The sequence below is a fragment of the Typopeltis vanoorti genome, chromosome 5 (genome assembly GCF_054136105.1).
Source record: "Typopeltis vanoorti isolate ZY-2024b chromosome 5, IOZ_Tvanoo_1.0, whole genome shotgun sequence".
Lineage (NCBI taxonomy): Eukaryota > Metazoa > Arthropoda > Arachnida > Uropygi > Thelyphonidae > Typopeltis > Typopeltis vanoorti.
In genome coordinates, this window is record NC_143553.1 from 111,077,477 (window position 1) to 111,365,834 (window position 288,358).

Genomic DNA, 288,358 nt, shown 5'->3' on the forward strand with positions numbered 1-288,358 from the left:
GGGTTGCAGAAATTGGTTGATAGGCGGAAAGGGGGTGATATCATTGAGACATTCAAATTACTGAAGAGTTTCTATAAGATTAATTCAGAGGATATGTTTCAGAACAGGACTGGTGGTGGGAGGACTAGGGGCCATCCATGAAAACTGGGCAAGAGTGTGGTTAGCAAGGGTGTTAGAACTAGGTTTTTTACTTGGAGAGTGGTGAATGAGTGGAATAAGCTGCCTGAGTCTGTTGTGGGTGCCATGACTGGGAATGAGTTCAAGGCAAAGTATGATAGATACTGTGTGGATGTTGAATAGTTGTTCTTCTTGACATGATGTTTAGGGCCCTCCCTCGATGAGTCTAAGGAGGCATGTTCCATGTACTTCGAACTATGAGAACATTTTCTTTTGGCCTTCCACAAGAAGATATTATCCAGCTAGGAAGGAAACGGCATGAAAACCAAGAATTAATGAAATGAGTTTTTTTAATGATGGATCAAATTCTTCCCAATAAAAGTGAATTCTGGATATTTATAATTTAATCAAGATGTCTTGCTTGCTTTTTAATTAAGTGTTTTAATATACTTGTAAATATTCAAAATAGCAAAGTATAGATGTAAATATCAGATATAAAACAAAAGTCAGTCACTATTCAAAGAAGCGTACTTCTACGTATATGGCAAATGTCTTTGCGAAAGTACGTATTTTCCTAATATAATAATATCGAATTTCTTCCTTGAAATTTCGACGGTGTCATTTTTGGATATGAAAAAAAAATGCAAAGCTTTTAACATTCTTTTTGATATCAATAAATGTGTATGAATGAAAATTAATGATCTCTCTCTCTCTCTATCTCAAAGAAATATATGTCCGTTTACTTGCGTACTTTTAAAGTTCTATTGTAGTCTTTGAATACTATTGCTTCAATCCTGGACTTACAGAGACTGTAATACTGAACAATATCTCCGATACTTTGACTATTCACTGTTAGTTTCAGGAGACTTATAAAATATTTACACATACTTTTATATTCTCAGGCATGACTATAAAGTTCGCATCGCTCGAAGCTTGCGCATAAAATATTTGTTTTGCTCTTAAATTTCAAACTAGAAAAAAGATAGCTGTCAAACAGACCTGCTATATATTTAAAGTTATCGCACTGGGCCAAGAGTAGTTTCTATGATGAGGAAAATATATGTTTCTTGTGATGAATGGCTTAGCTGAACTCTCGTTCTTTTTTTGTTCATTCATGTCTTTTGAAATGTTTCTACCTTTCTAATTCCGACTCTCGTTTACTCTGGGACGAACTTTAGCTCGGTTTCCTTATCATGACTGATTACGTAAGGGGTAAGTATTTTACTTTATCTCATCAAGTTCTGAGTATATAAATCTGTAAAATATACAGATTTTCGGACATAATAAATCGTGGCTCTTAGAAGACCTGATATGAAAAAAAAAACGAAAGTGAGGTTTTCTGATATCATAAATATGATAAGTACGCTCTGATTTCTTCAATGTTATAAGAAGAAGAACGACTGTATGTCAATCAATATTACACTTTTATTTTTACTGTCAGTAGGGAGGACACTGTCATTGACAAATTGTTCTTATGGGCATCTTGACACTTAATATATTACACTTTTTATCTAGAAACAGAAATAATTAGAAATAAAAAAAAGAATGGCAAATTATACGTCAAGGAATCTTATCAGAGAAAAACATGTCTTTCATTCTAAATGATTTCACTTTTCCTTTATTCAATTTTTTTATAATTAAGTAAAGTGCATTTTATTTGTATTCAGAAACAAACGAAATTATTTCAAGTAAGCTAACGATTATTATTGCTTTTTAATTTCGTATATTATTTAAATAAAGTCTGTTAATATTTCCTCTCTTAATTTTCTTCTCTTTGCATAGAATGCTTGTACGACTTTGATGCTTCATATAATTTTTACTATAAATTCGTGTCGCAAAAAAAAATATGCTTCCTTAGTGAGAATTTCTAAGCGAGATGCATGCGTATCCTAGAATTTTTCCAAGATATAAAAAACCACTGTGGAATTGAAACCATGTCTGCCAAGAATGGAATACAATACAAGCCAATTTATTTTTAAAAAATTCTTTATTTGTATTTCTTTTTCTCTTGCGATTTACCACTGAGTTTCTGAATCCGTTTCTGCATCAACGAAAGTTAAATATTCCTCCATAGTTCATATTTCTTCTAATATCTGAATTAACTTCATGATAATCTTTTTCCCATTTTAAATACATACTATTTCATATATTCTTGTTTTATCAAAAAACAGAACAAGGTGATTTACATTACAAATGATAGATATATTCGAGTTTTCATAATAGATCAAAGCTGAAGTTATTGATCTCATATACACACATCGATTTTGCTTCCGATTTCCTCTTTCTTATATGCAGTGCGAATGGTTTTCAAGGAGACAGGCCAAACACTATAGCCACGCAGAGGCTTCCTATTCGAGGGTTAGAATTTTACAGTAACAAAACAGTGGGATTCACGCTTCAGCTCGCGAATAATTCTAATAATTCTGCTGCCACTCATTCTGCCGGATCTGGCTTGGAGAGACTATTGGGACGACGGCGTGCACGACACTGTCAACAATATGCATGGAGGTGGCTGTATTATTCAGTATTTTGTGTGTGTGTGTGAGAGAGAGAGAGAGAGAGAGAGAGGATATATCTCCAACAAAGCATTCAAAATATGTACTGTTTCTAATCCCTGGCTCAAAGAAAAATTGCCAATGAGTGTAGTTTTTTAGGGGGTACTGTTAACGAAACTTTAAAGAGGACAGGGGTACCTTTTCTCCTGACAGAAAAGGAAAATCTGAAAAAAAAGGGAAAACTACACTTACTCAAGATCGTTTACCAGTTAGGAAAAGCAAAATGAATCCAAGATTGTTTGCTGTAGACTTGAGAATTGCCAGATAGTGGGATTAATGTTTCTAACAAGACAGTCCATCGAAGATTGTTATTGTTGGAAGCAGGGTGGACTGATCACAGACCAGTTGCTACGAGAGGAAGGGGGGCTGAAAAGTTCTGATAAACACCTAGAACAAAAATGATATTAAAGCAACTCTTCTTTTATGTCCTATAAAACGAACAAATTATACAATTTGAGAAACAGGGGGGTTAAAAGGTTTTAAGATATGCTCTTTCTTGTAGTTGTATCAATTGCTTTAATATCATTTTTGTTCTAGGTGTTTATCAGAACTCCCCCCCCCCCCCACGAGTAGCACACGTGCCTCCTGTGATGATAGTTTCTTCTCTGTACACACGCACTTCTATTTAAGATGGTCGACTCTTTAATCTTTCACATTCCAGGAATACCCGACAGTTCGTGTTGTTTCGAGTTAGCATTCTCTTCTGTAGATTTGTGATTTTAACCCTTCCGGATAAATCTTAACTACAGTCTCTTCCATTTCTCTTTATCGTTCGACAAGTTTTTCATGCATATGCAATCACTGGTTCAAGAACTTTTACCACAAGCAGCTTAAATGCTAATCTTCATACGGTTCAATGAAACTGATTTGTAGCCATCATATTCTTTCCGTATTTTCATATTTACTCAGATCTTCAGACATGAAATGACATGTCTCTTAGATATGCATCATCCTTTAGCGTTTCGTATGATAATCACAGCCACATAAAGTTGTAAACGTATAGATAATTAGTATCACAGCTCGATTAAGGATTATATAATCTATAAAACCTGATTTTGAGGTTAAACGATCTACTTTTTTCTAGTGACTTTTGGACTTTACTCAAGATGGTTTGCTATGAACTATGAACGCGGTTCTACACACAATTGTTGTGTAAGAAGTCTTGGAATTGTTAAGAGCTAAGAAGTTCTAAGCGTTGTTCATTTCAAATATGGTTGATATGAATTTTTCAGAGTATAACCATATTAGAAACGAATAAAGCGAAATGTAAGTAAATCGGAGTCACCTGTCATGTAAAATCCAGCGACAAACTCGCCGAAGTAAATCGAAAGATCACTTTACTTTGCTTACTTTACTTTGCTATATACGGATAATGACTGCTTTAGTTACAAAGTAAATAAAATAGTCTCTGATTTACTTATAAACTAAAGCAGAGAATGCTTACCAGTTGAACAAACCTTTATTCCACTGGATTTCATTTTCTCCAATTTGAAGATGAATTAACTGGTTTGGTGGACAGTAAGGGATAGCGTCTCCGCTCTACAACCAGTCTGTCGTAGGTTTAAATCTCACTGCGGATAGAAAGAGATTTCCGTCATAAATGTCCTCAGGTGATAGATGAAGTCGGAGTACAACTACTATCCTGCTTATCGGAGATCGGAAGCATCTTGGAAAGTCTTCATGTTTGGTCAGTAGAGAGTTTTCGGGTTTAATTACCCGTAATCGACTTACGGTACTAAACTTTTCGTGAGTGGAACATAAAAAAAAATACGGATCGATCAAGGCTTTCTTTATAAAAATGTATTTTTATATAGCAAACTAGAAAAACGACAAACCACCCACAGAATCCACGTGGTTAACGAACATCTCAACCTAATGGCTTTAATTGTTTCTTTTCTAATTCCAACCAAACGAACCCGTCGTTTGCCATTTAAACAGTTTTTAATCATAAAATTAATCATTAAATATATTTTATATCATTTCTACAAATTTATTCTTTAAAGGAATGTCATGTGAAGACTTAGTTCTCAATAATATGATTGGGAGTGCTCCTCCTTAATCTGCAGTTCCTCCCTTCCTGTTTCGGAAACGTAAATGTCGCAACGAAGCACAAGCAGGTTTATAAAAGACAGTTAACGAAATGCATGTAGCAGAGAGAAATATCCACTCGTAGAATAATTCATTAAAACTTGAACAGTTGTGCTAACTTTGAAAGCAGAATTCGTGCTAATGAATAAAAGGAAGATGCCATAGTCCAATAACCAATTCCTATGTTAATTAGAAGATTTCAGAGGACACTACAGTTTCTTAAGAGAACACACTGCTCTGTGATGAGCATAAATATTATTGAATGCGATTCATGAAATAGCATCGCTTTTACTAAATGCAGTGACTTATAGTTTGGAACTTTCTCATTTACCGCAATGTCACGTAGTGCTTTCACTGTACTCATATATGAAGTAACTGATTTAAGATTAAATTTCTAATAAAATTAAATTAAATTTTAAATTTAGTTTGGAACTTTAATATTTCTTAATATTTCATTTTTATAAGAGTCATTATTAGGAATTTCTTTATTTTATTTATATAATTTTAGGACACCTTTTAATATTTAATTTCAAAATAATACTTAAATAATGCAATTTAGTTAGTGATGCAAATCTTGTATGAAAATGCTTGGTTTTTTTTGTTTTCAATCTGCAATATTTTACAAAATTGGGTAATTTTCTGAAAACAGAGATGGTTTCACTACTGCATTTCCCGTTCTCTTAATTATATTTCCCATTAATAATTCTCTAAATTGTTTCAAGTTCATAAGGTTGAAAGTTCTGTCATCTGTCATACATATATACCTTATCATATCAGATAGTGCTAAACCTTGGAATCTCTCAGATCATAGTGTCAAGGCAATTGTGACACATACATTACCTTGATAGATTTTGTTTTACTCATTTGTTGTCATTCTCACTCTTCTTTGGAAACTTCAATTCCAGGAACTCACACTGTCTGTTTTCTGTTTTAAATCATGCTGATCAAGATTGAAGAAATGACCAAATATTTGTAGTTAGTAATGACCTACCATAAGTTAAAGAACATGTCCCTCTACTCACCAGAATATTGGATAACCTTTACCATCTTCCGAATACCCTTCTTCGTTTCTCACAAATAACCTCTGTGATTTCTTTTCCTTTCCACGGTTTGATTATCTTGTGTGCTTTTCCGATACAAACACCTGTTCATTCACATAACTGAAATAATCTTTGTTGAAATGAAGGCCGTCTTCCCGATGCCCACCTGAAGCCACTGTCAGTTGCCTTCAAATTGTTTCATTTCAAAACAACTAATAGTTGTTTTCCAATAACACAATTTTTCCACAAATGGTTCGAGCTGCTTTGCAATAAACACCGTTAACTTTTCAAATCTGAGTATATGTAATACGTAATCTGAGTATATGTAATATACTCAGATTATGCAAATGTATGATTTATTTTTACTGTAAATTTCTACAGATGTTTACAGCTTAAGCATAAATAACCCTTATTTAATTTAAGAATGATTTTTACTTTAATTTTAGGGCTTATCTTCTATACTCATTGTAGTGAAGTAGATTTTTCATCTGTAATAGAATTGGATCTAGGTTGAACATATAGTTTCGTACATCTTCAACAATGATACTCATCCATATGTTTTCTTTGGTTTCTTCACTACGGGCTCTACTGTGGTTTATCAGTGCTATTGATCGTATTCTATACACATCTGATGTAATCATATCTCAGAAAGCTCCTACTTTCCGTCTTGTGTATCTGCCTTCTGTCTCTCGGTCGTTCTATTCAGATTAATAATAAAGGAGTATCCGTGAGTGAAAGCATGGAAACATTGTAAAGCAATGATAATAAATAATCTAAAGGTTACAATCGATGGATATTAATTTTGAAAAATGGTTGTAAGCTGCGCCATTTAGTAAGATAAATAAGAGAGAGAGATCAATTAGGATCAAATATCTCTAGTCATATAACCTGAAGTGGTGTCGTTGTGTTCTTAATTAAAACTGAATTTAAAAAGACAAGGGCATTAGTGGGATGCTATTACGTTAAAAGTAGCCTCATCTCTATATATAACATCGAACTGTCAAACATTGAAACCGACAACCAAAACTTTTTTGGTTTTACAAGGAACACTTCAACTTTAATGTAAAACTTACAACTCCGTTTCGGTGGTTAATTGGAACTTGTCTACTCCACCCGCTCGAGAGATTAATGTGCAACAAAGCGTTAAACATGACATCTAACAACGTCATTAGATTAGTTTTATTATCGCCAGTAAAATTTTCAAAAACACTGATACGGTTCAGTGACTTTAATTTAGACCAATCTGATTGTTGTAAGTGAAAGTAAATAAACTATCGGGGCTTACTGGAACAAGTCTAATAACATACTCTTGTGTAAACAAGTTGAATTACACACATTTCCTAAAATTTCAGATATTCAAGACTTAGTACGTGAATTTCAGAGGGTAATTAAATGGAATTAATTTATTGAATAATATTGAATTAAAATCAACTAGACATTCTCTATATTTAATTTCCACTTATATCTAGTAGTAAAAAATAAAAGGAAGACTAGGATGTAACCCGAGGAATGCGTTATTTATTAAGTATCGATCGCAAGTCTTTGCTTATTATTTATCGTTTAATATTAAGGAAAAGCTTGCGATAGATGAGCAGTTCAAAACTAAGGGTTGCTTGTTTCTGAAAGAGATCTGAATTTAAACCCGCCTCTTATACAGGGAAAAGTTTTAGGCATTTTTTAAAATTATCCTATCTTAGACCAAGAGTGAAAGGAGTTTCTCCGGAAACTGAAGTATAATTTCCTGCAAAACAGACAGATCGATCCGTGAACTGCATTTTTGCAGACATAAAGCTAAACCTCAATTTGTCAGGTTCAGTTTGGAGGTCGATTATTTGAACCTAATAGGAAACGTAATTAGATTGCTGTATCTTATAAGAGAAAAAGGAAGCCATGAAAGTAATATTTTAAAAAGATAATATAATTGGACATGAGAGCTGCGTGTGTAGTCTCGTTTAACCTCCTTGATACGAGATCGGCGAAAGTTAGACCGTTATAGTTCAGTAATAGGGTGCTGAAAGCATTTTGTCATCATAATAACGCATTCTACAGTATTGCCTTGCATTACGAAAGTTAAGGACAAAGTCGCATCGTTGCTTCGTAATTACAACGTTAAAGTGGCTTCCTTACCAATGTATAAGATTTGTAGGTTCTTAAATCCACCAAAACGGATTTCATAAAGAAAGCGGCAGTATACAAAATTCATTGCTCTTGTGGTATTTGCGACGTAAAGCAGACGAAACGTCGGAAGAGATCCCTATATTATATCTGAACAAGTAAAGAACGTTGAGAAAAAAAGAAAGCACAGGTTGGGATCAGCCTTCCATACAACAAATGCAGCCCACAAAGTAGTTTGACAAAAATAGAAATATCATATTAATTAAACGGTTAGGCAACAAGGAAATTAATTACAATAACACATGCAGATTTCTTTTTAAATAACGTTCGTGAGCATGAGTGATTATATTATTTAACGTAATCGCTTCTAGCCATCCTAATGCAATCGCTAAGGATGGCGCTGTGATTTCTAAAAGGAAAAAAGGAGTCAAAATCTCGAAGATGTTCTGTCATATTCCTTCCAAAAATGAAAATAATCCAAAAATGGTTGACAACTAAGATATCAAAGATATTGCATCAATCAACGAATAAAAGTTGCTGTTTCATAGCTAAAAAAGATATCAAATCCTCTTTGACCTCCAAACCCCCCAAGTTCACAATTCAATAAACCGTCAGTATACAAGATCGCTTGGTCAACTGGAATTTCCTATATGGGACAAACAGGTTGGTAGGGAGAAATACGCACCGCACCTCAGAACACATCAACGACGTGTAGAAAATAAAGGAAAACATAAATCAGGACCTGTGGCACATACAACAAAAACAAATCATGAAATACTATTTTTGTAACGTACAAAAATAATCTACATTGTCATTAGAAATGTTCAAAAAAAACCTAAATTATTATAATAAGGAACAAGGTTGGTCATTTTTTAAGAAAAACCTGCTCACGCAGATCTCAGACACTCTTCTGTTACGTCACTAGCCATTATAATGTTACGAGAATAACGCTCGTGGGCCATTGTTCGTTGTTTTCGAATATTCTGATACTTTTGCCTATGGTAAAGATCTTTTTAACGCCTGTCGCGACATAAAAATCAATATCGAAAACTTCAAGGAATGCGGCAGGACACAATATGTACCCAAGTACAGAATTTTTATTTTATTTTATTTTATTTTATTTTTTTAATTTCACTCTGCTGATCAAACGCGCTTTAATGTTCACGAAACTAGTAGAGGTTTAAACTTATAAAAGAATTCGTTAATATTCTCGCTGTGAAACATACAACCGATTTAAACGTTCAACATGCCCCCCTCCCCCCACCCTCTACAAAAGTTTCATAACCGTAATTCTTAAGCACCCTATCTGTATGCACATATAATCACACGTCTGTTCACTTGACTGCGTTTAATGAAATTTGGTATTGTGAATATATACCGGTGGCGGCTCGTACATAAGCACTGCGACACCGCAGTACCCCCAAGGAAAAAATGAAAAATTTAAATCTTGTTCGTGTTTATAAATAATAACAATGCTTACAACATTATATAAATGCAATAGAACATGTTAAAGGTTACGGCTTATGTTTTGACATTGATTGAGTAGTTAATAATTGGAATTGTTCGATTAACGCTTTAGATTACGAAACAAATGCACTGCGATCTAACACAGTGTCGGAATTGTCACATTCGACCAATTGCAGCTAGACTCGACGATATTCGTTTTCGCTTCTCATTGCACGTTACAAGTGATTCCGACACTGCTCGTTTGGGCAGTGCATCCTATGCTTGCGCGCGTTATTTCTGTGAGATACGAAACTTTTATTATTGGTGTTTGCTTGTGGTGAAGGTGAAATATTTTTAACAAAGAAATTTTTTAATATGTAAATTTATTTATTAACAAATTGCTTACTGATTAGGAAACAAACAATTATTTTATTTTTTTATTTTGTATATGCAGCACCCCCACTTAAAATTTTCACCAGCCGCCACTGATCTATACTGAAATGTATTGAAAGTCATCAAACCATCTCAGGTTCGGTTGAAATGTAATCGTGTTGATGACAAAGTCAATCGAAACGAAGCAAAATAACTTTATTCTGGCTGGATGGAATTTCATGAAATTTGATACTGGGCCTGGTCATGATTTTTTTTATTAGTTCAGAATATGTTTTTATTAACAGAAAGTAACCATCATGAATATTATTTATGCCACTTACGTCGAACTTGGAATTAAATAATATAATAAAGCTTATAGTTAAGTAAACCTGAAATGTAATAATTGAGTTTGAAAACGCTGTGTATTTCATATATGGAGTATACTTTACCTTCTTGATTTTACTACAGTGCTCGACTTCATCTAATGCTTTAAATTAAGCGGGTGTTAGAATGTACACGCACACATAAGAATTCAAAACATAGATGTGATTTTGAATTAAAGCAATATGAAATTTATGAACCAGGATATAAAGTGTTCTTTGGAGTCAACATGCAAGCGAAGTTCACTTATTTACATTAAACAAACCAGGAATGAATGTTATCATGCGAAAATAAAAATAGTTTCCTATTCAAAAGCCCTGTAGTGCTGAAATGAAAAGGTGTCGCCACTAGGTCTAGACAAAATGGCAACGCAAATGCTACTTCAAGCTATCGGTCGCATGAATTAGTCGAATCTAATCTTGGCTATGAAAGTATTTGTTTGCTTTGTTAAGAGAAAACACGTACATCGGTATTTGGAGAAAGAACAAACAGCAAAATTGTTATTAACAGCATGGCCATTAGCAATAAAATAACGATAGTTTGCTAGCACGGAAATATATTAAAGCTAAGGGACAAACGGTTATCGCCTTAGGAAGGAAAGGAGACTTTTTAGACTTCTTTTGCAATTTACATTCAGAAAAGAGAATAGTTCACGCGCCATTTAGTAACATTCCGATAACTATCTCTGTAATTGTCATGCGCATGGTCAGTAGATTGTGCATTGCTTAGTGCAATACCATAAATCAAAAAAAATTAATTTTAATATATATATTATAAATGCATTTAAATTATATTTTATAAATTCATAGTTATTTTAATGTTATCTACAATATTTAAAAGTTTAATTACATTTTAAACATTCTTCCATTCAAAGTTAATTATAAATTTTCCTTATATTCGTAAACAGATAACTTCGTTCATTTTTGGGATTTTGGGTGAAGTTTCAATCGACCGTCAGATTCGGTGATTGATTCATTCAATCCAATACCCTTGGAGGGTAATGGATGGCAATGCTGTAGCCAATGAAGTTCTAACTGAGGCTCGGCTATTACCGTTACCCTCCTGTCATGATCAGAGCTTTAATTGCTCAATAACACCTCATCCGTACACTGTCTTCTACAGATAACGGGGAAGAAGAAAAGCATTCTTGCTTCGCCCTTTAAGCCAGTCCTTATAAGGACTATAAGGACTGGCTTAACTATTCATTTTTGGTGTGAGAATGGATTCACGATTAAATCGACCGTGATATGCGGTGATTAATACCCTTGTAGGGTAATGGATGGCAGTGCTGTAGCCAATGAAGTTCTAACTGAGGCTCGGTTATTGCTGTTACCCTCCTGCCATGATTAGAGCTTTAATAGCTCAATAACACCTTATCCCTATACTGTCCCTACAGATAACGGGGAAGATGAAAAGCATTCTTGCTTCGCCCCTTTATGCTAGTCCTAATATAAGGACTGTTCATTTTTGAGCTGGGTTAGACCCAGGGAGGATAATGGATGGCAATGCTGTAGCCAATGAAGTTCTAACTGAGGCTCGGCTATTACTGTTACCCTCTTGCCATGATCAGAGCTTTATAGTTCAATAACACCTTATCCTTACACTGTCCTCTACAGACAAAGGGGAATATGAACAGCGTTCTTGCTTCGCCCTTTAAAGCCAGTTCTTATAAGGACTGTTCATTTTTGATCTTTAAATAGATCACTTGTCTCTTGTGCGGAAAAAAATAACGTCGACATGGCAGGAGAATGGAGGATGAAATGATTAATTGGGAATGCTTGTATGTTATATAGTCTTTTGCTGAGATATAGTAAAATGTGATTTAAGAAGTTTTTGGTTAGTTAATTTACGTGTACTAGTAGTTAATTGTTTTGCTATCATAAACAGACGGATTATTTTTCAAAGAGGTTTACCCAGATAAGGCAACTGAATTTACAACAAGGGCGATATGCTAGGCCTACTGCCGCTAGTATCGCCATTATTTTTTCATATACTGTACTTGATAAGCAACTGTCTATCTATTATTGTGAAAAGAGCAAGGCAAGAGTAACTCTGCAACAACAGTCTACCGGGAACAGCCAACACCACACACAAATCTGACAGCTATCATTATCTCTTCTCTCGCAAATATGCTGTTGGATTTTAGCAGATTCAACCCTTCACGAAGTTCTACAAATAGATTTCTAAAGGATACACAAGCCATTATCTCAGCACTCACCAATGAATAGAAATAAATTAAAACCAGATTCTTTGCAGATCATAGCATGGAATGCTAACGGCCTAAGGCGTAAGGTCTTGGAGCTCCAAGAGTTTGCCCAAAGACATCAACCAGATCTACTCTTGCTGAGTGAAACCCATCTGCGACCATCAGATAATCCCAAAATTAGTGGATACCAGCTGTACAGAACAGACAAATTATTCTCAGAGGCGGTGGCACTGCTATTTACGTAAAGAACTACATTAATCATCACTCTGTAAATATTCTATCCACCACTAATTTCGAGATTACAGGCATTGAAATTCCAACGTGTTTGGCGGGTAATCTAAAAATCTTCGCAGTTTACAATCCTCCCCAAAACACATTACTCTTCTCAGATCTGAACGCTGTACTCGACAACAGGGAGCTTGTCATCATGGCCGGCCGGCGACTTTAACTCTAAGCATCCTGACTGGAACAGCCGTTCTGTCAATACAAATGGACAGACACTAGCCAACTACTCAGAGTCCAAGAATGTGGTTGTGGCAGGCCCCACCGAGCCTACCCATCATAACACATACGGCCGGGCTGATGTTTTGGACATAGCTATCCTACAAAATGTAAGACAACAGTACAGTATAATGACACTCAATGATTTATCTTCCGATCACAATCCCATTCTATTAAAGCTGGGAAACCAAGACAATTTGTTCCCCCCCCCCCACACACACACACATTCTTTCATACCCTGGGACAAACTACCCAAGGTACTTCCAAAATATTTTGGTCCCGTGCCCATAATAAAATCAACAGATGAAATTGAAATAGCTGTAAAGGATCTAACTAAACAAATTAACACAGCCGTTGCAGCAGTTACTACTTCCACAACTATCCGCAGACCAAATCACTTGCCAGAAGACATCATGAACTTGATCCGAGAGAAAAACAGGGCAAGAAAGAGATATCATAACACCCGAGCACCTCAGGATAAACCAATCTTGAATAGATTTAACTCCGCAGTAAGAGATGCCCTCACAGTGCATAGAAGTCAACTTTGGGAAGAAAAATTAAACTTCTATCTCTCCTGATAACCACTCCATATGGAATCTAATCAGAAAGATTAAGAACAAAAACAAACCTCTTCCGCCTGTCCAAACAGATGCTGGCCATATCGAAGCAGATAAAGCCGAGGCAATAGCAAGAAATCTAGAGAGTCAATGTAAATCCTCTCATGACTACCTCGACTTCAATCACATATATAAAATCCACCGACATGTGAGATATACGCTCAAATCTACTATCATATACTCCAGTCAAATTGCACCCACATCACCTGCAGAAATATACGACATAATCAAGAAGTTAAAGAACAAAAAGGCTCCTGAACCTGATGGAATCACCAAGAAGGTGATAAAACTACTACCCTGCACAGCTATTGTGCATCTGACTAACATAATAAACTCCATCTTACGCTACAAATATTTCCCTTCCCACTGGACGTTAGCAGGTATAATCCCAATACATAAACCTGGAAAAGACCAGCATTTACCTCAAAGTTATAGACCAATTAGTCTCATCTCAAACCTGGGAAAAATTGCCGCGAAAGTTATTCTCACTAGACTCCAAGAATTACTGCACAGGCTAAACATTATTCCTGAGGAGTGGTTTGGGTTCCGCCAATCTCACAGTACCACACAACAGATATATAGATTGGTGGAATATGTTACCACAGGATTTAATTGGCGTCAATGCACTGGGGCTGTTTTCCTGGACATAGCCAGTGCATTTGACCAGGTTTGGCATTATGGCTTATTACACAAAATTATATCTTTTGGTACACCATTGGGAATGGTTCAACTGATCAGGTCATACCTCTACAATAGGTGCATGCGAGTCAAGTTGAATGGCGCACTCTCAATACAAAAGTACATCCTGGCTGGAGTCCCACAAGGATCTCTACTGGAACCAACTCTTTTTTCCATATATATGTGTGATATCCGTACAACCCACTGTCATCTATCAAGGCCTTATATGCAGATTCTTATACTGCGATACTGGCCAGTTCTCTAAAACCACATCTAGATCAAGAAATTGCAGGAAAATCTACTGCTAATCGAACAATATTTCACCACATGGCGACTCCAAGTAAATCCTCAAAAGAGCGTAGCAGTGCTATTCACCAAAAAACCAATGCTTCTTACTGGAGACATCCTCCTATTTAACACAAAAATCCCATGGTTTACTGAGATCAAATATCTTTGCCCAGTTCTATCCTTTAATTAATAGAAACAGTAAATTGAGCACCAGAATCAAGTTACTTATATATAAAATGATGATTCGTCCTATACTCACCTATGCTTCTCCAGCCTGGAGCCATACTGCCAATACCAATATACCAATACCAATACCAATATACCAATACCGATACCAATACCAATACCAATACCAAGCGTGTGCAAAATAAATGTCTCAGAATGATCTGCAACGCATCATGGTTCGTACGTACTGTGCAACTTCACCGGGACACAAATGTCCCCTATATCAATACCTCCATGCAGATTTCAGCAACTACGTTCTTCTCAAAAGCATCTGTGTACCCTAATAAACTAATTTAACTAGCGTCACTAGCGTCAAATTACGACGCAACAGATTACTTTAAGCCTAAAAGACCAAAATCTATCTTAAACTGCAACCCCAATGATTATTCCTCAATCCTGATTAAGCCCACTTAGGAGCCATACTCAACAGGCTCATAAATCTTTTCCCACTCCCAGTTTTCCTCATCAGATAGCGGGGAATATGAAAAGCATCTGCTTCACCCTTTAGGTCAGTAAAGTTAAAAGTTAAAAACTGTTCATTTTTTACAATTTTCCTTTTTTATTAGTGTCTTTTGAGTGAAAATGACCAAGAAGTGGAAAGAATATTACTGTCTTCTCCTTTATGTGTGCTATATCCATTTTGATTATACCACTGCTGCATAAGACGACAATTTTCTTGTCATTAGCAACACCGTTATTCTAAGGCTCGTTAAATTGTTGACCGTTTCACTTTAGTTCTACAATTTCAACTGCTATTAGAAGCAAACTCTATATGATAGTTGTGTCTTTAAAATGCATTTGATAGTTTTACGGATATTATGTTTATAATTTAAATTAATGATTCTGAAATAGTTTTCGATGGAACTGAAGTATGCACACTCTTCAACTGAGTAATTAACCACCTTTTAATGAATTATAAACGATAATTACTGTAAGGATTATTTTTAAGGAGGCTTATATCATTCATACGATTCTGTAAGTTTGTATCGAAAAACATTAATGAAATTCGAGTTAGAAACCGGCTTCTTACTGTTGTAGAAAATAAGTGAAAAATTTCTACCAATAATTAGAATACATCGAATTCCTATATGGGAATCCAGCTGTGAAGTATAAGTGTGCTATTAGCTGAAAACTGTGTTTAAGTTGAATGGATTTTCTTCTTTGCAAAGTATTTTGAAGATTTTCATTGTTAAATCCTGTTTCATGCAGTGGAAGCATTTAAACCATCCATTGTTTTGTTCCTGTAGTCTATTTGGTTCATTATGACAATATCATCTTTATCTGTTTAGCTTATTCATAATGTGCTTTTTCCTTTATTTGAGGTGAAATATCTGATTACTGGATACATTACAGGATATGACCGATTTCATATGTTAAGATGACATTTATGTTTTATAACACGTACATATTCTCGACTAGATCTTGGTCTGACCTGCTTAAATTTCTAAAGTGCATTCCTTCTGCAGAATGTGACAGAAGGAAAATCCAAACTTTAGAAGACTGAAATTAATTCATGATTTTATTTCGCTTATCACATTTTGTCTTAATTTGATTTATATCCATTCTGCTTCTCTTATTCTCCATTGAATTAATGTATTCGCTATTGCACACCATTCTAAGAGTGCCCTGTGTTTTGAATCTTCTCTTCCGGCTCCTATATTTGTGCAAATGATTATAACTCAAGTGAATTCTCTATTATTATACTACTTGAACTTAATTTAATCGTGCATCTATAATGAGTGTTTTGGCAACTTATTCGTTTAAATTCTTTGCAATGTTGTACTCATTATATCGTACAAAATTGCGAGAATAATGAACGACTGTTTGATGATTTTATAATGCATCTATTTTAGTTATGCGCTGTGCATAATTCCTAGCGGAAGTAAGAAGCTAATCTTTTAACTCAAAAGCACAGGTGAACATGAAAAAATAAGAGATTTATTCAAACTTATCGCTACATTTGATATTTAATTTAAACTTTAATTTACACTGTATAAATTACAAGACAACATTAAACTAAAAGATAACACTCTTGAAGAAATAGATTTTCATTATATCATATATGAATACTCACTCTACCTGACCTGACATACACACAGCGGCCCATGAATTAGAAACCTTTAAACATCACTTACGCAGCGTATATGCAAAATATTTGGTCACTTGTGTCACCACGTGTTCTAGGCAACTATTTACGAATGCTGCTGGCCACTAATCGTCAACAGTGTTGATCACAAGGGAAAAATGAAAGATCTTTCGGAGTTCGATACAGGGCTTATTGTGCGTGCCCATCTTGCTGGGGACGCAATTTTGAGAACATCAGAAACGAATGGTTTCTCCAAAGGGGAGATATCCCAGGTGTTTAATCGGTGGAAAAATAACCAACATCGCTCGGCTAAGAGACGTAACTCTAAGACAGTCTGTCAGGAATGAGATCACCTTCGTATGAGAATGTTTGTACAGATAAACAGCGATTGACCTAAGCATTTATTGAGAACTGTTCCTGATCCATATATCACCGAACTATGACCAGAGAATTGAAGAGAATCAGTATTGAAAATCGCATGCCTATACGGAAACCGCTTATTAAATAAAAGTTTCTAATTCAGTGGTCAGTATAAGATATCACAAAACACTTTTGTTTCACAAAAGACTACCTAATATCTGAAAATTCCAAGTAATCACTATATACACGAAAATTGGTTTTTAAAACCCACCAGTCAATCTATATTTAGATATGGTTCTCTGATAGGGGACTATTCCTCATAAGCTGACTATTTCCCACACTATGGTGTGAGGAATGCCCACCTTAATAAGATGTAAGACCTTTCGCTGCGTAGACTGCGGCTATCTTATGAGGTATACTTCCCACAAGCGTAAAATAGCGATCAATAGGAATTTTGGACTATTCTTTCTGTACACATCTAATGAGGTACTGGACTGTTGTGGGGCGAACATCCCTTGACCTCAACTGAAGCCTAGTTCATCCCACGAATGTTCAATACGGTTGAGATCGGTTCTGTGGAGCCTATGTGTCGGCAAATTGTTGACAAATTGGACAATCCCAGATTTGCAGTTGTCTTCCTGCGCTTCCCTCTCAGTATGATAGCACTGATTGTTGATCTGGGATGGTCCAATTTGTCAACAATTTGCCGATACATAGGCCTGTAAGATTGTCATCCTATCACAAAGCCTCTTTCGAACTCCATCAGTTCCATGCTCGCAGCCATTTCACCAAGCCAGTTGCACTGACTTAATAGCAGTTTATTCCTGTAATATATACTGGCTACAGACAAGTGACTCGTAACATGGTAGGGTGCCCCACCTTGCCCATGGGGTACCATTGACTTCTTTCTAATTAGTATACATAGCAAGATCATTTCAAAGATATTGTTATTCTTGGAGAAAGTCAGTAAAGAGTAAATAGAAACCATCGAAAAATTCAATTGAGGTGAGTGGTACACCAATTTATGGATCTACCGTCACATATATTCCGTATTCTTATTCTATTTCTCTCTCTATATATATCTTTCCATATTTTTTATACGGACTAGCGAGTAGAAATATTGAAAGAGGAAGACTAAGAACTAAGAAAGTAGAGTTGAAAATACATAAGAAAAATTCGTTTGGATGATGAGACTCTTGCAACAACAACAGATAAACGTATGTTTTCAAGATGAATTTACATTAGAACAAAATTGCTGTAGCACATTTTAAGTATTTATGAACTGTATTAAGAAAGAGGTTATAAAAGGATACGTGGATGAAGTTGCATTCATTTATTTCTTTTCAGTAAAAGTGTGTGTGTGTGTGTGTGTGTGTGGTTCTACAAATCCTGATCCTAAACTTTTAGTTGTTCCATCACCTCTGTTCAAATTTCCAATCGTGTTGTTATTTTCATTGCTTTCTTCAAATGACTATCCAAATTCGGAGGATGAAAAGAACGAACGATACAATATTGCTATGCTAGCTTATTTCGTTTTTTTTTTTTTTTGCTGTAGTAACATGTTCTGCTGATTCTAGCCTACCTTTTGTATATTTTTTTCCCTGCATGTAAGGAGATATAATACATTTTCTACGCTATGATTGCCATCAAGAACATTAAAACTATGGAAATTTTTCCTTTACTTTCTTTTCAGTAAATTTATTTATCATATAATGATAAACAAAATATACACTATTTTCAATTATTTTGGAGATATAAAATGACTTATTAATAGACAGTAAATATTAATCAATACATTAATCATCCTTTTGATTATGTTGCTATCGTTCTAATAAAATCGAGTAGCGCCAAAAGGTTTGTGACTGAACTGTACATGGATTAAAAAGTTATTAAATTAAATAAACGGTGTGCGAAAAACAAAAAGAAGTTATTTAAATTTAATAATAAAACTTAGATAAATCGTTTAGGATTAAATGGGCAAAAAAAAAATTAAAAATTAAATTGAACTTAGTTTTATTTTGTAAAAGCAAATTATATTAAGAAAAATTAGAAATTAATGGATGGAGAGGAAATGGGGTGGAAAATAAAATTATTAAATTAAATTATATTATAAACGGTGCAAAATTCAAATTACAGGAGAGGGATCAAAAAAGAGCAACTCAAAAAACAAATGAAATATGATCAGAGTTGTGGGAATGTAAAGTGAATTCTACATCATCGACGGGTGGAATGAAGCCCTTGAAACAAATGACAGACCGAACATTCTTTAACGCAACCTGACATTTGATGACATGTAAAACTCTATATTAGCATGAAGAAGGATATGTGGTAGGATGAATTGTGATTCTTTTACATGTTTGCCGTTGAACAGCGGAAATTGGCTGCAGCGATAATGACTGTTGATGGTCGTAATAATAATATATAAAAAAAAAAAAACCGGATGTCTGTTATAATTTTTCTTCCACGGAAGGCATGAAAAACTGCGTCAATGAATTAAAGCAAGCGAACGCTTTCGAGTTTTACTAGGTCATCAGCTCACGAGTACTTGACAGTACATAAAAGTATGACGAGTAACTATTTTAAAGCTTTGAAACACGAATTAATGATTTTTTTAACAAGGATAAAAAAAACTTTGTATATGAGATAGTTATTTGGAAAGTTTAGAGAGTTGAATTTAATGACTAATATCCGTATATTAGTCATTAAATGTTACGTTAAAGGTACCAAACTTAATACTTTATGAGGTCACAAACATCATAATTTCATCATAACTGCATTGATTCCCTAGAAAAAAATTTAAATTTACATTCTGCACCGTGCGAATACATATAGGAACTGTTGACGATACTACTTTTTTTTCTCCAATAAATGTACAGAGACGTTAATTTGTTACCACACATTTAGATCGGAGATGAATTTTGCTGCATAGTGTAATACTACTACTCCAATTATTAGAGGCCTGAAGCAATATGGAGAAACGTGCATATTCTTTCTCTACAGAAGAATTTCTATATTATACAAAAATAAATAAAAATACAAAAAATTCAATCCTTAACCCTCCCACAGTAGAAATGTATTGCAGATAAAATCACAGTCAGATAAAAAATAAATAAAAAACGTTTATGGCAAAATGAATATTTAATTTTTTTTTTTTTTTTTAATTGTTCAAAAGCAAACTGACCAATTATATTTCCCCAAGTACCATAACAGAAGAATAAAATATTTTCGTGCCTGGAAAAGCTGTAGTGGCCAGAAAGCACTTTATTATCATGATGAACATACTGTATATTATAGCACATCAATCGTCCTCTATTCAGTGTTCTACTTTTCGTTTAATTTTTTTTATAACAAAGCATGAAATTCTTCTACAAAACATATACACATATAAATAATTTCATAATCTCACATTTTTGAGATTAAAAATTGAGATTTAATTATTTTTTTTTATAAAAAAATTCCCACACCTTTTATAAGCTGCATTTACTATTAATAATAAACAATAACTTACTGTTCTGCTTGATTCAAAAGAATATTTTTAGAATTATTTTCACCTCATAATTGGCGTGTTTGATGAAATACTAAGATGTTCCCAGAGAATATATAGTGAAGACGTGACTTAAAGGAGTTGAGGGAGGATGAGATGTGGGAGCATCAAAATATGTGAAATCACAATTTTAGAATGATGTTGTTAGAAATAAGCATCAGGTATACATCGAAAAGACATGAGTTCAATTCTTGTCGAGATGAGAGGAATCTTTATATGATCAAGGTGAGTTAGCCGATCTTATACGGATGTTGTAGTTTTCTTTTTCACAGAAAGACGGTGGTTGTTTAGAATGGAGTGGCATCCCACACTGAGTCCTTGGAGGTGTCACGTAATAATAACATATAACGTGAGGTTTAAAAGTACTTTACAAGAGACGAAGATAAATCTCCCAAACAATTATTTTTATTTCACATATTTTCATGGATAAGAATGAAAACTCTATTAGTCATCACTATGACTATTATTATTGATCATTATGAGTAATAATCAACAATTACATATATATTTTATAAATACAAAATAATATATATACATATATGTACACACCATCTGTTTCGATTTATATTCTATTTTTTTATAAGTTTAATTGCTTATTTTATTTCTTGAAATATAATTAGGCCTATATCAGTATTGATTTTTCATTATGACTTTCTGTTAATAAATTTGGATCGTGCCATAAATTCGTATAATGTTTAACCCATTGTTTCTCTTAAATTATGTTGATTTGTCCTGCATTTCTTTCTCCCAAATTACAGTACATAATTGTTTAATTTCTTTAATATTTTATGGCATTATGTTTCGCCTACCATTTACTTTTATTAATAAATCTATTTCACTAATCTAGGTGAGCTTTCCTTCCTAGGTTTTTAACTATATTTCTTTTGTTTTCGTATATTTCTTATGTTTATTTTATATTTATAGGAATGATCTGTGTTCTACTTGTTTTTCTTTTATTGCATTTTCTATATCTTCGTTTCAAAATTTTAATATTTATTTTTCTTTCTAAATACTTCAGAAGCCGCCAAATTAATTATCTTTATTAAAGTTTTCCATTCTTTTTTGGAATCTTCATTAATTTTGGTTACTTTTCGTAAACTACTAATCGTGATTGATAGAATATTCTATGAATACTTTTTTCTTGGTTTGTAAATGAATTGTTAGCCATCAAGCATCTCCCACTGATATTTTTCTTTCTTCTACTGACATTCGTCATGACCTACTGGTTGTGGAGCTGAAGCAGTCATCACTCAACTCAGTAACGATGATGCTCTTAAAACGGAAACGCCTAGGTTCGAATCCCATGTAGGAAACGAAGAACTTGTTTAAGGTATTTTCAGTTGCATGAATTCACAAATCAAATACGGAGGTGAAGAATGTTTCTTCCCGGAAATTAAATTCGCGTTTTAGTTCCACACAAACGAGCCAGAGAAACATCCACAATTAATACACACAATTCATTGACTCAGATTCTTAGTTCTTTCAGACCTAATTACAAACAACCCCACAGAGGTCTGTAATCGGTTATATAGGCCGGCTGCATATGCTTTATATGCTCTTAAACATATAAAGAACTCCAGAAAATTTCATATTTCTAAAGGACACAAATGTTGTTGTTGTTCATGTACAGATACCGGCCACCGAATTAAAAACTTTTATTTAATACTGGATTCGAACCTCCTTTAGCCCATATTATAGAACATATTCAGTTTGACATAAATTCCACAAGATGTTGGATTGCATCTAGGTCTACAAGATACAGACGTTAACCAGAAAGTCAACACTGCAGGATGAACTTGATCGGCAACAATGTTCAGATATTCTTTGGACGACACCCGACCTTCCAGCAATATCATGGTACCCGTTTCGTACCAACAGAACGTGCTCCACACTATGACACCGCCTCCAGAACCTTGACTAGTGTTACAAGGCAAGCTGGATAATATTGTTTCATGGGGCTTCCCCCCCCCCCTCCCTTCAAACTCTCTGCCTACCGTCGGTACAGAACAAGGTATACCGTGACTCATCGGACCGCATGACTTTTTTCCCGTCTTCCAGTGTTCATTTATTTTATTCCTGATACATTGTAGACGTGGAAATTAGTGGTTTCTATATAAGCATGCGACTGCCAATACTGATTCTGTTCAATTCCCTGAGCATAGTTCACTAAGATTACGAGATATGGGTCGAGACAACCTTCATTAAATGCTTCGGTCAATTGCTGCAAACATCAAGTTCTGTTTGTCAGTGACAAGCCTTCCCAGATACTACGATCGCGTACCTGACAGAGTGGAACGAGACCACAGTTTCGCCTCGTAGACAAGCAATGTGGGTTATTTTTCCGCTGATTAAACACCTGGGATATTCCACCTTTTGAGAAAACAGTCAGCTCTGCGGTTTTCGAAATCGTGACTCTAGTCAGACGGGCATCCACAATAAGCCCTTTATCGAACTCCGAAAGATCCTTTGGTTTTCCATTATGATCAACACTGTTGACGATTACTTATCAGCAGAATTCTTAAATAGATGCATAGGACACGTGGAGACGCACATGACTAAGTATATACGCTGCGAAGTGACGTTTACCTGTATCTGCATTTTCTAATTCAGTGACTGGTATGTGTATAAAGCAATTCTTCAATAACGACTGCGCGTATATCTGCTGTCATACAGAAAAGGTTAAGATTTCAATGTATGCGGCAAGACATTTAATAGACAAAAAATTTAATGTATTATTTATTGTTTAATTTTATCTGCATATAAGAGAGAGAGAGAGAGAGAGAGAGAGAGAGAGAGAGAGAGAGAGAGAGAGAGAGAGAGAGAGAGGGAGAGAAAGAGAGAGAGAGAGAAGAGAAGGGATGTCGTCATTTCCAATAGTCAACAGTTAAAAGTGTTTAGCTCATTTTCTTTGTAGACTAAAAGTCGGTGGATTATTTCATTTTTTTTTAATTTACAGCAGTGATTCCATTTGTCCTTCGTTAATCAACAAAAAAAAAGCCACTTCAAATTCAGTCCATCTAACATCCCATAAATTCCTGTTTGACTCGAGACTAAGAATAAGGATTACGATGAAAACTTCATAAGTTTCACGTGCAAACAGCGTTTCATATTCATAAGGTGAAAATTAATTTCTCCAACAGTTTGAAGAAGTGTTGCGTTTCAGTGTAATAATTAATGCTCTTTTGCAACTATATCTCTTCTTCCATGCAATTTAAGAGATTTATTTTTAACCAGAAACCATTCTTCTCTCTTTGTCAGTATGCTAGAAAGGCTCCGGTTCGTTCCATACCTATTTGCATGCAAATATCCAACCTTAAGGCAATTCATTTGACGCTGTAAAGAAGAAGAAGAAGAATTAAGTGTTCTTAATTAAATGGTTATACTTGTGAGACTTTTCTTCTTGACTTATAAGAATTCTTATACGAGGAACTATTGAAATATTCATGACATTACACCTCGTAGCGGCACTGGCCCGACAATTCATAATCAGGCTTAGTAGCGTCAAATATCTGTGACTTAGTGGGCGCATTTGATTCTGTTCCGCGAAAATTGGATGCAGGAATTGATTGAGGCATTATAAATGGACTCTGTGTGGATAATTAATTAGTTTACCAAAGTCAACTGGCAGATTCGAATGAAATATGAATGATTTCTTTGTCTTATGGTTCGATATATCAAATTTAATATGTACTCGTATCTAAACTTTTAGTCAGTAATTCGAATTTTATACAGAGGAATAAAATCTGAAAACAATACATAAACCTTACCTTATTTCAGGGTACACTTTATTGCGTTATTCTTGTCTACATTCTCTTCAGCTGAGTACGGTTTAGGAGATATTCATCAGATTGTTTTATATGGCGCGTTACAAACAAAATAAGGAACTGACAGTGATGATATCGCGCTGACGATAGCACTGTGTTATTCATATAAACATAAAGGGAACAAACATACACTGATTACTTTGCTGCTTGTTGGTAGCAATGGAAACACATGGTAGCATACCTGTTCCCTCACACTCTTCTTAAACAAAATTGTTTATTTTAATAAAACAAGTATATATATATATATATATATATACAGTAGCGAACAAATTAATCCGAACAAGCCGAATTTTTGTCAATGATGTTTCTGTCTCTACGATGTTTATTAATGGTGTTGTGCGTTTCTAGTAGTTAACAATTTGACCTTCATTAGTGATTTATTCATTTTGTGTAGCTATAAAATGGATATATCTACAAATTAGCATTCCCAAATATGTACGCTTTCTCAGCACACATCCATCACTGAAAGACAAATTGGAAATCGGTGTGGTGTTGGTTTGGATACGGTTAATGCGATTTTAAAGAGCTTTAGGGAGCAGGTTTATTTTCTCCAGACAGAAAAGGAAAATTACACTTATTCAAGATCGTTTACTAGTCAGGAAAAGTTAAATGAATCCAAGATTGTTTGCTGTAGACTTGAGACTTGCCAGATAGTGGGATTAATGTTTCTAACAAGACAGTCCATCGAAGATTGTTGGAAGCAGGGTGGACTGCTCACAGACCAGTTGGATGAAAACAACTGTTGACGAAGGCTGTGCAGAAAAAGAGGCTCCAGTGGGCAAAATGTACAAATATTACACTTTTGAGGAGTGGAAGATGATCGTATTCTCAGATGAGATCCATTTCTTTGTACAAGGAGGAGGGCGAGTACCCAATGTTTCCAAATCAGCGGACAAATTAATCTGAACACATACATTTTACTGCCTTCAAAAAGCTCCTAAACACTCAGCTATAAAGATCTTCTGAGGTTGTTTTTCACATGACGGTCCAGGGTCACTTGTGCCTGTTTGACTGTATGATGAAAAGTGACCAATACATAAAAACATTGGAGAAAAGAGTGGTCCCACAGATCCAGAAAGACAGAGAATTCATCTTCGAAAGGAATCTCGCTCCATGCCATACTTCAAGAAAAGTGATCGCTCCTCAAAAATCACAACATCCAATTGCTTCAATAGCCAGATTGTGTGGACCATAGTGAAAAAATGACTTGGAAAATTAAATTATGATAGAAAGGATAACCCATTACAATTCATTATATTGTTTCGAGATGCAGAAATAAGAAAAATGTTTTCTGCGTTGGTAGAACCCATGCCTAAGTGAATTGATGAACTTATTAGGAACAGAAGAGCGCATATAAATTATTAGGAAGAGTTGGCGTTTATTTTGTACTTAATTTCTTGCGAAATTAAAATGTTTCTTTAAAATGTACGTGTTCAGATTAATTTGTTCGCTACTGTGTATAAAAGGCGAATGTGACTCCATCTGCTGTTGCACTCGCTTAGCCTAACGACACCTTGATTGACGTATTTCAATCAGCGTTAACTTTATTTCATCCATACAATATTTTGTGTTGCTTCATCGTACACCGAATTCATTGCCATATTACTTTCTTCGCCCACTATATTCTCAATATCCTGAATCATATTTTTCAGCTGTCGTCTTGTCAATTGATTATCTATTTATAAGTCATATTTTCATTCGCTTAAGTGTTATAAATTTTTCATAAAACTGGTTTTAACACTTTTATATATATATATATATAAAATTGATAAAAATGAAAAAAAAAAATCCTTAACCCACCCATGGAAAAAATGTACTATAGGTTTAGTAATAACCTTTCGTGGGTGATAACCACATAAAAATGCATAATTTCTTTACCGTCAAGCTTTAACCACGATTTAAATGAAACGTTTGTCGGTGTTGTGTAGGGAGATATGTAGTGGAGTAATTGATAAACCACTAAATTAATATTGTGTGGATTAATCACAAGATGGCGCCAGGTGAATCTTTCACTTTATATTTGCTTCCATGTGATTTTGTAACGGTATTTTTATATTTATGTATTGTATTAGAGATGGCTAAGTAAGTATTCTGCTTTCAATAATTGTCAAAGACAATACTAAAATGTACGCAAGTTTGTATTTGTGTTTTCCGGCGTTTCTGTTATTAACCTACATATTGAATTATTCGACACTACCAAAATATTTTGTAATATATACACCTAGATTTGAGGGAAAATTTTAAATTTTTTGAGGTTTGAAGATGCAAGGTACATTTTACAAAACCTTATATATTATTAACTACACTGCTTGGAAAGAAGTAAACGGACACCGCAGTGTGAGGAACGACAGCCATGTCACTCACCTTAATAAGATGTAGAAACTCCTTTCGCTGCGATGACTGCAGCAATCCTATAAAGCATGCTTTCCACAAGCGTATCATAGCGATCAATGGGAATTTTGGACCATTCTTCCTGTAGGCAGGTAATGAAGTCCTGGGCTGTTGTGGGGGGAAGGGGGGGGAAGGACGTCGCTTGACCTCACGCGACGTTCCAGTTCATCCCGCAAACGTTCAGTAGGATTGAGATCAGGGCTCTGTGGAGACCAGTCAAGTGTGGTGACATTCATGTCCACAAACCACTCAGTTACAACAGCAGCAGTCTTATTACACGTCGTATCGTGTTGCTGAAGAAGGCAATGATCAATTCCGTAGAAAGGCCAGAAAGTGGAAAGTATCGCATTGCCCCGGATATTCATATCCCTCTCGAAGTTTAATGTACGTGGGACCCCACCCACCCACAAGCAGAGAGAGAGAGAGAGAGAGAGAGAGAGAGATCCGAGGCCAAAACAGGACAATACCATCACACCGCAACCTCCGAATTTCATAGTTGGGGTTACGCACTCTGGAAAGAGACGTTCACCGGACATCCCACCATATTTATACCCGTCCATCTGCTCTGTAGAGGGTGCAGCGTGATTCGTCGCTTCATAACACAGAATTCCAAGCTTCCGTGTTCCACGGTACGCTCTTTGAAGCACTGAAGACGACGCTGCATGTTGGTTCGGGTAACGTGCGACTTGATATTGTGGTCCTACCATGGAAACCCATATTGTGAGAGCCCCGGTTCTGAATGTTTTCGTGCACATTCAGTCGATGCTTAGAACTCCGCATTCAACGTATCTACAGAAGAATTGTGGTTTTTGCATATTATCCTTCGTAGCATCCTACGGTCACGTTCGGTGAGTATGGTGAATCGTCCACTGTGGGTAGCAGGTGACTCCCTGCGCTTCCGTCTCAGTTGACAAAAATGGAAAAACTGATTGTTGACTTGCGATGGCCCAATTTGTAAAGAATTTGCCACCGAATAGAGAGGCCCGCAACATGACATCCTATCACAGAGATTCTTTCAAACTCGTCAGTTCTCTTCTCGCAGTCATTTCAGCAGGACACAGTTGCACCGACTCGGGAGCATCATATTTATGATGGTTACGTGTTTGTACCGGTTATAAACACGTGACTCATTACGTGGCATGAAGCACCTTGTCCTGGGTGTGTCCGGCGACTTGTTTCGAAGCAGTATATATGTTTAATGAAATTTTACTGGAGAATTGAATGTGATTTTTCTTCTCCGGTATCCTACACAACTTGATGGTATCGTTTACAACATGCTAAATGGCTTTAGAAAGAAAAACGAAAAATAAACAGTTCAGAAACTTTACGAGAAAGAGAAAGTATTAACTCGAAGTCATTGTAATGGTAAATGACTTGAAATAAATACTAATAGCCAATGGCTTTGCAAGTAATGTTAGGCATCTGATGTACCACCTAACTTTGGACAATCAGAAATAAAACAAAGCTGTCTTCAAACCATCAACATCTCATTTCGTCTTTAATTATGTCTTCGGTTTCTTCTTCTTCTTCTTCTTCTCATGTCATGTTCTAGAATTCTAACAAGGTATACTAAGACATCTTATCTAGTGTCCGTATTTTCTTCTTCTCTGGTCTTAATCAGTTTTAGTAAATGTTACTAAGAATGTTCATATTTCTGTCTTCTTGAGGTTGTATTGTATTTCTTATAAGCAGGATGAGGTATGGATTAGAAAACTGCATTACGAAGAAGCGGAAAATTTTGTTTAACCTCCTAATTAAATTTTCATCGAATAAAGTAAGGGCAAATTATAAAAATGGGACAAGAAAAAGATTTGGATGTTGCCTAGAGGTGCATTTATGCATGCATGAATGCTTAATATTACGGGAAGGACATGTAAACGAACGATAAGGGATTCTTTGCTGTATAGCGTGTAACCTCGAAAGAGAATAGTCATGAAGAAACTAATAAACGGATCACTCAGTGTATATTATTTCGTTCCCCGAAATAATATACATTTTGAAGCATTTGACTTTTTTCTAATTTTAAATTAGAAGAAAGTCAAATCAAAGATGATCTTAATTTTCTTATTCTTCGGTTTTTAGTGGAAAACATTTTTCCCATCCGTTTTTTTTTTGTTATTTTTCAAATACTTTATTACTCTCCTAATGCTTTCATTAATACTTGCAAACGGGAGAAGGGAGCAGATTTGATTCGTCTTCATTCAAACTATGATTATCACTTGGTTGTCATACCATAGTTATGAGCACTTAACCCTTGAAAATGATACATTAAACCACTTGTAGGTTACAATGTTTAATAGTATGCATTACATTATTATACCCTCTCAATAAGTGCATTATTTGAGATCAATTTTCTCATTCTCTCACTTATTCCTTCACTATTCATTCGACACTTATTCATCAACTGTTAATTAAAACAACTTTACGCATGCAATGCAAAGGAAAACAAATTGGAATGCGCATACACAATGACTTCCGTTCAGAGCATCAGACTCGAAACTGTGGCAGATTGGCACGTGCGTCGTCCTACCTCTAATCACAGTTCCAAATTTAGTTTCTGGTTTTAACGCTAATGAAGACCAAAGTTTCACTTATCGAATTGTCCATCGAGCAGAACATCTTCCGCTTTCCAAATTACGCACTAAGTGTCTGAATCTCCTCCCGGATATGAGTCTTGACGTTGATTGGGCATTTCACGCTTGCAACTTCTACGTTGTGAGAACTGCTGCCCACCAGCACAGCTTGTTGATATTCAGATAAGTGCTGTCCAATATATCAGTGAAGCATCTCAGTCCTTATGACTGCTGACACATTCGTGATTTCAGGAGAAATGGAAAATTTATTTCAGTCCATGACCTCGGTACAGAATTAACAATAACCTCGTATATAGGCCCAAATCTCAAGTTTTATTCATTGCTTGTTGATAATTCTTATTCACCAGCTTTGGTTTTTCGCTCTGGCCTCGATGACGCTTTCTTCTCTTCAGCAATTGTCAATGTTCACGAGATTGTTACTTAATCAAATCAAATATATGTTTTTCTTCATTCGTTTATCATATACTTTGAAACAATGTAAACTTAATACGGATCGCTTCGTCTGCTAGTCCGTCTCACGGTCGATTAGGCCACTCATGAACCAAAACATCAAGAGCACACAGCAGGATTTTGGTCCACGTGACCGCACAGTTGACCTGAAAAACAGGCAATATCCGGTATGCCAATTGTTCACATGGGTAACGCTGGGTCTTCTCTCATCCACGTTGAACATGCTTTGATCAATAATTCTTACCATTGTTTCTGACCTGTTAATACCACACAAGATCACAATGCTGTCCGATGAATCTGGACTGTTCCAGCAAGAGTACATATCGTGTCACAAGGCTCGCGTTGTGCAAACATACTTCGCAGAGCATATCCAAGAATTCCATGCACTCTGTTGGCAAACTGGTGTTTCTAATTTGAATCCCATCGAACATTTGTAGGATCATGTGGAACATAGCATCCACCGATCTACGCCAGTGCTTGTCTAGTTGGTCCAGATTTCCTCAGAACATCTTCTGTAGCCTAGTGGAATCAATACCAACATGGGAGATAGCGATCATCTCGACCAACACTCTACTAGAGGTGGTCATAATGCTTTGGGCCATGAGTGTACAATTAATCCAGCCTAGATGACCCATTTTAGTGAAAATTGATATTTAGGAACGATATTAGAATACATTTGGCGATTTCAGTTTTGATTTAAATCGGACGGCTTTTATTATCTCATTTTACATAATATTCTATTATGTAAAACAATAACATTATATTACGCTTTTAGCCTGAATGCATCTATGTGCAGTAATAATGATATAAGTGTCCAAGATTATATTTTTTTTTCTATTTAGGATCAAATTTAATAAATAAACATAGATTATTCATTGCTCTGTCTTGATTTATTTTTCTATATTTCTATATTTGCTTGTTCTTCACAACAATGGATAAATAAATTTTAGCGGATTTTGTAATATATTATTGTAATGAAGTATATTTTGGCAAGTTTGTTCAGCATTTAGTTAACAATAGATCTAATGGTTACTATCCACTATTAATTTGTCGAACGGATAGGAATCCAAATGACACATAACAAATCGAAATGCATTATACACGGAACTAATCCATTTGAGAAAATGAACTAATTTTTCATAAACTTAAATATTAGGGGATAAACATACTAGGCGCACTTATTCTCAGAAAAGAATGCATGTCCCAACAATTCATTAACATGTGACTCGCGCGTGCAGAACAGATGCATTTTATGTCGAAGAATAGAACAATCAATAGGCGCATTTAAATCCCCAGTGTTGTAGAATTTGGACAGTAAGTTCATTTAAACGGTGTTGTTCTTTATAAATTGTATTTAGTGATTAAAAGCAAACCAAGTTAAGTATGTGAGTCTAACTTTAGTACTAAAATTTCTTGTGATTTATTTGATCAGCTGGTTGGTGGCTATGCCAGTGATTCCCACACAACGCTTCTATGATCTCAGTAACAAACTGTAACCGCCCTGAAATAACTTTTCGCTGACCTCCAGCTTTCATTACAACGAGTAAAGGCCATAAATGGGATGTGCATCAGACGGTAACTGATCCCTTACGTTACGGTCAACGCTTCGTAATACGTTTAAAGTTCTGGGTGATGAAAAGAGATATTTTTTCCCCAAATTTACCGATTTTATTCTTCATACAGAAGAACAACTGCATATATAGTTATATTTAGCGTAACAGACTGAGTATAACTTTCATGAATTACAAAATATCGTAGTATTTTATATAATTACTTGAATTTAATTATTAGGTTTAATTAAATGATTAAAATTATAAAAATGAAAACAGAAAAATGATATATACTATTCAGAAACTTAGAAAGATTTCGCTGTTGTCAGCTGATATTATTTGTTACGATCCTAAAGTAGATTTGAAACTAAAAGAATTAAGAACTAAACAGTTTTTTTTTTAAAGATTATACAAATGCATTCCATTTTTGGCAAATCTTAAATAAAAGTAAATGTTCTTCCATCGCTTGTTTAAAAAGCGACTTCGCAACATGAATTCTCACATAATCTCTGGAACAAATAGAGAAATCATCAGAGATAATCTTATAAGCAGATATTATTCAAAAGGATTGGTGTACCGTGAAGTCATTTATTACTACGGTAATTGAATTATGGGTCTGATGGTATCCCTCAGGGTGTACTAAATGCTTTTGCTCCAGAATTTACTTCCATCTTATATCATTTCTTCAAGCTGTCGTACTCATCTAGCGTCTGTCCAACCAGCTTGTTCCCAAAAAGGAATTTAAAAGTCAACCATCATAATATTGTCCTATTGCTCTGACCTCAATATCATAATGGGAAAGGTTATCAACAATCAACTAATTCACTACTTGGAGACTCACCAATTACTTAGTAATTACCGATATCGATTCAGCCAATCTCGTTCCACGCAGATCTTGCCAACCTCACCTTTGGACGAAGGCCATGGAAAAGTAAAGAGAAACTCAAGCAGTCTGGCATTCTTATGAAACTACTATCTCATGATATTTTCCTATCTCTTTGGGAATGAATTAATTTTCATTGAATTGAATTAATTTTCATTAATTTTCAATTAATCGTTCATTGCGTGACAACAGTTTCCTTTTATCATTTTTTTTCAATCATTTTTGGTATATTCCAGGGTTCTGTGCTTTCATGTACACTTTTCTCCTAGATAGACATCCGATCCTATTCAGAGCTTTATTGATTACTGTGCCCTTAGTTCCTCCTATTATTATTATTATTATTATTATTATTATTTCTGGAAACCGTGTAATGCTCACCTGATTTACTCTTCAATATTTTCTTTATACAATGGCTTAAATACTATCTCCTTGCCATTCTCAAGTGGAATGAGAACAACCTGGTGAATTTTGTTGCTTCAAAAACACAATCCTGGTTCATTTCCTGGACGTATAATCATGCGATACTCTCGTTCTCACTTTGGCAATGTTCTATTCTCCAAACAGCACTAGTTTTCTCTTATTAGGTTAACTCTTACATCTAATCTGTCCTGGAACAAATTCGTAGCTTCTTCATCCTTCAAAAACCCTCGTATTATTTTTCGTTCCAAACATTACTTCTCTCATCTACTTCATATACTACTCCAGATACTTCATAAAGCTCAAATCTGCCCTCTACCGTAGAATACTGTTCCCATATTTAGGCGATGGTGAACCTAAGACCTTCCTCAGAATGCTTCATTGTTTTCAGAGGTCGCTTTCCCCATAGTTTCTCTGTTGTTGCATTGTGATTTCTATAGATACTTTCATGAGCACTCTACTGAACCCCCCTCAATTATTATTCTGCTTTCCTTTGATTATGTATGAACACGATCAGCTAGTCAACACCCACATAAAATTCAAACCAACTTCTCATCCCCAGCGTTTATCCTCTACGCCCTTTGGAACAGTGTTTCCCACGCTACTGTTCCAATGATTACATCATTCAGGTCTTCAAGAGACAAATTACTTTCTTCTTTCTAAGCACTTGCTGTTGGTCTTGGGAACTTTCGTATATACAAAATGAATCCGAAGCCAATCTTAATAGTATTTATATTAGAAAGATAATTTTCTATTGTTCTTACGATTCTACATAAATGTGCTACTAACGGTCCAATTTACACCAAAACCGAGATGACCCCCCCCACAGTGCCATATTTAACTAAAGTCTGTCCAGCCAAAGCAGGCAATTACCATATGTGAACAAAATGAAAAAATTACTTTGTTTAAATTAAATACTAATATCTATGAATAGTGAAAAATAATATTTAACTACTGCTTCGATGCTTTTAATAAGCAACAAAGTCCCATTTCTAAATTTCAGCTTACTTGAAAATTTTATATTATATTTTATATTGCAAAATAATTAAATTGGAAATTCTTTTATCGGTTTTTTTTTTTTTTTCCATTTTCACTCATTAACTAACAGCCAACTTCTTGATGATATAGTTTTGCTACAAATTGAATTAGTAACATATTCAAAATTATCAGCATTACCAACACTGCCAATCCTTTCTTGTAAGAACTTGCTACTTAAACATGGCTTTGTTTAAGTAGAAAGCTTAACTTGTTTTCAACTTAAACCAAGAAGAGAAATTCTTTTGTATTTATGTCTGTTAACGCATACAGAACAGAAAATTCTGTATCACACCATGGGATGCAAAGCTGTCTGGTTATGCGAGTTGATAGCGTATCGGCATTTTAAGAACAGCTAATGGATTCGAATTCTACCTTCTCCAGGCACGTCTTTAGGGGATGGATGGATTTCCTCGTCAGATGTGAAACCACCTTTCTGATCACTCGAGACCTGAAGTGCTTTGTAAAGATCCATGTAAAGATCCAAGTGAACGGTTTCTGGATTATCTAAACTGTCAGTACACCCACAGTACTGTGTTCTCGACTTTTCCTGGTTGGAATTTACATAAAAGAGCGTGGCAGTTGCACTAAATGCATAATTTACATCATAATATCAAGGCATTCTCTGCGAATTAAATTCTTTGAAATTGCTAGTTCCCCTGTTTTACCCAACCTTTAATTCCTGTTGCTCAAAATCGGTTTCCATTTACATATTAAATCTAACCCTTATTAATTTCCACCTCTACTTATTTCCTTTATTACTACAGAAACGTAATTGGTTCTTTTATCACGACCAGGAGTGTCGTACATTGTTATTCAAATCCCCGACTTTCTTTATCCGACATCTTTGTTCGTTGTAGCAGTTGCTAAGAGCACTCTAGTCGCTGTGGTTTCCTTTTTACCCCCCCCCTTTTTAATCTTGCCACGCGTATCTCTAGCCTTCTTTTATCACCAGCTTCTGTGATTGCAAATGTGGAGCCTATCGGAGCCCCTTTTCTCACTCCCTCCCTCCCTTCCCATCCACACACTCGGAGTTCTCGTCCCTTCACCTCACTTCATAATAAACCACAGTATCGTCTGCATCTTTGAAAGTTTTACCGACTTAAGAGGGTTATTTCCTCGAGATCAATACTCCAACCGACGTAGATGCTTTTAGAAAGCTAAGATTATCTCAGTAGGAATTTTAATTTTGGAGAATTGCCAGAATTTGATCCAAAGTTGGCATATATTTTCCAAAAGCACTTTAAGGCTATTGTTTTTTGTTACTTTTTTTTCGGTCTCTTAAAGAAAATCAATAACAGTTTCTCACGTTTAGCTGCTGATACTCTGCGCCCAAAGCCAGTGAAAAATGATCCCAAAACACCTCGTTGAGCAAAAGCAGCTGACAAATTTATATTCTCAGAGGAATAAGAAAGGTTTCATCAGAACATAAATAAGCGATGTAATGAAGGATAGAAGCAGTAAAAATGTAGGATAATAACTCGAAACGCAATGCATTTCACGCATTTCGTTTTTATGTACTCGATGCCTAATCAGAGTAGGAGGGAAAGAAAAATTATTAGGTTTTTTTATGGTTGTTATTCGTTTATTAAAGCATGTAGCAAGTCGGTGCTATCGATTCTCTAATAGATCTCGTGAGTAAGGAATTATTTATCTTTTGTGCTCTTACTTGAATGTTGATTTGTAGGCTGCACTGCACAACACGGATAAATGATAGAATCCCACTACGATCAATCCTTAACAATTGATGAAATATCGACTAGTCCTTTCAGGTTTGATGTATTCTTTCACGACGAAATTGTTGAAATTTTGTTTTGTAGTCATGATGTAATCCATCCGGGTATTACTAACTGCGTACTTATAATTATTAGCATTTTTTGTTTCAGTTATAATGGAATTAATTAATAGTGATTATGACATTTTATTGAAATAATAATTAATTATAATCAATATTAGTAATTAGAATAATTAATTAACATAATGATGATATTAACAATAATTAGTGATCACAATTACAAATAATTAAACAACAAAACGGATAGTAATTATTATGAATTATAAGAATCGTCGAAAATTATGATTAATTAAATAATAAATGCTGATAATAAATAATTAACGTATGAGTGATAAATAGAGTTAATTAAATAATGAATGAAAAATACGATTAATTAAGATTAATTGGATTGAATTTCGTAGCCTTATGGTAACTTCTGTGAATGTTTCGGGACGAGTAGGGATTTTTTTAGGCTTCACTTTATTCTTTCTTTCTTTTTTTTTCAAGAGTTACATAGTTATTCAATAATTATCGCAGACGATGCAATTCACCTGCCACCCGAAGACACTTAAAAATTTTATACCACAATGAGACATACATTCTGGGAGCCAGGCTGGCATGTGATTCAATAAGCAGTGAAATTAGAGTTGATATGAAATGCTAACCAAGTAAACTCTATTGGTATTAGTTTTAATATATGAATTAATTGTCCAAATCTCTATCTTTTTGATTCTCATTGTACCTAGGCAACAGTCGAGAAAGCTTAGGGATTATATTCCGATTGTTTTCGAAAAATATATGTCAAAATACTTATTTTTGTTTGAAAACAGAAAATATTTCAAAATTCTTTCCTCTTAAATTTCATATCAAGGATTCTTATCTTCGAGTCGTCACTCTTTCTTTCTGGAATCAATGAAATATTTTTCATATATACGTGTCATTTTTTTGTTTCGTATTGTATACCTGAAAATCTTCAGCTAATATTTCGCCGTCCTTCTCAGATGTCTTTAAAAGGAATTTCATGTCAGAAACAGAAGCTTACGACGAAGATCAAAATGCATTGAAACTTTGCAAAATGTACATCGGTGCTCATCGTAGAGGATTTTTTTCCTATTTTGCCAGCACAAAAAACTGTCATGTGCGATTGGTTGCAGGGTGAAATGACCGTCTCTGAGAGATATAAATGAAACACCCAAGACGGAAAACGGATCAATAATAGCGAGAAGCACCTTAGAGATTAGAAATGGTGCAAGACTGATAACTGCATTAGTTATCGGCAAATACTTTAAGCTGCAGGTGAAAAAGCTGCGTTGGCGTGGATGTGAGGGATGTGAAATACAGCACAGTAATATCATAAAAGGAACTATTCCGTTTGATAGATAAACGCCAGATGGCGGTGACGGTGGCTTCTTACAAAGCTACTGATTAGGAGAGTGGGCACTTTTAATTTTGACCTGTGCCAGAAGAGGATTTTCCGATAGAAAACTGACTTCGAAATGGTTCGCCTCAGGAGAAATACATAGAAGTCAGTTTTCCACCAATTTTTTTTTTAAATTTTCTTTTTTAGTTCGCCTCAAAATGGCATTGCTTCTTTTAGTCCTTCCGCATATATCTTTTCTTGTAAGTCTTTTCCAAGATTTTATAGTTTATTTTTTTAGATATTTTTACCAATTATTCTCTTTTTATTTCTCCTTTCTTTTTGTGCCTTTTTTTCTTAACTTGTTTCTCCGGCTCGATGGAGTCACTATTTCTCAGTTTCTCCCTGTTTGTATACACATTGAAAATAAAAAGGAAGCATATCTGTTTATATTTCTCTCTATCTTTGTTTCCTTCATATTTTCTAGTTCAACGTTTTCCTTTCATCCCACTTTCTATATATCTCCCTCTCTATCTCCAAACTTTATTCCCTTTAGTCTCTCTCTCTCTCTCATTGATTTAAGTCATTTGTCATTTCTTTCGTCTCTCATTCTCTCTCTCTCTCTCATTTCAACAGTTTTTCATTCATTCCATTTCTTTTTTCTGTCTCTGCATTTTTTCTGTATCACTTTCTTCCTCTACGTTCATTTCTTCCTAACATTCTTTACACCGTTAGCTTTAACATTCTTTCTGCCTGCCTTCGTATTGCTTTTTATATTTATTTCAGTCTATCTTTTATTCCTCTTTTCTTTATGTATTTATTTACTTTTACTTAATCCTCCTCTTTTACCTTTACGGTGTCGAGGTTTTTATTCTTGCAATCGCAACCGTAACTCGATGATAAGGTGCTTAGCCCTATGCCTCCCGGTGTGTGTGTGTGTCCTATGTCTGTAGATGCATGTTTTCAAGGGGGTCGATTTGTCTGTTCTGGGGAACGAAAAACCCAAGTTTCTGGGTGAAAAAAAAAACCCTACCTCCGTATGAGACTGGCTAACTCACCTTACGTCCAAAGAGACCAGATAAAGGTTCCTCACGTCACTGACGGGAATTGAACCCAAGTCTTTCCGACCTTCGTCTATAACGACTGAGCTACGGAAGCTATGCATTTATTTCATTTCCCGATTTATCTGTTTTACCTCTCTCTGTGTATAAATTTTTAAAATTTTTCACTTCTATCTGGCTTTTGTAAATGCTTTTTCTCATTTATTTCTGCTGTGCTTTTTTTCTATATACATATATGTCTCTCACAATTTTTCTGATTATTCGATTACATTGCTCTCTCTCTCCCTCTCTTTTCGATCTTCCCTTATTTGTGAGTACAAGTAGTTGCTGAAGTTGAGAGTCAACGCACTAGGACATATTAGCGATAGCAGCCACTAATCAATTTAACAAGGCAATATAATCACACACTGGAAGGTCTACAGCAAAGAACAGGACACTAAATTCCCCAACACACACACACACACACACACACACACACACACACGGAAACTGCCACGCTCAATTCCTGACATCTAATAGGATTTCTCGGGAATGCTTTAATTAATCGACAAAGTCCACCATGCAGCTGAAAGCTGCCGAATTACGTGTGCATGAATGCCAGAGAATCTTTGACACCATTAATTGCCAAACCTCGATCTTTCAGCAGCAAATCTCGTTGTTCTTGACGAATTGCGCGAACTGATATTATGCTAATGAACGCACAAAGCTGTAAGATCAATGGATAAGGAAATTAAAAGGGATTTATTCAGTTGGAAAAAAAAGTTTGCTTCCATATTGAGGAAAGTCTTTGCGTTTCAAATAAGAGACGGTATGTGTAGTCACGAAAAAAAATGAAAAATAAAAAAACAATAAATAAATAAAATAAACTTGAATAAAAAAAATCGGGACTCGTTATTTTAAACGTTTTAAAATTACTGGGGAAGTGTGCTGTTTTTAAATTGTATGATTACAATTTTTATGATTTGTTTCTAACTTTTTTGAGTTTTTCTAAAATTTCTAAGTTTTCTATTTTTATTAATTTTTTTTTCTAAAGTTTCTAATTTTTTTATGAAGTTTCTAATTTCTTTCTAAAATTCCTAAAATATTTTTTTTTTAGAAAAATGCATTTCATCTGCCAGTGTTAACATGAAGATTTAAATATCCTACTTTATTGCTTTTGAACTGTTAGAACTTCATTTTACAGTTTTAATTTACTAAAAAATATTTTTGTGACGCAAACAAATAAATACGAGTTTCCACATGAACAGTTGAAAGAAAAAGAACACAACTTTCTATTTTTTTTTTTCTTTACCTTTGCCGTTATTCGAAGCTTAATGCAGTTCGTTAGAGCCGATGTCTGGCCTAATCAGTGCTCTGCTCGCTACCAATCAAATTGATGATGAGCAGCTTTGAGAGCAGTGGACGAGAAAACAACGTTTGATCAAAGAAAGAGGAGGATTGCAGTTTGGTAAAGAAAGAAAAAGCCACATTTCCCACGCATATTGATATTGAAGGTGGAAGAAACGTACATGAAAGAAATTTCTTCTTTCTCAGTGTTCAAGTAATGCCTTCGGAAGGCACTGACTTATCTCACGGCTATTATTTTGTCTAGAGGTAGCTCATAAAATTCGATTTCCTTAAGACAAAGCAAAGTTTCCAAGGTAAGGATTAAAAGAAGAGTTTTTTCTGAAAGATAAAATCAATAGAAATCAATATAAAAGAGATTGACTAATTTCAGTGACGTTTTTTAATTTTTTTTATAAAAGATTATAAAGTATCAACTTCTGATCTACGATTAGTGCTCCAACTACAAATATGTATTAATTAAAACATCTTCTAAAAATAGAAAACAGAAAAATATTTATTTATTTATTTTTCATAAACATTTTAAATATTTTCTATAAAATCAATCTGAAATAATTATAATTATTAAAATTTTAGACGACATTTTATTAATTTTCATATTTTAATTATTATTTATAGAAAATATTCATACACCTTTTAGAAATTAATAAGTTTATCTTTGAAATTAAAGGGTGAAAATTGAATTATAAGAATGGATTATTATTCGGTGACGGTGATGTGAGGGGAATCAATCGACCGTGAGATGCGGTGATTGACTCATTCAATCCAATACCCTTGGAGGGTAATGGATGGCAATGCTGTAGCCAATGAAGTTCTAACTGGGGCTCGGCTATTGCTGTTACCCTCCTGCCCGGATCAGAGCTTTAATTTAATTGCTCAATAACACCTTATCCTACACTGTCCTCTACAGATAACGGGGAAGATGAAAAGCATTCTTGCTTCGCACCTTTAAGCCAGTCCTTATAAGGAATTATAAGAATTGTAATATTCACAATGATTAATTAAAGCAAAATCTCGTCTTTAATTAAATGGTAAAGTTGATCAAATTATGCATGTCTTTCGGCTTTGAAAAGGAATGGTTCAAACGACAAAATGTTGCATGCATATGCGCATAATCCATTAGGTTAATTTAAGTATGCAGTAGGAGAGAGATTTTCGAAAAATAGATCAAACAATTTGTTTTATAACACCTCCTTCAATTTAAAATAAATGCACAAGGCAGTGCGTTTTTAATATTTTAGGGGAAACAGAACATCATATGCAAATTCTACATTTTCTGATGGTCATATGTCCAAAGATATTCAAGATATACGATAGAAAATTGGAAATTATTCTTTATTATAGAACTGTTATCAACTTTCCTTTCAAAATATTCAACACAAGTTTGGTACCAAAGTTAGAACATACGTTGGGGCATTTTTGTTACTGAATTTTTGTTTCACTTCAAGAGATCTTCCCCTAAGAGCCTTCCACAAAGAAAGCCTTGAAACTTACTTAGCTACCCCATTGCTGTTCATACACGTTTTGAAGATTTTTTTGAAATATTGTAGCTAAGGTCACTTTTGTGTTTTTAGAGAATGAACACTCAAGGGAATTGCGTATGAGTCGGAAATATTTCCAATGCACGTTTTTTTTTTGTGTCTTTTTATATATTTTTAAATATTTAGGCGGATAAGAAGCTACAGATATTTCCTCTTCTTACAAGTCAACGCTCTATTCTTTACATCTTTTGAATGGAAGCATCAAGCCGAAAAGCGGGTATTTCTTTCGAAAAAACTCCATGTACATTTGGGAGACTTAAGTTTACGATATGTTTTAAAGCAAATCATTCCAAAACGTATACACGAAAGAACTGACTGGAATATATACTACGGAACTTTGGAATTAGGAAAATTTCATTGATGTCCGCAGATTTATTTGACTTGAATGTATGAATTTTCTTTCTATCGAAAGTCCCTTAGTTTAGTCATTTACAGCTTCTTGTCCAGTGATACAAATGAAAAATTACATACTTGTGAAATTTTTGAACCCTTTTTGAACTAGTATTAATACAATTTAGGTGGTTTTAATTCGTTATTCGTTTTATATTTGACAGGAGAGAGACAAAGGTAGTGATATCAATCAGTTTATATTTTATTGCAGTATTATCTTTTTAATTGCCTTTTAGAGAATAGATTTAACTACTTTGTGTGTGGATATCAAATGGTTGTTTACTTGTCTTTCACCGAAATAAAATTGGATACTTCATTGTTTCTATACGTACATGCATATACCAATAGATGATTTATTATCGATATGATGCAAAAAATTTATATTTTCTTCTTAATTTAGATTTAACTGTTCATTTAAGCAAACTTTGCAGTGGATAACAATTAAAAAGGGAAAAAATGTAAGGAGAAGTGTTGTTTCACCAGTCATTTCAGTTTTTAGAATAATAATAATAAAAAAAAAAAACTCATTATAATTTCACTAGTTTTAGACACTTAAGGCACGCAGATGTGTTTGAATAAAAATTCTGCTTAAAGTGGGAAAGAGAAACAGATAATGAGGTGTCGAAATATCAAAAGGTCACAGTTGCATGGAGACGTTATTATAGCTTTGTGTCGGTCGTGAATGTGGGCTATTGATCGCTGTCGTTATGGTGTGAAAGGATTCATTACTCTGTCTCCTTTAGCATCAACGCGACAGAAGGGTAATAATGGTTCTCTTTCCCCCTACCCCTTTTAGAGGGAAAATATTAGAATAGAAAAATTTTCTCTAATCCTTAACCGCTAGTCACTGGCATCCAATTCAAGGCATTAATAAAACACATAACCACATCGCAAGTGCGGCACAATCTAGAGATATTTAAAGCCTCATTCTGCTGAAGCTGATCAAGTTTGGATAAATCGGAGCATTCAAGATAAAACCATTGTGAATAATTCACTTTTCGAGTTCTCCAAATTCGAAATTATTGCTTTTTTTTAACTACACAAAAAAGTAATTTTATAACAGATACGCAATTTTTTTAAGACTTTTCAATTAGTATTTTTTTTTTAATTTCTTTGCTATTATAAATTTCTCTTATGCCATATAGCCGGAGACATAATACAAACAGCATACTAGATTGATGGTTTATTATACTTTTCACTGGAAATCTATTAATGTTAGCGTTTTATACTCAGACAGGTCACTGACTCCTGAGTCGCAACCTCCATGCGAACCCTGAGTCATACTTTACCAAAATCTTTAGATATTAGTATACATTTGGTTGGTCTAGATTAGGGCTTCCCTAAGTGGGCGGTACCTCCCCCTGGTGGGCGGTGGGATTACCTAGGGAGGCGCTAAGAGGCAAGGGGAAGAAGGGGGGGGCGCTGAAGGTGTGCTGCAAAATGCAGAAATGTGCAATAATTAATTGCTGCTGTTTGATTATTATTATTATTATTATTATTATTATTATTATTATTATTATTATTATTATTATTGTTGTTGTTGTTGTTGTTGTTGTTGTTTCCAAGACAATTTTCATTGTTTTCCATGTTGTTTTCATATTTTCATTGTTTTCCATGTTTCCAAGACATTTTTCATTGTTTTTCCAAGACATATACTATTGTTTCCAAGATATTCTTCGAGTTTTTTGTTTTTCAAGTTTAATTTCTGAAGTGGTTCTTTTTTACATTAATAGTATTGAGTGCGTTATAATGTATTTTCCCATATTCTTGTTTACTGAACAAAATTGTGAAGCTTTTAGCTTTGTAAGTGTCGTGTCACAGCTTGGCAAATTATAGGCTATGTTATATTGTGAGGATATAAAGATAAAGATTATTATTTACAAAAATTGCTTTCAATTTATTTATTCATTTCAAAATATTATGTAAGCTTATTTCAGCATGTTCCCGAATAGAAATAGCAGATACGTCAAAGAAGAAATGTAGGCAGTATAGCATTGAATACCTAAAATATTGATGCATACCAGCACCAACAAACCAAAAGCTGCCAATCTGCCTAGTATGTGAAAGGGTCTTCTATAATGAGGCCATGAAGCCTTTCAGAATAACTGAACATTTGAAGAAGGTACATCCTGACAAGGTAAATAAGAATTTAACTTTCTTTCAATCTCTCCGAGACAAATTTCAAAAGCGATGATCTTTTTGATATCGTTTTAGAGTTTTTTGAAGACAAAACGGATTTGCTCAGTGATGAACTCAAAGCTATCAGGCATGAAGTTGCTCATTTATCAGATATATTTGCAAAATTTAATGAAATTAATTTGCAGCCATGTATCAATCTAATCAAGGCCAAATCTTCTATCTCAACATTTATTTCAAAGTTAAATCTGTTGAAGCGAAACCTAGGCCGTCATGAGCACTACCAATTTCTTAACCTGTCTGAGTTAGATGGAAAGCGTAGGGTGCAAACTGATGATCTGCAAGTGCTGTGACTATTTGAATATGCTGCATGAAGATATGACTGAGCGATTTGAGGATCTACTTTCGTTGGAAGTTCCAGATTGGGTAATAAATCCATTTTACGATACTGAGGTAGTGAGAGTCATGGAGGAAGGACTAATTGAGCTACAAAATGACTTTGAGCTGAAGCCAAAATTTAAGAAATCTTATCAAGAGTTTTGGTTGCAGAAAGAGATCTCTGCTCGCTATCCTTCACTGTGGGGAGTGGTTAAGAAGCTCGTAGTTGCATTTCCAACATCATACTTGGTGGAACGTGATTTAAATGTGGTCATGCAACTTCTTTCGAAACAGAGAAATATACTCCAGATTACTCACCGTGGAGATGTAAAACTCTTCCTGCTAAGTGATATTAAAGGAGACATAGGAAAACTGGTATCACTCCATGAAGCCCATCCATCATATTAAGGATTTTCTGAACATTCAAGTCAATAGCTGATATTAAATAGCATCATAATACAATGTTTTACTAGATTTTAATGTAAAGTTGCTATTAAAGTTAAATGTTTATTTTTGGATTTAAAATAAATCTAAATTGCAAATTAATAATTTGTTTTAAAAATGTTATTACCGTTCCTTGTGGATTGTGTGAATCGCTTTTCTGAATATAGGGTGGGGGTCAGGTAAGGAAGGGGCACTGACGATGAGTTTATGGAGTCGAGGGGGTGGTGGCCCGAAAACGTTTGGGAATATACGTTCACATATCTAGACTCTAGATAGCACAAATCTGTGACTAATGCCATTTCAAAGGCATCTGTGACTACATGCATTGAAAAGTTGTACTTCCAAGCTTCCTAAGTTGAATACTTACATAATAAAACAAAAACAAACAAAAAACACGAAAGCATGAGAGTGGGACTCATTTGTATCGATTTTTGAAAATCCCTTTATTGCTTATTTTCTATAGGTGAAATCTAAACTCAGTAATAGTAAATATTAACGAATCTGAAATCTTCTTTTTTTTTATTACTTTATGGGGAGAAGAGCCAGATTCATTACAAGATATATGGGAAACTGTTGTATGTTAAATGAGAAAAATATAGCTCTATTGTATACTTTCACATAACTTACTTGAATAGCAGTCATGGAAGTGATGATAAATTGTTTATACACGTACTGCAGATATAATCTCAATCACGTCTTTTCCTATATCACAACGCATGCAGTCATGACGAAATTTAAACTTAATATTTGATTGAAAAAAAAAATACTGTGTTGAACAACTATTAAAAGCACACCTAGTATGTGAAACCAGGCTAAGAGTACTACAATCCCTCCAAAAGATAATTTATTAAAGAATTAATTAGAATAAAAAAGGTGAATTAACTAAACTTACTCTATTACTAAAATTATAAAATAATAATAAAAAAAATTAAATATCTATATTTAATATTTAATTACATTTATTTAGTATAGAAAAATATAATATATCTAATTTAGCAAATTTTATTACAGAATTTCTGCTCTTATGATAAGGGAATAGAGATCTATCATTCAATAAAGAGTGAACATATCACTCTAAAAGTGAAATATACTTCTATAATTAGATAATATGAATAAATTGTAATCGGGCTAATTTAATATTTCATATAAATCCTAATGAGTTTGTAACGTTTGTAATATAGAGGTTATGATAGTTTCAGACTCTATGAATAAGCAACTTTACTTAGTTTTAAAAATTGCAATCTGTTGATTGATGTTTGTGTAAGGCATGACTACCTTCAACAAAATGATCCAGTTCATAGTCGCTATTCACATTTCATATTTTAACTAAGAAATTTCGCATAGTTTGGTGTGCACGACAAATGAGACCCTTATGGTTAACGCTACCCATCGAGATCCACAAGTGATGTAGTCGACACAAATGTCATGCATTCCCAGCTAGTAGTGTTCATCTTGTAACGCTTGCATTGGTAATTACTTGTTATCTACTATAGCCTTCGCATCTAACTTTCATCATGAGTGGGTTGGGTACCGACCACCGCTTTCTCAATTAGTTTCCGATTCGTAACTTGCAACGCGCACAGCCAACAGCATTCTGCCTTGTACGAGTGTGCGTTAATGAGGGGAACACACACACACACACACACACACACACACACACACACACACACACACACACACACACACACACACACACACACACACACACACACACACACACACGCACGCACGCACGCAAAATTTGAATGCGTCTTCATTGCTGTCTGTTAGCTCTTACAGAACAAACCGCTACTCCGCTGGAAGCGCATCCTGTTTTGAAACTTCGTCAATGGAATGTACGATGGCACTGTGCCATTGTATTAAAGGCGTTAATCTTCGTATGCGGCTATTTCCATGTAAAGGCAGGATCTGTTTTCAATAACGTAGCAGTATTTTATATTGACTGAAACGTACGTCGATTAACTTCCTTCAGTTGAATAAACTCATCAATACAATGTGGAATTAATACACTTTTTTTTTAGCAATTGGAAAATTCGAATTGGATAATAAAATAAATTATAGATTACTCTTTCACAGACGCTTGCATCACACAAGATTGACTACTTTTATCTTTCTTACGTTCTATAATATACACGAACACCTTTTTATTGTTTACATTCACAGACAACGGACATGATCATAACCATAGCTCGTTGAAACGAACTAAAATATCAATAAATGTAGAAAGGTTGCCGAAAACGAGACCTTTTGTTGGTAGAGAATAATTATTCAAAGAGTTTTGTACGCATGCGCACCAATTTTATTGTAATCAGGAGGTGTGAAGATAGCGATAGTTCAAATCAGTGTTTGCAAAAGTACACAAAAGTTTAGCTGGTGATTTCGTGTGCAACGAGAATTTAGGCGATGGTAAATATATTAATCAAACGTTAGTATAATTAGTTTGAATTTTGGAAAAGGTCTGAACTATAATGAGCCATTTTAGGAAGATCAAAGTTATTTATTGTGAAAGTGTCTTAGTAGGTAAAACAAAACCCATTGCAAGCACTGTAAGTTGTTTATCATTTAGAAAGGTGGCCAACAGCAGGTTAGCGGGCCGCATGCGGTCCGTAACGTGATTTTGTGCGGCCCATGGCAGGATAAAAACTATATTAAATTATATGTGTAATTAATTTAGCTATTAGTTTCGACTACAGATTTTCTGATTGATATACTACTTATATTCATTATTTCTGATGACGAAAACAATTTCTATTCTCAACAAGGAATCAACTTTCGAAAATTTTGAAAATCGATGAACTTTGATGAACTTGTTGCCGCACATGAACTCCCACAGTGTTCTCATTAAGTTGTGTTACATGTAAAAAAAACAGAAATATGTAATTAAATTTAATTTAAAAACTTATATTTAAATCAATGAAGGATTTTATATTGTTTTCCCAGTAGTAAAATGATTTAACAAATATAGTAATTCAATACATATAACTATTGCCTGCCTTGAAAAAATGCAGAGTTTATTTTTATTTAAGTTCTGTCTAAAAGTGTGCGGCCCGTGACGGTACCACTCATCATATATTGGCCCTCGTATAGAATGAAAGTTGGCCACGCCTGATTTAGAACAACTGAAACGGATAGGAAAGTTTGTTACGAATTCGTTACGATGAAGAAAGAGCAGAATTGCCCACTTGAGTTTTGTTTTCAGACGAAGTACCTTTATACATATCAGGGAATATAAAAATCAGAATATGTGAGATTCTTTATTTTTTTTTTTTAATACAAATTTATAAGTTGGTACTCAGACTAAGTGGCATGATGGAGGTTGCCTGGGTTTGGATGGATTCGCTTCGCATTAATTCACATTAATAAATGCCATGCTTCTTCCGAATCAATGCCGTGATTGGGAAGAAATATCTTCCGAATTCGGAAGAAATATTCTTCCAAAACAATAACTTGCTTGTGAAATCGAATTCACAAGCAAGTTATTGTTTTCTGTCAGTATAAATGTTATTTTTCTTCTTCTTCTTTTTCCTCTTAGGGACGTATTAGGTCTAGTGCTCTGTTACGATCCGAAACCGGATATCCCACGGAATGGGTCTGTGAATCCTCATTCTCGGAGTGGCTTATGCCTGTAGATTGTGTGTGTGTGTGTGTGTGTGTGTGTTCGAGGGGGCCGGTTTGCCTGTTCTGGGGGACGAAAAACCCGACTTTCCGGGTGAGAGCCACCCCGTACCTCCGTGTGAGACCGACTAACTCTCCTTTCATCTAAAGAGAGCAGATAAAGTTCCTCACGGCAAGGACGGGAATCGAACCCGACTTAGCTAAGAAGGCTCTGGTTATTTTTATACTCGCTAATAATTATTGGTACTTATCACCATCATAGTTTTTGGATCAAATAAGTGAGTATCACTTATGAAATAAGTTAATTTCATAAGTGATTATAAAAAAAAATTAAAAAGAAACCAAAGATAAAATTTTTAGACTGCACAGCATAATTATTTTAAAAACCATTAAAATCTTGTAAAAAAAAACTAAATTTAAACTCATGTACGCTCATTGATTTCCAATAATAAGAGACTGAGAAGGATAATTATAAGAGAGATACCATAGAAACAGAGCAAAAGCTACAACTGCACTTCTCAGTTATTTATGAAAACGTAGGTAATATTTTTAAAGAGAGATAAAAGAAAGTAAACATTTCATTTTAAGAGATTGCTGTTATATCAAAAGTATTCATATTTAGAAATTCGAAATATAGTTTAGAATTTCTTGAAATAAACCAGATACTCATAAGTATATTTTTCCCTTATGTTTAATGTTTGTGATTGTAATTTAACTAAAATGCATTCACGAAAGATTTGTGAAATCGGTTTACTTAATAGTATCGTTTCTGTTTATGCTTGTTTTATGATTTGCTGATAAACGAAGCGTAGTATTTTGATGCTAGTGGTTTGTGAAAATCAATACTATAAAGGTTTCTTAAACTGCTTGCCGAAAGAAGAACCGAAGGAGCGCACATGAGCTGAGTGGTGGCATCCTCTTGCAACGTAAACAGCTTCCATTGTATACACAAGATGCTTTGAGGGATGTGGAATTCATGGAGTTACATTTCGGTTTAACGGACATGTTGACTTTTAGAAAGCCTAAGCTGAGTGTTCTTAAATAGCATCCTTTATTAGATCTTAAATATTGATTGATAATGGAATGATCTCAGAATCAGATCTCTCGGGAATCTTCTGTCAGATGGATGCATTCACATCCGGAAATATTCACCGATTGTTGCGGTCGTAGAAAACAAGCAATTGTGCGGTACCAATCGACTTATGTCTACAATGAAATTAGCTTCTTTTATCCGATTATAGATTGAAATTATTATTATTATTATTTTGATAAACTTTATGCAATATCATGAAGGATTCATTTCTTTTTTTAAAAAAATAACCTTTCCTTAAAAATCGTATTTTGGTGAATATACAGAAATACTAAGAAAGAGCTCCGTTACTTATGTTTTAACTTTAAATTTTTAATTTTTCACGTTGTTGACCTATTTATTTTAAAAACATAAACACACTGTTCACCAACTATTGTTGATCAACCAACATTAGTTGGTCAACAGTGTTAGTAATAACATTTTGCGCATGACCGTATTTTCGCATTGGATGACCGAACATGGAGGACATTCAATGCTAAACGCCCGGATGTTTAGTGAACATGAATGTTTCGACCTTGTTTTTTATGCGTAGAGATAGTGATAATCAAAATTATTTAATTATGATTATCTCTAGAAAGCCTAAGCTGAGTGTTCTTAAATACATCTTTTATTAGATGTTAAATTTGGCTGGGTAATGGATGATCTCAGAATCAGATCTCTCAGGAAAATTCTGTCACATGGATGCATTCGCATCCAAATGAATGAATTCCATCATTACCATCCATCTTGAAACTCAGTGAGTTTCACGATGGACTGTAAAAGGGTGTTGGTCAGCAATGGCTCTTGTTTTAATGATTTTGGAGGAGAGTAGAGGAGTAATGGTAGTGAATTTAGCAGAGCACTGTCCATAAGAAATGAAAGCCTTCATTCCTATTTGGATGATTTTTGTTATTCGGTGTGAGAAGGTGTTTGGATCAGAAGAACTGAAGCAGTAGTCTGACCATCAGAAGGAGGAGTAAAAGTCACGGAGGTCTTCCCAGTTGGAACCTTTGTAGTGTCAAAGAACAAGAGACTGTGAACTGGTGGGTAAAGGTTGTTCTGCGGCAAAAGAGACTTATATGAGGTTGTGGAGGGGGGTTGTCTGCTATTCTGGTAGGAAGATTAATGATCTGAGATAAATCATTGCTGATGCTAACACCTCAGAATCTTTGCCATCCCCACTATACCCTCTAATCGCATGTTATTAAATTGTTGTGCTAAAGGAGACTACAGTATAGACGAATTTCATTGAACATTATCTTTTGACTTCCTTTCAGCATCAGCATTTGCTTCACAATTGTACATTTTTGTGATTTAATTATCTACTAATTCTGTTAAGGCAGGTAAGGGAAGGAGCCAGCAGTCCGCTTCCACTTTAACTGCGAAACATTTCTTTATCATTCACTATTTTACCATTCTTTGTGATACTCACTCTTCGCATATGTTTCGGTTTTCTTAAAAGTACAACCAATGAGTATCCAGATCAATGTTAATTAAGTCTTTTTTTTTTGTTATTGTCATCCCATACTGTCAAATTCCAGCAACATTCGTGGGTTGATAAAAGTTAATCTTACTGATGGTTAACTTTTATCAACCCACAAATATAATGTTGCTGAAATTTGACAGAATGGGATGATGGGATGAATAAGTTCACGGTGAATGTAAACTACTACGTTGCTATTCAGAAGTCTCAAAGTGGCCGATTTTGATTGCACCGTTGCAAATAATCATTTTAATCAAAGTGAATAAAGCACTATTCAACCATAATGTTTTCAAAATGATGGTTCTCATAAGGTATTTAGCCTATCTTAAAACTTGCCAGATCCAAAAAAAAAATCCGAATCTGACTGCGAAAGGCCGAATAAAAGTTAATCTTAAATCCACAACTCCCTAGATCTTTACTGCTTGAATGCTTAGTAGAAAATTAATCGCAATTAAATCCATAGAAACACAAATGTAAATATTCGTGAATGAAATATTGAAAGCCATTTTGAAGTGTACGACTGCAGGATAGTTCACAGCGAAATAATGACAAATGTAATTCCTTGAAAAAAGTTATATTAAAGTTTTCAGAAAAAATTGGAACTTTGTCTATCTCTTTCAACACTAGCATTCAAAATATTCAAAAAACGTTCGCTCTAAAATATTTTATCAGTATAAATTTTTAGAGACTAGACTTTAGGGACTCTTGTGGTTCTAATTAAAGCATTGGGAAAAAAAGTAAGCACCTTAGAAGTCACCGATAACTGAGCTCAATATCCATGAGTTAATATGCTACATGTGTTATTCCTGCTTTCTTGTTTTTAATTCAAATTTCGACATATTAATCTTTTTTTTTTTTTACAATATTTAATTAAACATAGTATTATTATAAAATAAAAATATTCTGTCTTTCCATTTCCTAACGGAAATATGATATATTCGTTCTTTTCTTCCAAATATCTTGGAAATTAGTAGACTGTGCATTGAGATGGACGTGTCATCCAAGGAGCTTTATGTTCCTTAATTTACGTGATAAAATCCATGAATTCGTTACTGAAAACCTTACTTATTATATGAAGTTTTATTTAAAATAAAATGTATTGATTTTTAAACTATGTAAAAGTAGCATAAATGACATCACTCCAGCACAAAATATCAAAACCAAACTTTGTTTATAAATATGAAGTAATTCTTTTCTTGAATAAAAAAATCATTTTTTTTAGAATTATGAACTAAGCAAATGTTTAGAATGTCTTTACTGTCTTCATATCCAGTAGCATTTTTAACACGCTTAAGTTTCCATTTGAAGCATGTCCATTTTTTGGCTGTTTTAGCATACTTCATCTCCGAATGCTGCAAAAATCTTGGATAAACACATTACATATTACACGTGTATTACATTGTTTATGAATGATAAACATTATATTGAGACTACGTTTTACAATTGCAATTGGTTTGGATAAGCTAATGCAAGTATACGTCAATTGATAATGTGGTTTACACAAGACAGCGAGTCTCAATATTTTTAGATCAGAAGTGATTTGCAGTCATCAAAAGCGGAAAGTGCGCCACCTATCGGGAAAATCGAAAATTGTCCGCAAACACCGAAAATCAATAATAAAGTGGTCAAACGTGGAAAGTGCACCCTGAACATTGAAAATTGAAATGTAAGACGACTTGTAGGAGAACCACGATTGAAAACTTTGAGAAACGCAGTAGCATCTGAAAGAAAATAGGGTGTAATAGTACCGAACAAAGACTAATTCATCACAAGAGTCATTTGAACAAGTCCCAAATTCGTGGGATAATAGTCTTTTCTAGCAATAAACCCTAAAGAAGTATCTTTCAGGGATGTAAGGCAATCACTTCACTACCAAACTCATTAGATGTGACACTGTTTGCCCTGCGATTGTAATTCGGTGCGTTGAAGACTTCGCTATCATAAAATGTAGTAGTTGCAGCTGTCGGTGGCCAAAGAACGAAATTAATCAACGCAACATTAGCGATTCCAGTCTTCTCCCCCATTTCTCTGCCCATGTGGTACTGCTACTAATTACAGGGAGATCGAGCACTTTATCTTCCCTTCTGTGTTGGAGTCAGCTGGTAGGAAGTGGACGATAAATCACGGTCCCGACTAACAAATCATAATGTGTTTGCATAGAAATGTATACACGGAACAACGATTTAAATGAAGCTACACGAATAACGACTCCTTTGTTTGATCTATTTCTCCGCGGGTCTATTGTGACAGATCTTTTAAATGTAGAAGGTGACACATTGCAAGAAATTTATCATTTTCTAGTTTACTATCAGGATAAACGTACTCTCGCTATTTTTATTAATTCATCTTCTTTCAACGCGAATATAGAAGGCCAGTTTTAAGTTATTATGATATAAAGCTATTTCGTTAACACACATTCTCTTGGTAAAATTCCCCTTTTGAAAACGGAAATAGCATAGCCATCATGGCCAGAAAGAATACGCAATGGCGACTAATTTTTTTTTTTTTTTTTAAAGGAACCTCCAGGCAGTAGATGCCATAGTCTTTAAAGGTGACACAATCACTTGGCAAGAAGCCAAAATAATTTTTCACTTTTAGAATGTATTTTATTTTGTTCGCTACGTGTTAACTGAACGAAGAATAAAATTCTCAATAGCGAAACACAGATAGGAGTTGAGTTCGAAATTTTCTTTCCACTGATAAAATTGGATTCTCTTCGTCGCTTTGTGTCAAAGCGAGTGTAAATTATTCATGATAGGAAGCTATGGTTCAGTTGAGACTGTGCTCATCTTATTAATACTGATAGGTAGTTACGAAATACACGAACTTATAAATTACTAGTTTTATCTCACAAATATTGTGCGGTTAAAATATAATAATTTTAATAACCACGTGTTTAGGTACTGTTAAATTTACCCTTATAACAATTGCATTCATTTGCTGTAGCGGAAGCAAAAACTCTAATCGGTGCTATTACTTATCAGTATTCTAAGAGATATTTTGGAGCAGTATTCGATTTCTGTTATAGTTCCGTTCTATAATATTTATCAATTGTTACTTTTCTGATGGCTTTCGGTAGGCTTAACGGTGAGACTATTGCGCATGTTTATTTCTTATTGTCGTCCAAAAATAGCTGGCTAAAATTATAATTGAAAATCAACAACAGACAAATTACACTTCAATAATTGATACAACAATATCCGCAGATTTGTATGATTGGATATTAAGTATTTCACACACACACACACACACACACACACACACACACACACACACACACACACACACACACACACACACACACACACACACACACACACACACACACACACACACACACACACGTACTTGTTCCAAGTAAGCAAATCATATCAATAACAATAATACTACCGTATGTTATTATTGAACAATAAAATAATATAGGGTTAAAATACAAATTTTATTGCAAAACTTCTAAATTTCAGGTACTGTTACGTGCGTGGTCTGAAAAGTTCTCGGCCTCAACCATAAATGAACACTATCGGGGTAAGATTTTTTTTTTCTAAGTTGGTACATCTGTCATAAGCATCCATGTGAAATTGCAAGTCATTCTATTCAAGTAGTTTCTTTTTATACAGCTGTCGGAAGCCAAAGTGTTGTCTGTATCCCTTGAAATTGATAAAATTGAGTATCGCGTAGTTATAAAATTCTCTGTAAAAGAAGATTGAACGCCAAAAGAAATTCATTCGAAGTTCATAAAAGTTTATGGTCACTCTTCTCCTTCGTTTTCGACGATAGGCTGCCGAGTTTAAACGCGGCCGTACCAGCCTTGAAGGTGATCCACGTGAAGGACGTCCAAAAAGTGTAACAACACCAGAAATCATTGATCAGTGTACGACAGGGTATTGGATGACCGACAAGTTAAAGTGCATGAAACGTCTGAGACTATAGGCATTTCAAAAGAAGATCTTGTCGGATATATTTTGCATGAAGAATTGCAAATAAAAAAGCTTTGCAAAAGATGGGTGTCTCGCTTGCTCATAGCAGATCAAAACCGCACTCGCATGAAAATCTCTGAACAGTGCTTGGAGCGTTTTAACAAGAATAAAACTGATTTTGTGCGTCGATTTATTACTATGGATGAGACTTGGATTCACCATTACATACGAGAATCCAAACAGCAGTCAAAACAGTGGACGAAGCCAGTTGTTCAGCGCCAAAGAAGACAAGGTCATGGCATCGGTGTTTTGGGATGCATTTTGTTTATTAATTATCTTGAAAAGGGTAAAACAATATTTTTCCGATCTTTTAAGCAGACTAGACGAAAATATTCGTGAGAAAAGACCCAGTTTATAGAAGAAAAAATCATTCAAAAAAATCTGGACAACGCACCTGCCCACAAAGGGAACATTAAGGGATCTGCAGTATGAATTGTTGGAACATCTACCCTATTCCCCAGATTTGGCTCCCTCTGTCTTCTATCTCTTCCCAAAACTAAAACTCTTCCTCGCTGGTCAGCGCTTTTCTTCGAAGCAAGAGGTGATTGCAGCTGTAGAAGGATATTTTGCAGATCTTACTGAGAACCACTACAGGGACGAGATAATGGCGGTGGAGCATGGCTGGAATAAATGTATTAGTCTTACGGGAGAGTATGTTGAAAAATAAAAATAATTTTGAAATTATAAATTCGTTTTTTCATTGTTAGGCCGAGAACTTCTCAGACCATTCACGTATATTTATCTATGTAAAGTATACAGTAAGTCCTTTACTTTTAAGGAAGGTAATATTACAGTTGGTTATTTGTTTGAGGGCATTCACGTCGTTGTCAAACTCTTTCAACAAATATCTTAGGACAACGGATAATTGCTATATAGGCCTGGTTTCTTGTTATTTTATAAATTCTACATTATTTATCTATTGTTGAATTTAGGTGACGTTTAGTAAGCTTCGATCCATGTCGTATACAATGTTGAAATTTATCTATTGTTGTGGTCCAACAATGAATGATATGAACGAAAATTTAAAACTAACAACAGGTAACTGAATTAAAATTATGGATACAACAACAGAAAAATATCAGACTAAAGCCAAAAACGGTTCTGTTTCAGATCATATGGATACACTTACGAAATAAATTATACAGATCTAAATTCTCCCCGAGCTTGTAAGGGCACACTTACATCATGTGTTTATTGCAGTTACGTATTTTTATATGACCATACCTAATATTTTCAAAATTAATATTGAATAATAATCTATTTCCAGCGCAGAATCAATACTGCAATTCGTATTTCTCCTTTTGTACATCAGAAATCAATAGCTATTATTATAAGAAAGATTTATATATCATTGCTTTAATATAACTCTTATAATAACAGATTACTGATATGACCTGATTACAGTAACGTAACGAAAGACAAAATATACGGTCCGGTATTTACTGTGTGATCAGAATAAATGATTTTTCAGAATTAAAGGCAATACCAAAAAAAAAAGTTTTTTCAAAATTTGTCAAGTCCCCCAACACATTTTTCTAATTTTTGCCAATAAGGAGACAAAAACGTGACATGTAACTATATCTAAATATAATAACAAACTCATCAAATTAAGTGATTTTATAAATATTTGGTAGTTTAATCATAATATGCTTTGAATTTTCAAGATAAAGCGTTCAAATTCCACTTCTAGATGAATACATTTTGCATGACTGGCGTGCATTTGTAATTCTGGGAACACATTAGTAGGCAGGCACTCAAAAGGAGTGACCTTTTGCAGCTAATTGCATTCCGAATCTGCTATTATCTAAACCACAAATAGATTGCGAAGCGGAATAACTATATTTCATTGGAACCTCGTCAGAAGCCTCAATTAGACAGATTCATAATTAATGGGATAAGATAATGAATCGTTTTTAAGTAGTCTTCATTAAATAATTAATTACAGTTTTCATTTCACATCATTTTCTATTTCTAAGATTTGCGAGAATGACACAAAAGCATTGCGGTTTGGGAGAAAAGCAAGTTTTAATTAAAATCATTGATTTGTTGGCAGATTAATAATTCTTGCCGAGAAAGAGGTTTAATATGCCAATGATAAGAAATAATGTGCCGTTAAAATGGTATCTTAAACCTGTCCATAAAGATAAACATTCGATGCTTTTCCATTGAAAAAGATCTAAATTTAGCATATTTTATATTATTCCAATTAAGGTTTGTAAGAGAAGTATCAACAATCGAAATATTATTAGTGTTGCTCTTGTTAGGTGATAACAAAGGCCAGAGCATGTTGCTATTGTTAGATGATAATGATTACTCCATCAAAGGTTAGCGTTTTGTAAAGAACATTACTGCCTTTTATTTGGAATAAGTCAATAAGCTAGAAAATATTTATAAATTATTCCAAAATAGCAATCAGTTACTGCATTTCAAGGCTGATTTCACTATTTGAACTCAATTCGGATTTCACATTATTTCGTTAAGCATCAGTAAATGTTGATGTAACGAAACAAATACTTGTATTATTATCGAAATGAAAATTAATGTGAAATATTTCTTTACAAGACAGCATTAATTACATAAAAACTGTAATGTTAAGAAAGTATATATTTCACTAAAATGTTTATTGCATTTTTCCTCTTACACTGATTTATTCATCTTCTAATATGAAGGTTTAGTCACTGTAAACAGATGTGTATTGGCTAGAGGGAAAGAATTGCAAATTTGATAAGTGAGACTGCTAAAGTAGTCTTACACCATTAAAATGGAGAATTCGAAGTTGTTTTCGGAAAGATAAATAGCACTTTTCCTCACTTGAATTCTAACTGCGAAATTACCATGCAGAATGAGAGAGTTAATACGAGAGGGTGACCATTAACTTGGATAATTAAATCGCACGGAGATTGCTGATAAGACAAAATGAATTTAAATGAGTGCTTAGATAAGTAAACTCCAATCTAAATTTTTAAAAGAGAACACCTCGTTGAAACTTAACAAAATTAATTTTAAAAGAATAATATGCATGTAATTAAAACGAATAGAAATATAACAATAAATAAAAAATATGCTGAATTGTATTTTGTTATCTAATTTCTTTTCGAATGGGGTGTTTTATAGTAAAGGTCGTGTGGGGATTGTCTGAAAATAAAAGTATATAATAATGGGGAAATGGTCCTCGGGAATTTAAAAAAAAAAGGTTAAACCAACTAATAAACTTTGATTTAATGTCTTGGTTACGGTAGTGTCGTATACACGGGGGTGAAATGAAATTTCTACAGCTTTATTAACTATCTTTCTCCATCAATACCAGCTGTCTAAGAGGAGAAAGTACAATAGATCTTCCTCGTCTTAGGATGCCCGCTTTCTACAGAGTGATTTCCATGCAGATTTTTTGTTATTTCCAAGAAAAAATGCAACTCGCCTAAGGGTGATCATAATCTGCAACCAAGAAGCCACTATTAAGATCATGCATCGCATGGCAGGATAGAAAATAAAAATCTCTACGATGCACAAAAGAAACGGAGGTTGCCTCTGGGTGGTGTCAAAAACTTGAATAATACAATGATGTTGGGGAAATGACAAGTCTCTGAAACTAGTCTTGTAAAAGGATGGTTGTCAGCACCACTAACTTTAATAACTAAACCAGGAAGGGTACTATGATATGAAATTGATGTGTCCTCTAGTGTCCTTGAAAACGATGTACAATGGGAGGGATAATATATCAAAAGCGTATTATTATCCATTACATTCATAAAAGTAATGTTTACGGTGTAATGGTAAAATAATGAATTTCCATTTGCATTTGAGGTAGCTCATGAGGAATAAATCTTTAAAATGAGTAAGCAAGCTAATATTAAGGAAGATATTTGGAAGGTACGTGGAACGGAAATCATCCTGTTTAGATATTAACACTAAATAAATTAAAGACCCTGCTATGGTTGCTTCTCTGCATGACTAATCTGCTATGCGGGGAAGTGTAACATGAAATAGGCAAATCTAACAGTCAAATAGCACATACATAATGAAATATCGGGATAAAAAATAAACTGTTTATATACTTTAGAGATTAATTAAATATAATTGACTTCTTTAACACGGTATTAACTTAATAAGTTCCTTATACAATTCCATACTGTTAGAAGTTTGAAAATTTAATGGTTAAAGGTATCATTAATATTAAAAAAAAAAAAAAAAAAATCCTAAACTAAGTTGTGCCAGCAAGAAAAAATAAAAACATAGAGACACAGGCATCAAACTATATAGCCATAAAGTTTTATTTTCCTTGAGATTCCAGGAAGACTAATGGTATATTTTCTGAATTAGTTATGAACAATCTGTCTAAATGAAATATGTATTATCACAAAAGTTTCTGGCAAAGGTAGGTATGGAGAGAATTAGCTGTTTTTTTTCTGACGGATATTAATATATATATATATATATGTATATATGTATATGTATATATATATATTTATATATACGTATACAGCATAATATATACATATACATAAATATGCAAATAGATATACGTATGTACATATCGATATATATTGCACATATGTGTATATATACACACATACATATTTCCTTATTTATTTATATAGCAAAATTCTATAAGACTGGATGGGATGGTTTCAACAACAATAAGTCATCACTTATCAATCGATTTAATCTCAAGATTTATGGATTCAGGCATCATAAATATTGACAACATATGCTGTTAGGTTTTCCCAAATGTCCATTTTGGTCTTTTAATAATGCACCATTTATGATTCATTGTTGGTCTTGCGTGCGGTTTACAGCTATGATCCATTATTGGTCACGGGCACAATTACCTTCATGATCCATTGTTTAGTTGCGAAGTTCTTAATAAGGATCAGTTGTCGCAGATGTTTTTTTTTTTTTTCATTCTCTTTTTTATCACTTGTATCATTGTTATACAATTGGTCTCCGAACATGCATTTCATTTGTACCATTATATACTCATCTCAAACAGCAATAATGGATTTCTGACTAGGCTAAATTGTATCTATCTAAACAGTGCGAGGGTTGGAGCTTAACTTGTTGGAAATCTATAGGTTTACTTTTCATAGTACAGGCATTGTTTAGATGTGACCATCTATCTGAAGATGGTAAAGAAAAATATTAAAAATATAAGAAATTCTTGTACCGCCTCCTTTTTTGTGATCTTGGTGGGAAAGTGAGACGGATCTACATTTTCTTGTGCACATTTCTATATACATATAGTTGGATCCAGTATACATACATCTTACGGATAGGCTCATTACAATGACGAAAATGTTTTTGTTCGAAATTTGTTCACATTTGGAATTTGTCAGTTCTAGTAGACACTCTTAAGGAAGAGTGTAAAGAGATTAAAAATGTGCTTTGAAGTGTGGAGTTGATCATCTTATCAATACATCTTTTGCGGTAGTACTAGGTTACTAACATTGATCCAAGGAGATAAAAGGTGAACTTGGAAAATTAACAAATCCAGTATATTTTACATACATATTTCACAAAGACATAAATATATATTATATATTGTATATACAGTGTTTTTTCAGTTTAGGAAACAGTTTTTTTTTCTATCTCAGTGTCGAAAATAACTTATCGCGTTTGAACAAATGCACACATCCATACAGGAAACCGCACATAATAGAAATATTTCTTTTTACATCAAATTTCTTTCTTTTTTTTACGTGTTCCAAACATACACAAATACATTTGGCTGGAACTGAAATTATGCAAACCTTGAAGACACCAAAGTACAGTCACAATGTTTTGTATCAGAATTAGTCTCACTATTATTCGTTCGTTTGCACGCGCACACGCACACACATATACACGTACATACGTACATACACATACACTCACTCAGGCAAACACACACACATTCCCGGGTGCGCAATAACATACATGGCTGGTATTTATTCATAACAATACATCTCAATTACAAATAACCATCTTGTTGCTCTTAACGCATGTTTTGGGCCAGCAGATAGTTTTTGGTTGAAAGTATGCAAACGTCAGTAATAACCTCTCAAACGCGAATATTAGAACAGCAAGGATCCTCACTGAGAGGCGAATACGATAAACTTGCAGACAACAATGGTTGTGAATCCTGCCTTCTTCTATCTTCGTGAAGAGAAATCAAAGAACGGTCACGAACTGGGAATGAGCAACTCTTCTTCAGTTTCATTGCAGAAAGTCTTTGTTTTCTGGAATGTTTCGTGAATTTGCTCCGAACAGCATGTCGTATCTGGAATGAAAGATTTAGAAAATTATTTGCCTTGAAGAATATAACAGCGACACTGTGAATGCAACCATTTTAAATAACTAAAGAAAAGCACACGTGTATTCGATGATTCTTATGCATGAATTACTGGATACGAATAAAAGTAAAGAGAAAATAATAGACATAGAAAGAACACTAGAAAATGATACATAAGAATGTTAATATATTTAAAAATCATATACGAATGTATACTTACATCCACGTCCATAGCACAGTAGAATACAAATACCAATAAACCCTGTAAGAAAATTCATCAGTCAGCGACACGACGTGATTCTGTTTAATATCGTTGTATACACTTTTGAAATTATATAAACATCTATGCTATTTTTATGAATAAATATATTCTCACGAATTATTATTATTGTTGTTGATAACAAATATATAACCATCCAACATCCACTTTCCAACATAAAAAAACACACATAATAGCAAAACCACCACAATCACTCAGGTTGAAACAATACGATACCTTGGAATTTGCTTCGATGCAGATATGAACTGGAATAGCCACATAAACCATCTACACAACAAACTCCGAACAATAAGTGGCAAACTTTACAGGTTAAAAGACATAATTCCCACACGTCTAAAAACACTAATATACAAAACACTATGCCAAAATATACTAAGATTCGCTATATCAACGTATGCTTTCTGTACATCCTACAAATTAAATAGATTAATGTCGTTACAGTACAAAATGATAAAGCTGATCTTTTGGGAACAAAGAGAAAATCAAGCCCTTATATACATTGCAATGTCAGAACACAAAATACTGACAGCAAAACTTTTATGTCACTATGCAGCTTTGTTAAAACATTATTTCAATGCCAACTACAGGACAGTCAGAAATACATACCGTATAACAAGACCTCACACATCTAATTATATCACACATAAATACAATAATCACTACAGAAAAGCCACGCGAAACTTCTACATCCCAGACATGATAAACAAATTACCTTTCGAATACAGAAACCTTATAAACTACAATAGCCTGAAAAGAGCTCTAAGGACATACTATGAACAAGAAACAAGCACCCAAAATATCACACAAACTCAATGAAACACAATATATTCGTTCAGGCTTCCAGTTCAATCACGCATCAAGACATTCCAAGTTGTCGTGTGTGTGTGTGTGTGTGTTTGTTTGTGTGTGTGTGTGTGTGTGTGTGTGTGTGTGTGTGTGTGTGTGTGTGTGTGTGTGTGTGTGTGTGTGTGTGTGTGCGTGCGTGTGGGTGCGTGCCTGCGCTTGCGAATTTCTCAATCAAGCCAATTAAACATAGACTTGATTTCATAGCTTTCTAACACAGCAAATAAACCAATAAATAATAACTGGTATCATCCTCAGATAAGCTCACAAATAAACTTTGAGGATGAAAGCTGAGAAAATATACATATCTCATCTAATCCAAGATCAAAAAAAAATCTGAGTCCTCCAGGGAGTCAAGAACTCATCGAGGGAGGCTGTAAATTACCCAATCCAGCTATCATACCTTCCTTTAAATTCATTTATACTAGATGCACTCACTACCCCTAAGGGAAAATTATTTCACTCACTCACTTCTCTCTGAAAAAAAACGTAGCTCTTACCTCTTTCTTGGCTGAGAACAACCTTAACTTTCATGGATGCCTCCGTGGTCTCTCCCCGCTTTCCATATAACGAACATTTTCATAATTTGAAATGCTATAACACCCATTCAAAAGTTTATAAGCCTCTATCATATCACCCCCCTCTTTCTCCTGTTAACCAGAGTCTGTAATCCACATACTTGCAATCTGTCCTCATAATCTAAATCTCATAATCCGGATATAATCTTTGTAACTTCTTTGCACCATTTCCACAGCTTCTTTATCCCCTTGAAACTCGGAAGACCAAATCTGCGCACAGTAATCTAAGTGTGGTCTTATCAAAGCCTTATAAAGAAGCAAACTTACTTCCTTATCCTTACATGTCAAGATTCGCTTCAGCATAGAAATTATCCTCTGAGTTGTATTTGCAACTTTTGCTATGTGACCTTTGAAATTTAAATTCTTATCCACCTCTTCAGTTTATTGTAGTATAACCCCGCCAATATAATATGTCTCTGGATCTCTAATCAGGCCAAAGTGCATAACTTTCCACTTACTAACATTAAACTGAGAGCCATTTTCGTTTGTCCAGATTTCCAGTTTATTCAAATCATTTTGTAATTGCTGAATATGAGTAGCATCCCAGATTGCCCAGTCTATCTTCGCATAATCAGCAAAAAATTGCAGATCTGATGATAGACTCTGCTTGAAGTCATTAATGTATAGAATGAACAATAATGGCCCAAGGACTGAACCCTGAGGTACACAGCTGGTTACCTTAAATCTGGTAGACTCACACCCACTGTATACCACTTTTTGATATCTGTCTGTTAACCATCCCCTGATCCAAGTCAATAGATTATGTTCCAATCCCATATTCTCCAGTTTACGCAACAGCCTATCGTGTGGTATCCTATCAAATGCCTTAGAAAAATTTAACATTATCATAGTGTATCCATTTCCTTTATCCAACTCAGCCGTAACATTGTTAATAAATATGAGCAAATTGCTAAAACATGACCTTCCTTTAGTAAACCCATGCTGTTCCCTGCAGAGTATAGAATGATTGTCTACCCACTTCTGTATGCGAGTTCTTACTAACTTCTCTAAAATCTTCACTACCACACCAGAAATACTAATAGGTCGGTAGTTAGACACGTCAGGTTTTGCACCACACTTGTGCAATGGAACTATATTACATTCCTTCCATTCCTGTGGTATCATTCCTGAGCTGAGACTCAAGTTATACAAATGTATGAAAGGCCTAGCCAATTGAGATGAACATTCCTTTAACAAACGGGCAGATATTTCATCTGTCCCTATTGACAAATTCTTATCCAGGTTATGCAAGAGCTCTTCAACCTCATTTTCATGAATGTAGCAGTAGCTCCATGCACCATACTACATACACCTGGTTGATATATCTTAGCAAAGTGAGCACTAATTAACTGAACAATCTCCTTAGCTTCCAACACTTGTGTACCATCTGCATTCAATAAAGTTATTCTTCCACATTCATTCTTTCTTTTGCTTGCGGCATAACGATAAAATTCTTTTGGATTGCCTTTAGCTTGCATGGCCAAAACGGAGTATTTCATACTCCGTTTTAGCTTTCCTCACAATACTCGTTACTTTTCTGGCCTGAGCTTTATATATTTCATAACTCCTCTCACTCTTATTTTCACGATATTCTTTCCACATCATCTTCTTCTTGTGGATCTCTAGATTAATAAGGCTGCACATCCATTTCACTTCCAACCTATTTATTCTTTAAACACTAGGGATACATTCAGATACTGCCTCATTCAAGCATTTTTTCAAAGATTGCCATGCATTGCTGACATTTTTTCCATTCAGTAACTGATACCATGGAACCAAAGAGAGAATTCTTCTAAGTTGATCATAATTTCCAGCTTTGTAATTCAGCATGTAGCCTTATTATTATTATTATTATTATTAGTAGTAGTAGTAGTAGTAGTAGTAGTAGTATCAGCAGCAGCAGAGCAGCTAGCAGTGATCAAATATCTGAAGCTACGAGATTATATACGATAAGTACTCTAAACACTAATCTTCACACCATCCTGCAATGGTGTAACAACAACAACAACAACAAAACAACTTCACCTTCAACGTTTACAAAACATAAATTTTCCCTGTTTTTTCGCAAAAAAGAATTTAGTTAATCTCCCCTTACTTTTGATAATGAGAAATCTAACAGTTAAAGCCAAATCGCTCCTCTTGGACTGACTCTTACTCCTAATCTTGCCTGGCAGAATCCCCATCGCTTCTACCGCATCAACTTCCAGAAATCTTTGCATACTTTTTCGCTCAAGACATTAAATCTATTAGGTCCAGTGACTTACTATTTACAAATTTCAAATGGCACAACCTGGAATACTAACCTAACCTCGCTTATAATTCTTGATGCAGTCCAGAAGAGATGGTTGTTTATTGATGACCCTTCTTTTATAGACTCCCTTCAGCCACCTGCGTTTCATAGATGATGATCACTCTCTCTCTCTCTCTCTCTCTCTCTCTCTCTCCTACAACAGATATTTTAATGTCACTGATTAGCAGAACGGGCATTAACTATGCCATCTTCCCATTTCAGCTAAACCTACAGGAACATGACCAGCATCCTTTTACAGTTGAACTGCAGCCTCACCGAATATATTACTGCCACTCATCTTTTATACCATCTACTTCAGTTTTATGGAACGTCCTTCCCCATGAAGTATTTCCCAAAGACTTCAACTTCCACGTCTTCAAGGGAATTTCAGCAGATTAGTTTACTCTTGACCTCAGCATGCACACGACATTTATTTGCTATCTTGCTGCTTATCATGTGTGGGTCTAATATAGAACATTATCATTGTCTAATATTAACGTCTAAGAAAACGTTATAATTAAATATACAAAGAAAATAACAAAATCAGATAACTATTCCTCCAATGTGCACGGAGATGATCTATCATCCATCAAATCCATATCAGATGAGAGAATAAAAATCAAATATAAAAGTAACATTATATCTAGTAGAACAGCAGATATACAGAGAACCTCACGTCGGTTTCAGAGAAATTATTAGTAATTATTCTTAAATTATTATTATTATTACGTGTCATTCAGGATAATGCTCAGGAAGTTAGTATGAGGAAGTTCTCTAATTAAACTTGGTATAACTAGAACACTTCCTGCGTTCTGTTTTTAAAAACTGGATTTTTGTTTTAAAGAGAAGTCTATCAGAAATGTAATGTTAGACTTCTCTAATAGAAGTCTCTTTAAAACAAATAGAAGTATCAGAATTATAATGTTAGAACTTCTAAAGAGTTCAACTGTTCCAAATCATTTAGATTATAATTAATAATTAAATATTTTAAGAACTTAGTCAACGCTTTTCTGTTGTTAATTAAAACCAAACCGCAACGATTTATAACAATATTAGGCTACGCTTAATTATTCAGATAAATTTCAGAAAATAGTACGTCTTATTTTTAATCATTTTAGTGTGTTTACTGCTTTCTCATATTCAAAACATATCAGTATTCTTTCTATCATCCTGATTTTGAAAAAAAAAAAAAAACACGTGAATTCTGAATTGAAATTGAATTTTTGATCTATTAGAAACAAATTATGCTAGAGAATTAATGATGAGTTTAACTATTAATAAATATTTGCTGCGTAAATGAAACAAAAAGCTTACCTGAACAGTATTTGTGAAAGCAAATGCGTATTGGAAGGCTATAGTAGAGGCATCTTCAACAGCTAAGACACCGAAAAACCAATTAACGGCAAAGAAAGGCAACAGAGTAACTCCAGCCCGCATGGAAGTTCTAAAAATAATGAAGTTTGCAGTTCACATGAAAATAAATATGACAATAATGCTACACATTATTGCAAATTTTAAACTAATTGCAGTGATTCCTATTATGTGAAGTATAATTTGATTATTTGGATGAAAATTTAATTACAATATAATGTAAAAATATTTCTTATAAAATATTTAAAAAAAGAAATACATTTTCCCTAAAATCATATTAGATAATATTTATTTACATAGTGATTATAATATATTAACTGGAATATGCCTAATTTATGACATCTTCTGTAGAATTATCTATTATTGCAAATAGATGAAGCTGTTTGAAGTATCAGTTAAAATTAACATTAGATAACATTTACTATAATTTAGTTAGAAACCGGGAGTAATACTCAGACATGTTTCAAATCTTATTTATTTTCCTCACATATATTATAAAAGGATATAAATAAATATTCGCTTTTAAAAAATTATTAAAATATATTAATAATTCTGAAATTAAATTTAAAGTTTAAACAAAATACAACGATATACCATTTTATGTTTTACATAAAAAACTTATATAGGAAACATATGAGGAAAATTCGTATATATCAGATTGAAAACAGTCCTTTTTAGGACTTCCAGGGTAACGAATGGCAATGCTGTAGCCAAGGAAGTTTTAACTGAGGCTCGGATATTGCCGTTACCCAGCCATGACTAGAGCTTTTTAGCTCAATAACACTCCATCCACACAGATTTACTTCATTCACATGACGGGATAAAGAGTCAAGGACTCAGTCCATTTCCCAGTTCTTTTAAGAACTTTAAGATTCGTATATACATACACTTCAAGATCAAACATTTTGAAATTGCAGGGAATCCAAAACAAATGCCTTAAGATGATTCTGGATGCACCGTGGTTCATCAGAAATTCACAAATTCACCGAGAAACTGGCATTCCATGTATCTCATCCTTTCTTCGTAATCTTGCAGAAAAATTCTTCGTGAAGTCAAGTTCACATTCAAACCTATTAATCGTACAAGCTGCCAATTACAATGAGACCGATTACTACAAACACAAAAGACCGAAGGCTATTCTTCTCTCAACTGATCATAGCTAACACAACTGCCCCCAGAGGGCGAGCTTAATTGCTCACAAATCTCCCATTCCCAAACAACTCTCATTACAGATAAAGGGGAATATGAAAAGCACTAGTGCTTCACCCATCCTGTCAGTAATGTTAATGGTAATGGTAGTTGGTATATACAACTCATTCGTATGAATGATAAATGCACGTAAACACAAGAAAGATATTTAATTAAGCAAATATTTCGGTCTGGAAATAGCAGACCATCTTCAGTGGCACTACAAGAACAGTTTTAAAAAACACAAGCTAGAATATTAACAATAGATCGTTAAAAATAGAACACGCCGCGTGATGTTAAATCACTAAGTATTAAAGGGAATACTTTTAAGCAGAGAGATGATTGAAAAAAAAAATTAATGAGTAATCTTGATTAGACTTTCCCAGATTTTTGATATAGATATACAGTCATTACGATTCAGGTTGGGACGATGGAGCAAGGCCTCCACGCTTTCCTTGAACAAACGTTAGAACCTATAACGGGATCTATGTAAGAGGCGAGTCTTGGACCAAAAAGATGCTGTGGTCAGTTTCAATCGCGTGTTGAGCCGATCCAGACTTTTCAGGTTTGTTGTGAAGAATGGAGGATTGATGTTCTTGGATTCTTTTTTCAAGAGAACGTCCGGTTTGGCCAAAATAAGAGAGACCACAGTTGCACGGAATTTGATAAACTCCAGGAAGAGATAAAGTTGAGTATTTTGGACAGACTGGATGTTCTCTTGAAAAAGGAATCCAAGAACATCAATCCTCCATTCTTCACAACAAACCTGAAAAGAGTCTGGATTGGCTCAACACGCGATTGAAACTGACCACAGCATCTTTTGGTCCAGAACTCGCCTCTTACATAGATCCCGTTATAGGTTCGAACGTTTGTTCAAGGAAAGCGTGGAGGCCTTGCTCCATCGTCCCAACCTGAATCGTAATGACTGTATATCTATATCAAAAATCTGGGAAAGTCTAATCAAGATTACTCATTAACTTTTTTTTTTTCAATCATGTCTCTGCTTAAAAATATTCCCTTTAATACTTAGTGATATAACATCACGCGGCGTGTTCTATTTTTAACGATCTATTGTTAGTATTCTAACTTGTATTTTTTAAAACTGTTCTTGTAATACCACTGAAAATGGTCTGCTATTTCCAGACAGAAATATTTGGTTAATTAAATATCTTTCTTGCGTTTACGTGCATTTATCATCAGTCTTAAAACAGCAAACTCATTCGTATATATATAAGCTGTAACTAGCACTGTAGAAGATATACCATTTTACTTTTTACATGAAATTTATAGAGGAAACATATGAGTTGAATTCGTATATATGTGCAGAAGGAATGCGGAGTTATCCAGAGTAACTGATGGCAATGCTATAGTCCAGGGGTCGGCAACCTTTTCAGACTCGCGGGCCACATTCAACTTTTATTTTTAATAATCGGGCCGCAAGCGTTTAATTAAGAGAAAATAGTGAGTGAAACAAATACGTCAGTTAGCAATTTTTATAATATCAATCTTAAAAAGCACAGAAATATTTAAATTTCGAGATTACACGATAAAGTACAACATTATAGTAATGACGTCTAATATTATATTCTTTCATAACAGCAACACTTTTATGCAAATAAGACAAAGTGATTTATCCCCATTTTCAATAAAGAAGTCCTTGTTCGATTCATCATTAAACCTTCCTTCATCTGCAATTTTACGTTTTATTGAACCCATTTTTGAAATAATTTTTAACAAATATATATCCTCTGAAAATAATAGTTAATGTTATTGAATTATATTAAAATATGGACCAGGGAACGCGACTGCAAAAGTGCGCCAAAATCTCGGTTGTCGTCGGATAAAGTCGCCTTTTTTTTTTTTTTTTATCCCTACTCGTGATGACTCACACGGTTGACTCGCGCCAAGTTGCAAGGCGATATCACGAAGTATAAGCATAAAATTATTTTTAATTTATTCACATTATAAAATGTATTATTTAAATAATTCAACATACGGGCCACGTGGAATATAAGTATGGTCAACTTTTTATGGGCCGCCAAAAATGCACGTTTGGGTCGCATGCGGCCCGCGGGCCGCCGGTTGCCTACCCCTGCTATAGTCAATGAAGTTTTAACTGAGGCTTGGCCGTTACCCAGCTCAATAACACCCCATTCACATTTTTCTTCAATCTAAAGAGTCAAGGACTCAGTCCGTCTCCAAAAAAAAAAAAAAGTGTATGTGCATATCCGTGCATACTAAGAAAATAACTAATATTTACTTACCTTGTTTTATGAATTTCCGTCTTGCGAGTCACTGCTATTTGTTCGTTAAATGTTTTTAGTACTAAAACCATAACAACCGTGTTTATCTGTAAAAAGAAAATAAACAAGGATAATATTTGACTTTCAGCTGTAGCAAGTATGGATAGTATGAATTAACAATAGTAGAAACAGGATGTCTGATGACAAGCATCAATGAAATATAAAATGGAAAACAGCTACCGAAACAAGGCTTACAATTTCTTGATTAAAGAGATGAACCATCTCATAGAATGCACAAAATTGAAGAGCGAGATACGTGTGACTGTTTGTTTATATATATATATATATATATATATATTAGGTGCCGCTATTCAATGAAGAATTAATTTGTACGGTGAATTGGTCCGAGAGATGTAAAATGTTTTTCTTTTTTTCAGACCCTGCTTACTTAAAAATGTGAAAAAAAAACAGCTGAAGTAAAAGAAAAGTAAGTATTCACTTACCAGTATCAAAGCTGTAACTGGCACTATAAAAGAAAGCAACATTCCTCTTTGGATGGAAAGCCAGCAACTGCAGTAAATCCAGAAATATCAATTAGTAGACATGTCATTGTGCAATATGTTAGATTAAAAAATTCAATTAATTAGAAGAAAAACGTTTTATGATATTTAAATAAACAATATTTTGATAGTAAATCGATCTGTGCTTTGAGATTCGCTCGCCATTGAAACAAACATAATGCTTGGGTGAAAAATAAAAATTGAAATTGAATTCTATTGAAAATTGACGCTCAGTTTAAGTAAAGATAACTGCAGTCTAAATAAATGTTTTTATGCTTTGATTATTCATCTCTGTATTTCAATTTTACACTTAATATAAGAAATATATACTAAATATACATTTAAACCTTGTTTTTCAGAATTATGTTTATTCATATTCATTTTAAGATATTACAATTTAACTAAAATATGTTCTATGCATTGTGCATTATATATTTGAAATATATGAATTTACTTCTGGTTCAAACTCGAGATTTAACACACGGAATACACATAAAATATCTTGGTATACGATCAAATAAGAAATAAAAGTTATAATCCTTTAAATACTAATTAGGACTCGAACATTCTCTCTGGCGGATATGATGAAGTAATAATCCGGAAGTGCTTCTTTTTTCTTCTTTTCTTTTTGCACTTTTTCCTGTTCCAATGTACTCATGAAAGATTTAAACTTATAAAATATTACGAGTTTCCAGGATTATATAACTTACCGAAATTTAGAAAAAGAACAAACAGAAGAAGAGCATAGAAGATTACAAGGTTCCAGAATTATACATCCTGTGAGCTGGTTGCATAATCCTGGATTATTCTTGAAACCAGACTTATTTTTTCTCTTTCATACTACATCAAGCCTTCAATCAATATCCTACATCACAAGAAAGAAAACGATTTCTTTATTAGATTTTAACACAGTCTAAAATAATGATAAAAACGATGCGTCACATGATAAATTAAGATTTTGTAAGCCAAGTATTCTTGACCGGTTGTGTGCTTAAAAAGAGTGCAAATAACAATAAATAACAGACAAATACGCTAAATACTAAATTTCATCGAAATCTGTTAGGTCGGAGTAGGTCCGTTGCAAATGAATACAAAACGACTCAATTTTCCCATTTAGGAAGCGTTGTAGCGCGACATGTGAAGAAGAAATAAATGTTTTCATTTAAGGCAAACTTTAAGTAGGTTGATCACCGAATAAAGATCGAAATGATAAACTTCACTAGTTAGTTGCATTGCTAAATTATCCACATGAGCATGGTCATTACACTGAACAAATATATTGCGTAAAGAAAAATCGGGTCTTCGTGATCAGGTTTATAAACTTACCGCACATTAATACGGTGGGTAGGCTAAGAATGTTTTCTAATTGTGTTAATTTTCATAAGTTGATGTTTTAAACAATCCGATAATCTCGTTCTGGAGAGTAAACAGAACTTTTAAAGCTATTTTAGATCCAGGTGGCGTCACATCTGGCGATGACGTTCGTCCCCCATCGAAAGGCAATCACAAACATCCATGCCCACAGCGGACTTCGAATCCTCCACCTGTTGGTTGGAGAGCGATTACTCTAAAAACTGGGTCATTCACAGCGACCAGGCCAACCATGTCCGAGCTTTTATGCTATTATCTAATTCAACGTGGAACTCTTCTGTTTATATTTGAAAATTACTAGTACATTATACTTTTAAGTACCCTTCCACATTACGAACAAATAATACTCGTTATATACTATAATTGCTCCCAAATAATTTATGCTTGATTTTTTGTAACGAGAAAAAAAATCTAAACTAATCTTATTTTAAAATGGGTTCGTGTACAGCGATAGTCACTGTCTTCGATTAGTTTTAGAGATTAAAAATATTAAAATATGCTAAAAAAAGAGCGAAACCTAACGGCACGTAACTTCTTTTTAATGAAGAGTGTCCATGAAAGTTCCATGCATTTCTTGCTATTCCCCTATACGAACCGCAAAGCTAGAGTTCTTGTTTTTTCCGTCAAGTAGGAAGGTTTAAAACATTAATTAAAAGAAACAGATTTAAATTACTAATATATCTGTTCAGTCCTTTTTTTATGAGATCTTCGGCAAATGTTGTTAACCCCCCTCGCATGTCTTTCGATGATGCGATGCATTGTCTGCATTGAGTGCCCCTTCGTTAGGCTATTTTCTCTAAATTGATCTGATGGACAATTGTGCGTGTAATACATTGTGACCATTTAGCAGTACTGATCGTTACACCTTCCAACACAATAATGTTCCTTGTCCAGAGCAATGAATGCAAACACATGGTTTGGAACTGAATAATATGAGAATATGCAGTGGCTCGCAGACGCACACGAGCGGAACCAGTAGATGCGTACAATGAACCGGAGCGTAGAATTAGGACAAGGACAAGGCGGTCCCTTTATTAATGAAACTTACATGGAGGAGGGAGGGGGTTTAAAATTATGCTTGCACGTTTGTATTGTTTCTATGTGAACGTGCAAGCATAATTTTAAAACTAATTGCAGATATTCCTTGATTTCTTCCCTTGTATTTATTTATTGTATTATTCTTGCTCTCAGATAATGATAGGAATTTGTGTATTATCGATTTCTCTCTCTCTCTCTCTCTCTCTTTCTATATATGGAACCATCCTGTATATATATATATATATATATATATATATATACAGGATGGTTCCAAAATCCACTTACAAACTTTGAGAGGGAAGAGAGAGAGAGAGAGAGAGAGAGTATCAAAAGCAATCATATTCACATAGGAAAGCATGACCGGAAATGCCACCCGAAAGTGATAGGTGGAGCTCCAGGTGAGCAATTGGGGCTTCCTCATTCAAGCTTTCGACATCGTACGAAGAACATGGGTCGTTTTACGAACGCTGAGATGGAAGACATGCACATCGTTTACCATATTATGTATCCAACTGCTATTGAACTGTTCAGTTACGCCTAATAAAGTTTTTTTACACTACTTACTGCTTTGTGTTATTTCTGTATCTTTGTGTCCCTGTTAGTACCTTCCGTTGGCGTTTCCAGTCATGCTTTCCTATGTGAATATAGTTGATTTTGATGTTCTCTTCTACCTTTCCTCAAAGTTTGTACGTGAAATTTTGAACCATCCTGTATATAAAATCGAAATCCTACTGAGTAATCCAAACATAGAACTTTTTCAGGCGACTTTATCCCTCCAATAAGCAGGATGTTATCTCTCACCTGACGATGGCATTCACGCCCATGGTGAAATTCAACTGACAGCCTGTGAACTGCAGGGCTGTATACTCTTCACTCGATAGGCTATCCACTTTACAGAGCTGCAAAATGTCGGTCGGATAGGTGAGTCCTAATAATATCCTTTTGTTTGAAAGATCTTGGTTCGAATTCCGTCTTGGATGCAAAAGAACCTCTTCTGGCAAACAGGGCCAAAAGAATGAACGTATTAATAAACAAATACCCATAATTCATATGTTTAGTTGCTTCGGTCGTAATTCAGAATAACAGCAGTACTTTTCTAAGTTAACACAAAACTGTTATTCGGAAATTTCACTAAACCTTGAGCTGAGACTTTTGTCTGCTGCTATTGTACCATTTCAGTTGAAACAAAAGCCAATTAAAAATTAAATTTCTTTTAATTACATTAAAGAAAATCTTTCGGATTATTCACTAAGTGTATTTAAACGTGTTTTTAGTTCAGTTTGAAGTTTTAAGTTGCATCCTATCTTTAAAACAGCTAGATGGGGTTGGTTGTAATAACGACTGAGGTAACCAAGAGATCAAAGACAGTAGTCTTTGATCTCTTGTGTGCGGTGTGTGTGTGGGCGCGCTATTATCTAATTTAGGCCTCACTAGTTGTAATTAATAAAAAGTTAGTTTTTCCGCCTTGAGTTTTTTTGCTTTCATTTGGCACTCTATACATTTATCTTGGGATTATTTTTTCAATTATAAAGCTTTTTATAGCGAATTCTGTTATCTGGATTTTATCCCATTCCTAAGAGGGGGACTAGGGAGGTAGATGAAAGCGAATGTCAAAGTTTGGTTTGATTCGTGAAATTAAAATTAAATCTTTATTTTGATTCCGTCTAATTACAGCTACATCATGAAACAATTGTTTATGTTACCCGAATTACCTCACTAAAGGAAATCTATGCACTCCCATACTAATTATTATGCTACCTCTGTGATTTCATCACGCAGTTCCTTACAAAGAACTGTAGAGAAATTTCTTTACCGTTCAAAATCTATCAAATTCGAATTCAAAACAAAAATAGAGCGAAATTTGTTCTTTTTTGAATGGACGTTTGATTTTCTCGAAGGAATATTACAGAAACGTATAAAAGCGAGAATGTCCCTGTGCAAATAAAGATAAAGATTCTTTAGAAGTGCAATTTTCGTAATATCATTCTTAATGTTTTCATTGGAGCAACAATCCGATAAAATAAAAAGGGATTTGATTCATAACATTGGGATTGGAACCAAAGAAAACATAATTGCAAAGATATCTCGTTTCTCCACCCATGTTTTTGCCTACTGAAGGAATCGATGGCTGGGCTGCCTTCCAGAGAAAATTTGTTATTTTAGTGGTAACCTATAGAAGCTATTACCGGTGTCTGTCTTATCGCGCAAGAAGAAAGAAAGAGAAAGAGAGAGAGAGAGAGAGAGAGAGAGAGAGAGACCGTATAGTAAAGGAAATGATGGCTCTGTGTGTATCGCATTGATATATTTTTATTATGTTGTTAAAGAAATAACATGAAATTTCTGTTAGATCAGTTTTCTTTGATTATTATTGCTGGTAAAACGATTAAGCATTCATAATAAATTGTTTAATTATTACAACATATGATAAACACAGGTGAATCTGCGAAATGACTGTTCAAAATTCGTAATATGAAATCGTTCAACTGCTATGCATAATATGCGCAATAATTTGATTGCACAGTATATTACATTTTTCGCTTGCCTGCTGAGCATCTTATTTGCAGTCATGCTCAGCATAACTGCAAATTACACACAGCAGTGTCTAATAATTTATAATTATTAACCTGTGATAGTCAAAAGTTTTTATTAAAGATGAATTTCTTTCCTAAACTTATCTAAATTAAAATACGATTTAATATTTAAAATATAATTTTGTATAAACCATAATATCTTATTCAATTAATAAAACTTTTTTTTTAATAAATTTAGAGTTTGCTTAAAATTATTTAAAACACCATATATAATTTTGAAACCAGGGATGAAATTTCGGATAACGGAGAAAGGATAACGGCTAGGGCGTCCCCCGTAAGCGATGCGCAGTTCCGTCGCCCGAGGACTGCGAGAAGTGGGCTTGGGCTACCGAACCAAGGACGGTTTCGGCTAAAGAAGCGAGTCCAACAGAAAGAGAGAGTGTGTAAAGTAAGAATTGGGTCGCCGAATGTGGGTACGATGAATGAGACGAGTAGGGAGATAGCAGACATGATGAGAAGAAGGAAGCTGAAGATCTTGTGCGTGCAGGAGACAAGGTGGAAGGGCAATAAAGCAATGGAGCTGGCGGAAGGATATAAACTGTTTTACAGCGGGGCGAATGAGAATGGAAGAAACGGAGTTGGAATCATCATCGACAAGGAGCTGAAGGGTGGAGTCTGCGAGGTGTGCCGGAAGAACGATCGGATTATGAGTGTTAAGATTGAGATTGGAGGAAGTGTGGCTGTGATAGTGTGTGGATACGCTCCACAAGTAGGTTGTGGTGAGGAGGAGAACGAGGCATTCTGGAGAGAACTAGACCAGGTAGTAATGGGAATCCCTGATGGTGAGAGAGTGATCGTCGGAGTAGACCTAAATGGGCATGTAGGAAGGCGACGAAGTGGTGAAGAAAGGGTGCACGGGGGTTGGAGTAGTGGTGAAAGAAATGAAGAAGGTAAAAGAATCGTAGAGCATGCTGTGGCCTTCGACCTGACTATAGCTAACACGTGGTTTAAGAAGAGAGTTGGACACCCGATAACCTATAAGAGCGGAGATAGAATGAGTCAAAGTGACTATATTATGTGCCTTAGGAAACATCTGAAGGAGGAAAAACTGTAAAGTGATTAACGGAGAAAGTGTAGCGGCACAGCACAGGTTGGTTGTGGTAGACTGTGATATAAAAGGGGAAAAGATGAATAGACGGAAGTGGCGGAAAGATAGGAAAATAAAGTGGCGAAAATTGGAAGAGGAAGGTCCAAGGAATAAGTTCAAAGAAAAGGTATTGGAAGGAATGAAGTTAGCAGAGAATGTGGAAGAATAGCGGGACGTAAATAGTCGGATTATTAGAAAAATTGGAGAAGAGGTGCTCGGTATAAGATCAGGAAAGGGGCAGCCAGAGGATAAGGAGGTATGGTGGTGGAATGAGGAGGTGGAGTTGGAGATCAAGGAAAAGAAAGAGGCAAAGAAAAAATGGGACATTACTGGAACTAGAGCTGACAAGGAGGCGTATAGATTAGCGAAGAAAAATGAAAAGAGAGCTGTGGCAAGAGCGAAAGTGAGGGAAGTTGACGAGGTTTATGAAGTACTGGAGAGAAACGGTGGTGAAGCTCGGTGGTTGAGAATAGCGAAAGCCAGAGATAAGGCCTCGAAAGACATAACAACATCAGTAAAGCAGATAAAGGACCCCTCAGGAGTAGTATTACAAGAGGAGGACAAAATCAGAGGAAGATGGAAAGAATATTTCCGTAATCTGCTAAATGAGGAGAATCCAAGAGAGAGGTGTGAGGATGGAGAGGCAAACGAAAGATCGGTGCAGGACATCAGCAGAGAGGAAGTGCTTTGGGTACAAAGAAAAATTAAGAATTTAAAGTCTGTGGGGGGCGGACTAGATACCTGGGGAAGTGTGCGGAAGTCTGGGCAGCGAGGGCGTAGACATGTTATGGGATTTGACGAGGAAAATAGCCCGACAGGAAAAGATATCAGAGGAATGTAGGTAAAGCATTCTCGTCCCAATCTACAAAGGAAAAGAAGATGTTCAGAATTGTGGCAACTATAGAGGGATCAAGCTGATGTCACACACGTCGTTGAAGATATGGGAAAGAGTAATTGAAGGAAGGATACGGCGGGAAACAAAAATTGGCGAGGAGAAGTTCGTATTCATGCCAGGAAGAGGGACAACGGATGCGATATTTGAGCTAAGGCGATTGATGGAGAAATATAGGGAGATGCAGGTGGAGCTGCATATGATGTTTATAGACTTTGAAGAGGCGTACGACAGAGTGGCCAGGAAGGAGGTATGGAGGTATATGAGGAAGAAGGGGGGGGTGTGTGGGAGAAGTACTTGAGGTTGGTGAAGGAGATGTATGACGGAGCGAAAACTCAGGTCAGGTCTAGTGTTGGCATGACAGAGGGGGTTCCCCATTGTCGTCGGGCTCCATCAGGGATCAGCTCTGAGCCCCTATCTCTTTGACCTGGTCATCGATATACTAATGGAGGACGTCAAGAGAGAAGCGCCATGGAGCATGATGTTTGCCGACGACACTGTTCTTTGCGAATCGTCCCGAGAGAAGCTTGAAAAGACCCTGGAAGAATGGAGAAAGGTATTGGAGGAGAGAGGCATGAGAATTAACCCGGTGAATACCGAATATATGTCAACGGGGAGTGCCGAGGATGTGCTCATACGACTCTATGGTGAAAGGTTATCTTCAGGGAAAAATTCAAGTACCTCGCGTCGGTCGTCGAGAGGAATGGTGACCTGGATGAAGAAATACAGCACCGAATAACATGCGGCTGGATGAACTGTAGGAAGATGAGCGGGGTCCTGTGTGACAAGAGAGTGAGTTATAAGATGAAAGGAAAGCTGTATAAGATGGTGGTGAGGCTGGCGATGCGGATGTTGAGATGGATGAGTGGTGTGACAAAGAAGGATAGGATAAGGAATGACTACATCAGAGGGACGGTCAAGGTGGGACCGATCGGTAAGAAGGTGCAAGAAAGCAGGATGAGGTGGTTCGGTCATGTAGAGAGGGGGAGTTAGGAGTGGAGTGGAGTGTATGGAGGTAAAGGGAAGGAGGAAAAGAGGCAGGCCCAAGCTCAGATGGAGGAATAAAGTGGCAGAGGATCTTAGGGAGAAAGGATGGAGTCGGGAAGACGCCCTGGACTGGAGAACCTGGAGGAAGAAGATTAAAGATGGGAACTCCGACCCTGTTTAACACGGGATAAAGGCATAGCGAAAGAAGAAGATATAATTTTGAAAGATAAAATTTAAATTTTAACATTTCAGGATGGTTTCATTTGACAAATTGTGCCGAATAAAACGTTTTAATTACAATGATAAAATTTGTTTCTGTCAGTTTTGCTATGGTTAATTTTGATTTCATTTAATACTATTTATTTTCTTATTGCACTATGATATTAATCAGTACAATATTACGTGCATTGAATTACGATTTATTTCAAGCATTTCAATTTAGTTCAATATAATAAATTTATAATTTATTTCATACATTTGATTGTTGCTTATTTTTAACACTTAATTATGATATGATCATAATTAAAACATTTTGTATGATGCGATAGGATAAGATATGATAAAATAAATAAATAAAGAGCTAAAATTTAAAATTTATATTCCACAAGAGGGGGTACGCAGAACTCTTTTAATGCTTAATTTTGAAAATTTCTGAGCAGCCGGTCTGTCTACACCCCTAGCCGTCACCCGATGTCAGAGTTACAAACATCTAACTACGATATTTTTCAAACATTTATGATTACATTATCATTATATTATGTTAAATTATATTTAACAGATTTAACTTAAAATTATGCAATATTTTATGATACGACGATAAGATGTGATGAGTAATACAATATCGTATATAATTCTATGTAATATTTTAACTGTTGCGAAGCTTGAACCATTAATAAACGAATATATATCAGTAAAAATATGTCATCTGCGGAGAATATCTATACTACTATACTATTGATATCTGTTAATTTTATTTTAGCTTTTTTATTTGAAACATTATGATAAAAATTAAACTTAAATGTGATGAAATAAATTCCAAACGAAAGAAATATTTCAACTTACTATCTCGTAGTTTCGTATCCTTTAGGGTTGACTGTGAAGGAAATTATGACTAATGCGACGGGCACAATCCAAGAAAGAATACAATAGTCACGAACTCTGCCTGCAGGACGAGATTCGTATCGAAGGCGACGATAAAGGTGAATGCTAAAGGACACCAGCCAGAAGCAACTGACTAGAAATAAGTAGTGAAGTGTGAGTGCAACGCTGTAACAGAATTCCTGAAAAAAGACAGAAATTCGTTTTTAAAATTTTAGGTATGAAATATGATAATTAGAATCAATTATGGAAGTAAAAATATTCATTTTCAAATCCTTTCTCGCGGTAAGATAATCTTATCCCACCAGGATACGATTAGCTTACAGCAATAGCATTTTTTTGTTAACAGGAAGACTCCTCGATATACATGAACAGTAATCAATGCAATTTAATATTGCCAGACACATTACAATTAACTGTTTATACTTTAATTAATCGTATAATAATTAAACTATCATTCGAAGTTAATGCAGTTATAGATAAGATTATAAAGTACGTAGGTATGATGTATGAAAAAATTAAAAACGTGTTTCCATGGCAACAAATCCCTTCATCACGATTTTTATTTTTAGTGCAAGTTTAAGGCAATGCATATGAATCTTTCAACAGATTGATGCAGATCGCTTAAAAGTGTTAGACCAAACTTAAAGGTTGGCACCATATTTTTCATAGCGGTTTTAATTAATATCATTTTTGAAGGAAGTATAAGAGTGTGATTTATCGATGTTTTTTTTTTCTTAAAGATTCAACGAGCGATGAAATATATTTCGCATTCATTAAACACATGTAGAAGACTTTTAAATTGTGTTAGCAACAAAGTAATTAGATTTTTAACATTTGAACACTAACTACAAAGACATTCGATCACTTAAAGATCGTAGCGGTAATTTCCAATATGAATCACAATTCCAATTATCTGCAAACCTCTCTGCATTAAATCGATCCATAAATTTATCTTCCAATACTCTTTTGAAGGAAGCGCCAGTTAATGTTCGATGTTGAATATTACAAAAGTTATACTTTGGATCCGCTATTTAGTCACGCAACCATTGACTTAAAACAAAGTCTCTCAGAACATTCCTTGACAAATCTTCTCTAAAAGGGCGTTGGTAATGAAATGTGACAGGGCTTAATATGTTGAATAAAGTAGTGTCGCTTATAATGCAATGGCGGCCTGATGGGTGCCAGGGAACATCTGCCTCCTAACCACCTATAATGGAAGACCTAATTAAAGAATCTTCCCATTATCTCGGCACTGTGAAAGGAAGAAATGATAGTAACGAAGGAGCGAAGAGCTATATTAGGGGTATGTGCATGAAAATTGGACACTAGCACACCAAAACCTGCTGGTTATTAATAATCCCAAGGAAACAAACCAAAATCAATGAGAACTTAATGAATTCATCACAGTCTATTGCTTGCTAGTGTGATTAAGGTGCGCCGAACAAAAAGATAGAAAGGTAATTTTCAAGGTATTTGCAATGACTTGGAATTTTCGTCACAGAATTTAAACTTCAGTGAATTAAAACCTTTTAGCTACTAAAGCAAATTTCTGTTTCGGTGTAGGCTAATGGATTTTCATCTAATACCGCTGATTTACATTGAGATAAGTTATATTAATCTCAAAATATGCTAATTAATCTGAAGTTACGTATGAAAGTGAGACGCATGTATGTAATTAATTATCTCGATGACGCTAGACGGCGCACCAATCGTTCTCTAGTAAGTAAAGAAACTATGCTTCTTTATTCTAATTTTTTTAACAGTATATTTGCAATTAAAATGTAATCAATAGTATTTTAATTGCTTTTAATTTATTAAAAGTATAATAAATTCTTCATCTGAGCAGAATAGCAAAGAAGACATTGTACTTCTAAAATATATTCAAACATCGATTTTCCTTCCACTACCTTTACCCCAAACTTGAATATTTTATTACGTAAATGCCTCTAAACACTTACCTGACGTGATGTTGCGTTTATGCCTGCCATGAATACGATCTGTGTGGTTGCCATGGATACGAGGAGATTCAGGAGAATAAGTGAGGAATCCGGAGCATCTCTCCTGAAACAGCAAAGTGATTTTAACTATAAATATGGCGACTCTCTCTCTCTCTCTCTCTCTCTCTCTCTGTTGAAGACGATAAACTTAAAGTTAAATACGATTACACTTCAAAGACTCTCCTTACCGAAATCCCAATGTATTTAACTTTACTATTGAAATACTTTACTATTGAAAATTCGATTAGAATTTTTGATGGAGTGTGGAAGAGGAAATACATTTACTTTTAAAATGTTTAAAAAACGGTAATCGTTATTTATAAAAAGAAAAAAAGAACATAGACTTATCACTTTCTTTCTCTTATATGAGAACTAATCTTCTCCAGAAGAATGAGAGAAGAGAAACACTCGTGATTTAAGAATGTAGAATCGAATTCTGAAATGTAAGATAATCATTTGTACTTTAGACGAATTTGCACAGTTAATTCATAAATTATAAGATTCAAATAGATAGAAAAACTACTTTACATAACTTGATTTTTCTGGACGTTTAAATGCCTTTGAAAAGAAGGGTAAGAGGAGAAAATCCATTTAATAATTCATCCACCTCTTAGGAAACATATCTTCCCATTAAACTGAACTTCTTTTAGCATTGTGTGGCTGACTTCAACTTTTTGCCCATTACACGTTTTCTCCATCTGTTCCATTTTTAAGGCTTCGGAACGTATTTCGAAGAGAATTGCAAAAGTTCCTTTTATTATAAATGAGATGATTACACTAAAAGGATCAAGAAAATATTCTCCAACTGTGTCTTTGATGAATTTATGATAAATAAGACATTAAAAAATATATGCTAAGGAGATAAATTTCGCCACGTGATGTACCTTCTACTGATAAAACATAAAAGACATTTTGTTCACACTACTCATAATTTAGACATACTTCAGGTGTCTCTTTCTTCATTGCTGCCCCCTGAAACCAATGGTTGATGGGGCAGCAATGTGATATTAATAGGGAATTATTATAGTGCTGGGTGAGTTCCCGTTGTTTTCCTTCATCTTCGGATGAGACCAGCTAACTCACCTTTATTGAAAAGGTCAAAGTTCATCGGGTCATAGATGACATTCGAACCCAGATCTTTCCAATCAAAGGACTCATCTGTACAAGCTGAGCTACTCAGGCTAACACTCCAGATAGAAGAACGATAATTAAAACTATGCTGACCCAACAAAATAAATGTAATAATTTAGTTTGTTTGGTCAGTTATTAGCCGCATTTTCTGCTGAAAAAAAATTCCTTCTTTAATTTCAACTCGGCTTAGAATTTAAATTTCATGTTTACCTTCGCCATTTTCCTCAATATTCGTCAACAGTACGCAAACTTAGTAGTATTAACTGCTTAATGAGATAATTTATGAGTAATTTAATAAACTCTGTGAAGTTAAAATAGTGAACGGAAAGGTGTCCATGATACCCTTTGGATGAAAAGCCTCTGATTGGCTACCCATCTACCACGACAAGGAGCCACTAAAGAAATAACGGTGAAACGAAAATGAAGTTAAAAGAAAAACATTTTTACTTTATTTTACTGCATTTGTTATCTTCCAAGTACTCGCTTTAACATTGTTAAAGCGAGTACTTGGTCATAATTTATCAATAAAGTATCACTTCCAAAAAGATTGAATCAGACATTGAAGAAAGGTCTTTAATTGGAGTATTCTTACCTGTAATGATAGAGGTAGATAATGAAGGTCAGAAGAACTGTAACCAAGGCTACCACACAACTGCCAAGCATAGCTTTACCCACATGTATCGTTGTTGACACCTTTTCCTACAAGAAAGCAAATAAACAGTAACTTTACAAATGAATACGAAAAAGAAGACTTGAACACACATACCCACGCACACACATATACACACACATTTAGCGAAAAAATAGCAACGTGTTTCTGGTAAAACGAATCTTTCGGAGTTTTCAGGTAAATGTTGAAAATTAAGAATTTAAAAGCAGTTCCGCTAACAGACATTGAGAGATGTGGTGGAACATTTGATTCAAACAAATCAAATGTGCTCCATTTGAGGTGTGCCCATAATATCAATACAAATTCTTGATGATGTATATCGTAGAAGGCGATCCTTCTCTCACAGACTTAATTCAGTCACTTTCCCATCAGTGTTCTGTTTCTGTACTGTGCTTTTTCTACAGACACTTTCATGAGTATTGCTGCTTTTAATTAGCCACCACCATTCATTCACTTTCTTCTAGCCATTTAAGAACTAGAACAGCCATACATTGCCCAACTTCCCATCCTCCTCCTTCATTCTATCTACCTCTAATCTTTGGAACAATCTTACCATACTCTTTTCCACACCGAATGCAATCTCCAACTCTTTAAGAAACATATCGATAGATTATTTCTTTATCCCTAACCACTTATCCAGACATGGCATTATGCTATTGGTCCTTTCGCTTTTCAGGTGTAGAGTCATCATAGAAAATGTTCAGAATTATACTGAGTTATCGTTTCGTTTTCTGACTGGTGTGCGGAGGTAGCGTAACTGATGCCAGTGAGATGCAACAACAATGCGTTGCATCACTCTGGTACTGTATATCGTGAGCTCAGGTTATATTTACAAAAAGAGTACAATATCTTATTAGCTATTGAGTTCATCCTCTCTGTGACATTATATGAACAATAGTTCAACTTTCCTTCCCATCCCACTATACATCTTTTTGGTAATTGGGGAGGGGAAATAATGTTTGACATTATCACTTCTCTAGAAAGTCGTGTGATCCACTTCATCTCCTTTTCTTCTGTGCACATTGTTGTTCGGTGAATTTTTCTCTTTGGTGGAGATGGAGTATTGCTATTTAAATTACGACGGATGGGGCTGAAAAGTTCTAATAAATCCCCACGAAGGAATACCTCAGTTCTTTCATGGTGATTATCACAACTTTTCAACACACCCTCGTATATGATATATTTCTGTAATAAGTCTATCTTGGAAGCAGTTTATTTCAGCTCACACGCGTAAGTGTAGTTTTGCAGAAAATTTCGTTAACTGCTGCCATCAGCAAAACACACATGGAAAGTAAGTTTACACTGAGTTATGGATCACAAAAAACAATTCAGATGTTTGATGTTTTGAATTTATTATTGAAATCTTTACTGATTCTAGAAACAATGCACCTAGAAAATGAATTATTTCAGGATCATTCGATATCTGATAATTCAGACGACAACAATGTATCCAATCACAATTGTTATGGGATATTTAATATTTAAATAATTTTTGATAATTTTAATAAAAGGAAATTAGATTATCAGATGAGTAAGATCTGAAATTCCTAATAATAAACTGAAAAATGTATAGAGAAAATTAGAAACTGGAACAAACAGAAAAAAGAAAAAACGTAAGAAAAAATGCGAGAAACATGAGAATAGTAACCAGATACAAAAAAGAACAAAGAAATATGAGAAGAGAAAAGAAGAGAAGAGAAGAGAAGAGAAGAGAGAGAGAGAGAGAGAGAGAGAGAGAGAGAGAGAGAGAGGGATAAAAAAAGGAAGCGCAAGAGAAAGAAAATCACGGAGAGTAAGAAAAGAAGGAAAGAGTTAAACAGAAAGAGATAATACGAGAGAGAAAGAGAGAGAGAGAGAGAGAGAGAGAGAGGTTAAAAAAAGGTAGCTAATTAGTTTTCTTTTCAGCGTAGTAATGTTACAAAAACCTCGGGGGAGTTTTGTAAGTTTTCTTAAACACGTCATTACAAGATCTTAGTCCAGTCCATTATTTTTGTCTTCCAAGATGTGAAGCGAATTAATGCGAAAGAAAATATCTTTTAATAAGAAAAGGAACGTATGCTAGCTGTAGTAATACGATCAAAAGAAGCATTTATCCTGAGGGAAGAGCTAAGGTTTGCAATTACCTTCATTTCGCTTCAGATACGAAGGAAGAAAGAAAAAAAAGTAAGAGAAACTCCTTTTGGTCTCAGGCACTGTTCTTAATGGTGAGAGTAATTTTACGAAAGCATAGGTAATTGGATTAGTCTTACTTCTCTTGTGAAACAGCTTATTTTTAAATATCGGAAGAGGGGGAAGGAACTGTAGCCCTCTTGCTTCAATTTTAAGTGAATTTCCGTTTTTTAATTTCCTGCTTTTTTATTAATTAGTAAGCGTATCAGTTAAAGATTTGGTAGCAACCGTTAGTACAAAGAAAGGAAGAAAGTGTGAGAAAAAAATTTAATTTCTTCGGTTACACTTCCATATCATGACAGATATGTACTTTGCAAACTGTGATCGGATCCAACATATAAAGTGCTATTGTTTGGTCCATTCTCGAATTAAACTCTTTCACTACTGTAACCAGGTGCGTGTCCTTCCCCTCCTCTACTCAAACATTTCATTAATTTTAAGAATTAACTTATTGAAAATCAATTTTACTCTTATATTATTCAAAAAGCTAATCCTAATTTCAATCCTACATATATACACAGAAATAAAATATGTATAACTAGATAATATATCACAATATATCTATTGTCACAATATATCATAATATAATATATTATAACATTGTATTCTTAATAACTTCAGTATCAATTGTAATTTGAGAAATTAAGAAAATAAAAAAAAATTGCATCTTTCAAAATTATTTAGTAGATTAAAGCAGAAATGATTATTATTGGCCAAAAACTGATATTTTAAACAATAAGCATTTTATAAAGGTTTAAAAAACAATTAATACGATAACAACTGGTGAAACAGCAAATGTTAATAAACACAATGAATACGATAAAAAATAGACAAATAGTAAAATATTAATGAAACCCAATGAATACTCGACAACAATTTGAAAAACAACAATAAATACACAATAATTTGAAAAACAACAATGATGAATACGATAACCGTTTGCAAACAATGAATACTATAACAACGGATCACTTTCAGTAATGCAATAGACAGCTAGATTTATTGATATTAAAGTAATCCTTTAAGTATCATAAAAGGTATTTTACTCTTTACTTACAGGATCGGTTGACTTTCTCAGAAGAAGCGCAATACTGCCGAGGTGAGGACATCTACAGCGAACCATGTTTCTGTTTCTGGACACAATCAGGCAATCATCTGTTTTCCATAATCTACAAAATAAATAAATAAGTAAAAATAAATGAAATAAACATTTCTTTTCAAAAACACTATACATTTGTTCATTCCTGCAATGCATATATCATTGCAGGACGTGAAACGATTCTAATCATCGCATGAAATTCAATGTGATCAGTATTTTATTCAGTAGTAATGTTCATCTTCATATATTACTGGGCTATATGAAGACGTACAACAATAGCGCATTCTACTGTTGACGAAGGTAAACTCTTCATTGCTAATTTATCTGCTTGCGCTTTGTTCAAATCATTCGACAGATTAAAACAAGACATTCAACAAGTGTGTAGAGTAATAGATAAATCACTATTCGATAAATACTGTACAATAACCAGCCTTTGCCCAAGCAAACAAACAATGCCGGCATAAATTCTCAGTAAAAATCAATATCCCTTTGCCGTTAAAGCAAGAGGATTATATCAGGATTTAATAATAATATAATATATTATGGATAATTAAATATACTAAGAGAATAGTTTTTTTTTTTTTCAAATGATGTAAATTTTAAGAATACAGTAGAAGCACATTATTCAATATACATTAGCATGTTTCTGATGAAATGATGTATTCAGCGGGGGATTTGGGTGAAGACGACGTGATAAATTCTAATCTAATATACACTGCTTGGAAAGAATTCAACGGACACCATAGTGTGAGGAACAAACAGCCGTGAGTGATGTAGGGCCTCCTTTCGCTGCGATGACTGCAGAAGTCCTATGAGGCATGCTTTCCACAAGCCCACTATAGCAATCAATGGAAATTTGGACCATTCTTATTGAAGACATATAATGAGGTCCTGGAGTGTTGTAGGGCAGACGTCACATTTAACTTCACATCATTCTGTAGATGAGATTATCATACACACACACACACACACACACACACACACACACACACACACACACACACACACACACACACACACACACACACACACACACACACACACACACACACACACACACACACACACACACACACACACACACACACACACAATCAAAACTAATTACAAGAAGGATACCATGACGATATTGTAATTACTTAAGTTTGTAATGTTATATATATGGATAAAAACGGAAATTAATAAAGAATGATATAAACGACTCTCTCTCTCTCTCTCTCTCTCTCTCTTTCTTCAATGAATATAAGTGGTGGCTAAAATCAGCATTTCCTACGTTTAAAACACGAGACGAGACAAACATACAGAAGAATTCGTAGCGAGCGAGCGAGGATGTTTGTTCTCCTTGAGCACGCCTGAGTGTCTATCATAGGGGAGGATGTTTTGCACGAGACAGCGTGATAGGCTTCACGCACGCAACTCCAAGTTATCATCGTTTGTCATGGGAAAGAAGTGTGAATGTCAGATGGAAAAAAGAAGAAAACTGTGATTCCCATCTCTCATCTCAGTGGCACCGATGCATTCTCGCGCGGAGATAATTTAGACAAATCACGTGACCTGGGTGACCAGGCTTCATAGTGGCTGACAGGCAGGGAAATTTGGAGACAGCAACTGGAACGTGATGCTCACGGACAAACTTTCTCTCCAAGGCGTCTACGTTGACGACCGTATCACACTTTTCCGATTTCAACTCAGCAGACGAAGGACGTTAAATGACAGCACAAAAGGAAGCCTATCATCCGAGAAGAGCTGATTCCGTGTACAAACTAAATATAGAAGTGTGGGGAAATCGAGTCTCCTTTGTTTGGATTTCTGATAACGCCTGTACTTGACTGCAGTAGAAGCCAACTTCCACGCAAGTCTGTTTGTTAAATCACAGCTGATGATTTTCTACCATGCACACTTTTAATTGGACTCTTATTTGACAAAGTCTTGTTAAAGTGTTCCTAATTCAATTATTGAAAGAAAGAGAAATAAAAAAAAAAACGAAGTCAGCAGAGTAGATTGTAACGTCATTGCTAATGTGCGTCAGCGAAAGCTACAAAATGACTTGGAATGATACGTATTTGAAATATTATATGGAGCATTGTCTTACAATAAATACAGATTTTTGTAAAGAATATTAGTTATTCTTATGAAAAATTGATAATGACAAATAAATAATTAAAAAAAAATTGTTTGGCAAATAAAAGAAAAGTAGAAATTTGAATGCTACAGTTTCTGTGAGAATAATTTTCGACTGGGTTCGAAACCCTTTAGGGAATCAGGCGTTTTAAGATTAAGACTGATAAATGGGTATTTTGATATACCATAGTCTCTTAAAAATAATAAACAACAATGAACATTTATTTATTTTAATGTTATTATCAAATAGCTAAAATAATTGTCCTCTAAAATATACGATGATAATATTTTACGCACACATTACTTACTTAGTGACATTCCAGAGAGATCCACATTTTAGAACATACACATTCTCATCACTCTCCTGAAAATAAACAAAAAAGGTGATATTCAAAACTCACTTATTAAACTAATTGCAAAAAATCGTTTTCTTCAATATTAATCATTGTATAGAAATAATGGTGCATTTAAAACTCTTTTTCGTTTCTCTATCATTAAGAAATAAAACATTTAAAAAGCGTTTTGCAGTTTTTTTAAAAGACAGAAAAACTGTATTTGTAAACATACGTTGATGTTTACAATGATCAGTGTATAAATTCACACATAGCTTCTACTAATGAAAGCTCTACCAATTTTACCTTGCAACCAAGCCCACTCTACACACCACATATACATTCCCACCCACTCACTCATACCAAGAAACATCCATCATCACAGATTCAAAGGAAGCTTGGTAAGTACGGTCGAACATCAATAGCACCGTTCAAGTGTTGTGCATTAGGAGTTACTTTTGGCTAAAATGTCAAACAATATTATTAATCAGACAGCCTTAGGCATTTAATGGAAGGTGTTCGACAAAATTATTAGGAAAGTGATATATGCAGGCAGGGGTTTTTCCTCCCGTCACAACTCTGATCCAGTGCACACTACGTTACTTGTGCAACAGTTTTTGTTCAAGACCAACATAAATGTTGGTTTCTTAATTTTAAGGGATTCTCTTTAAGGTAGGAAGGGTAGAGTCCCCTGATTAGAGGGATTCAAGACGAATTAATACAGCCAGAAAGACACTAATCTGCTGCATCTCTAAGGGTAATTTTCATGCCTATAGTCCTGTGTGTTCAAGAGAAAATTTACAGTTTTGCGCAACGAAAAACTGAAATTTCCTGGAGAGAAACCTTCCCTATGAGACCGGATAACTTACCTTGATTGTATAGACCTGATAAACGTTCCTCACATCATAGATGAAGTTCGAACCCAGGTCTTTCCAACCAAAGGTTTCGATTTGCCACCCTATATATCCCAACCGCTCTATGCACACTCTATTACACTAGATACTAAGATGAAATTATATATATATATATATATATATACAGGGTGTTCGGGATAAATTTGACATATTTATAATTAATTATATTTTTCCGTAAGTTACATGTATTAACACACACTTCTCTTCATTTAAAAGTTTGGACCCTTCTTCATTCATATACAAGATGTCAGAAAGGATGGATAGCTGGAACCCACCTGAATCATGGAAGAGAATAACTTGTATCATGATGATTCGTGCCCGCCATCAAAATAAGGATATTACGACTGCTGCCCAATGCTCCCTGAATACAGTAAAAACAATCAGGCATGAACTAGAGACTTGCAATGGTGACTACGAGGATGTAGCAAGAAGAAAGATCCCTAGCAGACGATCTGATTGCGTTCGTACAGCAGAATTCCTCGCAAATCTGCAGGAACAGGTGTTGAAGAACCCTGGCATTGGAATTCGGGCTTTGTTCGTGGAGTTGCTAACTGTAGTCAAGCCCTGGATAACAAGGGTAGCCAATGGTAGGCCGTATGTATGGCAGCAGAATTCGGCCCCTTGCCACACCTCTGGGAAAAGTCAAAAATGGTTGTCTGAAAATTTCTACGACTTCACCAGTCCAAATGTTTGGCCTCCAAACTCCCCAGACCTTAACCCCATGGATTATTTTGTATGGGGCGCAGTTGAAAAAGACACCAATCGCACTTCCAGTAATACAAAAGCCCAGTTAATGGATAAAATTAAAACAGTTTTTGCGGCCCTTCCCAGGGAGACTGTAGCATCAGCTTGTTCGAGGTTCCGAAGCAGAATTGAAGCTGTGATCGATGCTAATGGTGGTTATTTTGAGTAAATCTTGTTGATAGTATTGTAATTAACTCTGCCTGTAATGTTTTTTTGTCAATTCATTAAATTTAATAGATACAAAGAAGATTTTCTTTTTCCTTACGAAACTGTCAAATTTATCCCGAACACCCTGTATATGCGTTAAAAATACCAAGCAATTTTAAACCTGGTTTTTACTCCATTTCCCAAGTAAGCAAACAGACAAACAAGTCAAGTTTGCACCTGCAAGTGTTGCAAGTCTAGCTGATCCTACAGGTAGTGCAAGACCAAGGAAGCTCGTGGCAAAGGTGGCATAAGATCTGATCACTAATCTTAATATTTACCCTTAATGCCAAAACCCATCTCCTCTCGGAGATGGGTTTTGTATTATATGTTTTGTATTAAAGGCAAGGGGGCCACTACCCAGACCGGTTTCGACTTTTATTGAGGTGTATTTAAGTAAAGACCTCTCTAAAAATTAGGACGATCCCTAGACCACTCAATAGTGGCCGAAAGACCGTCCAACTCGGCGTTGTTCCACTCAGTGACAGACTCCCGTCATCGAGAAGAACTTCTCTGCGTTGGCTCTACCCAGTGGCAGGCTCACCCCACCACCAGCCAGGTGGTGGGGTGAGCAATTTTAAATACCAAGCAATTTTAAACCTGGTTTGTTTGTCTGTTTGCTTACTTGGGAAATGGAGTAAAATCAGGTTTAAAATTGCTTGGTATTTTTAACATTTATTATACCCAAGGTAAAAATACTTTCTACATTTATATATCCTCCTGAGATTTTTATTTAATAAGGTTAAAACACCTTATGGTAACTTGTTCTGGTAAAATACTTATAAGCTCTGTATTACTAAAATCTTGGTATTTCTGGCCTGGCTCCCACTGATGAGACCTCAATAAAGGTCGAAACCGGTCTGGATGGTGGCCCCCTTGCCTTTAATACAAAACATCATACATCTCCTCTCGGAGATGGGTTTTGGCATTAAGGGTAAATATTAAGATTAGTGATCAGAGCTTATGCCACCTTTGGTCTTGCACTACCTGTAGGATCAACTAGACTTGCAACACTTGCAGGTGCAAACTTGACTTGTTTGTCTGTTTGCTTACTTGGGAAATGGAGTAAAACCAGGTTTAAAATTGCTTGGTATTTTTAACATTTATTATACCCAAGGTAAAATACTTTCTATATATATATATATGTTAAAGATACCAAGCTATGTTACATATAAACCTGGTTTTAATCCATTTCCCAAGTAAGCAAACAGACAAACAGGTCAAGTTTGCGTCTGCAAGTAGTGCAAGTCTGAGACAACTCGTGGTAAAGGTGGAATAAGCTCTGATCACTGTTCTTGGTATTTACCCTTAATGCAAGGCACATCTCCTTGAGGGGATGTATGATGCTATGAATTAAAGGCAAGGGGCCACTACCCAGACCGGTTTCTACCTTTATTGAGGTCTCATCAGTGGGAGCCAGGCTTAGAAATGCTAAATACTAAAATAGGAAAGTGATATATGCAGAAATACTAAAATAGCTTGGTACCTTTAACGTATATTATAGCCAAGGTAAAAAACTTTCTACATCTATCTCTCATCCTGAGCTTTTTATATTTAATAAGGTCAAAGCACCTTATGGTAACTTGTTTTGGTAAAATATTTATAAGCTCTGTGTTACTTTTTACCAGGTTTATATTTAAAATTGCTTGGTATCTTTAACGTATGTTATACCCAAGGTAAAAAACTTTCTACATATTTTATATGTAGAAAGTTTATATATATATATATATATATATATATATATATATATATATATATATATATATATATATATATATATATATATATATATATATATATATATATATATATATATATATGGCCCAAACGTGAGGGGATGGTAGTACTCACCGAAACCAGCAATATTCGTCATAGAATATGCGGCCGCAAAAGCAGTGAGGAGTCGGAAATGAAGGACAAACAACACGGGTTTCCAGAGTCACATTTATTGGAGATAATTGCAACAAATGCTCAAAGTCCGTCCAACAACGTTGATACATGAGGCACAACTACGGAGTAGTGATTGGCGTACCTGCTCGTAATCACCGGGCTTGTCGCGCAGATCGCCGGCTGCGACGGACAGGCGGGCGTCTGCGCCCCCTACCGGCACCGGGCTGCGTTTGCCGCCGCATATTCTATGATGATTATTGGTGGTTTCGGTGTGTACTACCATCCCCTCACGTTTGGGCCATGAATATATATATATATATATATATATATACAGGGTGTTCGGGATAAATTTGACATATTTATAATTAATTATATTTTTCCGTAAGTTACATGTATTAACACACACTTCTCTTCATTTAAAAGTTTGGACCCTTCTTCATTCATATACAAGATGTCAGAAAGGATGGATAGCTGGAACCCACCTGAATCATGGAAGAGAATAACTTGTATCATGATGATTCGTGCCCGCCATCAAAATAAGGATATTACGACTGCTGCCCAATGCTCCCTGAATACAGTAAAAACAATCAGGCATGAACTAGAGACTTGCAATGGTGACTACGAGGATGTAGCAAGAAGAAAGATCCCTAGCAGACGATCTGATTGCGTTCGTACAGCAGAATTCCTCGCAAATCTGCAGGAACAGGTGTTGAAGAACCCTGGCATTGGAATTCGGGCTTTGTTCGTGGAGTTGCTAACTGTAGTCAAGCCCTGGATAATAAGGGTAGCCAATGGTAGGCCGTATGTATGGCAGCAGGATTGGGCCCCTTGCCACACCTCTGGGAAAAGTCAAAAATGGTTGTCTGAAAATTTCTACGACTTCACCAGTCCAAATGTTTGGCCTCCAAACTCCCCAGACCTTAACCCCATGGATTATTTTGTATGGGGCGCAGTTGAAAAAGACACCAATCGCACTTCCAGTAATACAAAAGCCCAGTTAATGGATAAAATTAAAACAGTTTTTGCGGCCCTTCCCAGGGAGACTGTAGCATCAGCTTGTTCGAGGTTCCGAAGCAGAATTGAAGCTGTGATCGATGCTAATGGTGGTTATTTTGAGTAAATCTTGTTGATAGTATTGTAATTAACTCTGCCTGTAATGTTTTTTTGTCAATTCATTAAATTTAATAGATACAAAGAAGATTTTCTTTTTCCTTACGAAACTGTCAAATTTATCCCGTACACCCTGTATATATATATATATATATAATTTCTGTGAATAATATCATGAATTTACTCCAAACGATAGTATCTTACTCTTAGTGGAAGAATAAAACAGTCCATTGTACATTTTTACATTGGACAAATGTATTCATTGTACATTTGTTACTCCAATTTTTGATGTAACAAAAGTTGATTATATCTCTTAGATACCTCTTGAAATGGTTACGTCTAGAAGCAGAGTTAGTGGTACTGAAAAAATTGCAAGAGAAGTTGTAGACATTATATGATATACAATCGCACGCTTTAGTGTTTCAAAACCAGTTCATTTTGCTCATTTCACCGCTTCTCGTCTTCGGTCATGCTTACATTACAGTTTCCATTCTTATGGGTATACCGTCAACTAAATTTTGATAAACAACAACAACAGTTGATTATAACAGCTGCTATAACTAAACAACCTGCTGATTAGAATAATGTATTTTGATTCGTCATTTGCATAACACAGGTCAATGTTTTCTTTCTATTTATGGCGAGCCTTGCATCACAACCTTGTGATATTTGATTGTAAGCAACATGATTTTTGATTGATTTCATCGTTGTTTCTGTACATTTGTAAGGAATGTGACTTCGCAACGCAGTGTATATATACGCAGGCCAGAAATAGTATCAGAAAACATTACTTGACCTCTGAAGAATGAAATTCTTCAGAGGGAGAGTCTTAGAATGAAATATTATTATACATATTTTTTTCTAAACTTGTAGACTCGTATTGTATCCATAGGATATAGAGAGGAAATTCAGAAGGACGTTAAACTTTTATAGGTTTCAGTTGCTGCTGCATTCATTCATGATGAAGGTACTGTAAAATTATCATATGTAACAATTCTTCCAGAAACAAATAATGTATTAACTAAATTAAAGACTTACATATCGACGCTTCGCTCTCTCAAACTAGCATCATCTTGGCCAGTGATGGCGAACCTATGACACGTGTGTCAGCACTGACACACTTGAGGGTTTCAGGTGACACACCTTGGATGTTGAAAAATATTGGTATTCTGATGAAAAAACTGCGATAAATCGTGTAAGATCGCACTCAGTTAAGGCGAAGGTAGGTTTCGGTTCATTGAACGAATTATATTTTATAGCTAGCCTATTTCTATTTTATTTTGTAGTTAGAGCTAAAGCTCTTCTAATAATTTTCTCTTCTACATACTCTTGTGAAACTCTATTTTCTGCCTTAAATAATATCAAATCTAAAGGGAAAAATAGATTGAGCAATGCTGCAAGCGCTGCCTGTCTATATATCCCTTCTATAAAGCAACTTTCTACCAGTACTCAGCAACAGAAAAGACATTAAATGTAATGTAAGTTTGTAATTTCAGTTTATTAAATTAATTGTATAATACGAATTCATAGATTTTATATCAATGTCCTATTAAATAAATAGCCTAATATGATATGTATAAATCACCATCTACGATTATGTAGTTAAATTTATAATGCATGTATGCAAGTGGCACATCAACAACGTCAGTATTTAAAAAAAAAGATGTTTGACACACCTGGGTAAAAAGGTTCGCCATCACTGATCTAGGCGTTAGAATGAAGCACTTTTAATAAAGATTTGCAGAGTCACGTGCAAGGAAGCCGGAGGCAAGAGTTTAGATCTGTGCAGTGATCCTCACTAATTAAGGTTGAGACAGTACGCAATAGCGGTTATTAAAGCATGCAATATCAGTAGCTTATCCATTTTGAAAGTTCTCATTAAAAGGTCACCCTATTGAAGGACTATATTATCCAGAATCAACTGCATAAGTAACAAAATGCCTATTAAAACCCAGAAAGGTAACACTTAGAGGCAAACGATTGACAAATACGAAAATAGCGGTATAAAGACTGATAGAAACCATCAACTGGATAATAATTGAAAACCTTTGCAAGAGCTATACAAAGTCTTCACTCAAGGCTGCCTGCACATAAACCAAATATGAGCACCTGGTACCAAAATTGGTACCAGGTGCTCATATTTGGCTAAAACTTGTGTGTGTGTGTGTGTGTGTGTGTGTGTGTGTGTGTGTGTGTGTGTGTGTGTGTGTGTGTGTGTGTGTGTGTGTGTGTGTGTGTGTGAACCATACAACACAAGTCAGTAACATGCAATGAGCGATTATTTTCTGATAAGATGAAGAAATGTGGGTGTAGAGGAGGTCTAAGGAATTTCTTTGTTTACTTGTTTTTTGTTTTTGTCCTGATTTCCTTTTATTTATTGACTTCCTTATTCCCTCGTTTATTTTAGATTTTTTCGTATAGGATAAGTTTCTCTGCTTTAACAATGCCTACATAGGCTTCTTTTCATCTAGAACCAATTCATTTCTAAGTCTGAAGCTATAAGGATATTTGTAGATTAGTTGGAGAGCGAAGTACTCGTTTATTAGTGGTGAATTAGCGGGTCCCAAATGTAGACAAGCCCATCCGAGGATGCAATTAACATTAAGAGACTTAACCACGTCTCCATAGCCTTAGTTGCTTTGACCGCTTTTGCAACCAACCGAAGTTAGCATAACTTAAATTTCAAACTATGTACCTACTTTGCAACTCTCAGAGGCACGAGTGGAGATTCTCTTCCTTTTGCTGTAGTGGGATAACGCAAACTGGTTACTTCTTGAGTAAACCGCTCCTTAAACGATATACACCTAAATTAGTAAACAAAAATTTCGCTCTCCAACTAATGGTACAGAAGTAAATATATTTCTCAACTGTTTACCTTCGTGGTCTGAACTTCCTCTATAAGTAATACATCTAGACCAACTTGATTTGTGTTGGCGTATGCCACCTTAAATATATTAATCCTTATGAATGTATTAATTCCCTAAGTTTTCCTGTTTCCTGAAATTGAACTTGAAGGTTTGTTGATAACAGCGATAAAATTGATTGCATGCATAATGATACATCACTCCACTATAAACATATTTGACATTAGTTAAATAATTAAAAATACATTCAATTCAGATGAATCACCTTGTGGCAATTTGTGCACCTCAGAATCAAAAAATTACAATAACCAAAGAAAATGGGTTGAATGATTTGCAATTCTAACATAGAAAATAATTATTAGAAAATATGAATTAGCATCATCTAAATCTACGTACTTTGTAGATTATATAACCATGCAAACACATAAAATGTAATATAAATTACACGAAAACTGTTATTTGAAAACGTTCACAAAATTAAAATAATTTTAACGTGGTTCAAAATATTAGAATGTTTTAAAATTTTCCGATTGGTTTTGCTGATAGTATAGAAATAGCATATATTTCAGTAGCTGCGGGACAGATTGCTGTGTGAGGAATAGTTTGCACGTGGATTTCAGTTAATCATTTACTAAACATGGGTCGAACGAATGACATATCGAAGCTAAGAGGTTTCGTATGGTATGTCTACACAAAGAAGGCCAAACTTAACAGTTTAATTGCTAAGGAATCGGAAATGTTCTCAAGCAAGCATGAGTAGAGTGTTGAGACAGTATTCTAATAACCGGAGTGTTATTAATAATCGTTACAATAGCGGTCGAAAGGTAATAACTACATCAAGAGATGAGAGAAGGTTCAACTAAGAATATCGTGAAGAAAAACTGCTTCTGAAGTGTAAGGTATTTTCACAGGAGATGGAAGGAATTAGGTATGAATGTGTCTAAATCTACGACTTCACAAATTGGGTTTTAAATCATCTGTGCCTAATACGAAGCCACTTATGACTTCCAATCAAAAGGCAGCTAAAGTGCGATGTTGTAAGCAAAGACTGTGGTCAAGAGAACTGTAAAAAGCTACTCTTTAGCGATGAATTAATTTTTGTGTGTCCCATGGTCTTCAAGGATAAGTGTTTGGTGTTTTAAGCAAGAAGCATTTGATGAAAAATTTGTTCGGTGATATTTGCAACCTCTGTCATGGTATGAGCTTGTATGACCGCAGAGAGTACAGGTAGGCTTTATTGTGTACGAAAGAGTCAATTCCAAAGTATACCAAGAAATTCTCGAGCACTTTATATTACCAGAAGATTTATGTGATGGCGATTTTCTTTTACAGCAATATTCAGCTTCTTGTTCCACTTCCAAGAACACTACTAGATGGTCAAAGAAAGGCAGGGAAATCAATGTGATTCCTTGGCCGGCAAACTCACCAAATTTAAACCTCGTTGAGAATTTGTGGAGAATTATGAAGAAACGTCTTCAAGAAGTTGTCCCCAAGAGACAAAAAATGAAGTTGCTTCTAGTCTGCGGACCATATGGGCATGTTTTGATTAAAAAACGACTGTGAACCGCTAGTAAATAATATGCACAACCGTTTATGAACGGTCATAAAAGCTAAGAGGGATGCAACAAAGTACTAATTATCGTAGTTTCCCTTTGACTAATTTTTGTGCATTGATTTTCGCATTATTCTAATATTTTGAACCACGTTAAAATTATTCTAATTCTGTGATGTTCTCAAACGATAGTTTTCTTATAATTTATATTACATTTTATGTGTTTACATGGTTATATAATCTACAAAGTGCCTAGATTTAGATGATGATGGTGATTCATATTTGCTAATAATTATTTTCTATACAATAAATTAAAATTGCAAATCATTCAACACATTTTCTTTGATTATTCTAATTTTTGACTCGGAGGTGTATAACTGAAGATTTCGAGTTGGAAACGGGTACACATTTAAATTTTCGAATCGCGTGCAGAGGGGGGGGGTTACGTGGTAGCATATAACGGGATAAAAGGCAAAAGGCTGCGCTAAGCGAACTGTGTTTGAAGAAAGAACTTTTTGTAAAGGAATAAAGTTGCAATTTGGATGGCTTGTAATGTCTGAATTACATCATCTAGATGATTTCACCCGTGAAAAATTATTGGAAAATTTGAAGAGACCGCAGAAGTATTGATATTGACAGAGAATTTAGAATCTTACAAAGCGTTGTATCCAGGCTCTAGGCAGTGATTCAGACCAATGGAATATGTTCCAGACGTGAAGAAAGATTTTTGGTTATAACACCAAAACGTAATCGATGCACCACGGCAGATCAGCTTGCAAGTCGGCTCCATTAAAGCACAGGTACGTCTCTTGACAAACTGTGGCAAGACGTCTGAGATAAGTACGCCTGTACGTCCGAAGGCCTGTAGTCTGCGTCTCTTTACCACAGCTCATAGTAAAACAAGTTTTCAGTGGTGGCGTTGTATCCTTAAAATTTGGACAAGACACCAATGGGCTAATCTACTCTTTACAGATGAGAGTCGTTTTAGTTTTTCCTCCGATTCTAGACGACACTTGATCTGACGTGAACGTGGTACTGCTTACCATCGCGAGAATGCTCTTGAAAAGGATAGGTACCGCGGTGCTGGCTGTTATGGTGTGGGGAGGCATTATGCTTAATGGACCCACCGAGCTGCAAGTGCGTAAAAAGTGACTGTGACTGGTAAACGATATTGTAATGAAGTTCTTCGACGTCATGTTCGATTGTTCTGTGATGCTGTAGGCGAAGAATTCCTTTTTATAGATGACAATGACATACCACATCGTACACGAGCAGTGAAAATACTAGATACTTGTGGAGACCGAAGATATTAATCGAATCGTATGGCCGCACGCTCCCCAGATTTCTACCCCATAGAACACGTTTGGGACACAATAGGGAGATGCATTGCTACTCGAAATTCCCGTCCAGAAAACAAACAAGCTTTATCCTTCCTCTGAAGGAGTAGTTGGCCAGTTTGCCTCAAGAACTCCTGAATCACTTGGTGCTAAGCTTGGAACGACGTTGTGAGAAATACATCGAGAAGTTCGTGGTGGACATATTCCATGTTGAAATATTTCTTCGCATAATTTTTTGTAAGGACTGTACATTAATTCTTTAACTACGTCCTTAGGAAATTTCTAACGTTTCTCAAAAACGTACTGGAATTTAATTTGTACGAAACTTTTAACATATTTTTGTGTAATATCATTTATTAGTAGGCTAGCAATAAATTTATGTCCATATTTGGCTGTACTACTCATGAAAAATATTTCATATACAGTTAAAAATTTAATATCGTCCTTAGCTTTTGAACACCATTGTACGTATTACATACCATTACCTCTATAAAAACTATAAATGCCGATCAACAATGGGGCTTTCTTTGATAGCATTAAAGCAATTTGCATAAACCTCGTTATGCGAATTCGAATCTCTTTTTTTAAAGAGTAAATAAAGTAATTAATGGTAATCTGTTCCAGTGAATTATGCATTTAATTTCTGTTTCAATCCCTTAAAAATTCAATAAAAGAATTTTTGAAGTTATTAATAACAGTAAATTTTTACTCAACTGAAAATAATTATTAAATTATTTCTCTAATTGTTAACTGAATTGCCAGTAAAGCATTCATTGTCTGTCTTCAGATAACAATGGACTCTCTGACGTCAGCCTTTTGCTACCAACACAGCAGGAAATATTCAAGGCCACCGATATTATTGCCAACATTGAACGTCCTATGTTGCAAGTTTGTTTGTTGAAGCTTATCCTCTGGGTCATACTTTCGCAAGTACCTTAGTATCGTAAAAGAGTGTGGTGCCCAAAGGTTAGATAACCTCACTCTCTCATGGAGAAAAGAGTTTTACTGCTCTAATAATCATAGCCATTGCATCATCGCAACTCGGAAAAGCACGCGCGCACACACACACACAAAAAAAGAATAAATCTTGATATGATTTATCGCTGTTATTTATCGATTTTGTCAAAGCACTCTTAAACTGTTCGCTTCATCTGTTTACAAACCTTACATTGTCATATCAAAACTCTGTTTTTTCTTCCCTTTCACTGTGACGTAAGCAATGACGTAAATCGCTCACAGCTATGCAGCTTTACGTAAATCGGTATACTGGAATTACACACACTTTTAAGAGCGTTGTCACTTCTTTATTTATAGCCAACGTCACAAAGTTCCAACTTAACTGACGTGTGAATTGTGTCTGCACCGCTCGACGCCAGGTATCAATTATGAACAAATGGATCACTAGTGACGTAGTCTTCACGGCAGTTAATAATACCCGTCGAAAAGGTCAGAGAAATCAGTTCTGTGTTTGCTTTTAGCAAGTCTGGAAGCTACGACAAAAATAAAAATCCATACTTTTTTTTTTTTTTTCAGCAAAACTCTATTGTTACCGGTTTTGTGGTCTGTTGTCGAGCTATATGCGCTGATAGCAGATGTATGTGACAATACTCTATGATAGACTGTTTCTTTTACAGTGGAGTTTTACGCATCCGCCACCTGCTGGAGATAAGCAATAAACCATGAGTAACTACATTAATGTATTCTTAAAGCGATGAAGTTTTTACTGACCCACAATCGACTACCGCCTTAGTTAAAGATAATTAAAGGCTTTTTTTTTGTTGTAATTTTGAATTTTTGTAATATTTTATGCTACAGACGTGAACATTCATCACTGTAGATGACAAAAAAGAAATCGGGTTTGACGACTGCATATTAATTGTTCTTTAATTATTTATGAAAAATAAAGTGCTCAGTTAACGCTAGCGAATATTATTTTAGGTTATTTCACATTTAATACAAAAAAAAAAAGAAAAAAAAGTCAAAGTGAGGACTTCAATTTTTATACAAACACACTGACCTTTTTCATACGTAGATTGACTTCAAAGGCGGCTGGAGATTGGTCCAGAAACAGGTCAAAGGGCGGTATACTTGTTGCAACTGCAATGTCACTGTTCATTATGATATTTGGCGCATTTAGCAGTCCATCCACACCCCGAATCCACAGTAAAGCGTAGGCTGCTGTCTCCAAACTATAATCTGAAATAAACGACACAATAATATGTGCATATAAATGGATGTAGTTCGTACTTATAAGATCTCTCTAAAGAAATTATTTTCAAGCCCAACCAATTTCTTAGTCACTTTTAACATATTCATATATCGCCATGCTTATCACAACACCTCATACCGAGATAAATATTAAAATTTGGTAAACTAAATAATTGAAGTATGCATAACAACCTGTTTCTTCCATATTAGTAGGATATAATCAACATATCCTAGAGAACTAGCAACTAGTTATAGTAACAAGGTATTAGCATAGAAATTGCTTCTATGGTTATCAACTGTGAACACCCGCACACATCGTATGTCACTTCTCATAATTACATGCATTTAATAAGTAGTCCTCGATTATACACAACATACAGCAATCTTGCACTATGAATAATGTATAGCCCGTGCACTGATCATTTATGTGCACACACTTACTGCCCTTGGGCTGGATTTAGGCACACATCTGCTTTTATTTGACCCAAGAATAATATGACCTAACCTATTTCTGTGATGCACAGATATATGTGATCCAAACGACTTCGGAGGGATTAATTTCTCTCTCTCTCTCTCTCTCTCTCTCTATCTATCTATCTATCTATCCATCTAAGTAAAATCCAAGTAAGATCCAAGTAAAGATCCAAGTAAAATCACCTCTGAAATCCTACAATACTACAAGCATGCATACAGCACTGCAGGAACATCCCATCATGCCATTCACGAAATGCTGAAAGAAACAAAAAAAAAAAAAATCTCTGCAACAGATCGGAACCACTTAGAAAACAAAATCACGCTAGATGAACTGAAAACCGCATGAATATCGTTGCCAAATAACAAATCTCCTGGCCTTGATGGTCTCACGTCAGAGTTTTTCTGAGTCTTCTGGGATCAACTCGGACCACTTCTCCTCAAAACACTGCAAGAAGCCTACATCAATGGCCTCCTACAATCCGTCACGACCTCAGTAGCGCGATTGATACCAAAGAAGGAAGACCACACGGATATCCGAAACTGGCGTCCAATCTACCTAATTAATTCCGATTGCAAAATCATTTCCAAAGTTATAGCAAACCGAATAAAGCCAACACTGGCTGAAGTTATTGGCCAACATCAAACATACTCAGTCTCAGGAAGATCAATACATGATAACCTCCATTTAATAAGAGATCTCATCCACATCGCAAACAGCCAACACGAAAACCTAGCACTCTTCAGTCTTGATCAGAAGGCTTTTGACAGGGTAGAGCACGAGTACCTTTATGAAGGCTATGGTCCTCTCATCATTGAAACAGTGCAATTGCTTTACAGAGATGCACACTTCTGTTTAAAAATCAACAACAGGCTCACTCGCACTTTGTCATACTCTCGAGGGATCAAGCAAGGATGTCCCCTCTCCGGTCAGTTATACACACTGGTCATAGAACTCTTCTCAAAAAGAGTACACGACACCATCATCTCCAATCGAACCAGAATAATAGAGCCACATCAAAAAATTACCCTATCAGCATATGCTGATGACGTCACTGTAATAGTCCGAAATGAAGAAGAAATGACAGTAACCGAGGAAGCACACAGACTATATGCACAAGCCTCCGGGGCCAAATTAAATTCTGCTAAAACCACGGGCTTGTGGTCAGGCAGATGGAAGTCTAGAAATGATTCTCCGATCGAATGTACCTGGTCAAGCGAAGGACAAAGATATTTATGTGTACACCTTGGCAACACCAAAATATATAACACACTGAACTGGACACAGCTGCACAATCGTTTTAAACAGGTGCTAGGTAAATGGAACAGCGTTCGTTCCATGTCTTCACTTAGAGGAAGAGTACTAATAGTTAACCAGATGGCTGCGAGTGTCTTATGGCATACCCTCAAAGTACTCACACCTCCTGAAGAATTTCTCTACCACATTCAAAAGGAAATCAAACGTTTCCTCTGGAACAAAACTCACTGGACAACATATCCTCAACTCTGCAAGCCACTCAGCAAGGGAGATCAAGGCCTGATTTCCCTTGAAAACAAGATTAGATCCTTCAGGGTAATCCTCCTCCTAAAGACACTTCAATGCAATCACACTTATGTAACCACCTTCGATTGCATCACGAAATCATCCACTAGAGGACTTGCACTTTTCACAATTCTCCGAATGGCCAGTCCTGCACCATCTCCTCCTAAACTACCTCATTTTTACAAATATGCTCTACAGCGATGGAAAAACACAGGACTTCATCACACACTTACAGGATCAATATTAAAGATTATCTAAAAAATTAAATGAATTTGTTTTTATAAATAAAGACACGTGAAAATAATTTACAAAATGTAATTAAACTTCTAAATAAATATCAATAATTAAAATAATTTAAATATTTAAACTATAAATAAATAATTAATAACAATGCGTTATCGAATACAATTTTAAAAACTTTTGAAGCTTATGCTGCTCCCAAAGAAATATTTTCTTATAGCTTCAAGCAAAATTCTCACAGTGACAGTGATTTTCTTGCCGGTTTGGCTGTGTGAGTCTAACTTCAAGTTACCACAGTGCCACGATCAATCATGCCTTCCAACCAATAAAGTGTTCAGTGACGGCATCTTTCGAAATCTTTAGAATAAATTTGCTTTCTTGAGAATCTTGACACACCAGTGGAGAAGGAGGCCAAGTGATGTGACACCGCAGACAGGTCTACCTACTACTTTCCATAGCTTTGATATGGGAAAAGAGCCAAACCTCCTTTGGACTTTGCTTTTTGTCGATATGAATAAATAGCGTTCTTTGTTGTTTCTAAGAAAAGACTTAAATTCATAAAAAGAAATGAACTTTTCTCAATACTCGTAGGAATAGTTGCGTTCTACTAAAAAAGCATTGTGTAGAATAGAATCTCGAGAATTCTGAAAAATAACAGCTTCGTGAAGCAAATACTTAAAAGCTTGTGTGTATTTTTAAGAGGCTTGAAGATCTGCAAAGAATATTAAAAAATTAAAATGATCTCGAACCTTTAATTAAGCGCTTAAACAACTGTAAATCATGTCAAAGTTTTAGAAATGGAAAATCGCAGTTTGATAGAAGCATACAAAAACTACCGAATTGACAATGGTGATACTTGCATAGTTCGAAATCTCATCGGATTTTATTATCTCACGAAACACTTTTTAAAAGTATTTTCTGGTTAATTTCGTTAAATAAAATACAGAAAACAACGAATACAATTTCAGTTAATGAGGGAAATGAATCAATGGTATCTGTCAATTACAACCATTATGTAGAATATGTATATATATACTTGAAACTTTCTAATTTTTCTACCTCTAAACTACTTCGCCATTAAATCAACGTGTTAATATTCCTCAAAATGAACTCCTAATTTCGAGAGGATCAAGTGTTTCCATACTCCAAAGCATTATATTTTATTATACTTTATTAATAATTTCTTGGATAAGAGTAGCAGACAGTTACAACTTACCCATATGAAATATATCCGATGCATCTTCATATCTGGCAGTATGGACAGAAGACGAATTTAATTTGTGACTTAAAGCACTTCGGTTTTCTTTCCCTCGATATAAATGCATCACTGTAAACAAAATAGAAATCGGTTTGCAATAAATCTTTCAGCTGACAGCAATTTTTAATAACATAAGCTAATTGTAATTGTACTATTAATATGACAGAGGGAGATAAATATTAGTTATTGTTTTTAGGCTTAGTTTCCCACTTTCAGTATGTAGTGAGAGTAAGTGAAAATGCTTTGCAAATAGAAACGATAACACTTACATGCATGCAGGAGGAGTCTATTTTTAGAGGAATTCATTCCAAATTCTCTTAGTAAATAATATTTTTGATTTCGTAGTTTTTATCGATACTTTATTGATGCCTCATTCGATGAAAAGATGCCAATATTCCTTTTATGTAAGGTAAAGCAAGGAATTTCAGGCAAAAACAAACCACTGGGAATTAATTTATCTGTTTATCATCGTTAAAATGTATGACTTTCACCCACTACGTGTTCTTTATATAAATCAGTATTGAATAGCGAAATAGACATAAAATTACTCTTTGATTCTAATTTTTTTAATGTTAGAGAAGGATTGGCGTAAACTGATAACCATTCCTTACCAGCTTCCCTAAATAATGTAAACATAACAACATGTTTAACACCACCTTGAAGTTAGTAAGGTCTTTCGTTCTTACTATTGACAGTGTTTCGTTAAAAAAAAAGAGATCTCCCAGTACTTCTTTCAACGCAGTGTATGAAATGTTACACGAAAGAAAATCACTGTTTACGGCAAAGGGATCCGTCGAATTTTCTATTCAACAGTGCTGTTTAATTTAATTATATTTGACTATTAAGAAGCCTATAATTTGAAATAAAAAATCTAGTAATACTTTTATCTCTTAAGATGAGAATTATTCCAAATCATGATTCTAATATTACACGGAAATAAAGAACCCGATCTGGAACGTTCATAATTACATCAGCATTGTGGATAATCCTTGCGAAGTATTAAATTAGACGGCATCTCGGCCTGCGCCGAGATATACAGAGTGGCCCATAAGTCACGAAGAGGTTTAAAATGTGAATAACTTTTTCGATTTTATTTTTCATATATTCTAAGGAACATTTGAGTTAATAATGGAAAAGTTCACAACAACAACGAACCAAAATCGTGCGATTGTATTTTTGAAATCAGCATTCGATTATGTAATTTCGCTATCTGCAATTAATTGGCCCTCACGTTCTCCAGAGCTGACGACTCCCTACTTCTTCCTATGGAGAGTACTTGAAAGAAAAGGTGTATGAGTACAAGTCCCAGACGAACAACTGAAGGAGAAGATTCGAGCATGAATTAGGGCTCTGCAGCCAGAAACATTAACAGCCGTCATGGAACATACCGTAGAACGAACCCGTCTTCGTGAAGCCGAAAATGGAAAGCATTTACGTGATGTGAGTTTTCATAACTAATAAAAAATCTTCAGGTTCTGTGTTTCATTATAATAAAAAAAGAATAAAATTAATTAAAAAATAAAAAAAAATTATCAAATGGTTAAACCCCTTCGTGACTTATGGCACACCCTGTATTTTCGCGTGCCTAAATATCAAACCATGGCTTTTGAGATATCAAATTAAAAACTTGTGACACAATTGATGAAACTGATCCCAAATATTATACTTTGGATCAGTGAATTAGAATGAATTTAGCAGCCTTTCCATTTTTACCAAAAGTGGAAAATTATATCCATAGAAGATTATTGCGATTGTTCCAATGATTTTTTAATGTGAATGCGGATCAGCATCTATTTAGTTATACCTTCCCAGACCTATAGTGTACCGTTTCTTTCTGTCCCTTAGGTTTTCGTTACTTAAAACTTTCTGTAGAAAATAGTGTCAATAATAAGGTGTAGTTTTACTGCATTTATAAAACACCTTAACTGGAAAAGAACACAACAAAACAAATCCATAAAACAACAATAGCCAAATAGATACTTCTCGTGATACTCGCACTGGCAAAAACAACAGTTTAAACATCAAATACAAGTGGATTATAGCAAGAGACCAAATTATAGAACTATATTTAGGCCTTCACCAACGAAGAATAAGCCGAAAAAGAAAGTTTAAGAAGGCTAAAGTGCAAAGTTCTAAATGTTTTAAACTTATTCGAGCAGTGAATGTAATATTCTCTCTCTCTCTCTCTCTCTCTCTCTCTCTCTCTCTCTCTCCCTCTTAGAAGTAGAGTTGAAGAGAAATAAACTTTCCTTTGTACTTAATTCTTACTCAAGATTTTATCATGTAGGTCCATCGGATAAATGGATCACTCATAAAAGTGAGATCCGCTGTAGTAGAAGCACTTGCAAGCATTTTTAGTGCACTGCGATATTTTCCTGATAAACTTGGGTAAATTATCGGTCTCCTAGTGGGATTAGCTACCAAGAGAATGTTAGCCACCATAGCAACGAATAGTTGTTTGAAGTAATAAACACAGTCGGGTCTGAAAACGACTTCCAACGGATACAACTCTCTTATTAGGCAGAAATAAATAAAAACATCTTCGGTAATTGGAATTTTAATTAGAAGCGATCGAATATAATCCCCAGTTGAAGGACGTACAATTCTCTAGGGAGAAAGCAAAGCGGAGATTTTGTGTACGTGAACAGTGTTAAAGGAAGTTCAATAAACCGAGTCTGCAGGGTGTTAATAGGTTTCATAATAAGTATTCATGAATAAATCTCATGGGGATAACCTCATAAAATGAATGAGCATGTTTCACGCCCCTTGAGATAATATTTAACAAACATTTTATATCTGTAGTACTCAAATTAGAAAATATAGATAGCTAGAAACCAGTAATAAGGATTCTGTCTTATCTGGCACGTGTTGTCATTGTTAAAGGTGAATAGCTGATGAGCTATTTTGAGATATCAAACTAAAAAGTTGTGGCTCAGTTGATGAAACTGATCCCAAGCATTGTGTGGAATCAGTGGATTTAGACTCTTCAAGTCCTAAGTGAAGACATTTTGCTCTGTCAATGATCTCAATTGTAATTATACTGGCAGATAATTCACTTAACTTTCCTTTAACTAATCACTTGCTTACATGCTCCTTATACATCCTTATACATAGCCCATATTAGCCTATCATCATCATCATCTGTTCACTGGACATCCACAGATGCCGTATGGTCACTCCGATGCTCGGTGATGTGCCACACCAGGTCTCGCCATGTAGTCCTGTTGTATACTTTTCTGAAGTCTTCAAATCTCTGAAGATCAGTCACTACACACACGCACACATACACTATTCATTAATATCATTGATGCTCTATCCCTTCCTTTTTTTCCAGGAACTTTACCTTATATTACTGTTCCTAGAAGCCCCCCCCGCAACATTTATCCTTCCAATGTGTCCAAATTATTTTAACTTTCTTCTGTCAATATCCTTAAGGAGCTTTAAAGTTCTACTGATCTTTCTAACAGCCATTCATTTGTACGCCTTTCAGTATATGATAGACTATACATCCAATATATACAGCTTATATTAACCCATGAATTTAATATAGCCTAAATTAACATACGCATCCAATATAGCCTATAAAATATAGTTTACATCACTGTATGCTTCCAATATAACCTATTTCAGCCTACACGTTTACAAAGCCTATTTTTATGTACATATTTTCAAAGCCTATATTAGCCTACACACATCTACAAAGCCTACACGTGTAGGATAACCATTTTAAGAGGAGGAGGAGAGAGAGAAAACGAGAGCTTATTCAATTTAAAAGCCAATTTTCAGAAGCTTATCGAACTATTGCTAACTTTGACTGCATATTTCTTTGATGCGAGATAATCGAATCCCTACAAACAGGCATTAATACCTTGACCCATTTCTGTCCAGAACACATTTTCTATTTCGAAGATGAAATTTTTGCTTTGGCTTGTTTGGTTATAAATTAAAAGCAAGAGATCCCTTGCCCACCCATCACAGAAATATGAAATATTGCTTGCGTCACACAGTCGAACATCACCTCCTTATCTACTGCGAAGGAGTAATGGATCCTTTATGTCATATTTGCCGGAATTGCTTGCGAACGGCTGGTATTCTTTCAAACGCGTAATTAATATCCTAAGGCTGACACCTACTCCCATATTTGTACTCTAGCGTTAGATGACGGACAACGAATAGAAAATAATTCGCAACACACACACACACACACACACACACACACACACACACACACACACATACACCCGGCGTCGCCTTTAAATTGTACTTACCAATGTTCCTGGCAGCCCGGAAGGTGATCTGTTTCTTTTTACTTTGTAGAAGTCCTTTCAAAGATTTCTCGGCGAAGGCTGTAAGATCGAATACAACCTCGGCTGCCTTTTGAGTTATGAGTTGCTGTAAGAAAAATTATGTTTCCGTAAAACGTGTGTGTAACTAGTAAGAAAACTGACAAGAAATAACGTTTCTTTTTTGTGCAAATGTAAAAGCATGTTAAAGATTGAAAAGCATTCCAAAACTGGAAGCATTATCATTTGGAGCAAGCTTGTAAGGCGCAAATATTTTATTACTGAAAAGTTGGCAAAATACGCCTCAGTATAAGTAACAAGTAACGGCATGTACAGATTGATATAATTTTTACTCACATTTCTTTCTGTCTCAAAAGAGAAAAATACGTTATGTCTTGTGAGGAGCTCGTCAGTGCACTGCAGTAGAGCCTAAGGATAAAAGAGAATCTTATAATAATAATAATAATAATAATAATAATAATAATAATAATAATAATAATAATAAGTAAAAAAAAAGGAAACAGTTAATACTTTAACAATTAAAGATAACAATAAAATGTCAATTTTCTTTAGGCCTAGGCCAAAGGATTAAAAATAGGCAGGTGAACAATTTCAATTGTTACGATCATATTTTGGAAGCAAAAATGTCTAGTTTACATCGACAAGGAACTAGAACTTACCTGCACATAACTGACATCCTGCTGTTTGTCCATGCGCAAATCCATGTCAGCTCTCAACATCATAATTAATGTATCAAACGCTTCTATCCTGTCCAGCGGACTTCGAAGCTCAACATCGGTCAGAAAGTGTACAAACTCTTCAGCAATATGATGAAGGCCATCTAGTAGTCGCTTGCTGACATGAAAGCTTACCTAATAACATAAAGCGAACATAGTTAATTGCATGTTAAGAGAAATACTAGCCTTTAAATTAGAGCACTCGTCAAGAGTAATGATAATTATATATTTATGCCTTTATATAGGAAATATGAGATATTTCACCAACTAAACAGAAATCATATATCTTCAGAGTTGACGAGGTAAATATGGAGAACGTACATGATGCAAATGAAACTAATTATCAAAAATTCGTTAATATTGCCATCTGCATAATGTTAGAACACAGAATATAAATATAAATTAAATTAAAGAATTGTTTAAAGAGGACTTTCCGATAGCTATTTCTATCTAATTTAATATAGTTTTTATATACGTACATGAATTGATTCCAGTAGGTCATCTTTGTTGCCTTTGATCGATAAAGTAACGTTTAAAACAGTTCAAAAAATCTGTTGTTAGATCCGTAAATGTAATGACAAAAAAGGCCTCGCCGGGATATAATTAATTACGCTACTTCTGTTTTTATTTTGTTTTTAGGCAGTGTAATCTTTTTCTTTCAACAGCAAACGTTGACGGGAAAAAAAGCTATCCAGATCTAGCCTTTTATCTTACCATTTAACCAGCATGATCAGCAACATGCATCGGATAATGTGTATACAGAAATGAAGTTTAAAAACCTGAAAGATGTGTATTTAAAAAAAAAGAGAGTTTAATCACTTAAGTGGTTTAGGAAAAAAAATTAAAAGCATTCGAAGCAGTTAAAAATAAGGTAGACGAATTTTGAAATGTGAGCTTGAAGACGAATCGCTAAAGAAATTCTATGGCTTCGTTTAGACCCGATGTGAACACAAAAGTAAACCATTGTTTTTCTTCTTATTATTATTATATGAGCTGGTTCATTTCGTCCTTAAACAAGAACTAAATACATAATGTTGAACGGATAAGTAGATTTGTGTTTGTCGACTTAAGAGATCCTTTAAAGATAGAAGAAAAAATTTGAAGAATGCTGAGATGGTGCTTTTAACTTGTTTTATTAGTCATGCTGGGTGATGTTTAGTATTTTTCTCCTGCTCAAAATAAATTTCATACAAAGCTATCTATGTATGTATGTGCAAAAATAATAGGTATACAAGTATTTTCTCTCAAAATATTACTGAGGATGGCAATGACTTAAATATTTTGTTTGCTTTTCCTGAACAGGAGTAACAGTCATAAATGCAAATAAATGTATTGAAAAAAAGTTTTTTTAAATTTTACAAAGAGAGTACAAAGCATTCTTTTATCCCAGGCTTTGTAAACCGTCTTCAATAAGTCATAGTCACCGAATGTGTTCATAGGTGGCCTGCAAAGATAAAAGTTAGACACTGAGTAGCCGCTATTATTGTCTTCCTAATCATAACTAGTAGTAATCTTTCTTCTTTCGTTCTAATGTCATGTAACGTATTTCACAACTAGTTAAGCAGGCTAACAGGAAATAAATGTCATGTGTTATTCAATATGTATAATCACATTCCTTTCGAATTAATCTATTCCGTGTAATAGCTGCATGAAAACAAAATAGTTCATTTGACTGTTAGTTGGCCAAATACTTAAGATGTTCGGTTAGTTTAAGAGCTTCTTCCCTACAGTAAGAGCCAGAGATACCTAATTTAATAAACTGCTGCTCTTATCATAATTGATATACGGACATTTTTAAGAATTCTGTTGATTTTTGTACTTTTATGTCTCAAATATTGATTAGATAAGCAGAAAACAGTTTAATAGTATAGAGAGATAAGAATTCTCCGGAAAGAAAAAAAAAAGTGGGATTATTTTATTAATGTATTAGACCCTTTCTGTGTAATAAAAACAGGAAATTTCTGCAGACAAATATCAAAACGTTAACGATATCTATGATCAGGTAACGAACTATCATATATTTTCTTAGATAAACAAAATTTGTATTTAATCTATTGTGGTTTTTGCAATGTCACGAGGAAAGAATATTAGGAATATCAGCTTCGTTCGGGTAGTCTGTTTTACATTTAAAAAAATCCAATTTCAGGAAGGAAAAACTCCGCAACCTCCATATGAGACTGGCGTAACGAATGTTTTCCTATTAGCTCTCAACTCTTAAATATCATAAGAGATTTTTAAAAGACCAGTAATAATTGTCAAATACTTTGGGATTGGTGAAATAATTTATTTAGAACAGAACTAACGCAGTTAATATTTGAATCTGTTCCATTGTTCCTAATCTTCAGTGAATTAAAAACTTTTTTAAATTAAACTCAGATATTTATTTGTTTTCGTTGATGTTGGAAAGAAAGATGATACTTATATTCCCTTTTATAGTGTCAAGGAAGATTATTTTAGACGTTAAGGATATCAAGGATATACAGCATTTACATTGAAATTGGATCTGAAAGATTAGACTTGAACTTTATATAAGAAATTAAATTCTAGTGAAGATTAAGACAATAAAAACAGTTTTCTCAAGCAATTTTTTCGCTAACTTATTTATCAGTTAAAAACAAAAAAACATAAATTCAACCAGTACACCATTGATATTCACTGAAATGTACTTATATAAACAAATATGCGAATAATTTTTATTTAGAAAATAAAAAGGAAAGTATTTCTATTATCTTTTTCTATTGTCATAAGTTTCCTCTATCACTTCATCCACATGATCTATGGACATATCTACATGCAAGTGAACGTTTAAACCACCCTAATTATGCCTAATTCTAACTTTATCTTGTTCTACTTAACAACCATGTTTTGAAGATATGATAATGAACTTTTGTATATTTTAGTACTGATTACAAAATGTATTACCCTACGAAGTTATACTATTGTCAATCTTTTGGGAGAAAAAGGGGGTATGTTATCAGCAGTATTACATTTCAATTCCGCTTATTACATGTTGAAACAAAGGTGACAACATCCAGTGGAAAATATATTTTATATGATGCTGGATGATCTAATACCTACTAGAAACATACTCAAACCTGGTAGTAACATGGCGTTTGCAATAATATTTGTCACTGAGTTCTTGCTTATCTCACCTCATTCTGTACGCAATCCTCCGTTTTTGCTTCAATCCCGGATCGTTTTTTTGCTATCTCATTGGATACTTTTTCTCCACAGTTGTTAGATTTTCACCCACAGAGAGTAATATGGAAGATTCCGCAGCTCAGTCACTATAGACGAAGCCCTTTGGTTAGAAAGACCTGGGTTCAATTCCTATGAGGAATCGAACTATCGTATATTTTTTCGACAAAAGGTGAGGTAGCCGGTCTCATATACGGAGGTGGGGATTTTTTTCCACCCGGAAACTCGGGTTTTTCTTATGTCTTCCGTTCTCTTCTTCTGTTTCTCATTTTCTATATTGGTACTTAATTTCCATTAGTATATAAGTTACTTTTTTGTATGCTTATTGTAAAAGATATTTCCTTTAATTTCATCGTTTGTTCTTTTTTCTGTGTTTATCATAATAATACTTTTATGCAAGAAAAATGTATTTATGATTCTAGGAGGTCAAATATATCCCAAATTTTTAATTTGGGACTTAATATCTTTGTAGAGTTTACGTCACTGCATAAGCAATTACATTTACCAAAGAGACTATAACCTTACTTATAAATATGATTTTCCTTTGAAAAACAAAGGAATATAAAAAATCCGAGCTTCCTATATCGAGAGTGATAAAAAGGAAAAAAAAAACACTTTCTGATGACGATGATGATTGATAGCCGCAAGAGATGAACAAATATTATGGTAGTGAAACAAAATTAATATTTCACGCGTGGTTTCCTGTCAACAACTCTCTTCTATTATTTGTCGAGTCTTTGATTTCATTAGCACTAACATTTTAATCTCCTAAAGCACCCTTAACTGTACCAACTTCAACATCTCTTGGTCTTTATTTCCTTCAATTTTTTTTTCCTATACTTACTTTAGTTAATCCTTCGTGTCCTGTTCTGTTCAAGTGGCCAACCACTTCAGATGAGCTCTGCTTATGCAATGAATATCAGTCTTGTCAATTGTTTCATCTATCTTCACTTTTTAATAAGATCCAGCCATTGATACTATTCGAAGGTACATTCCTTCCAAGCCTTCTGGACTACACGTGTAGCTAATGTGAAACTTTTACACTATCGTATTCCAGCATTTCGTGTCGAATTGTATTTATTCCAGCTACTTTTTCACGTTTCAGGTTTACGTGTTTTCAGGAAAAACCTTAATTTTTTTCTCTCTTAAGTATTTATATGTACTCTTGATCGCAACTATCCTAAATATTTCTAACAATGTTCGTGGTTTCTTTTACTATTTTTTTTTATTTTATTAACTTTTCAAAATAATTACTTACTCCAGACATTAAAAATATCACTTGTCTACCCACTCTACTATAATTATTTTGTTATACTCCTTCCTCCATTTCTAAACTTTCTTGGTAGACTGCAAATATTTTGCTACCTTATTACATTTATTTTCTGCATCCCAGATACTTCTTATTTCGAATCTCCTTACACTTTTGACATAGCTATTAACAGTAATATAATACACGAGTTTTCATGATTTACAAATTGAATTAGTGAATTTTTTCTTTTGCGTTTATTGCTCAGATTCTATGTTCTCGAAACCGTTTTTTTTTTTTTTTTTTTTTGCCAAAGTGTGTATTTCATTTTACAGTTCATATTTAGTGCTTGATACACTTTTCTTCTTGTTGAATCAGCAGATATTCCTGTTTATTTTAAGACACCCAATGCAGTTGGAATGAACTTATTAGTTTAATTCAGAATTAGAGCATTTCATATAAATATGTTTATTTTGAGATATTCAAAACCGTTCTATGCCTTTATTGGAATTACAGCATCCAATTCTATCTCAAAATATATTGTATTCAGCCTGCCAGGTTTGCCGAGTGGCTAGTATCCCCCCCCCTCTCTAACCAACAGACTACCGGGTTCGAATCACGCAGTAGGCAAGGGTGTTTGTGAATGTCGTTAGGTAGGAGATGGATTTCATCGCCCGGTGTGAGACCACCGCCCCAGACACTACTGGGGACCTGAAGTGGCTTTAAAACGTTCCTTCTCCCATAGGGCAGGGTTTCCGGAGAATATAAAAAATCAGAAAAATACAAAATTTAAAATGAAACATAGAAAAATCTTTAGCCCACACATGCTACTAATGTAGTATATTATTGAATACAAAGCCATCTTCATGTCAACGATAAGATACTCGTCTTATACAACAGATGAAGAAGAACTATTGCGATATTCGATTCTTCGTTTTCAGATTGTATTTTATTACCTTATTTCGATGGGGGTTGTTTTTACTGGATGTTGGAAATGAAAAGTTTTTATTTGTTGCTAACAATTACTGTCTTTGTTAAGTTTTTCGCATGAAAAAAGAAGTGAGTGTAACGTGTAATGGATATTCGTTATAAAAGCCATTCGCAAATTATCTTCAGCATTTTGAAACGTTAATGAAACCGGATGCAGCTCATAGAAATTTCCTTCTAGATGTGATTAGCATCCGCATGTGATTGAAATGAGTATTTGCAGAATAGTAGTTCAGCTTTGGAAGATGCTGATTAGCATTCAGTAAAGCCAACTGCACGCATTTTAAATTATTTTACATTTTACAACTTATATTACCAAAGTTTTGATGAAATGAAATATGAATTGTCGAATTTGATTATATTTGCGAATTATGCAGCGTGCAACTATCAGTGTTCAGAAAGAGAGAGAGAGAGAGAGAGAGAGAGAGAGAATCAGTTACGAACTCATAATTACATCCAAAAATATCACATAAATTTGCATTATATTTATAGCTCAACTATATTACGCCAGATGGCAGCACTATAAGCTGCATATAAGTGTAGAAGCGATCTGAGAGGAAGTCTTGTGTAAATAATTCTGGTTAATTTTGCCCAATTTAAACAAAAATTGAAAGATAGCAATATAATTCAACAACAACCAAACTTTATCAAAATATGATTAGCCAGAAAATGTCTGTTTTATGCATACGAAATAACAATGACACCTTATATGCACAGGCTAATATTAAATTATCCGGTTTATATAAACTCCCCTTAACAATTTCGATAAAGTTTATTCACGATGTTAGTTCCTAAGTATATTTGATCTTCGATAAACATAAAGCAGATCTTAAATAAAAATAAAGCAGCCATTTTATATGAATAGCTGCTTTGCCTAATCATAGCTGCTCTGATTAGGCAGCATTTTATTTTTCTTTGGAATCTTATAAAACTATGGGCAGACAGTCATATTTTAGAACTATGTTTTTATTACATTCATAGCTACGGAGCGGGCGTCTGTTAGATACGTTGACTTAAGTAAAAACCTGAGAATTCACCAAGTAAAAGGACTGCCACCTCCGTTGAAATTAAATAACTCACGGTTGCTAGAAGAGAAAAGCAATCATCATATCCTTGATTAAGATCCATTTCCTATCTATTAGTCATACAATGTCTTAAAATATTTAGTAAATTTAGTTTAATCCTTTATCGAAGTGTGGGCAAACAAAGTTTGCGCCTGAAAGTATCTTCAGGACTGGGGTAAGGTGGTACAACACCAGGCAACTCGTTGCAAAGGTGGAGCAAGAAACATCACTCCTATCTCAGTATCTCCCATAATGCAAAACACATCTCCTTGCAGATATTTATCTAATGTTATGCATTAAGGGAAGGGCCACTACCCAGACTAGTTTCGACATTTATTGAGGTCTCTTCAGTGGGAGCCAGGCCCAGAGGTGGAGATACCAGGCAGAAGCAATGGCGAGGTCATCTTTACCTATAGGAGTTGCTAAATGGTGTGCCACCTTTTTATTTAATTACTCTGCATTTAGAGAAAGATGTTGAAAGTTTATTTTTAACTTGGTTAGACTATAATAAATTTAGTTTAATCCTTTATCCAAGTGTGAGCAAACAAAGTTTGCGCCTGAAAATATCTTCAGGACTGGGGTAAGGTAGTACAACACCGTTTTCTCACACTTGGATAAAAAAATTAAACTAAATTTATTATAGTCTAACCAAGTGAAAAATAAACTTTCAATAAAATATTTACTATTAACGAATTATTTCAAGTGCAGATTCAGTTCAGCGTCATCCAATTATCTTTCCATAATAAAATCATATTTTCTGTTTAGCAAGAATGAATTTGTGCAACAATGATCAATTTTGCACAGCACGGCAACAATGCCCAGAATAATAGTAATAAATCACTAATTTAATAAGCCGAAAGGCTATTTTACCGGCGAATATGTTAATAGAAAGGGGGATGGTAAATCCCTTTATGTTTTTATAGCCGGGTACGAAACTCGGATCAAAATCCATCGAAATCCACAGAGTTTCGTGCCGAAAAAACTATCGACGAGCCCAAATGTAAGTGATCACTTGGGTAGTACAACACCAGGGCAACTCCATGCAAAGGTGGAGCAAGCTCCGTCACTAACTTTAATATTCTCTCATAATGTAAAACCCAGCTCTTAAGATATATATATATATATATATATATATATATATATATATATATATATATATATATATATATATATATATATATATATATATATATATATATATATATATTGTTTTACATTATGAGAAGAGGTCACTACCCAGACCGGTTTCAACCTTTTTTGATGTCTCATCTCATCATCTGAAACCGGTCTGGGTAGTGACCTCTTCTCATAATGTAAAACAATATATATACATCTCTTAGGAGCTGGGTTTTACATTATGAGAGAATATTAAAGTTAGTGACGGATCTTGCTCCACCTTTGCATGGAGTTGCCCTGGTGTTGTACTACCCAAGTGATCATTTACATTTGGGCTCGCCGATAGTTTTTTCGGCACGAAACCCTATGGATTTCGATGGATTTCGATCCGAGTTTCGTACCCGGCTATAAAAACATAAAGGGATTTACCATCCCCCTTTATAGTAATAAATCACATTCAAGTGAAATTAATGAACTTATTATGCATTTCACATAGTAATAATGATTTGAATAATTTTTCTCGGATAAATATATTGTCCTTTGCAGTGTAAGTGAAGATTTCAATCGGAAATAGCAAAACTAGTAATACGAAACAAATATATTTGATAAATATTTGAAATATTTTTGCTATTTATTTTCATTGAAGTAAAAAAAAAGTCTTTCTCCTTCTCTCTCTCATCGTCTGTCTATCTTTCATTGGCTTTTCCCTTCGGATTTGATCTCTGGATGTGTTTCCTTTTTCCTTCGGCACCGAGAAGTCAAGTTGAAAGGAAAAGCGGATTTATGGCTCCAGGGTTTTTCACAGCAAAAAAGCACTTATGCCCTTTGGCTTTTCAGGCTGCTAACGGAGGAATGGTGTTGGGTTGTTTATGGCAAGAATACAGACCAAATAGGGCATAAGAGCAATCGTAAAGTGGCCAGAAATAGAGTACTCAGACATTGGAATAACAAGTAGAGAAGACGTTCATAATGCAAGAATCGAGTCACCCCCGGGCTATAGAGTAGAGGTGACAGTTGCGTCTTTCCACTTGCTGACACATGTACCTTCGCTGCCGTAGGATTTGCAAAGGGTGAGACGTTGAACATTAGTGTCTCGGAACGCACATAGTTTTACTAAAGTAAGGCTCTAGTCCCTTATTTTACTTTCTTTATCATGTTATAGTATGACAAAATCTTCAATAAAATGAAAACAGTTACAAATCTCTGTTCTGCTATTTATGTAAACCAGAGCGGAAAAGGAAATGGAAACGAAAGTTTTGGATGCAGTGTTATCTTTTTCTCAAATCCTATTCCATTAGGATAGTAGTTATGATTTATGTAATATCCCAGTTCTCGAAACCCCAACGTATCTCACACGGTGCAACTTCAACAATACGGATACAAGACAATGTAACTTGCAAACGTTTTTGAAACAATAAAGAATGAATAACACATTTTGTCTCCAAGTAGCGAAGACAGAAGCGCCACAAAGTTAATGTGGTCATACTGAGAAGTAATACTATATATATGGAGTAGTGTATGTCAATTATGTTGCTTTTCAGAGTAGCGGGTTTTGCAGAATCAATTTTCGGTAGTCTGTTTTATTCAATTTAAGCTCAGAAGTCAGTTATATTCAATCGCATGAGATTTTTACTTAAAATTAGAAGTGAAATTTTTAACAGTGATTAAAATAAGATGATGGTGTTATTGCTAATAGGTTCTTTGCTATAGTTTAGAATTTGTTTTAATAAAAATGTAATTAACGTAGAATATTTTGTGTGCTTGACATCATTCATTAGGTTAAAAATATTTTTAGAAAGAAATATATGCTTAAAATATTATTTCTGAATCAAATGTCCGGTTTAAAAAATTGCGAACTTCGTAACAAAATTGTTTCACTGCACTCCCGGACAGCTGTTCATTTAAAGAAAGTCATATATACGAGGGTAGTCTGAAACGTTCTCGGCCTCGACCATAGATGGCAACACTGTCGGCAAGATTTTTTTTTCTAAGTTGGTACATCTGTCATAAGCATCCGTGTGAAATTGCAAGTCATTCTATCGAGTGGTTTGTTTTATACAGCTGTCTGACGCAAAAGTGTTGTCTGTATCTCATGAAATGGATAAACTTGAGTATCATGCGGTTATAAAATTCTTTGTGAAAGAAGGCTTAAAGCCAAACGAATTCATTCCAAGTTCATAAACGTTTATGGGCATTCTTCTCTTTCGTTTACGACAATTAAGAATTGGTTGTCGAGTTTAAACGTGGCCACACCAGCCTTGAAGATGATCCACCTGACAAACGTAAAAGTGTAACAACACCAGAAATCATTGATCAAGTGCACGATATGGTATGAGATGACCGGCGAGTCCACTTGCATGAAACTGCTGAGACTATAGGTATTCTAAAAGAACCTGTAGGATATATTTTGCATGAAGAATTGCAAATGAAAAAAGCTTTGCGCAAGATCGGTGCCGCACTTGCACACAGCAGATCAAAAACGCACTTGCAAGAAAAATCTCTGAACTGTGCTTGGAACGTTTTTACAAGAATAAAACACCGATTTTGTGCGTCAATTTATTACCTAGATGATACTTGGGTTCATTATTACACATCAGAATTCAAACAGCAGTCAAAACAGTGGACAGAAGCGGGTTGTTCAGCGCCAAAGAAGACAAGGCCATGGCATCGGTGTTTTGGGATGCTAAAGGCACGTTGTTTATTAATTATCTTGAAAAGGGTAAAACAATAACCGGGGAATGTTATGCCGATCTTTTAACTAAACTAGACGAAAAAATTCATTCGTCAGAAAAGACCCGGTTTGCAGAAGAAAAAAATCATCTTTCATTAAGACAATGCACCTGCCCACAAATGTGTTTTGGAAATGGGAAAATTAAGGGACCTGCACTATGAATTGTTGGAACATCCACCCTATTCTCCAGATTTGGCTCCCTCTGACTTCTATCTCTTTCCCAAACTAAAAATCTTCCTCGTTGGTCAACGTTTTTCTTCGAATCAAGAGGTGATTGCAGATTTAACTGAGAACCACTACATGAACGGGATAATGGGGCTGAAGCATCGCTGGAATAAATGTATTAGCCTTAAGGGAGATTATGTTGAAAAATAAAAATAATTTTGAAATTATAAATTCGTTTTTTCATTCTTAGGCCGAGAACTTTTCAGACCACCCTCGTAATGCGATTATATGGTTCTTAGGTTTTAAACACAAGAGGGTTAAATATAAGGATATAAGGAATAACACTGTCATAAACATTGGTGGCAGGATTTTCTTTTCGATTTTTGAAATTCTAATGCCTCATTTGTGTTAATCATCTTATTTCATTTAACTGTCATTTTGATTTTCTCTCTTAATTTTGTTCTCGCTTTATATTGTAAAATTCCAATGTCTTGACGATACTTGCCTAAGACATTCATCTGCGTAGCTTAGACTTGATTAATGCTCAAGTGTGGCGGAGATTAGTCAGCCGAATTAGAGTAGGTATTAAGTTCTCTAAAACAAGTTTCAAGAACAAAGAAAAAAACACGTTTTCAGGATAAACATTTTTTGTTTAATGAAGGTCTTTGAAAAATAATTTCTAAACGAAATTCCGAGTAACAGGAGTGAGAAATAAAACGTAACTGAGTATAATATTCATAGTATAATATTTACATGTTTACAATAAGTCATCCTGCTAACAAATTTCACTCAACTACATTGAAAATATGGACGAATTCTTTCATTCTTTAATATGCTAACTTTCGTTTCATTTTGTTTCAGTGATTGCTGCAAGAGAAAATAATGACGGAAGTAAATGTAAGACTTCAGGAAGCAAGGGGTGTTGTGGAAGAGCAGGAGAGTACGGTAGGCAAGTTTGCGAATAGAAGTGAGTGGCGCGAGTAAACAGAACGAGAGAGAAGGAAAACAAAATGTGCAGGGAAATGGGGGAGGTCAGCGTAGACAGGGAGACATTGTGTAAGTGTAAAGGATGGTGTCAGGAGCAGATATGGGAGTGCGCAAAACAAGATTAAGAGAGTCAACGTGTGTGGGGTGACGTTTAGGTCTGGAAAGAGGTGTAATGTTAGTGATAATAGACAGGTATGGGCAGGGGGAGTGTGGAAGAGTTATAACCCAGAAAACAGGTCAGTGAGACTTGTTACAGAAACAGGCCCGACTTCTCAGATGAGATAGTGTGTATGTTTACAAATGCTAGAAGTATTCGAAACTGTGACTCACTTAAGAAGGGTAGCAAAAGTGCGGTATGAACAGCAATTAGCAAATAAGGCTAAAAGAAATCTTAGGGAGTTTTTTTTTTCAATCTGTGGCCAGTAGAAGGAAGAATGATTATGGGAGGATGATGTTGATCAGTGATAATGGGAGAATGATAAACACTGAGGAGGATACAGTAGAGGTGTTAATTGAGCAATTAATTAAAGTATTTGATCCTTGTGATGATTGTAACATAATGCAGAACTTGAGAACAGTGGGAATGGGGAAGAAACCACTGATGGTAAGTGAACAGGAGCCATATGAGGAATTGAGTAAACTTGATGTCAGCAAGTCGATGGGATTTATGTCACCATGTGTCTTGAGGGAATGTCCCAGAGTTAACAACAGCTTTGAATTACATTTTTAACATGGGTCTTAGATTAACCCTGGTTCCAGTGGAATGGAAAGATGGCAAAATTGTTTCGATTCATAAAGGAGGGTGATAAGACTAAGATTTCGAATTATAGGCCAATATACTTGGCTGAAATTGTGGTCAAGATGTTGCAGAAGCTAGTGAGGACAAGGATTCAGAACTGGGTTGATAGCAGCAGAATTCTCCTTAATGGACAACATAGATTTTCTAAGAATGTGTTTTAGCAATCTGCTTACTTGCTATAACAAGCTGACGAATACATTAGACAAGAGGAAACATATGCAGAAGTATATTTAGATTTTGTAAAGGCTTTCGATAAATTGTCACATGATAAGCTAGTAGTTAAATTAGAACAGTTGGGGTTGGACAGTAGATTAGTGCGTTGGTTTGGAGACTGGCTGTCTGATAGGTATCAGTAGATTGTGCATGGGAGAGTGATGGCTCAGAAGAAGAAAGTCACCAGTGATGTGTACCAGGGGGGGATATGTTTTAGGGTCATTATTGTTTGCTTTATGTGTAATTGAAATTGGAAGGGGCTTAAATGGTGATATACAGTTGTATTCAGATGATGCAAAATTGGGGAGAGCTATGAAAAGTAGAGCAGATGTTATAGCTTTACAAGAGGACCTAAATAGACTATCTGAATGGGCAAGCGTGTGGAGAATCTCAGTTTAATGTATTTGGGAAGCAAAGATGGGATGCATATTATAGGACTGGTAGGTACATCTTAGAGGAGGTGGAGGAGATAAAAGATCTGAGGGTGATGGTGGATAGGGACTAATTTTTCCTGGACAGTTTTCTAAAATTGTGAAGATAACACAGCGGATGAAGGAAATGTTGCTGAGCACACTGAGATGTAGAATTAAGGGTGTTATGATTTCATTGTAAAAGGCTTTAATCGGACAGCATATGGATTACTTCACAGATTTGGTCGCCTGGTTTTCCAAAGGATGATGAGTTGGAGAGGGTCAGAGATGATGCACTAAGTCGGTTCTGGTTTCTGGAGTAGGTGGAAAGATTGGGAGAAAGCAAATAGAAAGGCCTAGAGGATAGAAGGAAGAGGGGAAAGCATGATCGAGACATAAGTTGGCAAGGGGTAAATACCCGATTAACGTGGATGAGATTTTTCATACAATATCTAGAAAGGGGGGAAACGAGAGGCTAGCATGGAAGCTGTATACGGTGGGTGTGAGCAGGCAGGAAGAGCGAGTAGTAGATTTTTTTGCATGGAGAGTGGTTGATGATTGTGACATAATGGTCAGTGCAGAGAAAGTGAATACATTTGAGTCAAGGTATGATGAGCTGCGTGTGTGTGTGTGAGAGTGGGGCCTCTCGCGATGAGTCTCTTGACTCCGCGGAGGTCCGATGATAATAATTACTATTATTATTATTATCATGAAATCCAATGTAAAATATTTCAGTAAATGTAGGGTTTAGACTTCAGTAATAAAAGGTATTTTCAGTGAAAGTCAAAGTTAGGACATTCTGTGAGCTTGACATTCGCATAACACGTCTCAGGAACAAATATTTGAACTCTGATTATCGCGAGAACCAGAAATGGTTCTCGCGATAATCAGAGTTGTTTGTTTAATGTCAGTTATAAGTAGCTTCATAACGATATTGCTACATGAGAAGAATAAAGATTTGGATTAAATTTCTGGTTTTAACTCTATTAAGAAGAATAACGGTTTTCAAAACATTGCATTAACCAAAGTATTGCACTAACTGCTTTATCACGTAGTTCAATTCACTTATGCAATGTACAGCAATTGGAGAAGGATGGTCGCTGGTATTGTTCGAGGTTAACAAGATTTAGAAAGAAGACAACAGAGCCTTTCCTCTGATTATATTTATAAAAAATAGAAATGAAAGATTTTCTTTTCTAATATTCTGTCTAAATCGATTTATCCTCACTCCTAAGTATGTGAAGGTGATAATACTTTACTGTTACTATTATAATGGGTCATCCAATTCCATCACCACCATCACCATATACTGTATATAAATTTATAGTTACAATTAAAGGATAGTCAATCGAAAATATCAAGAGAAAATAAAACATCATAATTTCAGTTGGACTTGTATCGTCGTATTCCCAAATAAAAGTACTGTGAAGAGAAGTCCAAATTCTCTTTGAAAAATGTATTCATGCTCTGACGGGCATCCTCATAACAACCCACGTATGACATTGTATATTGCATACAGTATCGTTGGGATCACGTTTAATCGGGAACTACCAAATATTCTCCAAACTGCTCACACTTATTCTCTCTATTATAATATCTTACGAGACGATTACTGCCATATTCTGGCACTAAATGATGCTTTTCTACACACCCGATGTTCATACCGTTCATCAAAGAGTATAAGAAGCACCTTAAAAAGCTTGAAGAAGAGCAACGTGAATGTGAAACAACACGCAGAGAACCCAAACTTATTTTACACAAACGATTTGGTGAAAATGTGATTGGGAAAACAATGGGAACGTCCAACATGTTCACAGTAAGATACTTGCAACATACGATAATCAGAGTTGAAGAATTGGTAATGTTCAGTCTATTGCTGTTTGTAGAAAAGGTTTGGAGTTGAAGAGCAGACTGTGAAATGAAAGATGAATTAATGAAGTCAGCAGGTGTTACTTTTCACAATCATTTCTAAATAATAATCTCAATGAAAGTGAAATCTTACTGATTCAGTTAAACGATGGTTTTTCCTTAAATGTGATAAGAGTTGAAATAGCCTTTAAATATTATAATTAAGATACGCAGTATTTAATTTAATAATTCCATTTACTGATTACAATAAAAGAGCAGAAAAGTATTATAAAAATAGTATTCTACACTACTTAAATGCATTAAGGAATGTTCTTATTTTGTATTTTGAAAGAACTAATGTTTCATGACTGTGGTATGTGTGTGTGTGGGGGGGGGGGGGGAGGTATGGGCGCGCGTGCGTGTATTGCAAACATTTCAACTCTGGTAACGCCATTTAGATTTGTTATTAGGCAGTTTATTCTCATTTATGATCACCAGTTTGGTGAGGCTCACCGTGAAGAACAGAAATAATAAAAATGGTTCGGTGTCTGACCAATGAATCGGTATTGGCTTTTCGCGATGACTCACAATCACGTCAACAACGTTGCGCAACCAAACTCATATTCGTTTTTCCAACTGCGTTACCGAACGTTGGCACGAGCCTTTCTCTCGTAAACTGGTCAACGTAACTAAGACTGTAAAAATGGCGTCTGTCTCTCAATGATTGCATTGCACTGTAATATACTTAATTTTTACCGAATTTGCATGATGAAAATCCTCAGGAAATTCTTCATACTTCCGTAATGGATTGGCTGACTCATTGGAAAGGAATTTTAAAACTTTCAATTTCGTTTTGGATAGCATTCGAACCCAGCTTTAGAAAAAATATCGCAATTGTCTCACCACTAAGCTACAGGACAGTATAAACAGCGTTAAGTAGAACGAACGGAACTTTTTTTCCTTGTAATTACGATAGTATGCAGCGACCGGACTAATTACTATAACATCACCATTGTGATAGCCACATTAAGGTCTGCGATGATACTCGACTCCATAGACATCTTCGGCCAATATATCGATATAAGTGCGTAACAGGCTTGGAGAACATAAAGGAAAAGTGTAAATCATGTACAGAAATAATGTAGTTGCACCTTTGAAATCACAGATTTCTTTATATCTCAAGAATAGTTTTAGAAATTGCCATTATATCCATTGATTAAGGTAAAGAAATCAAAACGAATGATGAATATCCTATGTTTAGCAGAACGAAGACATCGAAATAGTAGGATGTTGAAAAACACGTTCTAGGACTATTTTGTTTTGTTACATAAGTTTCAAAGAAGTAGTTTTAAAGTCATTCCAAGAGAGTTGTTGGATTATTCCCAAATTCGATATCACAATGAATCCCGCAGAAATGAAGAAAAAATAAATAAAAGAGCAAAGAACAAACACGTAGCATTTTTGATATAACCAGCTGTTATTTCCTTTTTCTTGTTGAATCATCATCGAACACATCTCGAGCTAGGAAGGTGATTGGTTAATAGAATTAGATCATTGTTAATCATACATCGGCCAATAAGCATCATAATAACAAGCATTGTTTCGTGATCAATTCATTAGACTGCCTCGAGGACTGAATGGATGTGCATTGCACCATCGAGAGAAAACTCAATTCTCTTTCTAGCAGGAAGAGCAGAAATGCTTAAGTTTTAAGCCGAAAAACAGAGATTTTCTCCTGCAAAAGCAGTATTTTCTCCAAAACAAATCACTCGCATTTACAGATAAAATGCTTAAAAGTATTCTGTTGACTTCTCATCCATCTACTTCCGATGAGGAAAGGAATATCCTCCATTAGTTAAGCTGGATTTCCGCGATATCTGGTGAATTACATGTAGTCGTACCCGGCTACATGGAGTTCATCAGATATCGCTGAAATCTCTATAATCGGAACAGTCCAAAAAAGTACACTACTGGACTTTTGATGAACAAGCTAAAGCTTTTCTCTCGTAAAATGATCATTCTAATCTTCGTCGTATACGGATCATGTATCAGATAAAATGCTTAAGATACATAATCTCATTCTTATCTTTCACAAACGAAAGCATAAAAGAAAATGCAATCTCCTTTTATCGAGTAGAGAAACAAAGTTAATAGAAAAAGCAAAAAAATGTTTAGCTCTTTCAAAGAGGTTCATTTGATTATGTGAAGAAAACATGTAGATAGAAAAATAATAGATCTTCGCATAAAAAAACTAAGTGACAGCTTTATAGATGAATAGGAGGGAGAGAGAGAGAGAGAGAGAGAGAGAGAGAGAGAGAGAGAGAGAGAGAGAGAGAGGACATTGCCAACACTTGAAACGAGTACGACGAAATGAAAGTTAAACAGATGTTACCTGTCCAGAAGATAAGTGACATTTTTTTCTAAAGACTACGAAAAAAAGTGGACTCTTTCATGTCATTGTGAGATAAATTAACTGTCCTGAATTACAACATAGCATTCACCACATTTTCCTACTGTTGCAACGCGTAAATCTCGATTTTTGTGAACATCCCTTCAGAATGAGCATCGAATTCTATGGCGAATGAGAGGGGATAAATCGAGTGGGGGTTAAATCATTACGTTTACAACCGATACGCGTCATATACACCGCTACAAAGCTATGCTATCAGAATGATTCTGTGTGAAAGACCTTATCGGAATGTTCTGATTTCATAACAGTTATAGTGAGAGTCATCATAGAGATTTGGATGGACATGTAATTTTAATATTTCACATGTTAAGGAAATCTAGCACTTGAATAAAACTCAAGCCATTTCGTTCTCACTAACCAGACGCGAGGAAAGTGGTATAAAAAGAAATGCTACATAATGACCATTATTGAAGGGTATTGGGAATTATTATCTAATAATAAACAGAGTTAAAATCACTCTCATTGTTAAAAACTCATTGTTTGGATTTTAACAATACATCACTGTGAGAACGAAGTAATTATTAATCAATTTCTATTATATTTTACATATGAATCATAGCTGAAACCCTGTACTACTAAGAATATCGTGCATCTTACTCAAAATGCCTGTGACAGTAGTCTTGTGAAGCAAGTAGTGCTGAGAATGGTCATGTACAGATATTCAATGCGCTTTGGTATTATCCAAATAGCACTGATTATTTAATGGATTCAGTAAATCGATTATTTCTCAGCATCATTTGCTATCTTCAAGGTTCTTGACTGAAGGAAGAGCAACCCCTTATTAATATGACTTCCGGCAATGCATTCGAACAGTTCATATCAGTGACTAATTAGGCAACTTTCGATATCTCGGACTCATTTGTGACTGTATAATTAACCATTTCCTTCGTCTTTATTCATCATGCATTAATTGCTCACATTATACATTCTACATAATGAATTTTCATTAGCATCAGTCAGTACGTTAAACGACAGTCTCCAATATTATTGCTCCCATGAAGATTTGGGACAGAGAATGATATAGACACACGCACTCCGGATGTAGAATGAGTTTTCTACAAATAGGGCACAACTGAATGTTTATTACAGCTACGAAGGTACTTTTTTTTTGAGATTTATTAGTTGCGATTGTAAGGAAGTCCTTAGACTGCCTAAATGGTGAGTGATTTATGTTAAAGACAGTCACAAGCAAAATTAACCATTTATGGCCGATATATTCACAATATATCTGGAACAGCAAGCAATGCATCCAAAATAATACAATCTAAAAGTTAATATTAATATTAAGAATGGAATTTTAAAAAAATATTCTACTCTAGACAACAACAACAACAATAAAAAATTTCAAGGGGAGGGCATTTGTCCTTCGCAGTACACAAAAATGATCATTAATAACAAATAACAATGAAAAAAGACTTTCCCCTATAGGTCACAGTGGTGGCGAACCTTTTTATGTGCGCGTGCCAAAAATTTATAAATCGAGTTGCTGAAGTTGCCGGGCAGTTTTTAATTGGGGGAAAAGGAATAGAACATTAATCTAATTTAATTAATTTATTTATTCATTTATAAATTTATAATATATATATATATATTATAAATAATATTTTATTCATAATATTTATTTATATATAAATTTATAATATTATTCAGTGTAAAATTTATTATTGTATTATTAAATTGATTATAACTCACACCCCCTGATTTACTTTTACCAAAGAAGACATTAAAAAGTTTTGCATATATCTCGCACACGAAAAATATTTAAACACGTTCACGTCGAGGCCATAGTAACTCGCCCCCCTCAGTAAACAACCTGCCCAACAGCCATTATACTGCATATGGAAGAAAAGCAAGTAATTTTATTGTATACCTGAATAAGGTACAGAGGCTTTTGCAGTCTGTGTAATATATTTCTCAACAAATAGTGCAATTACAGACGTCTAGAATAAAAGTGTGCTAACTAATGAATTACATGTCCTCTCTCACAAAAACTATGCTGTATAGACTCAAGCAAAACGACAGTATCTAACTAAAAACTATTGTTCAATTTTCAGTTACATGAAATAAGTGTTTATTTTATTGCATTTGAAATTCTCGATGTCATTATGACAGATCACAAAGGCTAACTTCAAATAAACTTCGACCATGAATTGAAACATGCCATATAAAATACATATGTGAGTTCGCCTGCCAGCTCAAACGCAAAGAATTCAGCAATAAAATTCAATTCAACCAAGGGTTGAAACTTTGTGTGAGTTCCGTCAAAACGATAAATGACATCCCGTCGTGAATGTTTTAAAAGTAAGAAATATTTTATGCTAAGAAATATGTAATGAATGTTGTTATGACAGTTTCAGATGTTATGGAATTCGGTTAAAGAGAATTAGCATTTCAATTCAACAATTGTCGGTTGCCTTTGTCTCTGGGTCGCGCGAACTTTTGTTAATCCCGCACCAATCATATGCACGTCTTCATAGCTGCTTTCTCGTGTAAAACAAAATTTAACTCGTATGTATTGTAACAATTAAAAAAAAAACGTTGAATAATTTATAAGCGTATAAAAGGATATCACCTGTAAATCGTCGATGTGCCAGCAAAATTCTCGGACGTGCCACCTCTGACACGCGTGACATAGGTTTGTTATCTAGGGACTTAGGACTTAAGGGGAGAGGTCACGAGAATATGACGCAGCTTGCTTCTTTAAGAATACGGGGTGGAAATTATTGTACAATGAATTTACATATTATCCTAGTGGAAGGTCTGTGCTGCTGGACAGGTAGCAGAGAGCTCATGTAGATGGTTTCGACCGGTTTTCTTCACTACGGAATAAACAGTTTACCATAAAAATCAACTGGCTTTTTGAATGAAGATCATTGAATGAAACGTCATCCCATTACATTTTTCTCTCGTATTACGTTTCTTTCTCTGTTATGGGGAAGTAACTTGATTTATAAAATAAAAAGCCAACTTGGTTAGGCGAGTGGATAGCATCTCAGCTTTCCAGCCAACAGGCTGTGCGAATAAATGCTTTTTAATGCCTTCAGGTAGTGGAGGAATTAATTTTATTCCCTGTGTGAGTCCCTCACCATGCTCAGTTGAAGCATAGCACGGCATGAAACGTTCCATGTTTGCTCTCGAGAACAAAATTTCCGGTTTAGTTAACGCGCCTACGTACAGTTCGAATGAACTATATATGGGATTTTCAATCTTTGATGGCAAAGGTGAACATAAAAATGCAGTGATAGAGCACTTAGACCCATCACAGTAATCGACTGTCTGTCAATGCAAGTGTTTTCTGAATCGGTTGTCTATTTTAAGGGAAGAAAACTCTTTCTCCTCGATATGAAATGGGCTAACTCATCTTCCGTCGAAAATTTCTTAAATGGATTCATTGAAGTCTACACATGACATTCAGACCCGGATATTTTTAACCAATACGCTTTATTGCTACTGACCGGAGGTATTTAGGTGCATGGAAAAGATAAACACATAGGTATGACTTTGTATGAATTTATAAAACTAATTTGAACGTATTTCATATTAGAGTTTTGGCGAGCACATAAAAAATTCGAAATTTTATCAATTTCCTTTATGTAAACCACGGTCTGCAGATTTGTGACGTAAGCTAAGACTTGCGCACAGACACTGTTCAGAAATAGCAACAAGTACCTTAATTACTGAGTTAATGATGGTTTCGCCTTTTTCTTCTTGGCAACGTAAACTGTTGTGCACCTGAGAGATGTAAGCAAAAACCACAGTTACCATGGAAACGAGGAAACACAATTTCATCTACATCCTGGTGAAGAACCAAAAAAAAAAAAATTGTTTTATTATATAAAAAAGATGTCAAAATTTAGAGATCCAACGCAGGTATTTCTTTTCTGATAGGATGGGCACAACTATTTGATCAGAAGAAGCAGCTCATCTCGTAAATCAAAGAATTATTTTTATATAATGATTTACGACGGTTCGTATATTTTTTTTATTATTTATCCTTTAGTATCTCTTAACCTTATTGATCTATTCTTCCGAAATGTCACGAGAGAGGGAGAGAGAGAGAGAGAGATTCCAACGTAAGGATAAATTCTACGCGGCTTATGACATTTCAAATAAAATCTATTTTTTAACGACCCACCAGCTAGAGAGCAGATTTGTTTTACGGTACTTTGAATCGCATTGTTAACAGTAAAATAAGAGGTGGGGACCGGGTTCGTTAGTGATGAAATTTGCTATAATGTGAGCAGTTGATTTCTGATATTAACACCAGAAAGAAATGTTCAATAGAAATTGATAAAATAAATTATGTTTTTTTGAATTATAATAAATAATATTAATCTTTTCACTTCGAGGGTTAGTTGCGGGTCCGTTGTTGCTTTGCAAGTCTATGGGACATGAGCGGAACTTAAAGTAAATATTCTTTCGTCTAGCGGATGTGGGTCAAATGAATACAAACCATAGATCTCTCTCTGTGTGCATATGACAACAGCTTTTCACGTACTTTTGAGCAGAATAGTCACAAACGACTGCGTTTTGATTCTGAAGTTCAGTTTTATTTTGATCTGTCTGGTAAAGGCGATATGAAAACGTCTGTGTTCGAGCGTTTTTAACATAACAATAATCGTTAAAAATGGAGAAAATCAAATATCAGCTAATATTTTGAGCTGTTTTGTATCAAAACATGTATTTAGGAGATCTGATAAGAGCTCGTCTAGCCACAGGAATGTTAAGGTATTACTTATCCGAGCGTAAATAAATTTAAGAAGAAAAATATTCAACCTGTTTAAAAGTGGAGAGCGTTTTAGTAGATCGATATGAATTTCCATCAAAAAAAAACTTGAGTTCTCAATTATTGAAAAGCTTATATAGAAAGCGTCTTTATGTTTGTGAAATACTCAAGTGGCCAATTAGTATTAAAAACGTGAAGCACTTCACTTTTGGAAATTCCAGTTACCCACTGGAAACATTATTTATTTTAAGTGTGTAGGAATGCTTGAACCGTCTATTTTAAGGTCCCATGTTTAACGGAGTTAAGACTTGCCTCTTTTTTTTTGGCATATTTTACATGTAAGTACCTGATTAGATAATGATAAAGACAAATAATGGAATTAATTTCACGGTACTATCGCTCTTAGAATATCTGAAATACTTTGGAAGCCGATTAATAATAAGTTACGTGAATGGAGAAAAAGGCGATGTACCAGCAATATCCAATATTTTTAAAATCCATTAATTTTAAAAACATTGATTATCATTTTTTAAACTATGTCAATGATTTTTTTAAATTTTTGTTGAGTTTCCTTATTTAGGGAGTCCCATTCTACCACCCATATTTGTCCTTATCCTTATAAGGATAAGGACTGGCTTAAAGGGCGAAGCAAGAATGCTTTTCATCTTCCCCGTTATCTGTAGAGGACAGTGTAGGGATAAGGTGTTATTGAGCAATTAAAGCTCTGATCATGACAGAAGGGTAACAGCAATAGCCGAGCGTCAATTAGAACTTCATTGGCTACAGTATTGCCATCCATTACCCTCCAAGGGTATTGGATTGAATGAATCAATCACCGCATCTCACGGTCGATTGATTCTATCGATACACCACCTACCACCCATTTGACAATTGACATTTATGTGTTTAGGGGTGAAGCAAGATGTTTTTCATATTCCCCCTATCTATTGTAGTTACACTGAGGGTAAAATTTATGAGCAGTTTGCTCGCCCTGAATGGGCATGGAGATTATGCATCGCTATAGGAGGCTAATATAGCTTTTGGTCTTCTATAATTGAATATGTCCGTTGGATCGTATGCTGCAGCTTGCTGAACCAAATCGTTGGGATGTGTGGACGTCTTTAGGAAAAACTTGGTTGCTAAGGATTGTAGAAAAGAGAAAATATATATATAGGGAATATTTGTGTCTCTGTGGAGTTCCCATTTGTCTTAAGTTCTTAAAAGAACTGGGCGATGGACTGAGTCCTTGATTCTTTATCCCGTCATCTGAATGAAGTAAATCTCTGTGGATGGGGGTTATTGAGCTAAAAAGCTCTAGTCATGGCTGGGTAACGGCAATAGCCGAGCCTCAGTTAAAACTTCATTGGCTACAGCATTGCCATTTGTTACCCTGGAAGTCCTAAAAAGGACTTTTTCACATTTGTCCTTATCCTTATAATAAGGACTGGCTTAAAGGGGCGAAGCAAGAATGCTTTTCATATTCCCCGTTATTTGTAGAGGACAGTATAGGGATAAGGTGTTAATGAGCTATTAAAGCTCTGATCATGGCAGGAGGGTAACAGCAACAGCCGAACCTCAGTTAAAACTTCATTGGCACAGCATTGCCATATTTAAAGGTAAAGCCGTCTCTAAAAATTCGGATTCGGACGATCCCTAGGCCACTCATTCGTGGGCGAAGGACCGTCCATCTCAGCGTTGGCTCCACTCAGTGATGGCCTTCCACCCACACCCCACCACCGAGCCGAACCGCTCAAATTCCGAGGAAAATATATAATTTAATTCACCGACAAAGCCCCTCAGCGGGCCGTGCCGGAGAACACTCTCCCCGGAGACTCAAATTGCTCCCTTAAGGCGAAAACCTTAAGAGAGCGAACTCAAAAACTCTCGAATCTCATCACCCAAGGGGGTAACAGCAACAGCCGAACCTCAGTTAAACTTCATTGGTACAGCATTGCCATCCATTACCCACCAAGGGTATTGGATTGTCTTCCAACACCTTCATATTTGTTTCTCATATAAAGTTTATTATATTTTATCTATGTAGAGTTTATACAGGTGTATTATGATAACAAGCATTAACACTTTAACTATGAGTAATAAGATAATATTTATCTTTCTTATAGATACTCAAATAAATGTTTTTTTTTTTTTTAAAACACTTTATTAAATATGCTTATCTTATGTTTAGTTCGCCAAGCGTGAGACACATTAAATGTATAAGCATTTATTATCTCACTGCTCTTTGACTTCTAATACTGCAAACGTATCTTTGGCTGAGAGATATTTATAGCATCATCTACAGTTGTTAATAGATCATCGATGAAGTGTAAATGAACTTAGAAACGGTCATCCAAATGTATACAATGCTTTATTCATTGTCATGCTAGTCCGCACTTATCACTGGAGTACGAAAAGTGGGATGCTTCACATCTATTTTTATAACTGATTGCTGAAGGCATAATAGCCTTGTTTTGGAGTAATCCAAGTCTCGAACCGTGAGATACAGAAGTAAATAATGATTAACATCAAATCAGAATGATAATCAAAGCAAAACTCACTTCAATATTAAAAACAGAGAAATACTTTTATAAGCATCCTAGCGTCAGTTTCCTCCTTCTCCACGCATATACAGATCCATAATACATACATGAAATGAATATAATTAAATTATTAAAATTGATTTATAAATCATCTATCATATAGCTGAATAGGAATGCGATCAAATTCTCACTTATTACTACAGCAATGGCATTTTCTCACCTCTGAAGAGCTTCATATACGGGGGGGGGGTCTGAACATTTCTGATAAACACCTACAACAAAAATGATATGAAAGCAACTGATATAACCACAAGAAAGAACATTCCAAGATATAAGAACATAAGTTGCCTTCGTATCTCTGCTACTTTTCTTGCAGTTATATCAGTTGTTTTGATATGCATAATTTCCGTAAAAATCTGCCGATTTAAGAATAAACGAATTACCCAGAAGATTTACATGTTTATCGGCATTCAACATTCTTCCATCTACTGTAAAGTGGAAGTTTATAAATCAGTCAGGAAGTATTTTTGACGTCTTACCTACCATTTATATACGCGTAAAAATAAACAGTTTCTTTCGACGAGTTGGAGTTTAAAATATATATGATTATTTACGAGAAAGTTTACTATTGGTAATTTAGAAGAAAGTTATAAAACGCAATAATAAAGATTTTCAAACAATGCTATAGCCAAATACATGCTCACATATTCATTAAAATAAATGTAGATGACGTAAGCATAATAGCTAGTTCACTTTTACGAAAACTTACTGAATGCCTTTCATTCTGCCTTATAATCAAAACAGCAAACACAGACGTTTTGAAATTTGTAACTGTTGAGTTGAAATTAATTCGTTTCTGATTTTGACAAATGAAAATTTCAGGGAAAAATAATCGATCTGTAATTCTCAGCAACGAAAATCATTGCGAATTAAAAAAGCGCATTTAATATGTGCCAATTAGTAGCGTATGAAGTCCACTAAAACTAAATCGGTCTCAATTTCAAGAACATCTTCATACAATTAGGAAAGGCTTTTGTAATATTTTTTCTTTACATATATTTCTTAAGAAATTTAAAAATATACATTTTAATTAGTTTGTTGACTTGAATTTTCGAACTTAAAATTATCTTGTTAGAACAACTGGATGACCACGCCTACCTCACGTCATCGATTTGGCCTGACATTCATGGCTTACATCCACTGGCGCGATGATGGATAGCGCACATTCAATGCAGTATCCAATACAAACATATGTCGCCCAAATCAAAAGTCATTAAAATGCACTTGATGTTTTAAAAGCAATGCTCGTCATACTCTCGTTACTGACCTTGGTAGCAATTCATCAAAAACATTTCTCGACAACACAAACTTGTGTTGTCGAGAAATTGTACTTGTATTGTACGGTACTGAATACAGGCGATAGACTTTAAACCTTTTGCGGTGGGATTTAAATTAAAAATCGAAATAATAATAATAATAATAAAACATGAAAAACCTTAACAAGTAAAATTGATTTTCTTGATCACAACCTGCTATACGCATGCACAGATACAAGACAATACCGGATAAAAAGTTGGATGATTTCTTTGTCTTTGGCGCAATATAAAAATGATTTGGCATAGTTGGTAATCGTTTGGCTTTGATAAATGTCTGGATTGTAAGGTAGACGAGGATAATTTTCCAATTTAAATTCTTGTATTGTTTTAATAGTGATTAGGGCGAATGAAGTAAAGCATTAGCATGATGCAAACATCTATCTTTTCATCGGAATTTCTTCCATTTACTTCGAACAATTTTTATTTTGCTTCAATTAAAGAAAACACACACACACACACACACAGCTTTCTTTAATGTAGACTTTTCATCAACACTGTACTATTTTTTTTTCAGAATCATGGATTTACAGTCTATGTCTTATCACCTATATAGGTACATGAATATCGGAGAGATGTTAGTGTTGCCATACTCGGAACAGCCATGAGTATGCTATTTGGAGTATCGCACAAGTTCCTAATTGTAATGCTGCTCCCCCATCTGGTCGGACGATAGAAGAAGAAATACATACAGCATATACAGGACACAGAGACTGACAATCGGAACCCTTTGTAAAAACCCTTTGAAAAACGGTTATTTTTGATAGACATACAGAAATGTAACTAGGAAATTCACATTCTAGTAGAAACCCTCTCCAGTCTTCCTTACCGTTATGTGAAACGATCAAGTAATTTGACTTATATAAATCGAATTATCGTAATGACAGAGCACTTAATCCAAAGCCTGCTGATTTAATAATTTGTTTCGAATTTTAATACAAAGCTTTTAACAGTTTATTATCTTTCAATAAATTACATGCATATATTGTAAAATTTAGGCAGCATTTTCACATTTTACTTCCAAGCCACATTCGATTTAATATTACACCATTCGTACTAAATCTTCCTAACTGTTGAAATACTTAATTTATAATTACATATTACATGATAAAAGAGGCTAGGAATTTCTGGAATGGATGAAACCCTGGGAGGGTAATTGATAGTAATGTTGTAGCCAATGAAGTTCTAACTGAGGCTCGGCTATTGCCGTTACCCTCTTGCCATGATCAGAGCTTTATATATATATAGCTCAATAACACCCTATCCTTACTCTGCCCTCTACAGACAACGGGGAATATGAAAAGCATTCTTGCTTCGCCCTTTTAAGCCAGTCCTTTTAAAGACTTTAAGGACATATTACATGCATTGAATAGTTCATTTACGTCAAATCATCGGTAGAATTGGTAAATTAATCTCGTTTTTTAATGAAAGATTGATGATTAGGTGAATTTTTTAGCAATAGACTTCCTTTGTTATAGGTTTCCTATAACAAAGTAGGGTGGGATAATATTACGATTATTTCTTTTGTACATTTATAATTTGTACTATTTGTTACAATTTGAGAATAAATTGATTAGTAAACGTATACAAGAATGATACCATACAGTTAAATAAAAATTCTAGAAACTCTCCCTATTCGGCTTAGATTAAAAAAAAAGGATCTTCTTCTGATACTAATAACACGAACCACTGCAAAGAATAGTTATGTTATAACCCTCCCCCCACCTCTCTGCGAAAGCGTAGCAGCCGTTCCTATACCTATAATTCAGCGCGATCAATTCTTCTCGCTAACCTAAGAGCTTAGAAAATTGTTAATAGCGGCCGTATTAAAATCTTCAAGAATTCTGAAAGAAACACTTAACGGATTTGATCTCGAAAGAATACAGTGCTATCTTTTTTATTTTCGAACCCGGCAGACGTCATTTTTTCGCTTTTGGAAAGCTTCATCAAGACAAAAACCTACTGATTTAACAAACACATCCCTGTTGTCCATCATTACCGTGGTCTTGTAGAGCCCAAGAAAACATTTTCAATTAATTTGCAATTAAATCCAAATTAAGACTCTCGCAAACTGTAATTAAAAGTGCACAGATTTATTAATTTTCCGTCACTAATAAAGTACCCAAGTGTGCCAGTAATGAGTGTATTTGATACCAATGAACCGAATATACGTCAAATGTGGTGAGTTAGATTCATCCGTGAAATTCATTAAGCAAGTTGCTTATTACATGAAATGACATAATTAATGAAAACTAGAGTAGTGAATGGCAATAGTGATATCTATACCTCATGTATTCTGGGTAGCTCGTAAAGTTATTACAGAATGCAGTATATTCAAACTCCGAGCGAACGTCATACTTATGTTGATATGTGTAACTCATTCAAGTTCAGAGACAAGCTTGTTCACACTAAAATCAGATTGCATATATTCAGTCAGTTTTAGTTATATTGGATTTTTTCTTGTCCACTTTGATAACACGATATGAAAGGAATGATTTGCATAATGTTTTTTTTTATAAAAGTCTGAGTAAGTATTTAATTTTTCCTATAAATAATATTAAAATGTAAGTTTTATTTCAAAAGTAATGAATAATATCGATATTTCTGAAATATTTTTTTGAAATTCTAAGAATAGAATATACACCTTTACTTATTTTATATCATAATACTACAAGAATATTAGGAATTATACCCTTTCATAACTATCCCCGTGTGGTTGCCGGGATAAGAATAGCACCAATGTAGCTAACGCATGTCGTACGAGGCGACTAAAATTAGTACCCTTGGAGGGTAATGGATGACAATGACGTTCTAACTGAGGCTCTGCTACTGCTGTTACCCTCTTGCCATGATCAGAGCTTTATTCATAGCTCAATAACACCTTCTCCTTACACTGTCCTCTACAGACAACGGGGAATATGAAAAGCAATATTGCTTCGCCCCTTTAAGCCAGTCCTTATAAGGACTATAAGGACCTTTCATAACTGGTATGTACTGGCTTTTGGAAGTTGAGAAGCCAAAAGTCCTTTTTAGGACTTCCAGGGTAACAAATGGCAATGCTGTAGCCAATGAAGTTTTAACTGAGGCTCGGCTATTGCCGTTACCCAGCCATGACTAGAGCTTTTTAGCTTAATAACACTCCATCCACACAGATTTTCTTCATTCAGATGACGGGATAAAGAGTCAAGGACTCAGTCCATCGCCCAGTTCTTTTAAGAACCTTTCATAACTTCATTAGCTTCAACAAAGATGATCTTGGACTACGTCCAATTATGATATTGTTCCTAAAAACATTTGTGAAAAGAATTTATAAAAGGAACGAGAACGTACGTTATAATATAATATAAAAGGAACGAACACGCACGTTATAATATAATATAATATGGTGTAAACTGTTAACATTGTAATATTAATTTTTTGTATCAACTACAAACATTCTTTTTGTATAAAAGTAACAGTACAGAATCCATAGTACTATAGTATTAGTACTGGTACCAATACTTCTAGTTGAAAAAAAAATTGAAGATTACACATGTTTACATTACATTATATTATAGTATTTATTATCTTGTGGAACCCCTGTCGTTCATTGTGGAACCCCTGTCGTTCAGTCATATTCGACAATGCTAAGGAGCAATTAAGATAAAAAACCATTAAGCCTAACACTCGGTGGAAAATAGGAATTATATTATTTTGAAACTATTTGATATTATTTATATCCGTTTGGATACAAACCATCTCAAATATTTATCTTTAAGATCAAGAAAGTTATTTTTCTCAAAGTTCTGACAGTAATTCTGTGGTTAGATTGAAACTTTCCTATAAATGTTATCCCGTGTGATTAAAACTCTGATTATAAATTGGCGAACCATTAAATGAGAGAAATTCCTTTTACTCTTAATTGCTCATTAAAAGTTCCGGTTTCAAGTTACCTCATTAACCAAGTAGTTGAACTGTGCAAATAATGAGTATCACAACATCTTCAAACTAACATATTGCCTTGGCAAAATATTCGGTAGAAAATCCTTGGAAGCATATTAATGCTTGGAAATTAATATTTAATTCCAGAATTTTAAATGACGTATTATATACAAAGATCTTGTATAAAATTATATAAATGAGCTTATTTCATTTCATATATTTTTAATTTACAAAGTTTCTATTTCAATTATTATGCATAATTTACATAACCAATACCTTTATTAATAATTTCGTGATTCATCTGATGGATAATGAAGAAAATTGTCATTCGCTACAGCAAATAATTTGACTTATTTTTGGCAGAAATATATATCTAAATGCATTTTTTTTACTTACCAAATGTTTAATTTTTCCTAAACGTTCAACGCGACACTCAGAATAATCGACTCCACCCCATTTGCCACTAGTATAACACGGACGATAGGCGTTGCCTTGGTAACCTGATGGACACGACTTCACTGCTAGCATCCCGCCATCTGTTTCATTCCACCAGACGTTATCTTGAAGGTCTGTGGAACACCTACGTCCAATTATGATGTCCAAATATTCATTGACGTGTTTCGATGGCGTTGCTTGCAAAGAAGTCCCTTGGGGTGTTACGGGCGAGCTATTCTCCGACCCGTTGTACTGTAGCATCTCTGGGATGACTTCTGTTGGTTGTTGTTGTTGGTCATCGTTTAGGTATAGGAAGACGGTTTGGCTGGATGAAATTGAGAACTGCCAGGAGGGTTTAGATAAGCTGTGGATGGATGGTACAACAGCTGGAAGGGGTATTAAAGTAGATTCGGCACCAGACACGGTTGCTAATATCAAGCTATTGTCTAGATATGAAGTGTTGATGATGTTACTATTGTCTTTATCTCGCAATGGTTGCTGGGATGGGTAATTTGTACTAACAAGGCTTGTGCTGCTGGGATCTACTGTTGAAGGGGAGATGACTAAAGACGTAGTTAAACTGCTGCTTGTCTCTACTACTGTTTTATCATTAACGGGGTGAAGTGAACCTGATGAAAGGGGATTTCTCGAAGAGTATGACTGTGAGCGTGATGAAGGTTCTAATAATGTCGCTGCTGCTTCCAGCATAAATGGACCGTTTTCAACCTGCATGCTTTGTGAGTCTTCGTGGCGTCTGTTGGCAGCGTTGTTCGATCTATGTGGGAGGCTGAACTTTATGTGGCTCGCTTCTGCTTCACCCGTAGTGTTATGGATTAGCGGAAGTGACGTCATCCACAGCACAACCGCCGCAACTGGAAAAAAAAAAGGAGAAAAACGATAAACGACTATAATTATTCAACGAACTAAAGCAAAAATTGCTTATAATGACAGCAAATTTATACTCTGGATGCAAGGCAGTGTCATGTTGCTGTACGTTGTATTTTAAATACAATGGGATTAAGGGAAAATAGTCTAAAGCAGGAAAATAAATAGAATTAAGCTGTAGTGAGAAGTATGTAAACGTTATTAGGATTAATTTTGCAATTTTATTTATTCACCAATGTTTGGAATGTTTTCAGTCTGTGACATTTCTTCTACTGATAATGTTCAGATTTCAACCCTACATTTCTAGTAGACAATATTAAAAGTCCAATAATTTCCTATTTTAAATGGCGAAAATTTTTTTTAAGCAAGAATGTGCCAAATTTGTTGTTTATCTAAATTAAATTCCTTCGGAGGCAGCGGAGACCTATTATAACTGTGATTTCTTATTGTCCTAAATGCCTGATTGGGCAATTGCTTTGTGTGCGTTCTTGATTGCAATCAGCATCCAGTCCACATCAGCAAAAAAAAAAAAAAAAAAGCTGCAGCCATCTATTTGGTTGGAGGATAAACGAGCATCAATCAATAGTCCAGTGTTACTCATTCCCTTCCTTGTCATCGTGGTAACATCACTTCTTTTATTGTAATCGTCTGCGGTATTCGTTAGCCCGTCTAGTGTACATGGCATTACATCAACCCACTTTTTTTTTCTCTTTGGAACTAATGCTCATCGATCCGTGACATCCAAAGAACCTTCAATATTTCTTTGCAAATCTTAGTCGTATGCCGTACCATGTAAAAAGATAAGGCGCCATTTCCGGTTGCTTACATTCAAAGCGCAATAATTTCCATAAAATGCCAATTTGTAGCACGAATGTGACAAATTTGTCGTTCAGCAGAAGTTTTTGTAGCGAAGGGAACAGGACCCGCAGTTTGCCGTCATCAATGGGTTGCTAATCTGAAAGTAAATCGACTTTCAAATCAACGCAACTCCGCTAAAATGTGTGCTCTAAATGTGGTCTAAATCCTTGTTCTTCAACCTGTGGTCCACGGAAAGTTTCTGGCGGTCCGCCAAAAATTTCTTCGTCTCTCAGAAACAACGCTCCAGCCAAGTATATGAAAATTTCTAACCTCTAAGCAGAAGCAGATGTCGCATTAGTTAAAAATCGTAATTTTATAACATTGGATTTAATAAATAAAATACTATCTACATCGGTTTATGTTTTTATCTTAGCCGATCCGCGAAATATTTCTCCTATTTTCCTAGGTACGCAGGTCGAAGACGCTGGTCTAAATTACGTAGTGGGAATATTATTTCTAAATATAGTAATTCTATTATCGTTAAATTATCGATTTTACGTTGGTAATGGAAGATTGTGTATCGTGAGGGATTCCGGTTTCAAATATTGGTGGCCTCACTTTTTTATTTTATTTGAAGGTTTGATTCGATATTTCATATATATCTTTGAAATTTAAAGTAATGGATGCACTTTTCCTTAAAGTTAAGTGTGATCTGTGACAAAACTGTAGGTGAGTTTCGTAATTCTAAACTGATATCTCCAATTTTTATGCAAATTTCCCATATGAAATCATGTACCCTGTCCTACATTTATTGGGTTAGGTGAACGTTAGATACTCCAGAAAGCGTATTCTAGAGAAGAAATATGTTACTCTTTTTCCTATTGCTTCAGGTCTTAATTACACAGAATGGCGAACTCACATCAGACGATGAAAATCATTTATCTCGCCAAGACTCTCGCAAACATCCACACCATGTGGGATGCAAATTCCAAATGTGTTGTGAGTGGATTTTCTATCCACTCGGATATCCGAATGGTACTCCTAATGTGACACAAACATGCTATTTTATTAAGTATTCTGACCTATGAAAACGTAGTGTGATTACCTATGCTATCTTCTTAGGTATTATGAGTAGTCTGCGCCTAAGTAACTTGGTTTCTTATAAGTCTACTTTTAGAAGATAAGGCAGCGAATTGTTTCCGAATCTATAGCCTGTAGGAGGAAACATCATGCCACCCCCGCATAAATGAATTAACTTAGTTCGTTCAAAAAAAAAAAAAAAATCCTTACGTCATAGAAGACATTTGAACCAAAGTCTTTTCACACAGGAGTTGTTGCTGAGACAATCAGCATGAATGTTGTGTTTATTATTATCATTATTATTATGTTTTTGATTGTCTCATATATAAAGATCTAGTCATACCCAGCTTACGATGCTTCGCTTTACGACGCTTTACAGATCACTGTTCATTTATATGACGATTCGTTCATACGACAGTTTTTTAGTGACATGGCGTTGCAGTGAATCAATTGACGCGCACTATTCTTTAACGCTATTTACTTACGACGTCGTTGCTCACTACATCTCTCATGACTGTTATTTTATTTGCGTTCGTGACCTAAATAAATGCTTTATTTACGTCATTTAGGACACATATATGACTACTTATAAACGTTATTAAACCATTACATGCATAAACAAGTAAAAAAAACATGGACTCGGTCGCCATGGGAGAAATCGACCTAACCCTTTCGCATCTGATGAGGCTTTCATTCGGTGGGGGATGGATTTATAGCCTGAATGTCATCATCGTTCTGTAAAGCAAGCACGTAGTTATTTCATTTAAATCCTAATGAAACTATTTTTATGTGTTCCCCCCCTCCAACGAATGTTTTTTTTTTCAATCTTACTCTGGGTATACACTAATGATTTTAGCGTTGTCTCAATGCTATTTATAGAACTGTCGATTATTTTAAACATTCGTTTGATAAAACAGAATCAAGAATAAAATATTCCTATCATAATTATATTTTAAGTTCAGACTGTATCGCTTTGTCTAATAAATCAAAAGATCTTTTATTTGAAGAAGAAAAAAATAGAAGAAAAAAAACAAACAAAGAATTCAACCTCCCATTGTTACCAAACAATTCATGCCTGCTCTAATTCTAATTCTAGTTCTTCTGCACAGATTTTTTTTCCTTGAAAGAATACAAATGCATTATCTATTGTTAATTAGGTAAAAATGAAAGAAAAGAATGCTGGTGCCATTTTAATTAACATTCTTTAATGGGATAGCCTATCTGTAGAATATAATATTCTTAAAGCACATCAATAAAATGGATATCTTGTTAGAAACGTACAACTCGTGGATTGTCAGTGAGTTCATTGGGTCGTAAATACATCATTCTGTTTTTAACGGTACATCAAAGGAAAAAAAAAACACAATAATCTCATTCACTTTAAAAATACGTCGTGTTTTTTTTTCTTTAAGTAAACAGCCAAGAGCTTTGTTAATGCAATCTAACAAAGGCTACACAAGTAGCTCATTTCTGTACCTACCTTTAAGGAGATTACTTGCACACAAGACAGCCATTGCTCATCTATCTCAGATCGCTGGCACTCAGTCTAGTTAAGTAAAAAAAAAAAATAAATAAATAAAAGGGTAAAAAAATGAGAAGTTCTAATTAGATTCACAATATAGCCAGCATTGATTATGTACTAGAAATAGTTAATAGCAATGCGTGGAATGTAAATGTCTTTTAATAAAATCGTTATTATTTCCGGAGTAAACAAAGGATTATGATGTATCATGTTTCTTATCCACGAGAGAAAAACTGTCAAAAGCAGGTGCAGAGTAATAATAGTTCCCACGTTATTTTCTTTTGTAGTATCGTAGATCTGAAATGTAATCTCTATGATAGAAAAATAGAGGGAGGAAAGTTAGTTTTATTATGTTTCGTTTGGGTTAATGTGCGTTTGCAGGTGTAATTTTAGAGAGTTGCTTATTCTAGAAATCACAGAAATGGTTTAATAATGCACACGAAAAAAAAAAAAATCAGAAAGAATAAAATTGTTTCTGAGGAATGCCGCATGGAGTCAGCACGATCGTTTCAATTGTAATTGTTAATTACTTTTCTAACAAAAAAAAACAGTATTTAAAAAATATGCATACATTTTAAAGATAAAATCTCTCTCTCTCTCTCTCTCTCTCTCTCTCTCTCTCTCTCTCTCTCTATATATATATATATATATATATATATATAATCTTATTTATATAATCTAAACAATAATATATCAAAATTCTCAAGATTAAAAGATACATTTTGAGTAATGAATAACTTGGTTTTGCATCATATTTCATTTAATTTCTGTCATATTCCAAATACGAAATATCTTAATTTCTTTTTAATAATAAAACGGTTCGTCCTCTGATGCTTTATGTCCTTCCGATATCTTCCTTTCTAATCTTTGTAACCACGCTTCAGAGATTTTATTATTGATCTAAGAGTCAGTGTCAGCGCACGACCTTAGCTATATTCGAAGGTCGTTTCAAGCATTTCTTAAGGATAATCATGATAAATGACGTTTATATTCAGAGCGTTAAGAATACAGATTTTTTTTAAAAGAAAGCGATTTATTAAAAGATGTACCATATACCAAAAAGCCCTAAAGATATTTACAAAGTATGTGGTGAGTCATTTCTTTAAAACATTATATTGTAAATGTGTCATTCCTTTTATTTCTTTTTCTGTTTATCTAACTGTTCATTAACTGTGGTGTCTCTGTTTCTATCTACATACCCCCCCCCTCCACACACACACATACACACACGATGGGATGAATACGACAGAAACTTTCAGGTTGACCTTTTTAATCCAAATTAATATCCATGGCCATTCCGAGAACCCCTTAAGAAGCGAATTCCTTCATATTACATAAAAGAATTCAATATTTTGAGTAATAATAAATGAATGCATCCAGTAACGTAATTTCACGTCTATCGAATTCTATGGTGCGAACAATGCCATCTACTGGCGAACGTTGTCTACGTATTTCCATGAACTGAAAAATACTAATTAAAATGCATAATTCCAATCGCTTTATTTTAAGATGAACTCGTCGTCGATTCTGAATGAGTTATTCTTTTTTTTTTTGTTTAATTATACTTGAAAAAAGAAGTACTTAAGTTATAAGATGTGCTTTTGAAAAAAAAAAAAAGTACCTTTCTCAGTTCTTTAAGCCACCGTTCATTGAGTGCCGAATCACTTTTTCTTTTGGTCAATATGATGATGTTGTAACTGCTACAAATCTCCACCCTTTTTCTGTAATCTTTCTTGATAATGGAAAAAAAATAAACATTTTTATCATCTTATTTTTTATCAGTAGATTCTCAACTTGCACGTAATTTTCTTCACCGCACGAAAATCTTATCTTGTTTTATAAGAAAGAAGCTTTTTGGGTGCTATTAATCAATTTTCTTTCTTTCTTCTAGTGATATTTAATTCAACTTGACGTAACACATAACTGGAACTACTTTGAATCATACTGCAGACTACATTGTAAGCATTCTTGTAGACATTCTGATTGAAGATATCGCAGTACAGTGGACACAGTGGTGTGTGTGTGTGTGTGTGTGTGTGTGTGTGTGTGTGTGTGTGTGTGTGTGTGTGTGTGTGTGTGTGTGTGTGTGTGTGTGTGTGTGAGGGGGGGTCCCTAGTAAAGAATCAGGAACACAGGCCTATCATCCTAACGGAATGACCGGAATTCTTCTTTACGTGGAGTGATGTCAAATAAAGTACTCTTCGTGAAGAGCTTTCCTACTACCTGACTGGCATCCACACTACGAAGGTAAAAATAAGAATTCTTTTGTCCTTTAAGCTGTATATTTCAACTTTACCTATACACAGATCAATTTTTGTTGACAATGAAGTCAACACGCTATTTTTTTAACCTACAAAAGCGCTTTCGCTTTGTGTCGAACGAAGTTCAATAGGTTTAATGTTGTCTCTCGAAGTTGATATGCAGTCAATTGGTAAAATGTTTCTTTCCGAAAACTTTGGATTTTATTTAAGAAACATCAGCCACACACACACACACACACACACACACATCATGAAAAAATCACAATAATCATCCGGATAAAGGACCTATGCAAATATCAAAACTAACTGAATCAGAGCCTATTTAGTTAAACCAAACATGGCCGCTCTTGTCGCAATATACTACATTTTTTGATGAATTCTGAACTCCCTGATGGACTTTTATTGATTGTCGTTTAGATATTAGAAGAAATATGACCGTTTTATATTTATTTCTTTAAATAAACAAATTCAGAAGATAACAAGAAACAAAGTTTGGCTCTAGGATATTCCCAAGTACACAGCAGATGGATTTCAACGATTAAATGGATCTTACGACGCGATATTTTTGAGAAAACACTATTTACTAAATCTGAAAGGTGAACATATAAAGATTAATAATTGTAAATACTCGTTCTTTAGCAATCCACTGATAGGAATGAATGAGTGGGAGAATTAGAGACTGAATATACAGAACCTTATGAGTTGTTGGTTCTTTGAATACAAGTTCTTGAGAGTCAAGTGCTGCAAGTTGAGGATTGGTGATTAAGTTAACAGATGTATAGAAGGGGAGGGGCAGTTTGAATTTTTGAAGTACTTCGGTATTACTAAATACTTCTGAAGATAAAAAGTCATCTGCTTTCAGATATAGATTAAGGCAGACAGACCATAAAACAAGTGTCTGAGAGTTTATGTGGCAGCTTACGAAATATCTCAGAGATACGAGCAAGAAATATTCCTTTTAATTCGATATTTTTATTTACTTGTTTAATCTTATTATTTCGTTTCTTTTTTATTCTTTTTTATTTTTACTCTTTTAGTACGTTTTTGAATAATTCCTGACCACTTGTCGGGTATCGGTCAAGGGTTGTAAATTTATACGGGCGTCATTTCAGCAGTTACGGCAATTTAGAATTATGGTTAATGCAACTAGGTCAATGACGCTAGTGAATTATACGGTATTTATTAAATGATTGAGTTCTTTTAGCTGGTTTTCCTGTTTCATAGGATAAAAACCAGGGTTTCCTGGGGAGGAAATTTCTGTGATGTCCATATGAGACTGTATAAATCACCTTTTGGATCAAGAAGGTAAAAAAAGTAAAATATATCTCGTGAAAGTTTTCCGCCTTCAAGATAGGATTGGTACCTATGTCATGGCATGCCATCCAGAGAGCAAGGTCAAAATCGACTGGGCTACGAGCGATTCGTCATTTGAGTAGTTTAGAAAATTGAATATACCGTGGCCCCACCTTTGGGAGGGCTTATAGTCGCTGATCTCTTCGATACACTTTCCATTGAATGTTAATAAGTGGACAATAACATTTAACAGATTTCTCCATCAGAATCGCAATCGTTTCCTATAACGAATCTCTACATGGTTCATACTGGTGCTTTGGGCTGACCAATCTAACACTTGCATTCCTATTTCCTGAAACCACATCACTACAACCCTCACTGTATGACATCTTACATCGTCATATTGATAATCAAAGAACTACCATAGCGAAATAACCACAACAAAATTTATATCAAATGGCAACAAAAATTCTGATATTCATTTTAGATATGACAGCACGTGCTCCTTGTTGAAAGCAGGAGAATATGTCCCATATTATTATACAATCGCCATCATTCTAAAAGACGGAGCGACAATATAGTAAATAACATTTTTCTACCACAACCATACTCAAATATGAGAAGAGTCGGTATCATCATTTGCCGCTGTATTTGTCGTAGTTGTTCTGTATTATTGTTAAGTGAATGTTGCATCATGACAAAGTTCTCTAAGAATATTTTCGGATTCGTTCGTTTGATGTTTACATGTAACCGAATTTTTTTTTTTTTAAGAAAACACCATCGGATGACAGTAAAATCGTTCCAAAAGTACTAAATTATAAAGCACAAAAAGAGCAGAAAATGTATGTTAATAAATATTGTTTAGTTTTGTTTCTGTTCTATCTCTCTTTCTATAGTATTGCATATCAAAATAACCCATCTACCTTTCATTAGATTTAACAATAGAAATAATCATACAAGCAATGTAACTAATACGAGATTTTAGTATTATCGAATCAAACACTGAGATTTGAATTCCAATAACAATTTCATTGCAAATGTAACAATGGCAACGACGCAACAATTACACCATGAGTTCAATAATTAGAATGACACAACAGTTGCATTAGGACTTCAATAATTAGAATTCACTAACGAACACACCAGAAACTAGTCACTAGATTAGCTGCTCTGTCTCATTTAGCTGTTGTCACCATTATTTAGTTTAGAAATAAGATAGAAATCAGTTTTCGTATTCCAAGCTCATAATTCTAAACGTATAGAGAAAATTTTATATTTTATATAAATAACTCTACTTTTCCTATATTATTATGAGCTTGAATATTGCTGGTAAGTTTCATATCTTGTCTTACTGCAAGTGCAATAGAAATGTCTGATGCAGATGATTTAGTTTAATAGCAGGAATTCTTAATAATCTCGCCATGTTATTATTTCAGATCTTTATTATCAAGCATAATAAACGGATACGTATTAAATATATGTTTAGATATCTTTTAATCAATTCGAAAGGTGAAACGATTTCTCATACTCCTTACCTAGTACTTCCTTACTAACATTATGATTCTTTGCAACGCATTTAAATCTTAAGATTTCATTTCTGTACAGTGATGACGCTGAGTTTGGTTTTAATTCTTAGCTTAATAATAAGCAAAGTCGAAAACTTGCAATGTTTTGAAGAATAAATTAAACTTGTGATAAATGCACGAACTTAACGCGTTACGTAAAACTAAACAAACATTTTCTAACCAACTGATCTAATAAAAGTCGTCCAGGAGCAGGAATTTTCACTGTTTTAAGAACTAATAAAAGTCAGACTCTAAGAAATAAAAAGGAACTATAAAACAGCAAGGATGAAACTAAAGGGATATTACAGATTTCAGAATGTTTGCTATAAAAATAAGATTTTTTTTTTCAAGGATACATTTCAATCATCTTTATGGATAGTTGCTTTGGGCAATCTGTAATCATTACGAAGAATTGTAGTGCAGTTCTATGCCATCGAATTTTCCCATAAAATTTTTAGAAATGAATATCAAACCTTCAAAAAGATTTCATCTCACAACGCTGTAGATATAAGAGCCTGAAATCATCGATGGAGTTCTTAGAAAAATACATTCTTTTGGAGAGAAGAAAATCAATGTCAATTGTTTTTGATGTTTGCGACTGATAGAGCTGTTTCGTGCTGGGTGCTCGAATACAGAAAACAGTTCAGCATTTTGTCGCAGAGCGTGTTGGACGAAAGCCAAATGCCAAGGAAAACTGGACAGCAAATGAAAATAACACATTGATTAGCTATAAGTGAAATTCCTTTTCAATTAAAACGAAAATACTGCAGAGATTTGTTTTACACACACACACACACGTGTGTGCGTCATAACTGTTCACTTCAATATTACAGGTAGATTATAAAGTCATATATATATATATAACTTGTGAATTTAAGGTGAGTTAGCCAGTCTGAAAAATCCAATCGCCTGTTTTGGGCTTGAAAAACCAGATATTCTGGAAGACAATCAGTTTTCATGTCGTAAAACAGGCAATTTAGCCAGAAGAACACACGTAATATACAGACATAGAAAACTACTTGAATAAGGATTAACCATCTTCTTCCGTCGAATCTAGTTTTGAAAGCCTACATGGTCTACGCATAGGCATAAAACAGGAAGGAAAGATGGCTTAATTTTTTCTTAAATATTCTGGGCATCTTCACCGTTTTTTTTAACACAAAACGATGAATAACAGTGTACCATTTTCTCTGATCCTCATGCAGTTTCTATTTTTTTTATGATTTATGTATAAGACTTTGAATATTCCTGATCGTGCTTCACTCCTTTTCTAATGTAATTTTCGAGCCAGATTTTTCCAACAATATCAGCAATGTTCTCGTTGAAAAAATCTGGTTTTGAATCCCGATGATTCTGTTAAATATTGCGTAGATATCTGACATGAGGCGGATAAAAATCGACTACTCAAAATTTGAATTCCGTCTCCGATATACAGCTGTAAAAGAGAGTAAGCATTTATCACACATGTAACTGGTCCACAGCCTTTGTAATCCATCACCGCCATCACACACCATTATTTATGATAATATCACGTATTTCACGTATTCAATGACGTCACAAGTACTTCAGCACTATCATGGATCAAAAACAAATCAACAAATTGACAATTGACAATTGACATTTATGTCTTTAAGGGTGAAGCAAGATGCTTTTCATATTCCCCGCTATCTGTCGTGGTTACAGTGAGGGTAAAATTTACGAGCAGTTTGCTCGCCCTGAATGGGCATGGAGATTATGCATCGTTATAGGAGGCTAATATAGTTTTTGGTCTTCTATATTTGAATATGTCCGTTGGCTCATATGCTGCAGCTTGTTGAATCAAATCATTGGGGTGTGTGGACGTCTTTAGAAAAAACTTGGAAGCTAAGGATTGTAGATAAGAGAGAATATATGGAATATTTGTGTCTCTATGGAGCTGGCTGTTTCTAACATACCACGGGGCGTTCAGAATCATTCTCAAGCACTTGTTCTGCACACGCTGAATCTTGATAATGTTAGCGTTAGAGGTGTGGCTCCAGGCTGGAGAGGCATAGGTGATTATGGGACGAATCGTCATCTGGTAAAGTTGCAATTTGATTCTGTTGCTGAGCTTGCTATTTCTATTAATTAGCGGGTAAATCTGAGCTATGGCTTTAGATGCTTTTGCACATGCAGACTTGATATGTTGGTTGAAAGATAGCTTTTTGTCGAGAATTACACCCAGGTAATTTGTTTCTGTCTGCCAGGGAATTTTAGTATTGAATAGTAACACATCTCCTGCAGGAGACATTGGCCTTTTTGAGAAAAGAACCGCTGAGCTTTTCAGGGGGTTGACTTCCAATCTCCACCTAGAGAACCAACCCTCCAGCTTTAGAATGTTTTCTTGAAGCTTTCTAGTAACGAAGTGGGGTCTGAGGGATCTGGTTAGTATTGCCGTATCGTCCGCATACAGCGCTAAAATGGAAGTCATCGGATTGTGAGGGATGTCTGACATGTATACAGAAAACAGCAATGGAGCCAGTAGAGATCCCTGTGGCACTCCAGCAAAGATATGGCGCTGGGACGATATAGAACCGTTAATTTTAACTTGCATTGATCTATTCTGAAGATATGAACGGATTAGATGAACCATTTTTAGTGAGATGCCGGCTGAGATAAGTTTGTGCAGGAGTCCAAAATGCCAGATTTTATCAAATGCTTTAGATAGGTCTAGGAAAACAGCTCCTGTGTACTGGCGCCAGTTGTAGCTGGTGATGATATATTCCACAATTCTATGGATTTGCTGGGTAGTACTATGGTGTTGCCGAAAACCAAACTGTTCTTTAGGGAGGATGTTTAGGTCATTTATTGAGGTTTGGAGTCGTGAGAGGATGACCTTCTCTGCAATCTTACCCAGGTTGGAGATGAGACTGATTGGACGATAATTCTGCGGTAAGTGTGGGTCTTTGCCTGGCTTATGTATAGGAATCACATCAGCCAGTTTCCAGGTGGAAGGAAAATAGTGAAGTCTTAAGATTGCATTTATTATACTGGTCAGATGCACTATAGCTTTTCGAGGCAGCAGCTTGATCACCCTGTTTGAGATGCTGTCTGGTCCAGGAGCTTTATTGTTCTTAAGTTTTTTAATAATATCATATAATTCAACAGGTGATGCGGGTGCAATATGATCAGCACTGGTATCCGGGAGGTTTAGTGCATGTCTAACCTGTCTGTGGATTTTATACAGATGATTGAAATCAATGTTGTTATAAGATGGTTTGCACTGATCCTCAAGATTTTTAAGTATGGCTTCTGCCTTATCTGCATCTGTGTGGATTAGGCCCTGGTTTGAGATTATAGGGGGGAGGGATCTGTTTTTGTTTTTGATGTTTCTCAGTAGGCCCCAGATAGAGTGATCAATAGGTGAGATAGAGGCTAACTTTTTATCCCAAACTTCGTTTCTATGCGTTTTAAGTGCATCTCTTACTGCTCCATTCAATCTATTAAGCACTGTCTTATCCTGAGGAGCGCGAGTGTTACGAAATCTCTTCCTAGCTCTGTTCTTCTCTCTGATCAGGTCCATAATGTCCTCAGGCAAACGATCAGGCTTGGGAACAGGTTTCTGGAAGGTTGCAACCATTATAGCGGACTTAATCTGTTGGGTGAGGCTAGTCACTGCAGAATCCACATCTTCTGGTGTGCATATGTGTGGGACGGGTCCTATTTGATCCCGAAGTGCTTTAGACAATCTCTCCCACGATATGCCTGAATGAGGAGGAGACAGGCATTCTTGTTCTCCCAATTGCAGTAGAATTGGGTTGTGATCCGACGACAGCTCGTTTAGTGATGTAAGGCTGTACTGTAGTTTAATGTCTTGCAGGATGGCTATATCCAAGATGTCAGCAGTGCCAGATGTACTGAGATGAGTTGGTTCGGTAGGTCCAGCCACAACAGCATGGTTTAATCCTGTGTAGCTAGAAAGGATACGACCATTTTTGTTAGTGGATTTACTGTTCCAAGCAGGATGCTTTGCATTGAGGTCTCCAGCGATGATGATCGGTCCTTTTACTCCAAGGATGGCATCCAGATCTGAGGTCAATAATGTCTTTAATGGAGGGTTGTAAGCAGAAAAAATTTTGAGGTTCCCAATTGAGTTTGTGAGAACATTGATTCCTGTGATTTCGAGGTTGGTGGTAGTAGGGTTGGTTATTGAGTGATGATTGATATAGCTTTTGATAAGAGTGGCTGTACCTCCACCTCTATACCCAAGCCTGTCGTTTCTGTAAATCTGATACCCTCTGATTTTCAGGGTGTCAGCAGGCCTCAGGTGAGTTTCATTAATTAGCAGTATATCTGGGTTGTATCTATTATTAAATTCCTGGATTTCTAATAGTTTGTTTTTTATACCGTTGGCATTCCAACCGATAATCCTAAGAGAGTTTGGGACGATTTTTTTCCTATGCATCAGAGAGTGCAGATAATATGGATTGGGTTTGCTGTAGGAATCTTTTTGTGACACTTAAGGATGGATTTGAGTTGCTGAAATCCTGGAGCATGTTTGCAAGAGAAGAGGTGATAACAGCTGATAGATTTGAGTGTGGAGTATTCCGGTTCTGGGTTTGTACTATCTGTTTGGAGCGGGCCACATCAGCATATGTTCTTACTTGATGTTGAAGATTCGTTTTCTTAAGGGGCTCAGTTAATGATGGGCGAGCACCAGTTGTCATGTTCTCACTCTTGGAGAACTGAGTAGCCTGAGCTTCAGGAACTCTCGCATTAGATGACGAGGTAGATTGATGACTGGGATCATTCCATCTGTTTTTGGGATGATGCATACACCCTCTATAATTAGCAGGGTGGGGACCCCCACAATTAGCGCACTTAGCCGGGGTGGTTTTTGGCTTGGCGCAGGTGTTTGTGGGGTGATTCTCGCCACATTTTACGCATCTGAACTGAGCTTTGCATAGCTTCTGGGCATGGCCAAATTTTTGGCACCGGTGGCACTGCCCAGAAGATGATTTCTTTCTCAATGGTTCTGTGGTGATTTTGAGTCCACAGATTGATTTTAAATTATAAATGTCTTTGTAGATGTTATGAATTTCTACTAAGACTAAAGGCATAGGTGTCTTATTTGATCTAAACATTCTAGTGACCTTTATGGGGGGTAGTTCCTGTAGGTTAAGGTCAGTAACTATTTCATCTGTGTCAATATCCTCAGAGACTCCTCGTAAGACTACTTTCAGATTTTTTTCAGAGGCAAGTGAAAATGTGTGATATTGGGTTCCTCTAGTATCCAGTTCCTTTGTAAGGTTTCTATAGTCAGCCACCGTGGTGGGCTGAATTCGTATTCCCTCGTCTGCATTTTTAGCAGACGTGTAATGAATTTGTGAATTTGCCATGATGGTTCTGAGTGTTGTCCATCTCTGCTTTTCCCTTAGGATAATCGGTGGCACCTTTTCATTGTGGGAAACAGAGGGATCTGAAATGGGAACATCCTCTTCCATACCAACAACATTTGTTGATTCAGCAGCAAGAATTTTTCTCTTCTTACGTGCGTGAGTTTCTTCTTGATCAGAAGGATTAGAGGTAGAGACAACTAGATTGAGTTTTTCCTCCACTTGTGGGGAGTCTTCATTTTCCTCAACTTCAACTTCAGGTGAGGAATACAAATTTAAGTAGCCGGGCCAATCCCGTTCAAACTTTTTGAGGAGCTTTTTAATAAAACTGAGTGCTAGCTTTTTATCGAGTGACTCAATAATAGTGTCGGGGTCAATCATGCTAGTAGGCCATGTCAACTTGAACTTCTTTTGTAGTTTATCAATGAGTTCAAGAGCTGGCTCTCTTTCGAGCAGATCAGCAAATACGTCCAGGTCAGGCACGCTCATATCGATTTAGTTGCGTGTGTGCGTTAATAAAATATCCCGCAGGTCTAAAGACCTGCCAGCAGAAGTTTTTGTAAAATATCCCGCAGCCGCAAAGGACTACCAGCAATATCAAGCATAGGCGCGTCAACTAGCAACAAGATGTTAAAATACAACAACGACACTAATGGCAGTAGGCCTAGCGTATCGCCTTTGCGAAGTCAGTTGACTTACCTTGTATGGGAAATAAAATGTAAAATGCCTGTTTATTGCGGCAAGCAAATAACTGATATTACTAATGAATATAAGCATAAATCTCTGAAAACTTATCAGTCAAATACACAATTCACCATCAATAACACACGACACAAAACACTAACACGCGAGCCGCCATTTTTCCACTCCTCCCAAATCAACAAAAACTTGTTTTACATTATTATGTATAAAAAGTTCGTTTCTTAATAAAAGGTGTAAGAAGAAATTAAGAAAAATAGAAGTACATCTTTAGAATTTTAAGAATTTATTTTAAAACTACAACAATTTTTAAGAATTGCATAAAGTTTTTATAGTTTCTATAGAAGAAAAGCTTCATCTACTGTTTTATAAATGAAAACTTTGGTTTTGCCAAGAAATCAGGTTTTACATTCGCTTTCGTAAGGTGTTCAGAAATGTAAAACACAAATGCTGTAAAATTCTGTTTGTATTATGCTGTGCGGTGATTCCAAGTCGCACATACGTCCTTCGATTTTTAAGAGTGACGCATTAAAATGCATTTTTTTAGCACTTGACTATTGATATACATTTTTTATTAGAAATGCGGTAGAAAAATTCAAATGCATGGAATATATTTCTTTCTATTACCTATGGGTAGCGTTATTTGTACTGAACATGCAAATGATTCAGAACGAATGAAAGAATAAGAAATCGCGTGGTCATCCCTTTTTTGCAAAAGGAACAGATTTGGGAAAAGGAAATCCGTTGCGAATTCTGGTTTGATGAAAGTTTCTTGTTGTGTGCAAAATCACCCATGCTGACGTCAACGTTATGAAATATTTCATTCTATATTGCATGCATGCGCAGCTTTTTGTAATGTATGCAAAGGAATGGAGAGAAACATCAAAGCTTGATGTTTCGACAATCTATGAAAATAAATTGACCATAAAGAGAAAGGGAAAAATAACTTGCAAAAAAAATGATTGTAAATCCTTAACACAAAATTCTTTTCTCATATGATCTGCACAACTGGTCATTGGTGTTTAAAATGTAGTCGTAATAAATGATCTGTTTACGTCATTTATCAGGTAGTTAGTTATTCATACGTGACGTCACTTTTGACGCCATTTATTACATTATCACATGAATGATCCAAATGATCACAAATGCATCATTGTACTTTGAACAGATACCCAAAATCATCCGCTCAATCGAATAGAATTTTATAATAATTCGACTTGGTTCTAAATATGCTGGTTATGAGAGGTTGCATTAGATCTGATAGCAACTTTTAATGTCTATAAGCTGGTTTACCACTGAGATCATGATTAGGACCAGAGTTAGTCACGAAAGATAACTTTTTTATGATCTTTGTCCACTGATGGATAAGGTTTTCGCTATCATGTCAATCCATTTCGTGGATTACTTGATGGATTAGCATTTCTGAAGTTCGCCTTTTCGGGAGTTCATATTAATCAAATATTCTCCTTCCCAAATGGAATGAGAGGCTAATAAGCAGTACGGCATTATTACCATAAGTGACACAAGGATTATTATAAGTTGATTAATATTAGCGTCATGGATGATCCAAGTGTTAAATAATCCGGAACCCTGTGCAGGATTCCAGACGTGTTTTTTATGCCCTTCGAGGCCTACATTAAAAAAGACAACGATGTCACCGGAAATGAAAATCGTCCAATACCTTTGTAGCGTTTTAAGGAATAAAACCATCTAAGGAAGATCGGGTAATGTCAACAGCAGGACACATCGTTCTACTTCAATGGCTTCGATATTTCGATCGAATGCTATCAAGTGCGATCGATCAAAGCCTGAGGTTGAACAAGCATAGAGACGATGCTGGAAAAATAACCTATGGATGTATCTTATCTAACACCTGTACATTTGGATGTAACCTGCTGGCATTTACAATAAAAAAAGTAAGGAGATTCGTTTTACGGGTTTTCTTTTATGTAAGTTTGAAATTACTTTTATAAGTGAAATTAGTTGTTATCTTAAATATAAAACCCAAGGGTGGTTCGTGCATGGGCACTGCGGAATTGCAGAACCCCCAATTTTTCTCGATATATAAATATATTTATTAATTTATTTATATTTGCTTGTAATGTTTAATTTTATCATCAATAATCCTATACAGTTTTCTTACTTTGTATAAAAAATAATAAAAATCCATTTTGTAGCATTTAGGAGGGCGAGGGACGCTAGCAGCACTGTGTTTACCACAGTGTCATATTGCTACGCGCGCAAGCATATGCACGTCATAGTGAGATGCGAGCTATTGGTGTAATGCGGCACTGTCCGTCGCTCATTCCCACTGTTGTTTATACAGTTTGAGCCAGTAGTAGAGTGTTCGTAGTGCTTATTGTGTTTACTCCGTCTCTTTAAATATTTGGACGTTACAATTAAAGATCCGGTCTGGGGTCTTTCCCCCAGAGGCAAAGCTACATGCCACAGGACAGGTCCCCAGGTTGCGAATCGGGGAATGGCCACCAGAGATGGTGGCTAACTGCGAATTGCCAATAAGCAATCCTGGACAAGAAGCGGCAATACTAACAGGACGTGGTGGGTTAGTGGACAACTCCAGTAACTCTATAAAATGCCACAAGTCTTCAAGGAAGACTAAGGGTTTGTCATATAAGTGTCGATATGCTGACAGTAAAAAGAAAACACGAATGAAATCTGATGCCAAAATACAAGAAAAAAGAATCATGCCGGCTGGGACGTCGCCCGGTCAAACAAGGTCTGCGTCCTCAATTGAGTAATCAGGGTTTGATCGAAAAATCAGTTACTGAAAACAAAGGCAAAAAAATCAACCTCAGGCCTGTAAAGGATGGAATATCAATTGGCATATAGAATGTCCGTACACTCTGGGCAACTGAAAAATTGCAGTTACTTTGATGTGATATATTGGGTATTTCAGAAATGAGATGGACATTGTCAGGGGAATCAAATGGTGGAAGAGTTCTCTGGTCAGGAAATGAAGCAGGCGTAAGTTTCCTGCTAAGTAACAAGGCCTGTCAGGTAATGATAGGATACAAACCAGTTAGTGAAAGAATAAGGGTTGCAAGATTCAGTGCCCCATCATTTAATATCACAACCATTCAAATATATGCACCCACTGCAGAGAGTTCAGATGAAAACATTGAGACATTTTACAGGGATCCACAACTAGTAATTGATGAGGTGCCGAAGCAGAATATACTCATCATTGGAGAAGACTGGAATGCAAAGATTGGCAAAAATAACACAGGATGGGAAAAGGTTATGGGAAAATTTGGATATGGAGAAAGAAATGAGCGTGGAGAGATGCTTCTGGAATTTTCCACGGATAACAACCTGAAAATTTGCAATACCAAATTCCAACAAAAAGATTGTCGTAAATGGACGTGGCGCTCCTTTGATGGCAAACACAGAAATATGATCGACCTGATATTAATAGACAAGAAATGGAGAAACTCAGTTCAACGGTGCAGATCATTCCAAGGAGCTGATATTTATTCGGACCACAGTTTAGTGATTGCGAATATAAAACTAAAACTGAAACAGAAGTACAAAGGAAAGTTCCAAAAATCTAGAGACATCTCAAAACTAAATGAAGACAAGCTAAGAACAGCATATCAGAACTTATTGGAAACTAAGCTTAAGACTGCAAGTGAAAAACAAAATATAAATACAAGAGCAAAACGACTGACTACAGTGCTAAAAAAGCAGTAGAGGAAATAATTCCTGAAAGAGAAAAGATCAACAAGAAACGGATAACTCAGGAAACCCTAAAATTGGCACAAGAGAAAAGAGAACTGAAACTTACAAGAGATAATTAAGAGGCAGCAGATGAGTTATACCGTCAAAAATGCAATAAGTACGGAAAGCAGCAAGATCTGATAAAGCTAAATGGTTGGAAGACCAGTGCAAAGACATTGAACAGTACTATGGAGAGCACAAAACTAGAGAGGCCTACAAACTTATAAGAAATGTCAATAGGAAGTGGCAAACAAGATCAATAGCAGTCAAAGATGAAAATGGTAAAGTATTGATGGACTAGACAGAAATCATACATAGATGGACAAGATATTGCAGGGAACTATATAAAAATCAACTAAATGATACTGCAAACAGAAGTAATCAAAGAACTAAAAGCAATCTCTCCACCGGCAGAGATCTTTGAAAATGACATCTTGGAAGAGGAGGTGAATAAGGCTATAAAACATTTCAAGAACAACAAGAGTCCTGGAAATGACAACATAATAGGCGAGATGCTAAAATATGGGGGAGAATCAGTTGTAAAAGAAATACTTCAGCTATGTAATGAAATATGGAGATCAGGATATGCCCCCCGAAGAGTGGAAAAATCGGTCTTGGTTGTTCTTTGTAAGAAAGGCAGTGCTTTAGAATGCACCAATTACAGAACTATTGCATTAATCATCTTGGCAAAGTGCCGATGAAAATCTAACAGAATGCCTGAAGGGACATATGGAGGCACATCTTCCGGATGAGCAAGCCGAATCTCGACAAGATCGAAGTACAGTGCAACAAATACTTGCACTAAGACTAATAGCAGAGAAAGCTCGAAGAAAGAACAAAACGATATATTGCTGTTTCGTGGACTTCCAAAAAGCTTTTGATAATATTGACCAAAATATAACATGTGCTGTCTTGGAATCCTATGGTGTGGACAATAAATTAATCCGCCTGCTGAAAGATATAAACAGTCAAGCACAAGCAAAAATCAGAATAGCAGGTGAGACTGGAGATTGGTTTGCCACTAGTCAAGGCACAAGACAAGGGGACCCAATATCACGAATCATCTTCATCACACACCTGGGAAGAACACTAGATAAGATTAAAGAAGAAGGTGGAGGCATTTCAATAAATGGCATGAGAATAAACTACTTCTGCTTTGCAGATGACATCGTCCTGATTGAAGAAGACGTAGCAAGGCTGGAACAGACATTGCAAACACTATACGCAGAAGGAAAAAGATATGGACTAAATATCAACTTTGAAAAAACTAAAACAATGATATTCGGACAACAGGAGTTACTGAACACAGTTACGATAGACATATTTCAACTGGAAAATGTGGAACACTTCACATATCTTGGATGCCATATGACGCATGACTTGGACCCCCAAAAAAAGAGATAAAAATTAGAATAGCCAGAGCAACAACTATTTTAAAAGCCATGGACAAAATATGGAAGAGCCGCGCTATAAAGATGCAAACTACTGCGCATTGTAGAAACCTGTATCTTCAGTAGCATGCTCTATGGATATCAGGCCTGGGTACTCCTGAAAGAATCTGAAAGGAGGATATTGGCATTTGAGAGGAAGTGCTATAGAAAGATCTTGAGAATAAGCTGGATACAGAAAGTGAACAATGAGGAAATCTACAGACGAATACAACCAAAAGAAAACCTGATCCAGAAAATAATAAAAAGGAAACTACGTCTATTTGGCCATATATGTAGAATGAATGATTAGAGTAAACTAAAAACGTTGCTGTTTGGAATAATTGAAGGAAAGAACAAAAGAGGAAGACCAAACAGTGAATGGGGCGATGACATCATCAAATGGTGCGGAAACTCTATACACAAACTGAGTCATCTTGCACAAAATAGAATGCAGTGGAAGAATCATATCAAGAAGGCAGCAGACACCTACGGGCATTGGACCCATAGTTGTCGATGATGATGATGATGATGATGATTACAATTAAAGACATAACATTTGTTATAGTTTTTATTTTAGAACATTATTGGGGTTATGATAATGGATTTTATTTTGAAGTAATTTTGAATTATACCAAACTGTATAATTTTATAGATAATAAACAATATTTTTTCATGTTTATTTTTTTTTTAATTTTTACCATAATTTTGATATTTTATCCAAACACGTATACACTGTACTTACAGTGTATATGTATATTTCGAAAGTTGAAGCACCCCCACGATTTCAAGCCACGAGCCGCCGATGATCAAACTCCTGCTAAGTTTCGGGTTAGATTCAGATTTCATATAAATGCTTAATTATTGTTTATTAAGTAACTATTACTCATATTTAACGTTACCTGCTACTTTATACATTCGTTTCCATCGAATGTATAAAGTATAATGTATATCGAATGCCAACTGATATAAAATTAAATTTATTTATAATACCGAAGACCAATACGACTCGATGCTATAATTCGATAACACGTTCTATTAAGCCGGTTTCGGCAGATCATGTTTGCAATCTATCCACGCTAGAATAACGAATTTTATAACATGCTACTTCTATTGTATTTGCAGCAAATCAGTTCTACAGAGTAATATGGCTTCGATTATGTAAAATACACTTATTAAACATAGTGAATCATAAGATTGGGCAAAGCTTACTTTTGTCAAAACATTACTGACCTTTAATTTACCAGTGCTGTAGGGTTGCAGCAACAGTTCAGCATAAACAGCTGACTACTAGTTAAATAGTATAAGTTAAGTTTTCCAGACGTCCCGTTTAGACGGGAATGTCCCCTATTTTAAGTCGAATTTTGCTGTCCGGTATTTGGTTTTCCAAATTCTGGCAACTCTAGTATAAGTAAACGTTTTCTCTTAGAAATAACTTTTACTGTGAGCAATAAAGTCTTTTTCATATATTTATAAGAAAAGATCGTGATTTGACAATTGTGTGTAACCTAAACTGGAAACAAAATGTAATTGAGCCTTATTTGACATCCGTCAGTAAATGCCTTTTATTTTTACTGCATTTGGTAACATTAATTTGTTTATTTACTTGGATAGCGATATCTAAGACTTAATTCCTCCAATTAGGACAGTATATTTTTTATATTTTTTTCTTACCATTTTTATCACTAGCAATTGTCAAGTTCTTTTAGGTTGATTCTTATTTGCTACAATTAACTTATTAGGTTGTTGGATAACTTATTGGATAACTTCTAATAGGTGTACAGTAAAACTTCAGACTTCGAGTTTAAATAACAATTTTGATAATGGTGATATAAATTCGAGAAAATGATATTTTTTTCGATTTAAAAAAAATATCAAACACATTTTGTCGAATTGAATATCTTGACAGTCAGGAAGGGCCACAAGAAGTTTGCCATTACATTTTTTGTTTATTTATTTTGATTTCTAGTTAAAGCGGAGTGAGGAGAAATTATATAGGTCGAAGAGTTGAAATGAGACGTGGAGACATGTTTAGCATTAATAGTATTTAAAGTATTTTATTTTATCGTAATGTAATATACGACGGCACCAATTAAGCCTAACAGCAATCCTGAGTATAAAAGCTCTAATCCAAAATTATCGAACAGGTAACTATAAAATATCAATCTCTCTCTATAATAAATTTAGTTTAATCCTTTATCCAAGTGTGAGCAAACAAAGTTTGCGCCTGAAAGTATCTTCAGGACTGGGGTAAGGTGGTGCAACACCAGAACGACTCCTTGCAAAGGTGGAGCAAGCTACTAACACTCCTATCTCAGTATCTACCATAATGGAAAACACATCTCCTTGCGGATATGTCTAATGTTTTGCATTATGGTAGATACCGAGATAGGATTGTTAGTAGCTAACTCCACCGTTGCAAGGAGTCGTCCTGGTGTTGCACCACCTTACCCCAGTCCTGAAGATACTTTCAGGCGCAAACTTTGTTTGCTCACACTTGGATAAAGGATTAAACTAAATGTATTATATTCTAACCAAGTGTAAAATAAACTTTCAACATCTTTCTCTAAATCCAGAGTAATTTATTAAAAAGTAGCACACCATTTGGCAACTCCTATAGGTAGAGATGACCTTGCTAATGCCTCTGGCTGGTATCTCCACTTGGGCCTGGCTCCCACTGAAGAGACCTCAATAAAGGTCGAAACTAGTCTGGGTAGTGGCCCTTCCCTTAATGCATAACATTAGACATATCTGCAAGGAGATGTGTTTTGCATTATGGGAGATACTGAGATAGGAGTGATAGTAACTTGCTCCACCGTTGCAAGGAGTCGTCCTGGTGTTGCACCACCTTACCCCAGTCCTGAAGATACTTTCAGGCGCAAACTTTGTTTGCTCACACTTGGATAAAGGATTAAATTAAATTTATTATATTCTAACCAAGTGAAAAATAAACTTTCAATCTCTCTCTGTGTTCACTGGGCATCTAGCCGTATGGTCACTCCGATGCTCGATGATGTTCCACACCAGGCCTCGCCATGTAGTCCTGTTGTTTGCTTTTCTGGCAGCCTCAACTCTCTGAAGATCAGTCACTCTACACACGCCATCCATCCATCTCATTGATGGTCTATCCCTTCCTCTTTTTCCAGGAACTTTACCTACTATTACTGTTCTGAGAAGTCCTCCTTCCATCCTTTCTATGTGTCCAAAGTATTTTAACTTTCTTCTGTCAATATCCTTAAGGAGCCTTAAAGTTCTACTGATCTTTTCTGACACCCATTCATTTGTACGCCTTTCAGTATATGATATCCTCAACAGCCTTCTGTAACACCACATCTCAAAAACAGATATCCGATTCTTATCTGACTTCTTTAGGTTCCAAGTCTCGCATCCGTAAGGCGCTGTTGGAAAAACAACTGCATCTAAAATCCTCAACTTTGTTCCCATGGAGATAGATCCATCCTTCCAGATTTTAGACAGGTCTCTGACTGTTGTTTTAGCCATTCCTAACCTTTTTCTGACATCTTCTTAACAGCAATTCTTCACATTAATAATGGATCCCAGGTACTCAAACTTGCTGACTTCCTAAATTCTTTCTCCATTAAGATACACTTGTTTCTCAAGAGATTCTCTGTTTGTTTTTCCTTTGAGAACCATGATATTTGTCTTGCTAGAATTGAGTTGAAGTCCTCTGTTATTACTGATCTTGTTAACTTTGTCAAGAATTAGTCCTAGTTCTTCCATGTCATTACAAAGGAGTACTGTATCATCAGCGTACCTCAGATTACTGATCAATCTACTTCCTATCGTAATTCCTGTCCTGAGCTCATCCAATGCTTCACGCATGATGTCCTGCGCATATATACTAAACAAGTGAGGAAAAAGTAAACATCTTTTTCTAACTCCTTTTCCAACTTGAATCCAGTCAGTCAATCCAACACTTGTCCCTACTGTGGCTTCTTGCTCCTTATACAAGTTGGCTATCAACCTGATAGTGTGTTGAGGAAAACCCATTCTTTTCATTACTTTCCACAGTTTCACATGCTCAACACAGTCAAAAGCTTTAGAGTAGTCTAAGAAACACATTACCAGAGGGAGTCTGAATTCTTTATATTTTTCTATGATCTGTCTAAGGCAATGGGTCTGATCTCTGGTGCCCCTACCTTTCCTAAAACCTGCTTGTTCCTCAGGCATCTCTGCCTCAACTTTGGCCTCAATCCTATTTAGCATGATCTTTAATAAAATTTTGCTTGCATGAGATATCAAACTAATAGTTTATAATTCTTGCATGCCTTCTTATCACCTTTCTTGTGTAGTGGTATGACAACTGACCTCTTCCAGTCTCTAAGCCATGATCCTGTCTCCCATATCCTTGTAATCAGTCTATGAAACACTCTTATCCCTCCAACCCCTGTGGCCTTAATTAACTCTGCTGGGATTTCATCTGCACCTGGGGCCTTATTGCTGTTGAGCTGCTTAACTGCTCTTTCAACTTCATGCCTAAGTGGAAGAGGTTCCAAATCAAAATTTTCTTGGTGAGAGGACTCCACATTTTCTTTATCCACTCTGCTGTACAGTTCCTCACAGTATTCTTTCCATCTGTGTTTGATTTTCAACTCTTCTGTTAGTAATGATCCATGACTGTCTTTGATGACATTCAATTTAGGCTTAAACTTGTGCTTTAAGTCACGAACTAAATAAAACATCCTTTTATAATTATGCCTTCTCATCTGAAACTCTATTTCTTCACATTTATTAGTATAGAACTTTTCCTTTTCCTGCTTGATGGCTCTTTTGATTTCTCTATGTAATCTCTTGTATTCTTCCGTCCCTGTGTCTATTTGTTTTTCCATCCACCTTCTTTTGATTAGTTCTCATGTTGAATCTGATATCCATGGGTCGCTTGGTTTTCTTATTGGGCCGAGATACGTCTTCGCTGTATCCTGTATTATCATCTTGACTCCTTTCCAAAGCATTTATGGTGAGATTTCCTCATTGGTCTCCAAAAAATCATCCAGCCGAGTTGATGTTTCTTCTGTGAATCCACTAGGAATTACTCTAACATACAATCTAGTGGAATGTGCCTGACCTGGAAGTTTTCGGAGTCTTAGTCTTACTTTGGCTCTTACCAGCTGATGGCCTGTACCACAATCTGCTCCAGGACAAGTATGCACATCAGAGATGCTTGTCTTCCACCGCTAGAGAGCAGGATGTACTCAATCTGGTGCCTTGACCTATCAATGTTAGATGTCCAAGTATAGGTCCGTCGTGGATATTTCTGGAAGCAGGTATTGGTAATAACTAATCTGTTATCACGGGAAAATTCCAACAATCTTTCACCATGGGTGTTACGTTCACCCAGACCAAACATGCCACACTCCGGCCTGACTCTCATACTCTTTCCCACTTTTGCATTTAAGTCTCCTAAGATATACAGTATGTCTTTCCTTGGTAGGCAGTCCAAAACAGTTTGTAAGTTTTCATAGAATTCTTCACTCTCTTCTTCAGGTCTATCCGTGTGGGATGCATAAACTACCACAATTGATACATTGGTAGGCCTAGCCTTAAGTCTAATGGAGAGTATCCTATCATTAATGGGGTTATAACCAAGAAGGCTTCTTGCATGAGCTGTCTTCAGTATCACAGCTACCCCATGATGTTTTCAGTCACCACCTGAGTAAATAACTAGCTTACCATCCTGTCTTTTGAAGTGACCTTCTCCATTCCATCTGGTCTCTGTAATTCCCAAGATGTCAATTTTATACCTATCCATCTCTTTACAGACAATCTCAAGAGTACCCATCTGTAAACCCTGGATATTCCATGTGCCTATGTAAAATTCCTTTCTAAAATCAATCAATCAATAAATAAATGTCTTACAGGAAACTTGCGACTTTTGACATTGCTAAACCAATTAAACAAAAATTCTCGTTAAACCGATTTTAATTAGTTTCTTAAGTTTTAACTTCTAACCTTTTCGTGGCAGCTCCGAAAGAGATGGTCTCAAGCCCTCACAAACGAAAATGGAATTCTGCTACAACGTACATCTGATTTTCAATTCCATCTCAATAAGTAAGCAAGATCATCACAATCTTATAATCAGCATAAAGTCACGCATGCAAACCCTGAGGAAAAATCTTACCATTGGTCCTGAATATCGTAGTACAATCGCTTATATCTCTGATCTACTCTGATTATAAGTAGACAAAGAGGAAGATACAGACAGAAGTTCTGTGCAATAAACTGGTGCGGAATCATACAACAAAGTTTGGCGCATCAAATAAAGTATAAAATGGAACGCAAATACAATTCATTAATGAAATTAAAAATAGTAAGGTCTAATACTTTGTTTTTGACCAAAAAAAGCGAAAGAGAAGAAAGTGAAATATTAGATAATGCCCTAATGCTGTTGCTAAGAGGGATATCAAGAACGCTAGCTTAAGCAAGCACCCTAGAGGTATTTTTTCTCAGCATAATTATGAACTATGTTCGGATATTAGTAACTAGACTAAAGCATGGAATGAAAATTAAATAGTAATTAGAAGGACATAAATCAGTAAAAATAAAGATCAAGCGAATCAAGACACTTGAGAGACTTCTGGGTGTCTTGAAGGACTCATAAACCATCATCAGTGTAGGTTGAAGAACAATAATAGAAATCAGAATGCAAAAGAACAGAATTCTATATATTAATAGAACTGAGGATAACATTTATTCATAGAAAGTGGTGAAGCCTTATATATTCTCATGTATTTCTATGTTCTTTGCATTAAAGTCTATGTTATTGTTCTTAATCCCACGTTGATGACTTTACGAGAATAGTAAATAAAAAACAAAGGAGAACAAGGCTAGTTTTTTTCTTGTGCTGAGTAATATTTAGGCTAAGTGAGGCTGAAAACAAAGATAACAAATGAAAATTTAATTGCAGTAATTCAAAACAGTTGTGTAAACTATAGAAAAGACCATCCTCTTAGAAAACTTTAACGAAACAATGCAAAATAAATAGAAATGTATGAATACGTAATTATTAAAGAGCCTACAAGTACGGATAAGTAATGGCATAAATTGTGACCAAATTCTTTCAGAAATAATTGCTATGTTTAGTACTGCTAACAGCCCATCATCACACACTTCAGTTATACATAAAGAAATATACAGCTACCTTTTCTTGGGAGAAACGAAAAGATGTGGCTAGAAAGTATGTCAAAGAAGATAAGAGTAATGTGAAAAGCAGAACTTGGAAACGGCGTTTATTTGTTTATTATGAAGAGGACAGCAACTTAAGAACAATAAGAATACAAAAGCAGAAAAACATGCAGAAAGTCTTCATACCCATAAGGGAAAACTAAGAACCAAGAAATATTTCAGGAAAGGATAGCACAGAAATCGACACCAAGGAGATACAAAATACGTAAATCTGTTAGGGGAATTCTGGGAGAATTTTATGACTGTTTTTCTTCCAATCAAGAGATGAAGGGTAAGGAATGTCGCACGGGGTTGAAAAGAAGAAATATATACTAGGATAGATAGAGAAGTGATGGAAAAGAGATATGGGGAAATATGCGGTAAATAAAGAGACACACTATGAATCTTACCAAGTATAAAGTACAAAAGCTATAAAAAACGCAGCTCAATAGCCAAACCAACTTATAAAAGAGTTTTAGAGAATATAAGGAGAGGATCTATCTCCCAGTTGTAAAGACAATCAGAAACTGTTTTATAAAGTGCTGAAGAATATGAGAAAAGAAAGGAACGAATGTCTGAAATTCATAAGGAGGAAAGATGAAAAATTCTGCTTATACAAAACGAAGAAAGTTATTATGAACTGATGGAAAGAATGATTTTTTTTCAGAATTATTAGAGCATTCAGGAAATGGAGGAACGATATTGGAACTATCACAGAAGAAAAGACAATCAAAAGAAATGAAAATGCGTCTGGCTATTTTGAAGATGGAAACTAGGAATTCAGAAGGACATGACTTGATAGTTCTTGAAATTTCAACGTACATGTGCAAAACCCGTGAGATGCAACTGTTCAGAGTGTTAGGGCTTATTTGGCAAGAGAAAGTGCCAAGATTTTAAAAAAATCCAGTCCGTCGCCATGTATAAAACGGGAGATAATAGCTAAAGGAAGCGCCCTAGAGGTATTTTAATTCTCAGCATATTAATGAACCATGTTCGGATATTATCAGCTAGACTGAAGCATGGAATGGAATCAAAGAGTAATTAGAAGGACATAAACGTGACTTTCTACCAAATACTTGGATCAGAGTTTCGAATGTAGGCAGATGTGAGAATATATAAGTAAAAGTGAAGAACGTTCACTTGTGAATTTTATAGGTCTTGAAAATGCCTTTTATAAGATACTTTGGAATGAATTATCGAAGCACTGGGTGGAAAAACAGTGGAAGAAAATTTAATCCAAAGGAGTTCAATGTTTATATCAGAAATGTCAAAAGTGTGCCATAATTGGAGAATCCAAACAGAGGAAATTGCGACAAGGATGAATTCTTAGCTCACTTTTGTTTACACTAAGATGATGATGATGATGATGATGATGATGATATCATCAAAACCTGCACAGTAAACATCAAAGCTTTTGCGACAGGTAATTGACTAGTGTAGCGTATGGAATTATCAGAATTTACGATATTGTAATGCTGTGAAAATCAAAAGGAGGCCTTCATTGCAATTGAAATATCTGCAACGAATAAATTAAAAATGAATATGCTGACGAATTATCCGAGCAAGACAAAAATCTATCACTTCTGGAAGAAGCAATATGTGTAATTAAACTTCAAGATGAAATTACAGAATACGTAGTAAACTTTAAATATTGGAATTCAGGTATCAATTAAAAAGAAAAATAAGAAAAGTTAGCAGCAAAACCTTGTCGGGAAGAAGATTATAAATATGATCGACAGGAATTTCTTAAATCCAAAAATAAATTAATAAGCTATATTTTATATACAGAGTGTCTCAAAAATGTATACACATTTCAACAGCTGATAACTAACTTAATTTTCGTTATTTTGCAGGTTTAACGGATTTGAAATAATGGCTGAAACCAGACTAAGCTTTGAGGAAAGAAAATTTATCCTAAAATGCTACTGGAAGTATGAAAACGTAGTGGACGTGCAAAGACAGTTTAGAAGAGAATTTCAATGAATCCACTTACGAGACTTACTATCACTCAAATTAGAGATGAATTTGAAGAAGATGGAACTGTTCAAAATGTCCATAAGCAACGTTCAGGAAGACCGCGAACAGCTATGAGGCCCGCAACAGTAGAAAGGTTGATTGAAACGTATCGTCAAAGTTCAGGAAAATCTGTGCGACAAGTGTCTCGTGAGATAGGAGTATCAAAATCAAGTGTCCATCACATGTTGAAGCGCAGTCATTGGAAAAGTTACATTCCAAGAAGAGTACACACTCTCAACGAAGATGCTCCGGATAGGAGAATGCCGTTTTGTGAGTGGTACGTGGAAAAATGTGAAGAGAGGACACACAATTTCCAAGACGAAATTACGAATTGTGTGGAGTGATGAGGCCACATTTAAATTAAATGGGTCAATTAACCGGCACAATTGCACTTTCCTGGCACCTGAGAATCCGCATGTTATCGAGGAACATCATGTAAATTTACCAGGAGTGACGGTGTGGTGCGGCTTATCAGTACACGGATTAATTGGACCAGACCATTCTTTTTCGACGGTACTGTAACTGGTGCCAATTACTTGAACTTGCTGCATGAAGCTGTCATGCCACATATTCAAGAGGACTTTGAGGATGAGGGCTTTTATTTTCAACAAGATAGGACACCCTCACACTACCATCCAGATGTGAAGGCCTATCTTGATAAGACTTCCCAACAGATGGATTGGAAGAAGAGGTTCTGTAAAATATCCCCCGCGTTCACCAGACCTCAAGCCAATGGACTTCTTCTTATAGGGATTTATCAAGGATAAAGTTTACACTTCAAAACTGGCAACAGTCGACGACTTGAAAGCAGCAATCAAAAGAGAATGCGCCCAGCTACAAGACGAAATGATGCTCAGTGTTTGCAATTCCATTGCTGCACGTTATTAGCGGTGCCTGGACCAGGACGGTCATCAGTTTGAATATAGCCGTTGAGGGATGAACAGTACATTTATGTAGTTTACTTTACAATGTGAAAGTTAACTGTATTATAATAAATACCAACTTTATGATCATTCAAAGTGTATATACATTTTTTGAGACACCCTGTATTACCAGTTTATATATTGGTACTAAACCATAACGTGAATCATGGGATTTAAACAACTAAACAAACCAAACAAGTCTAAGCCACTGAAATAAGTTCTCAGGAAGATAGGAAGTACACAAGAAGACACACAATGCGAAATTAGACACTAAGAAAGAATTTAGGAGTTAAACCACTTAAAAGAATCACCCATGAAATAAATCTTGCTTGTACACAGGATGAAGAATGAGAAATATCCAGAGAAAGCCTGGCAAGCATGGCTATGAGGGAAAACTATGTAGGATAGACGGGGCCTGATTTAGACTTGCTGAGGCCCTAAGCTATACAAAACCCAGAGGCCCCCTACTGTTTTAAATTACATCAGCTGGTCTCAGAAAAATTTAAAATATATACGCCTTTTTAATATATGAAAATATATTGTCTTTTAATTTTTATTAAAAAAATAATAAAGTATGCGTTTACAAAATCACAGAAATAATTATATAATTAAAGGGTTTTAAAAACGACAAATAAGGCTCAAAAAAAAAAACGAAGACAAAATATCTCAATCACTTTTACACGCGAAAATTATTTTAATGTTTTATTTTGTATTTTTAAAATTATTTAGAAATTATCATCGTGATATGTCTGACTTCATTTAAGTGATTTTTCAATGAATATTTTTTTATCGATTTTTATATTTTTTGGTTTTTGATTTGAGGCCCCGGCAGATTGCAAGGCCCTAAGCTGTAGTTTTTTTAGCTTATACGTAAATCCGGCACTGAGGATGGAACAAGAGCAGGGTATTACTCAGAAATCGGGAAAAATGGCACGCCCTTTGGGCCACATGTACACCATTAGGCAAAGGACGATTGACTAAATAAAAGAAGTTTCTATGACATAGAAGTTCAGAGGTAGGTGTTGTAGGGAAGGAAATGGGATGCAGATAATGTATAACGAATCCATACAGGCAGTCACAACACTGTGGCTCTTTAGCTGTGGATTTCGCAATCACAACCGTCTCGAGGATAAGGTGGTTGGTTCTAGGCCTCCCGGTGTCCTATATCTGTAGATGCGTGTGTTCATGTGTGTTGCCTGTTCTGTGGGACGAAAACCCAGAGTTTCCTGGTAAAAACTGTACCTCTGTATGAGACCGGCTAACTCACCTTTAGTCGAAAGAGACCAGCCAGAGAAAGGTTCCTCATGTCACGGACGGGAATCGAATCCAGGTCTTTTCGACCAAAGGGCTTCTCTATATTGACTGAGCTACGGAGGCTGGAATTATGGGTCTTCAGGCGCTAAAAAAATTAATTAAGGGTTACTTTATTAATTTTTTTTAGTTTTTTTTTCTTTAATTTTTTTTAGCTTTTAATTTTTAAAATTTATTTTTTAGTCTGACATCAAACTATCGACCCACTCTCGGTCTATCGACCGAGAGTGGGTCGATAGTTTGATGTCAGACTTTCATTTTAATTTTTTCAATGATTTGAATTGGCTTTCTTCCTGATAAGCGTCAGCAAAGTGTGAGCAGGTGTAAAGACGATGTTAGATAGGTGTCAGTTCCAAAACACAAATTCCAAGTACCGGACCAAAAGACCTTTGGTATGCAAGCCATATTCTTCTTCTAACGAGTCTGGTGAAAGATCAGGTGATAAATGCGATGCAAGTGCCCTGATTTTGGTATAGCAAAAGGTGATTTGCCTGATGCAGAATTTCATGGAGAAATATAATGTAGTACTTATTTCTAGTTATAAAATTATTTTTAGGAATTTATTTTGCATGTAATTTAAGAAAAAATTTCAGAAAAGAAGACTCATTTAAATAAAGAGCCAATAGGCTTCATTTGCCGATGTAACAGTATTTAAATTAAGGGGTTATTAAATCTTTGTGTTTCTCATTTAAATGTCTAAATTGAAGTATTTTGTGGGTTGCATACTACAAAGTTTCCAGCTCCTCTTTCATTAGAGCATTTGGAAAAGTGTGTGTGTGTGTGTGTGTGTGTGTGTGTGTGTGTGTGTGTGTGTGTGTGTGTGTGTGTGTGTGTGTGTGTGTGTGTGTGTGTGTGTGTATGTGATGCGATCAAGTAATGTGGCTCATATAAACTAAATTAGGATCTGCCTGTTAAATCCTATTTTCATAATTTGTTATGCCAGTGGATCTGCGCTTTCAAGCTGTTTCTGTCTGTTTTGTGGGAAGGAAAAAAACAAGTTCCCGGAAGTAACCCTTACATGTAACAAGCGTGTGACACGTGTTATTCATCTATAGATCGTACTCGAATCCAGTCTTTCCGACCAGTGTGTTGGAAAGACTGGATTCGACTACAGAGGAACTTTATACACAGTGTAGTCGTTCATCTTTTTTATCTGTCTGGTAAAAGTATCTGGACAAGAACTATATTTTGATTACTCTTTTCACCTACTCAAGATAGTTCTTCAGAACGATATCTCTATCTGGAATACTTCTCATGGCACATTCATCGCGAAATATAGTAAACCTAACACGGAGAATAACGAGATTATTCACGCTGGTGACAGTTTGAAGTAGTTAACCAGCTGCATGAGGAACAGCCTTCACTGATTGGCGTATGAATGCAATGTTGATGACACAAAAATGATCGTATCAAACACCCTTGGGCACATTCGATTTCGCTTAACGCAAATTGAATGTTCTTCACCGATCAGCAATTGCGATATTGATTCTGCATTAAAATGAGCAACAGTATGACGATTGTTGATCGGCAAGGAACGTTCAGTTTGCTTAAGCGAATTCGAATGTCTCTATGCATGCGATACGTGGGATGGGTGGGTGAATGACCTTTTTTGTATAAATATCTCGGGCTACGTTTGAATTTAGGTGTAGCAAATACAGCGAGTATAAACTGGTGAAACAAATGTAAATCACATAAACACTTTTTGTATATAGTAAATCCCATCCGAAGTTTATTAAATTTCACCCAGTCATGGGAGAACTTAATGCAATGCATGCGATTCTGAGCCCTTTTACACAGAATGCGTACCCTCTTATGAGAGTCGTATTATTCTGGGCTATTTTATTCAAATTCGGTATTTTTGTTTAGTAATCCTGACAAAAATTTATTGAAGCTTCCAATTTTAATCTCAACTGGATAATTTATCGAAGGTCAAAGGAACAAAATTTGTCGAAAGATAGGCTGCAATAACCTTTTTTAGACTTCATAGACGGGGATGTCTATGTGATTCAAAAGTTTGATCCGCCCATTTTTGTTGGTAATATTTTGCAATGCGATTCGAGCAGATATTAATAATTCAGAAATGTTAGATGTAATTTTTATTAAGTTTAGTATTTAGGATCTCTATTAAAGTTTATCGAATGAGTTCAAATGTAATTTCAAGATGATATTTTGTAATGGCAAAATTAGGCTAATTAGTATTAAATATTGCTAGTATATGCCAAACACGGACAAAGTTTAATAAAAACATAACACATGATGAGTAACTCGGAATTTTTTTTTTGTTTTACAAAATATTACCACCCGATAGAGTTCTTTACGCAACTTTACGCTGACATCATAACAATCCACTCAAAAATAAAAGACAGTCAAATACAGAATATTTTCAACATATATTGTATTACACGTAAAGTCCTATTCCTGGTTTGATCATTTTTCATAATCTCTAGGTTTTCAAGACAGCTAGAAAAGAGTTTCTCAATTTTCCTTTAAAATTTCATTTTTACTGACAAAACAATTTGAAATTTTCATAAGTTTGGGAAATTTTTATTCGCAAAACAATTCGAAATGAGAATGCTTTTGCCGATAAAATCATTTGACAGAAAAAAAATCGAATCACACGAACACCGTTTGTATATAGTAAGCTCCAAGTTTATTATATTTCACCACACCAGAGAGAAGTTAATACAATATATAATTCCGATACGTATCGTCCTAGGCAATGTTCTGATCGAAACACAAATTGGAATGTCTCCATAAATTTTCGTCTGCATTGTCCCAGCTGCAGTTCTGAAATAACGAGTAGAGCGTCGTACAGACAAAACGAGTCTAAGAGGTGCTTACGAATTTTACGAAATTGTCAAGTTTTCGCTTGATATTTTATGAGTTCCATGTTAATACAAGAATATTAATATTAAGAATATTCAAGAATAATTAATGCAATAATACATTAAAAAACTTTCAAGAAGTCTTGTGGAATGAATTATAAACCCAGTTAAATGTAATAAAAATGGTCGATCAGAAAAGTCTAACTTTTAGACCGGATTCGAACCTAGTCTTTCCAACAAAAGACGTTGAAACCGACTGAGCAATGGAAGATCCTCTTTTGCATAACTGTTGCTAAAATTTAAGAGGAAATTTAGATTATCAGTAATAGTGTTAGCAATTGCTGTTTTTAAATATATATTCTACACACATACACGCATGTGACAGGTTGAAAACCTCTTGTACATTAGTACCGTGTGTGAGAAAGTCGTGAAGAAGAAACTGTGACTTGTTGAAAAGGCTGTTCGAATGAACAGTGGTGGCTGGAATGAAAGAAGTAGATTAAATGATAATTCTCTTCATGATTGTACTGGAGGAATGCTGACTGTGGTTAGCTCAGTGGAGGACGTAGACATGAAAATACATCTAACAGGAATAACATATCTATGAGAAAGTGATGGGAATGAATCTGTGGAAAAAGAAGAACCTAAACAAAAGTTCTTCTCAAGTGTTCCTCAGGATACCTTTTAGCCTTTTAGAGAAGTTTTGGATTTGATGTACTATCCATAAATCAACTGAGTACAGTAATATAAAGATGGGCGAATTTGGATTTATAATGGTCGGAGTTATACAGGTGAGGAATTGTGCCTTCAATATATTCTGTTGATGAGATATCATCAAAGGTGAGTGAAGGTAGTACGAGATATTTAACTCAAGTAATGAGTGAATTTTTTAGCATTGAAATTCACAAGGTCGTCCTCGCCCCACTGGAGAATATTAAGGACATCAGTGTTTAGGACATTCATTATAAAAGATCTTGAAGATGAAAATGTCCAGTAGGTACAGGGTTTGCCAAATGAGGAAGAAAAAGAGTAATATTTACACTGTCCATAGTATTGGAGGTCTTACCTGTCCTCATAAATGAGAAAAGACAATTTATTAATAGGAGGAAGATAGGTGGCGAAAATACATTGTCCTGGGGAATATCAGTGGGGAGGATCTAAAGAAAGGAGACTCTCAATCATGGCATCTAGGGAAATGCAGGAAAAAACTACCAATTCAAATTAAGGGATAAAAGGAAAGGAAAGTACATTTACAATCTAATATCTTTCTAGAAGGGACGATATTAAATTTTGAAGAAAGCGTTGAACCTGAAGCTTCTGTTAAAGAATATGAGCATTTAAGTAGGGCATGGGAGAAGGTTTCTACCCGTGGCCTTTTACTTTTTTGTGCAATTGTTGCGATTTCATCATAGGATAAAAGAAAATACGGAAGATGTTTTTTTTTCTAGAGCCACTTGATATGCTGATTTTTTAATGTGTTGCCATTATTTGTTGAAATAAAGTTAGGAGTTTAAGTGGAAGTGTGTTTGTGGGTGAGAGGAATGACCTTCACTGCCAGGATATTTCAATTGTTCCGTGATAGAAAATGTTTAGATCACAAGAATAGAAACAGTTCTAATGCCAAAGAATTCGGGAACGAATGTAACTAAGAAAAACGTATTCTCTATCTGACAGTAAATTTAAAAGAGGAAGAAGAAGTGGATGAGGTTAAAGAAATGTCAAAGTCATATTCTTTCTTGAATGGTTAACCAATTGTTTGAAACTAGCCATGGAAATTTTGTATCACTGATGATGCTTTGTGGGTTTGTTTTATAAATAAACAAACACAGACGTATGGACTTGTTTATTTATGCCAACAAAGACCAAGGTTGTTAAAGAAATAAGAATTATATGATGATCTGAGATAGTTGGGTTATTGCTAACAGAAACTTGCTCCATGTAATTTCTGGACCCAGTAGTGGAAATGATAAATACACGTGCAAATTGCAATATTTCTTTAGTAAGTAAACCAGTTGAGGAATAACTAGAAGTAAGTAAACCAGTTGGTGAAAAGACTGTTCGAATAAATAGAGGTGGCTGGAATGAAAGAATGAATTAATTTTGCAGAAATTCTCAAAGGATCTTAAAATCTTAAAAATCGAAAGTAATACTGTATTCAGCATATATTTGAAATGGTAGTTAGGTGTGCGTGTAGCGATGTCTAAAGAGCCTCCTTAACTGTGGTATTGACGATGTCCACTGGATGATCGTAGATTCGAATATGTCTAGGACACGAAGAACCTTGACGAGTATTTCTTCATATAAATATGAGTTAGCCGCTCTCATAGTATGTTGGAGGGCCCGCCCCCTCAGAAAATTTGGGATTTTCAATCGCGCAAAACATAAAAACACTGTAGAACACACGAAATTCACAGAAATAATACACTGGAATTACAACCGAAGAAATAATTTCTTCGGTTGTAATTCCAAAGCAACAGCGTGAGGATATTTTCTGTGGAGGAATATTCTCTCTTCAATCTCGTTATTCTCCATTTTCTTCTACTTGACGTTTCTGGTTTAGTCCAAATCGGTTGTATGTCAAGTCATGTTGAGTGTTTTCAGAGGAGAAAGTGTTTCATAACTTTTTCATTGCAGTTCTCTTATGCCGAAATTCCAAGGTGACCTCACACAATACAAAAAACAAAATTTATTCCAAAATTTTGGTTAAAATCGCTTGAATGAGATGTGCATGCATGCATGCATTTACAGAAGAAAGAGAAAAAGAAACCAGAAAAAGCTTTTATGGTTTCAAAATTCTCTATCCTAATTCTATTTAATGTATCTAATTTACAAGCAGTGAACAGTCCTCAGGTCGAATTTCGACCTTAGATATTTAAGAGTTACTGCAGTGATTCTCGACAATCTTTTCTATCTAAGAAAGCAACCAGCAATCGAACTGTGACCGAGAAATTTCATTCGCGAAGCAATTCCTGAATAGCATCCGCAAAGGCAACGTAAGATCTGCTGTTTACGTGATTAACGGAAGTGTTGTTTATTTTATAGTTCAGAGGTCAAAGCCACAGATTTCAGAGAGATAGTATAGTTCTCTCTTCGTCGGTTTAGTGATCTATCGTATCGCTTCGTGGACAGTTATGTATGGTGTTGAACGAACGAGCAAGATTACTAAGAATATATTGCTATGCATGGCAGAATATGATGGAAAGGAATAAGTCAATAAGAATAGCTTCATATTTTTGAATTCTTGCTGGAGATTTTATGTTGGGGCTCTCTTGATAATGCCACTTATATCGCATCTGATCAAACGATATGAAAAATAAAATCTATCAACTTCAACTTCTACCGGTTATGCTGGATTTCGGAATATATTCTGATCCACTGGACATATTTTAGACATCTATATCATGATTTAAAATACTCTAATTGGAGGAGTTCTCTTATAAAAAGAATCCTCTTTGTATAATTTTATATAAAACACAATATCCAAATTTATATAAAAGAATATTTTAAAATTAGATAAAATTAAAACATACTCCACTGGGCATATGATTAACCAACTTATACTAATTTTAGATTTCGGAACCCTACTTGGCTTGACCATGGGCTTAAAAGGCGTAGAATCAAAGAAGAAGAATTGCTTTTAACATAAATCTTTAGCTGCAAAATAGAAAGAGCATTTCACACGCTAAACCAATCTTTAATGGCAAGTACAAAGCGGTACAAAGCTGTTTGTAGACACTGGCACTTCATCTGGTAAATTAGCGATCGCGTTGGAATTATTTAAGGATCTCGTTTTAATTAAGAATGATTAATTTTCTCCTTTTATATCTCGCAACTTAGTTTTGCGATGAAAATGGTTACGCCCATGAAGTGTACATTAATTTCGCCAATAAGCTCTTGTAGTATTTACACTAAGATGCTCTTTCTGCATAAATAATTTTAAATAGTCTTCTACAGTAGATGGAGTCAATGTTCACATTCATTTGTTAACATTTTATCGATAACTATTATTACGTATTATGACCATAAATTCTAAGATGTTGGTATTTATCTAATAAGCAAAATTTATGGCTCCAACCACATCACTACAGACGACCTTGACGTCTAGAAAATGATCAAGAAAAATCAAATATGGAATCTAGTAGTATTATTTTTATATTCCATTTCTTAGAAATAAAAATGATGTTCGGAATGGAACTTCTAACCTAAACTAAGATAGGAGGGAAATTCATCATCTCTATTAAAAAAAAAAAAAAAGGCTGGACTTGCGCAGACGAATATTGATTACATCCCCGGAGCATACCACTTTATCAGTTGGTCCTCCACCCTAGACACAAACACAGCATTTTATCAAGCTAGTTGTTGGAGGCGAGAGAGAGACAAAATCAATTGATGCTGTATACAGATGAAGGTAAGTAGGGAATTGATTCTGGAGTTCGAACAAATGAAGGCCGCATCTAGACAATCCGATGAGGACTCGGTGGAATATGTATTTATTCACCTTATCAGCTTCCTCGTACGACAACTATGGAAAAAGTTTTCCCCGGTGTTAGTCGATCTCTCCGAACCAAATCCCATTATAGCACTATACCGAAAACCTGTATGGTTCTTATTGTAGATATTGTGTGTGTGTGTGTGTGTGTGTGTGTGTGTGTGTGTGTGTGTGTGTGTGTGTGTGTGTGTGTGTGTGTGTGTGTGCGTGCGTGCGTGCGCGCGCGCGCGCGAACGTTTGTTTTTATCGTTAAAATAAATATATAAATTCACTTTGATCAAGATGCTGTATTTGTTACGAAATCTGCAGAGAATTTCGAATACATTTGAAATTAAATTATTGTGATTTGACTTATTTTTGACACAATATATTTCACGATTCTCTATTTCAGGACAGTTTGACTAATTTAGTTGTAAAATTTTTATAAATATGCTAAATTTCAAGCTCAAATTATTCGTCCATCTATCCGATTAATAATTTAGGTCATTACATTTAAAAAACGAATTCTTGAATTTTGATTTTTGTGATTTTAAAAAATTCTTCTTTCTGCAGTTTAAATTTTGGACGAAAAATTAAATAAAATAAATATATAGGAATAAATATTAAGTTAATTTATCTAATGCTTTATTTTACAAAAGAGACAGTTCTATTTTTTGTGTGTGTGCAATCTGATATCTTACCTCCATATGCTTTGGAATAACCCAAATGAGATTTCGACACGATTACCTGACTTGCGAATAGGGACACAGCAGTTTATTAAACGAGATTCCTAATTTGCTCCAAATTTAATTAATTTAAAACGAAGCTCGTAATTCTGTCCCTTTACCGGGTGTTAAGCGTATTCTTTCTCCAACCAACAGGCTTCGAATTAGAATCCCGCTGTGGACGTGAATGTTTCTAATAGTCTTTAGGTAGGAGATCAATTTCAGCACCCAGTGTGCGACCACCCCTTGCTCACTGGAAGCCTGAAATGACTTGGAAAAACATTCCATCTTCGGTTTCTAAACACAGAAACTATGTTAAAAATAAATAAAATACAAGGGTGGTCTTAAAAGTTCTCGACCTAACAATGAAAACACAAATTTATAATTTAAAAATTATTTTTATTTTTCAACATAATCTCCCTTAAGACTAATACATTTATTCCAGCGATGCTCCAGCGCCATTATCCTGTCACTGTAGTGGTTCTCAGTAAGATCTGCAAAATACCCCTCTACAGCTGCAATCACCTCTTGATTCGAAGAAAAACGCTAACCAGCGAGGAAGAGTTTTAGTTTGGGGAAGAGATAGAAGTCAAATGGAGCCAAATCTGGGGAATACGGTGGATGTTCCAACAATTCATAGTGCAGATCCCTTAATTTTTCCATTGCCAAAACACCTTTGTGGACAGGTGCATTGTTCTGAAGAAAGATGATTATTTTCTACTGCAAAACGGGTCTTTTCTCACGAAGTTTTTCGTCTAGTCTGGTTAAAATTTCGGAATAATATTTCCCAGCTATTGTTTTACCGTTTTCAAGATAATTAACAAACTAAATGCAGCATCCCAAAACACCGATGCCATGACCTTTCCAGCTGATGGAACCAAGTTACTCTTCTTTGGCGCTGAACAAACGGCTTCTGTCCACTGTTTTGACTGCTGTTTGGATTCTGGTGTGTAATGGCGAATCCAAGTCTCATCCATAGTAATAAATCGACGCACAAAATCAGTTTTATTCTTGTTAAAACATTCCAAGCACTGTTCAGAGATTTTTCATGCAAATGCGTTTTTGATCTGCTGTGAGTAAGCACGACACCCATCTTGTGCAAAACTTTTTCATTTGCAATATTTCATACAAAATAGATCTTACACATTCTTTTGAAGTGCCTATAATATCAGAAATTTCACGTACGTTGATTCGCCGGTCATCCAGTAACATATCGTGAACTTGGGTAGTTACACTTTTTGGACGTCCTTCACGTGTATCATCTTCAAGGCTAGTACTGTAACGCTTAAACTCGAGCATCCCATTGCATAATTATGGCAAACAAAGGAGAAGAGTGCCCATAAACTTTTATGAACTTCGAATGAATTTCTTTTGGCATTAAACCTTCTTTTACAAAGAGTTTTATAACCGCACGATACTTAATTTTATCCATTTCAAGGGATACAGACAGCACGTTTGCTTCAGACAGCTGTATAAAACAAACCATTTGATAGAATAACTTGCAATTTCGCATGGATGCGTATGACAGATGTACCAACTTAGAAAAAAAATCTTGCTGATAGTGTTGCCATCTATGGTCGAGGCGGAGAATTTTTCAGACCACCCTCCTTCAACAAAATAGAAAAACAATCTGAGCAAACTCACGTACTAATACAGGTACCAATAATTCACGTATTGGTTTAAAATCTTTCGTGAGTGGAAGTCACATAAAAATAAAAAGATACGAGTTTCGAAAGATCAGCGTGCATGTTGTTACATATACGAAGCAAGTTCAATATTTTGAATTTAATCCATTGTTTTTGTTCCAACAGTGAGCTTGGGCATCTCGATTAGTGTTAATTGTCACTCATTTCATAAGGAAAAAGTCAAAACAATGCTTAGAGTTTGTTATTAAATTCTGATAGAGGGGGAAATCGCAAGGTTATTTTAACACTTTACAAGAAGAGTATTACTTTTCAAAAACAAAAGTTACGTTTTAAAATAAAGGTCGAATCAAACAGATACAAATACTTTGCAACATGTACATGCATTTTGTATAAAGTGAAGTGGTTTGATTATTGTGACAGGGAAAAAAAATTTAGGCTTGAATGCTTTTATTTATATTTGCTTAAAACTTGAAACAAAGCAATTTTATACTTCATTGTAGGTAAGGTTTGATATTTTAAATTAATATGAAGGTTTTTTTTATCTGACTCCCATTATATATCCCAAACCATTTCAAAAAGACACGTAAAATACACATTTATGTTTTATCCAGGAGGAAAGAAGAACAAATTAACCGTTATTTGCTTAATATAATTAAAAGATATATAATTTTTATAGGTGTATTAGTTATTTTACAATTTTAGAAAAAAAAAATTAAAAATATTATTAATAATAAATTTATTCATAATCATATTAAAAATCATAAAGTAGTATAAGAATATTAACACTTTTGTCTTAAATAATAATTTACAATACATTTAAATTATATGGAAAGAAAAGTTACAGAATACCCAGACAATCAGTAGATTGTTACCATTCAAAGCATCTACTCCCATTCGTTTTACTGTTCATTGAGAAACGATTGACTGCTGTTTTGCCTCTAGAAATGCCTGTCTAAAACCCGCTGGGTCTGAATGATGCATTACACACGTGTGGATATTCTTATGCAAGTACGAACTAGCGGATGTTTATTTTCTCACCGTTTCTGGAGACAAAACAATGAATAAATAAAGGGGAAAAAATGAGACAGGGGTGTTACGAATTACTTCCTTTTTCTGACTAGTCAGTAAAGTCGCGTATTGCTTTTAAAAGGTTCGCTTTATTGATTAGACGCAGAATAAAAAAGAAAGACTGCTGAGACTTTCGTCAAAAGAAAGAATCGAAAAGTTTCTTGAAGAGAGAAGCCGTCCGTAGATCTGGAACAACAGACCACCAGACAAGAAATCATAAGTGGTTTCTGAAACAACGCCAAAGCGAACAACACTAGCGCATTGCCATACCGGTTATTTAAATCTATTTCCGATGTCGTTATGCATTAGCATGTTCCCATTTGTGCGTGTAAAGGAATATTTCGGGAATGTTACGTTCGTCCTTATTGAGAGAATGTAGGAAAACACCGACTTTACTCTGACCTTTGCTATTTTAATTATTGTGGTATTATCAGATTAATTAGAAATCTTACTAATCAGGAAATAGCATTACATCTTCAATTCTCTATCACAGTTCTATTGAAGATACTAAGTCGTTTGTTTCATCTTTTCATTTGTTAACAATTCGGCTTCCGAACGAACCACAACTCTTCATATTTTTAACGTGTATTGATCGAAATAAATTCAATTATCGCCTAGTTTATACAGACATATCATATCGTAACAAATTAAGCAGCAAACTTGAGAAATTATCAGAAAGTCGATTTTTACGCTTCTTTAATCAAATTAATATAATTGGTGTAAATTAATTTGTATATATAACGTACAGATTTTATATTCTTTGAAGGATAAGAATCGCAAATATTTTGCCTTTTTTTATTACGATTTGTAATGAACTAATTAAGTACCTCCGTTGCAGTATTATTACTGATGGGTAGCAGCATGTTATTCGCAACTTAGTATTTAGAATTTGTAATTGTTAGTCTTTATTGATTCTTATAGTGTTTAGAGTGTTAGCGCCTTCAAACTACGGTTGCAATAGAATTCTTTATTTCTATTTTGATAGGAAGAAACAAAATATAGATCTGAGAACAAATTGACTTGCCATTTTTAGGATAATAATATACATCTTTACTCATTAGGAAAATAAAAATTACTGTTTGCTTGTAACTGGCCAATCTCTGTTGCTGTATACATATGATCGGAATCATAAAGTTTTTTCCCCTGTTGTATTAGTCACAAATTCAGTTTTAATTTTATAAAGTACGAAATCATTTTAAGACTGCGCGCACACATATTTACTCTGCCAGTATCCAGATTATATGGCCTATAGTTTTTGAGTTAATTGAAATAGTCCAAACTCTTAGTAAAAGGTTTTGCGGAATAGCCGCAAAAATCTGAGATAAAAAAGTGTCATGCTAAAAGTTGTATCGGTATGAACCAAGAATTAAAGGTGGGAAATACTGGTATTCAATTTAGAATCGTGCAGTGTATACGCTAAAAGCTTATTGTTAGGTACCACATCATCATGCTCATTCAATAGATTCAATTATAAGAGACACGATGAAACAACCTCGAAACACAAGATAGAGATTGAACTGGAAAAAAGTAATTTTGCCAGATCCATTAGGCAGTGTTTGTTACTTCACTGGAACCAACAATTGAAATGATTCCATCTTGCTAGCATTATTAAAACACTGAATGTAGGATAACTTAATTCAGCTGTTCCTTTGGTAAATCTATGCATCCCTCTGCGTAATATAACTGAAAAGAAGGCTTCAACACTTGTCCTAACTTCAAATTTTATTAGTAGCCAACTTCTACCGACAAATAAAGTACTTTGGACAGTCGTTCCCTATAATCAGTAGAGAAGTCTACATGAATGACAGAGTGAACCTAACCAAAGGCCGCAAACAGATATTTCGGTAATGAGAACAGGCAGCATACGACTTTGATTCTTCGATTTTTCTCTCTCGAGGCAAGAACTTATTATATGTGTTTCAAGAAACAAGGACGTTTCTTTGCATGAAAATCTCGTGAGATTAGCGAGAAAGTGGTGCATCAGAAGTTAATTTAGAAGGTATCAGGAGACAAACCAAGTGTTACCGCTAACGGATAATTTGCTTGTGTGCCATAATCTGTTTATTTCCTGTGAATAAAAGGAAACTAAACTACCCGGAGTAAGAGCAGTTGAGAGTAGTGGGAAGAGCTGATCTCACTCATAATACGACAATATCATCTGAAGGGCAGAATCTTTGAATGGTAAAATATTCTTCGGATAGGTTTTATTCTGGAACTTCTTCCGAAAAGCAGTCTTTGACGTAGTAGTATCGATATGAAATTAACAAAACAATTATTTAAAAGCACAGAGCCGAAATATCGGTACTAAAAAGCAATATACCTAAGTTGGTTTAAAGATGCCCTTTAGCTGAAAAGACATTTCATAAGTGATGCCATTTGGAGAAAATAACTGTTACGTGCTTTTAGACATCAATGAAACATCCAAGATTCGACATCTGACAATGTTCTGAAGAAATGAAAGTCGGTGGCAAGACTTGAACCCAATATAAACACGGGTATGAAGAAATACTAAATGATAAGATCTCAAAAAGGTTGGTTAATTGGTAAATGTTTATATGGAAGAGTTCCAGCATAGAGGTTTTAATGAGTAAAAATGAGTATCCATCGCCAAAGTCTATACAATCTTGTTAATGTAATCTGATGAGTCATTTTACATTTCTTCCAGTGTTATGCTTGTGTTTGTGTATGAAGGATGCGTCTGTACAGAACACCTTTCTCTTAAAGCAATATGTATTGGAGGTGACAGTCTAATAACTGATGTTCAGTCTCAAACTTACTTAACCCCCATAAAATCTGTCAGATGAACTGAAAAACAAAATTAAGATGCACCAAAAATTACCATCAAAATTATACCATAGCTCAATCAACATCAATGCCCTTTGGCTGGAAAGACCAGAATTTGTCGTTTAAGAGGAGATTTCGTTTACATGTGCTTTCTCAAATGAAGGTAATGTAGATGGTCTCATGCAGAGGTGGAAAGGATTCTCCGCGCCAAACTAGAGTTTTTCATACCCCACGACAGAAAACCGGTTAGTCGAATACGCTGAATTTAATAGATAGACACAATGCACTGGCCTCATAATCTCAATTGTATCTACCGTAAATCTAAGAGTATAACAATCAACACACATAACAACTTTAGAGTGGATAATGTATATTGCACAGAAAATTTGCTCATGTATACAAGTTTCCGAAATGGCAGAAAAAATAATGAGTAAGGAGAGAAATTTGTTTTGTGTGTTTGGATTTGAATTGTGAAATGAGTGCCCAATAACTGATACGCGTTTCAATGGATTTAGAAAAGAGTGAGGGATTTTAACTCTTTTCAAATTCAGATGAAAAATGACCATGGAAGTGATGATGATGATGATGTTCAGCCTGTTTTCTATCCACTACAGGGTGAAGGCCTCTCCCATTGCGGGAGGGTTGGGTCTACTTCTTCCATGGTGACCCAGTCCCTCTTGGGAGAGAGTGTTTATTCACTTGTATGAATGAATGTATGAAGGTGAATGACAATCACAAACATCTAGGCGGGATTCGAACCCGCTGCTTCTTGACTGGAGAGCGGATACGCTATCCACTCGGCCAATCAGGCTGGCGACCGTGGAAGTATTTGTAGAAAATGCGAACAGCTGAAACTGAACGTGTGTGAAAGATAAACAATTACAAGAATTTGAACTTATATTATATTTATTCAGGAGTTAATTCTATTCTCATATGTTTTCAACAAACATTTGTCGTCGAGTTTCATACTCAAACAAATGTCATCATCACTTTATCACAAAATTCATACCACTGTTATTTATAACCAACTTCAAGTCGCATTAATTTTACTTCATAGCTGAATTGTGGTCTCCAGCATCTCAGAGAGGAATCCTGTGTCTCAGTCGACTGACTTTCCTCTTGTTTGGAATTTTTCAAAACCTTACTTAAACTTATAGAGTGCTAGCTTAAGTGTTTTATCCTAATATTTATAATCTTGAATCTAAACTAAAAATCAGCATTCGCTCAAGCTGAACTATTTTTTTTAATATACCGGTCATATCTTGCCAAAAGTCTAGAACTTTTTTCAGTCTTGTCAGCTACGAGTTTGTGCATTGAAACCCAAAAGGAACAGATTAAAATTCACTGAATAAAGTTACTCAGTTGATGCACTTTGGTTAACAGACATTGAGAAGACTAAATGATAAAAAATTGGTTGGAATATTTCAGCCGCTACAGATCGAAAGAGCAAGCCTGTCTGGGAATTGAGGCATCGGAGAAGGCACGCTCCGTAAAAATGTTTAATTCAGTGGTTCATATTTTATTAGTTACTTTCAAAACAAAGATAAAAGAAAGACAAGGCAACTACTAGGATATTGAAAGCAACATTTACCATACAATCTCTCTCTCTCTCTCTCTCTCTCTCTCTCTCTGAAATGAAACAAAGTTTTGACTATTTGGAGTAAACAAAAAGGAGTAACAGCTCTCGTAGTAACAATTAAAATAATAATACGAATATTTATTATTATTTTTGCATAATAAATCAGATAAGTTATCTTTGTAATTTGATAACTGTTTATTTACTTTTATATTAGTATAGCCTCGAAACATTTAAAACTACAAGGGATATTAGTACTCTACGTAAGCTGAGCGTTAAGATAATCTTCTACTTTTAATGTCAATAAGTTAGGTATGATCTCATATCGAATATGGAAAATCGTCTGCAACCTACAGACATTAATAATAACACAAAAACAAAACTTGAATATGAAATTCCTAAACATAATATTAAAATTTCCCATCTGTTGTATATGGATGACTTGAAGTTATATGGAAAATCGGCCCAGCAAATAGATTTTTTATTGAACACAGTTCGTATTTTCAGTCAGGAGATCAAAATGGAATTTAGTTTAGATAAATGTGCAATGTTATCTATTAAAAGAAGAAAAAATAATGACACTAGCAATTTGAATTTTGATCAAGAGAAATTTATAAAAGCAATTTCAGCTGACGAACACTATAAATACTTAGGAATATTAGAAGCAAGTGATATTCTCCACTCGAAAGTTAAACAACAGGCAACAGCAGAATACACCAAAATAGTTAGAAATATTCTGAAAACAAAACTAAATGGATTAAACACAATTAGAGCAATGATTTCTTGGGCTATACCAGTGATCCGATACACAGCTGGCATACTAGATCGGACAAACGAAGACCTGGACAAATTGGACCGCAAAACTAGGAAATTAATGACTATGCATCATACATTACATCCACGAAGTGATGTTGACCGGTTGTACCTACCAGGGAGAATAGGTGGACGGGTCTGCTGCAAGTGAGACAGACTGTCGAAGAAGAAGACATTAGCTTAAAAAGTTACATCGACAATAGCTCTGAGCAAATGCTTCAAGCAATTACACAGGAGGGCCTTCTAAAAGCAACAGGAAACAAATCCGATTACAAAAAGGAACAACAAAATAACCGATATGTGCGCTGGAAAAATAAACTTTTGCATGACCAAGTTGTTAGAGATACTGAGGACAAAATTGATGTGAACAAGATGGCAATGCCTACAATATGGATATATTAAAAAAGAAACAGAATGATTTATTCTAGCAGCTCAAGAACAGGCATTTCAAACTAATGCAATCAAAGCAAAAATTTTGAACATCAATAATAACAACAAATGCAGATTATGCGATCAGAAAGATGAGACTGTAGAACATCTAATCAGGGCCTGCAGCAAAATAGCTCAAACTGACTATAAATACCGCCATGATCAAGTGGCCAAAATAATTCATTAGCAGGCATGCAAAAAATATGGCTTTCCTACATCTGATAACTGGTGGCAGCATAAAATAGAGACAGTATTGGAAAACGAAACAGCAAAAATTCTCTGAGACTTTCGAATACAGACTGATCGGCATTTAAAACACAATAGACCTTACATCACAATTATCGAACATCGACAGGTTTGAATTATCGATATCGCACTATCCAGTGAAATCAACATTAACAACAAAGAACTGGAAAAATGCCTAAATATCGAGATCTGGCAATCTAAGTTGGCCGGCTGTGACTTAAACACATCAAAGTTATCCCAATAGTTATCGGTGCACTTGGTGCAACTTCAAAGAAGCTATCCAACTATTTACAGCAATTAAACATCAACGAAGTGACCCCATATGACCTACAAAAAACAGCATTACTTGGAACAGTCCATATTTTACGACGTTACCTCACAGACTATTCTCAGATTTTTGGGTAGAATCTGAATTGCTCTGTATCACCAGTCAAATTTTTGTTTAAATCTTGTTTGGACTGTGTATCAATAATGTGAAAACATAAATAATAATAATAATAATAATAATAATAATAATAATAATAATAATAATAATAATAATAATAATAATAACGTTAGCTTGCTAGCTACAGATAAATATTAATTTTCCTTGTTAGATTATATTCTGTATTTTGAGAAAATTGGATGAGATATATTCGCTTAGGCATTTTTACATTATTTGGAATGAAAAATTAAAATATGTAAACAAAATTATCAACATGTAGTTGTTTTTCGTAAAATTTTCTGAACACTTATATCTAAGTGTTCAGAAAAGTTGCATTTTAACAAAAAAAAACACCTGCTGATTGCAATAAACAATACAGAAATAATCCAACCGTATCATCAAAAGGATCGTTTCGCTCTAAGCCTGAAGCTGAAAAAAAATCCGCACAGCTTGTTGGCATAATAACACCGACGTCTAAAGACCTTAATTGCCCTTCTAGAAACTAATACCATTTATCCTACATATAACCATACTATAATTGTTACGCAATGCTAGAAAATTGTAACTGATTGAATTAATTATTTAACTGAGTAGTTCAATAGAATCATTCCGAAAAAACAGAAGAATTCTTCGTAGAAGAATGCATTAGCGGTTATCAGAGAAATTGAACCGATAGTCATTTGTGGCCTATGAATAGAGTCTGGTTATTAATTGTAATTTATAGCATATACATTTTATCATTTAGAATCGTTCTAAATAATTTTAGAACGAAACACTTATGTGATTGAAACAAAAAAAAAATGCCTTTCCTCAGTATACTTTTGTATAGATCCGAATTCATGAAATTCTACGGAGAGAAAGAAAGGGAAAGTGATTTATTTAAAATTATAATTACACTCTCAAAAGCTGTAAATCTAATGTATCATTGAATGGAATAAAACATTATGCGATTTTTGGGGGTGTTTTATCAATATAGAAGAAAGAATTTGTTTTTTTTTTTTTTGGTTCTCATTAATATATATTTTTCTTTGGAGATTTTATTTCCATCAAGTTGAACACAAATAAGGATAAAAATATAACATGTTTTTTCTATAACTGTTTTTTTATAAATGATATTATTATTTTTTAATTAATAAATCATATAAAATTTGAGATTGTCAGGAGAAATAACACTGTGTTATATGTTAATTCCGATTTAAGGGAATGTTTGTTGCATGCTTTGTTCAGATTCAAACTAATCTATTTGCTAATATTGGTAGAAAATACCTTAAATTAGTGTGTGTTTAAAATAATCGAAGAATGGCACCAAGGGACGTCAGAGAATGGAACAAAGACTGGAATACTGGAAAGATTCTGTAGTCTTTTCAAGTAAGGATTAGTTCACGAAGAAGTCCATTTTTTATTCCAGGAAACTCGCTGTTTCCTAAACCAAGGGATTTCTTGAAACGCTTATCAGAATTAAGTAATTCTTGGGTAAGACAATTCAGTGAGTTCCATTTATCAGTTTATTAAATTAACTGAATTGAGTCAGTTAATTTAATAAACTGACGTATTTAAAACATGTTCAACTTATGCAATCCCCCCCCCCCCAAAAAAAAACTAGCTGTTAGACTACAGAATGAGATTAATAGGCTGTTTGTAAAAGTATATAAAATCTTTTTTTCAGCTTAAATGCAACAGGAAGTAAAGGTGAAGGGGCTCATTCGTTAGGGTTTTCTCGTTTCGAAAATGTATTGGAAAATTTTAATTTCAGAGTCATTCAGCCTCTGGATTGAATCATTGAAGAGTTATAAACATAAAAGAGAAAAATATCAGTAGTATTTTAAATGTCCTGATTACAAGGAGAAAAATTCGTAATGCAAATACCCTGTCAGCATACGTTTAGTTTGAGACAAATTATATGGTGAAACTGCAGTATTTAAAGTTGATTTAAAACTGGGGAACCCTTTGTAAAAGAAGCGTACAAAAACTAGTCATAAAACAGTATACTTTTCCAAGCTGTGTTTAAAACTTGTCACAATCATGATAAGTTAACAGAGTCGCCATAGGTCAGTCGATTTGGATGAAGCCATTTGTAGAAATCTGGGTTTGAAACCAATCGCTTCTAACGCGCAAAGAATCTTAAAATGTTTCAGTTGAAGATGAGTAAACCTTGCTCATACGATACTGGTAGAGCTCTCTAGGAGAACTCAAGTAGCGTAAACCAGCAAGAAAATATAGGAGCTTCACACACATTCAAACAAAACATATTTATTTAGGCATAAGATTATCCTAAAATTATGACAATTACAATAAATAATTACCATAAACGGGATCTGGATATTAAAGATTTGTAAGCACTGCTGATTATTATTATTATTATTGACTAATAAAGTGGAAAAAGAGTTTCAGAATTATATTTCATGAAATGCTAATTCTGGTATGTTATTTTCAGTATTTTTCAGTGAGTTGAGTGAATTCATTGAAATAAATATCAGACCTAAGGGAAATAGATCTTCCGTTTAGTTTATACCTTTTGGATAAATATAATGCTTAGTCTAAAGTTTTCATTTATATGTTGTAAACAATAGCAGATGATGTATGTTAGAAATTTAGAGAATGATTTCAATGGGCAATTATTAGATGATGCTTGCACACATTGGCCAGATTTCACCGTTGATTAGGTCTTCGAAAGAGAGATGCCATTACCTAATCACTATTCCTAGTATTAATGTCTGGTCTTTTAAGCTGTTATTTATCAAATGTAATTTAAGTAACTCCACTCTACTAAAATGTACGATAGGCTTATAGCCTTTCGTATGTAGGTTTATAATATTTCGTGAACTGTAATCCTATAAAAATCCCACTTTATTTTTATTATTTATTTCGAAATGAGGAGACTATGACCTGGTGTCATTGACATCTGTCAAAGATTAAAGAAAATTCTAAAAATCTGGACAATATTTATTTCGTCTTTAATGAAGGAAATTTTATTTGTTTTTTTCGAAAGCACCTTTAAAGGAGAATTAAACCACACTGAAAATATCGAATATGTTGTCTATTCCTATTGTCTAAAAGGACATAAATTATTTCAGAAGAACTAATAATAATTAGAAATAATAATATAATATTTCTATTATAAAATATTTTAAAAAGAAGATTTAATTTAACTCACTTGTTTTATTAAATATAAAGAAAAAAAAATTAATTTTCTAGTTTTAATGAAACACCTTTTAATTTTATGCATATTTTATTTTAAGAAGTCAAAATAATAGTAAGGAGAATTGGTGGTGTTAATCGTCCGTAATATTGTTCAGTATATTTAATATAATATATTTAATATAATTTTATTCAAGATGTCCTTAGTCCTTAGGCAGGAAAAAAAGAACGTTAATTGGAGTTGTATTAGTTTCAATTTTTTCAGTAAAATAAAGGATGGGTATGTTTATAGTTAAGTTATAAGATTTTGAATATATATTCAAAATATATATTCAATGGTTATATATATATATATATATATATATATATATATATATATATATATATATATATATATATATATATATATATATATATATATATAACCATTGAATATATATTTTTATATATATATATAAACCTTATTTAAAGTGGTTATGAAGAATTATCATATTTTAGTAAATTATTTAGCCGAATGAATGTTTAGAAAATCTTACCATAAACTAAGAGGTAATAAATTAAGTAAAAGATTAATAAAATATAATTAAATAGTAACAATAATAATTAAAGATAATAAAATATTTTATGTAATAATATGCCATTGTTACTGGCTCTGCTGTAAACTGTGAACTTTCCGTTTGCAGTTGTTATTAAAAGAATGGCCTTGAGTTTGACATTAATTTGCATAATACTCTCTGCCATCAATTATCTCTAAGAATATTGGTATGAAATATCTGCTTGCTCTAAGATGATAAATGTACATTGCAGTGACAGAATAATATAACTGACATATGAATAGATTTTCAGTTAAAATAGTGTGATGGATATGACTGTTGGGAATATGATGGTTTCCGAATGCTATTTTAGACAAGCAAATAGTGGAAAAATGCACAAATAATCAGTAGAAATTTCTTTCATTTATTTTATTTACTAATAATGAGAGTAATGCCGTATTTATCATAAGTAACAGTAAATTAGATGATTAAGCTTTATTTATACAACAAACAGAATATTAATTGCGAAAATTCTGCAGCTACACTAAATTATTAATGAAGAAAAGAGTCAGAAAACTTTCCGTTTGCAGTTATTTTTAAAAGAATGGATAACAAAATCCAGCTTGATTTGATACGAAGTAAGTAAACAAAGAAACAAATGAATTTGACATCGAAATTTTTAATTTTTTTTAAGACTTTTGGAATGAGTTCGTTGGTATTTAAGATCGTTGTCCAAATGTGTATATGATCTATTCTAAAATCCTAACACATGTCGATTACAGATATGAACAAAGTTTCTTTTTAAGTAGCATAAGATTAAGATAACCCAAACCATCAGTTTGTAATGTCTTAGGCGTTAATCGACTTCTAATCTTATCTGTGTATACGATTTTGTCATTCTATTAGTCTAATGCGGAGATGACGGGATCTTTCCTTTAGGAACCTTGAGGCTTTTCCTCTACAACACTGAAAAAGCACACATAATTGACACACACACATAATCACGTGACTCATTTACGTTAGCTGCCTCATTATAAGTTAAAGAAATGCTATATGGAAACTTTTGTAGTAACCGTTTTAGATCCTAACTTTTCATCCTCTCACAAAATACTACTTCAATAATTATTGAAGGTTCAATGTATATGAAAACCATTATAATATCTATCATATTTGGTTTTTTATCCACTACAACCAAACCATCAGATACTTTCAACTGTATGCGTAATCTCGGAAGTGCTGAAGCCAAGGATGGAAGTAACTCACACGGAAGAAATAACCATGAAGAGAATACCGTGATTTTTTTTTTCATGCGCACCAAAGTCACACTGAAAAGGATTGTGATGTTTCTTCTTATGTTCGGTTGTCTCCGTAAAGTTCAATTACTTACTCCCCATTTCCATGCATCGTCCATAATACTTGCATGTCCATCAATACAAATAATGTGGATTTTCTTCTGAACTATGTTATTTACTTCTATTTCAAATAAAACAGATCTAAGAAAAAAGAAAGACTTTCAAAAACCCGCGAATTAACTTCACTAAAAGACGTGGTATAAATTCTAAACTAAATAGTTTTCCTGCTTGTCTTCAAACCTGAAAGCCACATTCAGTCTTCCGAGATCAAACTCGTATTTCCGTTACTTCTCCATCTCCCCACCTTACATTTCTTAATTATGTCTTTGTGACGATTCCTTTTGCTTTATAAGAGGAATTATGAGTATGAATCCTCTGCGATATCACACCTAAGAATAGCCCAATGTGGAGGATTTTCTATTAATCTATGCAGGCTTAATAGGAATCCTAAGCCAGGAGAGATCACAAGAGAAGCCTCTGGGTTATTTCTGAAGTTCATATCGTAGATCGTACTCAGAAGAAAGTTCAAAAGATTTAGATGGTTTGTTTATTATGCGAAGCTACTCGAGCTGAAAATAGCTACGAACCTCTTTTGGACTTCCTTTCTTCCAAACAAAACTAGTACATAGGCGTTGTAAACCAGAGAATAATAAGGCTGATTAACGACCAAATTCCTATTATCAGCTTATAAAACTCCACAGAACACCATAGTAAGCATAGAAAATGCCTCTTGTATGTGTCTCTTCAATGGTGAGCAGAAATTCTATCGAATGGCAATTCGCCAAAAGATAATTTATTGAAAAATAATTCGTCTAGCAATACAACCCTAAAATAATTCATCGAAGACAATTTGTTGAAAATATAATTAATCGAAAACTAAAATTTATCGAAAAAACATCGAAACAGGAACACCTGTATGTTAGACCTAATACCATGGAAATGCAAAAGCGCTACATGAATTTTCTAAATATTTCCATAGTACCTTGCTAGAAGGTGCGGTATGCATTCCAGAGATACGTGAACTGAGATATGTGGAATTCATACTGATTAAATCTTTGATTCACCATCTGAAAGCCCACTAATTAGTGGGCTTTCAGATGGTGAAGAAGTAAAGTTCCCTTTTATTTTAAAGAAGATCGAGAAAATGCAATTTACTGTTATTTTAACGAGACTTTATCTTATTTCTTGGGAAATATTGAATAAAGATAGATAGATAGACTAGTATAAATCATTGTAAAATGATCGGTGATGGTTTTAGTTCTGAAGCATAACTTTTATACTTCAAACAACACAAGCATTGTCAAATGAAGATATTTCAGCAGATTGCAGAGAAATGTTTAGGATATCCTAAGTGTGTAGTAACTCCCTAATGAGAAATGTGTTTCCATACTTATGCGCTAATGGGTTACACCCTGGGATACCCAATGATAATCGAACGGTTCCGCTTAGGGATAATTACTGAAGAAGGGGAGAGAGAAACTCCCGAAAGTTTCGAAAAGATTATTACTCCAGGATATCTAAGCAATCGACTGCCAGAAGTGCAGCACTAACCTTTTACTATATCGACTTCGGAGTAATCCAGGCAAATAAAGAAAACCGAGTTCTCCTCGAATTGTCGGCAGCAGTGTAAGGAATGATGGATACTCCTCCAGAGTCAATGTGACAGGACTGGGAAAGACAAAATAAAGATAAAACGAATAGTCTCAGGAAATGACCGAAGAAACAATTAATTAAATGAACGCTATTTCTTGAAGGCAAAATCGAAATTACGACACTTCATAGTTCGGGTATCAAGACATGATAGAAATAAGAAAGAAACGTTTGGAAAGAGAGAGAGAGGGAGAGAGAGAGAGAATGTGAGAAAATAATTTCTAAAAGAATTACATATATAAAGAACTTGAAATTTGAAAACGGCTTCTTTTTTTATTTAACTTTGTAAAATGGCTCTTTACAAACCATTAAAAGTTCGAAGAAAGTGAAGGTCGCCCAATGTGACTCCCAAGTTATAAAAATCAATTTTTGAATTTATTGCCGACCTTCCATTTCAACCTTCTCCATTCCAAGAAACTAATAATTCATAAGAGAACTCATATATTTTGCTGTGATGTGATCAGTCTAAGAGAAATGTTTAAAAAGAAAATCCCATTAATGTTTATTTTAGCCTGAAATAAAACATCCAAAATATTTTTTTTCAATAATTTTTAGATACACAGAGAGGCGTACAAACAGGATTCCACGAACGATATTAATGATATTAAGGTAATTTAGTAATTTAGTAAATTGTATTTAAATTGAAGTTTCATTTCATTGTTTGCAGATTGAATATTCGTGTTGCAAACGACAGTTCCCCTAGTGGCTTAAAGTTTCTTTTAATAATTAAAAATTGTTTATTTCCATGGATACAATGCAAAAATGAAAAGTGATACATTTTTGAGCATGATAAAGTCCGGCGCCACTAGAAATATCGATTGACGAATGATTTAAAAAGAAAAATATTACAAATTTAAATTGAATTTACGCTTATTAAAGGATAAGCCAAATTTTTAAAATGTGCAAAATTACTGGTAAATCAGAAATCTACCAATTTTAATCCCCAATAAATATTTATGAAAAGATCTGCTTAATATTAAAATATAAATTCAAATTTCGTTTTTCTAATTATCTTTTTATTTTCTATTTTCTATTTTCTTTTTTGCCATGTTCGTGGCTAGAGCTAAAAAACATGATTCAAATAAGCACAAAAAGGTTGCAAGTAATAATTCCAAAGATTTTAGAAATTTTAAGCAGACATTAAAGTGTCATTGTACATCACTGGTTTCGAATTATTTTAATAACTTCAGTTTCAGAGAAGTGTTACGAAAGAAATGATTTCAAAGAGCCTTATGAAACAGAAATAACTATTGTGTTACAAGAGCGGTTAGTTATAAAGATATTGCATCGTGCGCATACTTAATCATCATTTTAAGTTTCATTAATGTAATAATATGAGAAATGTTCGTTAGACGTGATTAACATTCTTGCATCATTTGAAGTCAATGGCATAATGGCTTGTTATCAAGTAACGGACGTTGAATAACAAGGCGAGCAATGAAAGATGCAAGTACACGAAGTGTGACAAATGGGCAATATTAATTGCTACATGAAAGGAAATTTTGTATTTAATCACTGCAATCTTTCTAATTATCATAATAAAATTAATAATAAATAAAAGTTATTTGAAAAAATAAAGTAATTTTAGGCAATCTTGCTAATGTAATATATAATTTTCTACAATAAATTAAACAGTTTTATTGTACACCAAAAAAAGTAATGATATTTTTAGTAGATGAGAAAACCTGCTGTTTTAATATGTGTAAGATAATCTCCCAATCTATTAAGCTGCTCAGGGATTCTTAGTGAGCAATGTCCCGAGGGACACATTATACAGATTATTCTAGTCATCAGGAAAGTTTGGGGGAAGACTTGTTTATGAAAGCTTGTATAACAACATGTGTATGGTAATTAGCAGTGTGAAGTCCGTTTATTACAAAGTACCTAAATTAATGAATTTACTCCACCGAACATCAATGCTAAGGAGGATAGGATAATTAGAAAAGCATAATATATTGGAAATGAAAAGTCCACATGAGATTTCCAGAAAATTAAACTTTGGCAAGTGTTTCAAAATAACTGATAATTTTATTTTCTTTTTTTTTTAGAAACACAGTTTACAGTTCTTGTTACTCTGTGGATTCAAAATAGATAATCAGGTTGTGAATAAAGAGCACCATCTACAATAATTTTTATTCCTGTTTTATATTTGTATGTTATCAATGAATGTCATTATAGATGCATCAAAAGTTCTGTACGGAACAGCACATCTTAAAGTCAATTCTAAACAGGTATGCAACAGGAAATACAGTTAGCAGAATTCTGATTATATTAATGGTGTTTTTTTGTGGAATTAATAAATTCAGTAAATTTTTTTTATAGTGAAACGAGATTGAGTTTTATTTCTCGCATTAATAATTTCGTCGACATAATGAATACTGCATATAGAAGTTTTACATTCTGCTAGCTATGCTGAATAAAACGTAAATGATAAGCGTCTATGTCAGGGCATTTATTATGTTAATAAAATTTACTCCTATAGAGGGGAAAATAATAACCTCTAAATTTAGTAAATTTTATTTAATTTGAAGTAAATAAAACATAGTATAAAAATCGAAAATTTAATAAACTTATATATTTCACTCCATTTCTTTTTTAACAGTGCAAATGAACATCGCCCTCCCAAAACAGATTTTTTCTCTCTCTGATATACTATACGAAAGCTTATTATAGGCTTAGACAAACATATTGTTGATGATGAACTCAAATATCATAACTGTTGGATTTTCAGACTATATGATAATAAGCAATAGTATAAGAATCTTTCTGCATTAGTTCATGGCAATTTGATCGTATAATACAAATCCTTCTTTAAGATATTACTGCCATCATAATGTTTTTCAAATTCGAAATCCTTATGTAAACATCTTACAAATCATAGAATCGACTAAACTCTTTTTGTTAGGATTTTGTAAATAACTAATCTAAAAGACAAATTTCGAAGGTTGCGTAAGTCTGTACAGTAAAATAACTCTAAACAACCAATAAAAAAGATAAGAATAATTCTCATTATATTTTTGAGGTATTTAAATATTATTCCCGAGAATACATTGCATTCAGAAAAAAAAAAAAGCTTTGAGAGGGAGAACATCCATTACGGAACATACATCTTAGCGGCTACTAATGCTAAGGTCAGTGTACACTGCTTTTAAAGAAGTCAATGGACACCATAGTGTGAGGAATAAACAGCAATGGCGTGCACCCTAAAAGATGTGGGACTTCCTTTCGTTGCGATGACTGCCGTAATTCTACGGCGCATATTTTCCACAAATGTACACAAACCATTCAGTTCCAGCAGCAGCCTTAAGCCAGGATGCATTGTCTTGCTGAAAGAGACAATGGTCAGTTTGTAGAGACGCCACAAAGTATAAAGCATTGCATTGCCGAGAATATTCAGATATCTTTCGGAATTCAATGTTCGTGGCACCACAAAGAGAGAGGGCTGAGGCCAAACCAGGAAAAACAGAAGCATACCATCACTTCACACCACCTGCGAATTTCATAGTTGGGGTTACGCACTCTCTGAGAAGAGACGTTCACCAGTGTGTAACTCCAACTAAGAAATTCTACCACATCCGTCACACTCACACCGGTCAATCTGCTCAGTAGAGTGTGTAGCTTGATTCGTCGCTCATACATAAGACAGCTTTCAACGCTTCCACGTCCTACTGTACACGCTCTTTGCACCACTGAAGATCATTTTGCATGTGGGGCTTGATTGTTGCAGTTGTACCATGGAAACCCATGTTGGGAGCTCTCGCTCTGAATGTTTTTGTGCAGATTCGTGTTCTAGTCGATGCCCGGAAATGCGCATTCAACTGGCTGTCGACGAATGACTGTTTTCAAATATTACCCTTCGTAGCACCCTGCGGTCACGTTTCGTGAATGTGATGGATCGTCCACTGCGGATAGGACTTGCAATTGACTTTCTGCGCTTCCATCTCAGTATGGTATGTTGACCCAGTGGTGGAGAGTTTGTCAACAATTTGCTGAACGATGCCTCTCAAACTCCATCAGTATCCCATTCTCGCTGCCATTTCACTTATACGCAGTTGCATTTACTTGGGAGCAGCATATTCCTCCAATTTATGCTGGCTACAAACATGTTACATGGCGCCATGCCCCTTACCCACGGGGATGTCCGTTGACGTTTTTCAAAGCAGTGTATTACGTATGTTAATAACATGTGTTCTAGCTGGTTTGTTGTTTATGTAGGATGAAGAGCCTGGAATTATAGAGGGGGCGCTCTTCCTACCTCTTTATGAGACCGGCTAACTCAACTTCTGTTGAAAAGCCCTTATGACGGACTTTTAATTTTTTTTAAAATTTCGGCTTATCAGGAACTTGAAAGAGTTCCATTTCCCTTCGAAATACTGTTCAGATTAAACAGGCTGAAGAACGCAGAAGGCATTTAGAGGATATTCAGTTAAATTATAAATTACGAAATCTTTGCAGAGTAGAGAACTACACTCTTTATCTACAAAGATATTTCAAAATACTAACATTTGAAGACAGCTGGTGAAATTAATCTATATCATGCTTAAACATATTTGTGGCTTTATATGTATTGTGTTAATAAGCGTATTGTCATATATGCAGATTTCAGAAAGTGATTTTGTGGCTAGTTGGATTAAAATTTTTATTTCAGCGTTTGCAAGTACAAACACATCCATTTATAGTTGTATCCTAAAGACGATACGACGTTTCCTTTTGTTACAGGAGTTATATCTCTTCCATTGTGCACATCACAAACCATCTTTAAAATATTGTTCCCAAAATTACTCTCTTGTGAATGGAATCCAGAATATCTGAGAAATTTTAGGTGCACCTCTCTGTTATTGACCTTTTAATTTTTTTTACAAAGTGGATAGCTGTTTCTCCTCTACGCCGTTTCCATAGATATTCTCACGAGCGTTATTCAACTGAATGGATATCATTGAAACCAAACACAAACAGACCAACCCAATCAGATTTTCTTTTTTCTTTTCATTGTCATCTTTATTCTAAAGATTGTAACCGTCTTCTTACGGCATTCTTAAGAATGCCGTAAGATCTATAGTTGACTACCAATAGCGTTTTATATGCGTGGTGTCTCAAGTTCTTTCTATGAGTGTGGAGAGAACTGTCAGTGAAAGAATGATAGGATTTCATAAGTGCTCTAAAATAGAAATAAATTTTAGACGTATTTGAATTTGGACGAAAAATATCCATGAAGATATTTTCAAAAACGTTATGCTGTTGAAATTTACCATCTGGTGATTTTTCATGAACGTTTAGATTAGATAGATTTTGAAAGAGTTATTTGTGTTATGTCTAATTTCATACACTGACTTGAGAGTTATTCAAAATAAAAATTCAAAATAATTCAAAGTTATTCAAAATAAAAGACTGTTAGGGTTGTTGGCGTTTATATTATTTCATTGCAATATGCCACGATTTGATTTTCTTGTAGTCTCGCTAGATCTGTCATACATGAAAAATCTTCCAATAAATGCCACTTAAGAGGGCTACAATAATTTTAAAATAATACTTCGTTGTTACTGTAGCATCGAAACTGACAGGAGAAGCACAATGTCTAGACTACCGTAACAGTTGCTGCGCTTCTGCATGCCAGAAAAAGTATGCTTAAAAATAAAGAAGTATATTTCGTCGGTATATTTTGAAGCTCTTATAAGATTCCAATATTAAAAAGAAAAATGTGGCTATGACGTTTTTATTTTTCTTCCTACTATTGATGATAATTATAACAGAGTTATTACTTTTGTTGGAATACGACTAAGCAACGAAGACTATGACGCTAACGTATTATGTAAAGTCTTTTCTTCAACATAGTAATCTAGTCACAGAAACTCATGATTTTTCTCCTAGAAACCAGAGTTTTTGCGAGGAAAAACCTGACATCTTCAAACTCGTTTTATGCCGAAAAAGACTTATAAAGGTGCTTTTTAATACAGAGAAAAACTTTAAGACAGAGAAGTGCACATCAAGAGACATGACTGATTCAAGTCTATTGTTTAATTATTTCTTAAAATCAGTGATTAAAACCGAATACGGGGCCATCATGTTAGTGATATCCATGACGTGGAATGCGTAAAGATTTTTAGTCGATCGCCAAGAACATATTCATATAATCCTTTATATTCCAACGATCATCGAGTACGCGCTTTGTTAAAAATTGGTGTGGTAGAATTCAAAATAGGACGTTGCTCGCATACTAATACCATTACCAAAAGTATATCCATTCTTAGAAATAATTTTGCTTGAGCGACTCTACTTGATGGATTCGCAACACATATACCCATATAATACAACACGTGTTGTACGCAACCCTATTCCTGAGCCAGTTGCCAGTAAGCAGTAGTCATAACAATAACGCGAACTTGCGGTAACTTGGGTTTTCCGTTTGCCTAGTAGCAAAGCACAGTGTATCTTGGTTATATGAATAAATTTATATTTTCTTAAAATGGTACAATTTTTTAAGTCGTAGACAACACCAAAAATAAGAAAACATATCGCTATCGTAATAAATGGGAGCAATATTACTTTTTGGTTATTAAAAAGACTCATCTCATCTCATCTTCCTTTTTTACCTTGCGGTGTTGAGGGTTTATTAATCATCGAACCTCAAAGGTCATTTGGAACAACAATTTCATACAATACATGACAACTATGAATCTGTTTATGGTATATACAGTACTATTCTTTATTATATGGCTAAAAGGTAAGTTGGTGACTCAAAAAAGGTCTCAATTGAGAATAATTAAACAAATGTGATGAGATGTAATTTTAAGGTATCTTGAAACATTCCAATCGTCAGTAGCTGGAAGAGCAATTTGTTATGCCTAATATCATACACCGAATTGAGAGTTATTCGCAAGAAAAATAAAGGCTATCTTTGTAACATTTCATTACAATATGCCATGATTTAATTCTCCATGATTGAAGTGCTCAATCCAATTATAGACGGTTCATATCATTTTTCAACAAAATATTCACTCGGATGGATTCCACCATGCCGTTTGGTGGGAAACACACCTGGAATCGAATCGCATCAAGGATACAATGGACCTTTATAAGGCCTTTGTAACTAAAGGCAAATGCACCATAATCAACATATTTATGGATTGGATTTATAGATCGGTTTGAAGGATTTATATACATGAGAGAAAACGGTGCATGTAGGAATATAGGAACCATAACATATTCTAAAAGTAATTCAGAGATTATAGAAGAAAAAGTTATATTCACGCTATGCAATAATTAATTTGGCAGAAACTAGCTATTTAATTATAGAATAACTATTGAATTTCTCTGAGCATTTCACTGTTATTGGTTTGTCGCTGGGTAACATTACCAAACATCTCCTGTGTATCCATGGTTATGAAATACATATTCCAATCATTAATTAGTCAGGAAATTTTTAAGAAGTATAGGGGTCGTGTTTTAATGAATTTCGATGAATTACATAAACACAATAAAGTAGCGTTTGGTTAGAAATGTTTATTTTTTTTTTTTGGAACGACCTTGATATTGGAAAATTTTCATTCTTCGGATTACTCTTCTGTAAGTAAAGAAAGTTTTGGGAAAGGAGAAACAAACGTATTGCGAAAGCGAAGTAACATAGAATTTCATTTAATGAGTAAGCGAGGTTGTTGTAAACTGATGTGCTGTATTCAAATTGATGTGCTGTTTGTTACTGTATACTTAGGTTTGCAACTTTTCGAGCTGTTTTGACGTAAAAAATACGTCAAAACGGCTCGGTCATTGGGGGGTAGTGTTAACAGAACGAGCCCATTGATTGGACTCAATACGATCCGAAATTGATGAATCGTAATCAGTGCATGGTCACATCGATTTGCGATCACACCTCCGCATAGTCACCTCCTCCCTATGATGTTATTATGACGAAGCACATAACATCATTAAAAATAAAGGAAAATCTTTCTTTATTTAATATAATCAATGCTTGAAAACAAACATTTTTATTTTTTCTTCCGTTTTACTCAACCTTCAATTGAGACTACCGTTTTAGTTTCGGAATCGCAAATCCTCGATTTATGGGGTGATAAATAATAAATGTATATTTTCTATTTATGAACTGTACAAATAAATTGTACAAAGTAATAATAATGCATTTTTATCAACGAACAAGGTAATAATACGTGACCACTAAAAATAAAATGAGCAAACTCAAATAAATATACTGAATGTTTTTTATCGAAATCATTTGGGACAGTATTTTGTTCTTATTTTCAACGTGCTTCATACACTTTTCAAAAAAAAAAAGTAACGATTACGGGATGGATATCAGTGAATGTAGTTTGTTAGTTCCATATTAAGCAGGGTTTCTTTATCGTTTACTGGCATTGGATAGTTTGTTTCAACTAACAGATCAAAGCCATAAATCACTGACGAAAAGGGATCCGCATCCATAGAAATTGATTGATGCTAATATTTATATCCAACCAAGATCGTTCTAAAGATAAGTACCGAAGTAATATACGCAAATTCAAGGAAATTACCATGCAATAAATCTTTATATTCGCAATCACACGTAGTTGGTGATTAACAACCAGGATTTAAGTCGAGGGTAGATTTCTAATCTTTCTTGTCTAGAGGGTCGGGAAAAAAAAGCTTGAGACTTGATTCCATCCCATTCATGATAGTTAACCTCCTAGATAGGAGGTTAACTATCATGAATGGGACCCATGGTAAACTGCAGGCGTAACCACATGTAATGAGGACCTATTTCTTCTACATATTGTCGTAAGATTTCATAGCTGTAAATTCGTGTTTGTTCACTGGGCCGGTTTGCCTGTTCTGGAGGACGAAAAACCTGAGTTTCCGGGTGGGAAAAAAACGCCTACCTTCGTATGAGATCGATTAACTCATCTTTAGTCGATAGAAACCAGATAAAGATTTCTCACATCATAGATGGGTATCGAACCCAGGTCTTTCCGAACTGGGTTCGATACCGACAGGGCTTCGTTCATAACGACTGAGCTACGGAGGATTTCGTGACGTACTAACGCCCATAAATTTATGAATCTGAAACAGCGTTTAATTCATTATTATTATTACATAACACCTTCAGGAAGTCCAAAGACTCATCGAGGGAGGGCACCAACTCTACAACACTTCGTCTCCCCCCCCCACCTCAACTACCTTCATTATCTACACAACCTCCATCTACTGCCGAACAACACCACTATTATTTTCACAGATAATCACAAACATCCATGCCCATGGCGGGATTCGAACCCACAGCCTTTTGGCTGGAGAGTGGATACGTTAACCACTCGGCCAGCCAAACTGGCATTATAATTTCTATTTTATCAAGAGTATTGTAGGCTATAGACATGATTAAACTTTTATTATAGATTCATGAAGCTACTTAATGATTGTAATAAATAAGGCTGTAGTCGTTATTTTGTACATCGATTTGTGTTTCTCTTAAATATAATACAATAATATTGTATGATTAATATAACTATAAATCAAGTACAATGAAACATCCACATGTAATAAACATTTTTATCATACAGCCCCATTTCTAGTCGGTTTGTTTGTAGAATGACTCACCTGTTATTTATGATTTGATTTGTTACTGTACCGAAAGAAAAAAAAACTCACAGTAGCGAACGGACTTTCATGCTGTAATGCATGGGGAAAGTCATTATTTTTCAATTTTATTGTTAAACTTGGATTACATTTGATAACTTTTTGGTAAGTTAAAAATCATACACGTTTATTTTATTTTAATTTTTCTTAATTTTATAATTTTTTTTTTTCACTTTAGCTTCAAAATGAAAATAAATCAATCCGAAGTTTAGAAACACTTTAAGAAATGTAAAATTAAGGAAGATTCTCAGTGTGATTATTATCCAAAGCAGATTTCATGCAAGAGATCGAACACTGGTAGAATGATTAAGCAATAACAGCGTATGCATGAATCACATTTTAAAGAAGGCACACGAGGAAATATGAAACCTTCAAGTAGCACAAAAAAGAATTAAGACTGATAAGCCAATTTTAAACTTTTGTAAAAGAAGAAATTTAAGTAAGATTGTACGTAGATCGGCCGCCAAAGATGGAATCCCAATTTGAACAGTTGTCGACGATTCTTTTATAAGCGAATCAATTTCAAAGAATTATGCGCTACCAAATAAGCAGTCAGATATCTTAATTTTGCCATGAACATAAAAAAGTAACAAAACTTATAGAATTAACGGAATCGGATCATTGTTTTAGTCTTACTTATTGGAAATAAAAGATATTTCAGTGTTGATGTTCATTCAGATGACACAAAAAATTTAAATAGAATTAGTACATATACCCAAAAAATGTTGGCCATTCAGAATTCAAAATACTGTGATTAGTAATAACGAAAGATGAATTTGAACGTAAAAACTCAGTTGGTAAAAAAAACATATACTTTTTAGGAGCGAAAATGTACAGTCTTGGGCATTCCCTGGACTTGTAAATACATTGTCTTGAGTTCCTAAAACAAAAAACCTATTGACAACTATTGAAAGATTATCTGTAAGGATAAGGTTGAAATATTATGAACCGTAAAATGTTGGTGTTTGCAATAACAATCGAGTGTTGTTAGATTATCCATAATATTTGTTATAAACAAATGGTTCTGAATCTCTACTATCTTATTAAAATATAGGGATATCACGAATACTAATGTGAACAAGGCATCACACTTTCTCTTCTTCCTCTTCAAATATTATATCTTATAATATGATAAAACAGAACGGGTTTTTTGATGGTAGACGAGCATTAATTTCGGCAAATGAATTTGGTGTAAAGGGTAAAGAGATTTTGAGTTATATTCCTATTCTGCGGACAAAGATCCAAAATAGACTGCATCAATGACTCATCAGAGGAGTATAAACGGCAGAACTTAGCATTAATAGTATTTCTCATGCATCAATACGAGGACTCCCTACGGACAAGTTCAGAGAGTGGACCCAACATCGAAATAACTAGATGGCTTACCTTACAGTTTCCTCAAGCATTAACATTAGCTTTGCTTTAGTATATAATTACACGGTACATATACGAATCTGCATTCGAAGGATGTTAGTTCACATAATGGAGCTGTTCAATGTTCATTATATTCTCTAAAGGGCGCTAATGTAACATATTATGAGTTACGAAATGGAAAATTCCATTTCGAAGAAACAAAATGCCAACAAGGAACGATTCAGAGGATGTGATTGTGCGCTCTTCGCCTCAGCGAACATTTCTCAAATTAGAACCAACTTTACAAGATTCTGAAGTACTAGACGGTAATAGCTTTTTTTAAATCAGCTCCACACAAGAGAGAGATCCAAAGACCACAAATATTCCGTGTGTGAACAAATTGTTAGGAGGAAGAAAGGAAGTTGTTGATGTATTTTCAAAGAATCAAAAATTGGTTCATCATTGGGGAAACAGCATAGGAGAGTCTGCTCCAAAGAGAAGAAGATATAGGATACGTTCGTTTGATGATTTGAAGGTTGGCTGTATATGAGTGCTGACTGGAAGCTGTTCGTGTTCGCATATCAAGAGAGGAAAGGGAAGGGATGAGAGTGGCCAGTTTTATGGAGCAGCGATCATGACAGTACCAAATTAAAGAGACACAATACAATCACAGAACGTTTATGAGAAAGCGAGAGGAGGGAATCATTGACGGAAGGGTCATCTATTAAGTGAATTGCTCATTTCTGTATACAATCAAGCATTCTGAGGGGGATATTAGGTGCACTTTTCCAAATGTGGGGGAACAGTATTCTAAAGTTGAGCAGATTTCAGCTTTATAAAGTGTCAGGATTGAGAAGGTGAGAAGTAAAATCGGAAGAAAAATGAATACCAAACTTTTTAGTGGCCGAAGATATCAGAATGCTTGAATGGAGCCGACTTGCAAGCTGACCTGCCGTGGTACATCTATTACGTTCTGCTGTTATAAGCGAAAATCTGCCTTCATGTTCCGTGATAGAGCGAGAGTGATTTCTTAGTAAACGTGTGGAACACGTTCCATTGGATTGAAAGGCTGCCAAGAGCCTGAATACAACCCTTTGTGAGATTCCAAACTCTCTGGCAATATCACCAATTCTGCTGCTTTCTTCAAGCTTTTCAATCATTTTTCCCCCCCTCATGAAATCATCTAGATGATGTATTTAGGACATTACAAGGCATCAAAGTTTCCTTCAGACACAATTCGCTTAGTGTAGTTTTTTTATCCTGTTGAATGCTGCCACATAATCCCCTTTGCGCGATTCGAAAATTTGAATGTATAACCGCTTTATACTCGAAATTGTCACAAATTGCCACCAAACGCTGATTCTTCTGAATTCGCCGTTGTAATTTTCAGAAATAGTGTTCATCTTTAGATTTTGGATATCAATGTATATAGCCATATTGAAATAGCATAGAACAGCATTTCTCTTCCTAATATAACCCAAATATAGGATGTTATATTTTAATAATTTACAAGCATATGCGTGTATATCTTGTTTGCCATAAAAGTACGTTATTTCCCAATCTATCCTGATGCTTATTTTGATGGTGTTGTACGAATCCCTTCAAGACGGATGAAATATGAAAATCTATAAATGGACAAGAAACACAGCTTGATACCAGTTGTTCAAATGGAAGTTCGGAACTGCATCTCTACATTGCCGTTGTTAAATCTCTTGTCCAGCTGTTAATGGGCTTTCAAAGGAAGCCTAACGATGTACTATTGCGTGAACCTCATACTCGTTTAACTGATGGTTTTCTTTCTATAAGGAAGGTTTCCTTGAGAAGATGTTTGAGTTTTCGATCGAAGTAGAATAGCATAATTAGTGAATCTCAAATTACTCTATATTTCCTCTCAATAGCATACTTTGGCGATAATTATGTCTGAAGTGAGATAAAAAGGAACATCAGACGGAGAATGAACACCAAATGAGAGAAAAATCACGGTGAAAACGGTTGGTAAAGTTCAGAACAGATGAGCACTAGAGAAATTTGCCGAGAAATTTGCAATTCTGGCACTTCGCTTCGCGGTGATAAAAAAAAAAAAAAAAAAAAAAAAACTAAGCGTCTCCGTCAAACCATCCTTTGGAAGGAAAAAAAAACGATGACCTAACAACTCCTTTTTTGTCACATAAATCAGACTTTAAATAGTAGAGTGATAATGGATTCATGCGACAGTACACTGTTAGGTTCTACTAGTTCTGTACGAATTATATAAGTAGCGATGAAATAACGAAAACGCAAGAATAGCAATAAGCCGTTAAATTTGGTTCCTACAATTTATTTGGACAGTTAGTACAACTTAATGTTCTACTTTTAGACATGCATGGATTCAGCTTCTTCATGTCTCATATCTTCTTTTTAGATTAATATTCCAGCGTTTTTAGATATATTTTCTCCATTTATATGTCCATCTGTAAGTATTATTCCTTAATTCTGGTCGGAGTTTTGTAAACATTTGTTTTAATGTTGATTATTTTAAGGTAAAATTAATCCAAACGATTCAGAATGTTCCAGAATTGTATGTTACCTCTTACAATAAATAAACAAGCGATCTGTAGTATACAATAAGCCAACAACAACTTTCAAGCATTTTAAGATTGTCTCCGATCATTATCACACTTTTATTTCATATTCTTCTTACATGAGAAAAGTATTAAGACAGTATAGCTGAACGAGTAAAGACTAGATAAGAAGAATTTAGGTTTACTAGATAAACTGCAACTTTTTAACATTTCAGTAATTATTCTTCAATATGGCATTTATTTCCCTGAAATTAATTTCCAGGTAATGAAATAAATTCACCATTTGTAGCTAGTTGAGAAACGTGCGCGACCGATGGGTCTAGACATCCAAATATTAGAAGCAAAGATATTCTACAACGTGCTATTAAGAAATACAATAATCATTGAAGTAATATTAAACTACATTAGACTTATTATAGTAGTTTGCCATTTGAAAGTTAAAAAGAGATCCTTAAAAATTTTTATAAGCGCTTCAGTGTGTGATACTGAAAAAAAAAACATGCATCATAGCATGAAGCTTACACAATATACTCCACAACTGTTGTCTAATTCGCAATATATTCGATAACGTATTGTGTAATATACTGCGATTTTTAAATGAAACACTTACGCTTTCACCATAGACGTTTTTTCAACAACTGTGGCAAAATTATGTGATGAGGAATGGTGTTTGATTTCAGTTACTGCAGAAGAAACTCTGGATGAGATAAGTACACTGCATATATGTGGTTTTACTTTTTCAGAGGATGAGTTTCAGAGGCAAAGAAATACGATTTTATGAATTTTGTGAATATGTTCTAAGACACAGATTTACGCTGTTGTTATTCCTGAGATATCACGATGGTCTTTATGTACTCAAACTAGACTTCTAAAAATTGTATTTATTAAATAATAGGTTTTCAATTTTTCAATTTTAAAAATTAAAACTCAATTAAAGAGTATTTGTAATTAAAAGCACAAACTTAACTCCCTAATTTTTTGGAGATTAATGGTACAGTCTAGGAAGAGTTCTAACAAAAAGAATGAAAAGAAAATGAACTAACATATAAAACTTAACAGCCAAAACATTTAAAACTAATAACGCAAATATAGTATAATATAATATAAAACATACGATGCGGTCCAAAAAAGTAATGTATTCCTGTTTTATCTCTTATAAAATATAATTTATTTAACAAGGACCTTTTACATGGATTTATCTTTCACGTTTCACGAATATTCCCTCTCTATCATTCATTTTTCTATGCACTTTTGCGGTCACTGAATAGTTAGTCACTGTGATCGCAAAAGTCATCATCATTATCATCAATTCAACATCAGATCTCTTCATAAACTGCTGATTGTCTACAAAATGAGTTCTTGGATTGCATCATTGAGCCTCCATAGATCATTCGGTATAGACGAAGCCTTTTGACCCGAAAGACCTGGGTTCGATTCCCGTCAGTGACGTGAGGAACCTTTACTGGTCTCTTTCGACTAAAGGTAAGTTAGCCGGTCTCATACAGAGGTAGAGTGTTTTTTTTCTCCCGAAAACTCGAGTTTTTCGTTCCTCAGAACAGACAAACTGGGTAGTAGAACACACGCAGTTTATAGACAAGAACACTTAGAGGAATAGGGGCAATCGCCTTATTCTTGTATTACGGTTGGGAAGTCCAAGGATACTTGGAAGGCTATGGGTGCTTAAGTGCCTGTTAAAGCCACTGATGGATGGATGAAGTCAGAGGTTGCTGGATCCGGACTACGAAAGGATGGGAAGATCAATCCAGTCAAATGTTGCAATTGTGCCCCTTCTGTGCAGAGCGGTGTGCGATCGAGCTTCATCATGGAGTTGAATGCTGGGACAGACTTTCTTAACATTTTTGACCTGGTATCTAACTTTGCTCAGGTCAACACTAGTCTGCCTGTACATTTTTCAAAGGGTTTTGAATTCCAATTGGACTGAGATCTTCCCCAGAAGTGAATTCAATCAGTACTCTGCTTTGTATGTAAATTTATAACTGCCGCCATTTTGAACTTTTGTGCTGCGCTCATGCGACCGATCTAAGTGCCACTCATTGCAGTGGGACTTGAGATTCATAATCTGCACTGAATGGCATATAAAATTTCCTTCTGCGTTCAAATGAAAAAAAAAAAAAAAGATAGGAAACCATACTTTCGCATCTCCCTCATATTTATAATGTTTGCATGACCTCCAGGCTTAAAAGGTTGTAAACGTATAGTGCTTTACATAATATTAATAATATTTTTTTAAATATGCAATAATGATAATTGTTATGAAAACAATACATAATATTATATTATTACAATTATAATATAAACAATACGTAGTAATGTATTTAAGAAGAAATTATTATTATTATTATTAATCTAATAATAGTTTTGTTAAGAAAACATATTGATGTTTTATTGTTATCTATTAATAATTTCGGTGTATTAAGCATCCAGCTATTGGCCTTTTATTCAACAAATTTGAAAGAAACATACAAATTTAAACAAAGTACAATATAAATTGATCATCTACTTGGTCTACATAATGAAATCGAATATGAAATAATAAATGTTTTAATGAAAATGAAAAAGCAAGTCGCTCTTTTCTAAGAGAGAAATTTTAAGTTGATACATGTAGTTTCTTTTTTTTTTTTAATTGTAGAATTTCGTCCCAATTTAAATGCAAATACAAGAAAATAAAAGCGTGTGCTGTGATGAGTAATTTTAGCACATTATTGCGGTTTTTAAGCGTATGCTGATTTCTGGGGTTTTTTGAATTATGCATACTGGGAAAGCGGTAACAAAAAGAGATTATTTTTAATTAACTCAGTAATTTCGTTATCTAGGAACAGTTATGTTCAAAATAAAAAATACATATAATAAAACTCGCAACAGATAGCAGTGGTACATGTCCCTTCTAACAAATATAGGATACAACACAGCCATAGAAATAAGAGGGAACAAAGAAGAAAAGAATATGCAAGCATTTGCACACTCATGTGTGCATATTCAACTGAACATGCAAATACTTGCACGTTCAGTTAAATATTAAAATACTCTTCATCATTAATTTTGTTATCTCTAAGACGATCACTCTAGATGGATATAGAATTTGTTAAAAGAATAACAACATAAGAAAGGAATAAATTTGTTGTTAAATATTTTCAGTATGAAATCAGTAATCACGTGTCATAATGAATTTATGAAAATCGTATTAAACGATGAACTACTGCATAGAAATTAAATAAGAAATCATTAAATGAAGAAAATCATATAGAAGCATGACCTCACGGAATTATCAATATTACGCCATTTAGGAGTAATAAATTCATATTGCTCTTTGGGAAACAGTATTCCCTAAAACCATGCTTGAGATTCTAGATGTCAATTAAACTCCGATTACAAAAACAGTTAAGAACTAATTATAATGCTGAAAAAATTATAAATCACGTGACAGTTCTTCTGGACCGCAATAGTTTCAAATTAGAATCTAAATGTATAGACATATGTAATTTTAAATTTGTCCCAAAATCCCAATGAAATATAATGAAAATCATAACAGTTTTATCAACTTAGAAACATTAGCCGACCGATGGAGATAGCAAAAGAACTGTTGCAGTCTAAGCTAAATTATGTTTACTTTTCCTAAAATTGCTTGTAAAATATTTGGATAGCGGCAACGCTTTTTTCCGATGATAAATTATCCTGTTAATAGATCTGTATTCTATCACTTGGCTTTCATTAATGTTATTCACCCCTTGCAGGGATTATTCAAAAGAAAGGTAAGATAATATCTGAATCTTAAAAAACAGGTGTGAAAAACATTTAAAAAAGAATGTGCTGTTGTAAATACGCTTTTGTTTTGAATCATTTCATAATTTAGCAAGAAAAAAGTCAGGGGGATAAAAGAGTAAAGGACGAGATAGGTGATACAAAGGAAAAACTCCAGGGAAATACATAAACAGAAAGAAAGAATAAGAGAGAGACGAAGAATAAAATAATGAAATTAACAGAGAAGGAGAGATGGCATAATATAGTTAAGAAGAATATGAGAACAAACACCAAACACCATAGAAATTAAAGAGGGGTGTAAAACTAGAGGATTTAATAATAAGGGAGAGAGCGAGAGAGAGAGAGAGAGAGAGAGAGAGGAAGAAAAACAAGGAGGAAAAGAGGCAGGGAGTGTAAGAATAAGAAAAAAATACATAGTAAGAGAAAGAAGAGTGACACACATACACACAGAATAGGAATAGACATGAATTCCCATAGATAGAATGAATTAAATAAAAGGAAAATGCTGATACACTACATTGATGTTGACAAAGTATATATCCAGTTGTTCTCTCAAGTGTTTTAGTCACGAGAAGAGGCCTAACATTTTGACATGTCTCGTGATGACGCGAAACTTGTTGCACGTATCGAATATATTTTTATGTACCAGACTTGGTAAACAATCGCTGGTTTTGACAGAGCGATTTTTACGTACAGAGCTTATATTAGCGTGAAGCAAACGCACGCACGCACCGAAACATGTCCGAGTATTTGTGAGACATGGCAAGAACATATTTAGCGTTTCGTGTTACTTTTCGTGTAAGCAGTTGCCAGCTGTTCGCAGGAGGAGGGATGGGCAAACGATAAAGTTGGTGTACCTAATAGACTACTCAATAAAACACTGAAAGCACAACACGCAACAGAAAAAAATACACTTTAGGCAAATACAATAAACTATGCAAATTGAGCGAAAAAGGATTTGGTCCATTCTTTTTAATTACTATAAAATAGTTTGATGTATTTCCAAACAACTAATTTAGTGGGTTTAATGTCATTTAAAGGTGTGTTTGATGTCATTTTTCATTCAGCTGTAATGAAAAATGTAAGTATGCAAGGAGGTAAACATTCATCTCGTTATGTAGTTCATTGTGATGATACGTCTCTTATCGTTCATTTATCTCGTAAATGCTTTTAATATATGTGAAACAATTGAGTATCTTCCTTGCATGTTACTTTCAATGTTCTATTATATTCTTTCGCTATAACACTATTGTTGTATTGAAGTATGATACTCTTTATGTCGAATTAGTGTTGTAGATCTATCACACTGTGATTCTCTTTATGATTATCTAATTTCAGTGTTATATATTTATCTTCTTTATGTTAAACTATTGTTGTTTCTGTGTTATGTCTTGATCCTCTTTACGTTGAACTTGTTATGTCAGATCTCTTTATGTTGATGTTTCATTGATAGGCTCTGATCCTTTTGTTTTTGAACTACTCGTATTTTGTTTCTGTGTTTATGTCGTGATCTTCTATGTTGAACTTGTTACTTCTATTCTATGGCATGAACTCTTTACGTTGAGCTCATATTCCACTGTGAGGCTATGATTTTCTTTATGTTGAACTATTGTTGTTTTTGTGGTTTTCTATAATTCGCTTTATGTTGATTTATTATTTCTGTGTTTTGATATATATATTAATTTTGAACGTTTGTTGATTCTCTCTTACACTATAATCATATTTATGTTGAGCCTTTGTTGTTTCATTGTTAGGCAATAATCTTCTTTAGGTTGAGCTATTTTTGTTGGTTTTGCTATAATCCCCGTTATGTTGAACTATAATTGTTCATCCTGCTATGATATTCAAATTCTGCTAATTGCTATGCTATGCCAGACAGTCTTTTCGTTGAACTATTGTTATTTATATGCTAATCTAAGACAATCGTTTCTTTGACCTATTTTTTTTTTGTGTGTAATAGTAAACTGTTGATGCTTCTGTATAATACTAAACTCTTGTTTATGTCTAACGTTGTACTATTGTTATTTTTTTGTAATGATGAGTTATTGTTGTTTCTGTGTAATGCTGATTTTGTGACATACTCTGATTATGTTGAACTTTTATTGCTTCTTGTTCTAGATGTGACATATGCTTTATTTATGTTGCATTGTGTTCTTCTCTAAGTTATACTACTACTGATAATGCTATATATTATGAATACTCTAATAACATTTGATTAGTGTGAATTTGCATTTATGGGTTTTATGCTCGAAATAATGGAATTTAATATGATTGCATACTTGAATATTGAAAAGATGATTTAACGACTATTTTTAAACTGCACACAAATCTAAATGAAAATCGAGCACACATTTCATTAAATAAAAAAAAGATACAAAATAAGAAGATTTTATGTATCAATAATTAAGTTTTCATTTCCTAAAAGGAAAAGCTCATACGCGGAAGAAGACGAAAAAATAATTAAAAGAGTTCCTTCTCGTTACTTAGCACTATTTACGTTTGCGAATTTCGGATACATTAATACACCACGCAATAACCCTCCCTCTAATGGGGTTTTGAATCAATTCAATTATATTTGCACAATAATAATGAAGAGTCCAGATATAAAAAAGGAGAAGAATTGTAAATATAAGAGACAAAAGGTCTGTGGTACATGATGGCCATCTTTGGTATGTCATGTGTAGCTCATCGGATGGCGGGTCTATAAATAGCATTTCTACACGCTGTGTGCTCTTTTCCCACGTCCCACGATCCTTAAACTATTAGAGAGAAAATCTCGCAATAAATATTCAAACTACAAACGCCCTTACCTCTAAGAGAGTACTGTGTATTCATCATCGAACCTTAGCTGTGAAAAGTCCTTGGTTTCATCTAATGTCTTCCTCTACGGGCCTGCAGCTGGCACGCCTACGATTAGTTTTCGTCTTTGCAGTATACGAACTGTGCGATCTTAGAAGGCTGTCGCAGAACAGGAATAAAAAGAAGAAAAACATATTTCTCGTCTCATCCGTGAGTTCGGACAATCCCTGTCCCGTCCAAACATGGGAATTCCGATGGCCGAACAGTCTCTGGTCAATTCGTCATGTTTGGCTATTTAATTTGGTAGATTCTTTTTCCCGAGGAATTTTTCCTTTCTGGAGTAACAGGGATGCTGTAGAGTGAAAGCACACAGCTGCTAGCGACACATCCCAGCAGCCGAACTGCAGTAGCGGAGCGTATCTCGATGCAGGGAAACTGCAAACGTCAATGCTCAGTGTTAGGTGGCGTGCAGCGGAAGATGCCAATGTGTTCCGAGGGGCGATACGTGAGACGACACAAAACCGTGCTAAGTGTTAGGAGTTTAAATCTTCAGACGTGATCTTAAAAGTTCGTCCATGCGATACTTTGTTTAGGTTTTCAAAGAGAATTTAAAACACCGCAAGACCATTAATGTATGGAGAACAACTCGTTATGTTGAGGTTTACTTATAGCGATTTTACACGCTCAAATTCATGAAATATTAAACTAAGTAAATGCAGGCAAACAAGCCTAATGGAAAAGTAATCTGAAATTTCAGAGTCATCATTAAATTATCAAACTACGTGATATTTCACAATTAATATGATTCCAGTACACTCTTGTGTGCAAATTTACATGTGTGCATCTGATGATCACTCATTTCAAGTTCCTTAACAAAAATTCCATATCCTAAGCTATTTTACAGGATATATAAGTCTCCAATTCCTTCGAAAATTGCATTCAAATGGTTCGACATTCATTCAGTCTTAATTTTTCTCCTATATTTTATTAAAAGTGATCCAAAGCATCGTGATATATAATTACTAAAATTTGATCCACTGTTAAAAATTTCGTTTTTTTTTTATTATTGAATTACTGCCTCGATTTACAATTATCAAAATGTAATGGATATTAAAACATTATAAAATGTATTTAGTTTCCGTTATATTCATATTCGCATTAATTACAGTCCGTATTTCTTAAAGAAAACAGCATAAAGTGCTCGAGATTTCTCCTAATCAGTTTTAGATTTTTTTTTCTTTATATTAGGCGTATCACCCGAATTATTTACATGACCTTCCTATCTGATTATGAAAACACCTCCGATTATATTTGAAACCAAAAACTTTATTTCTTGGAATAGTCTAATTGACAACGTCATCAACTCCACTCTTTCTTTTTTTATGCAGTTTTCGGCTTATGTTATGAGAATAGTTGGATATTGAGAGAGAGAGAGAGAGAGAGAGAGAGACATGCTGTTTTTCGTTTTCCTCTTGAACGGGCGCTGGTCAATTGAGAATTGCAAGGTGAAAAAAAATATAATTTATCATTTATTATATGGCAATACATTTTTATTAATTTTAAGAATCTAATTATAAAAACACATGCTTAAAATTTTTTTCCTAAAATTATTTTAGGGAAAAAAAATTCTAATTTTAAAATTAGAAAAGTCTTCCGAAAAATAATTTCACTTCACAGATATTCCTCTAGCGGCAGCAAAGAAAATATGTGATTAATTAGAGATTTTTTTTTAAAAGAAGTTACTCTATACTTAGCATTAAAAATTGTCAGTGAGTATAAATCTCTACTGAACATTGATACGATCAAAAAACGGTTCTGTTGATGACCAATAATAATTACAACAAAAAACAACAACAGAACAACAGAGATAAATACAGTTAAGGACGCGAGTGCTTTTAGCAACATCCTAAGTTAATAAATAATTATTTGACCAAAGTTTTCCCTTATCTTTCTGCACACATGGCTTGTCCCAGAAGATTATCGTCCAGAGCATTTGTTTAGGGGATTAGTAGAAGAATTCATTTGAGATTAGCTTTTCTGAATCACCTGAGAACGCCTAATCTTTTGCAGATATTCTCCAACCGCATCATCTCTATAGAGAAAAGCATTATCTTCAGTGAAATTGAAAATCTTCTCTACCGGAAGAATCTCCTCTGCTTACAGTCAGTAGAGAGTAGACGGGCTTTGTAAGTCAAACGAATGGTGGAATTTCGTACAGAAATTCAAACCAATATTATGAAACTCTGAGTTTTAATAGGTCTGCGTGAACAATATTTGTGAGTTTCTCACTCCTCGTTTCTAAGATAAGAACAGTTGTAGAGTTAGACAAAAACGTGATCACTTCTAAAGTCTTCAGGGAATTGTCCTTCTTCCATTGTATTAGAAATTGTTCTAATGCTCCGAATTTATATTAGAACCTAAACAATGTTTCTATTCTTTTGAGACTATCTAGCAAATCTTTTCCTTTTTCTGGATTTTTAGTGTAATCATTTCTTCATTTATTCCTGTGTCACTGGTCAGCATTTTTTTCAGGTGTATTTAAGATGTGATTTAAGATGTACCACAGGAATTTTCATATAGTTAACTGTCTTGTTTGCAGAAATCTCTTCTGAGTTTTGGACTACGAGCATGAATACAGTATTCTCTAGTGTAAATAGATTAAACGGTTTGAAAATAATTAATCACAAAAGTAATTTGTCGGCCAACTTGTATATTTGTCGACAAATATACAAGCCATGTATGGAGTGGAAGGTAAAATTGCAACATGGTTTCTCGATATTCTCTGATCTGTTCTGTATCTCCAGACCAGAAGCAGACCAGAACAGAATTTCCGCATTGCGTAAAAAAACAAATAAAAATACGAAATTAATAAAATAGAAAAAAAAATGCTTAGCCTTCTTAATGTATCATGTATTATAAGTTTACGTTTCGTAGGTTGTAGTTCATAAAATGTATGTTAACTAATTTTAAAAAGTTTTAGTTATTTTTACTTAACCATTCCGGGAATATATGAAGAAAGTAACTAAATTTTTATGAAGTTTAATAAAAATAAATAAATAAATAAATAAATAAATAAACTTCCCATTAATTTATAGAAGGATAAACAGTAAAAATACACATATCTCTGTATCACTATAGCTTTTTAAGACATGTGACATGACGAAAACGCTTCCATGTTTTTATGGTAATCATAGGTTTTTCTTATATTCCGGCGAAATGTGAGTGTCCATTTCCTGGGAGAGTCCGAAAGATATTGTCTGTAAACCAGTATTTTTTTTATTGTTGTTGTTTATTGAGAAAATGATGGGATTAAATTAATTTACTTTTATACTTTCATGCGTTGTGCATAGCTTCTGTAATATGCGATTATAGCCTGTATAACTGCCAGCCTGGTTGGCCGAGTGGTTAGCTCATCTGCTCTCTGACCAGTAGGTTGTGAGTTTGAATCAATCCCGATGTAGGCATGGATGCTTGTGAATTATCTTTAGATGGAAGATGAATTTCATCGCCAGGTGTAAAACCTGCGCTTATTGAAGGGCTGAAGCGGCTTCAAAAATTTCTGTGTTCAGTCTCTAGAGCGGGTTTTCAAGACTACGCAAAATGAATAAAAAATACAAAAATTAATAAAAGAAATCCATCCTTAACCCTTCCATGATACTAACCTGCTATAGGTTTACTGCCTTTCATGGGCTATAATTACATTATACATTAATATATTGAATCATGTGACGTTAATTAGCCTTTTGCCAAATTGCGATCTCCTTTTGTAATCTCGAGCTGTTAATCCTCAGTGAGAGACAAATGATAATATTTTTCTCCTTTTTTTTGTTTCTTCTTTATCTTTTTTTCCGTTTTGAATACGCAAAATTCATATAATATGGCAGCTCAAAAAAAGGTGTTGGCCAAAGTTCCGTATAGATGCCTTTTATAGAATTCCAGTATGTTCCTTGTAGAATGCGCATCTGTATTTATAAGCTTTAAAGCATTCGGATCTCTTCATTAGAACAATAACACGAGTCACAAAAAAAAAAAAAAAGAGTAGTGCAAGATTTCATGTTAATAACACTTAGGAATCACCGTTATACTTTTCTGTCCAGCAAAATTTTCTTCATTTCCGTTCCATTTCGACGGTTATCACCATGGAGCATTCCGAAGCCTCAAGGTTATCCTCCTTTCTATCCCAAAAGTGGGACAGAGTTTTGAGAAAGACCCTTCTTGGAACTCACATAATGAAGCTTATATTTATTTATATGAATATGAACTTCATCGCTCAATCTGTCGATGATGCCAGTTGGAATGGAGTTCATTGCTATCTATGATGTGAGGAACCTTTATAGGCGCTTTTCAGATGAATGTGACCTAGCCATTCTCATGAGGAGGAGATTTCCTATAAGGAACTCGAGTGTTGAATATTTCATCACGAAAAATAGGCAACCCGACCATAAGCATACAAATTTACCTACATCATACATTAGCCTCATAGCCTGAGTTGTTCGGCAGTCTGGCTACTTATTTTGACATTTCATCGTCTATATTTACATTATTTACGTTTCTCTCTCTCTCTCTCTCTCTGTGTGTGTGTGTGTGTGTGTGTGTGTGTGTGTGTGTGTGTGTGTGTGTGTGTGTGTGTGTGTGTGTGTGTGTGTGTGTGTGTGTGTGTGTGTGTGTGTGTGTGTGTGAAGAGCAATATAAATTACATACACATGTATCAGTTAAAACGATCACGATTAAAATCTTGGGATGAACTCAGGAACTTTTATAAAATAAGAATAATTCAGCTCACGTGCTGAATTAAGAAGAACCCTACATAAGCCCAAAAGAACTTGATTCGTAGAAAATATAAAAATGAATTAAAAACACAAAAAAATAAAAAAAACAGCATAATACTATAAAAATAAATATAATTATATGTATAACATCATAAAACTTAGATCATAAAATCGTAAAAGAAAGAAAAAAAATATATATATGATTCATGAATAATATGATGTAATGAAGAGAGGAGATGAAGCCCTAAAATATTGCGATGTGTGTGAGCCTTTTAAAAGTTAGATTTACAGATTTGAATTTAGATTTATTTCTCCAAAAACTGTTACTAGCATGTGACGATTAGTGCACAGAATTTCCTCCTCGTTTTATCAAATATGGATATTTTAATAAATATTATTAATCCTGAAGAAGGCGATTGTTTTATTTATTTCATTCTGACTGCTTTTTAGTTGAACTCTTACATCAAAAACAGTTGAGCTGAACCACAGAACATAAACTGATAAAAACATTTCCAACTTCAGTTCATCATTGGTTTAATTTACATAATTATATAACTCAATTCTCATATTTGTATGCACATCTGGTTGATATTTTCTGGGAAGAAACTGCTAGGTCAGTATACACGTGGAACGAGATCATTCTGATTCTAATTTAAGCGTCCACACACGTAATGTGTTGCTTGGATATGTGGAATTTGGAATCCGATAATTATCATTGGTGTTAGGTATCGTAAAGAAACGGGTGTAATCAGCATAGTAGCAGGAAGAAAAAAAAATTAACTAAGTTCATTTAAAAGAAAGGAAATTGAATTAAACTTTGACCTTGACAAGGTTAAAGGCTGTATCGTCTTGAAGTTTTTTTTTTATTAGGTAGTCTCTCTGTCTCTTTTTTGTACTCCTCTGGTGTCTTAATTAAGAGAATTTCACTTTCAAAGGCAAAAAATACTTTGTAGTTCATTTTCAATTCCCCTGCGTACTCCTATTGCTTTTTATGAGAAGAAGCTATTGCAAATTTGTTTCTGCATTCCCTCCAAAACCCCTTCCTTGGAATAAACTGCTCAACCACTAAGTTAAACAAACACAGCGACTTGGGCTGACTCCGATTTCAATTATCTGATGCACCTGCGTCCTATTCATGTGTGCAGTTCATTTGCCTGATTGGCTATATAATCCACCTCTTCGGGTGCCAAGTGTTGAGATGAAGGGTGATGTCCGGAACAAAATAAATACACGCCAATTCTCCCTTCCTTTCCTTCCCAAGAGCGCCTCGTATAGCATTATGGTCTTAGTGTCGATCGTCTATTTGAACGAACTTTACACTGCACTGCTTGTTCCTTAACTGATGCACTATCTTTCTGCTCATGCACCAGCTGATTATCTGAGGTAGTTGGTTGCCCGCTAACATTTTCTCACAATAATCTTTGACAGCACACACACTGGATGCACACGTATGCGAGATTTCTAGGAGCTCGGTGTTTACCTACTTTGTCAGAAAGCTTCTACGTTCTGATAAAAGGTTTTATCACGCTTTATTCCATTAGCTTGAATAAAATAAAATTAATCGCGCTATATGTATCATTAGAAGATATTTATATACATGTCCAGATTGGTTTTATTGATATTTCTTTGATAAGTATTCAATTAAGTTCCTTCGGATTTCACGCATGAAGATTTTACACTATTCTAGAATTGTCCGTGTTTGTTGGGGGGGGGGGGGGAGTGGAGCTATTAATAGACAACCTTAATTTAATGGAGGCGTGCAAAGATTCATTAGTCGAACATGGATCAGGCCTTTAATTAAAGATCATGAACACTCACGAAAGAGATAATACTCAAGCTACAACAATACAGATCTTTGGACATTAAGTTCGCCGCTTTTCATTACAATTTGTTTTACGGATAACTGAATAAACAGACTATGATAGCAGTGTGGCGTAAAATAATGAAATTTGGGCCTGTTAAAAGATGCATTTTATTTATATACGTTTTGACACAATAAAACTGTGAAATCAGAATTTTAAATTTTAAAATTCTGATTTCACAGAATTTTAAAATTTAAATAAAGTTTAAATAAAGTTTAAATAAAGTCAAAATAAACATTTAAAAAAGTCTACAAAATTGTTTTTCTGGTTTTAGATGAATCTAAAGTTCCATGTAAAAAATTATATCTGTGTTTATTAATAAATTATCTATTTTTTCCTTAAAAGAATATTACATTTTAACTATTTATAATTATAGTATTTTTAAAAAGATTTTATAAAGCTTAACTATAATAGACTGCAACTTTAAATATTCTGTATTAGAACTTTCACACACCATTAAAATTTTATAATAATATTATTATGTATTTTAAATATACCCCATCATAATTCAGTTATATAATTCGATTATATATTTATGAACTTTCCATGCTATAAATCGGTAGTATAAACTTTAAATATTATATATTATAAGTATTAAATATTCACGACAAAAAAATCCTTTTTACCTTGAAATCTTCCATATCATTTGAACATGTACAATACAAAAATATGAAATCAAAAATAAATATTTGCATGAAAGTATAATAACAATATAAACATTTGATATTAGTACATAATTGTATTATATATTATTTTAATTAGAAATAATGCATCTAATTCAATACTTTAAGTAAACTCATTTTGATGTGTTGTTGAGCAGCATGTTAGTCCTATGATTATAGAATTACGCAGTGCTCAAATTAGGTGCACTTTTCGTTATTTTGGGGATATTGTGTTTTCAGTATTTGACCTTCACATCGATGACATTTGTAAATTAGTAACTGACCTACTTCTACTTGTGTACATCAAGTGAAATGATACACAAGAGTGATTATTGCAAATATTAAATTATGTATTATTCAAAAGGAATATATCACCGAAGTTTGGATGCTACATTTATGTACTGTTAATATTCTTCTTTATTTGCAAAAATATTTGATGGAAATTCTTCAGTGAATAAAATAGCAGTATCCTGAATGTCTGACCTTGGTCAAAATCAAACATAACAATGATATGCGAACATGTTCTACCTAGGGTGTTTAACAGCATCTTCTGATGAGGAGATAATTCCCAATGAAAATATGCAAAAAGAACTTCAATTCCAAACTTCAGTTATAAACAGGTTTTAGAAGTGACTGTTTCCGTCTTGATTTATCCATGCTATATCTGGATAAATTATATTACCCATCCCCTCTCTGATTTCTACGCATGGAGAAATGGATATGGCTTGGAACAATATAGTTTATTTGTGAATTATTTAGGAAATGTTTAGTTCCTAGTAGGCTTAAAAGAAGGTAAAACTAGCAACAGCCCGATCAGTTCACCGTAGAGGTGAGTAGTGTAAGAGCAAGTGTCTAAAGCAACGATTGCCGTGACGATCTGCTCCTTGAGCCGTGTACTGGGAAGTAACCACACAAACGATCAAGGAATTAAGGTTCGGGATACTCAAGAAGTAATGTGAAAAATGGAAGAGTTGGGAGATATGCAGTGTGCAGAGAAGGGAAAACATTTCCGCTAAAAAGTAAATGTTGAGTAGTTCTGTTCATTCTTATTTTTCTTACGACATCGCAAGCTTACCCATCAAGGAAAAAGTGTCCAGCAACACAACTGTGAGAGTAAGGATAGAAGGTCAGAAGGATGTAACAATCTTTAATCTCTGATCAATTCTGAGTAGGTCTATTCAAAGGTTTGCGTGGGAAGAAAGATATATCTTAGCATTAAGAAAGATAGAGCTGACCTAACAGAAGAAATGGAAGTTTAGAGAGAAGAGTGAAACTGTTGTCCATCTCTTTTATAATTTAGAGGGGATTTATCTTTTGTAGATCCCATGCACTACAAAGCGTATCAGAATGGGGTAGTATAAACATAAATTTTAACGTAGAATATATGGAAGAAAACATATCCCCGATATTAGAATAATCAGGCAAAATTGATCACTGCAAATACTAGTTGAAGGTGAATAGACAGAAATAGCACTTAATCCACTCTTGGCTCTATTTGTAATAATGGAGACACATTTTGACTCGAAAACACTCAAGGATATTTTTCAATACATACGGAAAAAAAAATAAATAAAAGGTTGACACAGAGACTTCAGATTCTCAAGTTCAAAAGTTTATTAACATATTTAAAATAGTTGATTGATTACTTTGTTTATGCAAGTTATTGGGTATATTTAATTCTGTCGTTATTTTTCAAAAGTTGCATCATTGTCAAACTTAACTTGAAATTCCGCATTTATTCAGCTTTTTTTTTGTTTTTAAATAAACTTCTCTGTTGAGTTAAAACTGAAAGTTGTAGTTAGTGTTCAAAATAAAGCTCATATCTATAAACCATACTGTCAACACTCCAATAAAAGCTGAGACTTCAAAGCAAAAGGACAAAAATTCCAGGTCAGTTTCATTCTTTTATGCATTGTCTTCGGTTAATTATCATCTCTGATACAAGATCAGCTGTTCAGAATAAATAATTTTAGTTCATTTATTCGACTTATTGATTTTATGGTCACAAATTCCTGATCAGTATTCACTCAGCAGAATGATTCACTTCTATATCATAGAGTAACACGGATTCAATAGATAGCAGATGATGACTACTAATCTAGAACCTTCGTCGCTCAGTTGCGAAAACCTATTGGTTGGTAAGACACGGGTTTGCATCGTGTCTAAGATGCGAAGAACATTTATGAGGGATTTTTAACTGAAGGTGAGTTACTGGTTTCGGATAGTGACAGCAGGGTTTTCCTGCAGGAAAACCCCACCAGCCGTATGGCTGAGGGAATAGAATAGAATATTTAAAGGCTTTCAATATAATATCCATTATTCCTTATCACTGGTGTGAACTTAAGATTCGTATTTCTATCAGCAAACCCATTTTTATTGTTGTTGTTGTTGTTGACATGTTTTTCTACAGAAACCTCGTCAATAACAATAAAGCGTTTTCAACCGAATGGTCTTTCAACTTAGAAAAGATCGACGTTAGGAGGGCTAGAGTCAGGACTATCGAGTGTTGAAGCATTTTCCATTGAAACTTTCATGTAAGATTCCATACTTCACATGAACCATGTGGATCTCATTGTCATAAGAAGTGAATATCCGGCTACAGCTATGTTTTCTATTTTGCTGAGAATTTTCGGATACAAAAATCAGTCTGTTGCGATCCCTTGATTCTTCTATCAAGAGATTATCATGAACTTCACCTTCTACTGGCTGACAATGTTTGCACGCGGTTGTGATATCCGCGGTGAGAATTGAGTTTTTGCATTCTGGTTCAAAACTGTTGACATAGATTTTCGTTTATGGGAACAATTCTGTTAAAGCTATCCATCTTCATTCACATAACAACGCAGCAGTTTATCTGAAATCCTCTTTCGAACTACTTGTTGATCAGTTATCAGCTGGTCAGAGGAATGGTTTTTGCAGTCAATTTTCTCTTCTTCAAACATCAGTAAAAATTCTAAAAACAGATATGGTTGAGATTTTCGCTTCCATCATGACTTCATCATATGTTTTGCGCTTATCTTCTTCAGGAAGGCTGTTGACAATAACTACCGATGTGTCAAATGTAGCTGTCGATGGTTTAACACTTCTTGGATCATCTCTGACGCTCGCTCGACAGTCACGGAAGGGAGGTAAAGCCGTAACATTCTGCTGAGATCCACTCCACACCATCGCCGCCACGAACTCATATTAAGAGTTGTAAATTTCAATTTTCTTTTTCAAGCGAGATTTTGATTTATGTACGAAGATCAGAAACAGAAAACGAGCACGAGATGTAGTACTCAGTGTCTAGTTTTGCACATCACGCATGCGCGATGTGCAAAATTTTTGAAGTGTCCTTGTATCTAGCATATGCCATGCGAGAATAGTTCGAAAAGGAACATAAACATACGTAGATAGTGAAGGCTAGTAAGATATTAGTCTCTCGCTACAATTCTAGATACACGTGCTAATATAATAACTTTTAAATTCAGATCAGAATAATGTCCTGGACATGTACAGTCTCCTATTGTTTGATCCTCTCCAAACTGATGCTTGTAAAAACGCATTGGCGGCACTTTCCTTCATTAATTGTAAGCCCATTAAGTAATCGGTGATCATCCGAATAGATTTCGCCACCCTTGATCTACAAGTCGTTACTAGCATACCTGTCTTTAGACACGAAGCACGCAATGGTTTTGAAAAACGCTAGCAAACCTCAGGAAAGAGCAGTCTAGTATCGAGCGACTTCCTTGATAAACTCTCTGCGGTCATTCTTCTGCTTTATGTGATTATGTTATCAGTTTCCTCTCTTTCTGTGTTTCTGTAAATGTGTTCTTCTGTTCAGAGTTTATTACTAATGCAAGAATGCCCCTGTGCTCTGTTCCGTTGCTACTTTCTTTCTCTGATACATCAATGACCTCCTCTGTCTGACCTAAAGTTCCCTCTAGTCGTATTTCTTATTTAACGAACCACCACTCGGGCGATAAACGCTGGAAGAGTTTCTACGAGAGGTATCTTGAGGTGTAAATCTCGATGTCTTTCCTCCATTCTAACTTGGGGGGGGGAGACAACTTAGTGTTGTTTACTATGCAACCTAATAGTTATGTTTGCAACTTTATCTTCACACTAAAATCTATTTGCGTGCATTCATTCTTCAATCGGTTCGTTTATTTTCTAACATTGCTAATATTGCAATCATTATTGGTTATTCATGTTATTCTACATTAATGATTATTATTATTTTTTCTGTCATTATTTTTTCTATTCTTGGTGAATTATTATTTGTGCTGTCGTTATTCTTGCTGCTGTTAGTGAATGGTTATGTGTTATTCTATGATTTTTCTTGCTATAGTCCGACCACAGAAACGAGAACCGTCGTTGGCAGGCTGCCAGGAAGAGTCAATTCATGTTGAAGGGCAGAAAAAAATGAAGGACATACGAATCGGTCTACAACACGCGAAATCACGTGCTTTATAAGTAAAATTTTCCAGATGTTATACAAGCAAAATAGTTACCCTTTAAAAACTACAATGATCATAAAAGAGAAGTTAATTTTTGGACGTGTAATAATAAACAACTCATCCCACAGTACGAATTGATTACCCTATAATCGAAGTGCTTCTTTCTATCATAAAACATCTTTTCATAGATTACGAGGCTTGTTCAGAAAAAGGGCGAAATTTTCAAATAGCGTGCCAACCGGCACCGAGCGCGCGCTGAGGCTACTGAGCGCACCTAGCTGCAGGTTTTGAGCAAACTGCCATTTGCCTCGTTGCGCTATGAGCATTAGTCGTCGAGTTACATTCGCTGAAGTGAGCACGTGCACAAGCTGTTCGTCGAATTAGTGACAAAGTGACAATGAAAGAGCTTGAAGAACAACGTGTGTGTGTGTGTGTGTGTGTGTGTGTGTGTGTGTGTGTGTGTGTGTGTGTGTAATTTTGCTGCAAACTCGGTAAAAATTTTATAGCAACATTACAGTTATTTAACGAAAACATACGGGGAGGACTGTATGAGCCGAACGCAGTGCTATGAGTGGTTTAAGCGTCGATGGATGAGTCCGTCAAAGATCAAGGTGATGTTGGTTGTGTTTTTTTTTTATTGGAAAAGCATTGTCCATTATGAATTTGTACCACGTGGGCGTGGGCAGATGGTAAACAAAGAGTTGTACCAGGATGTTTTAGCGCGTTTGAGGGCTGTGCGCAGGAAGAAGCCTGAATTGAGGGGAAACCAGACTTGGATGTTGCACCACGCAATGCGCCGGAGACAATGGCTAAACATCAGACATCCGTTGTGTCCCATTCACCCTATTCTCCGGAATTAGTCCCAGCATACTTTTCCTGTTTCCCAAACTTAAAACCACTTTGAAAGGACGTCTTTTCAAACCATAGAAGAGTAAGGAAAATGCAAGAAGAAAACTGCACGCCATCACAGAAAATACGTTCCAGGAAGGATTCCAACAACGGAAGAAACGTTGGGAACGGCGTATCGCTAGTAGAGGGGAGTACTTTGAAGGGGACAGTGCTTAACATGTTGTAAAGGAGCAATAAAGTCTTTGTTGCAAAAGTTCATTCTTTTTTTTTTTTTTGAACACGCCTTGTATCTTTGTGGATTTTCCATCAGAAAGAGATGTGTTAATCTACCAATCGCATTCAAACTGTAGATTCTATGATTACTTTAATCTGTAAACATTGTGACTGGTTGCTTAAGTTTCCTGCAATCCTTTGGAAAGAGTATTTCGACGAGTGTCGTAATCTTGTTACTGAATTTTCTAACGTCCAAAATATACAGAAAATATATGATTGAGACATAATCTGTTTTTCTTTTAGTTCATAACTATTTCAGTGTCGGATGAATCTGATGTCCTGAGTTTAAAGTAATTTCTCTCAGAACCACAAATACTATAGAACTAAAATCACGAAACAAATTAGGAACTATTTAAAATAATCTGAAAAGAACATCTCTTAAGTGAAGACAAAAACATTATTGAGAACAATCGCATGTCCGTCTAATACAGCAAACAAAACTGTTTTGTTATAGCGAATATATTCATGTGGTGTTACTCGCTCAGATACTAAGAACAATCTGAAGCTTTCGCTGAAAAAGATGTAGAATCATGTAGTCTTTATTTTGAATGTCGTAATAAAAGTCAGCTAATTAAGAAAAATATATATAAAAAAGAAAAGTAACATAATATAAGAATATTATGTTTTTTTATTTTGTTTTATCGTTTCATCTGGCTATCTGCAGGAGAATTACCCATCGATGTGCTAGAATATGACTTTTGTTAGAGATGTAAAAACATTATTATTTTTTTTTCATCGTAATTATAAACACTCTATTTATCATCAGCATAAAAATGTTGAAGGCGTGTTATAAAATGCGTACGACCTACTCCCCCCCCCCCAATCCCACAAATCTGAGAAGAAATCATACTGGCACAACCGAGGAAAAATTCAAAATCTAAGCGATTACAACGTTTTTCATTATCCAAAACATTTAAACAATAAAAAAAATGTATTGTTAAGTGCAAATATAAAAAATGTATTGTTAAGTGCAAATGTAAAAAATGTATTGTTAAGTGCAAATGTAAAAAATGTATTGTTAAGTGCAAATGTAAAAAATGTATTGTTAAGTGCAAATGTAAAAAATGTATTGTTAAGTGCAAATGTAAAAAATATATTTTTTATGTTTAAATATTGTTATCTGGTGTATTTACTGAGGATCATATAACAACTAGAAAAAATAAATAAGAAAGAAACAGATCAGAAAAACATCTTTTATGCGTATTTTAAATGTACGCGTCCCCAATCCGGACAGATCAACCAATCAACAAAGCATATTATTATATACTAGCTGAATCCGCGAAAGCTTTGAGGTCAAATTACATGGTTGAAATTACAGAACATTCGGTCACCTCAATTAAGAGTGACAGCTCGTTTCTTATGCCGGGTTTGTTAGAACAGGCTTCCGCAAGAGCGCCCTTGTTCGTTAAGTGACGTCTCCTGTCTCGAGCAGGCTCGATTACTATAGCCTTTTGTGCTCGTTAAGTGTTGTTAAGTGAAATGTTAGTGATCTGTCTTTGAATAATAATGTAATTTCCAGGAATCTGTCAAGTCAAGACTATCAAATACAGATATGTTCGCTCCAAAACGACGAACTTAGAGAAACAGAACGACATCCGTTTGCTGTTGATGGAACTTCAAAATAAACAAAGCCAACAATAGCATAATAAAAAGAATTTGCAAGTTAGTTGCCTTTTACAGTTTCATTGTTGGTATTCGTTGTAGATTATATTTTAATAATGACGTCAGAGAATGCTCATGCTCAGTAAACCGACCAATAGCCTATACTTGATATTTTAGACGGTTTGATATATTATTATTAGATCGTTCATATTGACATTAATTGATCGAGAAGAACTGTTTGCTAATAATTAGTAGAAGTTATTGTTTATTCTACCTTACGTAGTCATATGAGAAAAATATTTATATTTTCTCTTAATATTTAATACTCTACTATTTTCTTAGAGGTTAATATTCTTCTAAAGAATAAAAATAGACTATATAAAGACATCAAGTCCCTCTCCTTCCTTAGTTCCCGAACAAAGCGAGTTATTTTGATGCTGAAGCTGAACTCCCGGTTACCTTTTGTCTTGCAAGAGAAATCGATGACGGTAAGCCATTCTAGACATACTGACATGTGTGGCTGGCAAGTACAGAAAGCGGCCCTTATCATGAAAGGGACGTTTCTTCCCCCCTCTCACGAAAAGAGTGTTTCTGCGGACAAATGGCGATGACACGGTTGTGTGCCTCAAATTGCTTGGCTCTCTGTGGGATGTGGTGAGAGTCAGTCAAATGTGTGTATTCTTTGGCTGGTCTTTAAGACGATTAATAACTCTGTGACAGATCGTTTCGTACTTGAAGAGAGGCTGGATGTCCTAGCGAGAAAGAGAGCGGATAGTCTCCACTAATTACCGAGTTAAATACGAACCGGGAGGGATTGCGAGCGATCGTTTAGCGGATCGTAGAGTGTGTGTGTGTGTGTGTGTGGTGAGGGGGGGCGTACCGAGGTATGTGGAATCGTTTTTAATGGACTGGTTTGTTTTGCATAAACAATAACAGTACTCAAAGAATATTGGTTTAATATTCTTATTTATAATTATAAATTATAAATAAAGATTTATTATAAATAATTTATAATTTATAATTAATATTCATAATTTAAATTTATTAAATTAGAATCGGGAAAAATATTGTCGATTTTTATTGCTAAAATTTACAAAGGAAAAAATGAAGAGTCATACATATAAATGAAAAGACAGAAATGAGAGAATCAATGTATAGAGATTAAAAAAAAAAAAAAAAACATTTACATCGGAACGAAGAGAGATGACAAAGTGATATGAGAAGGGGGAAAAAATAAAATTATATAGAATATTGTGTTCAGAATAACACAAATGGAACTAAGAAGATTATGTGTAATGCCTTGAAAATCATGTTTTTTAGGCGGTTCCATTGTTTGGTGAAATGAACAACTTTGGTTATTCGAAAACGTGTATGTTGCAATGCGGAAAAAAAGAGAGAACACAACAAAAAGGTAGTAATGAAGATGAAATAATGCATTAACATTGAATATATTAAGAATTCTACGAAAGTAAAGAAGCGAAATGAAAAGCGTAGAGAATAGAAGAAGAAAAAAATGAACAAGGAGTATTGGGAATTATTTACAATACCCCGAGGTAACTAATGCTATGAAGTGAATATTGTATCCGTCAGTTGCGTGTGCTCGTTGGTTAGTTTGTTCTGTGGTAAAAAAACAGCTCGGTTTTCCGAAGAAAATGCAGTCTACCCAGGTTCATCCGATATAGGATTACCGTGCTTGTTTGAAAATCGAAAGAAGCCTTTTATAATCAACGACACGTGGGTCGGTTTTTTTTTTTTTTTTTTTTTCAACTGTCAGAAAAGGGAAAAAAATGAAACTAAAAATGTCAAAGAAATATTTTTAAGGTACAAATAAAGCACAAAAGAAAAATGAGACAGTACAAAAAAGAGACACATGAAATGAAGAAATACAAGAATGAAAAAAAATATATTTAAAGGGAAGAATAAATAATTATACATATAAATAAAGAAAACAAGCAATATAAGAAGTAATAAATATAACAAGGTTTATAATAACCAAAAAATACATTTGGAGAAAGAGAGTTGGTTTGTATGTCTGTTGTGGATTCGTCCAATCATGTGTGAGATTTCCAATTTACATACGCACGAGATAAATATCTCCCTCCCTGCTCATTTCCTGCTCTTTTTTGAGATAGTATCGTACATTTCTTATTCTACGAGAGGAGACAGGTTATTCCTGCAAATAAAATAAATTCTCTTTTATTGACTGTAGATCTCAAGAGCTGTCTCTGCTGGTAACTCGTATTTCTAGCAGGTAGTTATTTTCTCTACCAAGACAATTTTCTCTCCGCAGTACGATTGTTAAGGTACTAAGAAGTGGGCACATCTCACCGTACATTATATCAAGAGAGACACGTATATTCTGCTTCTGGAACAGGTGAAATTCCTCTTCAGCTAGCATAGTTGACGTCCAGTTGCGATAAGCCAGTGAGCCCCTTCACGTCAAGTGAGCTCTGGAATATATGAATGCCGAACGAACTTGAAATCCCAAGAGATGTGACTTCAATTCTCGTTTGTGCTCGGGGAGTTAGCAACATGGACGTGACTCAGGTATATTTACTCGATCAACAAGGATGGAATTTCAACAAAATCTGATGCGTTTTTTGTTGCCTCTTCGATAAAAAATATTTATCTAGGAAGTTCACAAGATTTCGAAACGTAGTTTGTTAGATCTAAAGCAATATCTCATTAAATGCAGATTTGCCTGAAGGCGTTCAGAAAGCTATGAAGCGTTTGCGAAAACAATACTCATGGCTATAAATGTTCGTTCTTTTGAATTTTTCATCATTTAGTATTGCATTCGTATGCGGAGAAAGTCTAAAGGTTCATTCTGTTTATAATAATTCCAGAACTTCATTACAACGAACCATTCAACTGAAATATATCCCTTGAGTCCATTACTGAGTTCCAAGACGTTTATTTAGAAGAGCCAAAGGTAGAATACACACGTTGAATTGTGAAAAGTGAAGTTAAATATTTAATACAAAATAGGAATCTGAAAATATGTTCGCCTTTACATTAATTACTGATTCATAAACATATTTATATTTTGTTTATATCACAATTAACCTGCGTTTTCATAGTATATTATCATTGTTATCAGAGTAACAATGACTCGTCACTATCTTGCTTGCAGCTGAGCATATTCATAATTTATAGTTCTTGTAGGATCGTCTGCTGTTCTTTACTAAAATTTTTAAATTCGTTTGGTTAGTTTTATTTGTTTCATGCTCAGGTTTTCAATTTTGTTTGCCCATTTAATTCGATAAACAACTGAAATAACGATAAAGAGATAATATGCAAATAAAGTTATTGAGAACAGAGAAAAAATAGTCATGCGCGAAACTGAATACGATTGCTAAATATTCACTAAGTTAAATCAGAAATAATTCTCGGAGATATAAAAAAAACATCGATCTTCGCTAGTATAGCAATGCAATTTTTATAAAATAATACTATAAATTTCTTACAAGCTTCAGATGCATTCCAAGACTGTTCTTAAGACTTTATCCTGGATACACAGCACGAAAAAAAAATGAACATCTTCCAAACTCTTAGATCTGATTAATGCATTAAGTGTTGTAAACTTTTTTTTGCAATTTCCCCTTACTAGAGGAAGACATTCTAGGAATTACAGTACATTTTCATCTAGGAAGTCTTAGAGCTTCCAAAATATCTTACATGAAAGGTCTAAATTCGTGATTAGTAATTTCCACACGTATCTCTAGAAAGGCACTTTTGGGACTCACAGTAGAAGCTCTAATCCATTGGGACTAATTCAGTCTTGCACAGAAGCTCTTTTGGGTCAGTAAGGGAGTACAAGGAACATAATTAGTCCTCTTGACACACACACACACACACACACACACACACACACACTCGCGCGCGCGCGCCTCCATGCCTTGCAGTAAATGTTAGATGCGTTTATAATTTTAAGCAATTATATGAAATTACAATAATTTTTTGACAGTTGTTATATATTTAAGTGGTGATTTATAAAAATATAGTTGTCGATTTACATATTTCCTTTAAAATAACCACAGTATATTGAAATGGTTTAAATATTTTTTTCCTCAGGGTAGTCCGATCCTTTTGTTTCACAGTTAAGTAAGTTAGAAGACTTTACTATGAAGTTCATAATAAATAATACTTCAAACCTTTAACTAATATTATAAATAGCGGAAGCATTGGATTTTGTAAAGCCAAAAGCTGGATAAGTAATAAAGTGGAGTAACCAATATACGCGAACTTGAACAGAATATCAAAACCAGCAAGTTAGGAAATATTCAAATATACAGCCCCAAATACGCTAAACTTTCTCTCGGGATTCTTCGCTGTAGCTCCTTGCGTGTATTGTTAGATTCCATGGAAGGCTATGGCTACCATCTGTTTGGCATTCTTTGGCCGGAACATGAAATATCTATCTAAAGGAATCGATATCCGCTTTATCTCGGAAGTATTGTGTTACCAAGATGTATAACAAGTCGTTTCTGACTATACCCAGACATACTCTCTTTTGGAAATATTTACGACAAATGTCTGTGTTCCTTGCATGGTAATGTGCATTTTTGAAAACCATTTCAGCCTACACACACATCTGTTTTTTTCACTGCAACATTCACCAACTAATACACTCAAAGAACTCCTTGGAGAAATATTAAGTGGGAGAGAAGCAAAATGAAAGAAACGTGCGCACTATCTATCCGAAAGGTCAAGATATTAAGGAGAAAACAAAAAAGAATGTTTGTTGCTAGCTGACGAAGGACCAAAGAATCTTCTAGTTCCTCATTTTTATTTTGTATTTGAAACTTTTGTCAAGGATATATAAAGACTCCTTATGGAATCTTGTTGTTTGACATTTATATCGGTGTTGTGTAATCTGGAAAGCAGATGTTAATCCGCGAGCAAGTCTTAAGTAGTTCAGATTATGCTTTTAAATATCACTGACGTTTTACATATTTTGTTTTCAATTTGTTTGAATGACTTTTTTTTGGTAATGATGTAAGTTTATATATTTAATTTCAAATGTGATTACATTGAAACAAGAATGTATAGTTCCTTTTATGTCTTATTGCTAAAAAATAACTTAACACGTAAGGAGGAGGAATTATATTTGTAAAGTTTGTATTAGGTGTTGTATCTTACTGGTTTGCGTCGTATATGAAATATATTAGATTAGCTAATGCACCAGAAGTACAAATAAAGTATACTCATATGATACAAGAAATAATAGCATAAGTTTTGTGGATTCAAGCAAAATACATAGCAATCATAATAAAAAAGTATCAAAGAGATACGGAAGCTGTTAATTCCTCCTGAGATCTGTAGAGATCTCAGGAGGAATTAACAGCTTTCTCTAATCATTGCAGTGATGTCTCGCAATTGTGAAGAACAGTGTTCCTAGGTATGTTCAGAGTTAACTGAACGTTTTTCAATTCAATCGTAAAAAACAGCGGTGGAGGTATAAGATAGGGTAACAAAAAGAACTTCATTGACTAGCATAGTTGAATTGGTTCACGAAATTATTTCAAAATTAAAATGTGTCTCAGAGATTATGCTCCTGTAATCTAAGAAAATAAGCGATATTTGTAAAATAACGTCCAATATGAAACAATGAGCCAAACATTGAGAATCTAGGAGGCTAAAATAATCGACAAGCCGATACTTGACTTATATTGGTCGTTGTAATTGTTGACAATATAAATTACATCAGACATTTGAGCAACAGCGCAGCAGAAATAATAATGCTTCTAAAATATGTCAACAAAGCGACGAAGGAGAATTAAAAACACAAAATCAAATAAAATATGAATTGTTTAGTTCTTTAAATAATCATAAAAATTGCCCAAACCGGATAGAAATTTTTGGACAAAGGAGGTTGACCATTTGGCAACCATAACGCACACACTTTGACACGTGATTAACAAGCGAACAGTTGAAAAGAAAAAGAAAAAATGAAGTAGGTTGATTGACGGAAGTCAGGATGGCTCTTAAATATCTAATATTTCGGTCGCTAGCTTTTAGTAAAGCTTTCTGTGCCGGAAGTTGCCTGAAGTTTCTCCATTACTTCAACCCCTGGAGACAAAGACAGTAAATTGCTTACTTACTTTTAAAGCCCCGTAGGATGAGGGTGATCTAGTTGGCGCAGACCGGCGACTGTTGCTAATGCCGAAGAAGAAAAGCTATTTGGAAATAGAAATAAATTAGAAACATTCTATAAAAGAAATATAGAAACTTACCCATCATACGTTAAGAGGATTAGGACTCATAATTTATTGAAGTAATACAGCTTTACAGCAAGAAAGACAATTCTATTTAATCCAGCACGATGATTATCATTTGCGTTTAAAAAAGAAAAAAACAACAACTTTTTAAAGAGATTTGGTTGAATGATTCCAGCTTATACGAGAAGTATGAACCATTTTTAATTTTCAATTAGAAAAAAAATTACAGAGACTTTAATTAACAGCATGGAACATCTCCTGTTTATTCAATGTTTTGCAGTTATCTTTTTAGGTTATTTATGTTTTTTGTTTATTATGTTAACTACGCTCAAATGTTCAAAAGTTTAAATAATATCAATAGAATTCAACTGGAGAGAGAGAGAGAGAGTGTGTTTTCCGGATTTCTATGAACCAAGCGCTGCTCGAAGACATAATAGAAAGACAGCGAAAAAAAGAGATTTAGAACCAATATGTAAAGTGTATCTTTAATACGAGAGGAAATATGAGGAAATGGCCTTCAGCAATACATAATGCAAGAGGCGAATTTATATACTTTTAAGCAATATTTAGATAGTTATTAATGACTGGAGAAGAATTAATTAAATTTTATTCTGATGATTACCTATTTTGGCAGTGTCGATACTGTTATGTGTTTGGTTATAAATATCAAGAGAAAAGAAAACGAAAAAAAAATTAAAATAATAAAGAGAGAATGAAAAATAAAAATAATAAAGATAAATTGTTTTTGTCCAGCACTGAGTTTGTCGGTCTCAGTGATGGTTTTCTTTTCTTCCTGCTCAGAAAAACACAAAGCTTACGGTATAATAACTCTACAGTGTACAAACCTTGTTGTGCAATACACAATGATGAACAAAGTTTATCTGTGAAGCAAGACTCTTAACCCACTTACAAAAGATTACAAACGTTTCGTGGGTAGACTAGGGCATTATTGAGCTCTGACACATTCTTTGTTTTCTTTTAAACTAAAATCATCCCTCAAAGTAAAAAGCAAAAGTGTTTGTCCATATTTTCATAATTCAAAACACTTAGAACAAGTCAATCGACTTCAGCACATGCCCAGTGGAGCGCACTACTGGAAAGCAGGGAAAAATAAATAAACATTTTATTAGTTTAGCCTTCTTGAATTTCAGGAAGGCTAAACTCAACTCACGACTAGGCAAGACAGGGAATTTATCTCTCACAAAATTAAATTACACTTTTCCCCCACTACAGTTTTTGTTATTCATCAATTCACAGCGTGCATTATACTATGATGGATTTATAGAATGCCGTGCTGGTCTCGGGACACCTGGTCACTCACCCCAATTCCATTTCCAAGCAGATTAGCGATAAGCCTTAAGTTTCTTCGCCACTTCATCTGTCAGTATTATAGTGACCGCTCTAGACTAAGAAAAATGATGGAACAAGGACGTCGTCAAAAAACTAGCTTGCAACCTCTTGGAGAAAAGATAAATAGCTTTAAGATAACTTATTTCTGACAGAGTAAATTGCTTAGGTCATCTACTAGTTCAAGAAGATTGTGTTGTTTGGTTTTCGCTTAGCACTTAGTTTGTAGGCAATCCACAGAGTGCGCTGCGATCCCAACACGGTCCATCTACTATAATACTAGAGGATTCCACTCAACATTAACAGCAACTGTTCTTTCTCTAAACCGAATAAGATGCTTTGTTATTATGAAGGATAGCAGTTATTATTTGTTCAAAAATTAATAAACACAAGACATTTCCTAACCTGAAACCGTATTATTTGAAACAGCACTTTTTAAATAAAGAAAGTAGTTTGATGATTTAGAAATACTCTGATTTAAAGCATATTTTAAAACAGAACAAAAAGCTCTATATTACATTTAAAATACACCAACCTGCGCTGATAGTTATATATAACAGCATATGTCATTAGAAGGTCATCAAGCTTTAAATCAGGAGGTTGTAAAATAGAACAACATGCTCAAATGATTCAAATGGTGTCATTGCTTTCTGTAATTGATACTGCATATTTCCCTGAGCGAACTAATGAAACCCTATTGTACTTTGACTTAGAGTATGGAATGATAATATCAGATATTGAGAAGGCTCTGTCGTCAACAATACGATTCCCTTTTGTCGCATACGAGTGGAAGAGCTTAATGGAGTAGGCATGGAACGATGCTTAGATAACTGTCTCTGGAGGATGGAGGTAAAGTCATTGTGTTTCTGCAGAAGTACTGATGTTTGCAGCAAATTGATCTATGGTTCTCTATTGATTTCATATACAGATATCAGTTGGAGTAGAAGATGGGGATAGAAGCCTAAATCAATAGGTTTTTTATGTTTTTTGAGTTGGCTATTTTTTGATGATCAAATTAGTTCAGACCGTTTTTATGATTAAAGTATATTCATCAATTTAGAGAATAAGATATGATTAAAAGATGTTATGAAAATATGGAAAAGGATGAAAATATGATGTTATTTTTTGTCAATTTTTGTAAAAATAAAAATAAGAGGAAACGTAATAAAATATAAAAGTTTGCAGTATATTTCCCTGATTAAATTATGGTAATATATGAAAATACAAATTAAATTCTGATTTAATGAATGCAGGATTCAGGGTTTTTTAGAGACATCTAGGGAGGGCTTCGTATACGGGTTGCCATAAAGGAAATATATAATAACGTGTTCCTTCAGTAGAGTTTATCGATCGATTTTTCAAAGTTGCAGGTTAAAAATATCTCTCAGCTGTAGAAAAAAAAAGACCTAGAAGAAGTTCCTATTGTCAATACTTTAGCACTATTCACACAGGTATTCCATTTCATATTTAAGAATTATCATTACTAGCATGCATATGTATTGAATTCAGAAATCTGTACTTATAATTCGTAAAATCGCTTTGTTATCTATAAATATGAAGCTATATGAAAGATGTAATTCACACGTTTTTTCAGATTAGAAGCCTAATTAATTGAAAAAAAAATATTACTTGGAATTAGGAGTAAAAAGAACTAAGCTTATAAAATTACTTGGTTATCCTAATATACAATATCCTCAAGTTAAAAATTTTTTTACATCTCTATCTTCTCCAGAGATTCTTATTAAAAATAAAAACACCTTGTTGCAACTTCTATAGGTAAAGTTGATAATGCTCTGTATTACTAAAACCTTGGTATATTTAGTGTCTAGCTCCTCACTGAGCCCACCCATAACGTACTGCAGTATATACATCTTTTAGTGAGTTGTGCTTTACATTATGGGAAAATATTAAGAATAGTGATCATAGTTTTACCCACATTTACAATGAGTTTCCCTGGTGTTGTACCATCTTTAGCTTGAACTTTGTTTCAGGCGCAAACTTAATTGCTTGCATACTTGGGATTAGGAGTAAAAATAACCAAGCTTATAAAATTACTTGGTTATCCTAATATCCTAATATACAATATCCCCAAGTTAAAAAATTTATTATATATATATATATATATATATATATTTTTTTTTTTTTTTTTTTTTTTTTTTTTCCAATCTTTCTCTTTTGATAAAAATCAAAAGTAAGAATTGACAGCTACGTTCCAGCTGAGTTACTAGTATTGGAGGGAAGAGTAGCGTCTTCTGATTAAAAATAATAATAATAATTAAAGATTCTTGGCTGCTATCAGAGACATATGTGGATATGTGAGAAAGGCAATTTCCTTCTGATTAAAATAAACTGATCTGCAGAAAGATGTTATCTCACAATTGTAAAAGTCTGCAGTGAGCAAATCATGAATATTCAGACTTGTATTCTTCATCATCTCATTTGATGCATTCCTCTTGTTATTAATAAAGAATATCTATACCTTACCTTAAGGACGTACTTGTGTCTTGTGTCAAAAAGCTTCACTTTTAATCTTAGTAAGTTGTGCAATCAAAGACAAAGATCTAAAACCAAAGATCCTGATCTTCTTGATGAGAATTACAAGGAGGATCAGCCACAATAATGGTAAATAATAACAACTTTATTTATTTGACTTTCCTGTAACAGAGCAACATTTATTCTAATATTGATGACAGTAATAGAAAAGATGCTGTGTTCGATTACAATACGTCTCTTGCACCATCAGCTGTGACGAAGGCTTTTAGCGCCCTTGGCAAATTCGTAGCTATGTGTCTTTTAGAATGTGATAATTTTAAAAAATTAGTAATTTTTTTTGTCACTTGCGCTTTCGGCAACTGCCCCAATGCCAAAACATTCCAACACCTCTGACCATCGGCACATATTTTTCAATTTTACTACAAAAATTAGGAATGCTGTATAATTAAAGCGAATGTAAAAATTAAGATAATGTTTATACAATATGATAATGTACGATTAAAATTATTATTTTAAAAATATATAGAAAAACGAATTTCCAATAACTGATCATAATCCTGCAAAATTTTAATGAAGTACTACGTACGATTTTGCAGATAAGTAGGAACTCTAAACACTTTCAGCAAATCGTTTCAGTGTCGTTTACAACTTGTTACTTCTGTCAATTTCTAAATCACTTTTCCATATATTACTATTACTATTACTATTATTACTATTATTACGGGCAACTCCAGGGAGTCATTAGACTCATCGAGGGAGGCCCCAAATCATATTCATCACAACTATTTGACATTCATACAGTATCTGTCATACCTCGCCTTAAACTCATTCACTGTCACAGCATCCACCACAGACTCAGGGAGCGCATTCCACTCATTCACTACTCTAAAAGTAAAGAACCCAGCTCTAACACCTTTACTAACCACACTTTTGCCCAGTTTCCATGGATGTCCCCTAGTCCTCCCACAACCAGCCCTGTTCTCAAAAATATCTTCTGAATTAATTTTATAGAAACCCTTCAGTAATTTGAATGTCTCAATCATATCTCCCCTCCTCCGCCTATCAACCAATTTTTGCAACCCACAAATCCTCAACCTGTTCTCATACGGTTCATTCCACAGACCTGCTATCATCTTGGTCACTCGCCTCTGGATCCTCTCCACCTCCTTCCCATCAAGAAGAAACCTAGGTGACCAAATCTGAGCACAGTAGTCTAGATGGGGTCTTATCAAGGCTCGATACAGAGGAACAATAACCTGCTTTTCAACGTATTCTTCAGCAACCAAGTGATTTGATGAGCTGTTTTGGTCACTTTTGCAATGTGTCCCCTAAATTTCAATTCCTTATCTACCAACACTCCTAAATCTCATGCCTCATCAATTTCCTGGAGCAGGGTTCCACCAATGCAGTAAACTGCCGCCAATCTTTTCACCCCAAAATGCATAACCTTACATTTTGCCACATTAAATTGACATCCATTCTCCTTAGCCCAGACCTCCAATCTATCCAAATCATCCTGCAAAATTTTGACGTCATCTGCATTCACTATTGCCCTACCCAACTTCGCATCATCCGCAAACAAATGAACTGTTCCTCTCAGATCATTTCCTATTCATTTATGAACAAATTAAACAGCAGTGGTCCAAGAACAGATCCTTGTGGCACACCACTAGTCACAGGCCGTCTTGTGGACTCTACTCCCGAGTAAACCACTCTCTGATATCTCTCCGTCAACCACCCTCCTATCCATCTCACCAACCCTATGTCCATTCCCATATGCTGCAATTTACTGATTAGAATTCCATGTGGAATCCTGTCAAAGGCCTTGGCAAGGTCCAGTAGAATCACCGTAAACCCATTACCCTTATCCAGTTCAGCCGTCACTGTGTTATAATACGTGAGCAAGTTACTGAGGCATGACCTACCCTTCACAAAACCATGCTGTCCCCGATACAGTATCCCATTTTCGTCTATCTAATCTTGTATTTTCCTCTTGACTATTTTCTCTAAGACCTTGACAATGATTCCTGATATGCTAATCGGTCGGTAATTTACAACAGCAGTCTTGGAACCACCTTTATGCAGTGGAACTATTTTCCCTTCTTTCCACCGCTCGGGACTAACCCAGACCCGAGACTCAAATTAAACAAAATGGTCAAAGGTACTGACAATTCTTTAGCTGCTTCTCGTACAACACGAGCTGGTATACCATCCAATCCCACAGATGTATTGACATTGAGGTTATGCAATAGACTACTCACCTCCACTTCATTAACCACAATTCCCGTATAATCTACTGGTTTATTCGTTTCTGCAATGTCACCACCTGGATGATATACTTTTGCAAGGTGCTCACTCAGTAACTCAACTATCTCAACTGATTCAGTTACCTCCCTACCATCGGCATTCTTTAAAATCAATCTGCCATGTACATTTTTCCTTTTACTTGCTACATATCTAAAAAACTGCTTAGGATTCTCTTTAGCCTGCATGGCCAATATTCTTTCGTAATCCTTTTTTGCTTTTCTTACCACACTCGTCACCCTTCTGGCCTGTGCTTTATACCGTTCATGTGCCTGCCGGTCACCCTTCTCCTTAAATTCCCTCCATAGTTGTTTCTTTTTTTGCAACTCAAGCTTAATGGTGTTATTCATCCATTTAACCCCTACTTGATTTATTATTCGGACTCTAGGTATACAGTCAGCCATTGCTTCATGCAAGCACCTCTTAACTACCTCCCATGCACTATCAACTTCTAGTCCTTGCAGTTGTACATGCCATGGCACTGAACCAATCAAACTCCTAAGTTTGTCATACTTTCCAGCCCGATAATTCCACATGTACCCTGTCTTAATTGAAAATTCTACACCTTTAGCCACCTCCCAAGTTAAGACACTATGATCACTCTCACCGATTGGTGGCAATGTGGTCATATTTGTTACAGTCAAATCCTCAGATGTAATTACTAGGTCAAGCACTCTCTGACCCCTAGTATTTTCCATTACATGCTGTCGCAGATAGTTATCCCTTAATAACCGCATAAAATCCAGTATCTTCCTCCCGTGTGTCCTCTCCTCACTCCAATCAATGCGACCATAGTTGAAATCTCCCATAATAATCACCCTCCTTCCACCCATTTCTTCTATTTGCTTGTGCATACTGTCACCACCATCTTTTCCATCACCTGGTCTATAGCAGCACCCAATTGTATATTTAGTTCTGCTAGCCACAATCTCACACCAAATGGCCTCAAATGTGCTCTTTTCTCTATCCTGCAATTCAACTTCTATTCTCCTTGGCTGTAGCTCATCAGCTATCATCAACAATACTCCTCCCCCCCCATTTTATTCTCTCTGTCATTCCTGAACACATTATACCCATCACATTCAATCCCACTAGTTATATCATCTTATATCATATATAGGATATATTTATTGTAATTTTTAACCAAAAGCCAACTTTTCAATAAATAAAAGGGTGTTAAAATACGTTTTATAAATATTTAAAAATATTTTTATTAAAAATGAGAATACTTATAAAATTAAAAGTATTTTAAAATATATCTTACTTTTATAATACTTACTTGAGATTTAATAGTTTTCTCTAATAACAATTATACAATTATATTAAGCATAGGATGAAACTGTATATGAATCGGTAGGGTAACTTTATATATAAAGTTACGCCTTTACACACACACACACACACACACACACACACACACACACACACACACACACACACACACACACACACACACACACACACACACACACACACACACACACACACACACACACACACACACACACACACACACACACACACACAAAGTTTCGATAATTATCACAACAAAAATTGTTGTGATAATAAAAAAAAAACACAATGTTCATCAGTTTGAAAATATTCAACATATTTGAATGTTATGCGAAACCATATTTGAATTTTTTAAGTGTCAACATTTCTTTGGTTATGAAGGATATTTTTCTTGACTCTTCAAATACATCTTAACGTTCACTAAGCCTGCAGATAAAAATTCAGAGTGTTGAAGAGCGTTTTACTTGTAAAAATTAATGCTGTGTTCTTCGTATGGGAGTATCTGTAATTGGCATTTGTGTCGTTAGCATGACTTCTTAGTGGCATCCAAGCAGAAGATGCATCAAGAAAGAAAAGTGTAATAAAGACCACCCGATGTCCAATAATTTCCCCTTTGTACTCGACACATTATCAGGAGAAAGTTTTCAGAACAGTTAGGTCGACTGCAAATATTATTCCTTAAATAAAAAAGACATCTCATCCTCTTGGTTTTATTTATTCAACTAAGAAAAAGATTCGTCTTTCGTATTTAGACTTGTTTTTGCATATTTTATTTTCGTGCTTGGGTTAAGCAAAATCTTTTAAAATATTTCGATATTTTTGTATCGTCTTTGTATATCCATTATCGGATATTTGTTTTGTCTAACAATGGTTTATCATTGTGGCTAAAATGCTATTCTTGCTGACGTTGTTTACTTCAGTGATTATTTACAATGTGGCACAGAAGTTAAGAAATTTTCAGACAGTTTCGATAGCTACACTAAGACAAGTTACTTCTATCAAAAATCTATTAGGATCTTGAGGTTTCTTTTTCCCACTCTGCTGACAACAATGACTTGTATTGATTTGCTTGAAAATAAAGTATTCTTTACACGCAGTGTTACTTCTTTCCAGGGTGACCACCCAGTAAAAATATTCTGTACCAAACTTATGCAAGAAAAAGGTTCTAGATCTGAAAAAAAAAGTACTAAATTTTTATTTTTATTTGGTTTCGTTTCACTCTGTTTAGGACATTTTACGATATTACTACCAGATTATCATAGATGAATTCAATGTAAAATCGCTAAATTAACGCTTGTACGACAAATACGAAAAGAAAAAAAAGTGAAAACTCACCTCACTGTAGTCATCTCAGTACAGTTTTAACTAATGTTGTTAAATTGGGAAAAATTTGTTCTTCTGCAGCATTTTTCAAAAACTTTATTCCAAAACACCGTGAATTCTTGGTTTTCCAAAAAACCGAGATGTATCTTTTCAATGGGGATCCAAATTCCGCTGTGCATCAATAAAAGGTGGTTAATCATATTCAAATATTTAATTTTTCCACTTGTTTTCACTGTTGTAATGATCTTATAACGCGCGAGAAGGGTTTGAATAGCGAAGAATATATTTTCATTGGCTAATCGGATTGCGTGAGTATGGGATCGCGGTGGGGGGGAGATAAGGTTAGTAAACAGTGAGAGGGGGAGGTAAAAAAAGAGAAATCATGCTTGTGTTGCTGAATGTGACATATGGAGAGGTGGGAGAAGAGAAAAATATTAAACTCATATGTCTAACTCTCATATTGTTGTTATTATTATTCGGAAGGTAGAAAGTATTAGATCTGTTGGTGAACGTACTAGAACACCAAATATTTATATATTTATATTTATATATTTATAAAAAGTACTAGATCTAGTACGAAAGTACTAGATTTGATCACCCTGCTTCTTTCTATATTTCAAATTCAATCAAGAAAATACAATATTTTCGAGATGTTTTGAAACAAAATATGTTTTATCACAAATTTCCGACTCAACTCTCTTGTTAATTTAGCAGTCTTACGCAAAAAATAACTTACATCAAATTAAATCGAATTTTATTATATATTTACTAATTTCTAAATGAAAAGGTGTATTAATATGTTTTGTAAAATTTAAAAATATTCGAAAAAAATAAGAAAACTGAAACTAAATTAATTAAAAACCTATTAAGTTCTATTTTATTTTATAGTATATTTAGGAATTTAAGAAATTTCTAAAGTAAGAGAGCTTAAGAAAATTATTTCATCGACATTAGAAATATTTACCTTTAGTTTCTCCCCTGTTTTTTACTAAAATATACAACCACATCCGTTTTTTTTTTCCTTAGACGTCACTAATGATTCCATAAATCATCACAAGAACATCTTAGGAATGTGGAAAAAATAAGAAATAAGAGCTATTTCATCTCACATTAGAAAGAGATCAGTTGCCAGAGAAATACAAAATGTTCTCTATCAAATGGTACTTACATAAGCCTCGCTATTGACTTTCCCATTTTCTACTTCTGATTTCAAGAATGGCAACTAAATCCTTGTAAACCGAACACTTTATAGAAACTCGATAGAATAAGGAGCAATTTTCATATTTCCCAACTGCCACAGATGGGGAATGTTTTGATGAGATTGTGGAAATTGTATTTCGTAGGAAACGCCACACTAAAGAAAGGAAATGAAAGCCGAAATGAGTTTATTCTGCACTGATTTCGAAATAAGGGATGAATGACAGGACGAAGAAAAAATGAGCAAAAAAAAAAAGTCGTTTTCAAAGTTGAATGCAATAAAAAGAATCAGCATTTTATATTCCAGTACCGATTAATGCTAATAAATAGAGTTGTTGATAATATGGCTTCTAATTTTGGGATAATTTCTACATTATTTTAATTATCATATTTAGGAATCGTTGCATTTTATACGGTTGAGAAAACAATATAAAATACAACGTTGTTTCCTCAATCAACCGCATGGTGGCACTGCACTCGTCTTATTATAAATAGTACAAAACACCGAATAAAGCTTAATCTGATTAGTACACATGCATTATTCTCTTTTCAACGGGAAAAAAAAAAGAAAAAAAAAAGAAAAAATGCATACGGATGCCTTTACGCATTATACTCATTAGCGTCAGACCTCTCAGGGTTTCGGTAATTACCTCAAGACTACTTCAAATCGATAACGTCGCCGGTAATCAAAGACGCTTCACTTCTGAGATGGCTAAGAAAAAAAAAGAAGGAAAGAAAAAAAAAAAAGAAAACATGGACACGAAGATTACCTTGTAAAGAAACCTAAGCTGACACTTCACAAGATAAGTTCGGATATAAACTTTTGGCAACTAGCTGTAAAAGGATTAAGGAAAGGATTAAGAATTCTACGCAAGAACAACATATGACAGAAATACACAGTGCTATCGATACATGTTTATAGGAAGTTTGGAAAACCTTGTAAAGGGAAATCAGTCATGTTTTTGTAAAAACTGAGTGCACAGCATCATGTGGCATGTCATGCATGTATTCTGTTCGTGCATGTGAGAGAGAGAGAGAGAGAGAGAGAGAGAGAGAGAGAGAGAGAGAGAGAGAGAGAGATGTTATTAAACAAGGAAAGAAGTGTAAACGAGATGGAGTATAACCTTCAAAACATCTCACCAGACGTTTCCGATTATTCTTTCATCCATTGTTTCTTAAAGATGTACATTTTTAATACCCTAAGGATCTATGTAGTCGCGGTTTTGAAAATTTAAATAAACCTGTAGAATTAAAAGATGAAGAAGAAGCATGTTAAGACAGTCTTTAAGCCTCAATGAGCCTTCGAGAGTCAGATAACCTGAAACGTACTACTTTGGTTGAATCATTTGCTTACAAAATCTACTTTTTCCCCCCCTAAAAGATTAAAAACGTAAAAAAATCAAATAAGATCAGAAAGAAATTATTATTATTTTTTTTGTTCCTGATTATTTCGGTAATCACGATGAACCAAACCCAGTTTCTACCTATTTCTAGTTAGATTATTTTGAATTAATATAAGACTTAACAGAGAAATTCTCGATCGCCAGTTCATTTCATGGATCAAGCCATGTCCCAAAAATGCTGCATCATTACAAAGATCATAGATGAATTTAAAAGTAGCGAATACTTATAAATTCTTCAGCATTAAGAAGGAAAACCTGGAGCACTAGCAATTGTCAAGAGCAAAAACGGAAATAGATTACAATGATATAACAGAGAAGGTGACAGATTTCTAATTGAGTGATGAAGTAAGTCGAGTTGTGCCTTATGCCAAAGAATTGTGCCGTTGTAAGATCTTCAAGTGAAATCAAATCAAAGAAGGAAAAAAGCATCTGATACTTTCCGGTTTGGAAAAGGTATACTTGAAGTTCAAAGACACCCACCCAGATATGAGGTTTCGTTTCTCTAAATTTGTCACATTGACGCCGAAAAACTGTGTTACCGATGCCTGTAGTACACACACACACACACATACACGCACGCACACATGCGCACACACACACACACACACACACACACACACACACACACACACACACACACACACACACACACACACACACACACACACACACACACACACACACACACACACACACACACACACACTCTCTCTCTCTCTCTCAGATTCACAAGAATGTGAAACTAATGTTATCAAGTATCAATAGAAAAGTGTTAAATGACTGTTTGTCATAACGCTTAGAAAGGTTTTTCGCTTTGACACTACCAGAAGAAGTGACGTCACAGATAAAGAAGTCTGTGATAAGAATGAGATATTGAGTGAAATTAAAAACAAGTGGATTATTAATTGATCGATGTGCAATGATATTGACCAATTATTACTGTGGGGAAAACTATGGAGTGAAATTTTGGTATGTTTTCTGGGAAAAATGATTAAATTAAAAGCTCAATTTTATTTCAAAAAGCGAGTATGCATTTTTAAAAACTGAAAAAAATAAGACATTTTTCTTAACACAGAGGTTTAGGGAGATTTTTCAGAAACCGACATCATTTTAATGCAAAACAAAATGCATTCATTTCACTGGATCCATATGTGGTGTATTTAAAAGAACATGCTTGTTTTAAAGTCTGAAACACTTTGTGCTGTCAATGAGCGTAACGCAACATAGTAGTACCTCAGGCTTTTCATAGAATTTTGATAAATTATTTGAAAGAAACATTTCCCACTTTGAAAACAAAATCTATCACTTTAATGATTGCTCGTAGGCTTAGTTTAAGAACAGAAAAAAAAACTTTGTTAACCTGTCTAGCCCTAAAGATATTTTTTATTCGCTAAATTGCACTTTTTTGTCATGTCATATGGCAAATGCCCTTGTGATAGTGTGTGTGTGCGTGTGTGCATGTGTGTGTGTGTGTGTGTGTGTGTGTGTGTGTGTGTGTGTGTGTGTGTGTGTGTGTGTGTGTGTTGGGGGTAACATTAAACGGATGGTCACAAAAGTAAGCTTAAGGACTATTAAAAGCCGCATCGCAAGTCATGCTGACAGGACAGATTTCGCAGGAATAGAAAGAATGATAATTCCATTGCACAAGGGCAGTGCAAAGACAGATGTATTCAACTGTCGACCAATCAGTATCTTAGGTGTGGTGGTGAAGATTTTGAAAAAGTTGGTTAGGACTCGCATTCAGAAATGGGTTGACAGAGAATCTACTTTGTAATGAATAGCATGGGTTTACTAAGGGAAGGTTGTGTTTGAGCAACTTACATCCTTAGTGTACCACAAGGATCAGTGTTTGGTCCATTGTTATTCAATCTGTACATTAATGACACTTGGAAGGATATGACAGGTGGCATTACAGCTTTTTTTTTTCATGATGATGCAAAGGTAAGTAGGGTAATCAGTAATGCTGCTGATATGCATTACTTGCAGAATGATTTGAAGAGGCTGGAATTGTGGGCATGGGGAAATGGATGTCAGTTCAATGTCAATAAATGTAAACTCAAATGTAATATAAATGTAATAATACAAATAAATGTAAAGCAAAATAACTTTGGCGCAGGTCTGGTCTCCTGGTTTCAGTTCACATTCTGATACAGTGGAAAGAGTGCAAAGGAGAGTGTTAAAATGATATCAGGATCATGGAATACTGATTATGAAGAGAAGATAGATTGAGAATTTGCAACCTGCAGATACTAGCAAACAGGAGAAAGATGAGGATATGATTGAGACTTACAAACTTATGAAAGGGTTATACAGGATTTCAATTGATGGAATTTTTCAATTTATGGAGGGTGGGGAAAGGAGGAGAGGGCATTCTTGGAAGCTGAGAATGACGAGTCCTCCAAGAAGGGTGTGAGGGCTATATTTTTCTCTCAGAGGGTGGTACGTGATCGGAATGGATTGTCATTGAATGTTGTGAGTGAAAGCAGAGTGAATGAATTCAAGAATAAGTATAATAACTGGTGTGTGTGTGTGTGTGTGTAGTATGGTCTCCCTCGAAGAGTCTCTGACTCTCTAGAGGTCTCTCTCTTAATAATAATAATAATAATAATAATAATAATAATAATAATAATAATAATAATAATAATAATAATAATTATTATTATTATTATTTTATTATTATTTTTTTTTTTTTTGTATCCAGTGAAGACATAGAACATGAAGTCAAACTGCTTGAAAAAATATTTTTCATCACGATTGAAAGTTTATGCCTTCTGTATTTACGATGGTGATTATTAATATTAAAACTGAATTATCGCTATTAATATTTAAAGCAAGATCTTATCCCTCGGACAAATAAATTACACTTGACTTATCTAGCATTTTCTTATAACTTGTCTAGGTAAAATTGGTTAAAAGAATAGAAGTTTATGCACTTCAAACACATCACACTCTAGTGCACTTGTTCATTGCAAGTCCACTTTCGATATGAAATTATACTGTCCGCATAAGCAGGACACTGGTAAAAGGAAAAGCTATATTTGTTTAATGTTTTCTTCTACCGTTATATTAATGCTACTTGTAAAAATCCTCGACACGTCATATCATTTCCTTACTTCACTCCATTCTGGAAACCCAAAGTATGTTTTGATAATTGGATGTGCCAAATACGCTGAAAGAAGCAACAAAATTGCGATTGACTCCATTCTTCCAAAGTAATGAAAGTAATTTAATGGGAAAAAGTTTGCTTTACATATTCACCTATAAAGAGTATCTCCCATAAAGATTTCAGATTTTGAGTTGGTTTCCCATCAACATTTTTGGTGTTTCAAATGCAGCTATTTTTCTTGTTATTTATGTATTTGTTTATTTATTTATTTTGGAAATTTGAGACAGTTTTTTTTTCCCCACAGAAGAAAGACTGAATAAAAGTGATGCTGGGTACTTCCAAATGACATAGATATAAAACACATTAAAATTCCAATTATTGGGTTCAATCTAGGGCACGTAGACTAGAGTAGAGCACAACATCAGGAACATCTACAATAGGTGGTGATAAACTTGAACAAAAAATTAATTTGTCTGAAAATGTGAATAAAAAATCGAGGACTGCACACATTGAAAATTAAAATGGGTAGCAAAAAAAAATTGAACAATCTGGAAATAAACAGAATAAGAAGGGATTAATTTTAAAGCACTCTGAAATCGTAACAGTTCTGTAGATCCCGGATAAAAATTGTCTCATAATTAAGAGTATTACAGGAAAAAATCTAAAAAAATATTTCTTTTCCCCGTCTAAAGGGCATTCAACAAAATCCCTTTAATCAAAAATTATTCAGCTTCATCTCCACGGATGATTTCACTTGAAAAAACCCTTTGGTGAAAGATCTACTTTTTAACAACAAATTTTTCTTATTTTCTAGACACATTTATGATTTTATTTGTTAATTGTTGCTTGTTTTCAAACAGCATTTCTGTCGAATCATCCACTAATTAGTGGCTAATTTAATACACTTTTCAGATTTCTGCCATTAACATTCTCTTTAAATCGGACAAAGAAATCACTAATTGTTTTATTAAGAAAAAAGTGTTTCCTATACTTTTTTTCTGCAGTGTAAGGCTGTTTCCGTTCGTTCGTTTCTTTACTATGACCGTATGCAGAAGAGATTCTTTTGTTCGAAATCAACGAGCTTCGGCTCATCTCAAAGAAACACACTAAAGAATTAAAACGGCAACTCCCATTTGGAATCAACATTATGGTTAATTTGCTGTTGATTAAATATTTGCAGACCATAAAGAAAAGGGAAAAAATTAGTCTAGGGAGAAGACCTGTTCCTTTACGATATCTAAGATTAGAAGACGGTAGTCTTACGCATGAGTTAATGCAATTAAAGTTACGTTATTATGCAAATCTCCTGATTGTAATGGTCGTTTTTTTTATTGGAAATCTTACTGCTATTTAGGCTTTGTTTTATCTCTTTTTTTTGTTTTGGCTATTCTTTATTTCTATTTGGGAAAACAAACTTAATTAAAATCTTTCTGCCTTTTCGATGTTATAATTGTCACATTAATAAATTGCCAAATCTCAGGATGGTAATTCTGTAAATAAAGAACGAATTCGAAGTTTATTTTAAGTTAAATTATAGCTCCCAATGCAATCAGTTCGGGTTCATTTTCCAAGCCAAAGTTCTCCCCCAATAATACTTCGATTACAAGCGCTGCAGTGCAAATAAGGTGGAACATATGAACTGTTAAGTATCCGATATTTGCAATTATAATATTAATAGTCATAATGTGCTTAAGTATTGAAAATCTTGGAGAACGGAGCAGGAATAGTCATCTTCGGGACTTTCATACAAATTAGTTTTTTGTTTTAATTTTTTCCCTAAAAGCTACTAAAAATTTGGGAGTTTTTTTAGTATTATTTTTTATTTATTGTGCTTAGTAGAGCAGAAGAAAAACGGAAAACCATAAATTTAGATTGAGATAAATTCATAATGACTCTATTTTCAAAAACAATTAGTAATAATAAAGTAAGCTTGTTACTTTGTAAGCTTCGTTCTGCTTTTTTTTTTTTTTTGAAGCAAAATATATTTACATTTCTTTTGCTTTCCAAAAAATAAATAAATAAATAAATAAATAAATAAATAAATAAATAAATATATATATATATATATATATATATATATATATATATATATATAAGTACAGTATTTTTGAACAATTTTTTTAATCGCCAGATTTTCAGTGAATAAACTGATCAAAATGTTTAGTTTCAACTCTTGGTTTGATAATCAGCAAAGTTAGTCTTTCAAACTCAAAACAATAGTTTAAACCAGAAACTATAGATTCTGTTAATTAGTTGTTCAAACTTTAATTGCTTAGAAAAGATCTGGAAATGAAACTATAATTGCTTTTCTGTTTTCAGCTACTCTTATACTTCCTTTCCTGCATCAATGCTGTTCACAGCGTATTAATGTTTGATCTGCCATCGTGTGAACCTAATAATACACTTATTCACAAATTTATCCTTGAGGGCCGTTCTTCCTGCTGTTCCATTAATAACCTTCTAGAAGTCGAGAAGCAATAGTACATCAGGACACCGCTAGGTGATTGCTGATGCATTAATAAGAGTTGCTGTGACAGCATGGCGAACATAGGATGCTTATTATCTTAGAAGGAGGCTTCTGGTAGCAAAGGAAGAGCACGTACGTGTAAAAGTGCGCAATCTATACCACTTTCTCTCCTTCTAATTGGAGTGTTTGATAATCCTCGCTTTCAATGGCTAGAAGTTGTTTCAAATTATGCGTCAAAACATTACAACATTCGAGATATGTTTTGGCTTCGTGAGAATAAATTGTATTCTTGTGAATGTGGGTTGTTTGTCAAAGATGACACTAGAAATGCGTTTCGATAAGGAATTTTATTTTATTTGTGATTATATAGAAGCAAATTACAATCGTATTATTAGGAACAAATTTGCATTAAATTGGGAACTGAAGTAATACGATGAGGTTATCTACATCAAAATTATAACTTAGCCTAAGTTGTATTGATAAAAGACACTTAAGGATGAACGTAAAGGAAAGGGAATAAAGATTGCTAAAGGATGACTCAGTGGATTAGCCGTAACCTCCGTAGCTCAGTCGGAGCATAAAACACACATATACACGATAAAATAAATATACATAAGCGAAAGAAAAGCATATTGTAAACTTTTTCATTAAGCTGTATAACCATTTGTACATTAATTGCTTTATGCTATGATTAGTTGTAGTTCTGTGCATAATATTTGTCAACTATAGAGGTTGTAGTTTATTTTTATGTATCAAAAAATGTCAATGACAGTTTATATAGTGGAAGAACTTGATGACATTTTGCTGATCCGGTGGGTAACTCAAATATCTGCCAAAATGTAACCCTCTCCTTCTAGGTTAAAACAAATACTACATATGTATATAGATATTTGCAATCTGAAAATGATAATAATGAAGCAATAAATCATGTAATGATATGCAAAAACAAGTTTTAGTAATTATATGTTAAGGATATTTATGATATGTAAAATAACTACATGTGTATGTATAAATATGGTATATGTAAATAGCGCTTAACACTTCATGATAAGTTAATAATATATAATCCAAACTACTATATCTGTATAATCCAAACTGTATATGTATAATGTACAATCCAAAATGTACATTATACTGTAAATGTATAATGTACAATCCAAAATGTTTACAGTCCAAATGTAAAAGTGTCAAGTCAAACATAACAAAGGGCTATAAAGAAGTGTCTCCGAAAGAATAATTATATGTATTATAAGTAAAATAGTCATATGCATAGAACACGTATTATATGTAAAATAGTAATAGGTATATATGTATATGTGCGTATATGTACATACATGTATAAATATGTATATTTATATATGAATATTGTCAGATTAGTTAACAATATAAATTCCATTGTTGTATATTTTAAAACAAACCTTACATAGGTTTTAGGAAATGTGTCTCTTATAGGAATTTCATTATAAAAAGGAAATGTGAATTATGGAAATAGAAATGTGATGACTGGAGTAAAACTCGGACTTGTGATGAGTGGTAAAGCTGGTGAAAGTCTTGATCATTACGCAGAATGAATGCTCTCTTATACGTATACTTTTAGAACACATTCATACCCATTTCACTGATGTAACTCTAGTGATGTTATTTATTTCTGAAAAAACTTGACACAAACTTGCTTTACAAGATTCTTGAAACTACAAAAACATTATAATTTGCTTTCAAACACTAATGTTGTACTTATTCTTTCACTTCGGGCACATTTAAAAAAAATGGATACCACACACAGCGGAAACTTTGCTAATGAAGTCCTAAGCGTCGTTTGCTTCTGTCACGACTGCAGCGCCTCCTCGCCACAGTACACAGTTTAAAGAGAATTCGCAAGTCTTTGTGACAAAAATCTTTACAACTGGTAACTTAAATTCATAATACAGAATTCCATGGATAGTAAAGTTATGTTACATTAAAAGAAAAATACTGCTCAACTCGTGTAAAAAGGACTGTACGAAGAATCAGACACTGAGCAGATTATTGATGTTAAAAATAAGGAAAAATAAATTGTACATAATATATATTATTAAGATCAAGAAATGTAAATCCAAATGCCAATTAGAATAAGTATTCTATGTACAAATGTATATGTATTTATTTGGATTGTACGTAGATGCTTTATACTCCGTAGCTCAGTCGGTATAGACGAAGCGCACTGGTCAGAAAGACCTGAGTTCGATTCACGTCCTTTACATGAGGAACCTTTATCTGTTCTCTTTCGACTAAAATGAGTTTAACCGGTCTCATACGGAGGTACGTTTTTTTTTTCATCTGGAAACTCGGGTTTTTTTGTCCCTCAGAACAGGCAAACCGGCCCGTAAACACATCCAATTTACAATCATAAATACTTATTTAATCCCTTATTAGGAGGGCTCAACTCAACCAATCCTAAGGGACGGTTGAGGAAAGGGGGGAACCCCACACGAAATAAATAAAATAAATTGGATTAGCCTAGATGGTACCAGAAATAAACGTATCATGTCATTTATTGTGTGTTTAATGAACATTTCTATGCAACCTTTGTCTGGGACTTGTTTATATATTACTTAGAGAATGTATAGAAAAAGATTTATCTGCTGAGAAAACGTTCAATTCTGGTATTTTCCAGGAGGAAATATCAAAGTTGAGCTCCTTCTATTCTCTTACAGAAAAAAAAAATCATTGTCTTTCCCCCCCCCTTAAAATGCAATATATATATATATATATATATATATATATATATATAACGTGAAAACTCTCATACAGACTTAAAGACAGTTGGAATAAGGCGAGAGGAGAAGAAAAGGATGAAGCCGTAACTGGCTAGAACCGATACGCTTTGGACGTAAACATCTAGTTTCGTCTTTGATAAGGTGAAAATAAGAACTTTTAAAATTAAGTTAGTCGGTCTCTCTCTCTCTCTCTCTCCCAAAACCTTGGGAATTCCTTAGCGATGCAACAGAAGAATCGAAATCACGACACAATACAAAAAGTTGCCTTAAAAGGCTCCTTCTGAAGGTAAACAGCCAAACAATATAATTCGCTTAAAACAGCAAAAATTAAATCCCTTCCTGTATGTTGCGTTTTATGTGAATTTATTGCATAAGCTAGCGTGAACTTTAATTACCTGTACGTTTCCTAATGTCAGCTTTGCATCGTGGCTAGTTTAAATATGAATGTAAGTAGCACGCCACTCAACACACGCTCTAGTATTCTCTCAACAATAGCCAATCTGATGGAACTCAAACTTATTTGAATGTTTGTGTGGCATCATGTGTTTAGTAGAGACTTTTGTACTATGTATCCCTGAGGATGACAAATTAGTGTTGTCGAAACTATAGAGCTTAACGGCAATAAAAAGAAAAAATTGATTATTTAGAATAAATTTCAGCGATGATGGAATTATATAATTACCGTAGTAGCTTTTAATATACAGAGAATTGAAGTGAAATAAATATTCCTTTCAGAATGTATTTCTTTCTTTTGTTTTAGTTGTAAAACGCAGATTTATTTAACCTCACCAGAATGGCCAACATCATATGCTGCTTGTCTGTTATAACGAGTACATTAAGCGAGCTTAAAGGACGACCAACTCCGTTCATTATACTTAATGACCTCTATAATCGGATTAACTTACATAAATAAATAGGAGAGACTGACGAACATTTCCATAACAGAACTAACTCACATGCTGGATTGAAAATAGGGGAATGCGACTTGAATACACCGAGGCTGAATCTAATGACAAACATGCAGGTGACGTCATCAGAGCGCATGTACAGTTCGTCACAATAAGCTATTATCAGCACCTGCGATAGACATAATGGCCTTTTATACGCTATCGTTCTTGTGGTGTCCTATGAGGACAATGATCTTTCGCTAGCAAAGTAGAGAAAATTACCGATCCCTTACTTGGCATAATAATTAATGGAATGGAATTAGTTTCCACTTTCACAGATATTCCGCTCTATAATAATAATAATAATAATAATAATAATAATAATAATAATAATAATAATAATAATAATAATAATAATGTGGTGTTTGAAATAAAGCAGGGAATTCTATGGGCATTCGCATTCTCCTTAGAAAAAGTTGGCTTTGACTCTAGCGAGAAAAACAAGCGCATAATTGTAGAATAGATAATAATTCCTAATGCAATGATTAAGTTTAATTCCATAGATAATTAGCAGTTGACGGATTGTTTGTCTACGCGATCAATCGAATATGTGTGTTCTTCGGCTGGTTTGTCTATTGTGCATGAGAAAATAAAAAACTTTTTGGAGATAAAATCCCGCTTTTTTGTATGGCATTAATTAATTTCATTTCGGGTGAAAAAACTTCATAAAAGTTACAATCCTAGCCAGGATTCAACTCTTGTCTTTCTTAATAAAAGACATCATCTTTGACTGTGCTACGAAGTAAGAGACAAACACAAGTGTCATTGGAGTACATATTTTTAAACAGAAAATTCTAATGACACTTTAGTATGGATTAAAGAAGCTTTATTTGAAGATTCAAAACATTCAGGTATGTGTTAAGAAAGTGTTTCTTATTCTTAGATAAAAATTTTGTTACTGCAATAGGGAAAAAAAAAAAAAAAACAGAATGAGAGCGATAAGAAATAAAAAGACGTGTATAGCCGGAAATGATATAGATAACCAGGATGTGTAATTCTATCGCTGATAAGATTTCACACAATTTTGATTTATGTCCGACATGAAGGCTTTATGAGATAACATGAAAGAGTATCAACGAAGAAATTATCTCTTCTTTTCCTCCTATAAGAGAAGTTTGCTTTCTTTTAAACCGACTGTTTTTTTTTTTATTTATAATTCTTTGCTTTTTCCCAAGGGCATTGAGGTATGTCGGAGAAAAAAAAAATCCACGTCAATAGAAACTTTCAAATGTAAATGAAACAGGAGACGAGGTGGCAATCAAAGCCTCCTTGGGAAGCAAAAACGGGCTTTTATTTGGTGAGCGTATTAATAATAACTGGATCGATTATAATAAAAGTATCTTCCAAACACTTGGTTTGAAGGACTCAACTGACTTTGCTAGATGAAAGTCACTTGGGTATGAATAATTTATAAGATATTCGATTTCCTTTTCTACCCTTTTTAGGATGTCTGCGATGAAGAAAAAAATACACTCAGAAAGCTGACGTCGGAATTTTTTAATATATTGGACCTTAGTCGTAATCTCATGAATAAAGAGTTACCAACTTGGCCATTTGTCTCACAGGAATGTATTGTATTTGTTAGGCATTTATATTGCCATATTAAACCAGCCAGTTATACGATTGTTGGTAACATATATCCTTTTCTATAATGAATGGAAGCAGAAAGACATACGAGCGATACTCAAAAATGTATGTTAGGGGGTTAGAGTTACGATTGAATTATATATAACTGTTGTTACGCTGTATGAAAATATAAAATGAATATACGTGCATACATAAATATGCGTATTTAAAAACGTAAACAAACAAAACGGGCAATATTCAAAATTATATATATAACTGTTGTTACGCTGTATGGAAATATAAAATGAATATACGTGCATAAAAACGTAAACAAACAAAACAGGCAATATTTAAAATTATAATTATTTCATACACATTAGGAAGTTCATGATTAATAGGAATGTGCTTTATTAAGTAATTTTTACACATGAGATTTAAATTGGTGTCTAATTAATATGTTAAAAACTATAATTTAAAATATTTTATTTCGTTTTATTCAAAATTTAAAAATTAATAAAAAACAATATAATATTATAAGTTATTAAATATTTTATAGTATTTATTATGAATAAAATAAATATTTCAGTGTTACATTATTCAACACGAATCGATTACATGTAATATCTAATAAAAAAATACAAACAAACAATAAAAATATGATTATGATGAGCTTTCAAGTAGGATGAATGTTTAGCAGGCGTTACTTCGGCAATGAAATGAGTAGCAAGCGATGCTTGTATTATCTGTTCTACATTTACCAACATCTATTTATCAATATCTTCCCAGTCAATGGTTGAAAATGCGATCATTAACTATCAGAATTGTTTCCAAAATTGTATCGTAGCAATTGTTCAATGCACAGTTGGTTCAGTGCAAGAATTTTTATTCTTAGATCTTTCAGCATTTGACTGTCAAGAGTTGAAGGTTAAAGAGGGGATGCCAACGTTAATTCAGTTCCAAATTGAGAAAATAAAAGATCGGAATAATCCTCCGGAAATAAAATATAACAAATGACTTTTATTATCAAACTTAACGCGATAATCACACGCTGTTTACATGCAACAGTCAAGAAGAGAATTAAGTCCTGGATCTTCTTTTTGGTTAAGTAGCTAAACAACAACGAAAAAGAAGAAAACTTGTAGATGGTGTAACTGATTTAGTGTTTTTCAAACCTCATAAATAACACTGGATATCTGTCCGAAGTTCAGTTGAAAGTTATTTTTATCATGACAACGTAAACTGCCCCCCCCCCTTCTCTTATTTGCTAGAACTGCCATAATCCCACTAGGTTCCTATCCTGGGATTTTCAGGATTTAGTGTCGCTCATTCATTTCAGGGGGTTGTACTTAACGACTAACATTTAATCCTCTGATATATTATCAGATTCTTTACCGAGGCAGCCCAGTAAATTAGTCGCAAGATGAACAGACGGTCACAACATCTATTAACGCATGCTTGGGTTATGTGTGCGTAAGATTGCCAACAGTAAATAATAAATCTTTATTTTATAGGTTCCTGCTTTTCCCCAAACGGGTTGCAATAATTTCTAAACGAAGAAAAGAGAATAGTATTACCCGAAAAGCAAACATATTTATCTCTAGGTGAAAATAATTACCCAAGAATCCATTCGCTGTGTAGATGGCATATTTTAAGATTCTGCTTGATTTAGTAATTGAGAAATATTAAGACTGTAGAAATCCTTGACTTGAAATTCTTATATAATTTAAAGACATCCTCCGTCATGATCTTATTATTTATGAATAAATACCTTTGGACATAAATTTACTTATTTACTAAGAGAGAGAGAGAGAGAGAGAGAGAGAGAGAGAGAGAGAGAGAGAGAGAGAGAGAGAGAGAGAGAGAGAGAGAGAGTGGAATTAGCTTTCCAAATAATAAATGGCCAAGTCAATATTCGCCTTCGTGTTCCTTTTAAGTATTTGTCCTTAAAAATTTACGACTTTCTTATTCTTCCTCTTCAGGAGCAGATACGTTAAAAGTTCAAAGCCTTTTGCATACGAAAGAAATCATTCTCAACTACGCGATCTATCAATATTGAATAATAATGTTTACGTAGAAAGCATAGCGTTGTACACAAAGCCAGCTGCAACATACGTAACAATTGCTTTCGACTATAACAATTTATTTTCAACTTTGTTGGCAACTTGCCAAGAAGTGTTAAAACAACAAACTTTTCCAAGTTTTCTTTCCGCTTTCAGCATGCACTTGGTCAAGTTGTATTCGTTCAGGTATTACTAGTCTTGACAACATTTAGCAACTGTTCCAAATTCAGGAAATAGCAACGAGAAGAGAAAAATATGAGGTTTACCGAAAGATGTCTTTGTAAATGTACGTTAAGCCAATAAAAAATGGAAGTTTTACACGAACACTTTTCTATGGTGTTTCATCGCTCAGCACGCTACACACATCTACTTCCAGCGGTAGTTAAATACATTTTATTTGCACGCAAATGCAGCCCGTCTAGTCACTTAATATAAAAGCAAAACACTCGCAAATGGAATGACACTTTCAAGTTCATATTTTAGTGTTTAAAATGGCTGTTAATAATCCATTGTTAACTTTGCCACTACTATTGTTGGATGCGTGCGTCATCATTTGTAATAAACAATGTGTGAGACCGGAGGTTGTGTTGAGCGCCCTCATGCGATGAGTCGTTGTCGTTTTTTACGTAATAATAATAATAATAATAACGCAAGGATAAATTTATCCACTTTTAATATGCAACAATTTTAATTATAATTAATTAAATAATATCTAATAATTGATTAGATATTATTAGGGATTAAATTCATCCTAGTTTTTTTAAATTCTAAAAATCCTTGTTATGATAAATCTGTGTATATAAACAGAAATAAAGGAAATTCAGTATAAGAGCAGTGAATCATGTAAAATATCAACGTTACAATGTATGTCACGTGCATTAAAAATCGACAAAATATGAATATGTTCTCCTAAATGATGCGAATATTAATGGGTGAAGGAACAAAACGCAATAAAATAATAATAATAATAAAAAAAAAACGTTAGAGAAATCATATGGAAATTCCAATTTGTTCGGCGGTTGGGAAGGCGAAGGATGTTTAATGTCAAACGTTATGTCCCAAGAGGGAAATACTTTCTGAGGAAGTTAGAAGACTCTAAGTAAATGCTGAAAACTGTAAAGGAACCACCGTTCTTGTGGTGAAAGTGTTCACAGGAGCATGAACTACGAATACTCGCAGGTGAAAAAATTCCGATCAAAGTAAGGAGTTACGCCAGCAGGAAGAGCCGGAAGCTAGCATGAAAAAAAAAATGTCTGAAAGAAGCTCGACGATTTCAAGGAGCAGAAAAAGCAAACAGGAAATTTTATTAGGAGTAATTCTTAGATGCTATCATACGCTAAAAATGAACATGAATAAGATGAGATTCATAATTTTTTTTCTTTTGTTAAATGCGGTTGTAGATTAAAAAAAAATTAAAGACGGATTAAAAAAAACATTAATTTGTAATAGTGAATCTGTTTAGCAGAGGTGGTGATTCTAAACGTTTTATATATCATTAGACAATAGTAACTTGTCCTTGATTTATCTCAATATCTTACTCAATGTCTTAGATTTCATTCTTTTACATATTACATGACATGGCAACGAGAGAGAAAAAGAATATTACAGTCGTTCTGCAATGACAAGTATTAATATTCATTCAATGCTCTGCTTTGAATAATAAACAGAAGTAATAAGTGAGACTGGATAAAAGTCTCTAAAGAATACGTCTAAAATAATGTAAAGCTTTTGGAGAAGGGTGGTTTTATGATGATGCGTGAGGAAGGTACGTAGGTGTGGGAGGGGGAGAAATCCACAAATTTGTTGTATAGTAATCCAATTTTTTTCGTATTCGTTTTTTAAACTTCAATTTTTTCCCCCATTTGACGTGAATCTTTAATCTCGGCTTTAAACTACAACATATCGTATGAAGAAAATGCTAATGAACCTAAAAAACTGTACAACAAATCTAATTTACTCGTGCGTTATATTGATAAATATTTGAAGCATTCGATGGACATATTTAATAAAATATAAAATGAAATAACTGATATCAAAAGAAAGAATTTTTATCAATTAGAATTGACTCTTAGTTATTATTCGTAGTAATGTTGTCTTAACACTTGAGGTAGAACTGTTTTTGTAGGTAGTACTGACAGAATACCCTTATATAATTCACGGAATAGAGTGAACTCTCTCTCTCTCACTCAGCATAATATGAAATGGCCTTAAATTCGTGTAAAATGTGAAAAAAAAAATCAGTTTATAGATGATAAATAATAACATTTCACATTGCGATTCGTCTTTTTTTCATAATGTTATTTTGAACTGATCCCATAATAAGCATTATTGCGAGTTATTGTTCAGGTATTAAGAATTGACCGGAAAAAATGTTAAAAGCAACTTATAGAATCATTATATAAATTGTCAAATAACAGACTCTGATTAACACATACGACAAATAAATATATGACCATTAAAATCTCCAAATCAAGCAACTATAAGAAAGAAACCAACCGTTTGCTAAATTATCTTTGTATTACTTAAAAAATGTAGTTCCCTTCTAGCACAAGGGGAGAAGTTACTCAGCAAACTGCCATCTTAAGGTTTCATCCACTTTTTAATATGGGCGGTTTCCTCTCTTCGGATTTCTAAAGCACTGCAGGAATATCCTTTGTTTCCATGAACTACCTTCTTTCTTTTTTCTTTCTACTACACAAAAATGAACTTTTTCTTAATAATCGCAAATACCAGCATTGCCTTAAACACAAATCTACGTGGTAAGTCTTAAAGATTCTTCACTGGGTGAGGAAAACATACTTTGGAAGTTACTAAGGCACAAGCGGGTTTTTAATGCAAAAAAAAATCTCAGTTCGTGTTTACTTACCTTTTATAATAATAAAAGCCCCAGCTCGCCAAGCAAAATCAGATTCTCTCTCTCTCTCTCTCTCTCTGTCTATCTATCTCTCCCTTTCTTGGACTTACATTTACTTCTGTACTTTGTTGACACAAACATATCAATTATATATCTTCTAATAAAAATGTTATTGCTTTTCGCCGCTCCAGTTATTAACTTTGTAAAAATTCCAAATCCATCCAACTTCCGAACATTATTTTTACGTGAGGTGGTGGTGGTGCACCACCAGTAGAGCGAATTCTGTTAATCGATGAGCCCTTTTCTACAGCTTATCTTTTTGTAGTTGTAACGAAGATCCACTTTGTCCGAATCCACTTTCCAGAAAGTCGCTTTTTTATCCTCCAAAACAGGTTAACATTCTACAAGAATACATTCAGTTAACCAACATCGCTTGCATCTTTGATTTAGTTGCTTCTGTCGTAATTCAGAATAACGCTAATCTTCATCTGGTATCCTTATAGAGTTTTTTTTTTTAAATAAAATAAAAATAAGATTTTCATTTTATTTTATCAATTCTCAATTTATTTATTTGTTTATATTCCTTGGTATTTCCGAAATCTTCGAAAACTAATCTTTTTGGCAGCGCACACAAAATGCCATATCCTTTCGGTCCTCAAAGAGGTCAAGTAGGTCACAATCCTCTTTGGAAGTAAGGTACTTTGATCGTTCCATCAGTCATTTTATGTTTATAAAATCTGTCTCAATGATTTATTTTTCCAGTATAATTAACATGCTTAGATTCCTATTGTAACGTTAGGCCTAAATTTCACTTATTGTAATGTATGAAGGACAGCGATCCACCTATAAGCTCGTAATGTGCACTGGGTATCTTTTACAGAGTGGAATCAAAGTACAGCAATTTATCTTGCAGGCCTTCCATGCTTCAGTGATATGAGCATCTAAAAAGGTGAATTTTTTCCACTACACTTCGAGTAAGAAATTGATCCGAAAGAGTGCATTTTTAACCTAATCACATGTGTAAGTGGGGTTGCTATTACGTCGATAGAAGTCAAAAGACAAATGCAGCCGAACGAATGGAAAAACTTTTCTTGTTTTACATTAAAGTGTGGGTGTCTTCATGCCGATACAGGTTTAGTATCATTTAGACACGAACCTTCTTCTTATGTCAGGGCAAGGAATCTTCAAAGGATCGATTTTTCGTTTGCGGAAAGTGTGTCCGTGACGTCTCCATTACGGCCCTTTTTGGCTCATTTTTTTTCTCTTTTCGAAAGTTGTGTCACGCCTGAATAAATGGCAAAAAGCAATTTGTTTTCTGGAAATTGGACTGTTTTGTAATTTTCTAAGTAACTCGTTTGGTTTGAAGTTATAAATGAAAAAGTGGTTTGCTTGAGGTAATGTTCCAACAAGATAATATTATCAGACAGCAATCTTCTATTCACGTAATTACTCCTTTAGAAAATTCATATTTTTTAGAAAGTACACTTTAAAATCTTTTAAGATGCAAGCGGTTCCTTAAGAACCATTATTTCTTATCCAAGAAAAACAAATATAAAATTGAACAGACTCTAGAAGTATTGGGATAAAATGAATAAGTACGGTAGAGAACAGAAAGAAGAAATGTATAGGTTTATGACGAAAGACAGAAAGAGAAAGGGAATCATTTTTCAGCCAATGAGCTTCTGGACCACAGTTTTTGTGAAGTTAATTTTGGAGGTCTTATTCGAAAACTTCCTTCAGTGAGATTTGCTGAAAGCGATTGAATATGCAATGATAAAAACGATGTCACGTAATAATGAAGGTGATTGTTACGTAATAATGAAGGTGATTGTTACGTAATAATGAAATCAGTTGTTGCACAATAATGAAAGCGATTGAATATACAAAAAAAAAGCATGGGTCATTTCTCTGTCTCCTGTCACTAAAACAACCCAATACATTGAAATCTAAAAGCTTTTTAACACTAAAAATTACATTTAAAACGTTAACAATGAAAACTATACTGAACAATATTATAATGTCATTGTTTCATTTAAACTGATGTTCTTATTCAGCTTTTATTGGAATTGCAACAATTAGATTTCATTCTTTTTTTAATTAAAAAACTTATCAATGAAATATTGTGTTTCGACAAAGAAGTAAATAAAAAGTAGAAGACACATTTTTAAGATGAAAGGTATAAGTATAATAAAACCATAATATATAATATTTGAAAATTATAGCAAATTGTTAATATCAAGAGCGAGAAAAACTTTATTTTCAAAATGGCAAATTCGGAGTACTTACTAGCGCATTGAAACACTCTATTAAAATATTCAACGTTAGTTCGGCTATTTTGGAAATCAATGTGTTTTTCAAAGAAAAACATATTTTCAAGATTGTATTCCAAGTTCCTATAATTTGGAAAGGTTCCAGCACATAAAAAAAAAACTAAATTAATTTCCTTTCATTTTGTCAAATCAACAAGGGTTAGCCATTTCCGTAAACTTCCAACATTGGCAAAAGATCAACCATCCTTTAGATCTCTCTAATACGTTTACATCTTTGTCCACAAAGTGCGCCTTTCATCTATGCCAAGAACAGCATCACATGACAGAGTAATCTTCTATTATTTCGACAAAAGATGCTACAGAAGGATGCTTTCTCGTTCTCTTTTAACTTGCCCTCTCAAAACCGCAGGAAGCGGCCTCGAACAGAATGTTGGCAAACACACAAGGGTGTTAACTGATTGTGCGCTAATTATAAGGGCAGACCCAAACTAACAAAAGAATCTTTTTCGTCTTTGTAACAATGGCATTTGACAAGAGAAATAATTAATCTAGAACCGACAATAGTAATGATGTATTACTTGCTTAATGTTTCCCTTTGATATTTGATAGAAATAAATTGTGCAAAACAAATCTTTCAAGTCGCAATATAGCCCGAAGTTATGTAACTAATAACTGACGAAGAAGAAGAAAGTTTTGTGTTCTTACAAAAACTGGAATTAATCACAGAGAATGGATTGTTATCAAGGAGAGAGTGTTTGTTGTTGATTGCTTATTTAGGAGCTTCACGTTACTATAAAAGGATGAGAGAGAAGAAGGGGGTGGATGTATGGAAAGAAAAATAAATCCCTTGTTTTCTGAAATTTAATTAGAATATATCTAGTGTGCGCGTTTTTGTGGAACAGATTAAAAAAATTATTTATATTTAGTCTAAATTGTTATATTTATTCTAAGTCTTTTTACTGAAGTTTCACTATAAAACATGATCGTTGATTCAACTTCTCCAGTTTAATTTTTTTCCACCGCTTTCTAGAATTGTTGTAGTTTTTTCTTAAAAAATATAAGAATAGATATAAAAATAAAAAGAAATGGGATATCATGGGAGTGAAAAAAAAAAAAAAAGATGCGAATAAAGTTAGCGGTAAGATCTCGTCTATACATTATTATTCATCCAACGTCAGGATGCGACTCTGAGCATCATTTTCAAGATCGCTAAGAGCATAAACAATGATTGTTCTATAAAAAGAGCTTCGCTCTTATGGAGATTTGAAAAGGCTTGCCAAGTTCACAGATTATAGTAAAGTGCATTAAGCATACTCAGCGCAACCGTCCTTAACTCTGATGAGTGGAATGTTTAGCATGAAGCGAAATAGAATATCATATTAACACGTCCCTAGATACGAAGTTCTTAGTTGGCAAGCCTTAGTAACAGCGCATTAACAGCTTTAGCTGATGTCAATGGAATTCTTACGGGAAGCATGTTTCGCATGTAACACATCCCTGGGTGGATATTAAACTTCAATGACCAAACTACGAAGTTCTACGTAATGCCAAAATGCAGTTTACTACCCGTAATAACTTTCTAATGAGGGAATTCAAGTTTCCATAACTTTGCTCGGATGCAACTTATTTAGAATTCTGATGTTGTTTCTTTACGCCCTCTTTGTCCATAGAAAATAATCGGAAAAACCTTCCCTTGTGATATTTTCATTTTGTCAAGCTAAAGAGAGCTTGCTGAGATTTTCAATCAGCATGATTTGTTTAAACTGGTTTCAAATCTCGTGATATTATTCATATATTTATTTAAACCAGTTATATCCTGATTTCTGGTGAGGTATTCGGTTGGAAGAGTCCTGATTATCACATACTTAAACTGACAATGACTCAGACTCTGATCATTCAAAGATCTGATCATTCAGATAATGATCGCTTTGCTTAATTCCCCTTCTCCATTTTTTTTTTCATAATATTTTTATTTTTCTGCTTAATTCCCTTTCCTTATGCTTTTTCTTCTAGTTTCTTCTTTCTTCTATTTTCTTATCTTCTTCTTATTATTATTCCGATTTTCTTCTTTATATTTCTTCTTTCTTTTCTTTTCGCTTTCTGTTTTCTTCTTCCTTTTCAATCATCTTATACTGTCGTTTTAATCTTATTTTTTCTTTTTGCCTTTTAGTTTTTCCATTTTCTTCTTATTTCACTTAATATACGTATTTTCTTTGTCTTTTTTTTCTCCCTCTAATCTTCCTGTTTTCATCTTCTTCCTTTCCGTAATCATTTTGTTTTCGTTGTCTTCGTGTGTGTTTCATTTTCTTATATTCTAAGTTCCCTCTTTCTTCGTACCATTTTTTCCATCTTTTTATTTTGTCTTTATAATATTTTCGCTTTTTAATTTTCCTTTTCCGATAAAGTTCATCATCATCATCAAACTCGTGCTATATATCCTCCTCAAGGGGGTGTATAGGATAACGTTCTTATATTATTTTCTCGTCTTATTATTTTCCTATTGTCCTTGACGATTTCTTCATAAGAAAAGATATCTGATTACGAATTAGAACGCTGATTAAACTTCAAATTACTTTTGAAGTAATATTTGCTTTGAACTCAACGTATAACTTATTTTTATCTTAAATTAATATTTTTTTTCTTTAATTTATTTCACTAGAATGTATTTTCCCATAGACGACTTCCCAATATACGCCTTTGAATATTTCTGTCTGTTTCTCTTTCTCGATTAATTTTAATCGGTGTTCCAAAACTTTGAACTGATCACAGAAGTTTGAGAATTCCTCAGGGCTGTCGATTTTAAATATTTTTCTTACTTCTACGTTTCTTTTCTCTGTCTAGGCTCATGCAAACGAGTAATCATTCTAATAAAGGCGGGAAGCGTCTTATATCGCAGTCTGGAGAAGAACGTGCATTTGTTTGGAGAGTTGTGAGTTCGAAGCCCCTCCTCTAAAATGAATGGTATTCATAAAGTCGCATAAAATAAAAGAAAAGGAGATGGAAGAGTTCGTTTTTCCCACTGCAAAACCGACAAACTGGTCATAGAACTGGCCACAGTCAGGCTGCTGTCATAAAATGCCACGGAGTCTAATAAGTCAATGAGATAAAAGTAACTAAGTGCAACCTTTTCTGTTTACTACTCTACGTGTTCAGTCACCTTTGCATAGAGACTACCCTAACCCCAATGCATGAATATTTAAGCTTCAATTAGTATCGAAAATAGCAAAATATCCAGTCCTACTCCACCGAATAAAAGTAACACGGCGAAACTCCAATGCTTTTCATTGGCGCAGATAAACTTCAGGATAATTAAACAGCACGAGGTTTCTAATCCTTGGAGACGTCATTGGGATCTCTTGTCGGGTGCAATGTTTGCATTTTTTGTACATCTTCATTTGAAAAGCCTCTTTCGAGAGTCATCTTTGAAATTAAATTCGCGAATCATTCCGAAACGAACAGAATTCATCATGTCACAGCCACTTTTTATCAAACATGTCCTCAGAGTCTCTCTCTCTCTCTCTCTCTCTCTGTCGCTGTTATGTTGCACTCACATTCGTAAAGAACGCCTATTAAGCACGTGTAAGATCGATAATTTCCTTTAGTTCTTTTCAATTGAATCTAGGTCACACTTCCAAATAAATGAAGAGGGGGGGGAAGGGGTTTGGAGGAAGTAGGAGAAGGGGGAAGTGGGATTTTTTTGAAAAGAAGCAGCGGTGTAGGAGGACGATTTAAAAATGGTCACATAAATGTTTTGGAAAGAAAACGTCTGCTGTTAGTAGTATATAACAAGTAAACGCTTTAGATACTACGCTTAAATAGAACACTTTGTCCACATTCTTTAGATCTGAAGTGGGTAAAATAATCTCTTTTAAGTTTAGTGTCAATTTAAAAAATTCCCGGTAAGCATTTACATTATTTCCACGTTATTCATTTGCATTAAAATAAGGATAAATGATAATAAATTAAAATAATAATATGCAACAAAAATAAATAAATAAATAAATTAATTAATTAATAATAATAATAATAATAATAATAATTAGTATAATTATAAATAACTAAAATATTTAATTTTTTCATATTTAAATAATTATATAACTAAATTTAAATTTCCCATAAGCAATCCATCCAAGGATGGCTTATGGGAAAATGAGAGACATAATGAGAAGTGACATCCTTATGCGTCTAAAACAGGAAAGCTTTCGACCAGTGCATACTTCCTGTCCTAACATACGGAGGAGAAACATGGGCTTTAACAGAAGCCCTAAACAAAAAGCTGAGAACAACACAACATCGTATGGAAAGAACTATGCTAAAAATAACATTAGAGATAGGAAGACAAATACCTGGATAAGATCTCAAACATGGATATTGTAAATTACGTTAAACAGGCTAAGTGGAGATGGGCTGGCCATATTGCCAGAAGCAGTGACGGGAGATGGACTAGAAAAACTACAGAGTGGAGACCAATGGATGGAGAAAGACAAAGAGGAAGACCGAGAAGAAGGTGGCGGGATGAACTGGAACAAATTATAGGAGTGAGATGAATGGGAGAGGCAGAAAAGGCAGAAGGTCTCCTCCCCCCATGATTTTCCAGACCGAGTGGTCTGGAAAATCACGGGGGGAGACCTTTGTCCAGCAGTGGACAGAACCAAAAAGTTGAAGAAGAAGAAATTTAAATATATTTAACATAAATTAAAATATGAAATAAATTAAATGATGCATTCGTATTTTTTAAATTTTATTATTTATTAATTTTTAAAATTATTATATATTATAGTAAATTGAAAAAGTTATAATTTACTTTATTATTTATTATAATATTTTTTAAATTTTATTAAAAGATTTACATGAATTATATTCGGAATGTATGGTTGATGTTTTTTTTTTATAGATGTTCAATGAACAATATTTATCATTTAAATATTTAAATTTTTTAAAATTATTTTAAATGAGATGGGATATATCATCTAGACGTATCTTATTAATGGGTCAAAATGAAAATTAAAACTTATTTACAAAAGTTCTCAAATATTCAGTACTTCGGCGATTTGAAATTCTAGTCAATATTAATTTTTTAAAAAAGTTATTTCATTGATCATAATAATTATGATCACTGAAAGTAATCCAACTAGACAGTATCCGTATTCTATAACTTTTTACTGAATTTTAAGTTGTTTTCCTAATCTAAATATTTCCAACATTTTAAAAGCCAATCCTTTAATCTGAAAGTATGTCATAATCCCAAAAGCATTTCCTTCTCTCTTTATCAAATGTACTTTCGGTTGTTATAACAGAACTGAATCGTTCAGTTTAAATGGATTAGTAAAAGTTCACTTTTAAAATGTGGAAATGCGACTGTGACTGTTAAAATATAAAATCATACATAACTCAGTAAACAAATGTCAGTACACAAATGCTATTTAGTATGGTTGACATAAATTATGGTGTAATCGTTTCTGTAATTAATTCATAAAAAACATTTCATGAATATTCTGTTCTGTTATTGAACAATATTTTGTCTAAAAAAGTAAAAACTACTTTTTAGCCTTTTCTGAACCATACATTGATTTTCTTACATTGGTTCTGATTGATACGGTAATCTTTTTTATGTGACTCTCACTATGAAAGATGGTGAATCTAGACTACATTAGTATCACTGATGATCGAAGGATTTTTTATTTATTTATTATTCTTTTTATTTATTTATTTATTTTTTATATATTTTTTTATTTATTTTTTATCTATTTTTGATTCATTTTCAAAAGCTTTTATTAAAACTTTTATAAATTTCATAAAATCAATTTTATGAAAAACCATTTGACAATGTTTAAAGAAGCATTTTATTTAACATATTAAAAGAAAGACAAATACAAAATAATATCCTAAAAGCTATCACAAGTATATATGAAAATAATCAAATACAAATAAGATTAAATCATGAGCTATCATATACGAGAGATAACCCAAGGGATCCGACAGGGATGTCCCCTCTCAGCAACTCTTTTTAATATTTACCTGAATGAAATAATAATAAATTTGAATAAAAACTTCCATATCAAGGTATTAAACTTTCTCCTACAGTGAACTTAAACACTCTCCTTTTTTGCCGATGACCAAATAATATTTACAAATTCTGAAGATAACTTACCGAAAGTCATTGTAGATCTAAATGAGATATCCAAAGATTATGGTATGATAATATCAACAGAAAAATCAAAAACTATGGCCTTTAAAGGACAAGATCCAGCAAGAACTAAGATAGTAATAGATACAAGATCTTAGAACAGGGGAATTCATTTAACTACCTAGGATGTATGATCATATATGAAAATGAAAAAGATATAAATGTAAAAATTGCAAAATATTTAAAAATAACAGGTGTAATTAACTCTATATTTAACCCAAACCTAGTTCAAAAACAAAGCAGACTAAAAGTATACAATACATTAGCCCTACCGGTCTTAATGCATGGAAGGGAAATCTGGACAACAAAACAAAAAGACGAACAAAGATTAACAACAGCAGAAATGAAGTTTATGAGAAAAATGCAAAATATACCCTATTTGATCACAAAAGAAACGAAGAAATAATGAAAGAATTAAACCAAGAACCAGTAATAGAAAAAATTAAAAAATATAAACATAAATGGATGGAACACGTTCAAAGAATGAAAACAGAAAGATTACCAAAACAAGCCTTAAAGTACAAGCCATTAGGAAAAAGAAAACCAGGAAGTCCTCTTAAAAGATTCAACGATGACTTCTAAGGCCGGAACAGGCCATGCTAGGCCTAAATCCTTGATACGCATGATGATGATGATGATGATTTGTTTTCTGCTAATCCAATCCAGAAACCCCTGCTATAGAGCCCAAGCATAGAACTTTTTTTTTCAGCTACTTCAGGCCTCCAATAAGCGGGGAGATGGTCTCACACCGGACGATGAAATTCATCTCCCAGCTAAAGACAATCACAAATATCCATGCACCCATTAACTAAAGTACGAACATTATTTATTATTTTGAAGATGAAACCATCTTTTAATCAAAAAGGGTGTGCTGATGTTGTTTTTCTAAAGATACTGCAATCGTGAACCTGTTTATTACATTTACAGAACTCGACGCAATGTTCCTTTCAATTATAACAAATAAAATTAGATTCAGGGTAACTCAAATAATATAAAACTTAAATCTTCCCATCTGATTTAATTAGTTCAAGAATAAAATCCTCCTGTTCATTATAAAAACAAAATATAATTATCGCATCATTAAACCTAGTGTTAAAAACAAAGGATGACGCCCTTCAAGTGATCAGACTACTTTCGTAGGATTACTAATTCTGATACCTAAAATGAGACCAACGCACACTAAATGAACTCTTCTGTGAAGTTATCATTTGTGAAGAATCATTCATCAAGAAAAACCGAGTTTATTGCGCAAACTCATCTAAATTTTACGGACTTTCAGAATTGCTACAAACCTCCTTATCGAGGTCTGTAGTGAACTATATTTTCCCTCCTACTACCTGTAAACTGTTAAGACTGCCTGCCTTCGATTTCAAAAACAAGATAATCTCTCTCTCTCTCTCTCTCTCTCTGTATGTGTGTGTGTGTGTGTGTGTGTGTGCGCGTGTAATGGACATCAGCATTTATATCATCCTGCATGTAGTTTCATTACACAGGTGTGCGATGGAAAAGTTGTCTGAGAAGTAATAATTGATTCTTATAGATTTTTAGGTGCCGAGTTCAGAAAAAATAGCAAAAAAATTCCGTCATCACCCATCAATTTTATCCAATTTCTAATTTTATCATTTTTATTAGTAGTATTTGGATTTAAATTCAGCTCATTGTATTTAATTTTTATTTTCCTTTATTTACAGCTAATATGTTGTATAAGTGCTTTTTTCAAGTGCCTTTTTATAGTAAATAAAGAAATTTCCACGAAACTTCTTATTCTTAAGATAGAAGAGGGAGGGAGGAATGCAGATAAAAGGTTTAGATATAGATCAAGAGATTTTCTTCCTTACTTTTCAAAGGAAGGTGATTTAGTTTACTGTAGCGATATTCCCGGACTGATAAGCAAATTCAACGTAAAATATGAAGTCGTCGATTGGAGATTGTTTATCGTTTCCTCAAAAAGAAGCCTCAATGCGTGCTACTCCATAATTACAATAAGTATGCTTTAGTACCAGTGGCACCTTCCGTGCATTTGAAAGAACGATATGAAAATTTAGCCTTCATTCTCAGCAAACGTAAGTACAATGATCATGGATGGACAGTTTGCGGTGATTTTAAAGTCATATCTATGATTTTGGGAAAACAAAGAGGATACACCAAATACCCGTGCTTTTTGCCCGAGTGGAACAGCCGAGATCGAGAGCAACATTGGATCAAGAAGGAATGGTCAGAAAGAGTCAGGTTAGAACCTGGAAGTAAAAATGTATTACACGAAACTTTGGTTGCTCGGGAAAAAATCCTTTTACCCTCGCTTCACATAAAGCTGGGATTGATGAAGCAATTTGTTAAGGCTTTGTCGAAAGAAAGAGAGTGTTTTAAATACATCTGTGCAAAATTTCCGAGATTATCTACAGCAAAATTGAAAGAAGGTATTTTTATCAGTCCAGAAATCAGGAAACTTATGAAGAACTGTTGGAAGATAAAATGAAGAAAAACTGTTGATAAAGAAGCGTGGAAAATTTTGAAAGAGGTGGTGACTAATTTTTTAGGAAATCACAAGGACTCCAACTATAAAATGATCGTGGAAGACATGCTACAGAAATTCAAGTATTTGGGATGCTCCGTGAGGTTAAAAGCGCACTTTCTCAACTCACATTTATACTACTTTCCTGAGAATCTGGGAATTGTCAGCGAAGAGCAAGGAAAGCGATTCCACTAAGACATCAAGGAGATGGAAAGAAGGTATCAGGGAAGGTGGAATGTCAACATGATGGCGGACTATTGCTGGATGTTGCACAGAGACGAGCCGGGAAAAGAATTTCACCAAAAAAGTTCAAAATGAAGCTTTGAAGGGAAAAGAAAAAGACACCACAACGAAATATAAAGTATGTACTAAAGATTAATTACTTTAAATAAAATTGTTTTTTCCAATACCTTTTACAGTTAATAGTTTCCAGGCAACTTTTCATAACTCGAATTTTTCAGGCCTGTGTTATTTATAGTTCGCCCACCGATTAGAGATCCTTCGACACACTTCTGCGCATCTTAGAAAAAGGATAATCCATTCCGATAATAGGGTAATCAGTCCGTATTGTGGGATGAGTTGTTTATTATTACCGGTCGGAAAATTAACTTCTCTTTTATGATTATTGTAGTTAACTACGTTGCTTGTATAACAGTTGGAAAATTTTACCTATAAAGCAGGTGATTTCGCGTATTGGGGACCAATTCGGACGTCCTTCATTTCTTTCTCCCCTTCAGCATGAATCGAGTATTCTTGGCAAGACGCGAAGCAGGGACCTACAAACGGTGCGCGAACTATACCAACATATAGCTTGATGCTACTCAGGTATTGTTAAAAACGATTTTCTTGTAGATATTATTGAGTTACCTAGGCTTCATTATTGTTACCTAAGTAGATATTACCTAGGCTTCATTATTGTTACCTAAGTAGTTACCTAAGTAGATATTACCTAGGCTTCATTATTGTTCGTGCCAAAATAAATTTTACAAAAAAAAAAAAAAAAAAAAAAAAAAAAATTGAAGGAACTGAGGTACATTTCTACATTCTCGGCAACTATTGAAAACTATTATATAGAAGAATTTGATATTTTACTTTGCTCTCCAACAACTCGAAGAATAATACTCATTCCAGAATGACATATCTGAGAGCTAGTGTACTTTGTGGATGCGTAACATAATCTATTAAAACTTAATTCTGCACAAACCATCGCATACAGTACCTATTTATTCTATGAGTGCCAGATAGTAGCACCTCTCCATTTACAAAAGAAAAATACAAGGAAAATAAACTCTCTTATCAGTAGATACATCCCTGTGTTTTCAAATCATCATCATCATCATGTAAGACTTTCGTCTGTAGTGCAGTCTTAACAAAAATAATGCTAGGATATGATACCTTGTATCTGTTGTTGTTTGGCTCTCAATTAGACTGAAATAAAGGTACTAAGACCGGTCTGTTATGCACCTTCGGTTCCAAAAAGAAACCGAACTTTTCGAAAATAGAAGAAACTAGTGGCGCCACCTGTTGTATCTTTTTCTTGTCGAAAGCGGCAACCTTCATTAGTGTTGTGTCAACTGTTTATGACATTTGTTTCATTAGAAGACGAGTTATAGTGCCAAGAGTGACAGTGTGTTTTGACGAACGGCCGGTCGTCACGATATTCATGCCTTACGCGACGAATTCTCGCTATCAATCGCTTCAAAACTTCGAGATAAGATTCACCATTGACCGCTTGGCCAAGCGGAACGAATTCTTTGTGGATAATGTCCTTGGAGTCGCAGAAACAAATCAGCATTGTCTTTAATTTTGATTTCTCCAATCGACTTTTTTTCGGATGTCCCTCTTCTGATGGGCTCTGCTCAGCACTCTGGCGCTTTGTTTCTGGCTCATACTCAAAACTGCACGTTTCGTCACCAGTAACGATCGTTTCTAGGAAGTTTGAGTCCTTACGAGCGGTTTTAATGAGGTCCTTGCAGTGTTCAATTCGATACATCCCACAAGTTGACCGACGACCAAAAAATCGCGAATTCAATCTACGAAGTCCCAAACTCTCGGTCAAAATGTTGTGCACAGTTGATTTTGGAATCCCCAATTCATCTTCAATCAATCTCACGGACGATTTTGGGTTTTCTTTGATGCGATCACGCACGTTTTGGATGTTAACTTCGCTCAGTCCAGTTTTTGGACGGTCCGGCTTTTCTTCGTCCTCAAGCGTCTCACGACCACTTTGAAATCGCTTAAACCACTCGTAAACTTGAGTACGGGATAAGTTCATCACCGTATATATGTTTTGAAGCATTTGATGCGTTTCGGTAAAACCTTTACAAAGTTTAACACAAAGTCAATCGCGGCTCTGTTTGAAACTCATTTTACGACCGTTCGTCAAAACACACTGTCACTCTTAGCACTATAACTAGGCTTCTAATGAAACAAATGTCATAAACAGTTGACACAACACTAATGAAGGTTGCCGCTTTCGACAACAAAAACATAAAACAGGTGGCGCCACCAGTTTCTTCTATTTTTGAAAAGTTCGGTTTCTTTTTGGACAGATGGTGTATATTATGGTGATGTCCCATCTCTGATGATTAAATAAAATGTATTTATTCTGTTAATCCAGGATTCGGTACTTGTCTCAGTTGCCAAAGTAAGCCTAGATAATTTTCACACATTACTTATACTGACTTTTTCTTTTCTGTAGGAAAAATAACTTATTGTTAATAGTTTTATTGTTACAACATTCTTATGAGGTGCGGCAACAACAGATATTGAAGACTACCGAAGATAATTAATGTTCAAAACTCCATTAAAGTCAACTTTGCAATAATTATTCACTTATTGCTTCCCCGCGGTGTTTTAAATAGAAATTTCCCACACTATTATCAAAATATTTTTCTGCAGTAAAATTCGATGAGTTCCTAAAAGCAGTGATTAGAAAATTTATACCAAAAGGGGCCTAATCTTTGGTCATAGTTTGACTGCACGTTGCGAATAGGATTCATCGCGTGTAGCACCGAAAAAAAAAAAAGGAAAAAAAAAGGAAAAAAAAAAGAAATGCTGATAAAGATGTAATTAGTTACACTTCTTCATTCTCGAGTATGAGTGAATGAATAAGAAGGACGTCTTAGTAAGGCACACCTGGCTTCGTCTCTATTCGTAAACACTTCACTAATTAAGGCATAATTAGCCGGAAATTATTACGCAGCTCATTTCCAATAAAACAAGATGAACATTGAAGACCGCCTGAATTGAACAGGTTTTTTCATGCCGAATTAAGAGAGAATGTTTGGAGTTAATTAAGATAAGAATACAAGGATAGGATACAAAAGGAAATGATGTCAGTGGAGATGGCACAGAGAGAGAGAGAGAGAGAGAGAGAGAGAGAGAGAGAGAGAGAGAGAGAGAGAGAGAGAGAGAGAGAGAAAGAGAGAGAGATTGAGAGAGAGAGAGAGAGAGAGAGAAAGAGAGAGAGATTGAGAGAGAAAATGAACAACAGAAAGAGAGAGAGAGAGAGAGAGAGAAAGAGAGAGAGAGAGAGAGAGAACGAAAGAGAGAGAGCAAATTCGAAAGAAAGAATGAATGAGAAAGAGAGAGAAGGCAGTGATGCTTAATTTCTGAGGTTTCTAGAAGAAAATCCCGAATTCAAGAAATGAATCCTAGTGCCTCCGTCTAGGATAAAGCAAACATTGAAATTGAATTTAATTTTTTGTTCTCACACTCCAGTACCATAAGCAAACAGGGAGGTTTCAAATTTTCATGTTAAATATATATATTGTAACTTGCTGCACCACAGTAATTTACCACTGAGACTTCACCCAAAGTATGGAACAATCGTAATCTAGTATCAATGATGTCCTTGGATTAGGATCCTTTACAATGGCTTTTCAAATAAAGTTGAAAAGTCAGCGTAAATAGTCTCATAAAAAATAGGTGCAAATAACCAGAATTAACAGACTTAACACACTAACTTCATAGACTTAAATATTTCAGCCATAAAGCTAAATAACAAGAATAACCTGAAGAATACTTTCTTAAGGATATTTTCATGTAAAGGTTATTTAGTATTAAGCTTTTTTTTTTTGAAAAGTTTGGTTAAAACTCCGTAATAATGAAAACCAACTTCAAGTTTTATAATAAAAGCTTCTCAAATAGCAGAAGAGTACCTTAAAGAAAGCTCTTACTGACAAAAGTCTATGCATTTAAAACTTTTGTCGAGTAAAATCACTTGGGCATAACAATATTCCACTAAGCTATTTAGATGCTTATGTATTGCTGGGACTTTCTTATTGTGTCTACTTAAGTGAAAAGTATCACTCTTTTTGTGAAGTGTAACTCCGGAGTCGAAGGAAGAAAAACACTGCGAGCTACGTTTTGTAAGTGAAATGTAGTCTTTGGAACTAAAGAATGCTGAAGTCATAAAAGTTTCTCCAATTTCGAAAGAAAACGAATGTTCGCTTTATTCTGTGTTAAATGTTAGAACCTCACTATAGAAATAGATCGATTTATCGCAGAAATTCTAGCGAAAGATGGAATTGTGCCAAACAGTTTGTTCCTATGGAGTCTTCTTAACTTCGACAGAGGTAGGAGCTGAACGATTTATGGTTACAACTAGACGATAATTAATTATAACGCATGATTTTTAGGGAAATATTTAAAAAATGATTCTTGCTTTTTATGAATTATTTCATTGAACATCTGTACATCTATCAAGTGGTATTTCGGAATACATTTAGAGCTGCAAAAATAGCTTCATTGTTCGGAAGTTTATCAAGAACAGCACTTATTTGCTCCATTGTTTAAACCATTTGTCTATTTCCATTGTTTAAACCAATAGTCTATTTCTAAACCATTGTTTTGAAACAGACCATTCTTTGCAACAATATGACGATAGTTTCAGGACATGTATAGTTTTGAAATACATGACACGTGCTTCAAACAATAGTAAGGATTCATTATTTAGCTAATTATATTTTTGCATTTTACAACGTGTTTTTTTGTTTGTTTGTTAATTTTTATAACGCACAGCGAAAGTTTTTTATGAGAATTCCAAAGCTCGCATTGGTTTCTTCTAATAGCATTCGCATCCTTTTAATAAGACTCGTTAATGTTTTTATTCATTTCAAACAGCATTAAATATGACTTTTAATATTTTAATGAGTGATTTCGGTATTATTGTAGTTAGGAAGCACCGGTAGTAATTTCAGAAAGCACCATCCATTATTTATATTCCCTGACAATTAAATGAAATTTGGACTTAAGAAGCAATCATTAAAGGAAGACTTAGAAATGAACTCCAATTAGCGTTCGATAATTCAAAGGCTCTCCCTAAATTACAAAGAGCGTTCGATACACGACCGAAAGTAAAACATTATTGTGGATTCGATAAATGATTCTAATTAGTTAGGATGTGCTTTTCGCTCTATAAGAGAAAGGTTTGCGGAACAAGTAACAAGAAGGTACTTACACAAAGGTTTAAAACTTGGTCACTTAATTCTACTGAATTGACTGCTGATGAAAAGCCTTCTGAAAGATCTGTGTTGCAGTTTAATTCAAAGAATAACGATGCAATTCTATTGCCGTACGCTCTACTTGGCTTTCTACTTCTGTTTTGTTATTGTTTTCCCTTAAAGAAGTTTTCAAAGAAGACGCAGATGATCTTTCAAAATTCCTCGTGGCAATTCGTTTTATATTCTTTAAAGTAAATGCTTCAAACCTTATATTTAGCAAGCAAAGCATAAAGATTGCTGCTCAAGTAAACTCTTTATACTTTAGTTCAAAGGGAACTACATATTAAGCGAAAGTATCACTTACTGTAGAAATGGAAACTCAACTTATTCAACATCCTTCCTCTGTAGATACTCAAATTAATAATGTTGACTAGTATACATCAATTTTTATCATTAGTATCGAAATTTAAAATTTAATGAGCAAAGATGCTATTCATAGAATGCTATTGTTATATAACTCTCTTTTATTCTAAAATGGTAATGCAAACTTGCTTTAAAGAATTGCAGACAATACAACCGTATTTAACTTTCTAAGACTTCTATACCTCATAGGTTAACAGTAAAAACAGTTTCACTTGCATTAAAATTGATTACGTGGTTAATGAAATGTAACATTTTATTCAACGCCTCGTATTGTTAAACTACAAGTATAACAATCAAATAACCAAATAATATATGACAGTTTTACTGTAACATTGAGTAAGTAATCTAAACACCAAAGAGCGAACCAAACATCACCATTCATTGTTAGCTTGCTAAACAATGGTAGGCAGGTGAAAAAACATCCGAGCCTGATAAAGAGAATAGAAGTCTAGACGGTTCATTTAAATAGGTGCTAAATAAAGCACTGAATTAAATATTTTAAAAATAGAGCGTATGATGAATAATATAACGCACTATTTTAACAAATAAATATTAAATAAATATCTTTATGCTGTTAACCGTATAATTTGGCTGCGAAACCTAAGAAAAGATTTTTTACCTTTCGATGAAAGAAAACCAAAGCCGTTCTTCCAATCCTCCACACACGCATTTCGCATTTGCATCTTTCAAAGAGTGTCCAATGGCTCTGACATACAGCTAAAAGCTAATTAAGAGCGAAATTCAATATCCTTCCATAATTTATTGCAAACACGTACAACAAGCATTGAGAATTTTATTTTCCTTTGAAAATTTATTGGCTCGGGTTGATTTAGACGAAAAATCTGAAACGTAACTTCTTTTTCTATCCACGTTTTAATAATCTATACCCTTACAAACAAGAAAATTAAAAAAAAAAATAAAATAAAATAAAAATTAAACTTAGGAATGCTCGTAGAGTTTATTAAAACTCTTACTGTTGAATATTTATAGAACGTGAAAACATGTTCGTGGCAGCTGACCTCATTATTAGTCTTAATTTATATGTCTCGTTATGTATTATATAGCCTTAGCCGTGTCGTGAAGTAATTACAGTTTCTTATTCTGTTACAGTTTATGTCTTCTTAAAAGTCGTTGCAAGAAAGCCATTTAAGCAAAAATAAAAGTTGAAGAAACGTCTTGCTGGATAAAATCAGTCGTTATTAAAAGTAACTGATAGTAAATTTGAAATTTGCGCAGTAATGGATGAGGCGCAAATAAACTGGGATTGCAGAACGAACGGAGTTTAATAATTCCTTAATTTTATTTTTTTCTAAGATTTTTTTTTTTATTACTGATGGAGTTTCAGTTATTAACTAAAGTTATTAAAGCGAGTCTGTGTGCAATTTATTATGAAGTTCCAAGCAATATGTTCTGCAGGCCATTTTACTTCTACATTCGAAATATACATTTTTTCTTCTTCAAACGAATGATACATTTTTCATATTTGAACAGTCTACTGTGATTTACAGCCTGGTTGAATGCTTTGCTTTGCTAAGTAACGAAGATACCTGTGCATAAGATAAGAAGACTGTTGGATTTATTTTTTAAGTTATTCGTTTTCTTTTAAAAGAAAGCTTTTAAAAGTACACAGAATTATTTCGAAATGAAGTGTACATTTTACACCTATGGCAAAAACAAATGATTTGCATAAAAACTTTTAATATCAAGGATGAAGTTGCATAAAACAGATTTCCGAAAGGCAAGAATTGCGTGTTTTATGAGAGAAGGTTTATAGTCCATTATCTTTTGAAGAACGTACGAACAAGAAAAACCGTTTTCTTCAAGATGTTTATCAATTGACTTCAACTTAAGAAGAAAGCTTTTGATTTTATTTCGAATTAGATGATTCTCTTTCCCTCTCACTTTCATACGTTCAGTACGTTTTTACAAGAACGTATTAATAGCACATTGCCTTTGCGATGAATGGAATATGGAACTTAAAGAGATGCCACAAAGTGTATTCGTCCGAGATTCCAAGGACCGCACTTGTGCTATTATTACAACTTTCAGCAGGGCTGAAAGTTGTAATAATAGTAACTAATAATAGTAAATAATAATAATAGTAACTAATAATAGTAAATAATAATAATAGTAATAATAATAACTCTATTAATACATCGCATTTTCGAGGCTTGTGACAACGTTTCTTTCTTTTTATAGTGTTGTATGTTATCAGAAATACGCTATACAACAATATACAACAGGCAACGACAAAGGCCATCCTGAATACAATTACTTTATCAAAAACAACTCACAATTGATAAAAAAAAGGGTAAGCCATATAAGAACGTATAGAAACAACAGTATTCTAATCCGAACTTACTGATTGTAGTACGGAATGCGTACCACAATTTCATACTATAATCAGTCCCGTTACTTTATTGTTAGACCTTATATGGTATACTGCAATTTACAACAAAAGGATTAAAAAAAAGCTCGATTAAATTGTGTTTGCATTAGAGGACTGTCATAAATGACAACGCTGATGACCTTAGATCGAAAAGTACTGTTTGTAGCAAAAGTAGATAAACAGTGAAATCGTAAACTCATCGAATGAGGGCTTAATAAAAAATAAAACGTCTAAAAATGAATCAAAATAGAATTTTTACTGCAACAGTTCGGTTTGTATATCTATTGAGGAAGAGAAACAAAAATTAAACGCACGCTCATTCTACGGAGTACTTTATTTAATCATGTCATTTTGTTGATTTAAGTGAGAGAGAGAGAGAGAGAGAGAGAGAGAGAGAGAGAGAGAGAGAGAAAAAGTAAAATGCGGGTAATCAGACCTGCTGATAACATTACTTTCACTAATTAGATAGATTAAGTAAACGTTCTTATTTCTAAAGAAATAACATGATTTAAGACTTTCTGTTCGTAATAAATCTTTCAATCAGCAATTAATGATACAGTATTTAGATTTGCTTTTAAACGCTTTGGCAAGGACCGAGTTTTATTGTTCACGGATTTTTGTTAATATAAAAACTGATATGCATGTTAATATACGTAGAGATTAATTTCCAAGAAACGAAACTTAGTGTTTCAACTCTTTAAGTAACGTAATAGTAATTTCATATCAAAGTATCCTGACAACATAATCAAATCGGATAATCAAAAATCTGAATTGATTCCATAAGGATAAAGCAGAACGTTTTGGCAGAGTCCTATCTCTTTTTGTCAGTTTATGTGAACTGTTTGACTGTTTCTGATCGTGGTTCTCAGCCATAGTTAATCTGAGATGTCGCAATTTTGCAGGTGGTCGAACTGAGCAATGTGTAATATTACAGCTTAGGATAATACTCGGAACTTTGTTAATTCTAAACCTCGCTCAATTTTTTTTCACTATACACACTATTGGAAAACTACAATCATTTAGCCTGTATACCCATTATATTCTTCTCCTTGTTACTAGGATGCACTATTAAAAAGGGTGGGTCATATCGGTATATTGGTGCAGCGTAATAGTTTGTTTATTTTCTTAATGTTAAATATCTGATGTCATTAACCATATATCTTAAGCTATATTGTTATGAAGTACATCATATTCTTTATTAAGCCTGCAATACCTTCTTAGCTAGAACTTATGAATATAAAATCTAAGATAAGAAATTAAATTAACCACCCTAATAGTATATAAGTTAATTTTTCTAGTGTTGAATTAATTATAGCATAGAATGGCAACAATATATGCGTGAAAACTAGTGATGCCAACTGATAAGAAAAAAATGAAAAAAAAAAAACTTCGTTCCAGTTGTTATTAGAATATTAGAAATTTGTACTCGTGAGAAAGCATAGAGTGGCTTTTGTAAGGAACAAACTAAGGGGTCAGTAAGCAAAATCCTCGTTTCTGTGCTAAAGACTAAATTGATATGGTTTAAAACTGTGAGAAATGTATAAGTCCCGAAATAGAACAAGTGTAAGAATAAAACAAAGAAAGAAGAAAAGAAGAAGAAGAAGAAACAAAGGCATAGAAAAAATCAGCGGCATGTGTTTTAGACCAACAATTGACAGTTTGCTGTATACCATTTTGTTTTTTGTTGCAAATCGCTTGTATCCAAGTGCTTCTCCATTGGTCCAGGATGAATTTAACTTGCTTACATGCAACTACGGACAAGCGCATTGAAGCTGCGGGGACGTTGTATTATATCTGTTAATTTGTCTGAGTCTGTTCACCGGTTTGCCTATTGCAACGGATGATAAACGTAATTGTCGGAGGTGAAAATACCCTTAATCTCCACATGAGACCGACTAACTCTTTGAGCAGCCGTATAAAATTCGTTTCGTCCTGGATGGAATTCTAAACCACGTCAAAGAGAAGAAACTTGTTGGATTCAAAAGAAGAAATGGATGCTGGATGGTTGATAAACCTCTTGGTTGTAGTTCCTACTTGCAGCCAATTCTACGCATTTCTCCTGCCGTTTACAGTCTTGTCGAAACTTCACATGCAGAAACTGGATCACCTCTGAGCAGTATGACCGAGTTTCCAATCGTCTAGCAATCTTGGCACCGATGATGGGGTCTTGGAATACAATGGGATGTCATATCGTGTTTGTACCGAGAGAGAGAGAGAGAGAGAGAGAGAGAGAGAGAGAGAGAGAGAGAGAGAGAGAGAGAGAGAGAGAGAGAGAGAGAGATGCTACAATTACTATCCAATTTATTCCACCTATTCCAATCCCTCCCCGAAAAATGCTTTCTGAAACGCCCTCATAATTCCTAAATAAAATTTCGTAATTCAATCTATGATTTATTTTTAAACGAAAATTGTAAGCTTTATATTTGAACTTTTTATAATAATTCTAAAATGTAAACATAATATCCAAACATGAATAAGAATAGAGAAATAAAACTATCAGAAATATTTAAATAAAGAGATTCCTATATAAGATTATAATAACAATTTACAACCATTGCATTTCCTAATTGTTATCTTAAAGATTTCCACTATCAAGGAATCCCTAATTGTTTTAAGACCGAACTAACATAACAGTTTGTAAACCGAAGTGAACGAATCTCTTCATCAAACTGAATACTGTATAAATATTATAACATGCTAAAACAGAGTAAGTACTCCTAATGTTTGTCAAATACTAAATTAATAAGAGTCTTATATCTGGATAAAAAAGTAAGAAAAAATCCATGACCCAAATAGTTGACCATCCCTCTACACCGCATGCCCGCAGCTAGGATCCTATCTTATAGATTATGAAATATTAGCTGCCATTGAAACTGGTGACGGGACATAATTCTTCGTAGAATAGTAGGGATATAGGATTATGGGCTCCAGTAGAGGATAAAATGATGAGGTAGACATTCTTGTCTCTAATAGATACACAGTGTACCAAAAAAAGATCGGATCTAATTATTGTTACTTTGGCGCTTTTCCAAATTTTCTTAGAAATGGGCTCACATTTCTGATAAGCTTATTTGTCTGTAGATACTGCGTTAATCTAGTGTCCGTAAAGCTTGCTGATATGGATACGGTATTTATTTCTTCAGAGATTCTACAGTTGGTGAGTTTTCCACACGTTCAATACTTGTCATCATTTATCTACGATTTTCTAGTTTTTTTTTTTTTTGGGATTTGTTTTTATTCTGCATCCATAACAGTGTATTGCACAGAATATAATAGATTACCAGTACCTACGTTTGAAAATATAGATCAGTGGGTCTAACTGCATGTTCTCTCTCTGTCAAGGTTAGTTTATATTTAGCAAGTCTCTTTATTTTTTAACATCTGAACAAGCATTTAAACCTTAGTTCGCATGTTTAAGTAAGCCAAGAGTGTGTCATAAAATCTTTCTGTCTGTGATAAAATTCAGGTAGAGCGCTCTGTGAAGAGTAATTATTTTAATAATATTGATAATTACTGTTTATTAATTCAAAGTTTCATAACAGATAATATTTATCTTTATAAGGAATAATGTGCGTTTGCTATAAACGTTTAAGCATCAGTTGTCATCTTGTTACTAGTTCAGCAGATAATCTGCACTTGTAGTTTTACAGTTGAATAATTAGTTAGCAATGTATTACATTTTACAGTTACAGTTTCTGAGTAATGATTTTTGCTTTTGCTTTGAAATAAAATGCAGTAATGTAGCGAAGATTGTTATACAGTATAGTTTAATCTATTTAAGGTGACAGTGTCAAGTCATTTAGTGTTTGTTACCCAGTGATTTTGGACAATGGTAACGGTTCCTTTTGTTAATGCAGTGTATGTATGTATGTGTCTGAGTGTGACGTATCAGTTTCAAACAGTATATAATTCTGATTTCTTTTATCATTACCATTTTTGTTTTAGTGTTTTTATTATAGCAGAATTCTGGTAGAAATATAGTCGTTAGTTTGTATATATATATAGGACAGAGTATGTAATAATATTGTCTCTTGAGGAATTTCGTTCTCTCTGTATGTCCTGGTATGATTCTTATTGTAATACCACACACTAGACGTTGTTCAACCAATGGTACATTAGCACATTGTGGATGGATTGAAAGGCGAGGAGGAAGAAGAAACTCGTTAACACATTGGATTTGGAAATCTGTCGTCGACTTCTTTAGGAGAGATAGACTGTTCCAATATATATATATATATATATAAAATGAACGTCTGCGCGGTTAGCTCAGTGGCTTTGCGCTTCGTAACCATATGCCTGGGGAAGGAGTGTCCTAGGTTCGATTCCCGTTGTAGACGTGAGGAGCTTAAGGATCTTCCTCAGCCATAGCTAAGTTACCCGGTCTTGGGGGAGTGGATAGCAGGTTTTTTTCAGCCAGTTTATCTGGGGTTTTTCATCCCGCAAGCCGGTCTGAGGACACACGGATTACAGTCAGGAATACTGACCCAGCCATAGGTCTGATTCGTCAGCCTATGCCGGTTCCGGAGCCCGGATAAAATTTGGGGGGACTAGATGGTACTGTGAACTCCTGTAAAAAGGGAGAACGCTGTATCATCACACGGAATTTATTTTTTTTTAGTAGAATGAACAAAAGTTTGTTTTTTGAATAGGAAGTTGAATTGTGAAGGTGTTTAGAACAGCTGCTACTGAAAGTGCATTAACAGATTTATAGCAGAGTGCAAGAATTATCAATGACAATTCTCATTAACCATAGAAATATTTATAAAAATATACAAGCAGAAAACTGAATGTGCAGAAGAGAAATGGCCAAAGTTAGATTATTGATCAACATAATCGCTCTTCTCTGTACTTAGCGAAATATTTAATGTGATCTACATGGAGTTAATAAGTTTGGTAATAGAAACTGGAAGTAAACTGTTCTTTTTTGTGAGAAATAAGACAGATCAACTTTAACTAACATTGAAATTAAGCCATCAGCACTCTGCTGAAAAGTAGTTTAGAGATTAGAATCATGGGTTGGAGAAGTTGATATTTTGGTGCAATCCAAGGTTTGTGAAATTAGAAAGATGAGCTGATTGTATTTTCAGAAAAATGTCGTGCTGGGTTTGCAGTCAACTGGAGAAGGCAGTTAATATACAGGAGGAGGAGGAGGAAGAGGAGGAGATCAGATCAAAGAACAGAGCCTTGTGGAACATCAAAGCATTAGTTGCAAAGTTTCAAAATAAAGATCTATGAACCACGTCCATCATAAATAATGCATGTTTGGACAAAATCTTACGACCCACTTGAAGTGAGCAGACGTAGCATATGATGAATAATTAAATAGTTAATAAGTATTTATTCCAATTAATGTATTGGAAGTATCCAGT

General features: G+C 34.4%; 2 protein-coding genes across 2 annotated transcripts; one reads left to right on the forward strand and one right to left on the reverse strand.

Annotated features, from left to right (window-relative positions):
- The first annotated feature begins 43,744 nt into the window (after window positions 1–43,744).
- On the forward strand, window positions 43,745–44,152 carry LOC150106722 (SCAN domain-containing protein 3-like). Its single transcript, XM_090393461.1, has one exon. The coding sequence runs from the start codon at window positions 43,745–43,747 to the stop codon at window positions 44,150–44,152; it is 408 nt and encodes a 135-aa protein (XP_090249587.1).
- Window positions 44,153–58,926: 14,774 nt separating this feature from the next.
- Window positions 58,927–216,145, reverse strand: LOC150106723 (adhesion G protein-coupled receptor L1-like). Its single transcript, XM_090392666.1, has 18 exons — window positions 215,980–216,145; window positions 144,367–144,432; window positions 140,085–140,995; window positions 109,838–110,029; window positions 109,515–109,586; window positions 109,143–109,266; window positions 104,833–104,943; window positions 101,172–101,350; window positions 88,516–88,571; window positions 86,045–86,156; window positions 82,741–82,847; window positions 80,979–81,081; window positions 78,982–79,199; window positions 69,897–69,963; window positions 69,415–69,500; window positions 65,906–66,035; window positions 60,821–60,862; window positions 58,927–60,588 (listed from the first exon to the last, which is right to left on the reverse strand). The coding sequence occupies exons 2-18, from the start codon at window positions 144,398–144,400 to the stop codon at window positions 60,370–60,372; spliced, it is 2,763 nt and encodes a 920-aa protein (XP_090248792.1). The 5' UTR covers window positions 144,401–144,432; window positions 215,980–216,145; the 3' UTR covers window positions 58,927–60,369.
- Window positions 216,146–288,358: the final 72,213 nt, after the last annotated feature.

Coding starts and splice junctions, on each gene's coding strand:
- LOC150106722 (XM_090393461.1), top strand. CDS start 43,745: ATGACTGAGCGATTTGAGGATCTACTTTCGTTGGAAGTTCCAGATTGG.
- LOC150106723 (XM_090392666.1), bottom strand. CDS start 144,400: ATGGCTGTCTTGTGTGCAAGTAATCTCCTTAAAG. Junction 110,030..140,084: donor TAGGAAAAATTAAACATTTG/GTAAGTAAAAAA, acceptor TTATGTTATTAG/GTAAGCTTTCATGTCAGCAA. Junction 86,157..88,515: donor TCTCTCTGGAATGTCACTAA/GTAAGTAATGTG, acceptor TTTATTTTGTAG/ATTATGGAAAACAGATGATT.